At 39.6% G+C, this 275609-nt stretch overlaps 1 protein-coding gene across 2 annotated transcripts; it reads right to left on the bottom strand.

Moving 5' to 3' along the window:
- Nucleotides 1-48766: 48766 nt before the first annotated feature.
- Nucleotides 48767-265293, bottom strand: DOCK11 (dedicator of cytokinesis 11). Of its 2 annotated transcripts, XM_075187236.1 has the most exons (54): nt 265075-265293; nt 226421-226537; nt 226223-226312; nt 218287-218369; nt 217503-217572; nt 216686-216781; nt 211171-211305; nt 207728-207905; nt 205251-205330; nt 203295-203378; nt 200207-200347; nt 197745-197960; nt 195414-195536; nt 193773-193855; nt 193560-193682; nt 192915-192991; nt 191084-191268; nt 190937-191002; nt 190656-190748; nt 190033-190156; nt 187605-187726; nt 187306-187389; nt 185825-185914; nt 181116-181234; nt 177969-178038; nt 176739-176864; nt 175193-175264; nt 173158-173304; nt 170520-170603; nt 163219-163330; nt 160367-160405; nt 155395-155573; nt 154476-154592; nt 152536-152611; nt 150124-150227; nt 147007-147118; nt 139836-139902; nt 139278-139325; nt 129675-129814; nt 128035-128150; nt 124460-124597; nt 121639-121821; nt 119423-119536; nt 117578-117793; nt 114920-114977; nt 110422-110528; nt 92876-92998; nt 84713-84826; nt 70736-70882; nt 69206-69416; nt 68024-68214; nt 66234-66334; nt 60874-61012; nt 48767-50538 (listed from the first exon to the last, which is right to left on the bottom strand). In XM_075187236.1, the coding sequence occupies exons 1-54, from the start codon at nt 265174-265176 to the stop codon at nt 50455-50457; spliced, it is 6216 nt and encodes a 2071-aa protein (XP_075043337.1). In that variant the 5' UTR covers nt 265177-265293; the 3' UTR covers nt 48767-50454. The 2 variants fall into 2 exon arrangements, with proteins under 2 accessions (XP_075043337.1, XP_075043338.1); XM_075187237.1 differs by lacking the exon at nt 160367-160405.
- Between the last annotated feature and the right edge of the window lie 10316 nt (nt 265294-275609).

Here is a 275609-nt window from a genome sequence, read left to right as displayed (position 1 = left end):
CAAACCAATCATTTCAGCGACAGGGCCTACCAAACAACTGTGGCTGAAATGATTGGTTTGTTTGGGCCCCCACACCAATAAAACAATTCATCTCTCCCTGTACAAACTAAACAGGCTCTACTGAGGAAAGATGTCGTCCTCATCCTCAACCACTGATTCCTCTCCCCCTACAGTGTGTACTTCCTCCTCCTCACACATTATCAATTCGTCCCCGCTGGACTCCACAACCACAGTCCCTCTGTACTGTCTGGAGGGCAGTGCTGTACTTCATTGAGGAATTGATTATTCATTTTTAGAAACATCATTTTTTCAACGTTGTGAGGAAGCAACCTCCTTCGCCGCTCACTGACCAGGTTCCCCGCTGCACTAAAAACTCTTTCCGAGTACACACTGGAGGGGGGACAACTCAGTTAAAAAATAGAGCCAGTTTGTACAGGGGCTTCCAAACTGCCTTTTGGAGTTCTACCACGTCACTACCTCTAGTTAATTTAGATTGCAAGGCTTGTAAATATAAATACTTTGAAGATAAAAAAAGCAGGCTGCACAGACTGTGGAGCTAGAAAGTGAAATTAAATGGACCACGTTACTTTGGTGGCTATCTATGACTCCCCGCCCCCCCGCCCTACACTTGTAGTTGAATATAAATAAAGCAGCCTGCATAGACTGTAGAACTAGAAATTCAAATATACAAAGAAATGGACAAAGGCAGTTTGGTATCTGTCTGCATCAGATCCCCTCTCCACTAGGAGTAAAACAGAAAACTTTTCAGCCGTTATATAATCTAGAATATAAATAGAAATTGAGAAAGGCAATTTGGTATCTGTCTGCATCATAATCATCAACATCCTCCTCAGCGCCAGCTACATCAATATCCTCCTCCCAGTGTACAACATTCACACCTTCATTAGCCAAATCTGTAACTGGACTGTGGGTGATCCTTCCAGCATATGCAGAGGGCATGCTGCAAATGCTGGATGGAGTCACCTCTTCCCGTACAGTGATGGGAAGGTCAGGGTTCACAACCAACAACACCCTTGGACTCGCCTTGGGGATTTGTGATGTCATCTGTTTAGAAGGCAGAGTTCTTTGCTGTTTTGTTGTTGTTGCTGACAGCATAACTCTCTTAAATTTTTTGTAGAGGGGGGAGGAGGGCTTAGATCCTTGGGTGAAGCTGGACCACTAGTCATGAACACAGGCCAGGGCCTAAGCCGTTCCTTGCCACTACGTGTCGTAAATGGCATATTGCCAACTTTACGTTTCTCCTCAGATGATTTTAAGTTTCTCTTTTTGCTATTTTTTGAGAACTTGGGCTTTTTAGATTTTACATGCCCTGTACTAGGAGATTGGGCATCGGGCTTGCCAGACGACGTTGATGGCATTTCATCGTCTATGTCATGACTAGTGGCAGCAGCTTCAGCATTAGGAGGAAGTGGGTCTTGATCTTTCCCTACTTTATCCTCCAAATTTTGGTTTTCCATTATATGTAGCACAAGAGAGCGTACCCCTAAGCCACACACACTCGGCAAAGCCTTTAAAAATTATATGCGGCACAGGAGAGTAGCACTGGACTTATACTGCTGAATCAGTGAACTTTGTAATAGCAGTAACACTGGACTTATACACTGCTGAATCAGTGAACTTTGTAATAGCAGTACCACTGGACTTTTACTGCTGAATGTGTGAACTTGGTAATATTGCAGTACCAATGGGCTTATATACTGCTGGATTGGCTTTGCAAATTTGGTTATAATTATTTTTTTTTATTATTTTTTTTTTTATTATTTTTTATAACTTTTTTTTTATTTTTTAAAAACTTGGGAATAATGGGGAAATAACTATGCCCTTAGAAGCACAGAGCACAGGACACAGCACCACTGGACTGAACAGGACACAGCGCAGGACCCAGCAGCACTACTGAACTCAGCAGGACAGAGCACAGGACACAGCACCACTGGACTGATACTGCAGAATGTGTGAACTTTGTAATATTGCAGAACCACTGGACTTTTACTGCTGAATGTGTGAACTTGGTAATATTGCAGTACCAATGGGCTTATACTGCAGGATTGGTTGTGCAAATTTTGTTGTAATTAAAAAAAAATGTAATTATTTTTTTGTATTTTTTTTAAATAACTTTTTTTTATTTTTTTAAACACTTTGGAATATTGGGGAAATAACTATGCCCTTAGAAGCACAGAGCACAGGACACAGCACCACTGGACTGAACAGGACACAGCACAGGACCCAGCAGCACCACTGACCTCAGAAGGACAGAGCACAGGACACAGCACCACTGGACTGAGCACAGCACAGCACAGCACAGAACTTAACTGAACAGCACAGAACTTAACTGAACAGCACGAGATATAGCAGGACAGAGGACCACCTAACACACCCTCCCTCTACCCTGATCAATGCCCGAGTGAAGATGGCGGCGACTAGCGGGGAATTTATAGGATCTGAGTATCGCGAGATCCGACAACGGGATTATGAGTCAGAGCCTCAGTTTCAGATTTGAATTTGGCGCCAATACCCGGATCTGTCTCGGATCCGACTCGGATCGGCAACGTTCGGGTGGGCTCGGATTTCATAAATCCGAGTGCGCTCATCTCTAGAAATGATACAATGTGCTTTGGAGCTGTGATCGTTTAGCATTGCATCGTACACACTAATGTGATATTGGGCCAAATGGTCATGTGTCGTGTGATTGGCTTAATAATCGGCTGAAAACCCTTTAGTATGTACCCAGCCTTAGTGTGTATTATTGACACACTCATTCAGTATAATTTAAAAGAGACATCAACTCTGGAGAAGGTAGACACTTGTTATAATTCAGTTCACAGCATTGGAGTGATCAATATAGCTTACATAGTTTATTTCTATTGTTTTTTGTTTTTTTTATAAAAGACAGAAGATAATCTTGCTAATGAATCAAAAACAGTATATCTTACACATATCTTCTTCTGAAAATGCTTATTTGTGTGGCCAACATACAAACTTATCTATGACAGAAGCATTCCAGATTCTTAGTAAAACAGACATGAATGAAAAAACAAAAAAATCTGTCAGGAGGGGGGGGCTCAGACACGCAACTGTGTAATTAGTTGTTCCTGCTGTTGACAAGGCGCAAATTATTATTGGTTTTATGACTGCCAGTCCTGGCCTTTGCCTAAGTCCTTGTATTTTAACCCTCTGTACGGTTTTGATTATTGTCTCCGACATTTTCCTGTGTTGTTCAGAAGGCATATAAAACAACTGTCATTTTCAAGTAATCAGCTGTTATTCCACATTATGACACTTGTGTAATAGGGTACAGGTATAGATAAAAAGATAAAATTAAGCTTATATTTATTGGTACCTCCAACAAAAACAATGTTTAAACATTAAAAACATGTCATAGCCTTTAAACTTCTGTAACACTCCCTCTGCTGTTGTTATTGATGCCTCCCAGTGGCTGAGTATGTGGCTCGGCACTGGGAACCAGAGGAGACACACCAGGAATGTTGCTTAGCAACATCAGGCTGGTATGAGGGGATCAGACCTGTGTGTGGAGAAAAAGAGAGTCAGTCAGAGATTTAGGACAGAGAGGAGGAGGTCCTGGGACCCCCCTCCCCCCTTGTAATCTGAGGGGCTGGTCCATCACCTGCTGGCACTAGAGGTTATTGTCAGGATCTGCCTTCACCTTTACTGCATCTGTATGCTGATTTGTATTGGCAGCTCCTGCCTCCAGGACTATATTGGACTTTACATTGAATGTATTATCCAGCAGTACCTCTAATTCACTAGAGGTGCTGTTATAGTGACTTGCTTCCTCTTTCTACTAAGGGTTAACCTGTTGCACTAATTAATCACCTGCTTCTGGTGGCTCCCTATTTTTATCTGGTTACTGTTGTTATGTTGCTGTTCCTTATTTTTGTGTTCTCCTTCTTCTCCTGTGCTCTGGAATTTTTACATGCTGCTGCTGCTGACATCTCTGCATCGGATTTCTCTCTTCTCAGCCATTCCACCTGCATCTGCTATATTCTTGTTGCTACCAGTTTCAGCATCACTCAGAAATTCCTGTTCAGTAATCTGCAATATTCAGTTTGTACCATTTCATGTATCCTTCTTGTAAAGAAGGCTTCAGGGCACCCAAGTACGTCCAGCAAGCACCAGGACTGTCTCCTAAAGTTGATTCAGCTGCGGCATCGGGGAACCACCAGTGCAGAACTTGCTCAGGAATGGCAGCAGGCAGGTGTGAGTGCATCTGCACGCACAGTAAGGTGAAGACTTTTGGAGTATGGCCTGGTGCCAAGAAGGCCAGAAAAAAAGCCATTTATTCTTAGGAAAAACATCAGGGACAGACTAATATTCTGCAAAAGGTACAGGGATTGGACTGCTGAGGACTGCTGAGGACTGGGGTAAAGTCATTTTCTCTGATGAATCCCATTTCCGATTGTTTCGGGCATCTGGAAAAACGCTTGTCCAGAGAAGTAAAGGTGAATGCTACCATCAGTCCTGTGTCATGCCAACAGTAAAGCATCCTGAGACCATTCATGGTTGGGCTCACTCACAATTTTGCCTAAGAACACAGCCATGAATAAAGAATGTACCAAAACATCCTCCAGGAGCAACTTCTCCCAATCAGCCAAGAACAGTTTGGTGACGAACAATGTAGCTCCAGCATGATGGAGCATCTTGCCATAAAGTAAAAGTGATAACTAAGTGGCTCGGGGATCAAAACATCGACATTTTGACTCTTTGCATAAACTTTGACACTTATGAATTGCTTGTAATTTTACTTCAGCAACATCTGACAAAAAGGTCTAAAAACACTGAAGCAGCAAACTTTGTGAAAACCAATACTTGTGTCATTCTAAAAACATTTGGCCATGACTGTATATGTGTTTAAAAACAAAAGCAAATTATACATAATCCGTAATATACAGTTAAAATATAGTTCGTATTTGATCTATATTGCATATATTTATCATATTATTTATTTTTTGTAAATCCATGCTACAGACAACCAGGGTCTTTCCTGCATGTCTTGCGGAGTTTTGTAAGGAAATCATTTCCTGGGCAACCAATGTTATTAATCTGCATTTTCTGCTCCCTTTGCCTATCCCTAACTTCCCTAAGCACGTCTGTAAGCTGCTCAGACATATCATGACTGCTGTGGCATGCTACATTGCAGCCTTGTGGAACATTCCTCTCTCTCTCCAGCTATCATCCCAATCTGCAACCATGTGGGATACATATATCAATTGAAGCATATAACGAGCATCCTGAAAAACTGCCCTTCCAACCTTTTCTTCAATTCCAAATTAAAATTCCATCTCTGTCCCCCTTAAAGTTCTGGTCTTCTTTTCTGTAAACTAATGCTTTCCCTATGAGACCCCACCTATGAGAAATCCACATTGCCAGCTCTTGTTTGTATTAATGCACTTTGATTTATGTTACACACTTATCTATATATCTGGACAAAAGCCTGCTACTGACATCATACTGTAACTTTCAGTTGTATTGCTTTTAATAAAAAAGTTTTCTTGGGGTAAAAATCAATGCTACATTTTAAAGCAGCAACCCTATTGAAAACTGAGGATATTTTTTAACATAAATAATTGTGGTAGGCTATAAGAAGAACCCTGGCATTTATCATTTTTCATTCATCTTAAGGATACTATTAATGATTTCCTATTCTGCACAATGTTATTAACTACCATGTCAACCACAGTCACATGACACATACTGCAATGAACAGAGAGGCTTTGGAATGCCCATCTGAGCTTTGTGTACTGTAAAATTCTCCTCTTCCTTCTCACCCACCTGCTTCATATGACATGCTGAGAGCTGTCTGCATTTGACAGCTATTATTTTTGCAATCTCCAGAGAAGAAAAGGAGATAATGATTAGTAGAAAGACAGTTAAGAAACCGGGAATTTACATGGATCTATGATCTGCAAACTCTCTTTTATTCCAGGAAACAAGGGATTGCCCCCTAGCAATAGCTAGTGGGTGATGACAGCATCCCAAATGCTGACATGAAAAAAGAATGTGATTGCGTGTCACAGAGTTCTAAACATAGGGCCATGTGATCAACAAATTCATCTGCCAAGATCCCTGTCAGATCTTGAAAGACTGAAGATGGCAATCAGCCTAGAACAGAAATAAAATACAGTCAAGAGGACGTGGAAATGTATTTTTTGTGAACATTAAATCACACATATTGCTTCCACAGGTAAAGGTGGTAGCATAGTAGCAATGATAAGATTACTTTCAGCAATGAGTGCTAACAATATAAGGGAGAACACTGTAATGTTATATGCTTAGTATAGCAAATTATATCACACGTGTTTGTTATCCTTCTTTGAGGTCCACATTTTCCACTACTGATCCCTTGGAAAGCCTAATCCAGTGGTCAGGGAACAGTGGTAAATTACCCCAAATGAGGTAAAAATTAAATTCCTGGGGGTAATGCTGCCGATTCACATGCTGTCAGTTGGATTGTAGACCCTTTTAAATGTGAAATTGCTGTTGTACCAGAAGAGCCTCAAGGGTTGGCAGAGGCACTTCTTGAGCTTCGATGCAATAATGAAGCATGTTTTGCATTTGAAAACAAAGCAGATCTGTCATATCTTTGGATGTCAACAGCTGCAAAAACATTCAAAATTGCACATGAGGAGGCAGTCATAAAGTTGCTGCCTTTTGCAACAACCTACCTTTGCAAACAAGGATTTTCCACTCTAACGAACATAAAAGCAAAGCAGAGAAATCGATTGGACGCTGAAGACTGTATCCAAATAGCTCTGACATCACAATGCCCCAATATTGATGTTCTCGTATCAAAAATGAAGCAACATCATTTATCCAAAACCTGAAGTTTTGAAGTTGAAGCTTTCAAAGACATTTTTAATTGATTCAATAAAATTTGGAATTCCGATAATTAATAATATATGATTTCCTTCCTTTCAAATCAAGGGAGTAATGTCTGCGTATCTAAATATATTTGGGGGTAAAAGGTAAAAAAGTTACCTGACCCCTGGTCTAATCTCAAAAACAGACAACAGGGGCCAACTATATAGAGAGAGCGATAGGGCTCCAGTTGCTCGCTGGCTTTCCCTTGTAGAACAAATAGAGTTTGCAGATCATAGATTCCTTCAGAATAGGGTCCACATTGTATAGTGGTCATTAGTATACACCATGCTTACCAACTCTCCCGGAATGTCCGGGAGACTTCCGCATTTCGCGAGAGTCTCACGGAGTCCCGGGAGAGTGTGGCAATCTCCCGGATCTGCCCACTTCATAGTGAAGTGGGCAGAATTAGGTTCAAAACGTCACGATTCTCCAGCTGTAAAATGATGCAAATTTTGGAGCCCCGCCCCTATCACGCCCACCTCCCCTGGCAGGCTCCCAGAAGCCAACTTTCAAAAGTTGGTAAGTATGGTATACACTGTGTATTGTAGACTGGTCGGTAATATACTCTCTGTATTGCATATTAGTTGTTAGATTGCTTTCTGTGTAGTTTAGAGATAATTACTATCCTTTCTGTATTGTCAGCCACTGGAATGTTCTCCACATTATATATTTGTCACTAAAATGCTTTCTGTATTTCAAAGTGGTCACTAGAATGTTTTCTGTATTATAACAATCACAATTATGCTCTCTGTATTGTGTCTTTAAGGTCATAGAAATAAAATGTTTTCTAGCAAGGGTTAAATGTGAACATTCAATTATAGAATGCATTTCCTCTAACCTATTGTATAACATATGTGAAATTGAATTCTCTTCCTCTGCTTTGGACAGGAATTGTCCCCATAGTATACATAGGCTTCCTATTGTGCTACAATGAAAGTTCTTCCTGAAACGTAATGTACCCCAATTAAACGTTCAGATTCACAATATAACAACACATAACAGTGTTTTGAACTTTCCTCTGTGGTATTGTTTATTGCTATTTAGTTGTCATGCCAATATGTGGCTGGCAATGATTTTATCTGTGCTTAACATATGCCACTTATATGCAAGTTGGAGCTCATATCCACTGGCTTATTTAAAAAGTGATCCAGTGTTGCCAAATCAAGTTTCCGCTTTGTGTAATCCAAGGACTGCTGGTTAGAACCTAAGGGCAAGAAAGAAAGAAAAATTGTTTCTTTTTTATGTCATTTTGCGATTTAAATGTGGTTTGTTTGCATAGCGTGGGCAACACGGTGGCATAGTGGTTAGCACTTCTGCCTTACAGCACTGGGGTCATTAGTTCAATTCCCGACCATGGCCTTATCTGTGAGGAGTTTGTATGTTCTCCCCGTGTTTGCGTGGGTTTCCTCCGGGTCCTCCGGTTTCCTCCCACACTCCAAAAACATACTGGTAGGTTAATTGGCTGATAACAAATTGATCCTAGTCTGTGTCTGTCTGTGCCTGTGTCTGTGTCTGTGTCTGTGTGTGTGTGTGTGTGTGTGTGCATGTGTTAGGGAACTAGACTGTAAGCCCCAATGGGGCAGGGACTGATGTGAGTGAGTTCTCTGTACAGCAACAAAAAGTGTGGGTCTAGCAGCCACCTATATAAATTGCTCCAATCCACAAAAGCAAAAAGACCGCTTTAAACAAACAAAAGATATATAGGAACAGCGCTTCACAACAATGACTATGATAGAGACCAAGTTTCTCTGAATATATATCTCCTTATAGGGATTAAATATAAGAGTACATGATGTATGAAATACAATATCAAATAGATGTGATATCTTCTTAATCTAGTTCTCCATGCTCCACAGCACTCAAACTACCCAATGTCGGGGTTTGGATATAGAAGTCCGTATTGTAAAAAGTCTGATAAACGTAATGTCTTCTTACTAAAATCCTCCGTGTACCTCAACACTCTGGAAGCCCGATATCAACATTTAGGAATAATAAATAATCTTCTCTCCTCAAGAAAATATGTCGGATAACTCCGGAATTCATGAAAAGGAAATAAACAAAAACATAGTGCAAACTGTTGCAATGTATGATGTTATAAAAAATATGAGTGGCTTATTAACATGCAACACCCAAATAGCCGATATGTGGTCCACCACCTAGATAAAACGACCCCCCTCAGGGGTATACACTTACTAGAGGGAAGCCGAATATATGGTATGGAATATATTCTTTTGTGGAGAATTTCTCTTAATTGGCACAGCTTCCACGTAATGACGCTGATGAGTTGAAACTGGAACACCAACTCGTACAAATATTCACTTATTATTCACTCCTTATATTGACTCGGAGATTAAGCATAAAGAACAGTTTCCACTCACACATGTGTAAATAGAAAATGCTAATAGTGTGTCACCTTTTAAAAACCTTTATTGACACACTGACATGTAACATACAAATGATGATACATTAAAACAAATGAGAACTTTCTGCACCCTGTGCATTAGATGGCCCCTTACCCTGGCTCAGATGGAACAGCGCATACAAAACATATCAACGGAGAGCCGGCTTTCTCGGCCTGCATAATGAGTAGGGAATAGGATTGCCTCCGTGATTCGGGTGTGTAGTCCCAATAACCAACGCGTTTCGATTACAAGGTAATCTTTTTCAAGGCTCATGGGACTAAATTATCCTTCCTTATTTAAAATACCTGTTGTCAATCATCGCAACACACTTAATGAATCATCTGTGTTCGGCTGAGCTTGAGAAACCTTGCCGATTAGCACCCAGTACTATGTGTATAAAAAACTATTGAGAAAAAAAGGTTAAATATAAAAGGGATAACAGAAACCCTATGCAATCTATTAAATGCTCTATGGCACCTTAGAATCATAATAAAACATATATCACGATCCGGGGAACTTACTTTATATGAATGAACCTAAACATAACCGTATTAAACATTTACCCTTATAGTTATTGCAATTAACATACTGCGACTTGGAAATTACACGTTGCGGATTGAGAGGGGAACTAATTAATTATCTATTCCAACTACCTCACTACTACAAATGTCCCTTCATTCATGAACTAAAAAAATAAGTGAAACTGATCTTACTACTATACATATTAAGACCGTGCTAGTGTATACCAGAAGTGGTCAGAAAAATTCCCCCATCTAAAATGCATTCATATATCTCCTTAATCCTTTCCAATGAAAATGTCCATTACATACATTTAAACATAAAGGAGAAAAAAATAATGACATGGAAATAACATATAAGAAAAAGATATAAAATATGGAAAATGATGAAATATGAAAAATAATAAAAAATATCTAGATGACTGCTAGACAAAAGCATATAATGACACAAAAATAATAATAAATAATGATGAAAATATCTAAAGGCATATAGGAGGATAACCTGTAGAATAGCTGATTACATGTGAAACCATTTGGTCTCAAAATCACTGTTGAGACCTCTAGGCAATAAGGTATCCATAGAAAAAATCAATTTCATCTCTGCTTGAGCTAGTTCAACATTTGAATTTTTCTTTCTCCAGTCACCATTAATTTTTTGTAAACCACAAAAGAATTTAATATCTTTTGTATCACAATTATGCACCTTATTAAAGTGGGCTGACAGTGAATATTATTCATACCATTTTTTTATATTGCGAATATGCTCGCTCCACCTTTCTCTTAATTTTCTAGATGTTCGACCGATGTTCTGAAGATTACATGAACATTGAACTAAATATATACAAATAGTTGTATGACAAGTTATAAAATTATTCATTTTAAAGGTTTGATCATTAGATGTGGATTTAACTTCTATCCTTTTCCTCACTTCCCTTGGGGTATTTTTGCATACGATACAGGAACCACAACTGAAAAAAACTTTTGTTTTGTTATTATCCCATAAAGGTTTCCTCAAATGACTTTGTACCAAATGGTTCTTCAAGGTTGGTGCTCTCCTGTATATAAATCTAAGTTTCTCTGTGATGTAATTGTGTAATGAAGGATCCTTGTTCAAAATATGTCAATGTTTCTTAATAATTTTCTCCACATCTTTATGACATGAATTGTATTGGGTAAGGAAAGGTATTTCTCCTTGATTTTTCAGGTGTTTTCTCTCTAGTTTATTCTTAGGGACAAGAAGAGAATTCCTATCAAGATTCTCTATGTCTTTAATCTTCCTATCTAGAACATCCTCATTATAGCCTTTCTGAATAAATTGTTCCTTCAATATTGATGACAGAATCTGAAACATATTTAAGTCTGTACAATTTCGTCTTATACGTTGAAATTGGCTGTTGGGAATGCTTTCAAGCCATTTATAATAATGGTTGCTATTGGTTGAAATAAAGGAGTTTGAGTCTGTGGGTTTGTTATAATTACCAGTGAATATTTTCATATTCTCAGTATAAATTTTCAAGTCTAAAAAATGGACCTCCTTTTTACCTAGTTCAAAGGTAAGTTTAATGTTAAGAGAGTTAGAATTTAAAAAATTGCAAAAACCATCCAAAGAGGCATCGTCTCCCTGTCATATAAATATGATATCATCTATTTTAGCCATGAGACCAGATTCGCCCCTGTCTCCTGATTCCACACATGGGTATCTTCCCACCAACCCATGAACAAGTTGGCATAGCTAGGGGCGAATTCGGTCCCCATAGCCGTGCCCCTAATTTGTAAGAAAAAAATCTTCATTGTACTATTGTACCAGAAAAAAATATTGTTAAGAATAAATTCTATTCCTTCCACTATGAAGCTCTTTAAATTATTATCCATACTCCCTTGATTAAAAAAATACTTTACTGCTTCAATCCCTTTATCATGATTTATAATAGTATATAGGGAGCTTACATCTGCAGTTATAAGGGTATAATTCTCCTGCCATTGTATATCCTTTAATTTGCTTAACACATCCATAGTGTCTTTAAGATGAGACTTAATCTTATTCATAAAGGGCTGTAAATATCTAAAAAATTAGATCAATTTTAAGTAATACTATTAGTTCTAGCCACTATAGATCTCCCTGGAGGTCTCATAAGATTTTTGTGGACCTTTGGGAGAGTACAGTATCGGAATAGAAGGGTTTGTCCTTTGATGATATAGTACCATTTTGTTCATATATTTTCGAGAAATTTTTCTAATGCCTTAGTTATTCTGTTAGAGGGATCTACACTTAATTTTTTATAAGTGCTTTTATCTTCAAGTTGTCAAACAATTTCTTCATTATACATACTGAGATCTTGAATAACAATACTACCGCCTTTATCTGCAGGCTTAATGACTATTTGTGTATTTGCTTTTAGCGCCTCTAAAGCAGATTTTTCTGTCTTGGTCAAATTAAATTGTTTTCTAGATTTACATGTTAGATTTCGTAAATCCCCTTTGACTAATAACTCAAAACTATCAACTAATGGTCCTTTACAATGGCCTGGGAAAAATGTGGACTTTTTTTTAAAAAGGTTGTACATTTTCTTCATCCTCATTATTTTCTTTATTTTTGTGAAAAAATACTTAATTTTCTAACAAATTTTTGTAGGTCCACAAAGAAATCAAAACTGTTAGGTACACTTGAGGGGGGAAATTTCAAACCCTTAGTGAGGAGATTTACCTCAACTTCCGATAGTTTATATTTGATCAGATTATAAATTTTAACACCTTCTTTCTTACTATGTGACTTTCCTGTTTTCACTGATGAATTCTGTTTATTCCTTTCAATTCTTTTATTTTTATTATATAGATCTCCCCCTCTTTTTCCCCTTTTTCTGTTGGATCTGTGGTTATCTTTTTTTATTATCCTAAAAAAATTTGTTGCTGATCAAGATGTTCATATCTATTTCTAGTAGGGATAGATGTTGTCTCATACCTTTTCCTATTCGGAGGATCTGGGGAATATCTGTTTTTTCTTCCTTACTTCTTGCCAACCATAATCAACTTCCTTTTCCTTATTAGGATATGGAGATCTCTCTCTTGGGTTATCCTGATATTTGGAATAGTAAAGATCTTGTCCTTCCCTACTATAATTTCTAATGTTTCATCTGCTTCTGGGAGATCTCACTGCCATGTATTTCTTTACTGGTGTGGAATAATCAACTCTTTCTGGTATACTCCTGTTCTCTCTTTCACAGATAAATTATTCTTAAATCGAGATTGATATTGCAGAGCTTTATGCTGTAAATTCCGATTACTATAAACGGCATCTGAGATCATTCTGTCCTCAGAATGTTCTCCTTTTTGGTATACTTTTCCTAGAGCAAAATCTTCTTTGTCTCTTCTATAATTTTTTTGTTTAGTTTCCATAATTAATTTTTCTTGTCTACTTAATTTATTTTCAATTTTCTCCTACAGGAGTTTAAAATCCTCCAAATTGGAGAATGGGAAAATGAGAGATTTGAAAATTTACGTTTTCTTTCTTTCCTCTATGATTAATTCCATCAAGGAGAGGGAACAATGATCCATGATTCCATCCCACCTTTCCTTAAAACCTTCATCATTGGTGTGAAAAGTGAGTGTTTTACCCATCCTTAATCCTCTAGGGATGATCTGTTCTATAACATATTTTTCAAGAATAGCTACTTCCCACCATAATTTGCTCTCTTTGATCATCTTATTTTCTAATCTATGCATGATCCCATCTAAATCTTCCTCAAAAACATGTGGGTCTTTCAAATCTCTAGTACAATGAAACAATTGTTCTGCTTTAAATTTTTGATTTTCTCTGATCTCATATTTGCAGCTAATATCCCTGTAATGGATTGAATGCAAAATAAAAAAAAAATAAAAAACAGAGATATACAGCACAAAAAACAATAGTTATTGCTGTTTCATTTTATAGTGAACTTATTTGTTAAAACCTCTGAGAAGTTATTACCAGAATTTGGGAAAATATTTTTCTGTACAGAAAACATAGGTGTATGTGGATTGTGAATTGCGTGATTGTGAAGATAAGGTAAAGTTCAGGATCCAGGTTACTGTTGAAAGAAATAGGATATAAAGATAACCTGAGGGAATTCCGATTACTGTTGATAAAACAGGATATAAAGATAACCTAGGTAAGTATACAGTGTAAACCACATATATAACTTGCCAAACCAGCAGAGGCATGACCATTTCATATTATAAGAGTGGCCGACTCTATTTTTGTGTTTCTGATTTTGCTTGTTCTCTCATTTATGTAGAGTGATCACTCATGTTTTTGTGACTTTATATTTTGCTAATACAATTATTTTAACATTATCCTGTCATTTGTACAATATCCCTTTTTTTTTATCTTTCCATTCCTACCCATTCTATTCATTGCGCTTGGGAATCCTCCATTATTGAGTTTAGTATTGTGCTCTCCCAGTTCTAGAGTACTCAGCATTAGCTTTGCTGGAAAAGCGGGGTATTGACACGTTGTTATTTCCATTCTCCCAGTTGTAAGCGTTAGGGACTTCGCCCGTGTACACTTAAGCACCATTAAGTGGTGGACGTGGCTGGTAGAATACGTCCACAGCCAACAAATATCTAGTGGGAGTTTTAGCATTGTGAAGCTTTGAGAAATCTATTTTTAAATGTGTGCTAAGCCAACGTATGAGATAGCTTACGTGACCGACGCACAGGTCAAAGAAGGCCCAGTAGGGTCAGTGAAATATAGAATGTGTAGGAAGTACGGTGCGTACGCAACAGATTATTGTGATAAATGTTTTACAATGACTGCTGAATGTGTGAAACCTTTCCCGAAAGTTGGTAGTTTCAATCCAGAGGTATTGAGTACTTTTAAGGATAAAATTTATTTGTTGAAATCATTAAAAAAGAGGATTAGTTATAATGACTGTTTAAGACTGTGGCCACAAGAAGGTAGTATGTGGTATAATGGCGCATGCGTAGCTACTAATAGCATTGCTGAGCAAGGAGATGCGAACGCAGGCGCAAGTGCGCCACCCCCGCCATATACGGATGGTGGGAGAGGTACAACTGATACTAAAATTAATACAAATAAACCATGTAACTTATATCCTGTATTAAGTGATATAAAAGATAACTTTTCAGAAGAAGATGATAAACCCACTGTAGTTTCACCCATTAAGTATACAGGAAAGACCACACAGACAAAGAAAACAGGGAGCGGTCCCACCCACAGGGGCAATGGCTGAAGCTAGTGAGTTTAGTGTTGAAACCAGTAGAAGTGGGAATATCCATTGTACAGAAACAGTGCCCCCTGCAGTTAATCCTGAATGTAGTAAAATAGTAGAATTAAATCCAGTCCGTACAATAGCCATTCCTAATGGGAAAGTGGACAAAGATGGGGTAGTTCCCATAAAAGATGTGCATTGCATTGTCCATGGTCTAGGGCTGAATTACGTTCAATTATGTCTGATTTCCCAGATCCAAAAGAAGACTTAGCTAGATGTCAGAAATGTATTAAAGATCTGGGCAATGCCCATGAACCAACTAATAAAGATTGGCGAGAAGTGTTGAAGGCCTGTCTTCCTCCTAATATTGATATACAAACATTTAATATGGATTGCCAGTTAGAAGAAGATAAGTCCTTAACAGATGAAGACAATCAAACAAATATAAAACATATAACCGTCCAATTGGCTGTGTATTTTCCAGTAGTAGTAGACTGGGGCAAAATTTTTAGTATCAAACACAAGGATGGTGAACCTGCTGCTGATTGCTTTACTAGGGCTCTGGCAGCAATGACTAAATACACTGGGATCTCAGACATAAACACTGATGTGAATCACAGGGAGGTAGCAGTGTCAGTATTAATGGATGGCCTTAGAGAAAATTTCAAAATAAGGGTACAAACCTCATAACCTAACTGGAGAGGAATCACAGTAGATGCCCTTAGGAAATCTGCTGTGGAACATGACAGAAATATAAGTAAGAGGAAAGGAAAGAGGCACAGAGTGAGAGCTTAATGATGGTAAGTGTCCGGGCACTAGAAGGATTATATGCACAAACACAGTCTCACAGCACATATTATGAGGAACAAAAGAGACATATGTCAGTGAGGTGCTTTAAATGCCTTAAAGAAGGACACATAATGAGGTATTGTACAGAAAAAGATAGAGGGGAAGATAGACACAAGGGAAGATTTGGCCCACCTGGGAAAGAATCACATGGGTACCAACAACAAAGGAGACATAGACCAGCCTCAGAAGTTCCTCATCAGTTGCTCCTGCTTTGCAGGAGAACAATAACCAACATTAGGTCATACCTGTATTCTACAACTAGTTAGATTAACTGAGAATCTTTGGATAGATCCTACAGTGACAGCTGATGTGTCTGGTGTAACACAAACTTTTCTTGTAGATACAGGGGTGGCCACGTCAGTGATAACTTCTCCTTTAAGTTTACAGGTTACTAACAAAATTGTTCTAGCAATGGGAGCAATGGGCAGAATGCTACATTAACCTTTGACTAAGACTGCAGAGGTTACTATCGGGCTCCTGCACACCAAGTATTCATTTCTCCTGGCTGCAGCGGCTCCTACTAACCTACTGGGCAGGGATTTAGTGTGTACAATGGGATGTGTTATTTATTGCACCCCTGTTGGTGTATTCCTGGATATTCCAGGTTATTTTGCACATGAAGTACAGGACATATTATACACCCGACAAAGGTTAATACTGCACTCTACCATTCTAGAACAAAGTCCATCTTGGGTAGAGGAAATGTTATAACAGATAACGGGTTCCCTATGGACCAAAGATGGACAGAACACTGGATTGATGGCAAATGTAGCCCCTGTAATAGTTCATCTAAAAAGTGGCAGGCAAGCTCCAAAAATACCACAGTACCCATTAAAACCTGAGGTGGAATTAGGGGTGTATCCTGTTATTGAAAGGCTGTTGCAACAAGGGATCTTCATTTCAATTCAATTCATACATCCAGCACAGCTAATAGTCCAATTTTCCCAGTGAAGAAGAATGGGGAGAGGTGCTACAGATTAGTCCAAGACATAAGGGGAATTAGTAAAGTAGTTGAGAGCCAATTCCTTGCAGTGCCCAATCCAGCTGTCATCCTTATGCAGATTCCACCATTTGCCAGTCATTTTACTCTCATTGATCTATGTTCTGCCTTCTTCTCTGTCATCACATCGTCACCATTTATTTATATAGCGCCACTGATTCCGCAGCGCTGTACAGAGAACTCATTCATATCAGTCCCTGCCCCGTTGGAGCTTACAGTCTAAATTCCCTAACATAAACACATACAGACTAGGGTCAATTTGATAGCAGCCAGTTAACCTACTAGTATGTTTTTGGAGTATGGGAGGAAACCAGAGCCCCCGGAGGAAACCCACGCAAACACGTGGAGAACATACAAACTTCACACAGATAAGGCCATGGTCGGGAATTAAACTCATGACTCCAGTGCTGTGAGGCAGAAGTGCTAACCACTAGGCTTATAGGCTTATGTTTTATAGGTAAATTGGTTCCTGAGGTTATGACCACAACACATGATGAAATGATTGATATCCAAAGAACAACATCACACCCATACGTACATACACAGCATGAATATAGTGGCAAAAGGAACATGATTCAAGGTGAAGAACCTGTAGCAACAAAGCTAATTAGTGAAACTACAGGATTTCAAATTATGGTCACATTCGACCCCACCAGAATCGCTCAGGGAACTCTAAATTTGAAATACATGCAAGACCTGGCTAAATAAATTGACAATATCACTGAGATGTATGACAACACTTTCAGGTATATGGCAAAGGAGCTACAGGCTTACAAAAAGCCGTTAGTTCAACATAGGTTGGTGTTAAATTATCTCACATCTATTACTGGTGGATACTGTGTAATGTTAGCCACCCAGTTTGGTGTCAAATGTTGCATATACATCACCAATAATACAGATGACCCGAAAGACGTAATTGACCGTAAGATGGACAAAATCTTACAGTTAAAAGGGAACTTCTGGAAGAACCATAAATCTTCACTGTACGATCCATGTTTTCTCCTACAGCCTCTCATGCCATGTTTGCTGCTCCTATGTTCCTGTACACAGGCTTGCACATGTTGGTTTGCTAGCATTTCGTCCCTGCTCTGTTGCATGTAATTCACTGTTGTCTTGTTCATAGGGTAATTTATTGTTTATTTCCAGCTTGGGTTAGCTGTATGCATGGTATTTTTTATTGTCATCATGTTCGCTGCTAAAAGCAAAGTCAGAACACTTATTCTCCATGTTTGCAGAAGTTGGGGTTGCATCTGCTACCATCATGTAAGCCACAGATATCTCCAAACAGATATGGCAACAGCAATAACAGCTGAACAACATTAGCTGAACTGAGATGGCAATTCCAGTAGATCTTTGAAACAACCCTGTCCTTGATATGATGACACTATAAAACAACACCTTGTAATTTCCCACTGAAAACATATATAGTTCACATCAGTCCCTGTCCTAGTGGATCTTATAATATATATACCCTACCACATGGACACACAACCTACCAGTATGTCTTTGGAGTGTGGGAGAAATCATGGAAAGAACCTATGAAAAGAGTGGAAGATCATAGAAACTCTACACAAATAGGGCCATGGTTGGATTGAAACCCATGACTCCAGCGCTGTTAGGCAGCATTGCTGAACACTGTGCCACCATGCTGCTATACAGTTCTGGATGGACGCCACATTTTGATTATTTAAAAACTATCTATTTTTTAAAACTGACTACAAGCTACATATTCCAGCACAATATTGTGCGCTTAGGGAGTCAATGATATGCCTTCTTCAACTGATTGGTGCTACAGCAACATTCATTCCCATTACTTTCTAGTAATCAAAAGATTAAATAATTATGCAAGCATGGACATATATGGGTATTGGAGTAAAACAAATTAAAAATCTGGGATATGAAGGTACAAACAGCCCAATGGGGAAATTGTGCTGCCAAAGGGGAGTGGCCAGTCCACAGGGGAAATGTGTGCAGTCCAGGGAAAGGCATGTACAGCCAATGGAGGGTAACCCAAGTTCTCTCTACAGCCAACTCGCTTCCCCCATTATACCTGTGTTTGCATATTTGCACTTCATGTAAAGGAGACTAATATATATAATTAGGAATTCCAGGTTTCAAATTTAACAAAAAAAAGTGCCAGGAACCTCCCACCACTGAGGGATTTCTGAGCATTGCTCAGAAACTCAGTGAAGCCAGAACCACACTGTGCGAATTGCGGATCCGCAATGGACCTTCATCACACTGCCCTCTACACCAACCCCGGCCCCCAGAAACAGCGTGGTGAAGTTCCTGAGTAAAGATTAGTGTTTTTTTAGTAGTGTTGCTTAACCCAGGGTTACCTTGGGTTTTAAGATTTATAAATTATAAATCTTAAAATATGAAAATAAATAACAAAACAAATAAACCAAATATATTTGTAAAAACACCTTTACAAAAATGTACATAATTCAAATTGTTATGTAACATATATAACATGTAGCATGCAACATATTCAGTGTATTTTCTTGCATCGGATTGATCAGAATCCCAACATACTAGCATTAAAAAAGTGCTGTTATTTTTTTCTGCACAATCCTGAGGAAAAATAAATGAATGGAACATAAATGTCAGCTAAATGAATTATCTTAAAACATTGAAGATTGTTCATACAGGAAACAAAGATCTTATCAGTAGTGAAGATTACCAGACAACTTCCATCACATCTTCAGCTTGAACTATTTCCAAAAGAACTCGCTCTGCAGACTTGATCATGAGTGCTTCAAGCAAGGTTGTCCAATTGTAACCCACAGTCTGGTCTTTATGAGTTTCATGTGCCACTTGTGTTGTCAGTGTGCTCATATGGTACAGATAGATTCTCAAAAGCATCTGAATGAAAACTATATATGACAACATAAGAAGCATCATTACCATGATTTGCACATTGTTTTGTCATACTCTCTATCATCAGATTCACCCCATTCATCTTACCCCCCCCCCCCCCCACTATCTCCCTCTGGAAGTACATCTGAGGGTATATTTACTAAACTGCGGGTTTGAAAAGGTGGAGATGTTGCCTAGAGCAACCAGTCAGATTCTAGCTATCATTTATTTAATACATTCTACATTGATTCATTAGAATTCATATCAGTGTTTGTAGCAGCTTGAGTGTTGCTGTAGCTATTCTATTCCTCTCATTCCTTATGCATATAAGTCAAAGGTAAAGAACCGCACATAGTGAAGCCCTGTATAATATTTATTGCATTTATTTTTTTATTGTAAAAAAGCAGGCATATCTACACTCTGTGGGGCTGAGTCATTAAAGAGAGCAAAAAAATGAGTTACTTTCCACCTTGGCAAAACCATGTTGCATTGGAGGGGGAGGTAACTTTAAAATGTGGGGACAGATTTATAGTTGGGGTAGGGGGTATATGTCCTAGATCAACATTAAATTTCAGTGCAAAAATAAAGCTATCAGGTATTTGTGTGCTGCATGAAAAAACAGCCAGTATTTAACTTATGTGGAAAATAATAAACTAATTTGCACCCCTTGCATTGTAACATGGTTTGTTTTAATGACTCAGACCCTGTTGTGCTCACCTTTGCTGTCATCCTGGAAGCCCTACCCAGTGTTCATGGAGAACGAATCTCCGGTGGTATATTCTGACTTTAAGCATGCCTACCTAAGTGAGTACTAAGGGTGATGTCTGCTCCAGTTTCCCAGGTGGTTCGCCCTGCTATATGCTTCATCCCTATGCTTTCATTGGGTAGACTCCTTCTATATATAGTGTCCTCAAACAATTGTCCAGTCAAATGCAGGCTCTGTGTATGTAAAGTTCTATTCTGCCTCATAAATATCAGTACATTTCAATAACATTACATATTTTATATATATCGACATGAAGAAAATATTCCTTACCATGGATTACAATGTCATTGTATGTATGTTCATAGTAATACAATATTTGTTAAAGTTGATATGTCTCTTGCTTATTATTCAACACGGTAATAGGAATTCCCTTGTATACAAAATACTCTCTTTGGATCTTATGCAGCTAAGGCAGAGTAGGATTTAGATCTTATTACCTATTTTCCAATTTATTACCATTGTAAGTTACTAGTATATCAACTTACAATTAGTTATCATTAATCTTACATTCCTCATCATTGTGTCCATTATAAGACAATATCATCAGTTTAACTAGACTATAATAGATTTTAATTTCTACCCCTTACTTGGCACTACCTGCTTCCACAATTAGCAGTAATTCCCCAAAAATATAAATAGCTGTTTATTAGGGGGGACAAATAAGTACATTGTATTGTCATTTAAGGTTACCATATGCTACCATATAGTGGCCACTTTCTGTTATGGGCCGTAATAGTGTAAGTTGGTTGTTAACAATACCTATTTAGCTAGGATTTACATTCATAATAGAGATTGGACATAGTTACAGTGTTAAGGACCTCAGAGGGTATCTGATCATAAACACTTGATTCAGTTCCTAGACCATCATAGATAATGTATCTTAAATAAGTTAGGGATGTTTCGTAGGTAACACGGCTAATAAGTACTTAGCTCTAAAAGGGATAAGAGCATTCAGATTATTTGCAGAGTCTGATCTCTTTTCTCCTAGCAGGTACACCTTTTTTCAATATAGTAGGGAAACATCCCTATTTTATTTAAGGTGTATTATCTATGATGGTCTAGGAATTGAATTAAGTGTTGATGCATCCCAATTCCAATATTTTTCCCTAGTGCGCCTATTATTGTATAGCATTGAGTTTATCTTTTTAGGTGGGTGTAGGCAGAACCACTTGAGGATTGGGGCAGCATCCCAGATTTCTCCCTGTCTCTTTCTCCTAGGATCGCTACTCTATGCATCCTTTCTCTGTTTATATTCTTCTATAGGCATAAGTGGAGCTAAAATTGAGCTGCAGTGTCCCTGATTGGCGCAAATTGCATACACACACCGCTAACAAACCCGGTGGCACTCACGTTTGCAAGACTTGAATTCCGACACCACTAACATCGGCATGAAAATTCCGAAAGGTGTAATGCAGACCTGCACTCGATTCCGACTTCCTAAAAAAATGAATGTGAACAATTACGGCATGAGAACATAGCGTCAGTGACATTCACGTCCCTTGGAAGTGCGACTAGTAGATCTATGCTATTAAGGAGGTAATGCGAGTACCTGGCGGGTATCTACTGTCCTAAAACAGTCCTAAGCTGTTACTAAAAACAAGAGAGTAGGATCCCTTTGCATTACAGATTAGACCTGGATCATTTTCACCTCATTTTGCTTCCTCGCAGGTCTATAGGAACAGCGCCATTTATGTTCTGGACATAACCATTTTATATTTTGCTCCAAATTGTATTTGTCATTTTATTTGTCATTATGCTAACTGATACATTTATCTATATTCTGTCTGTTGTTATAAATAAAACATATTAAATAAAGACCAATGAAATGTTTTGCTTCAAAGACTTCATAATAATCATAGATACATAGATTCAGGACGTGACTATAGCACCAGACATAAATAGAATCAGGCACTACTTTAGCCATCTGTGCTTGTAAGCCTACATATGAACACCTCGTAATTGCTGCAAGATCACATGACACACCAACAATAATAAGATAGTCAACCCTGTGCACTTCAAATTTAGGCATCAATAGAAAAGTGATGTTGGCTCCTTGAAGCTTGATGTACCTGTAATGGGTATAATAGATATCAGTTATTCTTGGATGTTTTAAATTTTATAGTATTGAAATTCCAACGTCGCTTCACCGCTAAACTGCAGCCCAAATAGGTAATAGATAGAAAAAATTGAAGATGATCTAAACACTGTTCAGATCGCTCAATAGGGTGAATCAAATGAGTAAAGAATATAAATCATAATGAAATGAAAAAATTCTTAAATTTGTGCAATGTGTCAAGGAAATTCTTTGTTTCTTGTCCTTCCAATCAGTGCTCCAGAAATGTCATAAAAACAAAATAAATAAAATAATAGTGTAATACTTATTATGGCAATAAGTAAACAATATGAATAACAATAAATATAAGTGACTCTCTTTTCCTCTTATTCAGTGTCTAATATGGTCTGATAATACTATAATGTTACTGTAATGTTTGGCAAATAATAGCAGCCAAAATTGTAGAGCATAGGTGACACACACAATGTAAGAATGCAGCTGCCAGATTATTGAGCAATTTCAAACCAGCATCCAACATTCCTGCTCCTGTGATCTTTTGTGTACCTGACCATGGATACACTTCTTTGGCTATACATCGTTTGTTTATACATTGTTTGTTCTCTGCCCTTATTTCAAACCTTGACTATCTTGTGCAACTATTGTTTGTTCGCTGCCTGCATATTTGACCCTATATATCTCTGGTTACTGGTTTTGTTTGCTAAGCACTGAGTGACCGCTACTTGTGCACCGGACCCTTGCAATCTTTTGGATCGCGGTTTTTGGCTGTTGCTCAATTTCTACCAGAGTACTGGGTTCCTGCTAAAGATTTTAACTATTGTTACCCACTGAGTATACACTACGTCCAGCCAGGAATGTTTGCTAACTTGTAATTGGAGTACTGGGTTTCTGCTGAGGATTTTAACTTTTGTCTATTTGATACTTGTACTTTTATTCTGTGGCATATTTACTACATAACATTTTAACTGTTGCATATCCACAACCTGCTTATTACATTTGATTTAGAACTCTGACCATCAGTTCCTCATGGTCTATGCACTAGGCCTTAGCTCTGACTCACTTACTTTGTTTACCAGTGGCCTATACATCTTACACTTACAAGGTATGTCTATTCAATAACGAGACTGATTAAATAACTCACCTTTATTTATTGGTATTACAAATTTAATGTTTGTCCCCTTCATTATAATCCCCATTTGCACTAATACATCGTTGTAGTCTTGTTTTCCACTGGTCGAAGGTATGGAGCAAATCAATTTCTGTCACTTATTTCAACATATCTGCTGTTTTCTTCTTTACAGCATCAACTGACTCAAAGGTTATTTGTTAAATTTATATACAATTTAAAATGTGCATTAATAAAAATTTAATATGGAACTTTAAGGGGGGTATTCAATTGTTCCTCCAGCCGCCGGAAAAACGAGCGCTCTAAAACTATTACCGTTTATACGGTAATTACTCATTGAATTTCAGCTCGCAGCTCCCTGAGCTGCGAAATGAAATTCAGCGAGTAAACTACCGTATTAACGGTTTTTGCGCGCAATATTACCGTATAAACGGTAATAGTTTTAACGCGCTCGTTTTTCCGGCGGCCGGAGGAACAATTGAATACCCCCTTTGTGTGTTATTTATTTGAAATATTGTTGCGAAGCTCTTTGTGCAAAATGTAATGACTACTTTGGAAATTTATAAAAAAAAACTGGGGCTGGGGTTTTTTTTAAGTCAAAAATTCTAATTTTGTTTTGGGTATATATATATTTCTTTTCATTGTGAGGATGTGGAGAAACCATTAGTTCAAAAACATCTAATTTGTTTATTTTTGTTAATTCCTAAATTATTATTACACTTGTTTAAACTATTTTTGTTTTGAAAACTACAAAAACAAAAAGATAAGATGATCATATCATCTAAACGGTTTAATACAGTTTTCAATACCTATTTTTTTTAATGGGCCACTCAAGTGTATCATAAAACAACAATACTAACAATGTGGTTTACATGATTATGACTTAAGTGAAACACTTTCAAAATATAAATTATAGCATAATGTTTTCTTCAGTTGAACATAACTGTAGTACAACAGCCAACGATATGACTCTGTACTCTAATTTTTGTAACTACAGTACAATGTACAATCCTTTATAAAGTACATTGTACATGGCCCGATACTTACATTACCCCCTTAAGAGCAGTGTTAACAGTGTCACCTGTGTCGGTGACGTCATCCAGTCCCGCTGGCGTCTTCTTTCTTCGGGATTGTCACTTCACAGAAGTCCCTTCACAGAAAAGTCGTGATGGATCCTCGTCAGGGAAGCAGCCGTCCGGACTCAAGATGTCGTGGTAAGTCTTGTCGGTGTAGTCAGCATCGATATGCTGACTATCACCGAAAATTCGGAGCTGTACATTGTAATTCAGTTCTGCACAGATGTTGACAAAATTAAATGGTATTACCACATTGCAAAATGTCAAACTGTAACTTAATACAAGGTTTTCATAGTTGACAGATCTATGAATTTGTTTAAGAAATCAAATACTAAAAAAAGAAAGTCAACTATGTTATTCTTTTCAAACACTTTGCCAGGGGATTAAATAGAAATGTTATTAAATGCACCATCCAAGTTCACATAAAGTTTATGTGAAATTCTATTTTCTCATATTAGGTTTCCCATGTTATTGCATAAACAGTATTTATGTAGATAATCTCACGCTCTATCTTCAGTCCAGTAAATGTAAATAATGTTTACTTCTCTGTGCTTTTAAAATAGTTCTGCTGTGCAGGGACCTTGAGATAAAGATACAGACACACAGTATTTTAAAACTGTAAAATCAATTCTAACAATTTTAATGGAATGAGTAAAAGAGAACACTAATTTTTTAAGCACTGTTATTCTTTCTAAAAAAAATTTTATCAATAAAACCCTTGTTAAAAATAACTTTAATTTATAATAAAATTCCACCGGCAATAATTGTATTCAGTTTTAACTAGTTTATAGAAATAGACAAAAATATGCAATACCACTGCAAAAAATACTAGAAACTGCAAAAAAATCATTAGTAATGTAATGCGTCATGTAAAATATAACTTACAAATAAAAAGCTGATAGGATTTTGTTTGAATTGTTGGTGGTATTTTCCGTTTATATAATTTTAAACAATAGAATGGAAGAAGTACTGCAATAACACTGTGATTCCACTTGCGAGCCTATCCTGGGCTTGCAGGAAAATTATAGCACAGGGTACAAATGATCTTTCACAGAATCAAAATATACACTATAAAATATTGCCAATGTTGTGATAGCTTTCAAAGAACATGCACATACCTCACACAATTAGGCCACCATATAATTTTGGGTGACTGATATAAGCATAAATAAAGAGAGTTGATGGGGTGTCTGGTATTTGGGAAGGACAATTGTAGTGCGGCATTTGTGGAGGATACACTGTAATCCTATACAAGAGGTACTTGTAGGGTGTTCATTAAACTGCATGGAACTAGAATTGCTTTAAATAGTAATGAGAACTGAAATTCTTTATGGTAATGAAGTGTCAATTAATATAATAGCCGGTAGTACAGAAGTAAGCGTGGTTTGTATTTGCATTTGAAGATATGTGTACTCAATGATTGGGGTTAAGTGTACACATTTTGTAATGGATTACTGAAGAGAAGAACAAGGTGTAACTCAGTGTAATGATGGACAGCAGAGATTTAAAAACAGGTCTGATGTAATTATTTATGGAAGCAACACTGACAACAGCAAGGCAAGTTGCAGGGCAGAAATATGAAAGAGTGAATTAATATAAGGTTATATATATCTGTTCAAGAATATGACAGACCTTGGTGAAAAAGACACAATTATTTGCTAGCAAATACAGTGTATCTTGCATTATATGGTGGATTTAATGACAATGCCAAGTATAGTTTTATTGAAGCAGAGGTGCTCATGGTCAGTCCTCACAAGCTACCAACAGTTCATGTTTTCACGATTTCTTTTATGCACAGGTGAGTTAATCTATTTATTTAGGTCAATAATTATACCACTTGTTTGTACAGTCAGAATTCCTGAAAAGATGATCTTTTGCAGGCTGCATAGTACTGGATTTGAGCATACAGTATGTTGCCTGTCAAACTTGTTTTCATGCACTGCTAGAACTGAACTGTAAAGCTGTACTCTTACTGCATTCAGCAATATTTATATTGCTGAACACAGGAAGAAGACATAGGGCAGGATGTTATTGCATCAGAAGCAAACTTTGAATTTCATGTTAAATTGGTTAGAAATTGCAAAAAACGATGCTGTGGCCTGTCGACAGTGAAAAATGCAATACCATAAAGAATACTGTGATTTATGTGTACACTCACATTCAATATATTAATCATGTAAACATGGCCTCCTACACTGTCTTCTGTATCACAAATAAGTTCTGGCAAAATGAACTGCGATCCAATCTGTGCTCCTGTAAATGATGGAAGAGTCAACTGAGCACTCATGTTCAGAAGGACCTGATTAAAATACAGAAATATGGGGGGAAAAAAACATTAAAAGGATCAATGGAAATTAAGTTGAATCACAAATGAAGTGTCAAATATAAACGTATAGTTACATTTTTCAACAAAAGATGAATTAAGATGACCCCACCGACGGTGAACAAAAAGGGTTTGCAACACTACGTTTGCCACAGGAATCCATCCATCAACACTGAAGGGAAATCTGTGCAATGCTCTCAAACTAATGGTGTAAAACGTGAGATGCAAGTAGCCAGGGACGCCAAGAGACATTTCGGGCCTTGAAACAGCACTTCTGGACTGGACAACCCTGCCTACTTCTGCAGTGTAAGTTACCCTTGAACTTATTTATAATCCGCTTGAACTTTCATTTATATTTGAGTGTGTATTGGATTTAGCAAAACCTCGGACCACAACACTTCTTTTCTGCCACACTCATATATGAATTTTGCAATACCCATCTAATGGATTGGACTTTTTGCATTGTGTTTTGAAACAGTAACTGTCATATCTAGTTACACCGATTGTTTACCACTGTGTAATATTATTAACACTTCATGTTGCGTTACAAGTTCCGGCCGGAATGTGCTTTATATCAGTTTGTATCTAATAAAAAACACACATACTTTTATCCTATCCTTCCAGCGCCTACCACCTAGGTATCGTACTATGCCAACCAGAAGTGCCGCCTGTTCATATTATGCCAAAAAGAAGTGCCGCCTGTTCAAATTATGCCACAGTAGTACCCCCAATTCATATTATGCCATACAGTAGTGTCCTAAGTTACTATTATGCCACACAATAGTGCCCAAAGTTCATATTAGTATGCTATTTGCCATAAGTGCCAGGTGACAGTCCGGCCCTGCTCACTAGTGTCATCATTGTCATCACTCTTGCATATAAAATATCTGATTATTTCCTATTAACATATTCATTTTTTCTTCTATAGTTATCTATTTAGAATTTAATACACCAAACTATGGAAGTACAAGTGGAATATTTGATCATCTGTTTCCGGATCATGGTTGCCACAGCTTCTCTTCCATCACAATCACATGTCAATTAGCCGCAACAACCTAGCAGACGAGATGTTCGAAGGCCGCGAATGTCCAGACCACGCCAAACTCTTGATGGTTTAAGAGAGGAAGATGTGTTTAGACCAGTGGATTCCAAACCTTTTCAGTTCAAGGCACCCTTAGGGTCTCTACAATTTTTTCAAGGCACCCCTAAGCCAAAATTATTACCAAGTAGTCCCCCGCCTTGCTTACCACTGGTCCTGGCCGAGGCACCCCTGTGAGATCCCCTGAGGCACCCCAGGGAGCCTAGGCACACAGTTTGGGAACCACTGGTTTAGACTATATTGATTGCCTTCTGTGGCCAGTTTAGCCTTATACGAATGTATAAAACATGACTTAGAGCCTAATGCTGTTCCAGGAATAACAAAACTGCTTAGCACATTTTTTTAGCCTCCAGATAGACTTTCACAACCCACATTTTGCAGGTTTGTTTCAAAGATAGTAGACACCCTCTTTAAGCATGTCAAGGACTATATTTATTTTCCTAGAGACTCCAGACAGTGGCAGGAGGTGAAAGAAGCATTTAATGCATAGAGAAATTACCAAACATAAAAGGAACAATATTATTATATATTATAATTAATAGTAATATTATTATGAATCTAGAAAATCAAACATACGAGAAGCTTCCATGGTGTATTATCATTTAAAAGCGGCTTTATTAAAAATTCCACAAATTGAACACGTACCAGAAATCACATCAATGTAAGCATATCAAAAAGGTGCACTGAATCTCCTCCGGATATCTCTGTTCAGTGCCCGGCATATAGCAGGTAACATGCAATGTCTGTGATCTAAACGCTCTACGCGTTTCATCATTTTGGTCTCTCTGTTAAAGGGGACAGGGCTGAGCGAAAGTATAGTTATCATATCTATACTGAAAAATATAAAATTATATACAGTATATATTTATCAGTTTTATACTTAGAAACATAAAAACACATACAGGACTATATACTTATTATGTCTATTTTGAAGAAATCAATATATTTCAAGAATATATTTTATACACAAGGATACTTTGTAAAAAAAATAAAGGACAGTTGAGAACGGTAATTAAAAGAGTGAAAGGATAATCAGTAAAAAGTAGGAGACAGCCAGTGATGGAATTATCGCCATTGTTGGGGGTGCAGTGGTTACGGTTGCAGGAGGATGGACTACAACTATGAATCCCCCTCCAAATTTTGCCATGGAGCACAGTGATGTAGTGTTCTGCCTTGGAAACAACTGATAGAGAAAATGAGAATATAGTGAAACAGAGGCGTAAAGACGGTCAGGGGATGAAAGGAGAACATTAGGAGGCATTCGTAATTTCTGAATTTCTACGGAGAGTGCACAGAGGGATAGAGGGTAAGTGGACAGATCAGGGACTCAAGGGGGATAGGCAGTGCCGTAACTAGACATTTTAGTGCCCTGGGCGAGACAGGGCACCGGCGCCCCCCATCTAAGTGGGAGTGCCATTTGGCAAGTGGGTGTGGCCAACCTAATGTGTGGGTGTGGCTAGCACTTTACTGAAAGAATTCTGTTACACATATTTGCAAATGCATGATATATATATAGATATATATATATATATATATATATATATATATATATATATATACATATACATATACATACAGTGGTGAGATTGAAATAAATTAACAACCGGCTCTCTGCCCTAATGACCATTTAAAGTATGCAAAAAATATATAGCGAAAGGTATTATAATATTTCATGCACTTAATAATCAAATAAGAATGTGTCTGTGTGTTAGGGAATTTTCGAGTGTAAGCCCCAATGGGGCAGGGAGTGATGTAAATGAGTTCTCTGTACAGCACTGCTGAAGAAATTCATAAGTTTAGTTGTTTTATGTAGAGGACAAAGTATATATTTATTTTACATAAACTGTGTGTAAAATGCCTAACTTCCTGTCAGTGGAACGCACATGAGTCCCACTGCGGAACTTAAGGGCTGAAGGTACAGAGGCAGGTAGCGGGCAGCTGCTGCGCCTCCTTGGCCTTGCGCCCTGGGCGACAGCACCGCCCGCTCATGCCTCGTTACGGCTCTGTGTTGAAATTGCATTGAACATGACATGTTGCACAGCTGTACAATATTCCCCTTCTTGAGGTGTGATTCAGGGGATGAAGATCTAGATTGGGTGAACATTTGTTACCTTTTTCTTTCTCTATTTATTTAGTATATCTCAGAAAAGAAAAAAAAGAGAGAACAATGACTTTCCTAGTGTTTAACCCTTTATTATAACTCACAATAAAAAGAGCAGGTATGCAATCACATTTGTAACATAACTATAAAACTTTGAATTAGATAATATCCCATTTAAGTTGTAGAAAATGTCATTTCCATAAGCAAGAGCTTGTATTTAGCATGTAAAACAGGGAGAAAATATGTTAATACCACAATTCCTCCTCTGTTAGAGCTGCTGTATCCAAACACTCTCAAGTGTAAAGACCCAAGTACTCCACTAAATTAACCTATTCTACAGACACGTTTCAACCTGTCCTGGGTCTTTGTCAGAGCAGTGGGGATATGTCTTCATTACTGGATTAAACAGCCATTCCCTCATGCTAATCCAATTAAAATCTCTTACACATGTGTCAGAGTCCAGAAAAAGTATTCAAAGTTCCGTTTATTCAAAGCATTACCTGACTTATATACACACATACATATACAAGTACACTTTACCTGTAGTTAAAAAGTAGTAAGCAGTAAATTAAAGGTACACTTTAACGCCCCCTAGTTTTGTGTGTGTCTAAAAGTATTTTATAGCTTAATGCTTGGAGGGGAAAAAATAAGGCTATAAATCAGCTACGAAACTCCGACTTAATGTGTACATCCAGTATCTATCCTACCCGAGAACCATATATTGGATAAATAAACTAGGCACAAAATTCAAATTTGATACATCACTCCTTCTCTCCATACACCCATTCACTCCAGACACCTTTCTTTCCAGACCTCTCACCAGCCCTTTCTCACAGACCTCTCTCACAGCCCCCTCTCTCCAGACCTCTCTCTATAGATCTATCTCTCTCCAGACCTCTCACCAGCCCTCTCTCACAGCGACCTCTCTCACAGCGACCTTTCTCTCCAGACCTCTCTCACAGCCCCCTCGCTCGGCTTCTCTCCTCTCCTGCCCCCTCTTCTCACCAGTACAGCAGTGTTTTAAATATAAATAAAGAAAGGTAAACGCTCTCTAATGTGTGTGCAGCACCTTTTAAATAACAATATAAATAAGGAAAAGAGAGAGGGCGCAGAGGAGTTGAAATGACCGTAGATAATGTTTATAGCTCCTCCGTGATTGTGTCACATAGAACTGTGTAGATGCACAGAAGCAGTATTCGATTTTGCAGAAAAACGGTGTAACAAAAATCAAAAAGAGGTTTCTTACCCTACATTTCCCTATGGAAGTCCCGGGACTTAGTGCATCAATTTGCACTGAGTTCCGGGACTTCCATAGGGAAATGTAGGGTAAGAAACCTCTTTTTGATTTTTGTTACACCGTTTTTCTGCAAAATCGAATACTGCTTCTGTACATCTACACAGTTCTATGTGACACAATCACGGAGGAGCTATAAACATTATCTACGGTCATTTCAACTCCTCTGCGCCCTCTCTCTTTTCCTTATTTATACAGCAGCGTTTTACTTACCATACTTCTGTCATCTTCTTCCTTCAGTGCCGGCTCCTCCTCGCCTGTTCTGACAGCGTCCTGACGTCATTATTTGTACGTCAGGACGCTGCAGGAGCAGGAAGCCGGCACCCTGCTCCTTGCGCTGCTGTCTTCAATGGGCAAAGTAGTCCTGCGGTGCTGCCACTAAAGGACTAGATTGCCACTCCATCGGGGATGTAACGGGCGGACGGGCGTGCGGACGGGTGTTGCGCCCTTACTAGGCTTGCGCCCTGGGCGGCCGCACCGCCCGCACCGCCGTCGTTACGGCTCTGGGGATAGGTATTGTGAGGATAGAGTAGGATAGGTACAGTTACGTTACCAAAATATCGAGACAACAGCACAAGGCCAGCCTTCCTGAAACATGCCGCAAAGACCAAACTTGTAGCCAACAGTATGTGTATTTTGAGGAGCATCCCTAGAGAATCACGTTCATCACTCACTTGCAACTGTATCAGATAAGTGTTAATATTGTAGGCCTGCACTTGGCACATAATATACACTTTCAATAAGGTGAAGTGTCAAATAATAATTTGTGTGACAAAAGCATAAGAGCTAACATTCCCACAACTCTCTTTGCAGAAAGAAAGTTCAGGAGCAAACAAAAGAGAATGCAATGAAACAAGTAGCACAATACAGAAAATGTTTCCCACCACACCCAACTAACTACTGGAAATCCTGTTCACAAGTAGACTCCCCCCTACACATTTGGTGGAAGCGCCCTAAAGTAAAATCCTTTTGGAAGACAGTCAAAAAACTCACTGTTTCCCAAATAGATGTTCTTTTCCATATTAAGTAAAAATACAGATGGACTTTGAGTAAATTGCGGCAGGCCCTTATGCAAAAGCAAGTTCAGTACATAGGGACATCTACACCCAAGCCTAGCAAGTCCCTCAGCGATGCAACCTAGTTAGACCTGTCCATATCTCCAGATATGCCAGTTGGAGGGATATAATTTGCATGTCCAAAGGTATTATGAAAAGACATATTCTGCTGCTTGATGATGACAGCTTCAACACGTATCTTTACTTCTCATAATGTAAAATCAGCCAGGATTATCTACAGCTATAATGTTCTGGCTTAAAGAGTTGGCCGCAATCACCACCATACTGAGAGGTTTTCAGGTCCCCTATAAATGGTAGGACCCAACATAAGTATTCATCAACAAGAATTGGGAAATTCATCCTGTATCTTCCCTGATCGAGCCTCCCAGTTGTTTAAAAAATGGAATATTCAGGCCTGTTATAACTCGCCAAGCTCTTTGCTGCAGCTAAACCTGCCGAGAAGCAAAAAGCAAGGTCCTGATCCTTGATGAAGCCTCTGGATTTATAGCCTTTCCAGCTACACTGAGCAGTCTGTAGTCAGTCTGTCCCAATACCAGCCTAAGTGGTTATTAAGGGGAGTTGCCCCATGGGGAGGGCAATCATAGGTCCTCACAAGGCTACATCTAGCCTTAGATTTTGCTGCTGTACAGGCTTTCTGTGTCTAGCCTGCTTATTGCTTAGTTATATGTATATATGAATGTTTCATTATAAACTGTAATATCCCCAAATTCTAGTTGGTTGTTGGTCAGCAGTATTGCTCTGGCTTTGTGTTCATAAAGGGACTGCTGCTACTGCGACATAGAGGGAGACGAGACCCCAAATAGAATGAGGCCCCAATAGATGGAACTCTTTAAAGGAAAGATGTTTATTGGGAATAAATATGGACAAAAACAGGAATAGGTGGAGGAAATGAGTCACAAAGAAAATATTCTTTGAGTTACAATATTATAAATAAACAGAAGATTGATTAAATTGATTAATATAATGCCTTAACAATTACAATTTGTTAACAGTAAAAAAATCAGGATAATCTAATTACTTAATTCATTAAATGTCTATAAATGACAGTGGTGCCTTGCATTAATCTATACTATCATATAAACAGTGGTAATATAAACCTTACAATCCTATTCTATACAGAACCTAACAGTTAAGTATATTTGTGTTGTATCTCTATTGATCCTATCATCTCAATGTTCAATAACAGTTGATTAGTACTGTTTTTGCTTGTTACTGAAACTATTTGTAGACATCTGTGTTTTAATGCTCCATTTGGCCAGGACTTGTGTGTGCACTGGGGACTTGGTGATGTCTGCAAGTGGTGGTACTACTTACATTTCTCAAAGACTCATAGCCAATGAGATGTCTGTAGTGAATCTGGAGTGTGATGTCTGTTGCTGTGGGCAATGCCCTTCCTTCTGGATCTACAATGGAGAACATCTTCCTTTGTCATGGTGACTGCTGTGGCTGCCACTGTTGTCTACTCCCTATGGTTCCTCTTACCCTACTACTGCTTACTCCTGTCAATCACCCTTAACCTACACTACTCTTATCAATTGCCTACCTTCCACTTCACCCTCCTTTCTTGTTTACTCTGACTGTTTAACACTGACAGCTTACTGCCTACTGCTAACTGGAAGGATGTGTATTAGATAGAGGGTTAATACTCCACAGGTCAATAGTTATTAATCTGACTGACTGGCTATAAGTGAGTTTTATAAACTAACTAAAGGACTAGTACAGACTGACTACATATCTGATAATCTTAGCTATTACATCTAACAAACTGACTAGCTAACTGACCAAATGTTAGTACAGTAATAGAAGTGGACATTTAGCAGTGGTGATAAGAAAATTGTAAAGGGAATGTAATTGAATGGAATTTTATAGTTTTACAATGAAGGCAGTAGGGACGTGATGGTATGGCATTCCACTATTTGCCAACCTACTACGACCATTGTGTTATTGACTAACAGACTATACTATATGTTAAGCTGGGTACACACTACAGAAATTTCGACCAACTTTTTATGCCGAGCAATTTTACATGCGATCACACTAGCCTTGTTTAGGACGATAAAGGGAATAGCAGACGTCCCTTTAGCGACTTTTTACAGCCATGTTGTCGTGAGCAATGACTGTAATTTCGTACTCACTGTTGTGGATTGGTCGGCAGTTTATACACACTAACCAGCGGAAACGAGATTGGAACGAAAATATTAAACGGTACGACCAATCAAATGAGGCGATAATCGTCCATTTGGGCAGACTTTTGACCATCGTGTCACTGCACACACTGACCCGACTTTTGAATGAGCGGTCGTATGTCGGCTGTTTGAGCCGATTATTGGACGAAAACAGTGTAGTGTGTACCTAGCTTTAGTAACTGACTAACAGATTATATACTTTGCTTTTTCAACTATCACTTCTTAGTTTAAACCCTATTCATTTCTCTTTCTGTCTCTCAGATAATTATTCTGCTTTACTATTTACCCCCTTTTTCCCTGCTATTGGTGATGCTTTTCTATAGATTTAATGATTTAACTTTTTATAATCTCAGTGATTTCAGCCTCTTCCTACAATTGATATGTCCCTGTTCCTGCTCTACTCACTTGCTCCTATCTGGGCTTCCTTTTCTCTAAATCCCTAGTTCTCTCCCTCTGGTTTGTTGCCCCACACTTCAACTTTCTTTTTCTTTCTTCTCCCCTTCTTGGCTTTACTCACTCACTCCTCTCTGGGTTTTCTTTTCTCCAAATCCCTAGTTCTCTCCCTCTGGTTCTTCTCCCCTCACTTTAGCATTATTTTTTTTTTACTTTCCCCAGTTCCTGTCAGGCTTCTCCACGGTTTCCTGAGATGTGGCTAGAGCCCCCTTCAGATCAAGCCGTGAGTTCCTGAATGGTTGGTTTTGTGAGACAGGCAGACCATTGTCAAAATTACAGACCGACAGCCATTTTGAAAACAAACCTTAAACCCTTTGACAAATTTATGGACAATATATTAAGTACACTGCTCCCACAATTCATATAAAATTATTAAGGCAACCCTACCGTAAATGATGAAAACACATTTGATGTTTTTTTTACTGGATTTATATGATGAGACCCTCACAAATGTGCTTTCATGGACATATACTTGATAGCAGTGGTCAAAGTGGGTTAAAGTGGGCTGGTATATGGTGGGATGTCATTCTGCTACTTTTCCTACAGCTTTGATTGTAAAACTATCAAATTCCATTCACTTGCATTCCCATTACATTTTCCATTACCGTCACTTCTAAATTTCCAATTGGACCACTGCTTGTTAGTATAATGGCTCTTTGCTCTCTCCAATGCTAAGGTATCTAACAATGGTTTTAAATCCCATAGAATCTCCGCAACCAATGATACAAGACAAGCCTGTCTATTATCAACTCTTATTTTTGCCCTTTCAACTGAACCCTTAGCTGAAGCTATTGGAAAATTCTCCACCATCAAAGTGCCAATAATAGTCACCACCATAAGATTTGTGAATTTGCAATCGATATTTTAATGGCTATAACAGATCCATACGTGTCATTAAAACATTTCAATAATCTTCCATCAGACATTTGAATGTAAATTATAAATTTAATGCAAACATCCATGAGGTGCTTTCCTAATGGAAAAAAACACCCATATGCTTTGCACACGATAAATCAATTAAATATCTGCGGGTCCAGATACTGTTATATGATCTTAATTAGGCTCCACTGATCTTCAGGTCCGCTGGGGCTTCAACATGACATTTCATGACTAGGGCTACTAGCACAATCAAATGATCACACTACCAATTGTACAAAACCTGCAGATTCATTACTAACCCCCTGTCTTTAATTAAATCATCTGAAATTCTGAAATGGGAGGCGGATATAAATTGACAAATGGATGAAGCAGCCTGGTCAAAGATATTTGCTAGCAAATATTTTCTGATACTTACTTCTGAGATGGCACTTAGATCCAAGCAAATTGTACAAATTCTACCCTCTAGTCCTCCCCCTTATGCTTGAGAGAATATGGTTTCAAAGTCGATCTCTCAAAAGTTTTTTGCTTTCCCCTAAGTTACAGCCACCATGGGATGACCTGGGAAATATATACTACTGTAATATATCTGACCCAACATCTCCGATAACCTAGTATCTGTCATGCTTTTGCAGGCCACAAAAATGACCTTGCAGGCCACATGCATTCCAAGGACTTCAGGTTGTTCATTTATAGGCTAAAATCTATTCTACATATGCCAAAATTGTTTTTTTTATCATTATGGTGAACTGAAGAATCGTAACACTGCTTATTATTAACATAAAAGTATTTTTCTTATTTTATTTTTTTACTAATATAGTATTGGTGCTTTATCCTGACAAGATGGAGGTGAAGTCATGCTTTAATTTCTATACTTAAATTATAACTCAATCTATTGGGCTCAATACGAGATACATTATCAAACTCTGACTGTAGCTCTCTGTATCATTACATCATTAAATTGAATAAATACATCATTACATTTACATCATTAAATTTAATAAAAACTTGATACAATGAAAAAAAAGTTTAGAAGACAAATTAATAAAATTCCCAAATATTGGAAAATATTTAATTCGGATTGCTTATGCGCCTGTCAGTAGATGGAGTAATGAGATATCCTCAAGATTTGATTGAATTTGAACCTTTGAGTTGTTTTTATAATTCTAGCATTGATATAATTATCTGATTAATATGGTATATATAAGAGTCACATGATGTTATAAATAAAAGACCCTTCGAGAATGTCCAAAATTGTTCAAAGGTTTTCACTGTTTATCTAAGCGCTCTCTTTTCTAACAAAATTTAAATGTGTATAATTCATGTTATGTATTAGATTTTATGCACTACATGGAATTATCTTGATTAAATAATTGCTCAGATAATGTGTTATACTTATGGGCGTAAACAGGACAGGTGATTACTAACACCCTGGTACAAACAGACATGCAGTTTGTATTATTTATTGCTACTTTATTTTATTGTTTTATTACTTGAAGTCTCTTCGTAATTCCCCATTTCCTCATTCCTCTTTATATTGCTGTATAAATGTTCCACACAATTTGAGAGAGTTTTTCTGTATTGTTATTTCTTAGACTCCACTCGGGGTCGGATTACGATTTGTGGGGTCCTTAGCCAAATAATAAATTGCATTCTCTGCCACTAAAACTTCATTGTCTAAATTATATACAGGTCAGGCTGCCCATGCATGGAGTCACCACCCCTCCCATTAAAATACTTATTTCAGGGCATGGCTTGGAAGCCAAAGATGGTGGATCAATCTCCTCTGAGCTTCAATCACTAGCTGCCAAATAACGGGCTGCGATATTACCACCACTGCTCGTCCTCCAGCCCACACATGGTAAACCATTAGCCCATGACTGCCTGAACATTTGGGCTGGCTATTGTACCCCAGGGCTTTGCTCTCTCCCACATGGAGATGACTCCTGCACCTACCTCCTCGCTGCCAGGGATCAGCGCATTAGGCCTCATCGCTCCAACCACCGACCACACCTACCTCCTGGGCCCGTGGAAGGTCCAACCACCAGAACGACAGCTCCGCTCACCTGGAATGTGCGGACTTCCTTGGTTGGTTCCCCCTGCTCACAGTTGTAATGAATTCAGAGGTAGGATTCCTTGTGCAGAGTCTAATGGATTCCCCAGTTTTCACTAAGAACCGGGCTTTGCTGCCAAGAATCTGCAGGTCACAGTCCCCTGACTTGCCACTAGGTGTAACACACGATTCTGAACACAGTAGGAGAGGGAAGAAGCAACTGACAGTAATCAGAATGTAAGCTCTCACGGCAGGGTCCTCTTTTCCTATTGTCCCATGTTAGTCTACTGTCTGATTCCCATCATTTCTTTTGCTGCACTATGTGTGAGTACGCATAGCATTACTCACATTCATCTGTGCTAATTATGTGCATTACTTCATCTATTTGTTACTTGCATCTGTATCTGGCATTACGAAATCTGATGCCCCTTCTAAATAAATAAATAAGAATGTAAAAAAGGTAGGTGTGTGCACAGTTTAGCCTAATTTTGAGTTTATGTGAGTACAAATACACAGCTTTAAATCTCAGGATAGTGACAGAGGACCTAAATGTCACTCACCGGACCGTGAGTGCCTCTTCCCGGACATTTAGGAACCGTGGTCGTCCTCCATCCTGAGGGTCTGCGCATGCGCAGCCCTTTCCTATACTTCAGTGTATGTCCCTTTAACTCAATTGGCAGATCAGGCAACACTCCCTATATTAAGCACCTGTGGTCAACACCACGTTGCCTGATCTTGGAGTCTCATTCCCCATGAGTCTCTGAAGGTGTTCCTATGTTTCCTCGTGTATTCAGCGCTGCTGATTCCTGTGGTTTTCAAACCACTTCTACCTCTGTGGTTTCCAAACCACTTCTACTACTGTGGTTTCCATACCACTTCTACCATCAACTGTATCATCGTGACTGTTTGCTGATTCCTATCCGCTGCCTCCGTGCACTACAGTCTTCTATACCACTTCAACGTTATCATATTCCATTGTGACTGTTTGCTGATTCCTACCCGCTGCCTCCGTGCACTACAGCCTTCTCTCCACATCCACTCACCTGTTCATCATCAAGTCGGTGAGCTGATTCCTATCCGCTGCCTCCGTGCACTACAGTTTCCAGCTGGTAACTCGTCTGTGTTCATCATCGTGACTGTTAGCTGATTCCTATCCGCTGCCTCCGTGCACTACAGCCTCCAGCTTGCAACTCGCCTGTGTTCACCATCGTGACTGTTAGCTGATTCCTATCCGCTGCTCCTGTGCACCTCAGCCTCATCTCATCTCTCCCGTGTTTCCTCGAGACTGCTGCTATTATTACCATCTGCTTCTCTTCGTGATCAACAGCTCCTGGTCTACTCTGCTCTCCCGTGTTCCATCGCTATTGGTACCTGTTGGTTGCTACTGGTTACCTCCGTGTGTCCGCAGAGCCCTGCTGCTGCTGTCAGCGCTATCGTCCACCCGCTGCTGATCCGCTCTCCACGCCTTCCTGTGTCCTGCTGGTCTCTACCCTCCTGTCAGCATTGGATTCGTATCTCATCAGCTACTCCTCTGCTAGATCATCTCCATTCTCCTGGGTCCTCCATGAGTCCAGTTCCACGTTCTACTGATTCCTGTGGATTCGTGTCCCTGTTGGTCTACTTACCTGTGCGCTGCACCTACTAGACTCTTCCTCCAGGGACTTCTCATCCTGCCGGCCTCCTGCCGCTCAGGTATCGCTGCACTCCTATCTGACTGCCTACTTCTGAACCACGGTATGCATACTTCTCATTGACTGTGCTGGTGTATTGCATACCTTGCTGGACTGTGTTGGTTCTCCTCTGGAGTCTGCTATCCGCTGAGTCTATTGCCATCATTGACTGTGTTATCTTGTGCTGGATTACTTCAAGAGACTTTCTATATTTGCAGACCTGTTCAGTCATTTATATATATTGTGCATATTATTGTGGATCGTGTTTAAGGTGCCCGTGTACATCCTGTGTTGCAGTCTCTCCCCGTACACCTCCTCACATATATATTCAGTGGTACAACTTGCTGAAGGCAGACCACTGATCCCTGTTTCCTGTATCACCTGTTCCAGTATCCTCTCACATAGCAGTGGTACAACTTGCTATCGCAGACCACTGACTACCCGGATACCTCCACTTGGATTCCATTCCTTCACTCAGACAGCGGTACAACTTGCTCTCCGCAGACCGCTGACTCTCATCACCTCCTCGTTGCTGTTGGACATTCCTCCTCACTATAGCAGTGGACAACTTGCTATCGCAGACCACTGACTACCTTCACGTGTCCTTGTCCATACAGTTCCTCGTGTATTAATACCTCCATATTACCAGTGCTGCTAGTCATAGACTTTCCTGAGCATCTCATCATCTACCATTGCCTGTTCCGTGATCACCCTGCTACCAGAGTACTCTATTACCATCTACGTTGCTCTGGTAAGCCTACCACCTGGTGAGCCCTGGGTAAAGACTCCTAGTGCCCGTGACACTAAAATCCAGTTAACCAAATCAATTTGGCAAAATGGGAGTCTAGAGACCCTAATAAGAAAAATTATGGAAATAGGTTAACAATGAAAATAAGCAGAGCTACTTAAAAAAGAGGTTTAGTTGTTCTAATTCACATGAACATCCTGAATTAACCAGCTCACTGCATAACTACCATCAATGTCTAGCTATAACAATTATTTATTAATACATAAAAGTCTGAAAATATTAAAACCATTGGTAAAATTGACAATTAAATATTGTCCAATAAGTGGGTATCTACCCAAGTACTTGCTGTATATTGTCCCATCAAAGTCTATATCCTGTCCGGCGCTTCTGATCAGAAGCTGCTGACATGTCCTGTGTAGTGTGGGGAGACAGACCATCGATGTGAGTTCCACCACATGGTACGCATGTAGGAAGTTCTGGTTTAGCATGTATGCTTGTTCGTCATCAAGGGCAGTTCCAACGCGCTTCGTCACATGAGTAACTTCCTCAGGGGGATTAGTCTGTATGTGACCCTGGTTGAATGCGTTTTATACTCCAATACTCCCATTGATTCTTTATAGTAGTTAGTAATAATAATGTGTGATTGGCCAGTGAGGTCCCAGGTATACATAAATTTGATCTTTTAAATGGTCCATGAGTATTAATGAAAAATTTTCTTATTAGTCCACAATAATAAATAAACTCCAAATTATGTGAAATGTGGTCTTCTTGATTTTTTGTTAAAAATACAGTCTCTACTCACTTTGTATCTTATGTATGTCCATAATTGGTTGTTTAAATCTGTGATATGCTTACATTATTACTGACTATAGATATTTCCATATATACATCTTTATATTACTAGTTAGAGATCATTCAAGATAAGAAATATACACCCAATGATTTCAAAAACTAAATTACGGTAATAAAATATAGAGACTATTTATATGATGGCATAAAGAGATGATTTAGTCTAGAACATGTGACATGTGAAGATGTTATAAGAATAAATTTTATAATCATAGTTCACGTACTATACCAGATGTATGAATATAGTTTAGCTGGGTAAATAAATATATATATATAGCACAGTGGCCTAGTGGTTAGCACTTCTGCCTCACGAGTCATGAGTTTGATTCCCGACTATGGCCTTTTCTGTGTGGAGTTTGTATGTTCTCCCCGTGTTTGTGTGAGTTTCCACCGGGTGCTCTGGTTTCTTCCCACGATCCTAAAACATGCTGGTAGGTTAATTAGCTGCTATCAAAATTGACGTGTGTGTGTGTGTATGTGTGTGTATGTATGTTGTAGAATTTAGTCTGTAAGCTCCAATGGGACTGATGTGAATGAATTCTCTGTGCAGCGCTGCGGAATTAGTGGCGCTATATAAATAACCGATGATTATATATAGTTAACAATAAAATCAGCTGGATGAATGGATATAATCAAACTTAAATCAATATTAATGACCCCAGTCTCTAACATATTATGTTAATATATGCTGCTTAGTAGGTGCTCACAATTGCAAAAAGGTGTAATTCTTAATTCCACATTGTTCTATATATATGCATTGTTTCTGTACTTAAGTTTACTATATTAAGTCAAAGTTTCATGAAATGTGAAGATGTAATGGATCTATAGCCTGAAACATGTTTAAGTTAATAGAATGGTAATCTTACCAGTTCTTATGTTGAGTTATTGTAAAATACCATTACTAAAGAAAGGAACGATGAAAATAAAATCCGGCCATCCCTATTGGATCACTATTATGTACTACTTTGTAGTGATGTGATAGACTGTGTGTTTCTAGACCTTTTCTATTGTTGTGTATATGTTCTGCCATGCATATACTTAAATTTCTTATAGTGCATCTTACGTATTGTTGTTTGCATGGACATTCTAGAAGGTATATAACCTCCTTGGAATCACAGGTCAGAAACTATTTGAATTTATAGCTATAACCTGTTTTTGCGGAGTCAAAATCAATATGAGGTTTGGTGCTTCTATAGTTAATGTTTTTGCAGCCAATGCAGCGTCCACAACAGTGAAAACCCCATTGTTTATGTGTAGGTGTTAATGGTGATTGGTTTGTCTGGATGTGGTTTTCAACCAGCTTTTCTTTCAGGAGTTTTTCTAAATATTATATCTGGGTTGTTAGCCAGTATCATTTTCAGGTCCTCATCTTGTAGTAACGTTTTCCAATGTCTTTTCAACATGTTTTTAACCTTAAATGAAGAGTCATTGTAATTGGTGATGAAATATATACTTTACTGGTGTTTTGGAGTTTGCTTGACTTCTCTTTGTATGTCAGTAAGTCTGTTCTCTTCTAATTTATCTGTTTCTCTGAAGGTTTCCACAATGGTAGTGGGGTTGTAATGTTTTTCCACAAACTGGTTCTTCAGTTTCTCTCCCTGTATTCTAAAGTTATTAATGTCAGAGCAAATCCTTGTTAGTCTTTTAAACTGGCCTAAAGGGAATATTAAATAACCACTTTGTAGGATGGTTGCTTGTTGCAAGTATAACACTATTGAGAGCCACTGATTTGTGGTGTGTCTTATTTTCTATCTTATTCTCAAGGATGTAAATTTGTAAGTCCAGGAATTCAGTGAAAATGTTACTATATTTAGCTGTTAAGGTAAGTTGGTATGGTTTGTTAAGCTGATTCACAAATTTGAGAACGGAGTCTTCCTTCATCTCCTTTCCATAATAAAAAGATGTCATCAATGTACATCCGCCAGAGGACCAGACTCATATTATTTGCTTGTGAAGAGATTAGCATAACTAGGAGTGAATCTGGTCCCCATGGTTCTACCTCTAATCTCAGACTTCTAAGCCCAAACGCCTTTTTAACACATTTAAATCTCTTTTCAATCCTCCCACCCAAAACCCTCGGACTACCATCAGTGCCCTGGATCTTGCTTCCTATTTCAAGGGCAAGATTGATAAGATCAAACTTAAAATGGTATCATCTCCCTTAACTAGCAACCACCTCAATTTGTTCCCAGTAAGCTCTGACACCCTCTCTTTGTTTGATCCCACAAATGAAGAGGAAGTCTCTATACAGTTTCTACACACTTTTCTTATCTTGCTACGCTACCTACTGTCCTCTTGATCCCATACCCTCACAAATTGGTAGGTCCTTGTCTCGTGTGCTCATTCCACCTCTAACTAAAATCTGTAATCTCTCTCTCTCTACTGATATCTTTCCATCACTATTCAAGCACGCAGTGATTACTCGTATTCTAAAAAAATAAAATTCTCTCCTCTCTCTCTGCAAGATAGCATTTAAAAATAGATGAACGTATATTTTAGCTATTTTTTCTAAGAAGTTGGTAATTATTTAGGTTGCCTGAAGAAAATTTGGCTGACCTACAATATTCCCTTTCTTTACTTTGTAATATGAAGCCAAATGCTAAGTTTCACTTTGACTACATCCTTTAAAGTAAGCAAGTTATATTTAAACAAATGATTCTTTATCAACTTACAGGGGCAGCCCCTAACCCAAGGTAAAGATAGTGGGTGCAATGCAAAGAGGTAACACCAATCGTATGGGTTATCTAAATGCTATCGGATTGTCTGAGACCAGAGACATGGTACAATTCAACAATGTGATAATGTTTTGCTCCTGCATTCACACACTCATTTTGCAAATGCATTAACCTTGACTGAATTCATTGATGCCAGATTTATTTTGAACAATTAATTCAGCTCATATTATTGCAATTGGAAAATGAATGAGTGACTACAGGAGGAGAACATTATCACACTGTTGATGTGGTTCTTGTTCCGAAGACTATAAAATTGTTTCCTCTCATAAAAATGTAAATTTTGTGAACCCAAATGTGCCCCTTTTGTATTCTTTTTCTCTTCTTTTAGATCTATCAAATGACTTTGTATTGTTACCTCTCATTTCTATAGATCTATTAGAACATAAGCACAACTATAGACGGCCAGAGTTGGCTATGAATAATTTAGCTATTATTACTCCACATATATCAATATTCTATTAGCATACATATATTCTTGACATTAGGTACATTATTTATTAAAGGGGTATGTTTTATCTCAGCTTTTGAACGCAATATATTTCATTCTCTTATTGTGATTGGGAATTGAAAATGAACATAGATCTGACAAAACTGGGATTAAACGACTTTAGTATATCCTGTTATATCCTGCTATGTCTATCCCTTACATCCCACTGAGTGTAGGTGTTGTTGCCCATGAAAATAAGCCAATAGGTTAATTTACACATTGGAAAAAGTTGCTTAAATAATGACTTTAATACCAGTTACAATGTTTGTACTTCTCATCTAAATCCCTTTGAAGCAGTAGCTGGGAATAGATGTCTTTTCTTAGATATCATTTATTAAATTGGAAATTTTGTAATGAGGTTGTTGTGTCTGATCTTGACTATGACATGAAGGCATTCATCTTTCTAAAGGCATCATACAGCATCTGCCCCAGATAAGGTCAGCAGCAATTTATTCAATGTAATTGAACTCTTCCATATCCAGCTATTGCCAGTTAGGCTCTGTTGTAGGCAATTAGCGGTTAAGAATTGCAGTCTAAAGGGTATATTTACTAAACTGCGGGTTTGAAAAAGGTGGAGATGTTGCCTATAGCAACCAATCAGATTCTAGCTGTCACTTTGCAGAATGTACTAAATAAATGATATTTAGAATCTGATTGGTTGCGATAGGCAACATCTCCACTTTTTCAAACCCGCAGGTTAGTAAATATACACTACAACTGTGTTGTACCTGCCTTGTCCTGCATCTGTGTTGTACCTGCCCTGTCATGCATCTGTTCTTTACTGCATCTGTGTTGTACCTGCCCTGTCCTGCATCTGTTCTTTAATGCATCTGTGTTGTACCTGTCCTGTCCTGCATCTGTTCTTTACTGCATCTATGTTGTACCTGCCCTGTCCTGCATCTGTTCTTTACTGCATCTGTATATGTACTACACCTGTCATTTACTGTATATGTTTTGTACCTGTACAGCATCTGTACATGCAACTAAGTCTATTTATTTTAATTATATAAAATATAATGTGGTGAAAAAAGTAATTAATGTTTCCAACATATTAATTAAATCAAGTTTGTTCTCATTCTGTTTGCAATCGCAAGAGAACATTTCCAGTGTTATTTATGTAGTGTTTGCACCTTGCGGACGCCAAATAGCCAGTTCAGAGGGATCATAAAAAACAATTTATACAGGTCTAGAGGTGGGAATCTGAAGGAGGACACCTGACAATCTCAAAGAATAATGACCAGAGGAATAAATGTCCTGTGCTTAACCGTATCTGTACTGTACCTGTCCTGTACTGTGCTATCGTATCTGTACTGTACCTGTCCTATAATGTGCTTTACTGTATCTGTACCTGTCCTATAATGTGCTTTACTGTATCTGTACTGTGCTTTACGGTATCTGTACTGTGCTTTACCGTATCTGTACTATACCTGTCCTATAATGTGCTTTACTGTATCTGTACTGTGCTTTATTGTATCTGTACTGTACCTGTCCTGTGCTTAACCATCTCTGTACAGTACCTGTCCTATACTGTGCTTTACCTTATCTGTACTATACCTGTCCTATAATGTGCTTTACTGTATCTGTACTGTACCTGTCCTATACTGTGCTTTACCTTATCTGTACTATACCTGTCCTATAATGTGCTTTACTGTATCTGTACTGTACCTGTCCTATACTGTGCTTTAGTGTATCTGTACTGTACCTGTCCTGTGCTTAACCGTACCTGTCCTGTACTGTGCTTTACCGTATCTGTACTATACCTGTCCTGTACTGTGCTTTACTGTATCTGTACTGTACCTGTCCTGTGCTTTACTGTATCTGTAGTATACCTGTCCTATAATGTGCTTTATTGTATCTGTACTGTACCTGTCCTGTGCTTAACCATCTCTGTACTGTACCTGTCCTATACTGTGCTTTAGTGTATCTGTACTGTACCTGTCCTGTGCTTAACAGTACCTGTCCTATACTGTGCTTTAGTGTATCTGTACTGTACCTGTCCTGTGCTTAACCGTATCTGTACTGTACCTGTCCTATACTGTGGTGCTTTACTGTATCTGTACTGTGCTTTAGTGTATCTGTACTGTACCTGTCCTGTGCTTTACCGTATCTGTACTGTACCTGTCCTGTGCTTTACCGTATCTGTACTATACCTGTCCTATAATGTGCTTTACTGTATCTGTACTATGCTTTACTGTATCTGTACTGTACCTGTACTGTGCTTAACCATCTCTGTACTGTACCTGTCCTATACTGTGTGTAACACCCCCCTAGTGGTGTTTTAGTTAAACCTTTACCTCAGTGAATAGAGGAGGGGTCACCTAGAGGGTAAGATAGAAGTTTCTGAAAAGTTACATAAACTGGTTACCATGGTGATAACCTAGCCCAGCCTGTGAGACTAAGTGAGAGGAAGGAGGGGCTGTCATTAAGGGGGGATAGGAACTGAGAAGGGAGACACAAGAGGAGAGTTGTAGCTGGGGACCTGGGGTGGAAGCTCCCAGGCTCCCCCAGCATTCCCTGGAAGTCTGAGCATGGTGACTGAGCCAGGGCAAGGAATGTGTGCCCTGGATGAGGGGGAGAACTCCATGCCACTATAGAGAACCCAAGAGAGAGGGGGACACTTCGCATGGAAGAGGCCCTGGAGTGAGGGCTGCTACAAGAGGCCTGGTAGCTGTAGTGTCAGATCCTGAGGCTGAGAGTACACAGAGTGACGTGTCAGAGCACAGGAGACATCATCCCCGCAGAGGAGGGGTGAGCTGCAGTTGAGAGGTACACAGAGTGTGTCAGAGCTGCATGGAGGAGAGGCTGCCTGCCTATTAGCATCCATGCATGTGCCCCTGCAGAAAGGGTATCTGCAGTGAGTATGGAGTGTAAGAGAGACCAATGATTTATGTTACATAACATCTGGATAACATTAAGAACTGTGCAGGAGGAGTAATGAGATATATTTGCAACCATATTCGTATTGCTCATTAAGAACTGTGCTTTAGAGAGTAAGGAGCTGTACATATATTTCTTTATTGCTGCAACCATTATGATTATCGTGCTGGAGGAAGAGTGTAAATAAAGAGTTGAGTTTGTTATAGAGATGGTCTGGCGCCCAAATTATTGTGACTTCTATTACACTGCACCAAAGTGACATTACCTGTGTCCCACTAACTACAAAGAAACACCTGCATGTGCAGGGACCCCCTGATCATTTACACCCATGCCCATCAGCTAGCCAGGGCTTGAGAAGGAGGTGCACTGTGTACCCTTTGCACCCCACACTACACACAGTGACAGGGGGTTACATGTGCTTTAGTGTATCTGTACTGTACCTGTCCTGTGCTTAACCGTATCTGTACTGTACCTGTCCTATACTGTGCTTTACTGTATCTGTACTGTGCTTTACCGTATCTGTACTGTGCTTTAGTGTATCTGTGCTGTACCTGTACTGTGCTTAACCGTATCTGTACTGTACTTGTCCTATACTGTGCTTTACTGTATCTGTACTGTGCTTTACCGTATCTGTACTGTGCTTTAGTGTATCTGTGCTTTACCGTATCTGTGCTGTACCTGTACTGTGCTTTACTGTATTTGTACTGTACCTGTCCTGTGCTTAACCGTATCTGTACTGTGCTTTACTGTATCTGTACTGTACCTGTCCTGTGCTTAACAGTATCTGTACTGTACTTGTCCTATACTGTGCTTTACTGTATCTGTACTGTACCTGTCCTGGGCTTAACCGTATCTGTAGTGTACCTGTCCGGTCCTGTGCTTTTCTGGTTTAAGGGGAATAAATCACTCACTAGACCTTATGGATGATTACACGTAACATTTTCTACACGGATAAACATCTATTTGCAATTTCCCTGAGATAGAATCTCCTTCCATATACAAATATGAATCAGAGAACTGTAAATCAGAAATGATTATTCTTATGTCTGGGTAATGAGAGTTGGTAAAAAGTGCAAAGCAACTGCAGCTTGTATAGTATTTACTTATAGTCACACGTTAGACATTTTTTGACTAGAATTTATTTTTTTTTAAAAATGTTAGTACTGACCATACATTATTTATTTTTGCAACATTGCAGTCTAACATAATACAAAAATAAAAACACATACAAAGGAATAAAAATAAAAAAAACAGCAAAATCAGGCCTAACCATAATTTCATTTTGGTATCTTGCAAAAAACAAACTTGAATTTATCTTTAATAAAGGTGAGGATAATTATATGAGGCAGCACTACAATGCAGTATGATATGGTAGAGCAAGACAGCTTTCTCATCGTCTGATCTTCCTATCTGACAAATGAAACAGAGCTGGAAAAATAAACAATGTGTGATATGTTCAATATCCGGTCAAGATCAGTTCAATATTTAAAGGAGCATTAAAAATACAACACAAAGTTTTCTTAAGCAAAGCAGCTAACAAAAACTTTCACAGATATACATGTAAAAGCTCCCATACATTGACAGAACTTGACATATTCCACACTGTATATACAGTTTCTAGCTGCTTGTATACTATATTGTTCTCTAATATCAGCCAGTTGAGATTGAGGAAAGGCTTAATACAATAGTCTTCAATGGGAATACAGACTGGTCATATGTTGTGTGCATTACAATATGTCCCTCTATGATGACAACCTAATCCCAAACACTAATAGCTTTTTATATAAGCAACTTGTATTTTAGTTTGAGTGGTACTTAAATATTATACATATATACTTTCCAGGATTTGGGTAGGCAGCATCGGAATGGAGAACGTGGCCACATCAAGATGGCTATGTGTGGCCATGCTCGGTGGGGTGCTGTCCTCCCGTGCGGCAACGGTACACCGCAGCTCTGCAAGACAGAGCAACAGAGAACAGAATATCTCCCAACTTCCCCACCCCAAAGCTGTCCCGATCGCGATGGCGGCACAGCCATTAAATTGGGACTATCCTGCCTAAATTGGGACGGTTGGGAGGTACATACATACAGCTCTGCTCAAAAATAAGTAGCCTCACCACTATTAAATAAATCTAAAAAACAAGAACAAAAAATACTATATGTGCAACACCGCTTTTAACATAAAGGATTAGGTTTTAAAATCATTCAGGCACTTGCATGTTGCGTATACAATACATTTGCAATAGAGGTAAGTACTTTATTAAAAGTGCACCCATTACTTATAAACAGTGGAAGCAGCCGTTTTGTGGGCTGAAACAATACTGATGAGAAAACAGCATATTTAATCACTGAAAATGACATAACAGAGAAACAGAGAACGCAGTCTACAGGTTCAATATAAATCAGTGACATCAGAGAGAAACAGAGAGCGCAGTATAAAAGTTCCCTAGTAACCAGTGACATCCATAGTTCCCAGTGAACTGATAGGTTCATTAATATTGTTTCAGCTCCACTGTGTGTAGGTGAAAGGTGCACTTATTAAATACCTATAAAAATTGAGGAATACTGGTGATTGTTTTACTGTATGTACATGTTTAAATAAATGTACACAGTACAGTGCAATAAGAATTCAAAGAATACAGCTACAATAGAGATCTAAACTGTTGCAATGATGGAATCTCCGTTTGAACAATTCTATAATGGCTCCGGAACAAGTTCTCCTCAAATTCGTCAGCGCTTGAAGATGGCTTTTTTTTCACTAAAATATTTCTTGAAAATCACAATAGTACAGAAGTCTGTGCTGGATTGTTCCTGAGACAGATGTACGTGGTGCTCTTGTTGTGGTCAAACGAGCTATTAAGCTGTAGTTCCGCTGATGGCACAGAAGACATGCAAGGAATTCTGCATCCAGGCACTATGCATGTTATCTTCATGGTATATCTAGAACAAGGAAATTGCATAACCTATATGGTTAAAATGTTTGCAGATATGATCATCTACCCAACAGATGACATCTATACAGTTCATGGAGTGAATTTACCTTCAAAGCTGTCCAAGGGAAGCATTTAAAGAGACAAAGTGAAATGATTACAGGCAGTTGAAGAACTACTAAATCTAAAATATTGTACTAGTTGCTTTATTCACAAATATACACGAGAACCTAAAAATATTTGAGCTACAGTGAGAGTGGGGAAATCATTTTTCCCGTGTTATACTTCCTGTCTTACTTAATTATGTTTTACAACATAGTATGTTTGCAACAAAAACAAAGCAACATCACTGTGGGTTGTGTTAAATAGATCCATCTGTAATATTATTTTTTTTTACCTTTGAACTGAAACATGACTACTGTTGTGTATACACAGTTCAGTACAAAGCATCCAGTGTTTTATGTGCATAACATACTTTCATTTGCATTATATTTGAATAGGAAATTTCCTGAACACTTGAAATACAAAAAAAAACCTTACAGTGCGCGTAGACACATGCAAAGCTTATGTAAAACAGGAATTAATAGCAGTATTGGAGCCAGACAAACATCACCTCACCAACATTTTTTTTAAATGCCATTTAAAAAGTACGGTTGGGGTCATTTCCAGAATAAATCAATAATAACTCCTAAAAGTATAGTTGCTAGTTTTAGTGCTTATGACTTTGCAGCAGTGGTGAAACCAGGGTGTATAGGGTGATATGCCATATCGCCGCTTTTCCTACTGCTTTGATTGTAAAACTATCAAATTCCATTTGCTTACATTCCCATTACATTTTCCATACCGTCACCTCTAAATTTACACTTCTATCACAGCTTTGCAGTTCAAAATTCAGTTTAGCCAGTTCTCATATGCCTAATAATTACACAGATCCTATTGCATTACTGGCTGCAGGACAGCTAAACCATTTGGTCTACCTGTTTTAATAATAACCAGATCATTAATGACTCTGGTATTAATCAACTTGGTTTGTGTGTAAAGAACCATAAGAAGTGATTCCCAGGGGTTATGTAACAGATTCACAGCTGTATCAATATAACATATTCTCAATATAATATATGATTGGCTATGTTATGGTGACCAGACGTCACCCGTTTCTGGGGATGGTCCCTAGTTTGAATGGTTTGTCTCCGGTAGGGACATGTCCCCATTACTGGATTTCACGGTAATTGGCTTACTTAGTAATAAAGCTTCTGCTTTAATTGAACTGAGCTATGAATGGTCACTGAGGAGACACCAGACAGACGCATAGTGCCTGCATCTCTGATTTCTGGTTGTTCTCTTCCTTACACCTTCTTTCTGATTGGACGAGGTGTGCTCCGAGACCGCAGGAGTAACATAGCAGATCTGACAGGAATCTCCTAAGAGAAACGAATGTAACTGACAGAAAAAGCTTTCAATACTACCAGATCTTTGTGTTATTATGGGTGCTATGGAGATTAGGTTACAAAGTTCTGTATGAGGAACCCAGAGACTATAAATAAAAGAGAATTGTTGCACTGACATAAAATGTATCCCAAACCAAATAATATGGTGGCCAGGTGCCCCATTTTTCGCCTGCTGCCACTGTCTTCCACATTTCAGGCTCTTGATACCTTCTGGACTTGTTACTCTATCAAGTTTTTAAGCACCTAACGTTTAGGTAAATTTATAAGCAGATAACTGCGAAACTTTAAAAATGCTTATATTATGTAAAAGGTTTGAACCCGTTAGAAAAAGATTATCTAGCTCTCAAGAAGCACAGTGGACGTAACCATAATCCTAGAGAACTACATTGTTAATGTAAAAAAATCTCCATTTCTAGGTGGGCAAACTGGCATCAAACCTGCATGGAGTCATAATCTGAATGTATAGTAGCACACCATCTATAAGCCTTTTCTAAAGGCTCTCAAATATCATTCCAACTCATTGCCCCGTATCTTAGTAACTTTTATTACCTCCTTTTTGGATTCAAAAGGAACAGCGGCAGAAAGCCCAAGATAGTGGCCGCACGAGTATACCACTGGGAAGCTCCCACCAAAACACACCAAACAACGAAATGGACAAATAAGGAAAATTCCTCCAGCCCTCACACTTATCACAATGCAAACATTACTGACCTCTCTAATACAGGATGTCAGCACTGGCCTCAATTAAAGAAATATGTTTTGACATAATTCACTTAAGGGTAAGGACCACACAGCTAGAGATCAAATTTGTATAGTTGGTGGAATCATACAAACTCTAAGTAAAGCTCATACAGATCAAGAGAGGCTTATATCCCCATTACAAGCAAAGTGACGGATCTGAAAGAAACAATACCAGAATTAGAAGCTTGTCTGAAAAAAATCTCAGAGCTGACCTAGAAGCCCAAAACTTTATATTAAGGACTCGTCCTGACTGCTTCTGATTTGAATTATGCAATTGACCATATATACAGAAGTTGATGGATTGGAAGCAGAAAAAATTGGCAAGTGTAACGATCTGTCAATTTTGACAAGAGCCAAATTGTGATAGCTAGACGTCTGGGGCAGAGCATCTCCAAAACGGCAGGTCTTGTAGGGTGCTCCTGGTATGCGGTGATTAGTACCTACCAAATGTTGTCTAAGAAAGGAGAACCGGGGAACCATTGACAGGCTCATGGATGGCTCAAGGCTCACTGATGCGCATGGGGAGCGAAAACTAACCTGTCTGGTCCAATCCCACAGAAGAGCTACCGTAGTACAAATTGCTGAAAAAGTTAATACTGGCTATGATAGAAAGGTGTCAGATAACACAGTGCATCGCAGCTTGTTGCACACAGGGCTGCGTAGCTGCAGATCGGGCAGAGTTCTTATGCTGACCCCTGTCCACCATCAAAAGTTTCCACAATGGGTATGTGAACGCCAGAATTGGACCATGGAGCAATAAAAGAAGGTGGCCTGGGGTCATGAATCACGTTTTCTTTTACATCATGTGGATGGCCGGGTGTGTCCGAGTCATTTAGCTGGGGAAGAGATGACACCAGGATACACAATGGGAAGAAGACAAGCCGGAGGAAGCAGTGTGATGCTCTGGGCAATGTTCTGCTGGGAAACCTTGGGTCCTGGCACTCATGTGGATCTCACTTTGACACGTACCACCTACCTAAACATTGTTGCAGATCAAGTATATGCCTTCATGGCAACGGTATTCCCTAATGGCAGTGGCTTCTTTCAGCAGGATAATGCACCCTGCCACCCTGCAAAAATTGTTCAGGGATGGTTTGAGGAACATGACGAAGAGTTCAAGGACAATTTCAAGAACTTGGCCTCAAAATTCCCTAAATCTCAATCTGCTCGAGCATTTGTGGAATGTGCTGGAAAAACAAGATAGAGCAATGGAGGCTCCACCTCACAACCTACAGGACTTAAAGGTTCTGCTGCTAACGTACTGGTGCCAGATGACACAATTAATAGAAGAAGAGCGTGTGGAGTCCTGACAAAAGCTCTTTGGAAACTGCAGGTACCCTAGCATTGGAGATACCCCACCAAAATACCAGTTTCAAAAAATGCTAGGCAACGGAGACATCGAGCGGCACTTCCTGTCGGCGGTCAGACCAGCTGACCGCCGACCTCCACGTCCACCAATGAGACAAGGAGCATCACTATATAAACTAGACTCTGGGCGCCAGTGTATCTAGTCTCCCTCTTGTCCCAGTCTCTTGGCTCCTGTTTTGCCCCTGTGCTTGTTTAGTCTTCTTAGATTTGACCCCTGCCTGCCTGACCACTCTCTTCGGATTCTCCCTGGCTTATGTTTGGATCTTCTGGCTTTGACCCCAGACTCCCTGACTACTCTCTTGCCTGATTCCTCGGTACCTTTTTGACCGCTCGGTTTTGACCCCGGATTGTTGACTACGATTGTTCACCAGATCTCGCTGGTAGCTACCTGGGAGGGCCGTGACCGACACGTCCCAGCGGCCAAGTCCAAAACTCCTTGCGGGGTTGCCTGGTGAAAACCTGGGGCGTGGTTAGACTCCGTGCCTCCTTACGTAGCAGCGCTGATACCAGCAGGTGAGGCCTTCCAACTACCCGGTTCATGACACCAACCTTCAGATACTATACTTCATAGGGTCCATGAAGCAACTTACAGCGACTTTAGGTGATAAAATTGAAATCTTTAACAAAGTTTGGGACTTTTGCATGGGCTTGAACTCCCAGAAAAGTATGGATGTACTATTTGTAATGTTCGCTGCTTTCACTGCACAACTGCTGTTACGCATTCCCTCCCCTCCCCAAATTACAGCCTCTTTCCATGTCCCCATCAGGTTAAGTAGGACATGGAGTTTTTGCCTTGTACTTTCCTCTTTTTAAATAAATAAAATAAAAGTGGAAAAATAGAAGAAGCAGCTTTTTACAATGCACAATGAGGTACCCTAGACGCTGGGATGCAGGCTTAAATGTTTTGATCAAAATATGAACTAATACATCATATTTTCATTTTGCTAGATACACACAGATACGCAGTGGTAAGGACAAGCGCTGACAACAACTGTCTTTTTGGTTTGTATACATATACGGACATTTATATTGCCATGCAGCTGGTACTATATATAATGCGGGATATCCTGAAGATGGGCTTATTGCCATGCAGCTGGAACCATATATATTATGGGATATGCCAAGTGCAGGCTTATTTTGTGCACTGGTTTTACAATGTACCTGTGCAATATTCTGCCTTCTTTGATTATTCATTTTGCAGGTTACATGTAAAGATTTAATATACTACAAGCAGTAGGAAGAACAGCTGCTGGATTATAATTGCTGTGTTTGAATATTGTGAAACATCTGCTGCAGGCACGATTTAAGATTACATCTATTTTAGTACATTTTTATGTATGTTTGCATGTTTTTGAGTATTTAATTCTTTGATAATTGTTTGTTGTAAACGTTTTTTGCCTTTTTTTTTTCATTTTTAAAACCTGTTGTTTTGCCCCAGGAAATATGTGAGTGATGACTGGAATGTGTTAGATAAACTGGTGACAGTTTTTCCTGTATATTGCAAGATTTTCTCCACTACAAAATAAAGTGCTTCTAAAATAACACTTATATTTTAAGTTCTTATAAGGTTACTAAATGAGAGATGTAAGAGTCTCTGTGACGATATCCAGAAAGAAATATATGAAAACAACCTTGTTTACTAATAACTGGAAAGTGCTAGTTTTGAAGCTGACAGACAAGTGCAGGTTTTGTCAATCGAAATGAACATTTACGATAACTTTGGCCAAATATCACTTTATGTGAGTGAAGTAGGATTGGATATGATGTGATCTTCAGAAGAAAATTTTAAAGTTGATCACCTGGGCTAGAAATGTTGGGATGTCCATTGTTGGTTAATGGTCAAAAACAGAACAAGCTTTCACATATTTTCTGTTAAGAATATGAAATGTTAAAATCATATCTCCCGACTGTTGGCCGAACGGGGCGGGGCTTATGGGAAGTGGACAGGCTTCACTAGAAACTAGGCGTGCAGGGGCGCACGCAGAATTTTTAAGGGGGGGTTTCCTCCCACCCCCCTAAAAAAATAAAAGGGAGAGAGTTGCTGCACTGTACTATACAGCAGCCACTATGTAGGGGCACTTCTTTAGCGGAGGGGAGGGGTTTCTGGAGACCCAGAAACTCCCCCTGCGTGCGCCCCTGGCGTGATTGGGTGGTTCGTAACATGGTTTAGTGTGGCAATCCATGGGGGCAGGGTTTATTTTGTCCTGCATTTGCATGGATAAATGTTGGGAGGTATGTAAATGAATGCACTTTGTAAGCAGACATAGAGAAGCATAATAGAGGAAACGTAATTGCACTGCATGTTGTAGATGACCCTAATGTCTGTAGTTTTAGCATTCTCACCAAACACATGTAAAATACCACCGGTGGTGCTTCAGGAGAGAAAAGAAGATAGAACAAGTCTGATTGTTGGGCTGGGAAATACTTTAGACCCCAAGGGATAAATCAGCCTAGAATTATAAGCAATGAAAATAACATTCACAAACTATTTGCATTGCAGCAATCACAGGGAAGTATTTACTGTGCACAGACAGTGCATAAAACAGTAAAGCAGGGTTTACTTTAGCTTTTCAGGAAATAAAAACAAGTTTCATACTGTCCCTAAAGAATAACAATTACCCAGATAAGAAACATCACAGGTTTATTTTTAGTTGCAGCAAGAGCAAGTAGAAGAGACACGTTTATCAGGGGCTGTCTGCCCCCTAGGCTGGCCCCACAGTGGGCTATCTTGTGCTAGGTCACTGGACTACCTGCAATTTTTCCTTTACAGTGTTCCTAATAGGCTGCTGAGTCAAGTCGAGTAAAATTTGCTAGCCCTCCCCTGATGGTTATAGCATCTTGTCATCTGTGAGGCTGGAGGCAAGCTATATTATAGGGTTAAATCCACACTCGCCAACTTCGGGTTGGTCTCACGGACTCCCGGGGGAGCTGGCAAATCTCCCGCATCCCGCAATTGCAGGGCTAAAATTACGCGATTCGCGGTGAATCGCGTCATTGTGGCCAGGGCCGCCGAGAGGGGGGGGGAGCGGGTACATTTTACCCGGGCCCGGCCATGCCAGGGGGCCCGGGCCGGGCCCTCGCTGAATTTTTTTTTTTATTTTATTTTGTAAAAAATTTTTTGTATCTTGCGGTTTTTAAAAATATATATATATATTTTTTTTTTCCCGGGGGGTGGTCCGTTGGTGGGGGAGCTATAAGAAATAAAAAAAAAAAAATAATAAAAAAATCAATACTCACGTGACCGCGGCGCCGCGTCCCTCCTTTCCTGTCTTCTCCATTCACACTGACTGTCGGGCATGACGTCATCAAGTCACGCCCGACAGTCAGTCAGTGAGGAGCGCCGCAGCCAGACAAGACCAAGGCAGAAGAAAGAGGAGAAGACAGAAGAGAAGAAAAGAAAGAAGCTTACAAGAGGTAAGGAAAGAAACTGAGAGGCAAGGGGGAAAACAGAGGGACAGTACTATAAAAAAGGGGCAGAGAGGCACAGAGGTATACAAGGACAGAGAGGCACAGAGGAAAACAGAGGCAAAGAGGCACAGAGGAAAACAGGGGCAGAGAGGCACAGAGGAATACAGGGGCAGAGAGGCACAGAGGAATACAGGGGCAGAGAGGCACAGAGGAATACAGGGGCAGAGAGGCAAAGAGGAATACAGGGGCAGAGAGGCAAAGAGGAATACAGGGGCAGAGAGGCACAGAGGAATACAGGGGCAGAGAGGCACAGAGGAAAACAGGGCAGAGAGGCACAGAGGAAAACAGGGGCAGAGAGGCACAGAGGAAAACAGGGGCAGAGGGGCACAGAGGAAAACTGCAGAGGGGCACAGAGGAAAACAGGGGCAGAGAGGCACAGAGGAAAAAAAGGTGCAATGAGGCACAGAGTTAAAAAAAAAAGGGGAGAGAGGCACAGAGTGAATAAAAAGGGGGGAAAGCAGCATGGAGGTCGCAGTGTAGTTGTGATGGGGCTTGTTGCAATGTAGTGTGTGTGCGGTAGGTGGCGGCTAATTAATGGGCGCTATTTTGTTTGTAGGGTGATGGTGAGGCAATTTAATAGTAGGGACTATTAATTTAAGATGGGGTGGTTTGGGGGCTATTGAATCTTGGGGTGAGTTTAGGGAGAATGAGGTCTATTTATTAAATGTGACTATGAGTTATTTTATGGCAGTGATGGTTGCGGGAAATAGGTATTGCTGGGGCTGTTTGCAGGAAGTGAAATAGGTTTATTTATTAAATGTGAATACTATTATTTTAATGTTGGGGCTGGAGGAAGGCCTAATTATTAATCGTGAGTGCTATTGATTTAAGGCCGGGGCTGGCTGTAATTTTCTAAATGTAGCCATTTTTTTTTCAAAATAGGTCCTTCAACATTCCTGGATCCGGACAAGCCGCAACAAAAGAAAGCAGCAGCCACAGGTGGAGAAAGTGAGAAGAACAGGTAGGAGAGAGCAGCACAGTGTGTGAAATGTTGTGATTCTAGTAAGGACAATACCAATTTTTGGTGAATGTTGTGCCCAATGTAAGGTGTAGGCCAAGACTGAACTGTTTGTGTACACACTGCATTGTTTGTATACTACACTGTGGTGGTAGATGTCCTGAAAGTCAGGAGTGCTTGAACATATGTGACGCTCTGGCGAATTGAGAGCCTAGTGGTTTTTATGTTAGCCACGCCCCAATGGCACGTTTGCCACGCCCCCAAATGCATGACCACACCTCCCAAAATTTTTGCCCCGCCATTTGGCTAGCCACGCCCCTGAATGTATGACCATACACCTAAATTTCTTTGCGCCGCCGTAAGGCGGCGCAAAAAAATTTTGGGTCTTACTTGAATATGAGGGGGGCCCCATGAATTTGTTGTACCCGGGCCCTGAATTCTTCTTGGCAGCCCTGATTGTGGCCACGCCCCCCGAGACAAAACGGCATATTTGACGCTGTGTCAGGGCCAAAATGATGCGATTCACCGTGCCCCGCCCCCTCCCGCCCTCTGCACACGTCCCTCTCCCGGATATAACTTGCCAAAGGTAGGCAAGATTGGTTAAATCTTAGGGACCAAGCAAAGCAAATAGGTCTTCTTTGAATCACAATGCTTTGCAATTATTAATAAAATATCCCTTCTATACAAGGACACCTTCACTTCACACAGCTATACACATGTAGCAGTCTTCTTCTTTGAGAAAAGAAACATGCTTTTCAAATAGTCCTTAACTCTGAACCAGACAATTTATCTGTGCTGTACTCTCAGGGTCTCATTTACAGTTATGAACAAATCCAGCTAAAAGGTTAATTTTGCACCTGTTAGCCGTGCAAGAGGTGTAAATGAAAATCTGTATTTTTAGTTTTATTGTATGCAGGAAAAATAAAGTACTGCCAGCACTACATAGCACAGAAACGCTGGGTGGCTTTATTTTAACACTCACGTTTGAAATAGGAGGCGCCCCCCTGCCAGCTCCAAATCTGCACACACATTTTAAGTTTACCACCCCTGCATAGCAACGTGGTTTTGCCAAGGTATAAATTTGCACAGTGTACCTGGATTTACTCTTAACACTAAAAGAAAGCCTAAGTGACTGTGTTTCCCAGGGAAAGAAAAGTAATAGTCTGCAGGACTTTGCAAAGCATTATAAAACTATGTTAGTGCATTCAGCATGCAAGAACGTATTGCTATAATACATTGAAATAATACCATTTTATAAAAAAAATTATATAAATATCTATAAATATAATGTATTGTTACTCTGCATCTCTTAGTTGGAGCTGCCATTGTAAATTAAATGGTTATTATTATCACTGTAAGGCACCACTGTGTTCTGCAGGGCCGGACAGTGGGAAAAACAGGACATACATAAAACAGGGACATACAAGGTAGACAAAATAAATGCAGACATGAAAACAAAAGAATAGGGAGGTCCAAGTTTACATTCTAATTTGAAGAGGGCATAGCTGAAACAAAAGGAGTGTCTGAGAGTGAAGATTGGGACAGCTGTGAGGATGATTTACTGTGGGTAGTATAGGTGGGAGTAGGGTAAGCTTAAATAAAGAGATGGTTTTTCAGAGAGCGTTTAAAGATTTAAAGGCTGTGGGAGAGTCTGATCAGGCAGGGTAGGGAATTCCATAAATGTGTAGCAGCACAGGAGAAGTCTTGTAGGCAGGAGTGAGAGGTGGTTACTAGAGGTGAGGCGCAGGTCAGATAGATCATTTGAGCCATTTACCATTAAAACATCAACATAAGATTACTGCCTTTATGTATTTGTTGCTAAACAACCGCTGGCACTTTATCGGCTGTAGAGCTCCCAGCATGAATAAACTCCCAAAGACACATGTATATGGTCAAAGGGGCCAAAATCAAGCTTGGGAAAAAAAAAAAAAGAAATACATTTAATAAAACTTGCTGGATAGCACAAACTGCCCACTAGCCAATCATGTGAAATGAATCTGAAGATGGAAAACTTTTTTAGTAAAAAAATATTTTGTGAAAGAAGCCTTTGGTGTTACTACAAGACATTCTGTAGTTACACATTTCATAGGTGTATTCTAAATCATTACAAAGAGAACAGTTTTCCTTCAAGTCTTTATATATGGAAAAGGCTCATAAATAACAAAGTTACACATTGTAAAAGTGGTTGGAGAGGTGTTAAGGGAATGTAAATCTAAATTAACTACTTTGACCAAAATATTGCACAAAAAATATTGCTAAATATACATTTACCTGTATATGCTGGGTAAAGACTGGAGATTGGGTGCTTATCACTACACTAGTCTTAAAGAAGAATGAATGTAGAAGAATGTGACATACGTACCTGTTCGTGAATAATGTCTGAAAGTTCTTTCACCATTTCTCTAAAGTTTGATTTCAGTCCCTCTTGGTATTCAAACTGATCCTCTTTAATGAGTTGTTCATTAATGTCCAGGGCAGTGCCGCATGCTTGTATGAACTGTCTATAAAAGGAGACACAACAGAAGTTATGGTGTAGTTTAATTTAGTACAGTGCAACAAAGTTACAACATTTCTATTGTCATGTTAGCAGTCACAGCTCTTTGTACATAGGTGGGAGCAAAAACACTGTACGCCACTAGCCAATCGCTCATAAGTGTGTCTGGATGGCCTCACATCAAAGCCCAAATTCTTACCACTATAGTACTACCTCTTTCATTAGACTCAACTCTATTTTTACCTAAAATAAAGCTTGGATGAAAACATTAAGAACTTTTATCATAGGAGAAAAGGGTCATCGGAATCGTCTTTTTATTACTTGCTGCCTCTTAAAGTAGTATTAACTGATATTATTACTAATGTAAAAGTTTAAAATGTGTACATATACAAAGTTTCCAAGCTTATCTGGATGAGTACTATGTTACATGGTGGTAGACAGAGTCCTTCAACACTAATCGGAGCTTTGTGCACCAAGGACTGGCCTGAACCAGGTAACCAAATAAAAAGTACTACCATCTATGTAAAATAGCAGAATTATGTAACCTTTGTTGGTGTGGCTACAAGTCAATATCATTTCACGTCATTGGTTGTGGTTTGTAAGACAATCGTGTTGTGTTTATGTTATCCCTAGGATTATGCCACCCATGATGAAGCTCTTATCTCATGCTATGAACTGCCATGACTTTTGTGAAGCCAAGAAAGTATAATCTACAATTGATAGAAATAATATGAGATGTCTTACAAACTTGATCTTCCAGGACCCAAACTGCTGCTTTGTAGAAGATTAGTAAGTCCATAGAAATTTGATTCCATGACTTAGAAGGAAGAGGAAGAAGATGACCAAAAGGAGCTTGATGAGGATTCTTATTTTGGAAACAAACAGGACAAGGGGATATAAAATCTATGACATCCTTCTTTAAATTTGGCCAACAATAGGGTCTAGTGATCAATTCCATGACCGAAGATTAGGGCTTGGGCAGGAGAGCAAAGGCAAAAAAAAATTTGTTACTGCCTGCATCTACTCTTACTAGATTTCAGCTTCAGTGGATGAACAAAAAATTAAGAAAATTGCAGTGTGCAGAATTTGTGAGAATTCGGCAGCCGTCAGGAAGCGGATTCCTTCCAAGATCTTCTTGAGAACATCCGGAGTGATAAAACGGGTTCTAAGAATTGAACATAACTTTAGTCATTCTGCTGCTCTCATCCAGATATAAACGTCTTTGTTTCTTCCAGAACAAAACATTTATAATAGAATCTTTCCAGAACATGAGATTTCCATCCTTTATAATATATTGCTACATGTAGATATTAAAGGTCTGTCTTAATATAATGCATCTTAGAATAACCAACTACAATGAAGAGTTACACAACATTGGGGAAAGAATCTTCCGCTCCATCTAAGTGCTACCTCAGCTAGATTGCTGGAAGTAAACTGTAAAGTCCTATCTAGATGGTGTAGAACTCCCGCCTATATTAATTGCCTCAGCCCATCTATACCACAGATGTGTTGGAAAGGTTTAAAAGTAGATGTTCATTTTATCCATGTCTGGTGGTCCTGACCTAGACTACAGTCTTTTTTTGCAGAGAGTGCCCAAAATTAATAAAGAAACACACACAACCAGCGCAGTGCAGGATTATGTCCCCAGAAAATGAGAATGTTCATAAGAGTACATCAACAATTATTTTAGATATGTAGGATATAAATACAATCACATGGAAGGGTTTACTAATACAAAGAAATGGCTTGAAAATTATATGAAAATCATATTCAATCTTTAACTATTAGTAATACAAAGTACATAAACTCATCACATTAAAATAATAAAATGAATTAACTAAAATAATAATAAAATCAATATACAAACAGGCCGAAGCAAGCAGTGGTTTAATTTGGTGGACTAGTATTAAACACAGAGTAAAGAAATTCTATGGAAAATGTCTGTTGCTGGTTAGGTGTATTAAGTATTTGTTTTTGCTGCAACACGTTCGGGCGAATACTAAAGTCTCAATACATGTCTGTTAAACATTTCCAAACCTCTAATTACACTTATGGTTTGTTACATAAGTGAAATAATTAACAGCTATGGAATAAAATTAAATTCATTGAAATTCGGTTCACCCACATTCGTGTTAGGTCCTAATCATATAAACCTTCTCAATACTATACCCATTCCTATAGTGTTTCAGAGGAATATAAAAATATATATATGTAATTATGATAGGACAAAAGAAAAAGGAGATATGTAAAAATATATAAAAGTGTGCTAATTACCCAAGTTGTACTAAGTGATGTTCACTAAATAATATATAGTATTTATTATCCTAAAAATATATAAATATGTGCTAAATGGTGTGCACTAAATAACATATGATATCATCTAAACTTGTCCTTTACAGCACTGGGGTCATGACTTCAATTTCCGACCATGGCCTTATCTGTGTTGAGTTTGTATGTTCTCCCCGTGTTTGCGTGGGTTTCCTCCGGGTGCTCCGGTTTCCTCCCACACTCCAAAACATACTGATAGGTTAATTGGCTGCTAACAAATTGACCCTAGTCTGTGTCTGTCTGTCTTTGTGTCTGTGTGTTAGGGAATTTAGACTGTAAGCCCCAATGGGGCAGGGTCTGATGTGAGTGAATTCTCTGTACAGCGCTGTGGAATTAGTTAAATAAAGGGTGATGATGATGATAATAAAAGACATTTAATCTGTGTTCAGTGAATTCAGTATATACCTGTACCTAGATATATGAATAACGTATATCATTAACATACCGTAAGTTAAATAGAGTTTGCTACTATTTCCATAACACAAGCACTTCATATGTGTGTCCTGAATGCTATATCTGACTCCAGACCGCATTAGTCGCAGACTACCAATAGAGTTGATACCAAAGACCATAATGAGATGAAATACTTTAATACAATATGTACTTATGAAGCCATATTCTTATAGTGGTTAAGCTAATTATTTGTGACAAGTAAATCCTATCTTTAACTGACAGAGTATAAATTTTTTATGAATGAGAAATTTTTAGTGATATATCTAAAGTAATTGATGATACGCACATGTAACATGTATGTGCTAATATTTTATTTGGGACACATTCCATCGCTGCTCTGGTATTGTGAGCTGTTAGTATTTTATTGGTAGGGGAAAAGTAGCAATTACCCTGTCAGGAAACTCGAGCTACCTGCTGATGTTGGTACAGCCATATCTGAAGGAGCGGAGTCTAACGTGCCTCTGGTCTTCACCAGAACCCCCGCAAGGAAGGTTGGGTATAGCTGCGAGAGACACGCAGGTTGGGGTTCTCCAGTAGGGCAGTCATTGAGGTAGGAAGGGGTAAGCGGATAGTCAGGGAAGCCAAGCTCAAGCCGTGCGATCAGCGCAGTACAAGAGGAGGATCCAAAAGCATAGTCAGCCAGGCAGGAGTCAAATACCAAGGAGGTCTTATGAAGCCAAAGGGAGAATCCAGAAGAAATGTCAGGAAAAGCCAAGTGAGGAACCGTGGAGTCAGACCAAGGGAGATTTAGTATCATAAATAGCTGCAATTAGATAGATCTAATACTCTGGCACCCTAATGGTGCCAGAGTTTTCCTTAAATAGTGCTGGGGATGGGGATGCTTTTATAGTTCATTTAGCTTAAGAGCTTACTGGCTTCACCCTACGGAAGGCATCTCTGATGTACTTTATACAACTTAGCTATTTCATGACACAGCAACACTTTTTAAACAGTTACTGACAGCTGCTAAACTGACAATCCTGAAATTTGCAATATGGAAAATACTCTTTTCTACAGTGTGAGATCAACAAAATAAATTATGTATGTTTACGTTAAAAGTTACCTCCATATATAATGTTATGAAACCATTTTGGTAATAAAAAAAAACAAAAAAAAACCCATTAGTGACAGCTATGACAGCTAAGCTAATAACGTGCTAAATATTCCTGCTAGACTGGTTTAAAGCAGTTATTCACCTTTGGGGAAGGAGTGGTGAGTTTTTCACAATCACCCTTCAGTTTTCCCTCAGTTTTAGAGTATCAGTGTTGAAGGATGAGAGGGTGAAGGATCCAAGCATAGGCGGAAATGGCAATCGGCTCTTGATTTAATGCCTGTGACTCTTCCCTAATCAGGAACCTGTTGTCATTTCTAACAAGGTGTCTGATATCTCCTATGGAAACATATTTATAATCTCTACATTTATACACTACTTAAAGTTGACTTGAAAGTGTGCTGCTCCTAAACTTGTTCTAATTAAAACACATCCATGTGTACTTTATAAACTCCCCCAAATCAGAGGACCTATAAGTAGTTTGCAGAAAACATTGGCAGATTACATTTGGGACAATGCCAGATTGTTCAATGGGAGAAAAGGGAGGGAAGCATCTGTAATTATAAAGTATGAGAAAAAAAAGTTTGGTATTTAGAAAATGTCTAGTGCATACCAAATAGTGACCTTCTACTGTTTACTGTCTCAATTTGAATGTTCACCAAACTATTTGTATTTTGTAACACAGACCCTAACATAAATCCATGAAAGTGCCAGCACGTGTTATGTTAAACTCTGGTCCCCACGTGAGTGTATTTAAGACTCCGGTTTCCCACCGTTAGGGTGGGCGGCCATTTTCGGTGTGCCGGGACACGGGAGGTAGGAGGCTAATCCCGGAGGGGAAATGCGCGCCATGTGTACGAGGCAACAAGTGGGGATGACTCCACTTGGGAGTCCAGATAACACCCCCCATGAAGGAGTCATGTCTAGAGGGGGTGCACGGCAGATGTCGCGAGGGCACCACTTCAGGGGGTACAGCCCCAAGTTATTAAAAGCATCTGAGAAGGGCATTTACTGCCGCAGCGGAGTCCCCACCTTCAGGGGTACCCCGGAAGAGGCACAAGTGAGGGTGTGAGCATGGAACAGTGCTTGTGAACTATCCATGGATAAGAAGGGGAGAGTCCCTATTAGTAGAGTTCCAAGACAATTTAAACAATTTATGAATCCGTTCACAAAGAATAAAAGGTTGTTTTGGTTAGTATTAGTTCCATATGTTATTATGTTCATTTTCCATAAGTATAAAAAAATAGAAAATTATTATTATGCTGTTTGGTAAATAATTCCTACTGGGTCTGCAGAATACACAGTTAATTTAAAAATGAAATGACTGCAGAGTATTACCTTTGCCATTTGTGTTTATAATAGCTGTGTAATAAAGAGTAATATAATATGGACATACTTAAATATATCTTTAAGCTCCTTAATCTTTTTGCTGGGATACTTGCTGAAGAGGCTGTCATCAAGAAAAGCTCTGGCGTAGGCTAAAGGACCAGCATTTACCTATAATGTAAATACACTTGTTAATGTTTAGACAAGGATAGCAGTACATCATCGGGACATATATTACACAAATGACAGTAATATATCTAAATCCTGTAAATAATGTATAGTACATTAGTGGTGTGAATACTTGTATAAACGTTTTGGGTATACTTCGTGACATCACTAGTCATCAGCGTTAATAACTTCAGTGAACAGCTTAGGAGATATCTAACTCATCCCAGAGAATGACTAAGAAAATATACTTCCCATTTATTCATACACTGTGTTTGAACATTAGCTGCAGCCTCTCTCTTCCACCAGATTTACATTTTACTGCTGATATACAAATCAGGTTCCATCCTCCAGGCCAACTCCGGCCCAATGCAGAAGCCTAAAATAGAATCTTCTCACAAGACACTGTGTTTCATTCTCTCATTAAAAGAACACCTAAACTGAATACATTCGGTTGGTAATTAAAATAATGAGATGTTTTAACTTCTTTGTCATTAAAATACTTATGTATCCTAGTGAATAATGTACCTGCTTCTGTGAAATATAAGTACAGACGTCACCATGTAGTCTTGTGACCCATATAAAGGCACGTAGCCTGTTCACTCATCTTTATTCAATGTCATCACCTATTTGGTGCTTACTAATGTCTTTGGTTACATGACTCATTTTGAACGTGTTGGAATGTATAATAACCAGAAATGATAACACACGAGTGGATATGAGAATTGCTACTTACAAGGAGCTTATTGTGTTCTGAATTGAAGCTTATGTATGATAGGATATACCAGAAACAAACATGATATCCAGTATAATGTACTGGATAAATATTTAATCCCTATATATGCACCACATACTAGATCTGTTTTTATTCTCAATTCCATAATATATTTTGCAAGTGACAATAATATATGAAGAACCTTTAAATGATATGCTCCAGACTGGAATGCATAATAACTGCATTACTGCCAGTGATGGTAGAAAACACCAGGATATGAGGAAAGCTAGGTCACATGCGTGATCTATGATCCATATAAAGGGCCCTGGCCTACTGTCCCATGCTTTTGTATGGTCAGGAAATGTCTCTGTGACTTCTTATAATTAAAATCATAGGGAACATTATTCACATTATACACCCCTTCAACATGAATCTTGACCATAATACAGCTAATATGTGCATGGGCCCTTAAATGCTGGGGTATTTGTTTAATTACTGAATTAATTACCCAGGTATCAATCTTACTTTTAACATATTTGGTGACTCTAATTTGCCAATCTGTTTTTATTTATATATATATATATATATTTATTTATTTATTTTAGGGGCCTTTTGCAAACATTGCAGATCCCATCAGCACCAAGGACAGAGACAGAACATATAAGGATTAGAAAACTCAGTATACGTAATGGTTAGACATTTTCTGACCACAAGTAATTATCATTTTCTGTCTATACTTAAAAATGGTCACAAGTATATAAACATCCAATTAATTTCACCTTTTAGATATGAAGACAACTTTGGGGTATATTTACTAAACTACCAAATAGATTGTAGTTATCATTCATTTAGCACATTCTACAAAATTACAGCTATAATCTGAGTGGTTGATATAGGCAACATCTCCACTTTTTCAAACCCGCAGTTTAGTAAATACACCCCTTTGACTTGAGCACACTTCGTTACGGGACAAGTTTTACCTGCACAGAAACACAGCCCTGTAGTTTTAGCTGCAGTTGGATCTTGTCCACGTCCACAGATGAACAGATCTTCTGCAGGTCTGCGGTCTTGTCCTTTATCTCATCAATGGCCACTTCTATAGGCTTCAGATCAACCTGGTGCTCATAGATCACTGGTATTCGCTTCTTAACATATGGAAAAGAGTTTGATGCTGGAAAACAAATGTTTGTCATTGAAAGACATGGTTTAAAACAAAATGAATTCATTGTATGGAGGTCAAAATGCATTTAGGATATATAATTTTGTTATTTTTATTATTTTGAAAAACAAAGGTACAATGACTTGTCACTGTTAGATCTTACTTCATGCCATTAAATAATTGCTTCAATTTAACTTTTCTGTGCCTTCCACGTATTGCTCACATCCAGCAGACATTTACAGAAGGAGAAGACTTTAGTTCATGGTCTCTGGTACATCTTATTACACATGTCACAGCTTCACCCATTTATTTCAAAATGTTACCCTGCATCCTGCTCTATCTATATATTATGGAATGAAAAAGTCCCCATTTGTGCTAATGTTAAGTGGATTATTGTGAAATAGTAAGTAACATATGAGTAACATCTGGGGGTAAATGTATGAAAGTCCAGTTTTTTTCATCTCGCGGGAAATTGGCGACTTTTGCAGCTAAAATTTAAAGTATCGATGGCTTGTAAAGGCAAATTTGCCTTTACAAGCCATCGCCGCTTTAAATTTTAGCTGCAAAGTCGCCGATTTCCCGCGAGATGAAAAAACTGGACTTTCATACATTTACCCCCTGGGATCAAGAGCACCCCATCACTTGCTGATCTACCTCTATCATGGTGCTCTGCCACTAATGCCTTATATAACCATCCTTGATGTTGAGGAAAGTGTATGCATTTGCAGACATTTGCAGACAGAGCTGATGGCATCTGCAAGGATTGAAATGTTTACAATGAGAAAAGTTTGGCAAATCAGGGCTGTATTAGTATATCACTTTGGTGTTGAGAAGGATTCTTTTCCCCAAGATGTGTCAATATTAATATTGACGTCAACATTCAACCCATGTTTGTTTTGGTCAGCATATATAGCATTGTAAGCATAATAAAGTGCAATAAGTATATTTTATAAAATTTAAAAATAACACAAGTCAATCTACACAAACATGCAAGAGCACATACTTGTTAAAATTGTTCTTTTCTTGCACTGTTCTTCCACACTTCCATGTTTCTTTCCTGACAGAGTATACGGAGTTTCAAAAACAAATCGGTTGATGTTGTGATTCTTCTCAAAATTCGTCTTCCTATCAGAAAGTTCTTGTTCTTCTAAATATGGTTTCACATAAGTTATTTGAATGTGGGCGAACTTCAGGTCAAGGTCTTTAACATTTACCTGTCAAAACAGTGGTTACATAAAAATCAAAAGTCTAAAACATACACATGTGAAGATTATGTAGTATATCTAATGACTGATTATTATTTTCTGTTGAATGCATGTATGACAATGTATATTGTATGTAACCTTGTAATGTAAGCTCAACATGTGCTTTGCTAGATGACATGAGTCTGAACCTATGCAAGTGTCAATAATCTTTTGAAATTAGCCAGAAAGAGATAGATAAGCATCTCTGAGGAGTCTTTTTGGTATGCAGAGGATGTGGACCTGACCAACTAAGCCAAAAGAGCAGAGGTGAGAACGCAGGTCCTGTGAACATTCCCGATCTCAGGACATAACTAGCTCACTTCGAAAGTCCTGTTACATTGGGAAATCAATCTGTCCTTATTGACAGCTAAACTCCAAAGGTGGAGGTTGAGAGCTATGTGGAAAACTGTTTAAAACCTTCTGCTTTAGACATCACAGTATGCATTTTCATGAGGGGATCTATCAAGACTGAAATGTCTCATTTTTCTCAATTGTGTTCCCTCACACACACACCAAGTCTTAACAAGTAAGCAGTGACTCTGGTTTTATTTCCTATTTTATTTTCTGAAACGTATTTGTGCAACTTAATGTATGTCTTGTTATAAACTTTTTTGTAACTAAGCCTTGGAAACATTTTTCAGATTAAATTAATTGAATCTAGTGTGTTCTACGTGATTAGGTGTGAACTTACGAAGCCAAGGGATGCTCATGCAACATGTGTATGTGATTTACGTGTGAAACATTAATAAGTGGGTTTGGTGAACGTAGGGACACCATAATAAATCCTTCATGGTGGCAGAGAAGGTGTATTCATTGCTAGGGGACTGAGGTCACGCCAGTAATGGCCAGCTGTTCAGATTGCTGTATCTGGGACAGACTGGGCGTTCATGACAATACACCTACTGTAATCCACAGTAACTCACAACAATCTAAAGCTGAACTTCCCAAATATTCTCTAATAAGAATGTGTAACATTAAACTTCAACACATGCAAATATGTTATTATATACATATCAATAACACTGATTAATAAAACAATGGGCAGACTTTATGTGCCAAACGGTTCAACGTCAATGTTTCTGTTTCTATCCTTCTTTGTTCATGTGAGATGACTGTACCTGCTGTATTTAAGTGACCAACAACTTAAAGTAAAACCCATAAAGCTTGGTGGACAACAGGGCGGCAGAGTAAGGCTTTATTAGGGTATATTTAAGGATGACAGGCATTTATAAAACAAACAGGTAAAAATCATTGTACTTTTGGGAATAATTAATCTTTGTAGACGATACCTTATTAGAATCCTGGATCATTTTTACAGTGTCTGCGCCAAACTTTTCACCATATAGATTTAAGAGTCTTAAGGATATCTCAGAGAGACCTGTGAGTTTTGGCTCCTTGTAGATATATTCTTTACCATCTTCATCTTCAAAGAAAGCCTGTTGAAATAAAAATAGCACTGATGAAAATGATTCTCTGTATCAAGTTGAAAACTATAAACATGGAGGATTAAATGGAACAATAAGCATGCTGTTGAATGGAATGATGATGTATAGTTATAAAATGTCAATATGATTTGTTTTACAATCAGTAACAACTTATTTGCCATACAGTAAGGAAAAGCTGTGATGCCGTATGTAACGGAGAGGTTAATTCCTTATAGAAACCTGCAGTTATGATGATATATAGAAAGGAGCAGCTCTGATTACACATAGAAAAGAACAGCTGTAAATCCACAGTGATGCGCCATGGAATTCTGTGTAAACACTCAATGGTGATGCAACATTGCAAATTTTTCCTCACACCTCATAGAGGTCCGCAAGAAAATCCACAATACTGGTGTATCACAGTACCCAAAATATGTGCAGCCATACAATGGTGATGGCTGGCGGCAGATCACTTAGAAATAAATCAGCCCCACAGAGAGAGGAGCCGCTCTGATTTCATATGGAAAGGAACAGCTGTGATTCCATAACAGAAAAGGAGCAGCTGTGGTAATATACACAAAGAGCAACTGTGGTGGCATATAAGGGTCTATGCATCAATAAGATGCGGTAAAGCTATATATGCATTGCTGCAAACCGCAGTGATGCACATTTAGGTACCGCTAAGTTGCACCATGACGGGGCTACTCTGGAAGCCCCGGCGTAGTGACCCCTATGATGCAAACTTTTTTCTATTTACCTGCAGCTTAATGCTGCCGGTGATAGTAGGAAGTGCTGTGAGTACCGGATTCTGCAAAGTCAAAGAGGCCTCAGCAGAATCCCATAGGAAATTACAGATAACGCTATCCTGAGATGGCGTTAACTGTCTGCGCAATGCAAAGCTTATCAAAGTGTGATGCATTGCAGAACATCACAGTCCCCATAGTAATCTATGGGTACTGCGATGCTGAACGGTATTTGCCAAAACAGAGGAGATTTCACAGATAGGCAGTTAATGCATAGCAAATATACTTAAAAGCGTCAAAAATGTTTGATGCATAGACCCCATAGAAAGGTGCAATTTTTTTAGAAAACAGCAGTTGCAGTTTCATGCATGCTATGCTGTCAGATATGACCACTCCTGTCTCTCTAGTATACACCCCACCCTTACCCAGCCTCGAGCTGTCATTGTAAGCCAGACATGCCCTTACAAGTCTCTCTCCTGACAGGAGCTATGGGAATGCATATTTTCAAATACGAGATATTACATAGTCTCATAAGCACTGCACACACTCCAATGTATTATATCCACTGACTAAAGCAGAGCTCGCTCCTAGAAGGGCAGTGATGCAGCAATATAAGGATTAAAATCCCAGAAGGTTGCATGCCCCAGAGCTGCATTAGCTCACCGAATTCTCACATACCCCCCCCCCCCTCAGTGTATCACTGACACTGCAACGGCATGCAGTGCACACTATCATACTTGTGTTATCTCCGGCCTGACTAAATTGAACAAATTTGAGATATTCATTTACAGAAGGATAATACTTGCCAGATATTTCTGTAATGATCTTCAGATCTTGATTTAAACAAATACAACAGAACTAAAGCATACTTGCCAACTCTCCCGGAATGTCTGGGAGACTCCCGCATTTTGCGAGCGTCTCACGGACTCCCAGGAGAGTGTGGCAATGTCCCAGATCTGCCCACTTTACTAGGAAGTGCCCCACTTTCTAGTGAAGTGGGCAGAATAAGGTACCAAACGCCGCGATTTCCGGTGAATCGCGGCGTTTAGCCCCCCCGGGTTCAAAATTACGTGCATTTTGGAGCCCCGCCTCCATCACGCCCACCTCCCCTGGCAGGCTCCCGGAAACTAACTTTCTAAAGTTGGTACGTATGAACTAAAGGGGTGTCTTTTCACAAATAGCATTTACCTTTTAGGGTTTCTATGAATTGTATGACAAACTTGACTGCAAAATAAATACTTTATACACTTAATTAAACAAAATAACAACCATATGCAAAGTCACAATCATAATGTTTAGTCAAAATCTATTGTTTTTTTCCCAAACTCTTGATGTTTATTGCTGTTGTTCACAATAATTAAATATATTTATCTTACAAAGGGGTCTATGCATTAAAGTGCGATTAGTAAATAGCAGGTTTCTCTGTTTATTGGCCATGGCAGAATACATGAAGGGCTTCTGGCAAGAGAAATCAATGATTTCTCCTGCCATGACCCACTTAACGATTGTCTTCTCCATCTCCATAGATTACTATGGGAACTGTGAAGTTCTGCAATGCATGAAGCATTGAAAAGCTTTGCACTGCGCAGAAAGGCAACGCCGTCTCATGTCTTTTTCTATGGAATGCTGCTGAAGCCCCTACGGTTTCGCAGAAGTCGTTACAGTGGACGTGCTATGGCCATGCGCAGCATAGCAGTTCCTTTTTTAACCTGTAGCGCTAGGCTACTGGTAAACAGGAAAAAGACATCACAGAAAAGGGGTCACTTTGACGGGTCTTTCAGAGTAGCTCCGCCATGGTGTATTACAGTGGTGCTTAAATATGCATCGCTGCAATGGGACAATGTGAAGAAGTGGCGAATCCATGTGTCTACACAGTGTTTACAAGCGCTGTCCCCTCCCCCCGCCATTTTCAGAACACCCTTTCAATGCCACAAAGCAGTGGCAGGTGCACGTGGCACCTGTTTGCCAATGCACTGAATGGGTCACACCTTCCCACTTTTACCCCGCCAGACAAAGCTGTTCGAGGGCGGGACTGTAAATTGTAAAGCGCTACGGAATTTGCTGGCACTTTATAAATAAATGTTGATGATGATGATAATGACTGACCTGCCGAAATTGTGACAGTTTGGAAGCATGTATTAGCAGTTATAACCAGGGCCCTCTTAAGAACATCTTGGGCCCCCGGGCACAGCAGTGCACCGGGGCCCCTATATATACAAAAAAAAAAAAGATGATTATATATATGGGCCCTGCAGCCCAGGGGGGCCCTTCGGAGGCAGCAAAAAAAAAAAAGAAAAACCTGAAAAAAAAGAAGAAAATACTTACCTTGCGATCAGCTGGCGATCCGGCTCCCTCCCTGGTCTCCTCCTCCATACTGCGCTCCGCAATGGATGTCAGGCGGGCGTGATGACGTCACGCCCGACATGCACTGCAAGCGCGATGGAGGAGGAGACCAGGGAGGGAGCCGGATCGCCAGCGGATCGCAAGGTAAGTATTTTCTTCTTTTTTTTCAGGTTTTTGTTTGTTTTTTTGCTGCCTTTTTTGGGCTTTCTTATTTTGTATATACATACAGACTAGTCCATTGTTTCAGTCTTTTCAAAAGGATTGTTATTCACCAGAAAAGATCCACAGATAAAGCTCTTTGTTTATTACAGAGGATTAGATTGTGTATTTAAATGAAATGTATAATGTCTATGGATTGTGATATTATAGCCTTCAATCCCCACGCACATCAATGAGCCTCGGGTGCCCATGACCCTGTCCGGGTTCACCAGTTGTCCTTCCTTGGACCACTTTTGTTCGGTACTAACCAATGCATATCGGGAACACCCCACAAGACCTGCTGTTTTGGAGATGCTCTGACCCAGTCATCTAGCCATCACAATTTGGCCCTTGCCAAAGTCACTCAGATCCTTACACTTGCCCATTTTCCCTGCTTCCAAAACATCAACTTCAAGAACTGGCTGTTCACTTGTTGCCCAGTATATCCCACCACTTGACTGATGCCATTGTAATGATATAATCAATGTTATTCACTTCACTTGTCAGTGGTTTTAATGTTGTGGCTGATAGTAAATATGTGGATGACCTGTTAGAAATCTTTGAAGAAACCAGGAAAGACTTTTCAAATGCTTCAAATATCTCTAGTTATGTATATGCTGTGACAAAGTAGAGTTTATTGACCAAGCAGAAAAAAAAAACAAGTTCTTAGACAAGATTTACTATCATATAGGAAGTCTTCCTTCTAGCAGGAAGCTGTAGTTTCCTCTGATAGTATCAGTAAGGAAATGGGTGACAGACAAGTTTAAAAAGCTCATAAAACTACTGTAAGGTTATTACACTTTCTCTGCTTTATTCTAAAGTTTCAGGGCCTGAGTCATTAAGGAGAGCAAAGCAAAAAAAGGGAGTAACTTTGCACCTTTGCAAAACCATGATGCATTGGAGGGGGAGGTAAAAGCTATCAAGTATTTGTGTGCTACATGAAAAAACAGCCAGTATTTAACTTATGTGCCAAATAATTAACTAATTTGCACCCCTTGTATTGTAACATGGTTTTTCCCGAAGAACATTTATTCCTATTTTAGCCTTACTTTCCTTAATGACCCAGGCCCTCACTATCTACTCTTTCCATACTTGCCTACTCTAAAGGAATGCCCGAGAGGCACACGAATTTTGTAGGATCCTCCCAGACTCCTGGGAGAGCAGACACTCTCCCATATGCTGGATGGAAGTGGGTCTTAATGACGCAATTCACATCATAAGCCCAGTCGCACAATGCAGCCAATATTAACGGTTGGCATGGCTATAGTGACGTGATCGTGTCACCACACCCCACCCCCACACTTCACCTCACCCGTGGCATCTGCTGGAGGGTAGAAATGAAAAGTTGGCAAGTATGACTCTTTCAGGATCCTGTACACTTCCCAGAGAATAAGACGTGGTGAAATCCCATAAAATTGCATAAGATCAGATTTGTCCTCACAACCTATGAAAGGATAATCAAAAAGCACCATTTCTAAAACAGGTTTTACCAGACCAACTAGAAAAAAAAATCTTGTCTTACACGGGTTAGAAGGCTGAGATAAAAATAGGGGCAAGCATAGGATTTGAGAGTAGGGTATTCCAGAGGTAAAATGCAAAACCTGCATTTTACATAGCAAATACCTAACAACTGTCCTGACTTCAAGACTCTGTCCAGCCATCAAAAATAGGACAGATTTGTCCCGCAAGTGGGAATTTGGGAGGTTTGTCTTGTTTACTCCTGTCCCGAAGTCGGCTTTCCAAATGCTGGGAGTTATGATGGCGTGCATAGACACATGTGAGACTAAGCATGCTATAAAGGTATGATACTCTTTAACGGTATCATCATGTGGTGATGATGATGACTGGCATTGTAATGTTACAAGGTTTTGATTTTTGTTTTGTTTATAAATACAGAAATGTTATCAATGAACTCCATTAATACATTGCATTAAGGTGCAGTTAGTAGTGAGACCCCGTGTGGGCTCTCACCTCTATTAGCCAATACATTTCGGCTTTCTTATGCTTTGTCCAATCAGAGCAAAGCCACTCTGTATTGCTTAGTAATGTCAGGCAGCACCCTGCCATATGCATTGCTGGTTGTATAGTTCCAACTACTGTATAATAAACAGTAGTTTTGTGTAATTTGTAACTTTATTCGGAGTTCATGGGAAGAGTGACTATATAAACGTGGTGAACCTGACTCTAGGACCATCGCTTGTGTTGTCTGAGAACATAAGAAAGCCCTGGAGTACAGGAGGAAAGAGAAAATGAGGAAAAACTTGTATGTGAAGTGGTGAATTTCAATAAAACATTAGCAAGCAAGTAGTAAAGTGTAAACAAACTTATATATCTTTTGTATCTTTTATATATTTATTGTAGTCCTCCCTTATTTGTATTAAATAAACTTTTGCAATATTTGGAAATACACATTACAAAAGATAAATATTGGTAGCTATTAGACCTGCTCTGCTGAGTGCACTTTGGACAGAACATTTCCAACAAAGAGCTGCAAAGCAATAGTTGTTGTCCAGATAACAGGAATATTCCCATGAACTGTGTTCAGATTTTCTGTGCAATTTGTCCCTATGAACACTTTAAAAAAGGGAAGAAACCCAGTGATACTGAATGTTAAATGCAATTACTGTTGACATGTAGGGTCTGATTCACTAAGTAACATAAATGCCAATACATACATCGTATTTTGTGTAAAATTGCTCAGCGCATGCACAGAAACAGTCTATACACCAGTGAACAGAAGTATGTGCAATTCCTTTTCAAACTCAGAGGACACTTCTAACGACCAACGATTTGAAGTGCAGAACGGGGGAGGAAAGGGGCCAAGGGCAGGCTGGGCTGAGAGGCAGGGGGGCATCTGGCCACCCAGACCGGTCCCACAGTGGACTACTTTGGGCTGGGTCACCAGCATTTTTTTCCTTTTAAATGTTCCTAATAGCCGAGTCGAGTCTTGTTACGTCCATACGCCCCTTGCAGGGACTGGCTGGCAGCCCCTGGAAGTGGCGTATGGACGTAGTCAATTTAAGGGCATGTCGAGGTTAAGCGCATGCACATCCGTCCGATTCAAGCTCTGGGCATCTATCAGATATGTGATTTTTAACCGCATCACTTGCACCAGCTGCAGGGCAGATGTAAGTTCTGTCTGATAGCAATGAGGGTCGCATATGCATGCTATAACATGTGTTTGCAATTAAGAGCAACTGTAAAAATGTATCCTGCAGTGTACTGCATCTGTCTGCATACGTCAAGTGCCATATAGGCAGCGTGTAATAATACCTGTATTCGACTACAAACCTTTCCTCAGATCCGATTGTACTTGAATATGGGCATACTTGTGTGCAATTTTTGTCCAATTTAAAAAAACTAAATTGTGCTCACTTTGCGTTTCTTAATGAATCAGGCCCATAATGTGTAACCAGCGCTTTGACTAATGGTCAAGGGGAGGGGACAGTGGAGGACGTTGACCATTGCGTTTATTTCAGTGAAAGCGAGTAAATGGCGCACGCAGCTTCTAAACGATACTTCCGACTGCAAGCGTAAATGACAGTCAGTTCCACCCCTATAGCCATTTACATTCATTTATTGCTAAAAAAAAAAATCTAGTAAAAGCATGTGTTTTAATGCATGTTGGTAAACAACCTAATAGGGGCGGAGTGGATTTACATGTATGCAAAACAAATGGCTCAGAATCAGTTTTTTACTTGTGTGATCTGAGGATTCTTTGTATCTTTCCTGCTCCTTTTCCCCAACTTGTGGCTTTGGTAGCATCAGCGCAGTCTGTTTAGCGTCATCATTCAGTACCATAAAATATACTATAAATATTATAACCTATTATAAAATCTACTAAACAGGAGACCCTATTGCTTCCACGGTCACAAGGAAGGAGGAAGGGAAACTGCAACTGAGTATAAAAGATAGACATGGAAGACAAGGACAAAGATGTGGCATAAAAGAAACAGGAGACAAGGGTGATTAAACACCTACTATACACCATACTTGCCAACTCTCCCGGAATGTCCGGGAGACTCCAGCATTTTGGGTGAGTCTCACGGACTCCCGGGAGAGTATGGCAATCTCCCAAATTCTGCCTACAGTGGGTAGAATTTGGTCCTAATTGCCGCGATTCTCAGTGAATCGCAGCATTTGGCACCGCCTCCCGGTGTAAAATTAAGCGTTTGCGTCATTATGTCACAGGAGGCGGGTCCAAAATGATGCAATTTTTGGTGCCCCGTCCCCCTCACGCCAACCTTCTCCGGCAGGCTCCCGGAGGCCAACTTCAGAAAGTTGGTAAGCATGCTATACACAAACCCAGCAAATTATCATATTATAATACAGAATAACAATGTAATATTATTATACACAGAAAATACTATCTCTTATACCCTTCAAATGGTCAATATTAAGTCGTGCCCTCTGCACATGAGTTACAGGACAAATTCCTAGTCCAGGTACATAGCTATAGCCCTAGGCTATGTATATAGACATGTGTGAATCCATGTTATAACAAATGTGTGGACGGGGCTTAATAACGCAAAATTGCATTAGGCTCCGCCTCTACACTTCCAGGAGCGAGGGAGGACTCCCCGAAATTTGGGAGCCTCCCGGTAATTCCGGGAGAGTAGGCAGTTATGACTAAACCAGATCAGGAAATAAGCATAAGAGTTTTACTTTAAAAAGTGTGTCTGCTTCTCTGCAATAACATTTTACTTTAAAGTTTACTTAAGATTCAGTGTAAATAGGTCATGAGTCAGCTATATACAAAGACATAATATATTATCTGATAACTGTTTTGATCATTTGTGTCCAGCTGGATCTAAATGCAAATTATCAAAACAGTTTATTATTCATAGCTCTAAACCAAGCACACGCACAAGCAAAACAAGTACTCTGCTGTCTATGAACTATGTGTGTATCCCTCCAGCAAGAATGATACACATCCGATGATTGTTGTTTATATTTCCCCAAAGACAGGAAGCCCCTACTCTGGTTTCTGATCTCTCCTTAGAGTATGTGCTTAAAGGAGCAATCTCACATATAAGATTGTTGTTTTTTCTTTAAATAGCAAGTTAAGCATCTCTTACAGATGTATCTGATTTTTCTGCCCCTCTACAAATCATTATCTCCTTTTCAAAATCTCTCCGTAGACTGCAAAATGTGGCTGCCCAGTTACACAGGCTCACAGCCGTCAGCATGTCATGTCAAGCAGAGGAGGGGAGGAGGAAGTGGAGGATTGTACAGTACACAGAGCAGACACAGCTCAGAAGAGCATTACAAAGCCTCTCTGCTTACTACATCATGTGCCCTGTGACTGTGGTTGCCATGACAGCCCTTGATACTGTGCAGAATTATAAATCATTAACAGCTCGAAGAAACATACCAAAATAAAGGGTAAATACCAACATTTTTATTATAGTCTGCCAGTGATTTATTGTTTTAAAAAAATCCACATCTCAATTCTCCATGGATTGCTGCCACCCAACTGTGTAACATCAATGTTTCCCAATATGTGCTTACTGATAGAACGTACCATGCTCAGAGATGAAAAAGACATGATATAAATTACATTAAAGGATAGTGTAGGTCTTGCCCAGCACATTACTGGAATCAATATAACTGTGATAAAACTAATCAAGGTTATATTGTGCAAGAAAGGTGGTAACCTAATGAGTCACTTGGATTTCATTTTTACAATGCTTTAGAATTAGAAGGATTGGTTTTCAGATAAGTATTTCAATAATCTAAGCAACAAAACAAATAAAGGAGGTGTACTTTCCCTTAAGCCCTTATAACATTTGTTTTATTGTTTTCTGGTATGAGTTATAAAAATAGTTGAGCAAACAATAAAATATTCTGCGACAACTGTGGTTCTGTGACACAAAGAACACTGTGGAGAACATTATTTATTTTTGAAATGGTTCCCTCTTACAATGTACATAGTAACCGCTGCTGATCCCCATTGGCTGCTGAACTAGATAACTAAATGTCTGTCTGTCTGTGTGTCTGTGTGTGTGTGTGTGTGTATATTAGGGAATTTAGACTGTAAGCTCCAGTGGGGCAGGGACTGATGTGAATGAGTTCTCTGTACAGCGCTGCGGAATCAGTGGCGCTATATAAATAAATGGTGATGATGATGATAGTAGTATAGATGTGTTCAGCAGTGATGAGTTACAGGGTTCAGCGATGACCAGAGGTATTCAGCAGTGACCAGCGGTATTCAGCAGTGAGCAGAGGTATTCAGCAGTGACCAGAGGTATTCAGCAGTCACCAGCGGTATTCAGCAGTGACCAGCGGTATTCAGCAGTGAGCAGAGGTATTCAGCAGTCACCAGCGGTATTCAGCAGTGACCAGAGGTATTCAGCAGTCACCAGAGGTATTCGGCAGTCACCAGCGGTATTCGGCAGTCACCAGCGGTATTCGGCAGTCACCAGCGGTATTCGGCAGTCACCAGAGGTATTCGGCAGTCACCAGAGGTATTCGGCAGTCAGCAGAGGTATTCAGCAGAGACCAGAGGTATTCAGCAGAGACCAGAGGTATTCAGCAGAGACCAGCGGTATTTAGCAGTGACCAGAGGTATTCAGCAGTGACCAGGGGTATTCAGCAGTGACCTGTGGTATTCAGCAGTGACCAGAGGTATTCAGCAGAACCAGAGGTATTCAGCAGTGACCAATGGTATTCAGCAGAGACCAGAGGTATTCAGCAGTGACCAGAGGTATTCAGCAGAACCAGAGGTATTCAGCAGTGACCAGAGGTATTCAGCAGTGACCAGAGGTATTCAGCGGTGACCTGTGGTATTCAGCAAAGAGTAGCGGCTGCGAATGAAAGAGCCCAGTAATGTCCCTCTTGCTTACCTTATCTGTGTGCTTAAGCAGGACAGCATAGCATGAATAAATGAATAAAAAAGTTTTAGGTAGGAGGTTGCACTTTTTATGTGACGCTTACACATTTGCACAGTGCGCATCTTCAGACATTTCAATCTCTGCAAACCTACCTAGATGCATTTTATGAAGGTGTCTTCCAAGAGCAAAGAGGAGGTGTTCACCTCAATAGTCTCAGGGAAGACTATATAGGCTCAACAGTACACAGCCAAGGTATGTAATGAGAGATGGGGTGCCCAGGAGGTGCCCAGGCATGGCTCTGGGCACCTCCTGGGCAATTCCTGGGCACCGCTGGTCAATGCTGAATACCTCTGGTCACTGCTGAATACCTCTGGTCATCGCTGAACCCTGTAACTCATCACTGCTGAACACATCTATACTACTATAATCATCCTCACCATTTATTTATATAGCACCACTGATTCCGCAGCGCTGTACAGGAGGGGGCCTGGATCCACCAACATCTTTAGAGGCTGCTCTAAGATGGCACCTCAGGCTTTATTGCAGTCTGTACTACCATTTATATATAGTGACAGCTTGGAAGCAGCTAAAATAAACATGTCAGCTAGGTCTGTCAAACATCATCTCAGGAAGCTCTTACCAATTTCTTCTGTCATGAACTAGCACATTAGGAGGAATTAATAGAATATATGTAAGAGGTGCTAATGCATGTACAAACTGCTTTGAAAAATATCCTAATTATGTCACTGTCTGATATCACTAGTGATCAAAGACAACAATATATTTCACTACAAAGTCCATTTAAGGTTGGGTGCACACTACAGGTTTTGCAGCCGACTATTGTATCAATCACCCGAAAAACGACAGTTCTGCCCAATATTGCATTAGTGTGTACACTTACACAATGAACAATAATCGGTTCAAAGCACTGGTCGTCGTTTGATTTGATTGTTCAGCCATAGAACATTGTCCTTCAAATCCTGCAGTGTGTATGCACTCACAATCAGGATCTCCATAGAGTTTACAGAGTCATGATCTTTTCAGTTATGACAGATGAAGAGCACAGATCTGGACAAAAATCGTGTAAAATGGTGTAAGTGTGTACTCATGAATCGTCATGCTGATCGGGACTGTCAGTCGTTGATAAAAACGTTACAGATATTGCCTCGGGAGAAATTTTCTGTAGTGTGTAACCAGCTTAAGAGAGATAATATTGTGTACATTTGTTCATGTTCTCTTCCTTCATCAGATTTGCCTTAGATAAACATGATTTACCTCAGCTTACACTGCCCACAATGCACCTTGCTCACCCTGCCCCTTCTACATGAAGAAGCCTGTCCCAGATACAGTCATGGCCAAAATTTTTGAGAATGACACAAATATTGGTTTTCACAAAGTTTACTGCTTCAGTGTTTTTAGACCTTTTTGTCAGATGTTGCTATGGTATATTGAAGTAAAATTACAAGCATTTCATAAGTGTTAAAGGCTTTTATTGACAATTACATTAAGTTTATGCAGCATCAATATTTGCAGTGTTGACCCTTCAATCAACTTCTCGGCCGCATACTGACTGATGGCCGCCCATTCTTGCTTGGAGTTTGTCAGAATTTGTGGGTTTTTGTTTGTCCACAAGTTCTCAATGGGATTAAGATCTGGGGAGTTTCCTGGCCATAGGCCCAAAATTTCAATGTTTTGATCCCCGAGCCACTTAATTATCACTTTTGCCTTATGGCAAGGTGCTCCATCATGTTGGAAAAGGCATTGTTTGTCACCAAACTGTTCTTGGATGGCTGGAAGAAGTTGCTCATGGAGGATGTTTTGGTACCATTCTTTATTCATGGCTGTGTTCTTTGGAAAAATTGTGAGTGATCCCACTCCCACCAGTGCAGAGCTTGCTCAGGAATGGCAGGAGGCAGGTGTGAGTGCATCTGCACATACAGTGAGGCGAAGACTTTTGGAGGATGCCAATGTCTGCAACCCGCAAGTGTTTAAACACTTAACCTAAGGGGTCCACACATTGCAGCTTTAACTTAACAGAGATGTAAGTCGCAATGACATGACACTGAAGTGCCGGAGAGCTGTGTCTTCGGAATCAGTTCCTGTCAGCATGCCGGTGCCATCGGACATCTGGACCTTCGCTTTCAGGTAAGTCTGTTTTTATTGCATTAGTTTTTGTAGTCAATCAGATGTTTTTGATAGGTATGAATGTTGTCGGAATTCTCGGCACCGTTAAACTGTACCCAACCCTGTCCAACACACTCAGGACTTTGCCCCACTTCCCGTTGCAGGCACCCTTGGTTTAACTCCAGATTAGCCTAGTGTTTATGAATTTACACGACTGTCGGCCAATAGTGGATTTCAGAGTGACAGGTCTCATTCAACTTGTCTGCCTACTGCTGATCTTGTCCCACTGTCTTTATCATGATCCACGTTAACTGTCTGTGGCTGTCAGTTTCAGCGGAGGCACCATTGGTGCGGACTGCGCCCCACTCTCTCCTCAGCCAAAGAGACTGCTGTTAATGGTGTGAGCTGCGGCCCCTCACTCCCCAGCCAAAGAGACTGCTGGTAATGGTGCGGGTTGCGCCACCTCTCTCCCCGGCCTAAGAGACTGTTGATAATGGTGCAAGCTGCGTCCACCTATCTCACCGGCCAAAGAGACTGAGAGTGTCTAGTCTGTCCTGGAGCTGACCTGGAGCAATGAGCAATGAAAGTGACAGGTTCAGCCGATAGTTATGTCAGATGATGAGCACAGATCTGCCGGTAATAGACTATACTGTGTACACATATATCAGAATGCTGAACGGGCCATTTTTTTTTTGTCTGTTGTTGCTAAATTGTTAATCGTTACCTTTTCCTGTAGTGTGTACCTAGCCTTACTCAGTCCCACACTAAATTCAATATTCAACCTCACTTAAAAAGTAATCATTTAGCTATATTGATTACTATTCTTTTGCATTACATTGTTATATTGCATTTCAATTTGTTAGAGAAAAATAGAGCCACGTAAGTCCCTGTATCATTATGGCGCAATCTAGGGCTCTGTAAATTATCAGTATATTGCAGACCTCTGCACCATAGTAAACCCAACGATGCCTATTGTTCCCATCTGTTCGTTCTGTCTCTCATTACCGGCTCCCTTTAGAATGTAAGCTCAAGGGCAAGGTCCCCATGTCTGCCAACTATCCGTCCTCCTCTCTGTCCCTGAGACAGAGAGATGCAGATCAAGAGACACTAAGTCAAACAGGCGCAGCTATAGAAACATCAGAGAGGCAGCTTATAGCAAAATCAAAAATAGGTCACACCAGCAACCTACTGACAGAAGTAACAAAAATAAAAAAGGAGATATGCTGACAAGCGCCAATCAAACAGGAAACCTTAATGATAAGAGAAACATATGTCCATGAAAAGCAAAAAAATAATAATGAAAATAATAAGAAGCCATATGGCACCTTTTAAGTAAAAGATAATAATAACTCGGCTGCTGCAGGCTCTCGTTGGAGAGAGCGCTTCGTGTCAGGCATCAGCAGCAAGGAACTGTAAAGAACACTGTGCATGGGTATGTCACAGAAAGTACAGTACCATTTAGAACTGAAATCTACTTGCAACACTGCTACTGACATATCATCGGGGATAATGCAGTCCCTACTGTGAAATATAATAAGTCATCTCAGTTCTGTGTCCTATATAAAAGCCGAAAATAAATGAATTTCTCCACAGTGACTTACCTGCCCATAAAAGGCTACCCTGAAATAAGTTCCTAGTAACCGTTTCCCAGAATGCATGACTTCCAGGATCTTTGTGTACGCATTGTGGAGGGTCCTGTACAGCTGTGTGAGTTTCTAAAAATAAATTAAGACATTTAGAAACTGGATGACATAATCTGCAATAATCTCAGAGAGCAATAAATGACCTTGATTCATTTGCATGGTGTGCAGACAGTAAGAGATACAATACATTGTTTTAAATACAGTATTTTGCTCAATTTAGCTCTGGTTTCCAATTAAAAAAAGACCATATGTCGTAAAAGGAGAAAATGTATTTTCAATGAGCATAAGTAAATATAAATAACATAATTATTCATATAAGGCTCACACTAAACTGTCCAATTATCAGCTGCAAACAATCAGGCAAGATGCATGTTCTGTGACATATCATCATCACCATTTATTTATATAGCGCCACTGATTCCGCAGCGCTGTACATAGAACTCATTCACATCAGTCCCTGCCCCACTGGAGCTTACAATCTAAAATTCCCTAACATACACATACACACAGAGAGAGAGAGAGACTAGGGTCAATTTGGTAGCAGCCAATTAACCTACCAGTATGTTTTTGGAGTGTGGGAGGAAACCGGAGCACCCGGAGGAAACCCACGCAAACACGGGAAGAACATACAAACTCCACACAGATAAGGCCATGGTTGGGAATTGAACTCATGACCCCAGCGCTGTGAGGCAGAAGTGCTAACCACTTAGCCACCGTGCTGCCCACATATGGAAAAATATGATTCTACCTACACTGACTGTTTCTACTACATATTTCTCATGACACACATGGGGGTAAATGTATCAAGCTGAGAGTTTTCTGCGGGTTTGAATAGTGGAGAAGTTGCCTATAGCAACCAATCGCATTCTAGCTATCATATTGTAGAACGTACTAAATAAATGATGCCTAGAATCTGATTGGTTGCTTTAGGCAACATCTCCATTTTTTAAACCCCCAACCCCATGGTTTTCCTGACAAATGACATCAGTTGACTTTAATAGGAGATCAGATTTGAAGCATAATGTGTGCAGCACAAGAATAAGAAGTGAAGACGTTAACTGCATTACAAGTAATAAGTTGCATGTCGAGACAAAATATGGCGTGTATCGGCATTTATGTGCCTTAATGAATCAGAGTCATTATATTTAGACTAGATTTTGCTAAGCGTAATAAATTTGGCAACAGATCTGGTTTGTAACTTTTATATCTTGTGCCCAGATTATATACAAATTTGTCAAGGACTGCTCTTACTGTAAATGCCTGCAGAGCTCATCCTAATGTCGCTGAATCGAGAAGCTGCTGCACGGGCATTTGTACTTTGCTCTGGCTTTGAGTACATATAGCTATAGAGCAACTCTGTGAGGCACTGAGGGAAACTTGCAGGTATAATATGCAGCTGGAACTGCTCATAGCTTTCTGCTTTTTCTAATGCCAAAAAAGGCTTCTCCTCTCCAACTACAGTGAAACAAGGGACTGAGTTAAAATAAACAAAACAATCAATTAATTAAGATAAACATATCACATTTCCGCATTATAAGCATATATGAGCTTTTTAGGTCTTCTATTTTTTATTTGATTACTGTAATGTTTTTATTATAATATGCTTACAATGCCACAAATGAGATCACATTGTTAATAGCTGAGCAGCATGTTTTACTAATCACCAGTGTTATATAAGAACCCTGACTGCATGGACTACTCACAGGAACCCTTGGGGAAGATGAAACACATTGAGATATTAACAATGCTGACAAAAAGCAAAAATCGCAGAGGGCACTCTTTTGCAACAAACAGGCTCCTGTACTGGCAATCTGAATGGCAACCCAGAGACCACTTTCCAGCAGTCACAATTACGCCACAACTACATGGAAGTTGTTCTAGTATTGCCTTTACTAACATTAATTAAAGCTATTTTTTACCAAAAACACTATATCAGCTGGTTTTCTTGAAAACCAGAGATGGACCACATGAGAATTGGCAAACCATTCCGGTGACCCATTAGCCGCTAAAGCCCAGATCACATTTTCATTAAAACACATAACATTTACCGCATTGATGGGTCCCAAAACCTGCATTACCTTTAATAACTAATGTACACACACAATCTTCTGACAGGGTGGGACAGACAAAATTGATAGTGTCGCCATCCTTGTCGTCACTTTCATGGCACTTTAAGACGTTTGTTGGAAAATATATATATGTATATTATTCACATCATTGTAGCTTTACTGCATAGGGCTGGCAAATTTTACCCGGGGGGCAAGACTTGACTCAGCCTATTAGAAACATTTTAAACATACTTCCCAACTCTCCCTAAATATCAGGGAGACTCCCTGAAATAGGGGTGATCTCCCTCACTCCCTGAAGAGCCTGGCATTCTCCATGATGCTGAGCCAGTACAAGACGTGGTTGGCTTTGCCATCTGTGGCATGGTGACACAGTTCAGAAATTGTGTCCTATGTCCATGTATTGATGCCTATGGAGGTGGCCATTTTCATGGAGACCAAGATTTAATCAAAGACTGACAGGTAAGACAACATGACTTCAGTAATGGAGACAGAAATGTAAAAGAGACTTCAGTCTCTAGAGATTTATTAGCTGATTTTCTTTAACGCATAGTTGCCTACTCTCCCGGAATGTCCGGGAGACTCCCGCATTTCTGGAAGATCTCTGGGAGAGCAGGGCAACCTCCCGGTTCTCGCACCCGCAATAGATAAGTTGCGGGGGCGGGGCTTACTGACGCAAATATCGCATCATCTTAGCCCCACCCCCTGCAGTAATTGGCCAAAATTGTGACAATCGTTTAGGGGGCGGGGACAAAATGATGTGATTGGTCAAGCCCCACCCCCGCACACTCATATCCCTCAGGATCTCCCTGAAGCCAACGAGGAAAAGTTGGCAAGTATGTTTTTAAAGGATCAAAATGCAGGTGGAATAGTGACCCAGCCTTCTATGGGACCGGCCCTGCCTAGGTTGCCTCTGCCCAAAACCTATATTTTGTGATTTTTTTAACTTAACCCATTTGGCTTTTTAAAAGGGTCTCGGCAATCTTTGTCACTCATTTTGTTTTTACTAAAATCAGAACTGTATAGCGGAATGGAGATATAAACAAGCGCTATTGGGAGTGAGGATGCGAAGGTGGAGGTGGTGGTGGTCAGGTCTGTCACCCCCAAAGGCCATGCACCCTAGGCTGCAGCCTAGCTAGCCTATTGGATAATCAGGCACTGATTCTAATACTACAATTAGGATTATAATTATAATTAATCACTGACATCTTTATTCTATGTTATCTCATTGTCTCATCTATTTTATTTTTACGTTATTTTACTTTATTTTTATACCACAACAATTAAGAGAGAGGGTCTGATTCATTAAGGGTCTTAACCTAAGAAACTTCTTATTTCAGTCTCCTGGACAAAACCATGTTACAATGCAAAGGGTGCAAATTAGCATTCTGTTTTGCACATAAGTTAAATACTGACTATTTTTTCATGTAGCACACAAATATCAACTTTAAATGTAAGTGTACAAATAAGCTATCAAGTATTTGTGTGCTACATGAAAAAACAGTCAGTATTTAACCTATGTGCAAAACAGAAGACTAATTTGCACCCCTTGCATTGTAACATGGTTTTGTCCAGGAGACTGAAATAATAAGTTTCTTAAGTTAAGATCCCTAATGATTCAGGCCCAGAATCCACATTTAATCTCCGCTGTGAAGAGTTTTACCTGCTTCCACATAAGTTCCTGTGGCACATCCTGCCTGCTCGGGGAACTCTGTCATAGCAGAATTGAGCAATATGTGGGCATCTACATTACTTGACTTCTTAAGAAAAAGATTGCTCAGAACAGGTACACCTTTCCATCAAGAGAGAGAAATCAGGTTTCCAGGATGCCATTGACCCGTTACAACCACATAACTGCAATTACTCATTAAATCACACAATAAAGTGATAAAGAGATAACAATAAGTACAAAGAACTCCCAGTAGGTAACAATGACCGTGAGGGACATTCCCTGCACCCTCTACAAGACTTCTTTAGAATGAATGTGTCATAACTGGAACAACGGCAGTAATAAGCTCTTCTTTGTAGTGTAATGTGCACACATTCAGTGATTTCAACAACAAAATTGGCTTGCTAACTAAACAGTAACCTTTTTTTGACTTACTATGAGTAAGAGGTTAATGCAGGGTGTAGTTATCAACAGTAATTCAATTAAATTATATTGTATCTGTCTTAAAATATTAAAACTGTGCCTGCAGCTTAATGCCTCCTACCACTGGTGTATAAATAAATGTTTTTACTAGCAGTCGTAGCCCTAGGACAACACGTGTAAACAAGGAGTGACAATAGAGACCATTTAATACTTCCTATGTTACTATACCCACTCGTTTGTATTGTTGGGTTTGAAGAGTTTAGTATTTTTGTTACTGCACAGTTTTTCGGACGCTGCCTACTCCATTTGTTTTTTTCACTCAACGTAAGAATATCACAGCACAAATCTCCATAACACTGCTATGGACTGTCCTTCATTAAGTTTCCCGAAAGCAAGTTCAATCTCTCGTTAACCACGGCATGTCAAACGTCTTCACATCTGACATGCAGGATTACTGGCATCTGGACTTGTGTAAAATATGGGCAAGCATGCTAACGACCATTTAATAGCTAATTACATTAGTTAACCACTCACAAACGCAGTTTACTCAAGAACACGATTCCTTCTCTGCTCTGAGACAAATATATCAATACATACTACTTACATGCAGATCATAGCAAACATCCTAGATGTGAGTTTTACAACCACAAACAATCCACATGCTGCTATATTTATATCACACAAGCATCATAAGTTCTTATATATGTAGCACAAGCAAGTCTCTATAACATAACTATATGTATATCACAGCACAGTCTCCATGACATCACTGTATCATACTTGCCTACTTTCACTGTTGTCCTCCGGGAGATTCCGGAGGCGGGATATGGTGGTAGGGCAGGGCGGGGTGAATTGCGCTATTTGACCCCGCCCACGCAACATTCTTTTGTAGGGAGCGGAGCCAAAATGACACGATTCACCGCCAATGGTGTCATTAAGGCTCCCGGCCGCCAGGCTGCGGGAGAATTGTCTGCTTTCCCGAGAGTCCGGGAGACTCTGTTCTTTTATTATCTAATAGACAGCTTGACTGAATTGGCAGGGGCCTGTCCCAAACAGAAATGTTTTAATTTCCTTTCTTATTTTTCAAATGGCTGTAATGGAATGTCAGTCACAGCCACAACACTTTCAGGTCATTGAAAGTGTTGGTTTACACAGCATAAAGTAGAAACCATACTTACCAACTGCCGGAAACTTGTTTCCGGGAGAGGGGGCGTGACTGGAGGGCGGGAGGGGACGGGGCAAGGTCAATTGCGTCATTTTGGCTCCGCTCCCCGCGAAACCGTAATTCACATCGCGGGGCGGGGCCAAAATTACGCGATTGGCCTCGTCCCTCCCCCTCCCGCCCTCCAAAATGGCCTGATTCACCGAGAATCGCGTCAAATGACGCGATTCTCGGTGAGATTGGGATGCGGGAGAAATGCCAGCTTGCCCGGGAGCCTGGGAGACTGACCCGAATTTCGGGAGTCTCCCGGACTTTCCGGGAAAGTTGGCATGTATGGTAGAAACACCATATGACACTCACGCAGATCTATTGCTGGCAATTGTAGTTGAATGACACAGCAAAGATATTGTAAGTGATCTCCCAACAATTCATCAAATCAATAACTGCAGTAAAGAAAAGAGACGCACATTCACTTCTCACTTCCCAGAAAACACTGCAATGGCTGCTGTACTGTACACTGTGTTAAAGTCACTCTATGTAAACAGCTCTGCACATGTTTTTAAGCAAAACAAACAGATGCTGGCTCTTGACCTAAACCAAATTAAGCTCTTTATTCAGTTAACTGCCCAGAAGGTTTCAAACAGAATAATTTACACTATCTATTTAGCTGACAAAAAACACAAAGTACAGCATGTGAAAGTAGATATCGGGGTTTGCAATGGTGTGGGATTGCAATGTAGAAAGGAAAAGAAGGCAGATAGACCAACATATGCAATACATTTTGTACAAGACAGAGGCTAAATTCCTTTAGATACTTTGTCCCTGATTCATTAAGGAAAGTAAAGCAAAAAAAAAGGAGTAACTTTGCACCTTGGCAAAACCATGTTGCATTGGAGGGGGAGGTAAAAGCTATCAAGTATTTGTGTGCTACATAAAAAAACAGCCACTATTTATCTTATGTGCAAAAGAATAAGCTATTCTGTACCCCTTGCATTCTAACATAGTATGTTCAGGAGAAAATGTACTCATTTGTTTGCCTTAATGAATCAGGCCCTTTAGTTTGGGTTTACTAAGGGATTGATTTAAAGAAGTCCTTAATTTTCACAGGCTTGGCAGACCCAAGTCCATCTCTATCCAATCTAATCAGGAAAAAAAGACAGAGGCAGATTCTTAAGATAAGTATTTCCACTTTAATATGCTTTAGTATATTGTATGTGTGAATATATAAACGTGTGTATACCATAGTTGACTACTCTCCCGGAATGGTCGGGAGACTCCAGAATGTCTAGGGGTTCTGCCTGACCCCCAGGAGAACAGTGTCACCTCTTGCATTTTTCCCCGTCATCCTAGCCCTGCCCTGTATTACCCCATCATTCGCAGCGTTTGAGCTTCAGGGCCTGGGGAAGTCAAATGATACGATCTGCGGGACCAGGATCTCCCCCCTGGGATCTGCAAGAGGAGAGATCCTAAAAGTTGGCTGATGTATATGATGTATACATAGCAATATTTTCATTCCTTCTTTCATAAAGGAGACAGTGATTTATGGCATGGAGTATGGACAAACTGATTAGGTCCCTGTTGCTCAAAGCACATTATCTATATGAGGCATAATTTATGTCAAATTATTGCTCTCAAAGCATCAATGCATATACAGGTTAATTCATAGTACAACAGATCACTTAAGTATGTAGAGAGCTATCTACTCAGTTCCAAATTCTGGATAACCACTTAATTTGGTGATAAATAGACCAATTTGTGGGAAGCAATAGCAGACTAACAGGAAACACCAGGGTGAGGGGACTAGAAATCTGAATGGTGAGTAGAAAGGGAACTAGAGTAGTGAGGGGACTGGAAATCTGAATGGTGAGTAGAAAGGGGACTAGAGTAGTGAGGGGACTGGAAATCTGAATGGTGAGTAGAAAGGGGACTAGAGTAGTGAGGGGACTGGAAATCTGGATCGAGAGCAGAATAAGGGTTGGTGAAATGAGTAAAATGGGGCTCAGATGATTCTAATTATTCTACAGATACTCATATTTAGGGCTCATATCCACTGGTGTTTTTTAAATGTGTTTTTTGGAATGTAATCCATATCGAATGTGAATGTCTTTATATACATTTTTAGTAGAGCTAAACACCAGTTGATACAAGGCTTTAGTGTAAATATACCGTTGGAAAGTGGCTTTTGATTGTTGGTAGTTGTTCACTTGTAGATGAATTCTTATTCACCACAAAAATATTTATTTTTACGGGAAAAGAAGCCACGCACTCAGGAGTAATTAGGCGTAGACATCTTTATGGCAGCTTAATGAAGCAAACACTGGCTATCCCCGGGGAGAGACCCAGACTAAAGCACTAGAATGAGTAGTGGGGGATTTTAGAAAGGACCTTTAAAGTGGAAACACCCTTTAGGGGGTATGTGACTAAAATAGAAATGCAAAAATTTATTTTCACAATATAGTGATGAAAAATAAAATTTTAATACTAGTCAGTACAAATGCATCAATTGTATAAATGCACTATATTTCCATATGTGAGATCCATGGTGTGACCAGCTAGCCTCTAAATACAATCAGTGGCTATGAATGCAGAAGCCATGTCAACAGTAAGCATATGTTGCCCTCAGAATGCACCCAAATTGGTGCATGCCAAAGTAAAGTCTTATCCCAAACTGCATGATTAAACCACCCCAGAGACATAACGATCTCGTCAAGAATACCACACATAATGTTGGCAGTGCAAGAAAAAAAATATATAACAAAAGGCAAATATAGTGCGATACAGTAATATTTTTTTTTACAAACCTCAAATTCTCGCCTCTTTTCATAAATTGGGATAAGCAGCTTTGAGACTTCAGATATGGTTTCATATCTCTCCGCTTTCCACAAGCCGTCCACACACTGCTCCAGTAACTCCACCAACACCTCCTGATGGACACAGAAAGGGCACCAGTGAAAACTACTATTGAGAACAATTATGACTAACATTTATTTCTATAGCGCCAGCATATTCCATAGCGCTTTACAATTGGGAAAAATATAGTAATAAAACAATACAGGGTAGGAGGGCCCTGTCTACAAGCTTATAATCTATAGGACAATAGGAGTTTGATACACAAGGTTAAGTGCTACATTTTGCATATTGGTCCGGGCCAGATTGTAGAGGTAGTAAGTGCTTAGGGCGCTATATGATCCAGTCACACAGTAATGTTGGTCAGGAGTCAGAGGGTTGATTGAGTAGAAGAACACAATACACTCTGCTCCAAATTATAGACTACAAACCTCCTGATTGACCACTAATAATATGTACAAAGTTGCATATTGCAGTTGTATGACACATATGTACAGTAAGCAATTAACTTGTTTATAACAACTGACAGCAAGGCAGTGTTCTTTAACAATGTAACTTATTCAGTAACTTGTACAGAGTTCCTGAGATCCTTCACACCTTACTTATATGAAACATGGAAGTCACTGTGATCACTTAAAAGCAAAAGGTTTAGGCCAGTGTTTCTTAACTCCAGTCCTCACACCTCCCTAACAGTGCAGGTTTTCAGGATTTCTTTAATCATGCACTGGTGCAGTGTTGGCTAACCTGTGACACTCAAGGTGTTGTGAAACTACAAGTCCCCAGCATGCTTTGCCAATATATAGCAGGTTATTGCTGTAAGGGTATGCTGGGACTTGTAGTTTCACAACACCTGGAGTGTCACAGGTTAGCCAACACTGCACTAGTGAGTTATTTGGCTGGGTCAGTAATTATCCCACCTGCTTCCACAGACAGAAATCCTGAAAACATGATCTGTGGAGGAGGTGTGAGGACTGGAGTTAAGAAACACTATTATAGGCAGAATGATTTTATCAGGTCACAAACCTCTACGGCAGGGTTTCCCAAACCCAGTCCTCAGGGCTCCCTAACAGTGCAGGTTTTCCATATCTCCTTGCTGGAGCATAGGTGTATTCATTACTGACTGACACATTGTAACAGATCCACAGGTGGTCCTAATTATGTCATATGTGATCCGGAAAACCTGCACTGTTAGGGAGCCCTGAGGACTGGGTTTGGGAAACCCTGCTCTACGGTGACTTCTAATACCTGTAACACCATAAGGTGCGTTATTACTCATAGTACATGTTTACCTACTGAACCTCAAGTGATGATATAAAGAGTCACTGATATAATTTATGCAAATACCTATATTTATTAACATCACTTGTGTATTATATTATCATGATATCAGGTGGTGCTGCTGCCTTACAGCAAAAATTCCCTTTAATGGATACGTTTTCAGGAACTCTAATGCTAAATATGGAGACTGATAAAAAAAAAAAATGAATATCATAAAAATAAATAATATTTCTATAAAGTTAGTATATAATAAATGTGAAAGTAAGGTAGTAAAACAAAGCAGGATCTGAAGATGAAGTATCGATGCAAAAAATAATAATCTCCTATGTCAATTAACCTCTAAATTATTTGTGGGGTTTATTGTGTGCAATCTCATTTTATTTTTAAGGTATGTGAGCAATGATAATTATGCTATGTGACCAATAATAATTATGCTATGTGAACAATAGTAATTATGTTATATGACCAAAAATAATCATGTGAACAATAGTAATTATGTTATGTGACCAATAATAATTATGTGAACAAAACATAACAGCCTAACCCAGTATAAAGATAATTTTACTTTAGTTATATTTTGTACATTTTGATCCCATATCTCTTATGACTAATTGTCCCACTGCAGCATCTGATCTCCGGAACTTGATACAGCCAATCAAATGCAAACAGCTCAATTGAAACAATTTCAGGGATACTAGATAGGATCACATAAAAGCAAACATTCTATTCACATTTATTTGATCTTTTTCGGTCTTAAAGGTTGTGAACTGCAAGCTGCAAAGCACAGTAGTGATTATAATGGAAACAGTTGGGCACTTGCTTCATAACACACAGCAGATGCTCTTATCTTGCAGGCCACAAAAACCAACAGTACAGAAAGGTAGACAATTATTCTCCCTCTCACAGCTAATGCTAAACAGCTTTCCTCCACAATGTCTGAAAGACATGAACTATATAGTATTCATTTAATCAGAGTAATAGAAGATTGTGCCAAGAACCTCTTTTGAATTTTTAACTCTCTCAATTAACTACCGGTAACTAACTAACTAAGGCTGGGTGCACACTAAAGAAAAGTTCTTCCGTTGCAGAGCAGTAACTTAGAATTCTAGGGCCTGATTCATTAAGGATCTTAACTTAAGTAACTTCTTATTTCAGTGTCCTGGACAAAACCATGTTACAATGCAAGGGGTGTCAATTAGTATTGTGTTTTGCACATAAGTTAAATACTGACTGTTTTTTCATGTAGCACACAAATATCAACTTTAAATTTCAGTGTATAAATAAGCTATCAAGTATTTGTGTGCTACATGAAAAAACAGTCAGTATTTAACTTATGTGCAAAACAGAATACTAATTTGCACTTCTTGCATTGTAACATGGTTTTGTCCAGGAGACTGAAAGAAGAAGTTTCTTAAGTTTAGATCCTTAATGAATCAGGCCCCTAGTGCCTGGGGCTCTCAATTTTAACCAAGATAACCTAAAATATTCCTAAACTGCGCCCCCCTTCAGCGTTGCGCCCTTGGCGGTCGCCCCTATCGCACAGCCCTAGTTACGGCCCTGTCCCGATGCAATATCGTTAGTGATTTTACCAACAACTGAAAGTCCCAATAAGCATTTTGATTCCTGTGTACACACTATTGATGTTTTACCCGATTTACAGTCAGATCTATCATAACCAATGGCTGAAAAGGTCGTGACTCTGCACACTATATAGAGATCTGTCTACACTGCTGGTCGTGAGTGCATACACAGTGAAAACCATGTAGTGTGTACCCAGCCTAACTATATGTACCCAACATACCGGGATTATTAACACAGGGACCATGAAACAAAATGTAGGCCTTCAAGTCACTTAGTTTGTGCCCCCACAATCCTCTATGCCATCACATTGTGTACATCTAAGAAACCTATTATTAACAAACACGTAATATTATTGTTGCATTATTATTGCAGTATTTATATTGGTTATAACAAGAAAAACTTTTTATTTTTATTTTAATGTGTTATATTCTAAAAAGCGAGCACTGTCTATTATTAATGCGACAGGATTTCATGCCTTGGCTATAACAAGTTAAAATCATTGGGGAAAAAAATGCATTATTATTATTTTAATAAAGCAATTTTACATGTCTAAGAATTTTAAAAATTCTTAAATATCTTTTACCTAATTTTAAACATTGCTAGGCTTTTTTTTTTATTATTTTTAACCTTCAAAATTTTTTATTAGATTTTCAAGATTTTTTTTTAAGGGGTACAGAAAAAAGGAAAGGTAAAGACAATAAAAACAAATTAGGGAGGGGGTACATAGTGGGTAAGGAACACAACAACATGTCATAAAATGCATACAAATAACATATAAAGAAGCACTTCAAAACTATTTCAGCACAATATAACGGGCAATGGAGTGTACTGAGATGCCCGGCAAGTCTTCCCCCACATAATCTAAAATTTTACTCCAACCTTAACCATGGCTATAGAACTCTACAAATCAACCAAAAGCAACATATTTGGGGACTTACTCCCATTAGACTGTTGCGAGCCTCTTGATGGAGCTCCAACTCCCTCAGTCCCATAGTCATGCCAAGCCCACCACTTCACCAATGGAGAGGCAACTGCCGTGGACTATGGCATGCCAAGTGTTTCCATTTCGAAACTAAAGTTTAGAGATAATCTTTGCCAACGAAGGTGGGAGAGGCTGTTTCCACGCCTGGGCAATAGCCGCTCTAGTAGCTATAAAGACCTGTCCCATCACATACAACTTTTATCTTTTTCAACAACCGAAAGCCCAAATCTATAAGCCTGCCCCATGCATGAACATATCTGCAGAAACTGGCCTGAATTAAGGTGTAAGTTATCAATTACCGCTCTGTTACAGTATTGCAGAGGCAGTGGCAGTGGGCAGGGGCAGTGGAGTATCTATCAGCTGTACCAGTAATCTTTTTTGATAAAGTGTAGGAAAAAGGGAATTTAATCACCACAATGATAAAAAATTTGCCATATTCCAGAGACAGGAGTGTACTGATATTGTTCTTCCTTTTTCATTAACTCCAGTAACAGGGCTCTGTCTAGGCTATAGACAAATGTATCAGTTAATTGATAAGTTAAGTGATAATACTAAATACCTATAGTTTGCAGAACAGTAAAACATAGCAACTGTTGAGACTGAGAAAGAAGAGCAACAGTAGATTCAGCTCCAACAATAAGAGTTTCAAAATTGAGACTTGATTCAATTCAGCATGAGTAACAGTTGAACATCCCCATTTATGGTAAGATACGTCTGCTTATTTTTGTGCGAAGCTCTAAGGTACACAAGGGAAAATGAGCAGGAATTTCATCTCGAACATCGAGGTGATGTGTCTACGCGGACTGTTCTGAATTGAATGTCCCCCTTGGTCTGCAAAATGATATCAACACCTATAACTGTGTATATTTACACGAGTTTTGAAACTTTGTTTAAATGTGGTTTTAAATGATACAATTGTAATCAGGTCCATTTAATCTCAGTGTGTTCTATGTGTAATAATTATATGTTGAGCAACTTCCTGTTTTATTTGGTCTATTTGCCATCTAACTTCCTGTTCTGCTTGCGTGGGGTGTCAGACATCCAGTCTGACCTTTTGACTGGTTGCCACAGTGGGTAGTTTTTTTGCTTCTGTTTTTGAAAGTGTCTGTTTCACAAAGACTTTGTGGTGTGTAATGCTGCTAGGTATAAAGTTTCCCACGGGCCCTGTGCCAACAATAGACACAACCAGTCTTGGAAACAGTTCACTTACATAATAAATTATAGCAAAAAAGGTAATACACATAATTGTCTGGGCCAAAATATTAACAACAAAATATCCTGTATAATGATCCTTGGTATATTAATTGTGACAAGTTTATTGGTGTCATGTGTTTCTTCTTAGTATACTAGTATTTATGAGCAAAAATTAAGTCATCTGTGACCACCAGAGCGATAGTATTTGAGATATCGAAGACAACTGCCATTTAAAAAATGAAAGTTGTGTCATTAATTTATACACATAATAGGCCTGATTCATTAAGGAAAGTTAAGCAAAAGTAAGTAAGTAAGTAAGGCAAAACCGTGTTGCATTGGAGGGGGAGGTAAATTTAAAATGTGATGGCAAATTTATAGTTGTCCTAAAAAGAAAACTTGAGTTTTCTTAAGCTTTCTGGACAAAACCATGTTGCAATGCAAGGGGTGCAAATTAGTTTATTATTTTGCACATAAGGAAAATACTGGCTGTTTTTTTCATGTAGCACACAAATACTTAATAGCTTTATTTGTACACTGAAATGTAAAGTTGATCTAGGACATGTCCTACACCAAATATAAAGCTGCCATCACAGTTTAAATTTACCTCCCCTCATCATCATCATCAGCAGCTATTTATATAGCGCCACTAATTCCGCAGCTCATTCACATCAGTCCCTGCCCCATTGGAGCTTACAATCTAAATTCCCTAACATACACATACTCACACACACACAGAGAGAGAGAGAGAGAGACTAGGGACAATTTTGATAACAGCCAATTAACCTACCAGTATGTTTTTGGAGTGTGGGGGGGAAACCGGAGCACCCGGAGGAAACCCACGCAAACACAGGGAGAACATACAAACTCCACGCCGATAAGGCCATGGTTGGGAATCGAACTCATGACCCCAGTGCTGTGAGGCAGATGTGCTAACCACTAGGCCACTGTGCTGCCCTCCAATGGAACATGTTTTTTTGCCTTACTTACTTTTGCTTAACTTTTCTTAATGAATCGGGCCTAATATGTCTTGTTATGATGTGATTGTGTGTGTATTTGCTTTGTTTTACTTTTGTTGCTTTTTTTCTGTTAAGACAGCAGCTTTGGATAAAATTATATTTCTTTACCAAAACAAGTACATCACAAACTTCACAAACATTTCCACTAGACTGTTAGTAGTATTACATTTGCAGGATGAATCAAGGTGGCTTTAGGTTGAAAAAATACAACGATGTATCATGAGTGTGGCTGGAATATAAGTGACTAAAAAAGTACACGTCAGCGTTACCCAGATCAGGGATGTATGAAGCCGTAATTTAACTAGAATCGATGAATCCACTGATGTTGTTTTTATACTGTATTATAGCTTCAGCACATGCGTAAATATAAATAATAGAACAATGAGTCAAAGTGGTTATAATATGGTTCCAAAAATACTAACCACAAAATGTAAAAATGGAAATCACAAAACAAAACGACGTCGTATCACAACTAATGTCTGCAGCTTGCGTTGTATCTTTCCAATTTAAACTGAGTGGGATTTTGGTCTCGTTGCTACCTACCATAGAATTGACAAGCTATAAACTTAATGACAGCGCTACAAGTCCTACACTTTAGAAGCCATTTTTCCATATATTGTAGTGATGAGATTTGATAAGACTGAAACAGTTGTATAAAAATGGGATATATAGCTTTATATATTGTGCTGTATCTGTTTTATTAACCAATAGAAAGGAAATGATTTGACACTTCCATAAGTCAGACAAATTGCTCATTTTTGGACCCTGCAAATAATGGTCATGTACCAGTTGAAAGCTCAACTGAAAAGCTGAAAATCCCAAGTTAAGCTCAAATTTCTATAGTATTCCGTATGTAGAACTGTGCCACTGCTGATATTTGTAAGCAAAATACACAAAATCATTATCATCACCATTTCTTTATATAGCGCCACTGATTCCGCAGCGCTGTACAGAGAACTCACTCATATCACTCCCTGCCCCATTGGAGCTTACAGTCTACATTTCCTAACACACACACGGACAGACAGACACACAGATTAGGGTCAATTTTGGTAGCAGCCACTTAACCTACTAGTCTGTTTTTGGAGTGTGGGAGGAAACCGTAACACCCGGAGGAAACCCATGCAAACACAGGGAGAACATACAAACTCCACACAGATAAGGCCATGGTCGGGAATTGAACTCATGACCCCAGTGCTGTGAGGCAGAAGTGATAACCACCGTGCTGCCCAAACAAAATAAAGGTTATAACTTCCTTACTGCGAGTAAATATATTTGGAAATTACAGTACAATTTCAAATAAAGGAAGTGAAATAATTTATTACCTAATTTGAATAACAAACTAGTAGGTTATCTCAAAAGATTATCAATGTGGAAATATTGCTTTACAACTAGGCAGCAGCATTTAAAGTGCACTGGTCACCTGCGCACACTGGATGCAGCCATTTGTTGCTTGTTGAGGGTGAAAAACATATTTATGAGAATACAATCTATAAATTATTATAAACTAATGACATCACTGTGGTATGTGGCACAAAGCGTTTCTAGGGAATTCATAGGCTGCATTTACAAAAATATTCTAATAAGAGTTTTGGATGCTACATACTCAAATCTACGTTCAATTAATTACATAGCCATTGACTCACAAAGCTGTAGCTGATCGATCTGTAAAGAATACAGATCGAGCACTGTCTTGTAGACTGCATAGTCCAGGTTGAACATCTTGGTGGCTAATGTACAATACAGACCCCAATCTCAGGTGGATAGTTTTCTATTCAATAACTCTTCTGGTTGGCTAGTGGAGCTGTTATCAAGATTATTGTATCTTTCCTGCCCTGTTCTTAACTCTGAAAGCCAATTAGAAGTCAGTCTGGATAAAAAAAAATTGAGCACTACCAGCCAGTATTGGCAGAGGATGATAGCAGCTGCAGAGCCCAGAGATGGGGATCTGGGATCCTGTCATTTTGAATGGCACACAGTGGAATGTGCGCTGAAAGCACATATGAGTGCATGTAAGTATAATGTGTATCATGGTGGATTATAAAGTTGTGACTACAAATGGCATGGGATTAGGGAAGGAAACACATTGAACTCGTTTTTTATTAAAATAATTAAGATTGAACAACACAGTGTGTTTCATTCATAGAGCTGTTCACACTGGTTTTTAGGTGCTCATAATACAGTAACTGAGTAGCAGAAGTTTTCTTGTAGGCTCTCTTATGCCTATGGTGCAAGCAATCTGCAAATTTACACTTACTTACTGTCCAGTCTAAAGTTCCTGACTTCCTTCTTCCTCTCTTATGCAGTTCTTGTCTTTGTAACACACTGTCTCTCTGTTGTCATACATTATAATTTTCAATTAAATACAATGCATTAACACAACACTATGCATTACATAGGCATTTGCCCACATTGTACTTTACAAGATATTACATCACACCCTCTACATCTCCTCAACTTTAAGGTTTCTAGAGTAAATATCTGGCTGGGATCGTCTTCAACATTCCATAAGCAAAGCGAACATCTGATAACAGCTCTGAAATATAGCGTAGTAATCCTCAGGATCACATTGCTTTCAACAGTGTAGAATTTGTACCATGGGACTTTAATACTTCTTCAAATATCCTGAGTATTAGTTCTTCCGCAATTACACCTCAATGACCAGGAACATTCATTAGGGACAACTTCCACTGGGCAACTATCATCATCATCACCACTTATTTATATAGCGCCACTGATTCACATCAGTCCCTGCCCCAATGGAACTTACAGTCTAAATTCCCACACAGAGAGAGAGAGACTAGGGTCAATTTCAATAGCAGCCAATTAACCTACCAATATGTTTTTGGAGTGTGGGAGGAAATAGAAACACAGGGAGAACATACAAACTCCACATTGATGGTCGGGAATTGAACTCATGACCCCAGCGCTGTGAGATAGAAGTGCTAACCACTGAGCCACCATGCTGCCCTATACTGACTATCGTTTCTTCACATCTCCACTGTTATTAATACTGCACCACACAGAGATGGAAGGGGAATTTTAACCACTGTAGATATTTCCTGCTTAGGTGGCGATGTGGGTGGGGTAATTATTCTTCTGGTCTGACACTGTCTTGCTGTTTGCTCAAGGAAGGACAGTCAGTATAAGTTTTTCACTCCTGATTATTTGAGACTCAGTAGTGAGCAATTTAATACCCCACAGGGAGTTTTTCTCGATCTTCGCGGAGGGAAGGGGTTTCTGGAGAACCAGAAACCCCCCCCTGTGTGCGCCCCTGCTATAAAGTAGCATATCAGGGGAATGATCACTTTTCCAACCCTGTTATTCTAGTTTTTCATGCTTTATTGATTTTTGGATCTGTTGCCTTTTTTGTCATGAGTTGAATGTTGTCGAAATGTGTAAATAAACATGAAAAAGTTTGATTTCATTTATTTAAATTTTTATGGTGTAAAAAAAGTAATGATTTTGACAGGGTATGATGACTTTCTTGAAGCACAGTATGTATGCAAAGTGGTTTTTCTTTTCCGTAAGTGCTTTTTTTGTCTCGCTGACCACCAACATAAGCATATATTAGTCAGAGAGTACCCTGGCCAGTATTAACCAAGAGTGGAATTTTTTTTTTCTTTTGGTCAAAGTGTTTACTTGTCCCATAATTCCCCTGGTGAATAGATGAGGCACAACCAGTGTGGGAAGAGATGTCTTCCAATGTTCTATCTTATCTTGGTTGGTGTGTGCAGGGGTGGTCGATGCCTGAATAGCAGATATCTGTATAGTTTAGGTATAGGGGTTGCCATCTGGGATTGTATTTGCTGTAAAACTGTACTATATGGATAAAAACAGGTGAAGACCTGGCAGAGATAAAGCTGGCAGAGCAGTTATTGGACCACTGTCCTACATGTTGTGGTGTAAGTGGGATTCTTTGGCGAGTCTATATTCTATTAATATCCAGCTGTTCAGCAAACATTGAGGACAAAGTTAAAGCTTTGCAGGCACATACCAAACAAAAGGAAATGAAACAAACTGCAGTTGAGGGGAGTTCCATTCTGGGAGTGGTGAATAGCTTGATGTTGGCTCAGATAAATGGGCTGGCAAAAGCCTGGGTAGGTAATGAGTTGGCTCTAAAAGCACAAAAAACCCAACAAAAAGTACAGAGTGTACATCAAAAAAATTATGTAAGCTTACACAAAAAAATAAAATCAAAGCTTCCGAATGTTTACCAACCAAATTTATTAAAACAATATATATAAAAAATCTCATTCAAGAATAAACTGGTTTAAAAATGTTTCCTTATATATTAAATATGATCAGAAAGTACACTCTGAAACTGACATACTGCCAGAGAAACGTGCCAGCCATTCTTTATTGAACCAGGGTGTAATTGCTGCTTCTTTATATGACACTTGATCGTTTAAAAGGGCATGAGCTTCCTTTATGGGTAAAAACATCAGCAGCTGAAACTCGGAAATACACTGTATCGTTAGCGAGGGCTGGTGATCTCCATTAGGATTGTGGCTTGGTAATTATTACCACTTTAAGATTACATCGAGGTCATATCTATACAACAACTATTTGGATCATGTCGGCCCCACATTACAAGTACTGTGATGGACAATGCCATCTGAACTAGATAAAGTACAATAGGTTTGATGATTTCTGTAACATTATCATTCTCTTAAAAAGCACCACTTTTTAATCATATTTAATATATAAAGAAGCATTTTGACACTAGTTAATTCTTGGATGAGTATTTTAAATATGTTTTTATAAATTTGTTTGGTAAAGCTTGTGATGTTTTATTTTATGTTTTATGTGACCTGGATAAGCTTACATAAAGTATTTTTATATACACTCTGCGCTTCCCATTGTATTTGTTTTTTCTACAAACTTTGTTGTGGACTGGCATTTCCACTTACGAGTAGCAGTGTGGGCATATTTATTCCAGGGCCATTACTTCTTTACTTTTTCTACTGTTCTTAAAGGGGTAGCGAACTACTTGGCTGAGATTCCAAGAGCAGCAAACAGAGAAAAGTCCATGCAGGCTTATACAGGTCATCACCCAATGAGGTAGAGGTTAATCTGTACATGAGCAGAACTTTTCATACTGGCACTGTTTATTTGTGCCGATGCACAAAAATCCTATTTAGGTCGAGGTCAGACAGAAGTCTCTGAGTATGCCAGATTAAAGGGAGAGATACTTGCATGAATTGGACTTACTTCCACTGGTAGAACTTAGCAGTTCTATACCTGGCAGATACAAAGCAGTTCTAACACAGCTGTAAGATTTGATCCAACCAGCGACAATGTGGCTTCAAACGACAACCAGTGCCACTGATCGGATGATCCAAGTTCTGGTTATGGAACAATTTACAAAGGGATTGTGGCAGTCAAAAGTTTTGGTTCTCTTGCTTTGAATGCGGCTCTGTTGTTCATATACAGGCACAGTGTCCAAAGCTACAGGTTTAACACTTAATTTGTTGTGCAAGAGATGACCAAGTGAAGTTTTGGATATTATAAAGGAAGGGTGGGAGCAACAGATGCCTCGGAACCAAATTTAATACAGTTTGTGACACAGGATCAAATAAGGCTAGCAAACGTGCCCCCAATAGTCCAACAAAAGTTTGAGGCAACACAGCACCAACAACAAAACTATAATAGAAAACAACAAAACTATAATAGAAAAAGCCATAGTCAGCAACAAGGAGATCGGGTATTGGTTCTAATGTCCAAGTGACAGAGTGAGAATTTTTTGCTCACTGTCACGTAACCTATTGTAAAGCCAGAAGCAGTCTTCGCTGAGATAAAATGCTAGAACTTAAGATAATTGTGAAGTTCCTCTTTTGGAACCCTTTTTCCCACTGAACTATACATGCTCACTGGTACTCAGCTACCTCTAGGACTTAAGCATATAGTAGTAGTATCTTTTCTCTAACTAAAAACCCACGACACAGCATAAAATGTAATATTAAAGACATAATAAGCTAGATAATAAAGTCACTCGTAAGTGGTTATCTAGATGTCCAGGAAAAGACTGAATGCCGACTGATGCCAATGATCTAGACAGAGGGTAACAGCCAATGGAAACAGATCCCAATACAATGTCAGAGGTATGTGGAAGGCAGATTGCATAGTCAGGTCCAAGCACATGGTCAGTAGCAGGCGGCAGACCATTAGTGAAGTCAGGTCCAAGCATACTGTCAGTGACAGGCAGCAGGCAAGATGCGTAGTTAGGTAGAAAAACAGGTTCAGCAACAGTGAATCAAACCAAAACACAACATGAGACAGGAACAAGGAACAGAACCACCCCTGTGGTGTTGATAATGAACTAGAAGCTTTACTGGATAGCCATTAAAGAAGACATAGATAAGATGTTAGACATGGAAATAATTAAGGAGTCCATAAGTGAATGGTCCAACCCAATTGTGAAGGTTCCAAAACCTGACATGTCCATCTGGTTTTGTCATAACTTCAACCCTCTTGAACAGTCTCTTGTTTAAATGCTTATTTCATGCCCAGGGTCAGTGAGGTAGAGAATCTGACAAGTGTTCAGTATTTATTATTCGAATCGAGATTGTTTGAAAGTGCAACCTCTTGTTCTATTAAACAATTATTAGCAATTGATCTAATAATGCTTCTTTTTTTCAGCATTCTTCATCCAAATAGTTAATTATCACCACATCACTTTTGTGGAAGGCTTAACAAGGATTGGAAAGGGAAGCTGAATATTTCCTCATTTGGAGTCTGCTCCCCCTTTTCTACCAATGAGATCTTTACACACATCCAGCCTTTGCAACGCCTTTGAAACTTATCCTAATGACTTTGTGATATATTCCACAGAATGGCAGTTCCATATACTTAAGTAGAGGCTTTCTTGGAATGTTCAAGAACAGCTGGGCTACCACAAACCCAAACTGAAATGTGACAAAGTGATGACAGAGGTCAAACATATGGTGTATGTAGTGGGCCAAGGTCAAAATAAACCAGAGGCAGACAAACTGAGGAAGTAAATCAGTAGTCCAGGCCGGAATGGAATACCTAACTCCATACTTCCTTGGGATTGGTCAGATATTACAAAATATTTGTGAGTCACTTTGCCACTAAACTTGCACCTTTAACTCAGCTTTCATACACCTCTTTTTCTTCCCTTTGCTGTTCCCTATGGTGCAGACTCCTGACGTTTCTTTTATATACAAACAGATGCATATAGTGTGGGTTTGGTTGCAGCATGGTCACAAGTTGGAGAGTGAGTGGAGAATCCAGTTCTGTATTTCATCTTTAAGCATCTTCAGATATGGCTGTGAGAGAAGGTGTCAGGTTGAAAGTAGAAATAGTTACAAGTCTATAAAAACAAGTCTTGGATCCAAGAAGCACCAGACAGAAGGAAGGTGGGAGAAGAACAGTCTGACAAGCTGACCAATGTATACAGTGGATATGTACTTTGGGTGTTGGGGTTGTTGGTTAGATTTGTATTGGTGTAAATGTGAAATTGGACTCTGAAGAGAACAGGTGAAGTCCTTGCAGAGACGGAATTGTGAAAACAGTTAATGAAACACGGCCCTACAATAAATATTTTTGATTATGTGTACAACCTCTTTAATTTCAGCTAAAGTGTTGGATTGGGATATGCCAGCCCACCAGTAAATCAATTACAAGGACCAATGGTGTAGTTGTAAATAATATATTTTATCTAACACATACATTTTGTACCTCAATAATCTACAGTGTGGTCATACTACGCTAATAATTTAAAAGCTGTTACATCAAGAAATTTGTACAGAGGTTGGGGGGGAATACATCATCAAGATGAGCTAAAGTAATAAAAAGGAGGTTTTCGCTATGGATGGAAGAGTAAAAGTCCTACGAATTCAGAGGTCTGCACTCTGCTGTGGGGTGTGAAGTGTGTCCATGTAGTGAGTGCTACTAATCTGGACTGGCTCTGAAGATGAACTGCTGACTATCCATAAAAGCTTCAACAAATTTCACGATCTCAGATACATTTCCTGAACATGACCCTATACAATGAAAACATTACGATACAAACATCAGTCTATCATAAACCTACAGACCGCCCAGCATATCTGAGATAGAACAGCTTTCACCCAGGACACATAAAGAAGTCCATCATTTACAGCCAAGCTCTGAGATACATTCAGATTTGTTCAGACAGTGAAGACAGAAAACAACACTGAGAAATACATTCCTACAACAAGGATACCATCCAATAGTTATAGATGAACAGATCCACAGAGCCACAAGGATCCCAAGGAGTAGCCTCCTGTATTACAAACAGAAGGAGGTTAACAGCAGGGTGCCCCTAGTGGTCACTTACAATCCCCACATGAACATCTTGGGGAAAATTGCTGCCGACCTTCAACCCATATTTCAGAAAGACAATAGACTGAAGGAAATATTCCCAGATTTACCTATTCTATCATACAAACAGCCTCCAAATGTAAGAAATCTCCTTGTTAGAAGTGCCCTCTCATCCCCATCAGAGACTGGCACCTTCCCTTGCAAAAACAAAAAAAGCAAAACCTGCACCCATGTCCTACCAACAAACACAGTCCACATACCCAAAACACAACGGGACTATAAAATCACTGACATATTCTCATGTACATCCTCCATTGTGGTGTACATGATACAGTGTACAAGGTGACCTGAGGGAATTTACATTGGGGAGACCAAGCAGAAACTGCAATCCCGGATGAATTTACACAGACACACAATAAAGAAGACTCTGGACACCCCCGTGGGTAAACACTTCTCTGGACCAGGACACAGTATGACAGATTTAAAAGTCCTAATACTGAAAGGTCTTTTTAAAAATGACAGGGAGAGAAAAATATGGGAGTTCAGGCTAATAAAAACATTCCAGTCATTGACTAAAGGACTCAATCTAACACCTGGATTTATGACCCACTACATGGACACACTTCACACCCCACAGCAGAGTGCAGACCTGTGAACTTGTAGGACTTCTACTCTTCCATCCATAACGAAAACCTCCTTTTTATTACTTTAGCTTATCTTAATGATCTATTACACCCCCCCCCCCTGTACCAATTCTTGATGTAACAGCTTTTAAATGTTGTGCATTTTTCTCGGTCATTCTTCATTTGTAAACTTGCCTGATGAACCTCTGAGAGCTAGCAAATATAATACATTTTTTTAGTTAGCCAATAAATCACTTCTACAATACTTTTGCCTTTTATGACATGAAAGTATTTAACATCACATAGAATGTGGGTATGGTGAGCAGTAAAGCATAAAATAGCAGATCATTATCATACTGATAACATGGTTAAAGTTGACGTTCGTGAGAAACTGTGATGTGTGCTATGGAGTCAAATAACGAACTACATCATACAAAGAAACAACAACTACTGAAAGTAAACATGAGAAGTGCACAAAGCAGACCCCCAAACATAACTATCTCACCTGATATACAGGTATTTAGGTCTCATATTTTTTTACCAAGACTTTGCACTTTTCATGCAATCAGAGCTATGAGAATGCATGTGTCAGACCTTCAGTTACTAATTATCACAGCTAATCATACATCATTCCAAACAGAGAAATGCATACTACGGCAGTGCTACAACACAGGACACAGTCTTTTTGTAATCTCCTTTACGTTTGGGTATATACAGTACGTAGAGTCCAAAGACAGCTAAACTAATAAAATGGTGGAAGTTATTAGAAATTTGGTAACTAGAAACATATTAATATTATTATTATTATTATTATTATTATTAACATTTATTTATATAGTACCAGCATAACTCACAGTGCTTTAGAGCTTAATTCAAAAAATAATAAAACAATATTGGGTATTAATAAACCAACAAAGAGGTAAAAGAGCCCTTCTTACAATCTATGGACTTATACTTTTAAGAGTTAAGATACTGTATACAAATTTAAACATATGATTCACAGAGGACAACTGACAAATAAAAGTGGGGCAATATGTCTGACCACTGTTCCGAGTCAAAGACCTTCTTGAGAGCTAGTTGCAAATTAGATTTATGCATAAGTCTCTTGTCATTTGAAGAAGAAGATCATAGTAGAGCTTCGAGATGAGGCCTTTGGAAGAGTGATTGTGGAGGCGTAGATGCTTCACTGAGGTCTAATGGAGAGGTGGTTTATAACTGAGGATTAGAAGTGCCTTATTTGCAAGTACTGGTGGAACTGTCCTTTTAAAAATCCAGGTAGATCCCCATAGATCAGTGAACTGAGGGTTTATTCCTGACTTTTTAAACAGACGTACCTGGTTTGGACAACATTGTAGCCATTTGGGATGAATAGCCTGGAGGGAAAACCAGGTTGCCCACAAGGAAATTAGCAGAGAAGGAAAAGGAGATAGGTTACAAATCCTATTGCATCAGGACCAGATGGCTAAGAACAAATGAATAAAATGATGTGAACAAGGTGAGGACACACCAGAACAAAGCACTAGTAGAGGTTGTGGTCAAAGCTATATAAGTCCAGACTCTGGAACCCAGAAGCAATTAACTGTAGCATCTGGGCAGTGAAGTAGGGAAGTTAGGGGTGCCCAGACCACCAGGTTTCGGAAGGATACAGGCTTGGATCCAGGAATTTTTTTCAGACCAGAAAAAAAATCAACAAATTATTGGACCAGAAAATAACTACGTATTTTGGAGACACTTTTTTTTCATGAAGAGGCTGGCGAAAGTGCGTGTAGTTTTCTTTAACTAAGCTATTTAAAATGAATATGTGTTATTTATTTTCACTTTACTGCAGGGTGTGTGTGACAGCATTCATTATCGCTCATCTTTTGTGGTGAGATAAATTGCAGGAACAAGCCTACTCTAGCCCTCCAAAATGAAAACTGTTTGTAGACTTGCAAAAAAAATGACAGCAAAACAATCCAGTAACAATTTTTGCATGCATTACTTTGAAGTACACAGAACAAACCATTTTGATCTACGGTGATAAGAAATTACAGTTTGGCTAAAACCGAAACTAGACTGGTTTGTTAGCTGCCAAGTAGTTTTTGAAGAACCTTTGGCAGCTGTACATTCTTGTTTGTTCTGAACCTCGTTGCATGATTACATCTGCCAAAAGTGACATGCGGTGAAGACAATGCAGATAAGCTTATTCTTATTGCAAATACACATACTCTATTTTAGCATTTATCATATGTCCATTAACATACTACACTATATCTGCCTCACTGCTTCATGTGATTTTAAAGCATTTACATCCCCCAAAGAGGCTTTAGAATTACGGCACCCATTCATCTAAACACATTAAAACTGTCGACAGTCACAATGTCAACATTTTAAACATGTCAACAGAATATCGACATTTACACTGTTACTATTTTGATGTCGACAGAATGATCATGTTCCTTTAATATTACCACACTACTCCTCACAAAATACGGAAAAGTAACATGAGAGATAAAGGAACATTTTAATAATGTCACCTCGCTGTAGTAGACATCCAACATGCCAGCATCTTCTTTCATGGCTCCCTCCTCGTCTATATTTGGTGTGATCTTCTTAAATACAGAACAGCCGCTGTGAAAGAGTTCTGTGAAGAGAAAGATCTAGTCAGGGCATTCCATTAGCAATGCTACCACATAAACATGACAATACAATCTAGCAATCTTGTATTTCTTTGGTATAGGTCTGATAATAACTCAGAAATGTGTGAGAAAGAATGGAAACCGGGACAAATTTTGCCATGACCCTGACCTTTCAATCACACATGGATTCTCCCATTATATGTCCATTTTATGTGAGGCCACACCTCTTTCCAGACAGACCACTCTAATTTTTCGCTTCAAAAAACACTATTGTAGGTACTAAGATTTTATACACAGGTACAAATCTGTTAACTATGGACTTAATTTAAGACCATTTTCTATATGAGGCTGGGTCTCATGTTAGGAATTGACTGTAGTCACAAGAGGTCACTACTGCACATGAAGTTGTCCTCTACTAAGATGACCAGCACTAACTCACAAGAATTCATCTTGGTTCCTGTTTGGGTCTGCAAATAGCCATTTCCTGATAAACTCTTAGCTTAAGTATTGTGTTTGCCCTGCTCCAGTGATTCTTGTAACTGTTTTTAACATCCTTTTAGAAGCATTTTGGTCTAACTTAAATTTCTAAAAAGTGAATATGAACAGAAATGTGAAACTTGTCTTCACAAAGGTGAGCAGGAAATAAACGTATGATTGGACATTGTTATGGAAAAAACACTACAGGGAATATGTTTAACACATTTTTATTTAATTAAGCAACGTGCTATATTATACCTAAAATGTATTAAATGTTTATCTTTACTGAATCTGTCAAGCATGCTATCCGTTCTAACCCTTTGCTGAGAATTACAATATGGAAATCCTAACTTATCTCTTAGCTTTAGCTGGAGAATGTGGAAGCATATTACAGGCACTGCACAGAGACCTAAATCTTAATAGGAGTTTGTCTCCTAGGTAATAGAAATGCTCCATTCCTATTGGAGAATTAAAACACAATTAAATACACAGAGTATGCTCTACTTCACACTTTTTTAAGCTCTATTTTAGTAGGATAAGAGCGCATTTTGTTATCAATGTTCCTGAACATCTGCCTCATAGTTCTGAAGAGGTAAGCTTAGAATTACCTGTAGCCAATCAGATAATCAGAATGCTAACAGCAGCACAGAATATTTCAGTCACCGAACCAATGAGGATGCTGATCTTTAGGGAAACACTGACCTGTCCATTTGTGTGATTGTGTACACACTGATAATACAAATACTGTGCAGATCACACGCTAAACAATCGTTTGGTCAGATATTGCAAGAGAATGTATGCTCCCTCAATCATGTATTGGTATTCAGAATCGTGTTTTATAGATCATTGATTGAATAATTCTTTTATTCACAGGATAGTCCACATATTCCTTGTTCTACTTAGATATCAATGATTATCTTCTATTTATTTGTCCCACATATACACAAGACTAATCAAATTATAGTTTGTTATTTAATTATTCACCAATTGGTTAAATATCCAACATTCCCCAGATTGTTTTAATTCCCCTCGTTTATAATTATGTTTGTGATTTACATAGCTGGGAGGTTCTCAGTATGTTGTTCTGATCAGGAGTATATATTTATTGGTTTTAGTTATTTTCAATCATTTCTTTTCCATATGTAAAATCATATTTCACAGCCTGTGGTCAAAAAACATTTTAGATAAACATATGAAAAACATGTAAAACCAGATAATTCTTTTCAGAGCTCTTCTATGTGAATAAATTCAGATATCTCGTTCTGCTATTATCCCCCAAGAACACAGTTGAAAAGATCAAATTCTCTTTTGTTGTCCTTCATGTAAGTTTCATTACCGACCGTTCACAGATTGTATACCCTTCTTTATATACAAGTTATTGCTTATGGTGTTCTTACTTTTACACAATCATAACACTGATACTTAAATGTTACCCACAGAATAGCAATAATGAGGTTTCAACAACATTGCACACCTAGGGGTAAATGTATCAAGCTGAGAGTTTTCCGGCGGGTTTGAAAAGTGGAGATGTTGCCTATAGCAACCAATCAGATTCTAGCTATCATTTTGTAGATTGCACTAAATAAATGATAGCTAGAATCTGATTGGTTTTTCAAACCCGCCGGAAAACTCTCAGCTTGATACATTAACCCCCTAGTTTTGAACTAGATCAAGGTTCATTCAATTCATTGCTTACTTAATTCAATCACAGGTGTTACAATAAGATTCCCACTATATATATCTTAAAGAATTAAGTATGATATTCATCAGTTATAACGATGGCACCTCCCGGCGGGGTTAAGGAGGGACATTAAACGGGGAGATGAGAGTACACTAAGGGGTATATTTACTAAACTGCGGGTTTGAAAAAGTGGAGATGTTGCCTATAGCAACCAATCAGATTATAGCTGTTATTTATTTAGTGCATTCTACAAAATGAAAGCTAGAATCTGATTGGTTGCTATAGGCAACATCTCCACTTCTTCAAACCCGCCGTTTAGTAAATCTAGCCCTAAGTGACATAAACACTGCTGCGGTTGTTACTTTGTCTTTTTGGATATTTTTGAAGGCTCAATCGGATATATTTAGCAAACTGCGGGTTTGAAAGACTGGAGATGTTGCCTATAGCAACCAATCGAATTAAAGCTGTCATATTGTAGAATGTACTAAATGAAAAATAACCAGAATCTGACTGGTTGCTATAGGCAACATCTCCATTTTTTCAAACCCGCAGTTTAGTAAATATATCCCAAGGTCTGTTCAACAGCCGAAACATTTTGGTGTTAAATGCATCACAGTATGAAAGAAAGTATAACATTTAACTTGTTAGTAATTGCAGGCAAGCAGAGGATGTGTCTTTTCCTGTTTGTGATGTAGGATGATGAACTACTAAAACATAATTTACATATAAACAATTTTGCAATGGGAGGTATATTTGTAAAGTTTAATGCATGAAGTTAAAAAAACTGGAGAATCCAAATCCTCTGTAGTAATCTGCAGAACACTACACTGTTCCTATTACCCACTGATAGAAACAAATTAATTCAGTGTATCTAGCAGTGTACACTGAAAAGCCAGAAAAGCCCCCAACATTGGATTTATTATAAGTCATCCCTGAATATCTATAGCTCTTAAAGGGAATGGTTGAAAACTGCATTATAACTATGTGTTATTGAAAACTGAAGTTCCTCAAGTACAGTAAAAAAATAATCTGAATTTCTGAATTTGCAATTTAAAAGGAGCAAATATTATTTATAACTAGCAAAGCCACATTTGGACATGGATATATATCAAAGTATGTGTTTTACTGAGCTAAATATTATGCCTGAAACACGTGTTTATATTTAATGAATTATTATTTGTTAGTTTGAAAGGTGATGCTTCTCTGTCTTGCATCATTCTGTGACAATTCAGCTAGAGCTTTTGTGATTGGCTACTCAGTGTCAGAAGGAACAGAACAGTAACAGAAGTGTAGCTTGGTATATTCATATAGTGATGTCCTAGCAGACATAACTGACTGTGAATAAAATCATTTTAACCCTGCAAGACATTTTATAAATTGGCGGCATGGGGAATATTTTGGTGGCACAGCAATATCTTAATAGACAAGAAAACAAAAAAGCAGGTCAATTGGCTAAACCACTCTTCAGGTATAAGCAAAGTAAGCTACAGCACTGTAAAAGTCTCTTACGTTTCATAGTGGTTCAGTCCAATGCAGAGATAACTCCACCCAATATCTCAGAAACTTATATTGAGGAGATGTAGAGGTGGAACACACAAATGGAGTGAAGAAAGCACCCTCAGGAGTGTATTTATTACGGGACCACAGGAAAGTACCAACAGGGACCATGTTCCAGGGAACATGACCCCTTCAGTCACACCTCCTAAAACTTAGTGGTGTTTGTACTTTTCTGTCGAGCTTCAATAAGTATAATCCTGAGGAAACTTTCTTCACTACACTAGTGTGTAGCCTCTGCATGTCTTCGCTATAAACCAGTCTAGCGGTCAGATCTAGGGTAGGAGGGCACAATAGAGAGTGGGACATTACTGAAAAGTTGGCCAACCAGAACGTTTAGCACAACTGTCGGATTACTCTCTCTATTTGTATTGGGTATAGGGCAGTGATGGCTAGCCTGCAACACTCCAGGTGTTGTGAAACTACAAGCCCCAGCATGCTTTTCCAGTAGATAACTAGCTGATAGCTGGCAGAGCATGCTGGGACTTGTAGTTTCACAACACCTGGAGTGTCACAGGTTAGCCATCACTGGTATAGGGGATACCTAAATTAAACTTTTATTTTTTTAATAATAAGTACCTATTTGTGAATTTGAGTGTGTTTTAAAGAAATGAAAGATTTCACATTATTAATCCATAACATCAAACTGTGTCCTCTATTTATCTTTAGAATGGAGAGACTTACTTTTTCTGTACAGGAATTCGGCAACCAGAGCAGCTACATGAATGCAACACATTGCAGCCTACAACAAGAACATATACGTCATTTACAGGTCATTAAAGTGATTAAGACATATAAAAGATTCATCCTCTTTTGGGATTGTCAACGTTGAACAGATTTGTTTTGCTTAACATTTGACATTTTCCGGTATCTTTATAGAAATAATATTCTAATCCTGACCACACAAGCTGCAATATTACAGCTAATTAAACATCATGTGGCTCCAAAACAACCGCCAGATCAAGAGCAAGGAATGAAAACTAGCCCAAGGCTGTTAGAACAGCATATAACGAGGTTGGGGTTATAATAGCATACCACATTTCTAGATGCTACCCACACACTCAGAATTGTAATGTAAACTGAAAAAACATGCTTAAAAAATCCTCACTCATCACTTTATTAAATGTAAAGTAGCATTTCCCTGTCTTCTAGCTTGATCTGTATTCCACATTGAAAAAGGATTAAATAAAAAAAAATTAAGAAACCCCTTACAACCCCCACCCCCCACTCACAAGGAACAATCTCAGTTAAATGATCCAAAGCTGGGAGTACCCAGAATCCCCTTCAATGCCAGCCAACCAAAAGTGACTAGTAGGGGAGCTTTGCTTGTGATTGGCTTACTCACTTAGCGGTGGTTGTTTGTAGCGTGCAACAAGATTACGTTTCTCATTTGGACCATGATGGATCAAAAAAGAAAGAAGCAAAGTGTTTATGTTATATTTAATAAATTGGTGAAACTGTTATTCAATTAAATCTTGCTGTTAAATTTAGTGTGTGTTTGTTAGATTGGGAAGGGGTATTAGTAACCCCAATCCATTGTTCTTGGATCACTAGGGTGTAAGTTGGGTCCTAGTCTTTTTAGTTGCCCGAACCCCCACAACCTGGCAGGGTCAGGTACAGCTTCAGTGCAGTTCAGGATCTGTAGCCTCTGGGAAAAGGGGACATGTGTTTTCTTTGCAGCCACCTCCCTATAGTGTCACCAGCCCTACATTGGTAAGCCTGGAGCAGTGGGACCTCAAATGTGTTATAGTTTAACCAGCCTGGGATGCCTAGTCCTATGACTAACTGATGATTCTGGACAAGCTGCAATTTTTATTATTATTTTTTTACAATGCAGCATCTGTGGTCTGAGAAGAGGTAACTGTTAACCACTAGCATTTGTCTGCTATTCAGCAGCGTGTGTCATTACTGTAAGTAATCTACCACTGTTCTGACCACAGCTGCTGCCGTTTCATTCATTTTAAATTAATTCCAGAGTTAGTTATTTATTATCAGCAGCATCTGTCATTCAGTGTAAACTGCGGTTCTCAACATCACCTCATATCTTTCCAATGATTCAACAGCACACTATGCGGTTAGCCACGATACTGCAAGTAGCACTCATAAATGTTTAGGTTTTTACCATTACCATTATGTATGTAGAAATAGTACAGCACAGACTAAGCAACAGCAGCATTTCACTGTGTGTTACCTCTATACAATGCAACCCTAGCAGCTTCATTAAGAGATGCCATCACTTTTTGTTATTGCTTTACCTTGATAATTGCATGTTATCCAGTAGTGTACTGGCAGCTTTATATTTAAAGCAGCAAATATAAGCAAGATAAGAGATCTTATGTCTCAGTTTTGAAAAGTACGGTACGTAGTTCCTTGACACAGTGGGTGGGGTATGGTTTAACGGTGCGGAAAATTCCGACACCGAGGACACCTACAAAGAAAATCTGAATGTATAAAAAAACGATTTGAATAGAACCAGACTTACCTCCAAAGTGACCCTGTACATCTCCGATCGCAGCAAAATACTCCCCGCAACATACGCCTATGGCGTGAGGAATGTAGGCAATGTACAGTAAGGGCTTGCAGTCGCAGATGTGGCCGATTCAAGTCCTGTGGTTCTTTAAATTACGGTGTTACTTGCATCAGCTACAGGGCAGGTGTAAGTGGCGATAGTGATGACTGGCATGGCATAGTCTTTGTATGAAAACCTACATGTACAGGAGCCACCAACTAGCATGGAACATGGGCATGTAATGAAGATTAACTATATAAATGCATCACATGTACAGCACGCATTGAACGCATCTTGATTTATGTATTTAATGTAAAAAAAAAAAAAACAACAATATTTTTACTAATGATTATACTGTTAAGAGTTGTTCATTTATTTTATTATTAAACATTTTTTTATGTCTTTTTCTGTGACCCTTTAGTGAACAGACGCTTGTGCGCATACTGCAGTCTGTTCTTGTCTGTCTACGTACGACAAGTAAAGTTTAGGCAGAGCGTACTTCCACCCAGCTTTAAATGGAAACGTATCTTGATATTCGCTTGCACTTGAATACGGATGGAACTCCGCTCAAGTTCCGTGCTCTTTTTTAAAACAAGCTGTGTTCAGGTTGCGTCCGAACACAAATCAAGCAGTATTTAAGTATTTAAGACAATAAAACAGTAACAAAAAGTGACAGAAAAGTCAGTGTTTAAAAGACTTGATAGACTAACAAAATCCTGCTGCAAATAAAAAAATAATAACACCAAACACATATAAGACCAACTGTAAATATATGATTTTTCGTTGCGTGGGTAACCAATTAAGCAATCATTAGTTCTCTATAAGCCGTTCACCTCTGAGTAGTCTCCATTTTTCACGTGGATCTTGGCCATGCTCTCCAGCCAGGTCTTTCTGAGCTCGGGGGTACTTGCGTAGGACTTGGCCAAACTGTACTGAAGATCTACCAGCATTTCAGGGTCCTTCTCGTGTTCCTTCATCTGAGCTGTTGCCATGATAACTGTGCGGATTCTCTTTGTCAGATCTTTGACTTCTGATGGAAATGCAGTTGCCTGGCAGAAGATGTTATATAATTAGAGATGCTGGAACAACACTTTACTTGTACAGTTATCAAAAGTGTGGTGAAAACTATGTCCTCAATAGTACACTGACAAAAAGAAAGGTATCCCCTAATGTTGATTAACCAGAAATCATCATCATCATTTATTTATATAGCGCAAGCAAATTCCGTAGCGCTTTACAATTGGGAACAAACATTAATAAAACAATACTGGGTAATACATACAGACAGAGAGGTAAGAGAACCCTGCTCGCAAGCTTACAATCTATGGGACAATGGGAGTTTGAAACACAAGGGCATGTGCTACATCATATTGCACAATGGACCAGCTAGAACGCAAAAGGTAAAAGTACTGAGTGGGCTGTGTGTGTACCAATGTTGGTCAGAGGGTTGTTGTCTTGTGTTAGCTGTGTAGAGGGTGGTAATAGGGGAAATTAAGATGGTGGTTGAGGAATATCATAAGCTAGTCTGAAGAGGTGGGCTTTCAAAGAACGCTTGAAGGTTTGGAGACTAGAGGAAAGTCTTACTGTGCGAGGGAGGGAATTCCACAAAGTGGGTGCAGCCCGAAAAAAGGGAGACGCAGATCTTGTGCAGAACGGAGGTGTCGAGTTGGGAGATATTTTGAGACAAGTGAGGAGATGTATGTCGGTGCAATTTTGTTGACGGCCTTGTATGTTACAAGAAGAATTTTATATTGGATTTGTTGAAATACAAGCAACCAATGTAGAGACTGACAGAGTGGCTCAGCAGAGGAAGAACGGTTTGCAGGGAAAATCAATCTAGCCTCTGCGTGTATAATAGATTGTAAGGGTTCAAGTCAGACTTTGGGAAGACTAGTAAGGAGGGAATTGCAATAGTCGATGCGGGAGATGATGAGTGCATGAATTAAGGTTTTTGCGTTGTCTTGTGTGAGATATGTGTATATTTAAGCCTAATCCTTTTTTTGTATATTGAGCAGTGTGCGTCTAATATGGGATGACACTCATATCTAGGTGTTTTACCTTATTGACAGTTGTTCATTCCATTATGTAACCATTCTAAAACAAAAGTCATGTGACAAGTGGGTGGGGCCTATACCGTACGTACGAGTGGACAGTACCAGACTAACACAAAGATCTTCTTTCCTCAATATGTGTGTGCAACCAAGTTGCCCATGAAATGTACAACAGACTGCAAAAAACAATCACTTAGTAAACAAAAGCTTTTTGAAAGGGGCGGAGGTCACTTCACCCATAATTGTTAATTAATGATGTCACCTTAGTTGTTTCTTATAACCTTAGTCATTCTTTCTTACTGAGTTATTCATTAATGATTTGTTTGCCTTACTTTCCTTAATGAATCAGGCCCAATGTTTTGGAAAACCATTAATACTGTTTGTCAGGAAAGTGCTGCCCGCTGTCATGTTCTGGCCAGGAAAAGAAAGTTACGGTGCATACAACGTACAATTTTCCTTTTCCCCGTAGTTGTAAATTGTACTTTAACTATACTTTCTGTTCAATTGTTGTATACTTTACCACCAGCAAGGTTTCTGCAAACACAATGGTTATGACACAATAGTATTTAGTGCGCCAAACAGAATTACACATTTTCACAACAAAATAAATATTAACTGAAGCAATACCTTCATTGCTCTGTCACTGTTTGCAAAGTTGTTAATAATAGAAAGTGATTCCTGGAACCTGGAACCTCCGCTAAGTGCCACATCAGCAGTCAGCTGGCTTACAGCGATTATTATCTGAAAAAGAATGTTTCAAAAGGTTACAATACACTCTTATTAGTCACATGCAGGACATATATGAAATCTGTTGTACAGGTGACAGTGAATAAAAGGTGGCAACCAATCAGATGTATGCTTTTCTTTTCTAAGTTATGCAAGAAAAATGACAGAAGCTGATTGGCTGGGAAGGGCAACGTCACCTTTTCTACACAGTTACCTGTAAGACACTTTTCATAAATGCCCCCCACATTGTAAACATTTATTGTATTCATACCAGGAACATGCTACATTTCTAATATATGATCTCTAGGCCTCAATCATTGAGAGACGCAAAGCGAACGTATTTTTGTTTTCTTTTTAAAAAATGGTATACGGATTTTGCACAATTCTCTCCTGCATCCAGGCCCGGGACAAGTTACTTAGAGAGGCGAGAGGACTGCTAATGAACTATGTAATGAAGTCAACTTTATTTAGCACAATTGTAAGTGAATATATTTTATGATTTTCTATATCAAAAACCTTCCTACACTTAATCTATTGTGGCTTCTTTGATATTTTGTCCTAGCACCTATCCCTCAGTTTGACACGACAAAATATTCAACCCTGTGGTGTTGATCCTTGTTTCTATTTGGGACAGAGCACCTGGAATTAAGGTACTACTATTTCATTAAGGGAACCTTTAACGTGACTGTCTTGGACACTAACATTTTTCTTTTGTGGGTAGCGCTGACTCTATAGCTCCTGGGTATCGTTTCTTGAGTTTGATTTTATCTCTTATCAAGGTCGTAGATGTACAGTGCTCCACTGAGTCTGAGTTGGGGATATCTAGGCACTCTTGCAGTCCTACCACCGGTCTACCACCATAAATGCCTCTAATATAATCTGCCACATTCTAAGAAAGGAAAGGAAAGGCTAGATAGCAAATAGTACAATTTTTTTTAAAAAAAATCTGCACTAATACCCCTAGCCAGACACAAAAATATTTCAACAGCCACCCTTCTTGAAACAGAGATACTAACTATATGGATTTGCTTAAACCTTAATTCTTAAAAACAACAACATACTTTTAATACATAAATAAACAAAGATGTTTGCTTTAGGTATCAACAGCTTCATTGTAATAAAGTATTTTTTTTAATAGATAGCTCACAGCGTTCCTTTTTTTACGCTTTCTTATATTGCTAGCATTTGGTATTATTATCAACAAATGTCTCTTTGCTAAGGCTGGGTACACACTATAGGCTTTTCAGCCGAATATCGTGCCAATCACATGATAAAAGCCTGTTGGGCCGGATATTGCATTAGTATGTACATTTAGACGATGAATGATGGCTGTTCCAACGCACATCGTATCGTTTCATTTGATGTTTAAACCAGACTAAAAATCTCGTTCAGCGATGGAACAATGTCCTTCCAATCCTGCAGTGTGTATGCATCACATTCAGGATCTCCGTGGAGTTTACAGAGTCATGATCTTTTCAGCCAATGGTTAAGACAGATGAAGAGCACAGATCTGAGGGTAAATCTGTTAAGACATGTATAGTGTGTACACAGGAATCGACATGCTGATCGGGACTTTTTCTTTTCTTCAGTCGTTGGTAAAATTGTTACGGGAGAAATTTTCTGTAGTGTGGACCCAGCCTAAGTCAAGATCAACAAGGAGTAATCTTTAAAATAGTTGATTTGAAATTTCACATAAGTCTATGGCTTCTTTACTGCTGTTGGCAATGGGTTACATCTAATTCTTAGACTGCTGAGTAAAATTGGAATTGAATACCCTCCCTTAATTTAAAAGGACAAGAAGCAGCAGGGTAAAATAAATCAGCTGTTACAACTGTCTCCGACCATAGTACAGACCTATGTATATGAAAGTATACGGCGCCATCTTCCAAGTTTTATATGAGCTTACTTCTGTTACATACTTCAAGCAACAGTGCAGTGGAGCATATTTATATGTACAAGTGGTCCCCATCTTTATTGTATTATAAGTTTAAAGGTACAGGAATAAAAGTGCCCAATAAAGTCAGCAAAACCTAGAACACAGTTGACTAATGAAGTAAGAAATGCCTCTGAAAAAGCGTAGACATATATATACAAATCCTCTCCAGTTATTGTCTTGCCTGTAAGTGTGTCCTGAGAAACGTTCTCCTCTTGGTGAACTCAAAGTTGTTCCTCATGAGAAGGTAGAGGAGAGCAGATGCCTCGTTTCTGGTGGAGCCTAGTTTCGATGTGCAGCATTTCAGGACCTCATAGCAGAACGCTGCACACATATTCACTCTGCCTTTAAAGAACACTGAGGGAAACTGGTCAACAGAGAACGACATAGTCAATCAAAGTAAAACACACACATACACAACCTAAATATTGGCATTAGAAAGGCATGGATACATAATAGAAACCATTGTGTGTCAAAAAGGATTTAAAACATTCCTACACTTTTAGTAGCCTTATTTAATGTAAATTCTCAGTTCATGAATCCAGTTTTATTTAATGCAATCTTTTAGCACAGGTATGTTGGCAGATGTGTCACAGCCTATAAAGAAGGCTGGGATCCACTGAGACGTGGGTACACCATGAAATGAGAAGGATCATATTTCCTAATACATATGTAACAGTTTATTCTACAATACAGTGAAGGCTTCAATTGTGTGGTTACACAAGTTTACAAAATTCCCAAATTTGGGGGCATATTCAATTCCGATCCCGATCCGCAGGATCGCGCCGGAACGGCCGCGAACCTAATCCGCGGTACCGTATTACAGGCAGTACTGCGCATTTTCCGCGGTAATGCGCGTTACCGCGGATCGGATCGGAATTGAATATGCCCCTTTTGGTGTTTTAGCTTTTTGTAAAAATGCCTAAGTATAATAGCGTAAAACACATCAGATATATTTTATCTGTAATTTGATCTATTAAAAAGTTATTTTATTTTAAGAAGCCTTCATTTGTTCTATACCCCCTTAAGTGTCTATATTCAGTTTCAATTGCTATTTCTGGTTGTTGGACAGAAGTCTCCTGAATTTACTTGCAGCTCTCCTATTGTGATGTCTGCAGGCTATTTTTCTTAATTTTACATACAAGTATTACACAGAAGGCATGTGAAAAAATTCCTCTCAATCAGAAACAATGCACAAGCAAAGTAATTATGACTGCTACAAAGTACTTAAATTTACCATTATACATAGAGGAATAAATCCACCCATCTCAACCCTAAATATAGCCATAAATCATTACCACAGCACTGTATAGTCAACAAGAAAATAAACCCCACGGTAATAGCATGAGAACATATAGAGCAACAAAAGATGAATCTCAGCATTGCTCAAAATTCTAAATAAGAATGGGTTGGGTATACAATGTCGACATTCACAATGTCTTCACCATTAGGTTGACCATCGTAATGTCAACACAGTTAATAGGTGGACAATCGTAATGTCGACATGTTCATTAGGTCGACACAGTTAAAAGGTTGACATGTAAAATGTCTACAGGTTGTAAAGTCAACCATCAAAATGTTGACATTAAGCACTAGTTTTGAAAAGACAGAACAGGGGGAAAAAACAAAAAACAGAACTTAAAATAATAACAAAAAATGGCGTGGCTCCCCCCCAAACATCTTAACCAACCCTGGTGCTGTCAAATTAGGCTGGTAAAAGCAAAATCGTGGGGTCAAAAAGCATGTGCCCCCCCTGGTTTTACTATTACAAGGCTGGGCTGGTGGCACGATAGCAGGAAAACCTGTAGCGTGGGGTCCCCCTGCCATAATACCAAACCAGCCCCAGGCTGGTCAGCAAGCGACTGGATTCCCTAGGGAGATTAAAAAAGCAGACCCCCCCCAGGTGTATATAATCCTACGTTGACAGCACTAGGGCTCTTCCCACACCCCTGGGCGGTAGGCATGGTGTCATAATAATGTTTTGTGAAAAAAAACTATTGTGCCAGGTGCATGCTCAGGCTGCCATTAAGTGTCTGGGGAACCACAAGTGCCAGCATGCCCTGGCACCAAGGGCTGCTGGGAACTGTAGTGTATCAACAAAAATGTAAATAAAGCATGCATACAATTGTAGAAATTATTTTAATCGAAATAAAAACACCCCTACACAAGGCTCATTTACCCTCATTATTGCTCACCTACATCCAGGGTCTTCGCCTGTAATACATTCATGGATTCTTTACAAAATAATAAAGGTTGATAGACATCGCAAAACTAGCTCCTAAGAGCTCCACTGCAAACTGAGGGCTTGATTCATTAAGGATCTTAACTTAAGAAACTTCTTATTTCAGTCTCCTGGACAAAACCATGTTACAATGCAAGGGGTGCAAATTAGTATTCTGTTTTGCACATAAGTTAAATACTGACTGTTTTTTCATGTAGCAAATCCATGGTCTACATGCAAATATATGATACATGGCCTACAGTGCAACATATGGAATGCAGGCTCCCGGCCTTTATAATGTTTCCACCTATCACCCGCTCACACTCACTGCAGCCACTTCTAAAACGAACCATGGTTAGTCTATTAACAAACGTCTCACCCAGCCTCCCATAAAAAATGACACAGTTGTGGCAGCATTCCGCTACTATATGTATATATATATATGTATACATATATATATATATATATATATATATATATATATATATATATATATCTATATCTATATATAAATATATATTTATATATATATATATATATATATATATATATAGATATAGATATAAACATAGATAGATAGATAGATAGATATATATATATATATATATATATATATATATATATATATATATATATATATATATATATATAAATATAAAATACTCCACATCAGGGATCCATAGTATACATTTCAATTAATGTACTATCTATATATAATTTGTTTCAGACAATGTTGTCTCTTTTACATAATAATGCGGCAATGTTTGAGTCTCTGACTACCAACCTTGCTGATGAAGGATCTGAGTGATGCAAACACGTGTTTTAAACATATCTCCGACTGTCCATTTTTCAGAAAAGCCAAATAAATATCAAACACTTTCTTCATCAAGGGATTTTGGCAGTCTGTGTTGAGGAGCTGAGTCTACAGGGTAGAAATATAAAAGTGAATAAATGATGTTTGCTTGACACAGAATAATACCGACTAGAATAGGCAGCTGTAAACAGAACTAGCCAACACTGAAGAACTGGTACCTTCTTTGCGTATACAAGTAATTCTGGAGAGTATGCACAATAAGGGGTAAATGTATCAAGCTGAGAGTTTTCTGGCGGGTTTGAAAAGTGGAGATGTTGCCTATAGCAACCAATCAGATTCTAGCTGTCATTTTGTAGAATGTTCTAAATAAATGATAGCTAGAATCTGATTAGTTTTTCAAACCCACCGGAAAACTCTCAGCTTGATACATTTACCCATAAATGTCTGTTGTCTGTCTCTAACCATGGTAACAACAGTAACTATAAACAGGTACATTCAAAGGAAATTACTTGCTAATTGCTTATATGGTAGTGATCCGCAAAAGCCAATAAACAAGTAAAGAATTACCCCTAGGCGCTAAAAATAAGATACAATCGCTGCCGCAATTTATTAAGAAGCTGCAGTTCAATAGAGGTTTGTGCAAACACTCACGCTAAACAATATCGCAATACAAAAAAATGGACTGCGCTGGATTAAATAATTTGCAGTAATTTTGTTATCGGTTCAAGTGACAGCAGCTTAATATATAGAATAAAAAAATATAATTTATTAAAAGCAATCACAAGAAAATGATAATGATATTCAAGACACAATAAAAATGATATATATGTAAATTATATAGTTCACAATAATTTCATTATTAAAGTGAACTGCTCATATAACATCAATTCTAATAAGAAAGTGCATCTGTACCATATGGATTAGATTGTCAACATTATATTGAATATATAAAAGATGTTATTGTTATACCATTTAAAGTTCATACTAATTGATATTAATTGCTAACAAAATCACTGCCAAATTATTTAATCCAGCGCAGTCCATTGTTTTTCCATAAACAGGTACATGCAGAGAACAATGATGGACTATTGTACGGTTCATATCAAACTTCTATAAAACATCAGTTTTAGAATAGGCATAAGAAATCCTCAACTCTGAAAATGTCTATTCAGGACTAGCCCTGCATTGAATATTCATTTCATACTGTTAGAACTGAATTTGATCCTTTTGGCTAAGTTAAAGGAATACTAATGAGAAATGTTAAAATTAATTAGAGCTTAGATCTACCTCTGACCTGAGCCTTGTCTTGTCTCTGGTAACCACCTCTCACTCCCGTCTACAAGATTTCTCCAATGCTGCTCCCCACTTATGGAATTCCCAACCACACTCAGATTTTCCCACAGACTTCAAATCTTTAGATGCTCTTTGAAAACCCATCTTTTTTTTCGAGGTGACCTTATCCACGATAATGTTATTAACACTTATGCACCCTCACAACTATCTCGAACTCCACTCTGAGCCACACTCGCTCCTCTTGTTTCAGCTGTGCCCTCTTACCTTTAGAATGTAAGCTCTCTAATAAGCAGAGTCCTCCATACCCTTTGTATTCATGTCTGCATTTATTTTGTCTGCCTTGTCTGTTCTTGTTTTACGTATGTCCTGTTTTATGTATGTTCTTGACTTCCCTACTGTACGGCGCTGCAGAGCCTTACAAATCCAACAGAAAAAGGGTGCGACCAGTGCCCCTAATTGAGGAGCTCAGGAGGCAGCTTGGTGGAGAAGCTATACTTTTCGTGCAAGAGGCAGGATATCTGAGACAGAGGACCAGTAGTAGATGGACAAGAGGTCTGCCCCAAGGAGTCCTATGCGAGAGAGAGAGAAGTTGCAAGCCCAGACCTGGGATAAGTTTGTCTGTTCCTTGAGAGCTTGTTTGTGACGGACAAGAGCTCAGGGAAGTCCTGAATTACAGAGAAGAAAGATTGTATGGTGGCTTAGTGGTTAGCACTTCTGCCTCACAGCAGTGGGGTCAAGAGTTCAATTCCCAACCATGGCCTTATCTGTGTGGAGTTTGAATGTTCTCCCCGTGTTTGCGTGGGTTTCCTCTGGGTGCTCCAGTTTCCTCCCACACTCCAAAAACATACCGGTAGGTTAATTGGCTGCTATTAAAATTGACCCTATTCTCTCTCTGTCTGTCTGTGTGTGTGTGTGTGTATATATGTTAGGGAATTTAGACTGTAAGCTCCAATGGAGCAGGAACTGATCTGAATGAGTTCTCTGTACAGTGCTGTGGAATTAGTAGCGCTATATATATAGCTGATGATGATTGCTACCGTGGCCAGTTGGAGACTGTAGTATATCCTGACCATACATAGAAGGAACCACATTAATTGACCACAGTGACTGAGGAAGGACTTCAATAAATTTATTGTGTCACTAGAAGTAAAAGTGGCAAGTGGCTTAGTAACGCATTTGATAGAGTCAGACCTGGAAGTGGGGTAATGCCCTAATTTGGGTTAGGTGTTTTCTTCAAACAGTTGCTAAAGTCAAATCATATTAGAGTTTGCTAAAACATCTTATACTCACTGCACAACTGGTTTTAGAATTCTCGAACCGTAATTCCAGATAAGATTTCATAATAGGAATTTATAGTAACTGCTTTATATTTTGATTTATATCTGTTTTCCTCTGTAGATATTAAACAATGACCAAATGGAAAAAAAAAATAGTTTGCTGTAATAAATCTATTAATAGTTTTTCAAGTTTGTGATAGTTGTCTCCTAAGAACCATTTACAGTACTGGATTGTAACTGTTTTTTTTAGTCAATTGTTTAACTTAATATCTGGCCCTGACTGAGGGTTTTGTTTATCTGTAAAAGACATTCTATGAAGTCTGCTTAGCAGAAATATATATATGTAATTATAAAGAGGAACACAGGATCAAATGTATCCAAAATAGTGGAGTACCTACCGCCTAAGCAGCCTATGCGACTGCTATGCCGGCCTGATACTGCTGGACCATCCACTATGGGAACCCCTGTTCTGCTCTTCTGGGCGTGAGTGGGGCTAGGTGCATGCACAGTTATACCCCGTTTGAGCTTTCGGTTCCCTAACTGAAAGCCCAAACTGGACTTTTCAGCACCTATGCCTGCTCCGGCGCACTAGATTTCACACTTAACAAAATCATGGCCATGTCCCCCTATCTGTCCAATCAGCCCCTACCACACCCATTTTCAGAGCAGAGCCAATTTATAATAGAGTAACGCCCAACATTAATAAAAACCCTGTAAAAATTGGGCTGTTGTTAGATTTTATCATATAAGATCCTCCTGTTTCAAACGCAAATGAAGATCTGCCAATTAGGCAGCATAATTTGTTATAGAATTTAGTATTTGGTAAAATCATTTAGTGATTTTTGTAGCACTATTATTATAATTAGAAGATTAGCAACCCATGTCTTCTGAAATATATTTTTTGGAAGTTGTTTGGAATTTATATCAAGGTACGGTATTTATACCAGATATCTATAGATAGAAATCACAGCTTACCCTGAAGGTTTGTGTGAAGAAGGATATAGTATCCAGTACTGTCAAGGACACTTCAGTAGTACAATTTCCTTCTAGTAATGCCTGGTGTAAAATATCTGCTTCGGTGATACCTAAACCTGGTTGTGGGTAGAGCACAAAACAATAAGTAAAAATATTAAAAGTTTATTTCAATGCATATATTGTATAATGTCTGAAAATATATATTTGTTTAAGCTACAACATACATATGCTGTTGAAATGACATAAAAAAAACAGTGGAAGACATTTAAAACTAAATTCTACTAAAGATCCAAACACTAGCTACATATTTTTTCATCACTATGAACATCTGATTGGTTGTTACAGATGATGTCAGCTCTTTCCCAGTTTTTTCAAATATCAACATGGGAGGGTTGCTGCTTAAACAATATTGGAGGAGGTCTGATTTGTATACTAGCCACCATAATGGGTGCTTGCTTTGTACATTAGACATCAGACTGAGGGGTTGGTTTGTATACTAGCCATTCATTTGTGGTAGTACTTTATGTTTACTGCTTTTATTCTGCATATAATGTGATTAAAAATGTTGTGGGTAATTCATTGTTTGGACGTACGTGCCCAGAAACAGACATTACGCCAATGCAGAGCTGTAACTTAGAATTCTAGTGTCTGGGGCGAGAAAGACAAATGCCGTCCCCCTAGCCCTCAATTTTAACCAAATGAACCCAAAATATTACTAAATTGCGCCCCCTTCAGCGTTGCGACCTGGGCAGACGCCCCTGTCGCACAGCCCTTGTTACGGCCCTGAAACAATGAACGCAAATGCATGAGCCTCATGTCTGCACGCAACTGACACATTCGACTGCCTACAACTTGAGAGGTGGAACAACGGACTGAAGGGTTGACTAACATAGACCGTGTGCAGTAAGGGCGGTCCTTCGCGCAAGCGAACGATTTAAGTCCTGTGTTTGTTGTTCGTACGCTTGTGTTCCGCCGTATCTTTTGGACTCAATGCAGGGCAGGTGTAAATGCTGACTGATAGTGATGACTGACATAGTCTGTGAATATAATATAATAATTACACATATGGGGGCCAGTATCTATCACAGAACAACTGTATGCAGAAAAGATATACTATAAAAACGCATTTTATGTACTGTATGCATTTAAAGCATGTTTATTTATGTAATGCAAAAAAATATATTTATATAAACGATTATACTATTGAGAGCTATTTTATTTTATGCTCAAATAAACGTCTTCTGCGTTCTGATATGACCTTTTATTGTACTTTCGCATGTGTGTATACCGCAGTCTGTTCTGTGCGTCTACGTACGGCAAGTATTGTTTAGGCAGAGCGTACTTACAACCGGATTCAAATCAAAGAGCATCTTTAGATACACTTGGATTTAAATATGGCGGGAACTACGCTCAAGACGCAACTTAAATTCGGACATGAATCTGGCCCTTTATGTATAACAATACTGTCACAACCTTAAAATAATTTTGTTCAATGAAAGTTATACTGTCACCGCATGGGATGTTTTTAGGTGTGGCAGCCCCTAAAGTTTCAGATGATAGCCCTTAAGCCATAAACATCATTGCCATTATTGCCGGGGTACTTTATAGTGAGAGTATACAGGAGATGTGCAGTGACTTACTGTGGTTAAGTGTGAAGGAGCTTTCTAAACTGCTGAGATGTTGCAGGCGCATAGCTCCGGCTCTGCTCCGCAGAGCAGGCATCGTCTGAGACTTTCTGTCCCCTGCCACACCATGCTTCGATATCCAAACATCCTGAACTCTGGAAGACATCAATAACAACATATTGCCTATTAAGGAAACATTGCCTGATAGGTCATAATAGGCTTATGATAAAAGCAAACACTCCTGCCAGACAAATCATATTACATAACTGAACAGATATTCAATATATTTGGCTGGTTTAGGACTTGAGACAGTGAGAATCTCTACTGACAATGAGGGTAATACCAAAGCTAGAAGTTTAATGAGAAAATGTCATTTCATTATCAAACACAACATGATTATAAACATACACTCATAGACATATAGGATATATCATATAACACACACAAATACCATAACATACATACAGATAGGTGGAATACACAATACAGCACATACAGCACACACATAAAGGGTTATTTTCAACCGTGCAAACGCTGTTTTGTGACGTCACACACCTATTTCCAGAAAGTACATGGATTAATGGATCAATATGTCTATGTTTGTAGGGGGTGCAAAGACTTCACTGCCCAGTGCGAGGGGTGGGACAGATTGGGGGCATACCTTGCTGAGTATGTATTAGATGCAGGACAGTGCCTGATTTGGCATCAACATGAAAAACGAGAGGGATGAGAGTACTTAAATCAGATTTACAGGGGTGTTCCCTGTTTTGACGCTTTTCAACGCATAGGGGTGGAGAATTGTCAATCATGTGATTGAACTGCCCACACGGAGTTAAAGTGCTTTGACATAACATCATAGAATATGAAGGATTAGGTGATAGGGTACACAGATAGTAGTATGGATCCTATATGGAGAGAGGTAAAGACATAATTACCTACACTCCCGGAATGTCCGGGAGACTCCTGAGAGAGCAGCACAACCACCCACGTTCTGCTCCTAGTGAAGTGGGTGGGGCTTAATGACAGGATTTACAGCGAATTGCGTCATCCTGGCCCCACCTTGGCTTAATGATGCAAACTGAGCTGTCCTGCCCCCGGGCGAATGTTTTTGTGCCTATATACAACGCAAGTCTCCATGGAAGAATATATCTTGTAAGCATATGTATTGAAAGAAAGGCTGTGTATACAAAACACGGGGTTGAAGAGTGCTTCTCCTTTTATTCACTATTTTCTTGGGAATTTCGATACCTATCGATTCTGGTAAAGGACATCAATTTGTATGAACATACTGCACCATATTATTCTGTTGTATTATTTTTTAGATGTATATACATCGGTTGTGTGTCATATTACGAGAAGAATAATTATTATCCTGACTGGATATCCATGAGTGCCTTAGTACATATACAGTTTCTCATATTATGTTTACTATTGGGATTAGTGGCTATTCCTGTTATACATTAGGGCAGTCTCTGGAAGTCCGCTATAATTATACCTACCTTTTATTAATATTTAAATAAGCTGTTAGCCACACCTTCCATTATATGGAACTGCACCCAGACTTTACAGGATTCTCATAGGAGTTTTTGTAACTGCCTAAAAATTCCTCCGCCACAAATGTTGGTTAGGACTTGGTTTTATCAGTAGTAAAACTGTCCTAATATGCATAAAGCGCACGTTATTGAAACTCCATGAAAGAATCCACAAGTACCCCGATGGCAGATCCAATATCCTCTAAATGTGATGTCTTATTTTATACCAGAAAAAAGGTGGAGAAAAGGAGTCATTTATTATATTGAATAAAATACATATTTATGTAAGAAATTGGAAACGTAAGAATGAATGACGGCCTAACGTGATAGTAGGTAGTGCTGTGTGATGAAGTTATCACTTCTCCAGGTCATGAGCATAGAATAGTACTCATTCAATTACCTAACATCCTACAGCATTATGCAAACTGCTGGAGCAGTTAATATGGCAAGGGGTGTTCAGTAATGCCTACCTAACCCATACACATTAATGTATGGGTTACACTGCACCATGTAAGTGATAAGCAGGGTCGGCAGAACACAGTAAGCCCAGCAATAAAGAGTTGCACTTACCAGGGCACCTCACCCGCCCGCCATAACCCTATACTTTCCTCGGCGTGGGCATATGCCCCCTAAAAAACCAAGTCCTTGCTCTGAACAGAACAGAAACTGGAATCAGCGTTGGATTGTGGGGGAGCTATGCCTTACAGAGACTGTTGTGTTAGAATTAAGATTTAAGCACACACTGGTCATTTCTCTAAAAATGTGTTAGGTCTTCTTGCATTTGGTCTTGCCACGCTAGCTGCAGATGCTGCAATAAACCAAGGACTTCTAGCACAGAGGAAAGGCGATCCCTGGTTCACGTCTCTGCAGCCCTGTCTTTCTGCAGCTCATCAAACATTTGGCATGTTAGAGATGTTGCTGCGTGTGAGGGTGATGGTATTGGCACTGGTGGTTCACTAGGATCCTGATTTGAACGTCCATGGCCCTCGTGAGTGGGTGGTTGATCCTTATCTTTGTGAATAAGAGACAAAGAGACAGTGTTAAATGCATTGTTTTGAATAATGAATCACTTAATACATATTGACTAATATGTTTTTTCAATTTTGTTCCAAATAAAACATTCTTGACATTATATATGACATAACATAACACTTTACAGAACATGCAAAGACAACATGCTGATCATTCCAGATGGATAAATACAAGAATAATACAAAAGATGACAATACTCCCACGCACATCTGCTACAAGAACTAATACAGCTTGGGTCTACTGTAGCCAGGTCCTTCCTCCATAGCAAGGGCCAAGTACAAGAATATAAAATGTGTACGCATGATACATCAGTTTTTTCTTTATATTTTTGGATATAATTTGTTTTCTTAAAATGTTATAAAAAAAAAAACATAGTTTTGAAAAATGGACATATAAACACAGTATGTTGATGATGACAAGTTAAATGTCACACATAAAGCATAGTACAGAACATCCAAGAATTATAATATTAGGAACACACAGGTGAATGAGGTGGGAGTGGACAAGAGTAATAGAGAGAGACCTACTATTGAGAGTTTTTGTAATAAAATAAAATTGAAATTTACCTGCATCTGTGTTGTGATGATGGTGGCTCATCAGGATCAACCACATCCACTACCCCAATTTGTTGAGGATCAAGGCACGCCAATGTGGTGCGCTCCAGAGGTGACAAATCCATTTCAAGGCATGGGTCCCACTGGTCCCCCTTGCACGGTGATCTTGTTCTCTGACTTTATCTTTTAATCTTCCCATCCTGTCTCCTCTTCAACAGAGTGTGTTATAGGATCGACCGTGTCAGAGATATCTTGCCAGATGGCAAGCTTGACCCCTAATGTTAGGTGCCTGCTGCACCTTCGCAGCGTTTATATTACATTTTTATAGCTTTTTCTTTGTTGCATTTTGTAGCAGTGGGGGTTGTGGCAAGAGCAGGGTGCTGGGCATATTGAAAGTAAAGGTTAAGCCCGCCTGGCACCCATGTCGCCCAGTACTATTGTAAATGTCTTGTATTCTCCATTTAAATATATGTGTTTTTAAAGTGTGGTGTTTTAATATTCTTACATGTCACATGGTGGGTTTGTTAGGTACCACTAGCTTTATCTGGGCTTTTTAGAGCACCCAATTCCCAGAGGCACTCAGAGAAGTTTACTAAAGACTTTGGGGACTTCCTCTGTTAGAGGTCAGCCATATTGTGCCAATCAGCTGGAGAACCAGCTTTGCCTATAAAGACTTAATTCCGGGATGTTACACAGGCTCAAGTGAATTATCTTTTATCACCCAGCAAATGGGTGTCTTGCTCTTTGTAAGTTTTATCCAGATTTCCTAGAAACCTTTTTTGTATGGTACCTGCCACAACCCAAGGATTTGTGTGAGCCTCAGTGGGTACCCACGTTATGCAGGTACCCAATCCAGCATGGTATTGTCCCCATGAAGGCCACACTGACATGGGAACCAGACTGTGCTTAAAAAGGAGGGAACCCAGCTGTCAAGTCTGGGTGTTCTACCTTCTACTATGGACAGGCTGACTAGAGGTTACAGCTCTTGTTGAACTGGCCCAGGATCATGTCAAGGATCGGATTAGCTAAGTCTCAGCAGAACTTAGCACTTTGTGGACCTGCAAAAAGCAAGAGCATATAGGACTTGATCCCTGTCTTGAGTGAATGGTGTGGCTTAGTGGCTGGGACAGCGCTCCATAGGAATTGTGACTATAGCCCCTTTAGGGTAGGGTAGTCTAGCAGGGTACCTTGTTAGTATATAGGAGCGCTTTCACTCCGTCTCCCCTGCTGTGTTGCTGGGGCAACCGCAGCACGATCCACGGTGATCAGGTGAGGAATCAGAAAGTGGGTCTTCCTGTCAGACCAGTAAAATAAAGGGACACAGTACTGTTAGCTGCGCTCTGTATGTATATATATATATAAGTGCCTCAAAGTCAGGTAGAAGGTGACCGGAGGCTCCCAACTAATTATATATATATATATATATATATATATATATATATATATAAGAGAGGGTCTGTATGTCCACAATAAGTTCCTGCACAGACGTGCAGCTAACCAAACAACCTGCCTACATCTGTATTCTGTATATACAAGTGTATAAGTGCATACTCCATAAACCTGCATAATACTGTTACTGCCTGATTGCTGAAACTGTTACTACTGTTGAACTACTGCTGTACTACAAGTTACCAACTGAGTAACTGCATTCATCTGTGTTATCATCGTTAAATAAACAGCAACCTGTTTAAGTTACAAAAGAGTTGTGGCTTAACAGTTTAAAGGCTCACTTGGAACGTTTTCATGTTAAGGGCAGACAAAGGGGCAGTGATGTGCTAGTTGGTGTACTGGAAGTAATGTATTTGCTAAGATGCGTCTACGTTTGGACAAGCTTGTTGCAATTATTACTGATGGGGTATAAAGTTACAAGGAAAATTGTAGAAGAATTGTGAGCCTCGTTAGTGGAGATAGCCCATTATCTGAACACATACAACAGAGAAATAAGCTAGTTCTACAACTGTCTTAACTTCCAACCAAAAAGGAGATTGTTCCAAACTCAACTTGTAAAAGGTGATCATTTCCCAACATATTTCCTAGCAATCCAAATTTATTTGAGTATGTGGATTAATTTGGGATTTTCAAGCAATATTGGTGTATCATGTCCCTGAACTGAAAAGTGACAAAAGGTCTTCAGATGTCTACTCTCCAAATTGTCAGCAATTTGTCCCAGCTGCAGAGGCAGAGATTTGTTCTTTTCTTGTAGTCAATTCTACTATAGAGGATTTTAAATATTTAAGCGAGTTAACAATTCATTGCAGACCTTCAAATGATTACAATCTTCCAATGTGACCCCCAGATCAAATAAAGTTGTGACCCCCACCCCCTATTTGCTCCCCCTCTCTTCTCCAAAAATAAACCCTTATGTCTTATTTTAAAATACTTTATTAATGTCATATATCCCTATCACATTTCCAGGATTCTTATTTTGATTATTTTTTTTCTTGTTCAAGTAAATGTAAGAAAAGCAGAAATACCGGTTGGGCTGCATTTCTAAATGCACGCATATAAAAGACAGTACAAGTCACAACTTTTTCTCGTGAAACCTTGTCTTTCAGGTAGTATCAGTTCACTGTCGTTTACAAATTAAGATCTTGCTTAAGCTGGGTACACACCTATGCACTCTTATTTCAGATGCAATTTCTGTGACGATTTCACAAAGGATTGAAAGTCCCAATGAGCATGTTTGATTCATACGTACACACCGACACAATTTACCTTCAGATCTGTGATTCATCTCATAAAAATCTGCTGCAAACATTGGGACTCTGTCTGTACACACTCTACAGATATCAGCCTACGCTGCACGTTGTGAGTGCGCACACACTTCCACATTTGACCGACATCGTTCCATCGTTGATCGTAATTTTTAGGAAGTTTATAAAACCAAATCAACAAATGCAATGTGTTTTGGTACGGTAAAACATGATTGTGGGAGCGTACAGATTCTTGCAATATCTGAAAAAAACAGTTGTGATTCCTGTGATCTGCACGATAACTGCATAGATGTATACCCAGCTTTACATGCAAGCAATTTTCTCAGCATACTGTACAAAAAACAGCGTTATTACATAAGATGTTTTATGGTCAATTACACAGGAATTTCCCACACTAGGCATTAGCATACAAATAATGTATGTTAACATTCCTTGTTCAATTTATTAATGCTGTTTTTGTACAGTATTGTTTTTCTGTAAACTAGATCTTTAAGAGCCATCCACAAGGCAACCCATTTAGCTGTCAAGTGAGAGGCAGCTTCAGAGGCCTTGTATGTGACTATATCATGGTTGCCTACTCTCGAGGAAAGGCCGGGGAAACCCACAAATTTGTAGGAGTTCTCCCGGACTCCCGGGAGAGCAGTATTTCTTCCTGCATCTCGCCCACTTCCCTTGTAAAGTGGGTGGGTGTGGGGTCTAATGACACGATTCATAGAGAATTATGTAATCCATACTTGCCAACTCTCCCTGAATGTCAGGGAGACTCCCTGAAATAGAGGTGATCTCCCTCACTCCCTGAAGAGTCTGGCATTCTCCATGATGCTGAGCCAGTACAAGACGTGGTTGGCTTCGACATCTGTGGCATGATGACACAGTTCAGAAATTGTGTCCTATGTCCATGTATTGATGCCTATGGAGGTGGCCATTTTCATGAAGACCAAGATTTAATCAAAAAATGACAGGTAAGACAACATGATTTCAGTAATGGAGACAGAAATGTAAAAGACACTTCAGTCTCTAGAGATTCATTAACTGCTTTTCTTTAAGCGTAGTTGCCTACTCTCCCGGAATGTCTGGGAGACTCCCGCATTTCTGGGAGACCTCCCGGTCTCCCGGGAGAGCAGGACAACCTCCCGGTTCTCGCCCACGCAATAGATAAGTGGCGGGGCTTAATGACACAAATATCGTGTCATCTAAGCCCCACCACCTGTTGTAATTGGCCAAAAATGTGACAATCGCTTAGGGGGCGGTGTCAAAATTATGCGATTTGTCTAGCCCTGCCCCCGAACACCCACCTCCCCCGGGATCTCCCTGAAGCCAACGAGGAAAAGTTGGCAAGTATGAAGCGCAGTATTTAAGCAGCGGGGCCTAAAGACACATTTGGCACGGCCACACACCCCACCCTCGGCACCAGGATTTCCCCTCTGGAATCTCCTGGAGGGGAGATCCTAAAAGTTGGCAAATATGGACTATATATTTGCTCGCAATATGAATATAACAGATTGTACTATATAGGATTTTTTTTTATTTGTACCATAACCAAGGCATAACATTGTTGTGATTAAGCTATACAAATTCAGCATATAAATATAAACAAGAAGAGACCATATCTGTGCTCCCTTTTGTGGAGAGTAAACAGATGCAGCCAAATGGAGGTAATAGGAAACCAGTAGTCAAATAGAGAGAACACTCCAAGGCGCAAAATTCTGCAAAAAGTTGCCGGGGGGACATGTAATAGTTAAATAGTTAAATTTAACAGGAAGTTGTGTATATACAAAACATTTATTCAAATCATAGAATGTTACAAGGTCAAGGTAAATATTTTACATACATAGAGTTTCAGTAACATGAAATTCATAGAAATACGTTCTGGCAAGAACTGTGAAAAAGTACACAGCCAACTAAACTGTATACAGATAAAGTATCACATATATAGGATGGTAGTAGTAAGCAAAAAAATAGAACAAAACAAGGAAAAAAAACAAAAAACAAACTCAGCAAAAATAAAAATAAAATTATGATCATGAAGATGGTGCTGAAGGCACAGTTTATAAAAGGATATCTGAAATTACCTAGCACACACTGTATAAGGTACAGAAGCCAGATGTAAATAAGTCCGTAATCTGATCCAGGAACATATAAACACATTCCAGGGGTGAGATGGAAGTTCAGATAAATATTATGTGTTGGAGCTGGCAGAAGGATGTGGTGGCAGTCCGTGATCAAATACAACCAGAATACTTACATGTGCAGCTTTCTCCGGTGCAGTCATACTGATGGAACTCTCTGTACCTCTCTTGAACGGGAGGTGGTGTTTGGGCGGTCCCAGCATGTATATATAAGTGTGGATTGCCTACTAGGCCTGCACCTAGGGACTGGTGCGCCCTATTATAAATTAAGCCCTTATATTTTAACAGAGCCTGGATTCCATACTATGATTGAGCGAGGCGCAGGGGAACGTGGAGCCTCTCAGAATCTCTCGCCCGGCTGTTGCCTCTTTATTTTACTAGTCATGGTGGCATAGGTTATATGCCACCCTGGTGCCTGTTACTACGTGTGCTGGGTTCGTCCAATCAGGATTCAGTGAAAGTTCCTCTGACTTCTGGTGCTCAACCTCATGTAACTAAGGCTGAGTGAAACAGTTGGAGGGCAAGATAATGCTGGTTTGTGATGGAAGAACTGAAGCAGACCTATATTATGAAACCTATTGCCCTCCAGTGATTAACTTTAATAGTTTGCTTTGGCATTGCCATATGTTTTTTTAAAACCTTTGAAATATATCAGTTTGCATTTGTTTGATTTTTTTGTTGTTGTTGCTAGCAATGCGGTATAAACCGTTTGGACAGGTGACAATAATGATAATATTACAAATAATGGCATCAAGTAGCAGATAATCAGATATACATCCCTTTCAGAAGCCATCCATCTATATAGCAATCTAAAATGATCACAATGTCTCCAAATCAATGCGTGCTGTGGACCCAAAACTACCAGAACATATGTTCTGAACATATGTCTCAATTTATTTTAATGGAAAGGATGTGATAATATTCGTTTTAATTGCTGCTAACTGCTGAATGTGACGTAAAAGCTGCACTAGAGACTGCTCCGCCGGTACCCTTCTAATTATCCACACCACAATACAATAATATGATCAAGTATATTTACCCACTAATACCTGTCCAATTACACATACTGTGGTACATCACTTTACATAGCTCCACAGTTACCCAAATACAGGGGAGGGCTGGCAAATTTTAGCCTGAGGGACAAGGCTCGACTCAGCATCTTATTAGGAACATTTTAAAGGTAAAAAAATGTAGGTGGCCCAGTGACCCAGCCCAAGGTGGCCTCCTATGTGACCGGCACATGGGGGAGATGCCACCCTTCCCCACAGCCCAGCCTGCCCCTGCCCCACATCACAGTACAGTATGATTCTGGAACTAATTCCACAGTTACCCACATCACAATACATTACATTTATAGAAATACCTCCACAGTTACACACACCAGAGTACAGCATGATTCTGAAACTACCTCCACATCACAGCACATTGCTTCATATACTTATTTTACCTGCCACCAAATTAGTACAACATTTGTATTTTAAATAACTATTACTCCTCGGCTTGCATCATAAAACATTTATAATAAAACAACATTTAATTAGAACATCACATAGATACATAAATTGTACATAAGCAGATTTTAACTACATTAATTAAAGCTTCATACTAGGCAACAGCTGGGCCACTTTTGTTAGTAAATATTAAATGTTGACTGTACCTTGCCATGTTCCTCTTTCCTATATATCTGAAGTGGAATAAGCATGCCCTGCAAGGAATAATAATCACATCATTTAAATGGATACATTATTACATTTTAGATATCATATGTGTTATAGGTTAAGTGTTACTTTTTTTGCATAAGCAAAAAAATGTTCTATAGCAAGATTAATAAACATTTATAATATTATCTCACTTTAATTCCCATTGGATATTCACATTTGAAGTTTCAATCGCTCACACGCAGTAAAGCAATACAATCCCTGGGTGTGACCAAAATGAATATAAAGAAATAATTAACCACCTTTCCTTGATAAAATATGCAGTCAATATTTAACACAAAATAATGGAAGTTACACATATTGTAGCAATAAGTTTTCTCTAACTATATTGAAACACCACCTTAACACAATTAAGTGGGTATGCTTAGCAAGGCAAGATCCAGTGTGTCCTCAATCGGGGAGGTACCAGATAGCACCGTCTGTATAACTTAGAATTGCTCTACCCATAACATTTCAGACATTCGGCTTTATATAACATAGATAGGAGAGGTACTTACTCAAGAAGAGTGAGGAAGTTTAACAGCTCCTGTGGGGACATTTTATTCCAGTAGCTGATCAGCGAATCTAAAAATGACAAATGTTTACAATATGTTATGCAGAAAGCTGAATATGCCAATATAGTAAGTGGCTACCGGATCATACTGTATCACTAAGTGACATATTGTTGTTTAGTTTTACAATGGGCATCATTATTTATAGAGATAGTATAACTAAAGATATAAAGATGGTTCTAGCTCTAATGTTATTCGGACTTATTACATTTAAGGCTACTACATTAGCATGAAGGAAAACAAGAGTGTATTGATAACATGATTATGAGAATTTATAGTTAGAACAAACTTTTAAAATAAGTACATCATTAAGGAGAAAGTTGAATTATATTTAACATTTCAGTGTTCACAGTACAAAGCCAAGGTGAGTTGTCTTTGGCACACTGTACACATCACACTGTCCCCATTTGCAGATAGACAGTTCTTGCACAACAACTCACGGAAGGTCCATTAAGAGTTGTCAACATACACCGATCAGCCACAACATTACAAACCACTGACAAGTGAAGTGAATAACATTGATTATCTTGATACAATGGCACTTGTCAATGGGGTGGGATATATTAGGCAGCAAGAGAACAGTCATTTCTTGAAGTTGTTGTGTTGGAAGCAGGAAAAATGGTCAAATGGAAGGATCTGAGCGACTTTGACAAGGGCCAAATTGTGATGGGTAGATGACTGGGTCAGAGCATCTCCAAAACCAAGGTCTTGTGGGGTGTTACCGGTAAGTATTGGTTAGTATCTACTAAAATTGGTCCAAAAAAGGACAACTAGTGAACCGGTGACAGGGTCATGGGCGCCCAAGGCTCATTGACAAGCGTGGGGAGCGAAGACTAGCCCGTCTGGTCCAATTACACAGAAGAGCTACTGTAGCACAAACAGCTGAAGAAGTTAATGCTGTCTATGATAGAAAGGTGTTAGAACACACAGTGCATCACAGCTTGCTGAGTGTGGGGCTGTGTAGCCATAGACAGGTCAGAGTGACCCCTATTGTTCCTCATTATTATCACAGCCATTACTTAAGACGTGGCTTGATATGTTCTTAGCGTCTTTCTTAAAATTTGTTATAATCTAATATGTGGCTTTTGGAAATGTTACCAAGCAACTAAAAGTTATAGAAATTAGGAGATAAAATTAAAACTACATTTTTATGCTAATAATTATTTCTTTGATATTAAAAATATGATTTGTTGAAATTCAAAAGGAGTAATCTACTATATACAGAGCAGATGGGACAAGCAGTATGTGGGTAGAACTAACCGGCCAATTAAGAGGTTTTTATAGCATTTTATCCAGTAATGTAAGACATTCTCCTTCTAATTATTGTAAAATGTGACATAACAGGAGTCTTGATCAGGTTTCATTATGTTGTATAAAGACAATAAAATTGGATTGCGAAATTGGTAATTACTTTAAATTTATGTCACGTGCCGAAATTATGGGAAATTAATTTTCTTGCATACCTTAACCGCTTAAGGTCCAAATAACCAAACAGAACTGTTTGCTTTCCAATATTTATGCCTTTTTAGATTAATATTATTTAATGTGACACATTGGAGTACTGATATTTTACTCATTTATAATTATTTTATTGGGTCAATAAATATAACATAATAAATAATGGTTTACAGGAATCAAATCCAGTGTAATATGGTACAGACATTTTAACAGAAAATATACCAGAATATGTCTGAAAATATCTTATTTTCTATATAAGGGATTTAGTAACCAAGCAGGGGTATCATTTTTATATTTTGTAAATGCATCTGTGGAATAAAGAGTAGTTATACACCCCATTATCTCAGATCCTGCATCTCGGAAACCACAAACAACAATCCCATTTACAAAAAGTAAAGTATTCTTCTTCTTCTTCTTCTTTCCTGTAGCTCCTATATGGAGCAAAAGGCTTCCGAAAAGCGCTTTCATCGGGAACAATTGCCAGCACGCCTCTTTACTTCCTTCCACATCTTCCCTACTGCCAGGGCTTCCATCGCAATGTTCTTCCTCCAGGTCTTCTTTGGACGATCACGTTTCTGAGCTCCCTGAGAATTTCAATCCAAGGCTGCCTTCACCATGGCTCCATCTGGTTTCCTTAGCATGTGTCCGATCTACCCCCATTGCCTTCGCTTAACATGGATGTCGATCAGTTGCTGCCCTATCAAGTCGCCGCTTGATATTACTTCGGAACATCGGACAAGAAGCACAGTATAAGACCTCTATTGTTCCATGTGTCTCCCTCCTCTTAAGATGACCCTTCCATCAACCTTACATGAATGCTATAAACACTAAGCCACTAGAGTTGTCTGCTCACTCCACAGCTCCTCCGTACCAGTCACTAAGATTATACCAATAGTCAGGTAAAAAATGCTTCCTACTAAGCGTGGTACAAAATAAAGCATTACCCTCTAGAAGAATATTGATTAATGTTATGTTATGTTATTCCATGTACTCAATTTTCTTATAATGTATAGTATAGGTACAATATAAATAATAAAGCTATTTAAATGAATTAGTAGATTAGTAGTTTAATATAGTCAAAGCTCACAGCGTCAAGTTCACACTAGATAACAATAACGGAAGCATGTTTATTTTATACACGAGTCATCTAACAATATACTAAAATCTTATACGGCACCTTCAGATTTCAATACAATAGAAAATAGTCTGCACATAAGGGTAAAATGTATGGGTTTATATTTCTTAGAAATAAATGTCTAGCTAAAGTTCATAAAGTCAATTTGGAATTCATAATATAATTTCAGAATTATAAAGTTCAAACACTTTAATATAGTTCTTACTAAATGTATATGATTTAAAGGTTTTAATTATATACACAGTAGCCAGTATTAATGTAGATGAAAATTATTTTATGGTATATAATGCACTGAAACTTACATTTTCACTTACATTTGTTACAGAGGTTATTACTGAGTAGGAACACCCAGAATTTGTCTCAGAATTCCTATGATGCCACAGTGAACATAATTAGGTTCAGTTGGCATGCTAAATCATCTGAATGTACAATGATAAATTAAGTACATTTGATAACTCCATTTAGGTTATAAGATAATATATCTGCCCCTCCTCTTAAGATTATAATTGTATAACTGTTTAAAATCTATCGACAAATTATGTTTAATATTATAATTTTAAATCTAACTGTAATAGAATAAGTGGCTTTTATGCTTTTCCATTTTTTTTTTTTTATTATTTTTTTTTATTATTGGTGAGTCATGTAAACAGTTTGCATCTAACAATCATTTTTTCTATATCTGCTGTAACTCCCTACAAGCAATTTTCAGAGTATTTTTAGTGGCAAATAATTATTAGTTGTTTGAGTATTATAAATCCTGTCTTCAGTTGGATTAGACATAGTTACAAGATATCAGGGAATATTTACGGGTAGTAAACTAGTAGATTAATCCAAAAGATATTTTTTTTGGAGCGTACAGAACTTATGTATATAGCTGTCACTCACTGCCCCAATTTTACAGTAAGCCAGGGTGAGACTGGTTAGCTAAGGTCCGGTTAGGATTCAGTGGTTGTGATAATGGTCTATATTTCATCACCTTTTAACATTAAACACCATCTTTCAATACATTTTAAACTGTTACACAATTATAGTCTTGATAAAAGATTATTTTGTAGTATGGAAGTAGTTGAACAAACCAGAAGAGGTGAGAATTATACTGGCAGAATGTCAAGATTGAAGACTAAGGGCTAGATTTACTAAACTGCGGGTTTGAAAAAGTGGAGATGTTGCCTATAGCAACCAATCAGATTCTAGCTGTCATTTTGTAGAATGTACTAAATAAATGATAGATAGAATCTGATTGGTTGCTATAGGCAACATCTCCACTTTTTCAAACCCGCAGTTTAGTAAATATACCCCTAAGTGGCTTTTTTACAATGAATAAATCAGTTCACACTGGGAATCAATATTGAAGTAGAATTGTTTGCCTTTAAGTACATTTTGGAGTTAATGTATTTTTTTTATTTAAATGAAAACTTTTCTTTCCTTTTTGTGATACAGATCAAAATGTTCATATTCAATATTTAACATTTGTTAGTTTGAAACTAATATTGTTTAAACAGCACAGAAAGGGCTAACTGTAGGTTAGTTACAAATTTACAAACACCGCTATAAATGCGTATGGTGTCTAAATGCAGTAAGCCCTGACAAAGGAACCCGATAGTTCTAAAACGCGTTGGTTGTGTCAGTGCTCTGAGATTTCCTGTGCCATCGCCAACCTCGTTCTGATAACTAATTTCCAGCGTATTATACACCAAGTGACTATCCTATGACCATTCTTATAACTAAAGTACATGTATCTATTCATTTATCACCTACAACTACTTACATTGCATCTTAGGATGATTTTATCAAGATCCAACCATGACAGCTCGGTAACTGCGTTCAACTATTACCACAGCTCACATATGGTCAACGCTGCATTATAGGAGGTTTCTGACGAACTCTGAATGTGCCTGCTCAGTATTAACCTCCATAGCAAGTGCAATTCTAAATAAACTATACTTTCAACATCGTTAGATATTAGACAGTGGTCAAAGTAGAAATTTAGTAATGGCGGTATGAAAAATGTAAGTGCTATTCATATCCATTGATGGCGTTTGATAACTTTACAATGAAATCAGTAGTGGATGCTGTAAGACATACAACCGCCTACCAGCCTACTTTGACCCCTGTTCTTAGACATGAATAGTTACAAAAAAAGACTTTTAGAGATTAATTAGTGATTGCACTCACTAGAAAATAAAATAAAAAAGAAAAGTTTATTTAGATATTAAGGATTGATTAATGTTGAGTGCATTGTCTAGGGCAGCACAGAGGCCAGGTGGTTAGCACTTCTGCCTCACAGCACTGGGGTCATGAGTTCGATTCCCGACCATGGCCTTATCTGTGTGGAGTTTGTATGTTCTCCCCGTGTTTGTGCGGGTTTCCTCCGGGTGATCTGGTTTCTTCCCACACTCCAAAAACATACTAGTAGGTTAATTGGCTGCTATCAAAATTGACCTTAGTCTCTCTCTGTCTGTGTGTATGTTAGGGAATTTAGACTGTAAGCTCCAATGGGGCAGGGGCTGATGTGAGTGAGTTCTCTGTACAGCGCTGCGGAATTAGTGGCGCTATATAAATAACTGATGATGATGATATTATTATGAAGTTATTTAAAATCTTGCTGTGGCTAGCAGTAGTTTCTTCTATCCAATTGTTTAACTAAAATACTATATTAGAATTAGGAGTAAAGATTGAAATCTAAAAATATAAATTAATTAAAGAGCCAGAAAACAAAGGTTTGACGAAACAAAGATTTTGTCCACTAAGTTTAATGAGTTACATCATTGACTTTCTACTAAGCATAAGCATAAGACAAACTTCTATAACATATCCATTAGGTCAGACTATCTAGATCCTGCTTTAGCGATATAGAAAGTGTACAACAGATCACACTTCACAATTATCTCTGTCTTTTATTTACACAGATATCCTTGCACTAAGATTTAAGATTGATATAATTATTACTCCAGATTTGCCATGTGTGAAATTTAGCCTTAGTGTGTTCTGAGGCCCCCTTTAATGAACTGATCTCACAATAGTGTTTTAATCTACCAATGTCATTGGAAAACACTATTCTATTATTAAATACTAATTCCATTGCACATTACATATCCATGTATTTCTGTGACGGATGGTTTGGTGTCTTTTTTTCCTAAACATACATATACAAGGCAGGGATTTATTTTGAGACAGTCTGTAGCCTTGGATGAAATAAACATTGAAATGGCTATTGTTGTATGGTCCTGCTGCCCTTTGCCGCTACATGATAACTGATCTCAAGGGCAGTGCTTGGAAAATCGCTTCAGTGGACCACATCTGGGTACCCTGAAGCTCTCCCATTGAGAATGGGCTTTGGAAAGTGTATTTTCTGGGATTTAGTCTACTGACCATTTAGACTGCTTGTATCTGTCAAAGTTAAAACTATGGGCTAGATTTACTAAACTGTGGGTTTGAAAAAGTGGAAATGTTGCATATAGCAACCAATCAGATTCTAGCTTTCATTTATTTAGTGCATTCTTCAAAATAAGAGCTAGAATCTGATTGGTTGCTATATGCAACATCTCCACTTTTTCAAACCCGCAGTTTAGTAAATATACCCCTATATCTCTTAATTAATCATTATATTTCTGTGTCTGAGGTTACTCCTTCTCTGTTGAGTTCCGTGAATGTGTGAGATTAACCTAACTCAAGTCAAGTTGAAAATTTACCTGATAACAATTTCCACTCTCTACCTTGAAAGTACTTTATTCTTTAATTCACAATTAGGTTTGTGCATTGATTCACACTGAATCTCTAAACATGTGAACTTGTGATTTAAATAACACAATCCAACAGACACTGATTAGTACTGCATTATACTGCATCCCTACAACAGAGAAAATAATGAAAGCCTAATCAACTAATTAACAACCTATTATAACTTTGTACAAACAGGCAGCTCTTTTCTCTTTAACACATAAGGAATAATGAAAGCTAATGTAATTAAATCATGTTTAATTATGTGAAAAGCGCTAAGACAACAAGCCGACTGCTCTTCAATTAACTAAACAAATGCAGAATTTAATCTACCTATTCATATCCATTGATGGATTGGTTTGTTAAACAAATAGAGGTATAATTAGATTATTTAATACTCTTGATCCACTACTATTTACATGTTTAGAGGTGATCTCTATCTTTAATATTTTAATGATAGAGATCATATGGAAAACTTTATTTTATACATTTCTAACAATCTTTTTTGCAACATTGTGAATATTTATCAGAGAGCAAAAGACTCGTTATAAACATTTCTGGAATCACTCCACACCAGTTTCCTGGAGAGCGGACTGTTTGTCTGCGAAACGCGTTAAAGTGGTGTTTTTGATGCTTTTCATGCTACAACTGGGACTCTGCTAAGTTTGGACATAGTGTTTGTTTTAAAAACTACATGTACGCGTGCCAATAGATAGCACAGAACATGTGTAGGCAAGTACACACCACATGTGTGTACTTTAGCTAGTCATTTGTGTGAAAGACAGTGGGCTGAATGAATCTTACCTTCTGACATTACTTTGACGATGTACAGATAGCAGATGAGTAAACTCTTAATTTCGTATGAGTCCAGTCTGCTATAATGGGACACGCTGCTTTTGGTGGAGCTTCTACGTATCTAGAAAGGTCACATAACAACAAGGTCAGTCTGAGGGTTAGACGGCTGGTCAGATACTGAATACAACCTATGTAGCCTGACACAAAGAAATGAGTCGATCTCAATGAATAAACTAAATTGTGTATGTCTGCCACACAACAGTTCCCAGCATTCCTATGGTCTAATCTTAGTACAGTCAACTATTAGACCAAAAGTCATCCCTTAGGAAACTGATGGAGTGTTTACATATGGAGACATGGGGGTCAATGTATCAAGCTGAGAGTTTTCCGGCGGGTTTGAAAAGTGGAGATGTTGCCTATAGCAGCCAATCAGATTCTAGCTATCATTTTGTAGAATGTACTAAATAAATGATAGCTAGAATCTGATTGGTTTTTCAAACCCGCCGGAAAACTCTCAGCTTGATATATTTACCCCCTGGCATGGTTTAATTGGTATGATGAACACTAATTCAACTTTAAATGCAAACTAAACTGCTCACAAACCACTTTCTCTACTATTACCCAGGCTAGGAAATGATTTAACCCTTTATATTCCAAACCCTATACTTCATGCAAACGTTTGTGCAAAGAGTGGCATCATGACGATATACACATATTTAATTATAGCAATGTAGGAGAGGGATTTATACAACATACTTAATAATTTACCCATTATAGCAATATGGGAGAAGGATTTATACAACATACTTAATAATTTACCCAGTAATGCAATGTGGGAGAGGGATTTATACTACATACTTAATAACTTACCCATTATAGCAATGTGGGAGAAGGATTTATACAACATACTTAATAACTTACCCATTATTGCAATGTGGGATAGGGATTTATACAGCAAATTTAATAATTAACCCATCACTGAATAAAATATATGAGTCACCACAATCTCTGTAAACACAGTCTTCAATCAACAATCTTTTAAAATAGACCAAATATTATTACGTCCAATCAAAACTGTCACACACGTAACCAGATGCATCAGAGACTAAGGGAAGAGGGGCACTTAACTGTTTAATGGGACTGTGCAAGGGTAAGACTATACTTGTTGATAGACAGTAATAAATGGATTATTGCGCCTGCTAATCAGGCACTTGATACAGTGCACAAGCCAATAAGATTTGTCTTGTTTTAGAATATATGTGAAAGAAAGAAATGCTATGTTGTGATCACTCAGCGCATAAACAAAGGGACTCATTTAGAGTTGGACCAAAAAGGCAGGTACACCGAGTACCGTAAGGGTGTGTTCCCGTGAGGGCAGGTGCAATGACACACGATGATGATGATGATGACTATCAGCAGCACTATATAGCCGCTTCTGATTGGCTGGTTGCTTATGGTATAAATCCTTAGCGGCACAGCTATATTATATGAAGTTGCGGATGTCTGTTCACATTACTTAGCTGACATTTACATTTGTAAATCACATGACTACTGCAGGAAACAAGATTCCCATTTGATTTGTTCGGAAACAACAGATGTTTGTATTTAACTGGATTCAATTTCAATTACTTTGTATTTGTATTTTAAATTTATTGACATTTTATATTGAAAAGGCAACTTTTACATTTATTAATAGCTGTCCAGACACCATTCTGTCTTGTAAATCTACACTTCGTTACATTATATTATGTACAATTAGGATAATGTGACTTTCTTGTTTAACTACTAACATTATAAAGTCACATCTTTACACTACCTATCTATAAGAGCCCCACATTGTGCACCCTAAAAGGCTAGTGACATATAGGACCCTTAGGTGGGAATTCAACTGGCTGCGAGGTGTCGTGATGTCTGTGGAGACACATCGCTTTTAGACATACATGCCAACTTTTAAAACTTCTCACCCGGGCGATCCTGCGGGGGAAGTCATGTGACAGGGGATAGAAGGGGACGTGGTGACGTTGTCACGTCACCATAGCCCCGTCCCCACTATAATTCACGGCATTGAATAGCGGGTCGGGGCCTAATGACGTGATTAAGCCCCGCCCCCGCCATTCAATGTCGTGAATTTCGGCGAATCCGGGAGGTTTGCCTACTCTTCCGGGAGTCCAGGAGCACTCCCCGAAATTCGGAAGCCTCCCGGGAATTCCGGGAGAGTAGGCAAGTATGCTTTTAGATTTTACTAAAATCTCTGATCATTTTCCCTCGAGTCTAATAGACATGTATTAGCCAACAAGGTGAGCAGCCATACATCGAAGCGAAGCCCAGCGGCATCTTACAGCTAACTGAATCTGCCCCTTAGGAGTAGCAGGACCGGAGAAATTAAACAGTGACATCTTTCCATGTTGTTAAACATGTAATATCTAGAAATGAGTGAATACTTCAAAAGTTGAATATCATGTACTCCTGAGTTCAAAGAAAACTGGAAATTCTAGAATACTGAATTAAAATCAGTTTTCACAAGAATCTACCTTCGAAAAGACACTAAACTCAACATAAAAATCAAAACAACCACAAATCTATTGAAATGTTTGCTGACAAAATAGCTAGTGGACTGAGCGTAATAAATGGTCTGAGGACGACTTTGTCATTTTATAGACTTCAAAACACATTTCATCTAGAATGGAGTTAGTGCACTGTTTTGAAAAGATGGGCTGCAATAATTATCAATCAAGATGATAACAGTGGCAACATCTGACTGTTTAATAAGGACTCAATTCCTGAGAAAAGGCTTCTTTCTGTTCATAATTACTAGTATAAATGACTGAGTGAATGGTGGGTTATGAAATGTTAAAAGCAAAACTAAAATGTAAACTGTATTTTCTATGAATAAGAATTGTTATGTTACTTGGACCTCTGGATTCAATGTTCTAAAATTAAATTAAAAAAATAATCCCTGGGTTTATTTCTTACAGGTGGTAGATTAGTAACATGTGATTCACTCATTTCCAGTAAATACATCTATATGGGTTAGGAAACATGTCACTTTTCTGGTTGTAACTCTTCTGTAATGCGTCAGACTAAATTTACAGTCTGTAAAAATGGATCCAATGATGTGAACATTACATTTTCCCCATTCATACTGTGCTCAGTCATCCCTTCTGTGCTGAGGGAGCCTCGTGAGTCTTCTCTTTTCATGACACAGCCACTGGAATAAGGTGAACCGTAACCTTGTGAAAAACAAGAAAGTATTATACAATATTACTATTAAAGGGATAGTAAAATAATACCCACAAATCATTAACAGCTGAACTGATGAAACTCATTTAACAATCGCACAAAATGCAAACCTGGCCCTACTTTTTTATTTGCACAATCGTGTTTAATTGTCCACAAATGCCTTTTCGAGGTGCACCCCACATCCTGGTTTTGGAACCATCTCTGTAAAAGGGGGATGTGACTAAACTACTTTCACTTTACGACTACCTCACTCATTAAATGAAAATGTTCTGCACTCTTGCACCCCAGTCTGTACATGGTGAGTGCAGAGGATCTATGCCTGTTTTTGTTTATACAATGCAAGTCCCATGACTCTTGCAGGGGCGGATCTAGAAAAATGCTGTACCCGGGGCGATTTAGGGGGGGGGGGGGGGGGGGGAATTTAGGCCCCGCCCCTTTCTAACATCTTAGGCTGCCGACTGCTGCACACTATGTGCAGGTCAGTCTAGCCGTGACAGGCAGGGACAGTGTGCTGCCCGGCTGCTCTGATTGTGTTTTAAACACAGTCAGAGCAGCCGGGCAGCACACTGTCCCTGCCTGTCACGGCTGGACGGACCTGCACATACTGTGCAGCCGTCGGCAGCAAGAGTCTGCTAGGGGGGGCTAACATTCCCTGTTTTAAATATAGAACAGTATTTAGTACAGTATTAATTATGTGTTTGGAGAGTGCAGAGTATCCCTGTTTTTCTGTCTATACAATGTGGGCAACCCCCTCTTGCACCCCAGTCTGTACATGGAGAGTGCAGAGGATCTATGTCTGTAGATGAAAATATTCTGTTTTCCTTATTTTAAAGGTATAGGACCTCACCAAACCTCTTAGAGGGGGTGTAAAAGTCAAGTTTTTCTGCGGGGAGAAAAAACTATTCACACTCCCACAAGCAGGACCCCCCCCCCCCCCCCCCACACACACACACACACACACACACAAATGTGCACTTTCCAGCTTCTGAATGTAATCTGGCTCTGCTAAACAAAATCTAATCTTTGCACGTGGGTGCAGACATTGGCACTCTCATGCACCTAATCCGTACACAGCAAGGAACGCTATTCATTCTCCCATCAGATAGTGAATCATGCGCTGCCACCTTGGCCTGCAAAGTAATGCACTTACTCATAAAAACGGATGGATATCTGCAAGCCTAGGTCCCCGATATCAAGAAAGCTTATTTACACTACAGGTTCCACTTTGCAGAATAGTAAATAAGCCTTATATAACACTAGTTTTCTTTAACAGTTTCTTACATGAATGGCAGGTCAGCATTAACAATTGTTACATTTTCTTATATAAGGTGATCCATCTGATATAACTGAAAATTGTACAGGAAAGTAAACTTTAATTCAATGTCCAGGTTTGTCACTTTTGAACAATCAACTTGTTAGCTGTGTCTCTTAATGGCTCAGGGGAAAGCTCACTTATTTAGACAAGACATATGGAGTTTTATTAAGGAAGATACAGTACAACTTGTTTTAAGCAAAAAGGGAACTTTGCTAGTTATTTGTTATTATTAGTGTTTAGTATTTTTTATAGCACCAATACATTACGTTGGGCTGACTTTACAGCAACTGCTTAACAACTGAGAAGCGAGGAGGAGTCACTCTATGGTAGTCCGTCACATGTAGATGTAAAGAGGTAACAAGAGTTGGTGAGCATTGAAGAGTGCTTTGAGTTGCTTACAATAAATCTATATTGCTATTTTAGACATTTAATAAGTGAAATATGCAAAGTTCTTGCTGAATGTAAACAAAAAACTAGCAAGTCAGATGAAGTCCACGACAGATGTGTATAATATACACCCTACTTACCAAAGGTTTCCAGGAGCCTGCTGGGGGAGGGGGCGTGATGGGGGGGCAGGGCTCCAAAATGCGTGTCATTTTGGACCCGCCCCTGTGACGTAATGACACAAACGCGTCATTTGACAGCGGGGGATGGGGCCAAACGCCGCAAATCACCGGCAATCGCTGTGTTTGGGACCTAATTCTGCCCACTTCACTAGGAAGTAGGGCACTTCCTAGTGAAGTGGGCAGATCTGGGAGATTTCCACACTCTCCCGGGAGTGCGTAAGACTCTCGCAAAATGCTAGTATGATATACACTACAGTGGGCAAATTTATATACACAAAATACACAGTAGCTACCAACTTCTCTCTAAAGCAGCAAGATCAGCTCTAGGTAAAGTTCACCAGCACATACAGGCTAATCTGTTCTACTTGTACATGATTACTTTATCTTTAACACAACCAGTGAAAGGGAAGTACTTACCGGTGTCTCTGTCCATGATCAAGCTTGATCTGTTAGAAGGAGCGGAGAAGTTGTAGATAAATGTGTCCCTTGATGCCTGCAAGTGAATACAATTTTCCATTAGTTGAACAACATATTGGGGTACATAAGCTGTATTCGATACTACCATTAAACATTAATATATACTATTTTTAAATCACCATTTTTAAATCACTGCGTAGCAGTTCTGTCAAGTAGATCTCCTTGCATGTCCTACATGTTTGATATCTCTCCAGAGAATTTCAACAATATTCTTTCATAACTTTAATAATCCATTGTTAATTTTGAGGTCTTGCTAAAATATAGAATCCCTTTTGCAGCTTCAATTTCGTCACTGACTCTGGTCTGCCAGAATTATTATTGATCTTTAGTTGGACCATTGAAAAAGTAGAGATGTTGCCTATAGCAACCAATCAGATTCTAGCTGTCATTTTGTAGAATGTACTAAATAAATTATAACTAGAATCTGATTGGTCGCTATAGGCAACATCTCCACTTTTCAAGCCCGCAGCTTAGTAAATATACCCCTATGGGTCTTACAGATCTTGACTAGTTTAACAGTTCTTCTGATCTTCCATGTCTTAATGAGGTTTCTGACAGTGGAAATACCAAGTTGGAAGCATATCTTTTTATAGCATTCCTAAATTATCTTAACTGTAACTGTCAATTATCTTTATGTTTAAATCCTCAGTCAGCTGCTTGGAGAAATCCATTGTTGTTGAGGGTCATATTTCTTCACCTCTGGGATTGTACTGTTTGGCTTAATTTAAGGCTTAATTCCTCAATCAAGTTTTGAGGATTTAACAAAAATATTAATGAATGAACTGGAAGTGTGCCCAAACTTGCATATGCCACATGTAATATTTTATTCTTTTAGGATGTTACATTCAGCAAATAAATAGAAATTGCGTATTCAAATGTGTTGAAATACGCCATATTTAGGTTAATAACAGATGTAATCTAGCAAGGCTGTTAACATATTTTCCCTTAGAGATTCAGTGAAACATGCGATTCATCTAAGGGTGGCTGAACTTTTCGGTGGTAATTGTTTTCACGATTACCACCATTCCGACACCGAAGACACCTACATGACAAATGTGAAAGTGTAAAAAAACGATTACCATTTAAGCAGACTTACCTTCAAAACGACTCTCTACATCTCCGATCGCAGCACCACATTCCCAGCAACTTATTCCGATACAGACATGTCCGACACCAAACTTTGATGTCATTGCGACCTGAGTAAATCTGCATTTAAAGCGGCAATGTCAGGTTAAGTGTTTATACACTTAACCTGAGGGGTCCCGCCATTGCCGCTTTAATTAAACATTTATTCAGGTCCCAATAACATCGGAGTTTGGTGCTGGACATGTCTGTATCGGAATAAGTTGCTGGGAGCGTGGCGCTGCGATCGGAGATCTAGACAGTCGTTTGGAAGGTAAGTCTGCTTAAATGCTTATCGTTTTTTTACACTTTTACATTTTTTTCATGTAGGTGTCTTCGGTGTCGGAATATTCTGCACAGTTTAACCACACCCGAACTTTTACATACGACTGTATGTGATACTGTGGAAACCAAGAGCCAAATTCAATTGTCTGGCTGCCCCCCATTCCAGTAGTTCAGTCAATATGTTAAGGGTAAAACATACGTTTATTAGACAGAGAAGCAAGTTTGCAGTTTTGTAAACGGCCCTTGTTGTTTGCAAATAATATTATATATTACATATTATCAACTGACAAATATGAATTTACTAAAAAGAAAACAATACAGACATCTCATTTATGTCCTTTTAGAAAGAGATAATAAAACAATAAAATGTTACAGTACAGCATCAGCTAGTAATGATGGAAGGCTCTGCTGGTCTAACGTCTCTATTACAGAATGATTTGCTGGACAGTGTTTCTCTGGGAACGATTACTTACAGAAGCTGACATGTCTGTGCAGTGATACAAGGTGTCTTTGCTAGCGAATCGAGAGACATTCTCCAGCAGCATTCGCACCAGGGGAAGGTAAAGCAAGGTGATTTTTGCTTGCTGGTTCTATAAGATATATAGATACAAGAGACACTGTAATAATCATAATAATATTATAATAAAGACCCACACCAATCCCTGTACACAACATCAAAAAAAGTTATAGTGTTATTTTTAATGCAATGTTTGTGCATATAAATGTTCCTGGGTCTGATGATTGCGCCACCACTTTAGATGTAGAATTGCTGAGCGGGTGATAAATATTAAAAAAAAATTATAAAACAATTAAATAAATAAAATAAAAATATATAGGTGCTTGTATAAAACTTAAAAAAAGCTCATACATGCTTTTATAAACTTCTTTAACAGATTAAATGCACAAAAGTGTACATACTGAGAGATCCAAGCAGACTGCACATTGTGCAAACACCAGGGTTTGGCAACAATTTACTTTCCATTAAAAATTATTGCTTTTCAATATTAAAATTTATCGAACTTTGTTATGAAGTAGTTTCAATATTTCAACTTTAAAAGGCAGAAGTTGTGTTTCAATGAAGTGATCTGAATAAGGGCACTTAAATACCTTAGAGTATCAGGTAAATAAGTGCTCACTGTGGTCAGCTTTATAATAAGTAATAATGACTTCAAAGCCTTCAGGCTTATTCGCATATATTGTATTATATTGCATTGTCCAATTATGTTGCCCATCTGGAGTGCTGACCAACAAGAACACTTTCAACCACACGCGGTTGGCCATAGTGGACAAGATCCGTCTGTTCAGTGCGAGCACAGAACGTTGGGTCACATCTCTCATCTTTGTAAAAACTTTTAAAACTTGACCTACTAGACAAACTTTAAAATTCATTACCTTGTGCTGGTATCTGTTATCAAATGCATGCTTAATTAGAAGGTGCTTCAAAGTTGAGATGGCAGCGTATCTGATGTCGCAGTTTTCTTGTAAGGCCTGCAATACTTCTCTCAACAAGAGGCCAACCAGAAAGTGATGTTTACAATAATCGTCAGTCAAACTGCATTCCAGATTCATATCTGCAGGCAAGCACACAAAGTAAAAGTATTTTTCAGCACTTCAAAATAGTGTCAGAAGTTTCAAAACCATTAGCAGTTAGGGCTAGATTTACTAAGAATCGTGTTTGGTGGCGGTTTGAAACCGCCACCCATCACCGGCGGTTTAGTGGTCCAAACCACCGCATTTACTATTGGGCTGCTTGAGGCTTCAATGTAAAATGACTGGCGATGTATGGCGGATTGAAAAAGCTAAACCTTTAAAAAAAAATATATAAAAAAAAAATTTCTCTCATAAGTTATTATTAAATTAATTTTGTCCCTTTATCAATACATAATGATTTTCCAAATATTTATAATGTCAATGATGCTTTCTCTTATGTTCTGAATGGCAAAATAACTCAAACAGCAGCAGTCTTAGCAATCTCGCCACTCACAACCACCTCTTTTATTCTGGCCGTTTGGATGGCCGTTTTGAAAACCCCAGCTTAGTAAATCGGGCTGTTTATCATTGTTAAAATAGGAATGGCGGTTTGTAAAGTAGTGGTTTTGAAAAATGTACTTTCTGGCCGATTTAACGGCGGTTTGGGCTTTAGTAAATCTGGTGGTTTCAAAACCGCCGGAAAAATAGCCAAAAAGCGGCGGTTTGAGCAAACCGACCTTTAGTAAATCTAACCCTTAGTGTTACAGGCAGCATAATGAGAGTTCTGCCAGATAGAAAATTGATTTAGGAAAACAGGGTTATGTAAGGGTGATGCAGGATATTCCAGAAAACTGTAATGACTGACTCTTCATTTTCCTACTAAAATGTAAACCTATTACAGTGATGAGTACCCCTGCCTATATAGCCCTGGGAGCGACTATTTTAATCATGCTTGATAGCCCCCAACCCTGCTCAAGGGCGGAACTAGAATTTTTTTAGGGGGGGGGGATTTGTGCCCCGTCCCCTTTTTTTCCCTAATAGAAGCATGGGGCTTCCAGCGGCGGCTCACTATAATGATGTTTCCGGCAGCTTACAGGTAAGCAGATAATGCAGCTTCGCCGTGCTGATTGTGTTAAAACACTATCGGCGCAGCTGGACAGGATTCTCTGCCTGTCTGTCAGCTGCTGGGTACACCACTATAGTTTTGACACTGCTCTTAGGGGGGGCGATTGCCCGGATTGCCCCCCCCCCCCCCCCACCCCTGGATCCACTACTGACCCTGCTCCTGTCTTCAGGTCCACAGAGTGGAGCTATATATAAACCACTCATTGTTTCCAGTTCATTCTTCTGATGAGAGTTCTCTTGTGTTTCCTGTTATGTTAAAGTTCTGAAGAAACCCACTGTATTGCCTAGTTCTCCAGAGTACAGGGTACACTGTCTGGAATAAGTGTAGCTGTCACCCTGCTTGCTTCTGAAGGAGAAGTACTATCTTTCTACACAGGTTTTGTCGGAGGAGGTATTGTCTAAGCCTTCTGTTCAGGAGAACCTTATATGGGATGAGAAAAGCATCTATCTGAGCCTCACAATGGCTTGAGTTTCCTCTCCCCTAAATTGGAGACAGGCTGTGAATGTTATGGGGTCTGGCATCTCAGGGTGTCCTGCCCCAGTGGAAAAATGTTAATTAAAGTATGGGCTTAATATGGCTTCATAGCACACTTATAAAAGCAGCTATATAATTTGAAAAATAATGAGGATAAAATTACTCTAAGCTTCAATCTAAGCCAGAATGCTACTAGTGCAATTAGTACTCTGTCTTATTGGATAGTGACTGGGGATGGAGCAGATATTTGGTGGATATGTGTATAAAAGGCCTCAGCACAACTGTGTTGTGGTGCCCAGACATTTCTAAATGCATCCCTACTAACACGCTATATGTTCACTGGTGTCCAAGACCATGGTCTTGGGGCAATGTCTAAAAACACAGTTTTCTTAGAAAAGGTTATACTTCAGGTAAAATGAGGGGAGAGGAGAGAGAGAGAGAGAAGAGGGTTTGAGAGAGAGAAGAGGGTGAAAGAGAGAAGAGGGTGGGAGAGAGAGAGAGAGAGAGAGAGAGAGAGAGAGAGAGAGAAGAGGGTGAGAGAGGGAGAGAGAGAGAAGAGGGGGATAGAGAGAAGAGGGTGAGAGAGGGAGAGAGAAAGAAGAGGTTAAGAGAGAGGAGAGGGGGATAGAGAGAAGAGGATGAGAGAGGGAGAGAGAGAGAAGAGGGTGAGAGAGAAAGAGAGAGAGAGAAGAGGGGGATAGAGAGAAGAGAATGAGAGAGAAAGAGAGAAAGAAGAGGTTAAGAGAAAGAAGAGGGGGATAGAGAGAAGAGGGTGAGAGAAAGAAGAGGGTGAGAGAGGGTGAGAGAGAGACAGAGAGAAGAGGGTGAGAGAGAGAGTGAGAGAGAGAAGAGGGTGAGAGAGGGTGAGCAAGAGAAGAGGGTGAGAGAGAAGAGGGTGAGAGAGAGAAAAGCGGGTGAGAGAAAGAAAAGCGGGCGAGAGAGAGAAGAGGATGAGAGAGAGAAGAGGGTGAGGGAGAGAAGGGGGTGAGAGAGGGAGAGAGAGAAAAGAGGGTGAGAGAGAGAGAAGAGGGTGAGAGAGAGAGAAGAGGGTGAGAGAGAGAGAAGAGGGTGAGAGAGGGAAGAGGGTGAGAGAGGGAGAGACAGAGAGGGAGAGAGAGAGAGAGAGAAGAGGGTGAGAGAGAGAAGTGGGGGAGAGAGGGAGAGAGAGGAGAAGAGAAGAGAGGAGAGGAGAGGGAGAACCAGAGGGGGAGAGAGAGAGAGAGAGAGAGAGAAGACAGAGACAGAGACAGAGAGAGAGAGAGAGAGAGAGAGAAAATGGAGTTATGACAGAGAGAGACGTTTTCTAACTAGCTGTAGGCGACATCAACAGCAATGAGATTGTACTAAAAAGCTACAAATCATGTTTTCAAGGGAGAAGTAGAAAAGAGAATAGCATGGAGTGTGTATAATGTACTTGAGATAAAATATTTATTCAAATATGCTGCTGTACAAAAGTACTCTGTCCCAAACAGAGATCTGGTAAGTGCACTGAGCTGTTATACAAAGCAGCTGAAAGGTTATTTTCAGTTTAGCTGACAAATAAAAGATAAATAAATCTGCTCTGTCACTAAAGAATTCAGTACTACAAACGAGACAAGTTGATTCAAATTATAACCAGTAACAAGGTGCATATACTGTATAATGGAGAGGCAAGAGAGACTGTATTTGCTTAAAACCTGTATTTAACAAAATAATAAAAGCAGATATTTCAGTTGTTAAAATGTGCACATATATGTATAAGGCACCTTCACCGTGAGTGATGAATTAAACATATATTAGCAAATCTATGCAACTAAGATGTTACATTAAGGTTTATAGAGAAAGTTTTGGAATTGCCTGGTTTTATTTATAACATATGTAATTACATAAGGATAAAACAACTGGAAAATAATAGTTCTCTTTAGATATCACTAACTTAATAAAAATACTTTTGGAGTTATACAGGGAAAATACAAAGTAAACTTTTAACATATATGGAATCTGTCCCGTTTTATGATTAAAACAATTGCATATCCTTAAAAACATTATGACTTTCAGATTTTCCCTGTATGTTTCAGTCTGCCATCACATTTTAAATTTACCTTCCCCTCCAATGCAACATGGTTTTTCCACGGTGCAAAGTTACTCTTTTTTTTGCTTTTTTTACTTTCCTTAATGAATCGGGCCCATGGTCTCTTATCTGTTGTCCATTTGGCTGTAATTTGCTGGTAATTAGGGTTATAGACACCGCTATAAGATGGAACAGAGCTATTAGTGACTACCTAGGGTCATAGAAGGGAGCAAGTGGGAGACTTGGATCAAGTACTAAGGTGCATTCCGTTTTTATTAGGTACAGATAATTGTATGAACATAACTCTGGGCAGAAATATGGAGAGGTATATTTAACTACACTTTGTGGACTGTTTTTTTTCCAATGTACGTAGTACACTTAAAATAAAATATGATTGTGTAACTAAAGACTACTTATCTTAAACAATATGTTTGAGTTAATGCTCAATACATTGCAAAATTGCTTACATTGCGATACCCAATAAGGTGTAAAACACAGGTGACTAAGATAACTTAAACTCCATTATATTTGTCTCTTCTCTCCTACACCTTGCTAAACTGATACTCAAAGTAGATAGGCACACGGGCACAAGCTGTTGGCACAAGTCATTTTACCAAGAGGCTACATTTGGAAGCTTGAGAAGTTAGACCTAAAATTTAATGGGAAACACTGTTTCACTGTGACACAAGAGCACTCCAGGGGGTAAATGTATCAAGCTGAGAGTTTTTCGGCGAGTTTGAAAAGTGGAGATGTTGCCTATAGCAACCAGTCAGATTCTACCTGTCATTTTGTAGAATGGACTAAATAAATGATAGCTAGAATCTGATTGGTTTTTCAAACCTGACGGAAAACTCTCAGTTTGATACATTTACCCCCAACTCTAAAGATCTCTAGTGTGACATTTTCTATTGAAAGTTTTGTGGCATTATTTGAGCTATATTTTTCCATATTGACAAATATAATATTCGTTATGGAATTTGTGACACCAAACTCATACAGACGTACCCCTCCTCAATTCCAATTCTTATTGTACAAGTGGCTTGTTCCATGATTGTTTTCACTGATTACTGCAAGACTAGGTATTGCCAGAAGAAATAAAATCGGCCATGAAATTGCCTAGTTAGTTTTATTAGTAATAAGAGCAGCTATATCTAGCAATTTGCTGCACTGTTAGCGATATTAGTGACAGAAGCATGGATTGGCAAATGCATATGGCAGCATTAGAGTCTACCAAACCAACCTACCTACAGATGAGAACCGCTCCACAGCATATGACAACAAATCTAATGGATTTGTGAAAAAAAAAAGTACAAATATAAAAAAAATGGAATGAGACAACATATATTGCGTACAAATAGCTCATCACCTAATAGCAGTAGGGACATGTACAAGGTAGAAATCTAGCGCAGAATATAGTCAGGGTAATAACAATACTCTGCAAAGCATCTTTGAGACATAGATGCCAGCACTACGGGTGCTCGAGGAGCCTCAATATTTATTTTGATGCCAGATAAGCCAGGTTTTTTTTAGCTGGGTCACAGAGGTGCTTCAGTACAGGTTCTTTGTCCTCCCCCTCTGCCCTCCCCATAGGTGATTTGGAGGAGCCAAACACTGTTACAGAGAGTTGTTCTACTTACTGACATTTTTCAGTATTTCTGGTCATCATGAAGAATTATCAGGGAAATTTGAAAATATCTGTAATTTTGGCCATAGCACTTCTAATTCATTACAAAAAAAAGTGGCTCATGCGCATTGGGGGATGCCAAAGGGAATGTCTTGTCCTCCCCATCTGACTGCCTGCCAAACAAATTCCCAATTCCGAATCTGACTGACATGTCAGGTGACCTGAGTGATGTGGATGGTGAGTCCTAAGACAGCAGAATCATGGGAGGGGAAGGAGGCCTAGAGGAAGGGATTTCTAATGTGTTGTACTTAATTGAAGGTAAGAGGGTGGCTTAGCGTGCATAACCCTCTGTACCTGCATGGCATGTGCAAGATTAAGGGGAGGAGCTAGTCAAGGGGAAGACTAGTGACATCACTTGCAGGGCGGAACTACCATTGGTGCAGCAGGTGCAGTGCAACGGGACCCATGGAGATAACAGCAGACGCATAGGGTTGGGGGCCCTGGTATCCTGCTTCCCGCCTCCCTGCACCGGGGCCCACAGCTCGCTAGTTCCGCCTGTGATCACTTGTGTGGTATGACGATGACGGAAACGGAGGTGGTAAGCGAAAGAACTTGTACATGGTCAGACGGTGGCCGTTAATCTAACTAACAGGGAGCGAGCAGGCTTTGCAGCCAGCATGGGACGTAGAGGCGGGAGATCAGTTTTGTTAGCTTTCATGTTAAATATGTAAGTTGATAAACCTATCCGAATATTTTAACTTAATATACTAATCTGAATTTTTCCCAGGAATGTTGAGTTTTTGACCAGGAATTGCTCGAAATTTTGGGTTTTCAACTAGAAAATCCAGAAATGTAAAGTAAAATCACTGGTTACAGAGTAGGAACAGACCTGCAGAACAATCACTGTGGAAGATGGAGCTGGATAAGCTGAGATGTGGGATAAGTGTTAATGGCTCTGTGTGCTCTGTATTATTTTTTTTTTTTTGGGGGGGGGGGGGGGGTATTAAAAACAGAGAGCTGAGTAAGATGGGTGTTAAAATTGAAAGCTGAGGTGGAGGGAGGTTATAAAGTAAGGCATAAGGTTAGAGTGGGGTTAACTTAAAAGGCACCAGGTGTGTGTGTGTCAGGGTAGGGGCTGTAATGGAGGCATGTGGTGGTGGGGGGGGGGGGGGGGTAACATACATAGACTAAGGAAGGGTCAAAAACAGAGAGTTGAGGTAAGAAAGGGTTAAAGACAAAGGCATGATGTTTCGGGAGTTAAAGACAGGGTGAGACATGGGAGGGAGGAGGTTACAAACAAAGACTCACACTCATTTATTTATTACTTTAAATAACGCTGGCCCTGTGGAATCAGAACCATCACTGAGGTCAGGGGGAATATTTGTTTTTGTTTTCTGTATCAGAGCAAAATTTTCAACAATTCAAAACCTAAATTCAAAAAGCTAGTGGGGTATTGCAGGCTACCGGGGTGATTGTGTTAAAATGAACACCCCCAATAACTTTGAAAAGTGGTTTTAGGTAACGTTGTGCAAACCATAGTCTACAATGGAATAATTCCACTCTTTGGCTACACTTAGTCAGGTCTGCATTACCCTACAATAGCTTATGAACTAAATGTCTTTGTTTACTCAGCAAGAAGAACAACACAAAACACACATCATTTAATTTATGAGTGAATAAATGTGCAAATGCTGTAACCAAAGACATCACTATTGGAGTATGTGGCCTGGCAGCAGCTGGGGGGGGCTTCATGTAGCTGCCACCCATGCTGCCTCCGTGCCCTGTACCCTTCCGCGGTGGTCAGTAGGGAGATTAATGCCCTCAGTGACGCCCGACACCACAAGATAATTAAATTCACAGAATTCCATCCGTGTCAGCTGGTATTTTGGAGCACTAAGTACGTGTAGTAATCATGCAAGTTATGGCAAGGAGAGGTGCCAAAAATGTGGTTGATCCTGTTATTTCTAATGTATCAAAATCATATTTTCTGATTATTATATTATTATAGTCATGATTTGTCTGCATCATCGTTTTTGAGTTACAGCTATGAACAGGTATCTCTGCTCTGGACCAGTGCATTTTAGTAACTTCTGCTGAAATACATGAATTCAGCATGGCTGAGGGGAATGGCTTCCCCTGGTAATGTCCAGCAGTGTAGTCATTATAGCTCACTGCTGGTAGCTGTAACCTACAAGTAAAGAAGTAAGATGAGTGGTAATATTAGATAAATGTGTCTCTGAGACACACAACAAGAGTAGTACTACTACCTGGATGTACAATGAACTGGTTCTATGGTATCAATGTCTCTCTTATTGTCAAGCATAATTACACATCAATTAAGAAATGGTCACTAAGAGCATTTATTTCCGCTCATTAGTGGTTTTTTTTAAACAAAGATCAAACTGAGAAACTGTTCAGTAAAATAAAGCATACTTAATAATAACGTATTATAGTAAATGTCCCATGTTTTACCTTGCACTCTCTGCAGCTTGGGTTTGGCAAACGTCATGGGCAGGTTTAGAGGGATGAAATGCTCATGGTTGCAGATGGTTTGTAAAAACTCAAATTTGTATTCATTTAGAATCTGTAAAATGTAAAAAGCAGAAATATGTGGTCACATGGCTTAAGCTTTACTCTCATAGAGACTCATGATATACATAATAACTGGGGGCCTGATTCATTAAGGATCTTAACTTGAGAAACTTCTTATTTCAGTCTCCTGGACAAAACCATGTTACAATGCAAGGGGTGCAAATTAATATTCTGTTTTGCACATAAGTTAAATACTGACTGTTTTATCATGTAGCACACAAATATCAACTTTAAATTTCAGTGTACAAATAAGCTATCAAGTATTTGTGTGCTACATGAAAAAACAGTCAGTATTTAACTTATGTGCAAAACAGAATATTAATTTGCACCCCTTGCATTGTAACATGGTTTTGTCCAGGAGACTGAAAAAAGAAGTTTCTCAAGTTAAGATCCTTAATGAATCAGGCCCTGGGGTGCAAAAAACAAGCCGTCCCACAGACTGTAGTGTATTTGGATAATACCGGCTGAACACTAACAGTTATTACGAATACTCTCCAGACTATGGCGGCTCAGTGTACAATACTACAATGAACTGTAGTGGACTATCCCAATATAACGCATTATGGTAAGACAGGAGACAATGCGGCAGCCCCAGAAAGACTGAACATAGGAACTTTGATTAATAGGTGAATAACCAGTCAGTCAGATAACTGTACACAGCTCCAGGAATCACAGGCAATTCTGGAAAATCTGGAGAATCTCAATATTGCTAGGAAACCTTCTTATATTGGAACTGAAAAACTCTTTGTAAGCATTAAATAAATGTGATATTTCCTCTTTAAACTGTTCCCATGTGAATTAAATCACAATGCTGCTTTCTGTATCATAAAACAATACTATGGGTTCTATAGGTTAAAACAACTTGTGTCACATCCAAATGTATATGTAATGTATACTACAGGAAATAAAATGTTTGTCATTGTAACTGACAAGCTACTCTTAATTCTTCTAAAAATCATTTTAGGCTCCAAAATACTCTATGTAATAATATTGCTTACTGACAGGAAATCTGTTGTGCATAGAAAAAAATGCCCTTCAAAGATATTATCTGAGTTATTTCAAATAATGATTTCCTTGCAAAAACTACTATACAGCTGTAGTAAGTGCACAACTTCATACACTCTTTAAGAAAACATTGTTTTGCGTCAAATGTGTTTCTCAAAGCATGACATTAAAATTCCCTGCAATTCATTTTTTTGCCACCAGATGGCATCTTGATAGAATCGTACTACGCATGACAAATTAATGAAAAGTATGCAACACATGTTTTCTGTGCTTTGTGAGTTAAATTACTGTGTTTGCATCCTGGCTTAAATTAATGAATAGGCAGATCTGAAAGGACCTAACTACTACTAGCAGGAAAAACATACAAGACAGAATAGTAGTTAAGTGCATAAGAATGACATTTATCACAATCATAGATGCTGCACTGTATAGTAAAAAAAAATTATAATGATAATTATTAAAAAAAAACTGGCATCATGACACCTTTCCAAGTCCCATTGTTAGACAGGCTATTTTCCACTGGCAGGATGGCTTAAACATACATTTGCAAATGTGTGCAACAAAGACTTTTGCATTTTTATCTACAGTAGAAATGGCAGATCTGTTGCTGGCTATAGCAGTGTGCTGGGAAAAAATGTTGTGTGTATGTTCCTTGCAGGATAACCCCACCCTTTCAGCACCTGTTATGGCCTATAAATTGATTTGAGCAGCTTCCACTTTTGTATTTTCCACTATAACAAGGAGACCATGAGCGTAGGGCCCCCTAGCCCTAGTGAAAACGAGCCACAGTCTGGTCAGTGCAGGTGTGGTGTCTCTTTGGGGATAGACAACAGTGTTCCCACTTTCCCAAAGGCCTCCAGCCCTTTGTTGAAAAGCAATGCTGCTCACCCTGAACTCCTAGGCTTTTGGTGCTGGGGTAATTAACAATACTGGATCCACTAGAGTAGAAACTTTGCTACTGTAGTGATCTCAGAATAAAGCACAGGGATCCATAAGAAACCTGCCCATTATCCTACAAGAGGAAAAATAAATAACACAAAAATATAATTGTTGAAAACATTTAACAAAAATAAAATGCCACAAAAACCTCATTTCATGCTTCATTAAATATAAAATAAGATATTTTCTTCTTTTTATATATCCAAAGTAGTGCCAGCTAATCACAAGTAGAATCTTCTATCATTAAAAAAGAAAAAAATTGTTAGCTTGATGCTTGCCACATCTCTATGATAATGTAAATGTTATCCATCAAATGTTTATATAAAATCATTTCTAGTTTTAGCTGTCCTCTAGTAAACTCTAAGCATCTGTCTGGGCAGCATGGTGGCCCAGTGGCTAGCACTTCTGTCTCACAGCACTGGGGTCATGAGTTGGATTCCTGACCATGGCCTTATCTGTGTGGAGTTTGTATGATCTGGGTACGTGGGATTCCTCCTGGTGCTCCGGTTTCCTCCCACACTCCAAAAACATACTAGTAGGTTAATTGGATGCTATCAAATTGACCCTAGTCTGTGTGTATGTTAGGGAATTTAGACTGTAAGCCCTAATGGGAGAAGGGACTGTAGTGAGTGAGTTCTCTGTACAGCGCTGCAAAATTATTGGTGCTATATAAATAGCTGATGATGATCTGTCACCAGTCGGATTTCAATAAAATGCCTTTATTTTCATCAAATCAACAGAGTAGACATAAATATTGTATCAGTGGTCTAAGTGGAAATTTAGAGAGTAGCGGTATGGAAATTCAGAAGTAGCGGTATGAAAAATGTATCGGTAATGTAAGTCAATGGAGGTTGATAGTTTTACAATGAAGGCAGTAGGAGAAGTGGCGGTATAACATACCACCGAATACACCCCCACTTAGAACACTGTGTTGTATTGTATTGCACTATAACTGATTACAATACAGAGCATTATCTATATATTGTTTGCTAATTGGTCAGTTTGGCAGTAAAGGTATTTAAGATAAATGTGCCTGAAACCGGTTTGCAATATATATTTTGTAGTTTAGAATGTGGTACTTTATGTCTGCTATCAAAACACATGAAAATAAACTCATTTATCTCCTACTCTTTATTTAGCTTTTCAGAAAACCACACTTACTAAAAATAAACATGTAAAACAATCAAGAGAACTGTACTTTATTTCTCCCACAATTAAGTTTTCGTGACAGTATTTATACACTTTTTAGTCTAGATGTAATTATAACAAAGACACATTTAGGATTGTTATCCAGAAACTGTTCCAATATTTGCTTGTAGCTGTATGTTTAAATACAGCGCAACAAACACACAATAAAGATAATGTGTAATCTACTTGGCTTCCAAATGCTAGAAATATTTATACCTGATAACCTAAAGTGGCCTATTGTCAATTCAACGAAGTAAAACATCTTTTCTTCTCGTTTTTTATTTTTTTAAGGACTGTATTAAGATTAAAGTAGCTGTTTCAATATTTTTACAATTCTACAAAGGTTACATTGTTACATAGTTACATAGGAGCCAACTTATTAAAAGCAAAAATATCCTATTGTCCCCGGAAAGGAGTGTTTTCGCCTGTGATGAGGCTTTTTCTCACTTCACCCATAAAAGAAAGTGTTACGGCCACTGGTAAGATTCGGCAGCTTTCACCAGCGACGGCTCCCTAATGCCTTTGCAACACCTGTTCTGTTATCACAGTCATGTTATGTTATTAGGTGCCAGTAACTGATGGAAATCAATTTTTAAAAATGCTTCATTCTTTCAAATAAAGCGTTTTTTTTTTTAGTATTTAAAGGTTTTTTCATTTGTTTTATTTTGTAATTTCTTATTAATCTATTTATTTTTAACTTTTACTTTATTTTTATTAGCTCCAGGCTAGTATTTCTCCAGCAATATTTTTTGGGACAAATTGTGGCAATAAGGGAGTTTAAGCTAATATTCCTAACTCCTTTGTCATTTAAGTTCTCCCAATTGTATTCCATTTAATGTGTAAGTAGCACGGTTATTACCATAGGCTAGGAGTATCTACATTAAATATCATCTGCCATTTCAAGACCAGGATTAAAGGGACAGTGCCCAATACTGATCCCTATGTACAATACTAATGACTTCATTCTAGTCTTTATATATTATATGTATAACTACCATTTGTCTTCAACCAGTTCTCTAACTAAATACATACTTCTTCCCCTAAGTCATGTACTCTCATCCTATGTATTGTATGGAACAGTATTGAACACTTTCACAAAATCTAAATATATCACAATCACTGCACTACCAAGATGTAGCTTAATCGTATGTCCTCATAAAAACTCATTATATTTGTTAGACATGAAACTATGGTTGACAATTATTTTCTAAGCTATATCTCAGAATCACATCTCTCAGATTACCTTCCACTAACTTGCCCACAACAGAAGTCAGGATCACGGGTCTGTGAGCTGCTGGTTAGGATATTGTTCCCTTTTTAAAGATTGCTATCACAATTGCTTTTTGCCAAACATTGCGGAACTGAATCATTTATGAAGGATAAAAAAAATAAATAGTGTTCTATGGATGATCAAATTTAGTTCCTTTAGTACGTGTCAGTGGATGGCATCTGGGCCAGGTGCTTTATCTGCCTTCATTTTATTTAGGTGTAACGGCGCCCCCTCCTGTATTAGTCAGATAATTGCGTGCATAGGTTACTGTTGCACACCCCGTTTCCTGGTACTTTTTGCTTCCTTTGCGAATACAGTCAAAAACATATATAAAGGGTCATTTTTTATATTTTTAATTTTTTTTATTTATTTATCAATTAACACATACGTAGCCTAATATTTATCATTTCTTATCTCAGTGATAAGAACTTAATTTTCAGAGCTACTTATCAATTGTGTGTAAACTGGTTGTACTGGCAAAGATGTGTCCCCCCAGTGATATCTTTCTGCACCATCGCAGCGGTGAGAGACTGCACTTCATGGTTTGCCCCCGTAGGCCCTGTGGGGGAAATACATTTTGAAACACTGTACTTTTCAATTAATTAATTTAAGTTAATAGATCAGCCATTCATTTAAGATAATTTAATTAATGTAAGTTAATTCAATTTAATTTCATTAATTTAAGTTAATTGAATTACGTTAATTTAAGTTACTACAGGGACAAGAAGGAGTGCAGCAGCATCCTGGAAGCTGGGGTGTAGTCAGGAAGAGATTACTCTTCACAGATTCTCCTTTCCAATGGGGCTAGAGAGCACTAACACGATTAACGCCATCCACAGTTGCCATTAACCGCTCAGGCGTTCAGAATGTAGGTAGCGCTTTTTGTGCTGTTTAAAAACTTGCTTTTCACTGTCCCCATAGAGCTTCCTACAAATGTTGTTGACATATGGAATGTACATGTACCCGCGTTTATTTAAAATATTTTTTAAAATTTCCCATTTGGTGTGTACTTTTATTTAAGAGTAAATGTATCTAATATCTAATCTGAGCCGAATAATCTCTGTTCTTCTATAATTTAAATAATGTATAGCTCCCTTATAAAACATCTCATTATAATTGAAGTCAATTCTTCTTACCATGTTGTGAACAGGGTCAGCATAAGCTTTAGGAATGGGGGTGCCCCCACACGACAGAAGCGGTGACCACTCCCCACCGCCCTTTGACAACGGTGAATGCAGCATCAGAGTATGCCATTCATTACTAGGGCAATCTCTTCCATGAACAGGAACATAAATATGCAAGATTATTACAGGGGCATATTTTAAGCAATTGGGCAAGGTCACACCTCAGTGGAAAATAGTTTAGCACAAACGGAGATCAGATATCAGAGTGTTGAGTCGAGTATACAAAAGAGGTTCTAGGGACCACCAGTCTTTGTTTTGGAAAAGCAACAAACACTGAGATTCTCAGGTACAGAGAGAGACACACACAAAGAAATAATGGGTCATGATAGCATTAATCCTTGAGTAACAAAAGAATTGTGTGACTGATGCACCTTAGGTTGGTTACACACCACAGGGTTTCCAGACGATTCCCAGGACAATCACATGATAAACGACCATTCGCCCGGATATAGTATTAGTGTGTACTCTCCAACGAAAAATGATTATCGATCCAAAGCACATCATATCATTTCATTTGATTTTTAAACTGAACTAAAAATCTTGTTCAACGATGGAACAATGTTGCGTCGATTCTGCAGTGTGTATGCACTCTGGACCGGCAGTGTCCATAGAACTTTATGGAGTGTGCAGAGTCACAATCTTTTCAGCCGATGGTTATGACAGATGTAGAGCACAGATCTCATGGTAATTCGTGTAAAATGTGTATAGTGTGTACACATGAATCGGCATGCTGATCTGGAATTTTTTTTGGTTGGTAAAATCGTTAAGAATATCAGGAGAAATTTTGTATAGTGTGTACCGGGCTTTATACTAAACCAATGTGTCCTGACAGAGGTTGCAAGAAACTGTGTTCAATGAAGCAATCAACAAAAGAGGTAGCAGAGAAAAAGTCGGAATCTATAGACCAGTAAGATAAAGTAATAAAAAATTGTGCTAATATAAAAGCAAGTAACTGGCAAGATTCAAGGCAACACTGAATTCTGTTGTGGCTGTCAGTAAAGTTATAAACCAGGACAGAACTGTCTACAATGCCTATCTATATAGAACAAGTGTTCGGTACTGTAAAACACAGCAAACATGAAAATAAACTACATATTTCAGGACTAATGCTGGCTGCACATAAGCAAATCCAATTGCTGTACAGGCAGATCTGGGACCATTTTGGGACATATCGCACAGATCCAGTTGTCAGGAACGCAGGTATTTCATGCATTTGCCAATTTTCCAGTCAGTCATACAAAAATCACTTTGACCCTGACTGGATAAGCAGCAAACTGCTGTATGGTGTAGATTCTGTGGAAGGACTGGTGATAACTGGTGTAATGGCAGGTTAAAGCTTCATTACCACCTAGAGTTAATTAATCCCACACCCTTTTCCCGATTGAGCCCTTATTCATCTAACAGCACAGGACGAAAATCAGGGTTGTGTGATGCATTGGGGGGGGGGAGCCAATCAGAAGCCACAATCGCTGACACCGAGGCTTCTGATTGGACCTCCAACTCACACCCCACTTCTGTTGCTACACAACTGCTTCAGATTCATGGATCCCTTCCCAAAACGTATTAGTATATGTTCTGGATTTTCCTTGATTTACCTTTGGATCCTTAAGACTAAATCCAGACATGTAGTCATTGATGAGATTAAAGATGAATCCTCTATCCATGAACGTGAGACATCTCTAAAAAACACAAGAGAGACTGGAAAATGAAGTAACTAACATTTACATTTGGGGCCTGAGTCATTAGGGACAGGAAGGCAAACAAGGAGTAAGTTTTCTTCTGGACACACCATGTTACAATGCATGGGGTGCAAATTAGTCTACTAGTTTGCGTGTAAAATAAATACTGGCTGCTTCATGTAGCACACAAATACTTCATAGCTTTATTTTTACACTGACATTCAAAGTTGATCTAAGACATGCCCTACCCCAACTATAAATCTGTCCACACATTTTAAATTTACCTTCCACTCCAATGCATCATGGTTTTGCCCATGTGAAAAGTTACTCCTTTATTTGCTTTGTTCTCCCTAATGACTCAGGCCCTTGCTGTTTACTTATACAAGCAAATATATTTATTTTGTCACTATTTTGTGAAAACATGACTGCTTTAAATTTTCAACGAAAACAATAAATCAGTTTATGAATACATTGCAACATTCAAAAAGGTTAAACGTTTCACAATATAACACCACACCCTTGCTCCGACTACATGACGCTTTAATCCTTTCCTAACGTACTTACGGAAAAACACGGTAATACACTCTTTACTGCTTCCGCAGATTCACACACTATTATGTACATATTAATAAGCAGACATATTTATAGGGTGACGCACAATTGCAAACATCTGCATGCACAAGGAATAGAAAACACATGCTTGTACACAGACACACATGACACACACACACATATTAGTCCTTGCAATAATTTCATACAGGACAATGACTGGGACACATTAGCAAATATCAAGCTGTTTCTCAGCACATCTACAATTATACAAAATGAAGATTATTGTTACTATTACAATGCAACATAGTTGAACTCTGATTGAAAGTGCGCATATTTTTTGTACAACTCGTCAGCGATAAAGTGTTTCTTCACTGTCTATGAAAAGCTTTAAAGCTGTATTCATAGGTGGGGTCAACAATTACTCTACTCACCACTCCAATTATCGGACCTATATACAGCTGTTTTTTCTGGGACCCCCGACTTTCACCTTAAAGACCTGGCCAAAAGAGGTGGTTGTGTGATGTTGTAAGGGGGGGTAGTGTGGCCGCATGGGCCAAGTTTCTTCATTTATCTTCTCCTCCATCTGCTCTGCCCTCTCCCTTGCTAAACAATCTTTCTTTAAGTCCCTCATTTCATCTCAGTCCTCCAATCACCGCCAACTCTTTGCCACATTCATTTAACCCCCCCCCCTTCCCTTCTATCACGCTCTCCCTCTTTGCTACCGACTTTTTCTCAGCCAAATTTGAGGTTATCAGACTTAACATTTCCTCCTCCCATTCTTCTCCTGCCACTCTCATTTCTCCACCTTCCTCCAATAACCAACTATGGTGCTCCTTCTGCCCTACTTCGGGAGAAGAAGTCCACTCCCTCATCCCCCCCCCCCCGTCTACCTGCCATCTGGATCCCATACCCTCACACCTTCTTCGTTCCCACTCCCCCACTGTCTGCTTCAACCTAACACACATCTTCAAGCTGTCACTCTCCTCTGGCATTGTCCCCACCTTCTTTAAACATGCTGTTATCTCCTCCATTTTCAAAAAACCTTGATCCCACCTCACTCACTAACTACCGCCCCATTTCACTTCTCCCCTACGCCGCTAAATTACTTGAACAGATTGTCTGCAACTGTCTCAACAGACACCTCTCGGACAATTTCCTCCTTGACCCTCTCCAATCTGGCTTCCTACCCCTCCACTACACTGAAACTGCCCTGGCCAAAGTTACTAACAATCTTCTCTCAGCTAAATCCAAGGGTCACTTCTCCCTGCTCATCCTCCTCTTCACGGCCTTCGATGCCATGGACCACTCCCTCTTGTTGCAGACCCCTCTGCAACAGTAGGGGGTTTCTCCTGTGCTGCCCCCCTCCACTGGAAGAACCTCCCACGCTCAATCCGACTGTTCCCTAATTTGTACTTCTTCAAACGGGCACTTAAATCTCACCTGTTCCTTAAAGCCTACCAGCCATCCACCTAACCCTCTCTCCATGCTTGTTCTCATCACCTCTCCCTTCCCTGCCCCTTTGCTCGCTCCTCTTGCGCTTGATCCCCGGTACTGACTCCCCTTTGTGCCTGCTGTCTGTTTGCCCTCCCTTTAGGATGTAAGCACCAGGGCCCTCTTCCCTTCTGTCTCTATACTTATTCTTCTGCTCCAACTGCACTGTAATAGCTATGCCTAGATCTACTGGAGTCTTGGTATTATTCATTTACTGTTCTGTACTGTTTTACCCTGTATGGTCTACTGTTTGTATCCTGTACGGTGAAGCGGAAATGTTTTGGCTCCTTATAGAGGAAGAAAAAGAAGAAGGAGAAGGAGAAGGAGAAGAAGAAGAAGAAGAACTGGCTTCCTATTGGTTCCATGTAGCCACACATCCTTCTAGGAGCCATTTTAGAAAGGCAATCAAGCAACACTCCTAGATAAAGATAGCCTAATATCTCAATAGAAAAAAACACAACAACACTTTCATTTTTCTATGAAAGTTAAGTGTTAAACGAGAACATCTTACCTTGATGAAGTTGGCCAAGCTCATGTTGACATTTCTGGATTCCTCCTGTATCTCACCGTATCTTATGGTGACATGTGGAATTATTGAGAGGAGCATGGAGTGTAGGACATTTTGGTAGGAGTCTGGAAATCTTTGAGGTCTAGATACCTGTAAAAAATGCAAATGGAACTAAAGCAGCAATAAGTGCAGGAGATCCCACCACTCAAAGAGTATAGAAGTCCTGGTCAGAGACCGGGAATTACTTCTGCACAACATGATGATATTTGCTAGGTAAGAAATAGGAACAGGGGGGTGTGTGGGGGTGGGGTGTCCAGGCATTAAATAGGACATGTTCTTAAAGATCTATGATCTTTATGGAAGTATCCAACTCTCTCCCATTTACCTTTCAATATAAACAGGATAGAAAAGAGAGGTCCATGTACATATAGCCTTATAATCACTGGCTAAACTGCTTTATGCACAGCAAGGGCAACAGTAGAACCTGCGACTTATGGAGAACAGACCATCATAAGAAAGCATGTAATTAAATAAGTTTATAAGTTTGCACTTTTACTATTTAAATGCATAGCAAATTAAAGGGGTAAATGTATCATAGTGCGGGTTGTACAAGTCACCGGAAATCGGCGAGATGACAGCTTAAATTTAAAGCGGCGCTGCCTTGTAAAGGGAAAATTCCCTTTACAAGGCAGCGCCACTTTAAATTTAAGCTGTCATCTCTCCGATTTCTGCTGACTTGTACAGCCCGCACTATGATACATTTACCCCTAGATCTTTATTTTATTCTAAACAGCATATCTCATAACCATTAGTATAAGCATTTTTGTGAGAAATAAGTAATATACACATTCTTTTTTTTGCAATGACATTTACCAAGTAGATTATCTACTGTACTGGTAGAAAAGAAAACAACATTTTCGTCTCATTTACACAGCCCAACAATGTGATCCCATGTTTAATGCCGTGGGCTAAATACAGAGACGTTTAAGAGATATTCTGCTGTCAAACACGAGCTGTTTGTGCACTTAAACTGTCCTCCACAGGCAGATTCATTTGCATTGTCATATAGTTGCATGTTGAGTTTTATTATACAATATCAGAGCTCCAAGATGACTTTCAATACCTCTTATATTACACAGTAGAAGAAGCAATATCCCTTAAAAATATGAGTAGCAGTTTTTTACAAAGAAACAAAACATTTTAGTATTTTTATTTATTATCATATTTATTTATCATTTAGTTATTTGTTTAACTATTTTCATGAAAGAAAGGAAAGCTGGTATCCAGCATATGAGAGGATACTGTCTATCTGTGACAGACATCTATGGAGCAGAGCCAGGTGCTATGGTGATTAATATACTTATTAGAACCACATCTGGGTATATTTTGGTCATATAAAATATGATTTAGGTAACTGTGGAAAGAGAGGAATGAAACAGAGGAGTAGTAGGTACAGTTTTGTTTGAACACTTTGCTGTACATATATATAACAGTCTACTGTCAAATTATAAAGGAATATTAGCAAGTCTTTCCCATACTTGCCAACTTTTCCTCGTTGACTTCAGGGAGATCCTGGGGGAGGTGGGCGTGCTGGGCGCTGGTTGACAAATTGCATCATTTTGAATAATGAATCTCTAGAGACTGAAGTGTCTTTTACATTTCTGTCTCCATTACTGAAGTCATGTTATCTTACCTGTCAGTCTTTGATGAAATCTTGGTGTCCATGAAAATGGCCACCTCCATAGGCATCAATACATGGACATAGGACACAATTTCTGAACTGTGTCATCATGCCACAGATGGCGAAGCCAACCACGTCTTGTACTGACTCAGCATCAGGGAGAATGCCAGACTCTTCAGGGAGTGAGGGAGATCCCCCCATTTCAGGGAGTCTCCCTGACATTCAGGGAGAGTTGGCAAGTATGACCTATCCTGGAAATGCTTTAAAACTGATGCCTTTCACTACATAAGGCCAGAAAGAGCACCAGACACTCTTAATATAGTTATAGGCATCACATACTTTATAGTACCAAGTTACCTTGATTTTGTTCTCTTCTATCAGGTACAGTGCCATGGCTTTTGCCAACGCTTCAAAGAAAAACCATGAATACTGGAAAAAAAAATGAAATATATAATGTGACCTTGAAATCATATGTGCTGAGGATTTTAGCTGAATCTCAAGGTTACTTTAAGTTGTGCGATTGAAGTTTTTCAGATTGGAAATAAAAGCATTGTATAGAGGTCAGTAACACTTCAGTGAATATCCTGGTACATTTTACAATAATGTACAACATTCATAACTGTGTTCAATATTAAAGAGCACTTTTTGATACTAAGGTGCCTGTCACCTACACAGTGAGGTCACCATCGTGTGGGTTAAACCAGTATGTTGTGTAATAGTTTGCAAGGAACCATTGAAGATATAACTACAATAATAGATAGCTAAGCATGCAGTGATTGCTGATATTTGTAAACATTATATAAGAAAAGTGTCCAGGTGTTGTATGTAAGTATTACCTGGGCGAACCAGGCCCAGGAGAGTGTCCCAGGATTGCATGTGGGCATCATGTGGGCATACCTGACCAAGGAGAGTATCCCAGGATTGCATGTGGGCATCATGTGGACATACTTGGCCAAGGAGAGTGTCCCAGGATTGCATGTGGGCAGCATCTGGGCATACCTGGCCAAGGCGAGAGCCCCAGGATTGCATGTGGGCATCATGTGGACATACCTGACCAAGGAAAGTATCCCAGGGCTTTATGTGGGCATCATCTGGGCATACTAGGGTGTCTGTATGGTGCCAAGGAGAGTATCCCAGGATTGCATTTGGGCATCATCTGGGCATACCTGACCAAGGAGAGCATCCCAGGATTGCATGTGGGCATACCTCTATAGTTGACATCTATTTTGTATGGATAACATTTTGTGTAAAACTTATAATTTTTACAGTGTTATTGCTATTTGTACTGTTTATCTCCCTCAGTTCAAGGTCTTGACACTTTTAACTATGATGCAAAAATAGGTACTTAATATTACCAGTAATTAGCTGGTCGAGTTTTCTATAGTCTAAGTAGCATGAGCTGAGCTACATGACTGAATGGGCCATGAGATGAGGGAGGTCTAGCTGCCTTTGTAGAATCACAGTGGTCTTGTAAACACGGTGATTCCAAATCAATAGAAACTGAGATAAAAGGGGTGACTGAAAATGTTATGGATGTAACATTGATAGCTCACAGCTCTATGCTATAAGACGTAAAACAAGTTATCATGGTAGCATCACTTTGTTGGGTAGAGACACACAAATGGCCATTTCTAAATTCCCTTCTGGCCAACTCTGTAATTGGAACCACACAACACATATCACTAGACAGGTAGAGCTGTGATTTTGGATCCTTTAAGACCACATCACCCTAACCTTAAGGGAATGAACATAAAGCTTATATTATATTTAGCCTGTAATAACAAGTCATCAGGTAACAGTGGTAGAGAATACTGCCTGTTTATAATGCCATCCTTGTACCACACGTTGCCCCTACCCCATATGTCATCTGCTGACAACCCCCTACACATGACCATCCTATTACCTTCAGTAACTTGTTAATAGCCAGGAAATCTGCTGACTGCTTCAGAACGGTGATCATCGTGGTAGCCAGGATCTCGTGCACTGTTTTGCTTTGCGGAGAAGTCGGCTTCTGTGTTCTGAAGACATACTGTAAAATAAAATACAAAAAAAAAATGCAAAGTTATGCTGCTTATGATGGGTGTAGCGGGTGGATTGGGACGTCCCAAGGAGTCCTCACGCACCCTATTTTGCACCTACATTCTGAAGTGAGGTCTCATGTTGCAGGATGAGACACAGAGCTTCAAGAGGCGTAGTGGGCGCATTATAGAGGGGGCATCTGTGTGAGCGGGTGGTCGCACCGCATCTTTCTTCTACAGTGCTAGTAATTGGGAGTCATCCTATTCTTTATTTTAGTGGGATGCCTTTAAAGTGGGGTGCATTGTTCTACACGTGCATCACAATTGAATTAATTGGGTACATAAATAAAGCTTGCACGAGCAGTCGTTTTGGAGAAAAATTAAAAAGATAAAATGAATGCAGTCCGTGGTCCTCAAGTGGCAGGAGGCGGGACTTAGTAGTGGTGATGTCACTCGTTCCCTCCTGCCCGTTTCCATCTGGACCCACAATCACGCATAAGGTTCCGCTGAGGACAGTTCCCAATAGAAGATGCACCTATGCAAAGTGAAGGGCGATGTGTGTTCGCGTATTCTGCAGTTACTACATGGCCCTCAGCATACCAGGGGCAAACGCAGAATTTATAGAGGGGGGGTTTCCAGACCACGCCCCCAGTGGGTGTGACCAGCATGCATGGGGGAGTGGTTATAATTTTAGACAGTGCTTGGCTGCTCTCCAACTCTACCTATCCCCATAATATACATGGGCAATGCTGCGCACACTACTGTTAGGTGCACGCAGCTCTCCCTTTCCAAGCAAAGTCGTGTGAAGCAGGGGCAGGGTCCAGCCATCTCGAATATATAGTGCCCCAGACTTGGAGGGGGGTTTCCAGACACTAGGAAACCCCCTCCCCCCCTCGGTTTGCCTATGCATACAGACAATCTGTGTGATGACAACAAGTATATTAGCATTGCATTGTAATGGTGAGACAAGTGTGCTGAGCTGCATGTGTGGGCTGCTGACTTGGATTACATCATACTAACAGGCGGAATTAAACTGACACATGCAGTAGATGCCTTTTCACAGCTATATAAATGTTTTATATTAATAAATTATGATGGTAATACAGTTATCTTACCTTAATAAAAGACCGCAGGTAATGGTCTAAACCTTCTTCTTGGCACTTGGACACAATATGGAGAATCACCCTTTAATAATAATAATAATAATTAAAAAAAAACAACAACATTATTCTAAGCATTTAAAATCCCATGACTTCCCAAATACAACCTGCTAATTAAGAAATCCTGTTTTATTACAGGAGGCTAATGGATTTACTAAGCAAACTCTCTATATTTTCCAGACACTGTACCAATGGAGCCCACAGTCAGTCACTCCTCTCGCTGGTTTTGCAGATAAAGTGAAGTGAACACAATTCAGATACAAAAAAGTTCCACTTTTTCTTTTTAGAGGTATTAGTAAATCTACCCCCCACCCCCAAGTCATCATTACAATTCTGATAATACGTCTGAGTATAATAAGAGAAGGGATGCTGCCCTTACTATTTCCTCTTTGCAGGATAAAGGCTGTGTGTATTAACATAAATCATAGCTTGCATGTACGTCAGCCAGGCCCGGCGCTCCCATTAGGCAAGGTTAGGCACTTGCCTAGGGCGCCGGGCTCTGGAGGGCGCCTGGAGGGTGCCACAGAATATTATATGACTTTAAAACTGTGCGGCGACCGCTGACCATACCTGTCACGGCCGCCGCACAGCATTCAGATGGACGGGGAGGGGGGGAAGAGGCTATTTTGTCACCACCGCCGCCTCTCTGCTCCGTCTCCTCCCCTCCACTTACTAGTGTCAGTGAGTGGAGGGGAGGAGACAGAGCAGAGAGGCGGCGGTGGTGAGACAAGGTAAGGAGAGACGGGGTGAGGGGGGAGGAGGGAGGAGGGCGCCGATTTTTGCGGGGGGGGGTGCGATTTTTTTAAAAATGCCTAGGGCGCCATGGATCCTAGCACCGGCCCTGACGTCAGCCAACAGTGAACCTGAGAGATTCTATCCTATATAAACTGTTTGCATACTGTTTAGGTTTAAAAACTCCATAAATAAAACACAATTTGTCTCAGGTTTTACAAATCCAGAGCAGACAAAAAAAAAGTCCACAAGAGAAATTCTTCAGAAGATTACACCAGATTTATATCACAGTGAAACAGGTCATTTCACAGAGGTGCTAAGATCTTGCACTGCAATCTCTGAATTCTGTTTCACCACACCGTGGAATGTCATTATACACTGTCTATGTAAGATCACATTTCACAGAATGAATAAAGCTGAGACCTCTAAGGTCAGATTAATTCTGCTGTATGCTATGGGGAAGTATGAGTGAAAGAAATAAAAGCTTTTTGGGGGAATCTCAGCCAATGGCATTTTTCTGAACCTTAATAATAAAAAAAATATTTTAAAGTACGAAACATATATGTATAATACTGAAAGAGACTTAGGGTTAGATTCAGAGGTAGAACTAGTGAGCTGTGGGCCCCGGTGCAGGGAAGCGGGGAGGAGGGAACCGGGGCCCAGAGCTCGCTAGTTCCCCATGCAGCAGGCCCCATTATCTCCATGGGCCCTGGTGCACCCCACCTGCTACACCAATGGTAGTTCCACCACTAACTAGACCAGGCCTGTCCAACCTGCGGCCCTCCAGATGTTGTGAAACTACAAGCCCCAGCATGCTTTGCCAGTAGACAACCAGTTGATAGCTGGCAGGGCATGCTGGGACTTGTAGTTTCACAACACCTGGAGGGCCACAGGTTGGACAGGCCTGAACTAGACCCACCAGTTTTTGGTCGTTTTGAAACAGCCGGATTTACTAAAGGCCAAACCACAAATAAAATGGTGAGAATGAACATTTTTAAAAACCGCCACTTTACAGATCGCCATCCTGATTTTAACAATGATGAACATAAAACAGCCGGATTTACTAAAGCTGGGGTCTGCAAAACCGACACAAAACCGCCATTCAAACGGACAAACAAAAGAGGCGGGATTGCTCAAACTGCATGGGGATTTACTTGTACCTCTCTTGGGTCTCAGTTTACTGTACCTCTCTTGGGTCTCAGTTTTAGGAGTTAATTAATAAATTTAAAATATATTTGTCTTCTGACAGTTTTTTTTGCAGTGGTTTTAACCAATGGCATTATTTATTTATTTTATACATTTTCACATGTTGGTTTTGCTTTTAGTACTTATCAGCCTGCTAAATATTCTACTTTATCTATGCACTTGGTTTAGGCATTTAGCATGACAGGATATACACATATATAAATGTAAAATGTGACTAGTGCTATATATTCCTGATGAAGCAAGCATGACCTGTGAGCTGCATTGCTCGTATGTGAACTCTTAAGCTGGGTACACACTACAGGGTTTTCCTCCAATAATCGGCTCAACCAGCCGACATACGACCGCTCGTTCAAAAGTCGGGTCAGTGTGTGCAGTGACACGATGGTCGAAAGTCTGCCCAAATGGACGATTGTCGCCTCATTTGGTTGGTCGTACCGGTAAATATTTTCGTTCCAATCTCGTTTCTGTTGTGTAGTGTGTATACACTTCCGACCGATGTGTACGAAATTGCAATCATTGCTCACGACAACATGGCTGTAAAAAGTCGCTAAAGGGACGTCCGCTCTTCCCTTTATCTTCTAAAACAAGGCCAGTGTGTATGCAGTCCATGGACCGAGCGATCGGACCATCGATCGCATGTAAAATCGATTGGCATAAAAAGTTGGTGGAAAATTCTGTAGTGTGTACCCAGCTTAATTCTACTACATCTAAAATCCTTTAAATCATAAGGCATAGGAACCAGAGAAGAAGAGTAAAATATTAACCTTTATAATATAAAATTGTTTGAGCACTGCTATAGATAACTGAGCTGTAAAGATAAGTGTGGCTGTCTTTTTTCCTTCAATATTATTTTATTGCTGTAACAATATAAAGGCTACCTACACACTGGATTAAAATCCTGTATTTAACATGTGTTTCTAAGTTAAGTGTACAATAACTGGCTGTGAATATAAAACGTTTTGTACCAAATGAGATTCTTGATTGGCGGTTTTTTCCACATTTAACACTGGGGCTGCCGTACATTTCTTTAACACTCTTTCTCCATTTCAGGGTGTCTGATGGGCGTCAAGAGAATTAGAAAACTTTTGTCTATCTCAATGTGAGCGCAATGTATTTTGAAATAACAGCCAACTTAAAACAATCAATATGAAATATAGAACTTACAGAGTACAATTTAAAGCTACTTCATCTTCATGGGAAATGGTTGTCAGAAGTTGAAAGAGCTGCGTGAGAATTACAGGCAAGAACTGTATCATCACGTGGACCTCCATTGCATGCAAGCACTGCAGGAAAAACACAGAAAAACCTTAATTTGCTTTAGTCAGTACCATGAGGTAATGCATAAATTTGTCCACTAGATGGCAGAGATGAACCACCTGACATTTTAAAGTTCTGTTAACTCTAATATACCACTACATTGACACTTTACAAATAAGCACTAATAACTATAATAATAATTATAATAATAATAATTGCAGGGCTGCTCACATTAATTTTCTTACTACAGTGTTATTAGAGATGATCAGCTAATTCGAAAATATGTATTTTTACATTTTTATGTATAATATATTTATATTCAATCTTATGTTGTAATGATTACTGACGGGCATTCAGATTCCTTCTCTTGCCGCCAGCGGTCTCTTGTACAGTGCCCCACTCCCGTTGCTCCTGTCTCTGGCTGCTCTCTGCAGAAGTGAACATGGCTATTGACACTGAGGAGTAGTTGTCAGCCACAGCACTAGCTCTTGAAGAAAGTGGCCAGTCACAGGATGGATGAGGGATTTGGGCAGAGGAATGTGACAGGCCACAAGGTGAGGTGAGAACCTCGTCTCTGCTGCTCCTCGTATGGTACCGTCACAGACGAAGTTCCCCGATTACAGGTATATTGGCACAAAAATATAAATTTGCATGGATAAACTCTTCCATTGGCTCACAAAAACCTTTGATTAGTTCCTATAACCAAGATAGTATTGTGATGTTATTACACAGTTATGGCAGTGTATGATGGGTGTTTCGAAGTGATGAAATGCTCCCTTATCATCATTTATTTGAACTGCACAGTGCCAGACAGCTGGGATAACAGATCAGACATAAAACAAATCATAGATGAAGTCCATGCAAGGTTAATGAAGACGTGAGACCTAGAGAGTACAGGCAGAAGGTAATGCTAAGGTAGCAGGAGCTAGTGGGTCTAGGAGAGGAGATTGATATGTTAGCTGGTGTTGAACAGAGGGATTAATATCAGGTGGGGGGGTGGTTAGGCTGAAGGTGGGTTTTGGGAGAACACTTAAAAAGATTGAAGGTTGGGGAGAGTCTGATCAGGTGGGTTAGGGAGCACTACAAGTGGTGAATAGCGTTGAAGAAATCTTCAACTTAGCTGTAAGTAGGTACTTGGTCTCTAGTGAGGGCAGTATTGGTGATGTGTTTGTAACATTACAGTGAATGGCTGAATTCAATTTGTTCTTTAGTCGAGGATATGGGTGTTTTTACGCTGCCTTTTCCTGCACATAGCAGCAAGCTTCAGCACTGAAGTTATTGGCTGCAAAACGCGCCAGTGTGACAGAACCGTACACTCACTCCAAGGTATCGTGTCTTCCCTTCAGAACGCTGCAGCTTCCTGTACACTCACTCCAAGGGAGCGTGTCATCCCTTCAGAACGCTGCAGCTTCCTGCCATTATAAATCACCCATCTGACAATGTCTTTAACTGTTTATGGTATTTTTAGCTGTGTCTAGTAAGCTGTGGTTATGGTTATTTGTGTCTGAAAGACTGTGAAGTCTATTAATGCATGAAATTGTTCGTCTTTTTCTAAGAGATTTCAATTGTCCCTCTTTGACCATTTGAAATGGTCAAAGAGGCACTTTCAGCTCACACTGTATTGTAAATTATGCACCATATAATCCTAAAAAAAACACTTTCTCTCTTAAGCGGCATGTAATTTAGTGTTTGGTTCTAACAGAAAGAGGGACATGGTTGAACTTACCATATAGGCAAACTAGGCATGTGCTTAGGGCAACACTGTTTAGGAAGCAGCATAGAAATATCTTAATGCTAATTTTATTAGGTGGCTATTTTCTTTTTTTTGTGAACTGGCCTTTAACAAGCACCAATTGTAAAAGAGGGTTCTTTAGATACATTACTTAAAGGAAGAAAACAAAGGAAAGAAAAGTAAGGCTAAGAAAGGAAAGGGGCTGGTGTAATGAAGCAGACAAATAAATTGCAGATGCCTAAATAACTATACTGGCTCTGTTTTTATTATTGAAAATTCAGAGGGGAAAATATATACACTGGTGTACTGTAGACGCAAGTATATTTACTACATGAGAGGTGTTACTTGAACTCTAAAAATTAAAAGTAAAGAAGTCGATGGGCCCATAACATATACATACAAGAGTACTAAAATAACTAAGGGGGAATTCAATTGACCGTGTTACTGCCAAAAGTAACATGGCCTGCGCACTATTACTGACATTATGGTAATAGTGCGCACTATTACCGTTAATACGGTAATCTTTAACGCTGGTTTTTGAGCAGGGGTAAAAGTTACCGTACTAACGGTAATAGAATTAACACTGAGCTGAGCGCGGCTGAATTGAATTCTCCTCCAAGAGTAATGCTTGCCGCACCATTAACCAATCACTGCTGAGGGGTGTAATTCCACATCAGTGGATTTTCTTGACTCAGTAACTAAAGAGATAGCTCAGACTGGCAGGGCCATCTTAACAAAATGATGGGCCCCCGGGCAAAGCAGTGCACCGGGGCCCCTACATATAGATATATAGATGTATACAGATACAGATAAAGATATATAGAGATATAGATAGATAGATAGATAGATAGATAGATAGATAGATAGATAGATAGATAGATGTACTTGCTCAGTGACCCTTGTAGGTTTTTTTTGCAGGTTTTTTCTTTTGCAGGATTATTTATTCTCATTAAGAGCCGTGCCTATGGGGCTCCCTTGCCCGTGGGGCCCCGGGCAGCTGCCCATCGTGCCCAATGGAAAAGATGGCCCTGCAGACTGGATCGCTGCATATGTAGACTTTAGCTGGCATTCCATACAGTATTCCACATTAAATTAATTTAGAAACTGATAATCCTTCTATTGCACAGAAACATAGTGGAATGAATAAAGGTTTGCCTATAGGTCATGAGACAGCGTGGTTCACGCTCAGATGAAGGGGACATATTTTTCATTGGAGGAAGTCTGTAAGGTAAAACAAGGAAGGACACATTTCCAGGACATTACAGAAAGTGTGATAAATGTACGGAGAGCTGGATGAGAGCATTGAGAGATAGATAGTGAGTGCATCTGAGTGCTGTGTAGATCTTCATGTCTGCATTGTATGTGGCATTCTTTTATTTTTAAGGCTCAATGTTTTGAGGGGAGTGGAGCTTATTTTTATTACTTTGACACCAACGGGGCGAATTTAGAGTCACGAATAAATCCAGCTTGAAGGTGCAAATACATCTGTATAAGGCAAAACATGTTACATTCTACAGATGGATTTAGAGTTGGACAGGAGACGCTTCCTAGCTCAACTCTAAATTTCAGAGCTAAAATATAGCTGCCCAGTATTTGTGTGCTACATGCAAAAACAATAAAGCAATATTTTCAAATTCATTTACACCCCTTGGATTGCAGCGTGGTTTGTCCAGATGTAAATTTGTACCCATTACTTGGATCTGCTCCTAAATGAGTCCAAATGTGCTTAGCACATTGCTTATATAAATCATTTTTGGCATTGCAGCTTTAGGCATTATGGGGCTTAAGTAGAGTTGGGCTTATGTATGTCTTTTATTCCATACCGCACATGTGCACCAAAAAAAACTTACGCACACATCCATTTGTAGATTTTGGCGCTTTTTATACCTATGGCTCCTACAATAAGGGTGTGTTCATGAAATTGCAACTCAAATAGATGTGGACACAGGCTTATGTATGTCTTTTATTCCATACCGCACATGTGCACCAAAAAAAACTTAGGCACACATCCATTTGTAGATTTTGGCGCTTTTTATACCTATGGCTCCTACAATAAGGGTGTGTTCATGAAATTGCAACTCAAATAGATGTGGAGGCAGACACAGATACACCCATCTGGAGGAGTATCTCGTGGGTGGGGGGGCTGTAAAGCTGGTGCAACGCTACAGAATGTTGACAATGACCATGGGCAGCACTAGCTGGCCCCTTCTGATCATCTGATTGCATAATAACCCCTCCAGCTATATTATATGAAGCTGCATCCGTCTAGTCACATTACTTAATTCACCTTTCCATTTGGACGGATTACCGCAGGAAAGAAGATTTCCACTGGATTTTCAAAGAGAAACCGCTTATAGCACAGTGGTTAAATTTACTGACTCAGCAGAGCTGAAATCATGGGTTCGATTCCAACCAAAGCCCTATCTGTGTGGGTTTTGTATGCTCTCCAAGTGTTTGTGTGGGTTAGATTAGGCATATTTCTATATACACATCTAAGCACCCAAAGGAGAAGTGGTTACTTTTGGTTTACCCCATATTCATTTTACAGTAATGTTTCATTATAATTCCACCTAATCTGACACTGCCATGGACAAACGTATTAACCTCTATATAGCGCTGCAGAGTATATAGTATATGAAACGTAATCGCTTTCATTACTGTTACCCAAAAGTTAAGTACTGCCACATGCTCTTTAATACGCAGCATAGAACGCGGAACTCTGTAACCATGGTTACATTTGTGTAGTAAAAACATACACTGCATGTGAATCACTGGTAATAAATAACGGCTGTAACTGTGGATGCAACACTCACACAAGACAGGATGTAGTACAGATCGTCTGTGGGAAAACGTGGTGTGTAAGTGCTTGGAAAGCAATTTGTACCTTTAAATATTTCACAAGCTCTCCTGGAACATCTTTGGACCCTGACAGAGTCTTCTGGCAGTACTCAAAGAAATTGTACAGATGCAGATCCTGAAATATGAAAATGTCTCTGTTTCAGTTCATAAATAATAAACAAGTAGAGATTAGTGGTAGCTAAAAGCAGGAAGAAATATATTACCAGCGAAAACATTATACCCAACGTAAGAAAAGCGAGACTTCATTACATCTATCCTGCAAAGGCTTCGTTCATACAGGGGAATGTTGTGTTATTTTAATCTACTTTAATCCCAGCAATATTACCGTAAAAAGTTAATTACAATAAAGAGGCCATGTAAGGTATTTAAATGCTATCATCGGGTTTTACTATGTACTCCCCAGACACAACATATGATTATAGTGGTGAAACAGATATAAGGGTGTTTCTGCTAATATCATGGTACAATGTATTAAATGGAAGAGTTTAGAATACTAAAGCAAATTATGATTGGTTGGGTTAGGGCACATCTGAACACATTATAATATTTTTTTTTAACAGAGAGAGGGATGTTATGTTGAACGTTAGAATGTCTTCACTAGGGATCACCCTCAGATACCCACTATGTACTGCAGGTAGCTGTGTTTGCACCTGAAATACTCTGCTCTGCAGTGCACATTCTAATTATTTAATTGGTTACAGGTTGTTCCGCCCCCCCTAAAAACTTGGGACACACAAACGTGGAGGAGTGGATAACGAAAAGGTGGTGTGACCTTAGCAATAGACACCAATATGAAAGCATTATATGTGAATTCATGTATAAGGTACCTATGTGACCGTGATACATTGGTGCAATTACTGCCTACCAGATCAAAAACATAATGGGTGTGTATGTGTGTGTGTCTGTGTGGGCGCGTGCCCGGGAATTTAGGCCGTAAGTTCCAAAGTGGCAGCGACTGGTGTGGATGATTAAATGTTCTTTGTAAAGCCCAGCGTAATATGGTGGCGATATATAAATAGTAATAAATAAAATAATACATTATATAATAAAAGTAAAGAAAACTGTATAATAATGGAAATACTTTGTTCTGATTATCTATTTTTGCCTCATTCATTGATTAAAGTCAGTCATTAAGGATGTCAGGTGTTTTTTCACAGACATATCCCAGTACTTGGGAATGTGCAGTGAGTAACTTTCAATTCATTTTCTGATTGACCAGAGTTATTCTGATATTCCAGCAAAGTTGAGACAATACAGTTTTAAGCTCTTCTTTGTGACTGAAGAGTGTGACAGATTTATGTATACGACAGCAACTAAATTAGCATCTTTGCAGCACATACATATTTAAGGAAAGGGTGACATGAAAAGTGGATGTGGGTATAAGTGTGCCAAGTATAGCTTAACAATCACATATGTAACTGCTTAATAAAGTGAGCTGGAGAAGTGAGATATCAGCCAGGAGCTCGCTCTGACACACAGGGCTGACTGTGCACGTGACACACTTACTTGTGTATAGACCGTGGATTCTAAATGGCTCCCGATTTTGAAGAGAGGTTTTGCTCCATCCACCCATTTGATATCGTTGCTACTCTATAGTTATCCAGGAGAAAAACAACAAGGATTACACTTACATTCCTTGTGACAAATCCAGTATATATTTCTGGGATATTGCTAGGAGGTACAAAATAAAATCAGTTTATTTAGGTGTGTTACCTGCATACACTAGAGACAGTTGACATGTGCTCAGTATTACTTCCTCTCCCACATGATAGGAAGTATAAACATGTGATAAGAGACAGATATACCTTTTTGCAGTCTGGATCTGTCTGACTCAGATAACCAGGGGGGAGATTGGCAGAGACTGGCAGCTGCTGGTCAGACGTTATTATTCTACTCTCCTTCAACAAGCGCACCCAGCTGTACCCAACTGTAAACAGGAACAGATTAATACAAAACATACCCAGGAATAAAACAGGAGTAATGATAACACTGTGATAATGACTGTAATCATCAAATTGTTGTTACTATATCATCATCATCATCATCATTTATTTATATAGCGCCACTAATTCCGCAGCGCTGTACAGAGAACTCATTCACATCAGTCCCTGCCCCATTGGGGCTTACAGTCTAAATTCCCTAACACACACACACACACAGACTAGGGTCAATTTGTTAGCAGCCAATTAAACTACCAGTATGTTTTTTGGAGTGTGGGAGGAAACCGGAGCACCCGGAGGAAACCCACGCAAACACGGGGAGAACATACAAACTCCTCACAGATAAGGCCATGGTCGGGAATTGAACTCATGACCCCAGTGCTGTAAGGCAGATGTGCTAACCACTACGCCACCGTGCTACTATATAGTCAGCGGCCTCTTCATCATACAGGAAATCATTCCTGCAACTACTATTTAATCCTACAACAGATTATAGCAATATTACAGGTCACCTTAGACTGACTTTGCCCCTTCTGTACAGATCCCTATGGCAACTTATAAAAACATTATCGGGCGTATTCAATTGTTCCTCCGGCCGCCAGAAAAACGAGTGTGTTAAAACTATTACCGTTTATACGGTAATATTGCGCGTAAATACCGTTCATACGGTAATTTACTCGCTGAATTTCAGCGAGTAATTACCGTATAAACGGTAATAGTTTTAACGCGCTCGTTTTTCTGGCGGCCGGAGGAACAATTGAATACTCCCCTATAAGACAGGTCAGGGGACCTAGTGCATTGGCATTTCTGTGAATAATATATGTATTACTGGAAAGTTGTCATTTTAGAATTGTACACTAAAGATCCTTCACTTTTAGCAGGTGAGGTAAATGTATCCTGCTGCGGGTTTGAAAAATGGGGATGTTGCCTATAGCAACCAATCAGATTCTAGCTGTAATTTATTTAGTGCATTCTACAAAATGACAGCTAGAATCTGATTGGTTGCTATAGGCAACATCTCCACATTTTCAAATCTGCCGGAAACTCGCAGCTTGATACATTTACCCTATGGAATCATTTGAAAACCTTCTCTACATTCATGACCGCACCAGCTCCCGAGTCAAAGGATGTAAATTTGGAGTAAGAAGCTCTATAAGGCTCAAGTAATATTAAAGCTATAACAAGAGAGCAGGCAGAGAATCAGCATCTTCAGTTAGTCCAACAGAGAGGTGAAAGAGTGGTAAGAAGAGAGTAGTGGGATTCACCAACATACAAACAGCTGTCACCATTGCACACAGGTGCGTTACGTGAAAATGTATTTAGTGGGGGTGCAGCCAGCTGCCAGCCAGGCAGATGGTGCATTCTACTATTATAAGCTGGTATCAGAGGGCAGGAACATAGATATACATGAACAGTGGTGGAAAAATATATCTCCATTCTGAGACTTTAACAGACAGTTGGGGGTAGATTTACTATAGCTTCTAAAAAGGAAAAGTGTAGATGTTGCCCATAGCAACCAATCAGATTCTAGCTATCATTTTCTAATATGTCCAAGATAAATGTTAACTACAATCTGATTGGTTGCTATAGGCAACACCACCACTTTTTACCATGTTTATACAACAACCCTCCAATTTAAATTACACTGAAACACTAAGAGACTCAAATTTCCACTTATTGAGTCCCACTTATTATAATTAATACACAAGCTAAATTCAGATAATCAATGAAAAACCCGTTCCATCCAGGCAGCAGAGGCTACTCCATTGAACTTAATTTTGTTACCAAGGATGCCATTAGGTGGCGCCAGACTCATACTACATTCTAATGTCAGATTATATCATGCATATATTTCACTTCAAGTGTTTCCGTATACAACAGCTTTTATGAGAACTCCCACAACCTCTATTGTACAATATCAATGAAGTAACAGAGTCCCTATTCAAGCAAGTATTTATAACATAGGAACGCAATTACTTAAAGAAAATCCACGAGGGACAACACCACAGACTTACAAAAAACTCTTAAAATAAACACAATGGAGGCTGCCATTTTTGTTTGCTGAACCAATGTACCCGATGATGCAGCCTAACCAATCACCAGGAACCTGTGACATCACTGAGGTATTTAAGGATCAAATATTTATGAAGCATTGGTTCTTAGGAAAGACTGTATGCTTGTCAATATTAGGTCAGCCCACAAAATGGTGGTCTTCAGAGGGTATGTTAAGGTCGCTTTTGAAAGCTCGGCCCATAGGCGTCGAGATCCATAGCATTCAGTCAGTCATTTGTACCTGGTGTTTCGGCACTGTCATGCTTCTTACTGCTCCCCTTCGAGTTGATGTCACAGCTGACATGAAAAAAGGTGAACAACAAATGGTGCTTCTGGTGCAGGTGGAGAGGAAGCTCAATTTTTATCTGAAACAAAATTGACCTTATTTTATTCACTAAACAGGTATCAAGTTTTTTTTAAAACAAACAAACAAAAACACATTAATACGTCTATTCCAAACACCCCCTTTGCCAAATTTTGGACACACAAAGGCACATTTTTCTTAATGTGGACCTGTCACCTGTAGGGGCCATAGGGTTTTAATGTATATAATAAAAATATAATTCTTTAAGTTAATTTCCTGTTTGGCCAGTAAAGGACCACACTGTAATACCCAATACCCTAAACAGCATATAAAGGCCCCTCTGCAGTTGTCCCTCTTGTGATTGTCATCGCTCCCAGACGCTAAGATGCATATTGGATGCTGCCTTCTCCTGGATGAAAACTTATTTTATTTCAAAACCTCATTAGAAAACAATAATCTCTTCAATAAACAAAATGAAACTCCATGTCCCCTACTGGTGTAAGGTCCACCGTAAATGTCATTTTTTCTTTTCATGACCCTTATCTTACAAGACAGCTCACCTCATCGTAGAACTCGGGGCTTTGATTGTGGTGTAGGACAACAGCACACACACTAGAGGTGAATACAGGTCCTCCTGGCTTTCCATAAATACACTGCAACCAACAACAGAAGGTGGTGTTACACGGGTAATCACAAAGCTATCCACTGATAATCATACCCAAAGCTCAATATGATCTAATAGAAAATATTTATAAATACTTCATTAAAATATATGTAGGGTTTCTTATACAGTGCAAATAACAATCGGACATCTAATACTTAGTATCCAGACATAGACAACCTTCATAGATTGTGCATCAGGGTCATCTGAGTCACGGAATTCAATCCTTACTGCAATGTTCCTGGCCTGAGAAAAAGCCACAAACACAACAAATCAGACGGAATCATTAGATACCACAGTAGACTCCAATGGACGGGCTTTGTTTACCTTGGCAAATGATTTCTGCCCATCATACTTTAAATGCAGCGGGTATACATAGAAGTGGTTTCTGTAGGTAGTGAACGGATAGCAGTATTTTGTCGTTTCTGGTAGAAATTCATCAACCTCCACGGCAATCCTCTGGTTCTCTCTGTGGTACGGTCTGACTGGGACGTAGGAAGAGGTCACGCAGTCTGACGGAGGAAATATAAGATAATCCATGCAGAAAGTCTACCTACAGTAGCGCTAGTGTACAGACTTTGTTTGTATGGATAAGATTAACTTATTAGCTATGTAACACCTTCTAGAGCAAATGCAAAGATAAAAATTACACAAAATTGCACAAATAGAAAGCTAAAGAAAAATGATGGGTGTAAGAGGAACATGACTATAGTACATAGCAAAAAGGGAGGTTATTTATTGCCGTCTTCTGAGGTAACAGGTGTCACCCGCCCAGCCTGTTAATTTTACAGTGGACATGTGTGTGAGGTGGGAGGGGAGGTTACAGGGCTGTTTTAATGTATTTCTACTTTAAAACACAATTGGAGTGGCTGGGCAGGATCCTCCGCCTGCCTCCTGGCTGCCAGGCACATCTATATAGCGGGAGCTAGTCACATCCCTGTGGATCCGCCCCTGGCTGCCATATTAATGGACATTGCTGTTACTGGAGATATAACCCATCGTAGTGGCCGACCACTAACCAGACGTTCACTCCTACAATCTGTTTTGAATGCAGCAGCTAATTTACCTCACAAAACGTTGTTCTACTACTGCTCCTCTCTGTCAGTCCCTACATTGATTGGCTGTGTTTTACAGAATACAATATGAAATACTTCTACTAACATACAAAACTGCACCAACATACTTCTGTTGTCCCCAAATATTTCCTAACTTAACCTCTCAGCTTTGCCTAGGATCTGCCTGTCTCATCCACATTCATTACCTGTTCCCAGAATCACATTCACTTTTTCTCATCTTGCACCCACTCTGTGAGATTCCCTCCCTCGTACAACAAGACTTTCCTCTAGCTTCCAAATTTCCAAGCATTCCCTGAAAACTCACCTCTTCAGGTAATCTTACCAAATTACCTTGGGAAAACCTTCTTAACTCCCTAGGCTATTGTACCAGTTATTACACCTCCAAACAGTTCACTCAAAACTTACATTTATTCTTCTTCTTTACTCTAACAGACTACTGACCCCAAAACCAACCCTGCTGTGTGACTGAATCACATAGCCCTACGTAGCTCTTTTTCCCATTATAATCCGGCTGGACCAATATAATTATATTATTCCATATTCCAATAGATTGTAAGCCTGCGAACAGGGCTCTCTTATCTCTGTATCTGTCTGTATACCCAGTATTATTTTATTACTGTGTTTATTCCCATTTATAAAGCGCTTACAAACATGCTGGCGCCTTGTAAACAGAAGAGAAACAGATTGTGCCGCATCCTTAAACGCGGTATTCACATTTTAAAACATAGCGCTGAGATCGGTGCATGAGAAACCGTTCATCCTATTTTGAATGACCTTTTCAGGCATTAGTTGGCAAATGAAAGCACATTAATAGTACTTAGGTGTCTACAAGTCATGAATGTACAATATCACAACCAACACAATGCCTGCCCTTGGGTTTTATTCGGTTAACAGTAGACTAACACAAACAGCAAGAAAAAAGAAGTGTGTGCTTTAATAGATAAAACATGAAATATTACAGTACAGCTACAGACTATGGATTACTGGCCCTGCATAAAAGTGTTATTTGTCCTGACTACATGAAAAGGCAGATTGCATACATTACTGTGGCATTATTTCAACATTTATTTTTAAATTCTTACATGAAAATTCAAGTGGAACACAACCTATGGTAAGATCCAGGTGTCCAGGAATAACTTGGAGTTTGGTCTTCTCTGGTCTGTGCCAAAATAGGAAATTGAGAAAAAAATAGTATTACATTTTATAATGTAATATGACATAAGGGTAGAGTTATCACACCTTCTAAAAATGAAAAGAGGAAGCAATGTCCATAGCAACCAATCAGATCGAAGCTAGCATTTATCTAGTACATTCTGCAATATGATAGTTAGAATCTGATTGGTTGCTATTGGCAACACCTCCATTTTTTCTTAGTAGAAGGTTTAATCTATCCCACAGAATCATAAGCTGTGTTTTGCAAAGCTTTACATGCACAGTTGTATCACATCCAAAGTCCTGGTAAGTTGAGTGGAGAATAGGACTATAGAGGGAATTCTGTCAGGATCTCTGGGTACTTGGGACACGCAAAACAGTTCTGCTCTGTGAAGACTCTGCCAAAGAAAGGTCTTTCGAAACCAAAAACCTTCTAACTACTACTTTCGTGAATGTGGAACATTTTTATTGGATTTAAAAAAAAAAACCCAAAAAAAAACAGGTCTAAAAAGAAACCCTTAACAAATAACAGAACCATGACATACACAAAGGCTGTAAATACTAAGAAGACGTACTTCCTATATTCTGCCAGTAGCTTGAGGAGGTCATCATTGTTAAGTTTACTGCTATCCTGTTTATATAAAGGAGAGAATTTCCCTTCAGTGTCCAGTGTTCCCTGTGTGTCCTTGAATACGGGTCTGGAAAGGAGGATAATACAATGAGAATATATTAACACCTGCAACAGGTTTGCAAACAAAATGCTATTGCAAGTAAAATTAACAATGTACCTTGCGGCCCAGGCGAATGGCATTCTGTACTGACCCAGCCGCGTGCAAACTTGTCTAGCAACCTTGTGCACTTTTTGAGCAGTCTACAGGAAAAAGAAAGCATATTGCACTAACAAGTTGGATGTAAGGACTTAATTTCATACAGAAAAGCACTTCACACGTGTATTTTATTACTATTGCTGAAGGAGCCACGCGGTTGCTACTGGTGCGTGTTTGGAGAGGAAGGGGGATTTCTAGGGGGCAGCCCAGTGCTTCACAGCCTCTGAGGGAGTGGCCACATATACATCATGTTGTAACCACGCCCCCAGTGTAGCATGGCCAGGCCCTCTGTACCAATACCCGTATACTAAAATGTTGGGAGGTATGGTTAAACAAAGATTACCAAAAAATTAACTGCAAGACAGTAAAGGCCTCTGTTTGGTATAACAACCAGAATCATGTGTAGCCCACTGGGATCATGTGTAAACAGTCACTGGATTCCTTGGTGATTTCTAATATCCATATTATTTACAGTAGAGAGTGCATTATCCCATATACAGTAGATTGGGTAAAAACAATGATTGAATATTGTGCCAAAGGGAATCACCAATAACAATGCATTATACTAATACATACACTAAAGGGGGGATTCAATTGGCCACAATGTGACGCGATGTGTCTCCAGAACAGTTCAAGTCGCATCCAAGTTTTTATCAAAATCTCATTATCTCCTGTGTTTTATAGAGATGCAAGAGAAAATAAGCAGAGATTTCTGTACTGTATTGGCCGGCATCGAAGCTATATCTGGCGGCTCCTCACAGCCAATTGAATTCCCATTTAAGATTCTTTGCAGCAATTTGCATTGCCAACTCTTACTCTGTATTTGCATGCTCAAAGGAGAGTTGTGAACAGGAGACTTGAAATATAGACTAAGGATAACATTCAATTAGCTATTGTTATCCGTACATTACAGTCAATTACAGTAATGAAAACTCTGCTCTCTTTTGCTCACACCTCTATGTATAAGTTCGAGCTAAAAAAAATTAAGATCTTTACCAAAGCATCACATGGTAACACACAGTATTATGCTACTGAGGCATTTTGACCATAGAATCTCCCCCTGAGAGTGTTGATTATACATGATTGTTATATAGCAGAGGACTATGTATGTGCTTTTCCCTCTAGGGGCTATCAGTCACTTGCGTTCCTCGTAACCAAGTGCAAGCGGACTAATAAATAAAGTCACATTCAGAAATATATATGTAAAGGTTTCAGGAACTTATCAGTGCGGAAGATATATGAGATAAAGCTGTGTACGTGGGGGAAGATGTTTTCCGGCGGACAGCAGACTTCCTGTCAGTAATCCCAATAAATAATCCTGCTGTCATCCTGTTTTAACCTTATACTGCAGCACATGGCTGATAACAGAACAATATTAAGTGCTTTCATTTTTACTTTACAAGGAATGAAGTGGTTAGTTAAAACAGGAAATTATTAATTAAATGTAAAGGAAGTCATTCAATAACAGGTCAAAACTAACTAGCATTAAAGGAAGCTAGTGATTAACAAGGAAGGAAAAAATCATTTAGCTGGGAAATAAATTAATTGTTTTACTGCTCAAATTTTGCTCAGTAAAAATATACACTTTAAAACAAAAATAACCTTTGCAGGATCGGAGTTTTTGATGTACGGCTCCGCACAGTGTGCGATGTTCCCCTGTAACACTTTCTCTACACGCACTACCAAAAAAATTTCAGGATGTGGGTTTGTCACTGAAAATATTCCCTGTAATCATAGAGAAAAACAGCAATTAAGAAATGCATAAAATGCCTTAAACAGGTGTGACAACAAGAACTACTCACATTTCACATAGAATCGACAGTATATTAGTATATCCAGCCCACAAGATGGAATATAAACAATTAAAAAATTAGCTTGGTTTTCCACCAAAATGCAGCAGGGAAATTAACAGCAATAAACTGCAAATAATCTTATAATCGTTTATAATACATAGACACAGTCTGTATGATGGGTGTTTTGGGCAGTGAATATACAGCTTAGTGCTTGTTCTGCAAGCTACTGGTTCAAATGCACAGCCTCAAAATGCTGGACACTGCTCATATTTACATGAACCTGTTGTAGTGGGAATATATATGGGGTTGATTTTATTTTCATCAGTTGCTTAATGTTAGAGACAGCATAAGAAGAGCAGTGTAACATTTATACTAAAGTAACTGTCACTTTTAGTGATGAGTTGAGCACATAAGCAGTACTTCATCATCATCATCATCATCATTTATTTATATAGCGCCAACATATTCCGTAGCGCTTTACAATTGGGAACAAACATAGTAAACTAATGAACAAACTGGATAAAACAGACAAAGAAGTGAGAAGGCCTGCTCAAAAGCTTACAATCTATGGGACAATAGGAGTTTGACACATGAGGTTAAGTCTACATTTTGCATTTCGGCCCAGCCAGACTGCAAAGGTAAAAGTGACTCATAAGCTAAATGATCCTGTCACACAACAATGTTGGTCAAGGGGTAGTTGTCTTGTGTAAAATTGTGTAACGGGTGGTAATAGGGTAATGTAGTGAGGTTAAGAGGGTGGTTGAGGAATATTATAAGCTTGTCTGAAGAAGTGGGTTTTCAAAGAACGGTTGAAAGTTTGTAGACCAGAGGAGAATCTTACCCAAGACTTCACTCAAGTAAGGCACAGACTCACTTCTACATTGCCCTGTGGTTAGTATTCTCTTTTTATTAATATCCTTACTTGTTTAAACACTTACTGTCCCAATATCGGCCGGACAGTACCGATTTAAGGGGACAGTCCCGCTAAACAGTATTTTTGTCACGATTTCAGGACAGTTGGGAGAGGTATGTCCTTTTATTGATACATATACAAGCGGTAGGTACAAAATGAATGGGTGTTTTTAGGGGAGGGCAAGGGGACTGGGAGCAGTGCATTGTTTCAGAAGCGCTGGGCACACCCCCTGAGAACATGACATACCCTAATTTGACATGGCCACGCCCAATCCCCCTGAAACTTTCATGTAAAAGTTATGCGTTATGTAATGGGAACAATTTCTGACATTTGGTGCGCAGGGAATTTTACATGGTGCTTTAACCTGCAGTAACCAATCAGATTGCTTTCATTTTTTCACTGCATTCTACAGCAATATACTGGCTGACATCAGGTCTACCATCTCAGTGCACTGACCTGAAGTTTATGTGGTTAGATTTATTATAGTGGGTGGCGGTCTTCTGTATAATCTAATCTAAATAATCTAAATCTAAATGCAGTGATAATGTAAATTAATGGATTGTTTTTTTCCATTAAAAAGAAGTATCATAAAAAGTACTTCAAATTCATTAATATAACTATATCCTCCAATTGCATTGTTAAAAGCAATATATTTGATATAGTTAAGCTGAGCTCTGCTCCCGGTCTTTGTTTGCATACCAAGAGGTATATTTACTAAACTGCGGGTTTGAAAAAGTGGAGATGTTGCCTATAGCAACCAATTATAGCTGTCATTTTGTAGAATGTACTAAATAAATGATAACTAGAATCTGCTTGGTTGCTATAGGCAACATCTCCACTTTTTCAAACCTGCAGTTTAGCAAATATAGCCCCAAATGTAATAAACCAAATTAGAAATACATTAATACCATGTTTGTTTACACAGACAGAGGTCAAATGTCTTTCATAGCTGTCTTCATTAAAAAACATAATTATAAAAAATGTCTTCTCCTCCAGAGATAATTCACATATTCATATTTTAAAATGTATGAGTCACTTTGGCATGAAAAGAATTAAACAGGTAAAGAGAACACTGTTTTTTTATTCAGATGGGTTCTACTTCAACCACATAGATTTACACAGCAATTACAGAAGTTAACCATACCTGCCTTTCAACACAAAATAATTTATAGCCAATAGTAAATTATAGTGATGTTTTATTGTTGCCGTGAGTTAAATATGCCTCACCTCCTTTATGTAGTGAAAGTGAGATTCCGGGATACCATGGATAAGATTCTCAGTGGCTGACGCCCTTTTAGGATTCCCATCTGTGGCTGCATCCGATGAAATGTTACTCAACATTTCTCGTACCGATGATGGGTTAAGATCCACATGGAAGTCAGCGGAAAGCTTGCAGTTATTTTTCACATCAAATAGTGCAAGACTGACAAAGAATGGCTCAACCTGAAAAAAAATTATATATACATTTTACAGGAATGAAATTACAATGCCAGGTAAAGGGATTTTTCACTTTCATTTATTTTCATGAACATGCTGCACAGCAATACTTGCAAAAAAATACAGTAATTTACTCTTAAGGCTTTCTTCTGTGCATTTCAGACATGTATTTATATAAGCAGGTAGAGCAATGTCTTATCATTGAACTTTGCGCATTAGATACAATTGAATCCAAAGAGCGACTGTGCGTCATAATGAGGATGTGTGATGCACAATTTGTAGTTTACTATATAATTTACTAGCCAGTATTCCAGTTATTCAAATGCATGACTTTGCACTACAGGTCCAGGTAAGACCCATTTCTGAAAGTACAAGCCCTTGGCACAAACACTCTCTTGTGGCATCATATACCTACTGTTCTGCAAACACACCCAGCTTTAGAAGAATTGATTTGCAGGCCAAATCGGCATGTCTCTGGAGTCTAACATTTGCTCTGTTCAATGGGAGGAGTTGGTCAGATAGGGGGTATTCTTTGATGGGTGCTGGTTAGGTGTATCCATGAGCTTATTTCTGTACCCACATCAGGGATATGTTTAGCCAAACTGTTGCCTTAAGCAGAAACAGGAATATTGTCTCTTCCCTCCTTATAAACGAATGATTAGCACAAACCATTTTCTTTAAGGATTATTGGATTTATCAACAAGGTAAATACCATTCATTTAGACATTTACAGCAATACAACTGCCATTTTTTAAATTCATTTTCTTGATTTTGTGGCTCCCAAAACGTCCCTGGGAATGTCCAGATCGGCAACATTAGGAGGAGAGCTCAACAAAAGAGTGTGTCTATGAGGGGGGCAGCAGTCATTGGGATACTGCACTCCAATTCTCCACAGGGGCAGCAACATCATAGCCCCTTCTGGTAGTGCAGAAGGATTCTGATAAATCTTGATGGTGCGCTGCTACCGGGGTATCTAGGGAACAAGCCACCACAGCCTAGTTCAAAGAGCTCTCACTGCTGTAGTTGCAGGACTTCAGGTCCGGGATCTGCCAGTATTGGAGCCAAGTTTGATTTAGAGGTCACTAGAACCCAAAGGCAAAGTTACGAAAGTCAGTCTGGACGGTTGATTTACAGAATAAGTCTCCCAGCCCAGACTTCGGGCTAGATTTACTAAGCTGCGGGTTTGAAAAAGTGGGGATGTTGCCTATAGCAACCAATCAGATTCTAGCTTTCATTTATTTAGTACCTTCTACAAAATGACAGCTAGAATCTGATTGGATGCCATAGGCAACATCCCCACTTTCTCAAACCCGCAGCTTAGTAAATCTAGCCCTAAGTGTCGTCAGAGTGAAGAGTGGACTGAGAGTGGACTGAGCCTCTACTGGCTCTGGTAGCGCGCTGACAGGATGGCGAACGCATCCCTTACACTAGTTGCTGCCACCACCTGCTGGTGGTGGCAGCAACTATTCTCCTAGAACTGGGAGCGCCATGTAGGTGAGTAGTTGACATTTGCAGCCAGTTAGTGCCTTATTTGGTTAAGTAAAATCCCCCAAAATATCTGCAAACCTCCAACAAGGTGGCAAAATAAGACCATCCTGCCACAACACAGAACGAGCCACAAATTGATTTTCTTGGGGCAGATCAAAGGAAATGACTGTTAAGCTTGAAATGCACTAGATGAAAAAGTAGGTGCCCGTGCTGAAATAAAGGATCGGTGAGGACAGCACTGTTTGCGGCTTATGAGCCGTATTGTTTTATAGTGACCTCTACAAGGTGATTTTTCCCCTGCCAGGGTTGAATGCCCCAAACATGTCAGACAAACGATAAATCAACCCACTCTAGATTGCAATATTAACTTACCAGTCTAATTTTTAAAAACAAAATATTAAAATTAAATTTACACAGGGGAAATAGTAAAGATAGAGGAATTGTGTGCATAGAACACAGATTTTTTTTAAATACATGTTGTGATTGTGCTGGCCTGATACAACCCTTCCTAATGTGCACATTTTAAGTACTAAAAGCCATAGAATGTACCACAGCATCAGCTATTTTTAATGCTTTCCTTATCAAACAAAAATTTAAGAGAACCTACTGCCTACACACGATGGTGACAACCCCTTTGTGACTGGGCCAATATTCAAGAGAGCTTAGCCTATCAGTTCACTAGCAGTATTCCGTCTTGAAAACACAATCCTCTGCAAATCATTAGAAAGGGTCAGCATTATTACATGGTAAAAGAAAAAACATACATTTGTCAGGGGACCTTCAGCATTTTCAGTCACATTCCCAAGTATATTAAAGCTCAGTTCCTGGCAGCAGACTATGAAGCGATGGCTGCTCTTCTCTTCAAATGGTCGTATGTCTGGTTCAATGCCAGAGAAATCCAACCTCTAAAAGAAATGGCAAAAAGTACGTCAGGCTCTTGCTTTGTAAAGACACATATATATATATTCATATTCCAAATGTAATACTTCATTATGCGCTATTACTATTCTAAGAGCGTCTAATTCATACAGTGAATTAGCAAGTACGGGCAGTGTGTATGGTCCATAAATCAGTTTATAGCACAGGGCAATCATTGTGGTGTAACAATGTCAGCATGAACAGCAATCAGGAGGAGACAAATAAAGTCAAATCAAAGTTAACTGACTTTTCCCAAAGCTTACACTTTCTCCTTCACTGAATTGTACAGGCAAGGTGCTGCATCGTTGCTGGAGAAGTGCTCAGACGTATTTCATCACTGTGCAGTTATATCTCATATTTAAAAGAATCAGAAGTTACAGCATAAAATAGAAAACTAACTGTTGCATGATAGTGTAGAGTCGGTGGAGCTATTTGTGTCTGACTCCACCCCTCATTATACTAGTAGACGGGTCCAGCGCCACCTACTGGCATGATGCCACATCAGTGGGTAGGGTTTATTTTAGTAATTTGGTGGAGATTAAGGGCTAGATTTACTAAACTGCGGGTTTGAAAAAGTGGGGATGTTGCCTATAGCAACCAATCAGATTCTAGCTATCATTTTGCAGAAGGTACTAAATAAATGAAAGCTAGAATCTGATTGGTTGCTATAGGCAACATCCCCACTTTTTCAAACCCGCAGCTTAGTAAATCTAGCCCTAAGTTTATTTTTTACTTACATGCTACAGTATTTATTAAAAAACTTTGAGCCTAGGAATATAATAATAACTTAGGAGCAATATTTATATATTTTTTTTTCTATTTTAAACTCTTATTACAGGAACTTCTGTTCAGCTACCTGATCACCATCGACATTGGGCAGTGTTCCGGCCTAGTGGCTTTTCCCTACATGGTCAGAAATATACAACCAGAATTTCTTTTTGGAGCTCATTGATTTTCAGATACAATATATTATATTATCTTGGTGTTCCCATTTAAAAGCAAAACACCACTAATCAACATAACACCCATTGTCTGCATTTGAATGTGGATGGCTTGGGACCACTGAGGGCGATGTCAGACCCCCTATATATAATCTAGGACTGCAAGAAGGAGAAGCACAATCCTTTCTAATGGGAACATGCCATCATTAATCAATTGTTTGTACCAACTGCAATAGTAAACATTGATGTAGGTGCATTTAGAAAAATATATTGACTAAACACTTGAATAATTTAAAGGGGATACATTTAGTACACAATGAGCTGCATAAACATGTTAATAGTTTATAATGTCGAGAAAAGACAGGTCCATCAATTTCAACCTTTTATACGTTTGAGAAAAGCAAAACAGAACCCCTAGAGTGACAGTAGGCAATTTAGTCTGATGGGGGATAAAAATAAATTACCTGGATAAATCACCTCCTTAATGTCCTCTACTAACTATAGCTACAGATAGCAATTCTTGTAAGAAAAGCATTCAATCCATTAAAAAAGTTTGTTTGTGTATTTGCCATAACCAGCTAATGTGGTAAGGAATTCCACAGCTTCACCGCCCTTACAGTAAAGAACCCCTTCTTATGCTCATGGTGAAACAGTGTCGTTCATTCACAATTAATAACCCCTTGTCCTCTGTACGGTCCTTGGTACGAACAATGTTTGCTAGACAAATCCTTTTACTGACCTCAAATATAGATAAAGATATATATGTGCTCGACTTGTGATCTCGACTTCTATGTCCGGATTACATTTAGGTGTTTAGGTGCCCAAAACTGTACCCCCATTTTCAAGATGTGGGACATACAATAATAATACTATTGTAGTGCCCTACAAATGTGATGCCTTTGTAATTAAATAACATTGCTATAAACCCTTCTTAAATATGAATTGAGTAACAGAAGTATGGTTACATAAGTGACAATAATCTGTAAATTGGGTCCATTGTTCATTTGTTTCAGATTGTAGACTGCACTCGATGTATTTGAATTTCTGTACAGATAGATATCAACATCTCTAAAGAGTCTGTAAATAGAAACGGTTAGCAGTGATATTCACTTAAGTGGAACAGGGAAAGTGGAATAGGAATAGACAGAGACAACAGTGAAAGAGGCAGCGGCTACAGATATTGTGACAGCTAGAACAGAGGCTAAACAGTCTACGGAGAGACTCCCTCTTCAGCATCCCATCACTACAGGAATGAAGCTCTGCACTGTTGCCCTGTTTGCTTATGGAGACAGATACCTCCACCAGAAAGTCAAAGGCCACTGACAGAGTCCTACTTGAAGAAAATCAGGTATGTGGTAAGTTGTAACTCTTATTCTTGCCATGCAAACACTCAGACATTTGTAAAATAGAATGCTTATTTTAAGATGTATGGCCATAAGTAACGCACCATTTTTCAATTCTTGCAAAAATGGTCACCAAGAAATGACCAAGTCCATTGGTTAAATTGTTCTCACTCTCATTGTTATATATATTATGGGGGGTATTCAATTGTTAGCGTTAACGGAAAAAAACGAGCGCTCAAAAAATCTTAGCGTTAATACGGTAATTACTCGCGGAATTTCAACTCGCTGCTCCCTGAGCGTCGGGCTGAAATTCCGCGAGTAAGCTACCGTATTAATGCTTTTCGCGCACAATATTACCGTATAAACGGTAATATTTTTTGAGCGCCCGTTTTTTTTCGTTAACGCTAACAATTGAATACCCCCCTATATTATATAAAACAACACCATTGGCTTTCACTGTGCATTAATACTAAAGAAGCAAATAATCTAGTATATCTCCCGTTATTACAAGGACCTAAAGTTAATTTTGCCCTAGGAACATTTTACTATTCAACTAGTACTCTAAAGAAAGAAAGAAACATTATCAATGTACAAAACAGTAAAATGAAATATATTAACATATATTATTATGAATATATTAATATATTAACCTGCACATCAGAGTCAAATGAAAATAGGTTTTGCCTTGCTTCACTTCTGCTCAACTTATTCAGCTGTTCAGTCTCTCTTCCATACTGTTAAGAAAGGAAATAAATTAAACAACAATTACGCTAGACTGCAAAAATAAAACACAAAGATTATCAGAAAATATTTTGAGTGCAGACATAACTTTTTTATTTTTTATTTTTAGAAACTGTTTTTGTTTTTTTGTTCGGGACAGTAAACGCTGTCCTGTGATATATTTTTTAATTAACACCTTTATACGGGCACAAACTGCAAAAAATGATATCTATAGATAGAAATGAGTATAGCAATGCATTGCCAAAAAAACATACAATTGATAAATAGTACTATTACAATAATAAATGATGGAACACAGTCATAGGATTGGCTTAATAACACAAATTGTATTTTATTCAGCAATTTACTATCCTAATAGTACTATAATCAATTACTTATATTTTGGCAACTATTTGATACATACTATTTTATTTACTATATATAGATTGTATACACTCTCTTCTTTATAGACAGCTGCTTTCTTCCTTTATTTGTATAGTGTTAGCATTAACCAGTATACTAGAGCGCTTGAGCTTCATTTTTTCTCTTCCTCATTTTATTTTGCAATTTCTAAAATATAGAAGAATTCCAAATAGGTATAAGGTATTAGAGGTTCCATTTTTGTTTTAAATCAAAGTAAGTGTATATGTAAATGTAAATGTATTTGTATTTTATCCCTTTAAGCACTATACATTAGATTGTTTTTGTATTCTATTTTTATATTGCATTTTATTTTTTTTATCTTTTATCTGGTAAAGCATGTATAACATGCAATACCATAGCGTGTTATTTAATCAACATCAAGCCTATGTTAGAGCATGTAAACATATGTTCTAACACTAGGAACACTGTTGGAGAGATAATCTGGATCTTAATAGACCCACAGAATCATTTTCCCCATGTGTCCAGCAAGCAACTTGGGGGTAAATGTATTAAGTTCTGATTTTTGCAAGTTGCTGCTATTCGGCGAGTTTGCAGTGAAAATTTAAAGCGGCAATGGCTTTAAAGGCAAAACAATGCCTTTAAAGCCATTGCTGCTTTAAATTTTCACTGCAAACCCGCTGAATACCGGTGACTTGCAAAAATTGGAAGTTAATACATTTACCCCCTGGTGTCCATGATATACGAAGGGTGGTGATTGTGTGGCCACACGTGATATTATTGGATAAAATACTGGGGCTATGATTGGCATGAGGCATTATGCAAAGGGCAGTGTATGGTCGGCACAACTGTTGGGAATAGGATAATACAGTGCTTGACATGAGGCTGTTACGCACAGGACAATGTATTTTGCACAGCGTTGTGTATGGTGGGATCAACTCTGGATGTGAGGCTATTATGGGGGACATAGGGCAGAATAAGGTGGATGCAGGAGTGTGGTTGGCATAAGGCTGTTATGCTGGGCATGAGGTTATAGATGGTGAAAAAGAGACCGTTGTGCTGAGCACAAGGCTACATATGATAATCATGGAGCCCTCCTTTAGCAGCTATATCTAATTATCATACAGAGACTTCGCTATGCCATCAGAGTGAGATTTGTTTGCATAACAGTCTTGGGAGAACTCATTTCATTTTACACAGCTGAGGTTGTGACAAAGAATGGAAGTGTTTATATGCAATATATGTTTTTTGTTATTGTAAGAGTAAAAATATTTATTAGCTTTAGTTTCACCTTGATCATAATAGACTTTTACATATCCCAACATTTATCCAGGCTTATTTAATGTAGTTTAAATGAAAAAGTAAAACCTTTCCAAGACCAAAAAAAATCTTCTCGCTTAACCCAGACCATAGAAACACATTGGAAAATTGGTTTCCAGGCACATGGAGCCAGCTGCTTAGGATTTTATTTCAGCGCTGCCTTTCCAAGTCATAAAAAGTGATACCTTCACCAGCTCAGGATGCATGCTCTTCTCCAGGCTCTCCATCATGTTCTCTGTTTTTCCAGCACCCCCGCCCTCATCATCTGCACATTGGAGAAAAGCATATGTGAGAGCCAGAAGCCTAATAATTACCGTACATCAGCATTGCTGATTGGTGCTGATTGTTGATACTTGTGTAATCATATTATTGGTCATCAATAGAAACATTTGGGTTTATTTAATAAATGGCGCTGTGTACACATTTGCTATAATCAACAGCAGCTGATCAGATGTCTGCTTTCACCTTCTAAAAATAACAGCTGGAAGCTGATCCGTTGCTACGGGTTACAGTACATCTGTGCTCATTGCACCATGCAAAGTGATACTGTAGTAATTTTTTAGTGATACAACAACCATGTTTTGATTTCTATTATTACCTGATTATTCCAGGTATTAAAAAAATTTAGTGGGAAAAGAATAGGCAATTATATATATATATATATATATACACATATATACATATCAACATCATCATCATTTATTTATATAGCGCCACTGATTCCGCAGTGCTGTACAGAGTACGCATTCACATCAGACCCTGCCCCATTGTAGCTTACAGTCTAAATTCCCTAATATATACACAGACACAGACAGACAGGCTAGGGTCAATTTTGATAGCAGCCAATTAACCTACTAGTATGTTTTTGGAGTGTGGGAGGAAACTGGAGAACCCGGAGGAAACCCACTACACACACACACACATATATATATAATATATATATATATATATATATATATATATATATATATATATATACATACACACATATATACATAAATATATACAGATATATATATATATATATATATATATATATACATACACACATATATACATAAATATATACAGATATATATATATATATATATATATATATATATACACACAGTGGTCAAAGTGGGACGGCACGGAGAAGTGGCAAATTATACTCACTTATATTTCTCATACCAACCCTTTTACATTTCCTTTTCCACCACTGTATATATTTTCTTTTCTTTTTAAAACATATTTATACAACTTTACTTCAATTTTAAACAGAAAACTGCACCATTCTGCCCCACAAAATCTGGAACATGAATTATAAAATTATTTTGGCCGTTCCCTTTTAAACCAGATCATTTTCTTCCTTTCCACAGAGCTGACATCTGTAGGAGCGGAATGTTGAGAATCAGTCATTCTTTGTCATTGTCCTTCCATTTACTGTTTAGCTTGTGCTGTGTGTCTCTGCTGCTGGCTGATGTGGCCTTTCAAGGTCCCTGTCAGCTGCATGTATGAGTTCGCACAGAGTCTATTGGCTGCAGAATAACTTTCCGTGCACATAAAGCCAAGAGTAAGTCACAGGAAATTTTTCAAAGACAACCAGAGCCAGCTATTTTTCCGCCAGCTATCAACTGCTGAATATACTAAAATGCTTCACTTTTAGAAAGTTCATCATATGCTGAAAGAGGTCTTGCAAATAGAAAATTTGTCAGCAGTTGCTCTGTGGTATTGTCAACCACGATTTTTTCACCGATCAATTTAAAAGTTTGAATACTATTGCTGTATAGAGTGACACTTGTTTATATAGTGTCTTCAGTAAAAAAAAATGCAACCTACAAGTGAAAATATTAAGCCTTATTTAAAATCACAGTGCTTTTAAATAATAAGTAAGAGAAACTTTGCAACCCTTAGGTTTCATTAGTCTTGACTATTCTACTCTGCTAAAAGCTGATATCTGAAGGACTGCTATGGGTTACAGCAGGGGTGAAATGGTGCATCGCTGGGGGTCATACCAAAGCTTGCACAACGGCCCGGCTATGCCACTGTAGCCTCCTGGGCCCTCCTCTCTGCAGTGGCAGAGAAGTCAGAGAGCCTCATTTGAGCATGTGAGATATGATGCATGCACCCACTGAGCATGCACTACTCAGTAGACGACTTTGGGGGCCTCGAGGGAGTGCTGCGGAGTGGGCACCGAGTGTGCACCCATGGTAGTTTCTCCACCGCGTTACAGCACATCATTGCTTTTTGCACCAAGAGTTGCTTTTAAGACTTGCAATGCATTGGAAATTAACTTTCTTTTTGCTCTCTTTGATATGGATATGATATTTGATATGCAAATAAAATTTTGCACTATAGAGATTAAACACACCTGGCTAAATCCATTACACTAGCTTGTGGGGGTCATTCAAAAACTGATGTAAAATGTACTTAGGAGTAGTAAATCCCTTCTTACAACCTTTTGTGTAGAAATGTGCACCTTTTAAGTTATTGGACATTATTGTGTAGTAGCGACACACATCTTGTCGTGCCAGTAATATGCAAAAATAGAAGATGTATTTATACAAATCGTGAGTAATAATGGTGAATTATTTGTTCAGTCACTACCAGAAAACCATTCCTCTCAGTCTTATTAATCTTTAATGCATAGCAATCTTTGAATGCAGTATAGTCATTAATTAACCTTGAACGGGATCCACAGAGTATTTCTTTTCTTGCACCAAGCTGTCTGTGTTGAACTGAATGATCTTCTTCAATGTCAGCAACCACTCCTCCATTTCCTGTTCCGTCTCAGCTGCCAGATGATGGCTGGACTTATCCAGCATCCTCAGCTCAAACGCATTACGGCGCAGCTTTGGGCACTGGGGAGAGAAGAGGGTCTGTCATTCTCAGCCATAACAGGTGGCACAGTGTTGCCGCTCAAGTTACCCTACGTATAATTTAGATCATTAATCTCATATAGTGAGTGGAAGGTGAAGGATGCAGTAAATGTTATCAACACTTTTCACACTGTGTTTTTATACTTTTGTTTGTTTTGCTATACAAGTCAAAGCTTTGTTGTGATATAAATGTTTGACAGTATTTATATAACAATAGGGCAGATGTACAGTATGTTAAATGCGATGGATCCCATCAACTGAAGAGGCCAATGTCGCCATCGGCCAGGGAACACAATCAACTCAGAAGCAGTTGAACCTTTCTTAGCCGAACAAGGCAGAGCATGATTGAATGTGAGTGTCATGTGATCGCCTCACATCCAATCACTTGACTCCCTCTTCTTCAAACTGATTCAGTCTCTCTCAGCTGATCAATGATGAACTCTTAACCAATGACATCACTGGGGGAAGTCTGGCAGCCACTTTTTAATCTGAACAAATACCCAGAATAATGCAACAATTCCCTAGAGACCGCTATTACTGTAACTGTCCATCACTGCAGACATTCATGGCTCTCATACCACATCAGATAAGTATACAATAAATGTAACATGCCAGTAATTAAAAATGATCATGGATGTTTTATGCAAGCAGGCATGTTGCCCCACCACTACATTGTATATATTTATGTAGCTTGTTGTTGCGAAAAAACAATACTTCTTCCACATCCAAGGAAGGCAGCATTCAAACCTATTGTTTGATAATGAAAAGAAAGTACATAATATTTTTTCATTTTACTTTAGCTACCGTACAGCTCCTGATGAATCAGTAAAGTACAAATAAAATAAGGAAAAAAGGAAAAAAAAGTTCTTAAATTACAAATCCCCTACTGGAACTTAATAGACCCCCTACTAGAAAGAATAGTTTAGACAGAACACTGTGATGAAACAGACAAGTGCTGTTAATTATATTTTATCAAGCTAACAGTTGCCAGAATTGTAAAATCATTTCCAGTGATGTAATACTTCTATGCAGGTTTATATAAGAAAATTACGTGCTGGCTACTCTAGATGTACATTGGTGCACCACAAATAGCATTGTGAAATGTTAATGGTAGTTGGATATATTTTGATTAGTTTATTAATTAAAAATAAAAACAATAGCAAGAAATATGAGCTTAACATTCCAAGAGAACGGGATATACAATAGAAACTGCACATAGAAAACATAAATATAACTTGTTCTATAGAGTTTATTGCTGACACTGACATTTTTCCTGGGTCAAATCTTTAAAGCTTGAGATTGTCTCTGGTAACCAAAGCTGGAAACTTTGCCATTGGAATGCTTGCGCTGGTCTATTTATATGCAATATTTCCTATTAAAGAGAAATACTGTCCAGGAAATCAAATTTAAAAAACAACCAGAAATAGACTATGGCCTAAAAAATAAATAACTCTCAAATTACACTTGCATGATTTCCTGATACATCTTGTCTTGACCCATTATTCTCAAAGTATTTATTTACGCATTATTTAAATTAATTATTTTAAATCTAGTGGAGTGGAAAACTGCTATTACTATTCATATTAATATAACGATTTGCAAATATGTTAGAACACTAATATCAATAGTCACAATTTTATTTTAGATGTTTGGCCATTATAACTTCAAGTTAAGAGAACTAAAATGTTATTTTCCTTTAATTGTATTTTGCATAGCTCATACTTGCCAACTGTTAGGATCTCCCCTCCTGGAGATCCCAGGGGGAAGGTCCTGGTACCGAGGGCAGGGGCATGGTTGTGCGGAATACGTCATTAGATACCGCCCCCACTACTGGAATGCTGTCATTTGCGGGATGATACAGCCGGGGGTGGGGCTATGATGATGTAATTCACTGTAAATTGTGTCATTAGGCCCCGCCCCCACCCATTTCACAAAGGAGGTGGGTTAGAGCGAGAGGTAACATTGCTCTCTCGGGAGTCTGAGAGAACGCCTACAAATTCGGGATTCTCGCGGGAAAGTATGGCATAGGTTAAGCTATGAGAAACTGTATCTTTTTTTTTGTTCTATGTCTAGCCAACAAGAATAATATGGTGAGGCAAATATTACCACCATACTATTGGATTATCCATCTTTTGGGCTCTAGCTCTGGACTTTACCTGACTTCCTGTGTTCCCTTTATCTTAGCACAGATTCACAGCAGTATAAACCTGCTATAAGCTGTGCACAACAGAAGGAAGTGAGGCGAGGATAAAGGAGAGCACAGCATAAAAAAGGAGTAACTCTGCACCTGGGCAAAACCATGTTGCATTGGAGGGGGGGGGGAGGCTTAATTTAAAATGTGGGGGCTGATTTATATTTCTGGTAGGGCATGTCCTAGGTCAACTTTAAGTTTCAGTGTAAAAATAAAGCTATCAAGTATTTCTGTGCTACATGAATAAACAGTCAGTATTCAACTTATGTGCAAAATAATAAACTAATATGTACCCCTTGCTTTGTAACATGGTTTGTCTCGGAGAACATTTACTCCTTTTTTTGCCTTATTTTCCTTAATGACTTGGGTCCTGTTTTTTTTTTTTTTAAATAAAAAACCCTCTATAATACAGGAAGCATAATCTTTCTTCTGGTCTACAAAATGAAATTAGCAAAAAAAACTAATTCTAAGATACATCTAAAAATCATTATATAGGCACTATGACAGAAGAAAGCACTTATCAGATTCAGCGGTCAATCAGAACCGGTTAGCTAGTTCTGATAACCATCATCATTATCTCTGTGTATGGGCACCAGCACTTACAAGTAATACTACTACTGACCGGCATATGTGCCTCTCTGTGTGGGTCTGTATCACCGATTCCACCAAAGGCGCAAGTATCAGAACTGGGGGCCCAGGAGGTTACTGCGTCAGTAACGCGCCCCTACCCAAACCTGGCCATGGAGCCGGGAGATACACTGTACCGCCCCTGTATTGATTCAGTTCCACTTGAAACACACAAGTCCTGATGATGTTTTGTAAACTGTGCAAATGCAGAGCTGTAGTTAAACAAAGAATCCTGATGCCCTTCCAAGAAACTGGTTCACAAGACACCATAAAGCAGTTTATACACCTTCAGCTGTATTAGTCACATGCTGCTTCTCAGAGCTGATGCAAGTCTTATAGTCAGTGTGACACATTGTCTGACAAACTCATTTTATCTAGTTCAGTCTAAGACACATAACGTGAATTGACTCCACTCTGGATATTCGGTACCTGAATGACATCAATGCAGGAATCCAGGAAGATACAGTTTTTCAAGTCCTTTGAAGTTTTCTCATCTTTGTACGAGTTTAGGATATAGGAACCATCAGGCAGCTGAGTGAGGGCGAAGTACCGTCTTCTGAACACCTATTAACAGAACAGAGCGAAGTTATTTTTATAAATAAAGGTAAATCTGGGAAATTTGCCTCTTAGAAACCACACTGCATTTTCATCAATTCACCACTAGTCATAAACTAGAACGTAACCTTATAGGTCCCTGGAATCCAATGCTCCCTCACCCTTCAGAAATATTTCCTAATTATGCTTTGACAAAAAAGCTACAGTTCCTTTCACAGTGTGATGCAGAGCCCTTCCATATAAATCATATATTTATTATTAGGTTGTACTTGGACATACTTGAATACTTTTTGGACCTCCCCTTCTGGAGGTCCAAGGAGATCTGCATCATCATGGCAGCCTCCCCCGCTGTGCAGTGCTGTGATTCACGCATTCGTGCAGCAGGGGGAGCAGGCCAAGGTGCCGCGTTCCGTAACGAATCTCGTCATCAAATCTCCGCTACGCCTACTTCACTAAGGGAATGGGAGGGATCCAGGAGGGTGTCTTAATTTCCCAGGAATCCAGGAGAGCTCATGAAATTCGGGAGCCTCTCGGACACCATATTTTATATACCATAATTGTGTATATATTGTTTATATGCTATGCATATAAAAAAAAAGTGATGTGTAATTCGACAAAAAGATGGTGCCCATGAATATCATGTGTTTGCTTCTGTGATAGTTCTCATTGTACTGTACGGATGGTATTCTGAAATCATGTACTAGCTCTGTTATGAGTGTTTTTATGTATTGCATGTAGTATTAGGGACATAGAAACATAGAATCTGACAAAAGAGAAGAACATACAGCTCTATCTTGACTGCACTTGTGTGCAAGGTTCCTTTTGTTATTCTATGTTCTATTTCATATTACATTAACAATAGCCATATGTTTGTCCCATGCAGTCTTGATTTTTTTTACTGTATGAGTCCCCAGCACAACTGCTGGGAGACTGTTCCATGGATCTATCACCAATTCTATAAAATAAATCTTCCTTGTGTTACTTTTCAATCTTCTTCCATCCAATATCAAAGTGAGCCCCTTGTCTCCTGTATTTTTATAAAATACTGCCTTCCTGAATCCTAGTGAAAGTTTTATATATTTGAATATTTTTAACATATCACCTCTGTCCATTCTCTGATTGACGCTGTACATGTTTAGCTCTTGACGTGTTTCCTGCAGCCCATGCACCATTTTAGCAGCCCTTATCTCTGATAAGTGGCGATGGAAAATCAGCCTTATCATTGCATTTTAATAAGACTGCTTAGTAACAAACTCGTTAACTGTATTTTACAATGAAAACGACATTAAAGTATGTGAGCTAGAGATGTGTGGAATTTTCAAAACTATTCCACAGAATATTGACCTCATTCCACATTTGGGGATTTAATTTTACACAATACTCCAGTGGAATTTAGCCTTAAGGGTTCCGCACAGAACTCCTTACTTCTACCCCAACCATGCCAATAAGCACAATGAATTAACACGGTCGCTATCCCAGCTCTATAAATTCTGCAAAATGTGGAATTTACAAACATAGTGAAGAACGTCATTCCAAAAAATGACAGAGCAAAAGTGGAACTCAAAGTGGAACGTAAAGGTAATAACCCTGGAACTTTGCACCCCTATGCACCAGCCTGTTCTGCCAAGAAATTAGATTCACGCAAAATTCTACTTCATGCATCTCTTATGTGAGTTGATACAAAACATATTAATAGGTTGGATTAGAAAAAGAGATACATAGGCAATAGAAATCAGATTGATTTTCATTGCATTAACTCTAAATGCCTAGCTGGAAATACTGAGACAACCACAAACAAGGGAAAAGTAGAGTTAATTTATTCCAGAGCATATCAAGAGACTCACAGAATATTATTATTATCAGCTTTTATTTAGAAAGAGCCAGATATATACTAAGATAAGGCCCATTAGGCTCCTTGTGAATATTGGCTAACTCAAATGAGCTCTATTTACTTGATATTCTTGATGGTTTAACAGACATAACAAGGACAATTAAAAACTTACTATAAATCCAAAGAAATAATAGATTAAGAGATGAGAATCTTGTTTGCACCATTTTACGTTCTACAATATATGATAAAAATATGGACTGACGTTACTCATCAGAGTTCATAATTGTGCTCCCCATTGAAGCTTTAAATAACTTTAAGTACTTTTATAGTACAGTTAAAGATGTACAGTGTTCAAGCACATTTCCCTGAAATTATTGGGGATTATATAGTTGACTAACTCTAAATACATATACAAGTGTAAGCGCCGTAGTAGAAGTAGGAGAGGAGTGCGGAAGTGAAATTTGTATTTTACGCTATTCAAAAAGACTTGCATCCAATGCTATATGAGGCCCATTGTATTAATTTTTACCTCGAGGCATATTTATGCGTAACCACTTTTGAAGTGGATGAGGTCATAATCAACCTGTAGCCAATCAGAACTTTAACAGCACAATAGCTGACCACCCATATAAACTAGTTACTAGTGTGTGATACATTAGCACAGGTTTCTAGAGTAAAATACTGTACTTTACTAACTCTCTCCATGCCAGATTCTAACCCTAACAATTGTCATCTGTTTTAATGGAACTAGAAGCCATTTTTACATAGGAACTATTTATTGCTGAGCGAATGTACAGTATCTCATCAAGAAGACATGGGCTGGATCAGATTAAGACTATTGGTGTACATCCATATTACAATTGTTATGTTTGTAAAAGGAAAAAGGCAGCATGTACTTACAATTAGCCAAAACACGCTTACAAAGTCATATGATGCATATAATAGATTAAAAACCGTCCTTTGGAAAGAAAGCATTCATGTATTTCCAAGTATGAAAGATAAGAATGCAAAGCACAAGGCAATCACCAACATTTCCCAACCTATTATTAGTAAGTAGGTACTGGAACTTTGTCTACAATGCTGGAGGTTGTTGGGAAATAACTTGCCAGGAAACAAGTGAATGCATTCCTTTCTTACTATCAAACATTTGGAGCCTTTGGGCTAGATTTACTAAGCTGCGGGTTTGAAAAAGTGGGGATGTTGCCTATAGCAACCAATCAGATTCTAGCTATCATTTTGTAGAAGGTACTAAATAAATGAAAGCTAGAATCTGATTGGTTGCTATAGGCAACTTTTTCAAACCCGCAGCTTAGTAAATCTAGCCCTTTGTCTTGTCCTCTCTAAGTGATACCCAGTATAAAAGTTAAAGCTGTGCAAAAAGTTTTCCCTTAAGCCATGATGTGTGCCACTTCATCTTGTATTTGGCTATATTTCTGTGTTTTTACCTGGTCAAAACTTTCATGGGAACCTATGTAAAGAATATTAGTTGCTAGCTCCTAACTTTACACTGTATCTAGTATAAAGAGTCACATAAACCAAGACCCACATACAGTTGCCTTGGCAATGTCACTGGTGGCACTTAAAAGAAGAACACTATAAACAATATGTACCGGTAGATTTGTTTTTGGCAATGATGCCATCTTCCCTCAAGTAGCAAGGATCCCATGCCCAAGATACCAAAGGATCAGAAGATATTCACACCCACTGACACCAGTAACTGCTGCTTGTCCAGGCATAAGAGCCTAGAGAAGATGGTCAGTGAAAGGTTGTTGTGACGATTAAGTATTATTGTTATTTTCCCTTAATATTCATTTATGACAATGTGCATATTGTATGTAACCTTTCAAAGTGTGCTTTGCTGAATGACCAAAGTGACCTGTGCAAATGACAGAGTCTTTTGTAAATAGACAAGCCCAGGGACAGATAAGCATCTCTGAGGAGTTTGTGTATACAGAGGATGTGGACTCGACCAGCCGCGCAGAATGAGCAGAGGTGAGAATCATGCCCTCTGAGATCACTGACATATCTCAGGGATAGATAACTCACTTTAAAAGCCCTGTGTCATTCTGGGAATCAATCTGTCCTGACTGACAGCTAACCACTAAAGGTGGAGCTGAGAATTATGTTAAATCAGCTGCCTGACCTAGTAAAAGTGTGCATTTTCTAAGAGGAGACCTGTGCCTAGGTCAGAAGTGTGCCACCTATCTCAAAGTGTACTCCTCTCATGCCTAGCCTTAAACTAGTAAGTTAGAAGTTAGGTTTTATTTCCTATTTTATTTCTGAAACTTATTTGTGCAACTTATTTTGTATGTCTTGCTATTAACTGTTTTCTAATTAAGCCTTGGAAACATTTTTTTTGCATTAAATATACTTAATCTAGCATATTCTCCCTGATTCTTTGTGAATTTACGAAGTGAGGCTCATGCTACATGTGTATGTGATTTAAGTGTGAAACATTAATAAGTGGTTTTAGTGAACACAAGGACACCATAGTAATTCCTTTGTAGTGGCGGTAAAGGTGTATTCATTGGTAGGTGACTAAGGTGACGTCAGTGACGGCCAGCTGTTACAGATTGCTGTATCTGAGACAGGCTGGGCGTTCCTGACAGTTGTCAAAACATAACCCATACTGGACAAGCCGCAGCAGCTATTGAACGGAGTTATCTTTCTTTCAATAAGCAGTGTTTATTTATTATTATTTACCTACTACAATTATGCCTGTAGACACATCAGTTAGAGAAGAGGATCATTACCAAGAAAAATAATGTTTTATGGAGTTGTTCCTAAATATGAAGTTAGCCATTAAGCACTCTATAAGACATCTGCGTTCATGGATGAAAGACAGCTGTAAGCTTGAATGTAAACGGAGAAAGTGCAATGTTAGATTGCCATAAGTTTAGAGCATGTACTGTACATTTATGGCTATAAGTAATCTTGCTAATGCACTCTCATTTATTGGATGGCTTGTCTGGATAGCTACTAGCTTTGATTTACAGTAGCACAAAGTAACAGTTTTATGTAATTTAGAGCACACATTGCTAAGCTTAAATAAAACTGGGAAATTAATGATTTTGGCAGTGTGCAAAGCATTTTGTATTATGGTATGTTAGAAGTGCAGGGCCGGTCTTACAGAGAGCTCTGGATATGTTCCAATCACTGATGTGAGTCTTCTGCATTGCAGATTCTACACATAGGATCGCTATTTACATCTTCTGTGTCGCTCGTGTCTCATTTTATATACTTTAATACACTTATTATGCAAAAAGTGTATCAAATAATAAATCAATTAGCTCTTTGTACTTGACAGAGCTTCTAATGAACACTGGACTATAATCTTTTACAGGCTGCTCAATGTATAACCTGATGGGTACAGGCTGCTCAATGTACACTTGACTGTATACTGCATAAACTCACCCCCCCCCCCCCCTCCCACAGCAGTCCTATTTTTCACAAGACAGTCCCGATTTCTGGTTTGGGGTTGTGGCTTTTGGATTGGCATGGGCCTCTGAGAGTTGTGACATATGACAAATATTATATCTACAATAACATACTCCTTACCTTCATGGTGACAGGAATTGTGGTACCAAAATTGGCTTTATATAGCCAGCCTTGTTTAATAACTCCTCCCTTGTGAGAACAAATTGATGAGGAATCCTGCAGGCAGAAGAAAAGGAGCAACATAATTAACAATACTATATTCTAAAAGCTGCAGAGAAAGGCCTTAATTACCGCCTAAATTATCAATGACATGACCTGTGTCTGTTCACACTTGGAAAATGTGTGCTCTTGAGCTTGAAATGATGCTTGTTGTCCTACGTGACTACATATCAATTTTATTACGCTGTTAATATTAATCATGTAATGAAGCTTATAGACCAGTGCATCTCAAGGAGAGTCGTCAGTTTAGGTCAGGTCCACTTGCTTGAACCAGAAAGATCTACACAGGCCAAACGGGAAAGGCAATAGATGTACAAATAACTAAATGACAGGATACACTACACATGGAAATACAATGAATAAGTATCTATATATTATATATATTTATTATGTGTATAATTAGAGGCTATGTTTTTTTTTAAATAAATTAATGGGTGGCATAAAGTACCAGAATAAATTACTGTTTGCACACTAGTATATCAGTCATAGTAAAAATGATGCTATTTTATAGAGTCGCTCAGTGAAAAAACATTGTATTGTGGGTAATCTGGGAGTATGGAGAACACTGGTATAAAGCAGCCAAGCCAAGTGCAGATTTTCTGACAATAGTACAATATAGCTCATTCTATCACTGCCTTTACTTGTAATTTAAGTTTTCCATTGCAGAAAATAATGACTACATTTCACAGTAGAATACTGAATTTTAGCAACGTCTTACCTCATCTTTGTCGAAGTCTTCATCTATCTCAAACATATGGTTGGGTGTTTTCTCTGGCCGAAATGATTTACTAGAAATATGAAAATGTGTAAATGTATATTTATCGATATTTGAAATCACAACAAACAAGGATACAACCATAACCTACACAGTTATAGAAAATGTCCATAATATTTCTTCCCAGCTGCTGAGGATTTTCAAATAAAGCATGTCTTTTATGTATAGGTGTTTTGCCATTTTGTCAGGAACAACAATGAATACACCAAATTCTGACCATTATGGTTTCTGTGACTCCTCTTTCATCAAACACAGAGGGCCTGATTCATTAAGCAAATTAAAGCAAAAAAATTGAAAGTTTTCTCCTGGACAAAACCATGTAACAATGCAAGGGGTGTAAATTATTTTTTTTATTTTGCACATAACTTAAATACTGTAGTTTTTTTCGTGTAGCACACAAATACTTGATAGCTTTATTTGTACACTGACATTAAAAGTTGCTCTAGGACATGCTCTACCCTAATTACAAATCTGCCATCACATTTAAAACTTGCCTCCCCCTCCAATGCAACATGGTTTTGCCAAGGTGCAAAGTTACTCATTTTTTTGCTTTACTTTCCTTAATGAATCAGACTCAGAGAGTGCAATGGGCTCCAAGCACGTCAGTATGCCAGAGCTTAGTTTGAAAAGACAATTGTCAAAAAGAGTTTTCCCGATTAGTACAGGTAATGTTAAGTTTGAAATTTATTTTAAGTGCAAATACTTTTGTTAACTACAAAGGGCTTACCAAGGCAAAGCTCGAAAATCCCCCGAATACTCCTCATATTTGTAGTTCACCACTTTCCAGTCTGAGATGTAGTATTTTATGCACTAAAAACATAGAAATATATAGTGTATTATGAATGCAATGTTGTTTCCTGGAGCATCATATGATATTATCTGAATATTTACAGAAAGCCTCAAAAACACCAGTGAAGAAAATCTATACCATTCCTGTAACTGAACTGTACTAACCAGCGGTTCCCAAACTGTGTCCTGCTGCTATCTTACAGGGGAGCCACAGCCAGGGCCAGTGGTAAGCAAGGGCGGGGGACTACTTGGTAATTATTTTGGCTTAGGGGTGCCTTGAAAAAAATTGTGCAGACCCTAAGGGTGCCTTGAAATGAGATAGTTTAGGATCCGCTGGAATACTAACCAAGAACTATGGAAGTTATTGTTGGGTGACCAGCGAACTGGTAATGTTGCTGTTGTAACCATGGTGCTTTCAAAGCAATCATACTACATGCAAAATGCTCTGTAACGTGTTGTTCATTAAGCATTACGTCTCCCCAATTATCCGAACGGCCCATAGCCTTCTTCATGCGGTACATATAAACTCTGCACACTGACATATGCATAATACATTAAAAAAAAACAAATGTTTAAACAATTTTATTTTTGATAAGTTTGACAGCACATAGCACATGATCTGATCTAACTAAGGTAAAATACAGAAGATAACACACAAAGCTTCAACAAATAACACAGATGAAAAGAAGCCAGTGACAGATTTATATTTTTAATAAACGTTAACATTGGTTAACTCCAAAGCACAAAAGAGAGAACTGATTTAGTGAAATTCAGGTTATGTAGAAATGTTACACATTCGTGATCTTATTTTTCACCAGTCCAAGAGCTGAAAAGGTCACATGACTATAATGAAAAACTAATTTTATAATCAGACGTTACTGATATTTTTCACAAAGACATATTGAAGTGTATTAGATTAAACTGTTACATGCAGTATTGTGACCTATCTTGTATTAGGCAGCATGGTGGCTCAGTGGTTAGCACATCTGCCTTACAGCACTGGGGTCATGAGTTCAATTCCCGACCACGGCCTTATCTGTAAGGAGTTTGTATGTTCTCCCCGTGTTCGCGTGGGTTTCCTCCGGGTGCTCCAGTTTCCTCCCACACTCCAAAAACATACTGGTAGGTTAATTGGCTGCTAACAAATTGACCCTAGTCTGTGTGCCTGTCTCTGTCTGTGTGTGTGTGTATGTTAGGGAATTTAGACTGTAAGCCCCAATGGGGCAGGGACTGATGTGAGTGAGTTCGCTGTACAGCGCTGCGGAATTAGTGGCGCTATATAAATATATGACGATGATGATATCTTGTATTAGGTCATTGCAACTTAAGAGTTCACAGTGTGTTATTATGCATTTTGTCAACCCCACGCTCATGGGGGGTTTATAGATGTCCCACATGAGTTTGTAATTTATTGCGGTATTCCATAATAAAATAGTGAGATTCTGAGGAAGTCATTAGTCAGAGTACACAGCAGTGACAAGTGAAGCAGGATGCTGATCACCGCATGACTGAGTAAGTGTGATGTCTGCTTGTCCAATCAGTTAGGAGCAGGAGAGACCACAAACAGCACAGCACCAGCCTATATCTAATATCCCCTCCATTATATTAATGCAGTTCTTGTTTCATATTGAATCACCTGTCTGAATGTCACATTTAAATTCAGAGCAGTAGCCAGGTTGGTATTGTGAGTGATCATATCAGCAGACGTTGCAGGTACTGTCTCTTTCATATCTAATCCCACTCCTCTCTTTCCTTTTATCGCCTGTCTTTTTGGGACTGACTGATTTGTGTATCTGTGTGTAATCACCTCTGTTACCTCCTACAGGAATTTTAGCTAAATGATTTATAACACCCACCCTGTAAATCCTTGACCATTTTAGTCATACTTGCCAACTCTCCCGGAATGTCCGGGAGACTCACGAAATTCGGGCAGGCAAATATCCCGCATATGGCATCTTGCTCCTCAAAATGACGTGATTTGCGGTGAATCGCATCATTTTGGCCCCGCCATCCGTGCTGAGCCAAAATAATGCGAAATACCGTGTACCGCCCCTCCAACCACGCCCCCCTGCCTGGGATCTCCCGAAAGTAACTTACCAAAGGTTGGCAAGTATGATTTTAGTGCTCTGTGTTTTTTAATGTTCGCTATTTGTCTACAAATCTTACTGTTTAGTAGAGTTTGTTGATCTGTACACAATAGCAACTTGTGTTTTGAGCACATACAAAAAGTTTCTACAACGAATCTTGAGCGTTCAACTGATCTTTGAAATATTGGAACTGGTTCATGTGTAGGGGAATACATACTTCATTACCACCCGGGTTAAAATAATCTTAAACGGCAGCGGAGAGCACCTACTGTTTTAATTGTTCGAAACTGGTGACCCAAGGTCTGCAGACAAGCAGGAGATGAAGTGGACAATGGTATAACAAGCTGTAGCTAATCAGAATAATGACAGAAGCTAAGATTATTGCAATTTAACAAACTCCTAACCATGTGCAAGCAAGTTCGACATCAGAGGTCCTAGGACAACGTGTAGCAACTAGATGTTTACAACAACACAGTAGTTATGGGAAGCTACTGTTAAAATGATTCTGTTAGATGTGCATTTCTATATAGGCACAAAGTTCAACTTGTTTTGGTTAAGTGACGTTAACAAGAGGTCTAGATAGTCCCACCAATGCACTATTCAATGACAACACTTATTTGATGCTTTTACAGTTTATAACCTGTACAACACAGGCATCACTGATCCTCTGAAATTAAATAGTTTAAGGTATTCCTTAAAGTGGACCTGTTTTAATGACCTATGATGATATTTTTTGCTTCCCCACATAGCGACTTCCCCGGATGTGAGCATTTTGTTCAGAGAGCTTTTCTCTCTCACAGTCCACACGGCAGGAGAGCTGTGAGTTACACAGGAAGCTGGCCGGAGACTGATAATAATGGTGCAGACTGACAGCTCAGCCCAGAAGGCAGGATTGCAATCCAATCAAAACATTTGCTTATGATTTAACCCTTTGTGATGAGTCTGCCCTTTAGGAGGTGCTCATGATGATGACTGTCATGCCTGTGCTCTGGATTCTGGAACTGTCTGCTATATTTAAAGTTGTACATATTATAAGATGTGTATCTAAATGTACTACTTTGTGGTAAAACTACAAATCCAGCAATTTTTTTCTGATTATTATGCTCCAAATGCATATGATTCGATCATCTCGCCATTGAGAACCACAGCTAAATACTTTGCGTGACAAGTACCCAAAGTGCTCTAGGGCTCAGTAGGTCTTCTCCAGACATAAAAAAATTTCCCTTGAATCCCTGACCCCAAAAACCATAAGGTCCGTTAGGGGGCAAGGGTCTTCAGGCCTCACTTTACCGCAAGGCCAGGGGTGCTCTTTATCCTTGAGTTTCACAGAAGTTTCCCCCAGGGATCCGGAACTCAAGGAGAAAGCGAAAACATCTTTGGGAGGTGGTAATCTAAGGGGCGCACCACTTCTCTAGGACATGGTAGAGGGCTCATAAGGGGCGAGCCTGCTTCCAAAAAATTCTAAAACTTGCCACAGGAAAATAAGTCGGATGACAAACAAGTGAAGGGAATAAATTAAATAAATAGCACATTTCAAAGTTTAAGACAAACTGGAAATTAAATAATTAATACCAGAAATAATCGGCCCTATAGGTGCATTAATCAAATATTTATGTATCTTGGGTAAATAATGAAAAACAGGAAATTTGGGGTTTTTCTATACATACAAAATCAAATTCATCCTTTCTATTCAGCACATTAGATAATGCATTTTCCAATACCAATCTTAATTACACATTATACTCTAATGCAGTGGTGGAACTACCGCCGCTGCAGACAGTGCAAATCACCGGGGCCCATGGATGTAATGGGACCCGCTGCCGCCACCTCGCCGGCCGTGGTGCCCCACTGATGCACAGTGACAAGCGCACCACAGTTATTTAAATAAATGGAGCTGCGGCACCGGCTACAACAGCAGCACCTCCTCTTACCAATGTGGAACGAAGCACAGTATGTGAAAGCTCTGTCTGAAGGGTCTGTGTGCTGACTAGAGGTGAGTCATCATGCACATAAGAAAACAGAGCTGTGTGTGTGCTTAATGATAATGTGTCTGTGTATGCGCATAATAGGAATAGGGGCATAACTGTGTGACATAATGGGAACTGGGGGCACGACTGTGGGGCACAATATGATTAAGGGCACTACTGTGGGGCACAATATGAACTTGGGGCATTACTGTGGGGCACAATATGGACTTGGGGCACTACTATGGGGCACAATATGATCTTGGGGCACTACTGTGGGGCACAATATGATCTTGGGGCTCTACTGTGGGGCACAATATGAACTTGGGGCACAATATGATCTTGGGGCACTATTGTGGGGCACAATATGATCTTGGGGCACTACTGTGGGGCTCAATATGAAATTGGGGCACAATATTAACCTGGGGCACTACTGTGGGGCACAATATGAACTTGGGGCATTAATGTGGGGCACAATATGGACTTGGGGCACTACTATGGGGAAAAATATGATCTTGGGTCACTATTGTGGGGCACTATATGATCTTGGGGCACTACTGTGGTGCACAATATGAAATTGGGGCACAATATGATCTTGGGGCACTATTGTGGGGCACAATATGATCATGGGGCACTACTGTGGGGCACAATATGAAATTGGGGCACAATATTAACCTGGGGTACTACTGTGGGGCACAATATGAACTTGGGGCATTAATGTGGGGCACAATATGGACTTGGGGCACTACTATGGGGAAAAATATGATCTTGGGTCACTATTGTGGGGCACTATATGATCTTGGGGCACTACTGTGGTGCACAATATGAAATTGGGGCACAATATGATCTTGGGGCACTATTGTGGGGCACAATATGATCATGGGGCACTACTGTGGGGCACAATATGAAATTGGGGCACAATATTAACCTGGGGCACTACTGTGGGGCATAATATGAACTGGGGCACTACTGTGGGGCATAATGTGAATTGGAGGTACTATTGTGGCATAATATGAACTTGGGGCACTACTGTGGCAGAATATGAACAGGCAGCATTACTGTATGAATCGGGTGGCATAATTTGATACCTAGGTGTTACTAGACACCAGCGGTGAGCTGTGGCGTAGAGTATCTTTCTCTAGTTTTCCCTGGTTGCACACCCTAATGAAATGTACTGTGCACACCTATGGGTAACACGTGGGGCGTGGGGCGTGCACCCCCTGACATGTGCGCTGTCCCACGTGTGATTGCAGCAAGAGAGGTAGACACTAGAGCCTGCCTATGAAATGCAGAATACAAGAAGGTAAGTGTGGGGGAGGAGGGGTTAATGTAATGTGGGAAGAGGCTTGAGTTAATAATTTAATGGGGGGTGGGTCTTAATCACTTATTGGTGGGTAGTAACTATTAATTTATTGGTGGGATGATGGTTGAGTCTATTCATTTTATAATGGGGATGTTTAATGTAAGCGGTCATGGTGTTGTCTATTCAAGGCTGTGTGGGAGTATATATGTGTAGTTATAAAATGTAAATACTATTTTTTTAAATTTAGGGGCAGGTTAGGGGGAATATGCCTATTTATTAATTATGAATGATGCTATTAATTTAAAATTGTGGCAGGTTGAGGTAAAAAGGGTCTACTTTTAAATGTGAATGCTATGAATTTCATTTAATCAGTTGCACATGCGCAGCTCAACATTTTGGGAGCCTCCGCAATCTAGTCTACTCTCCCGGGAATCTTGGAGGTCTCACAAAATTTTAGATAATAATGGACATTGCTTAATAATCTTGAACATTATTCATAATAAGCATTATGGGTTAACATCACATTGCCTCCTCCTCCATCAGCTTATTCCAAAATGAGATTCCTATTGTTAAATAATTGTCTTAAAGCTTGTCTCTCTCTCTCTATAATTTAGATTATTATTTTTTATATAACTGGGATACTGGAAGTTTATTAATATCATGTCATTTCATAAAACATTTCAATGTAGGGTCCTTTCACATGAGACGGATAAAAAACACATGACTTTTAAACATAAAAGACAGACCCCACAATGTCCTTGAATGAATATTATTGGTTGCTACAGGCCACACCTCCACTTTTCCTTTTTAGACGGTTTGATAAACCTACCTCAAAGTCTTTTGTAATTTATAATTAATATGTCAATGTTTATTAGCAGCGGAGTGAAAACAGACCATCACAGTGAGTTTTCCGTGTAAGTTTATACAAATCTATAAAACATTTTAATTTATTGATGATAGCAGGACATAGTTGCCTACAACCTCCTAAATCCTGCTTGCTTCGTTGGTGAAGTGGGTGGGGGCGGGGCTAATAGCGTCATCTTGGCCCACCCCCTGCAATAATAGGCTGAAATTGGAATTGTATAGCAAGGGGTGGGGCCTTATTATGTGATTAGCTTGGCCACGCCCCAAGACTCAGCCAACTTTGGAGATCTCCCAGAGGGGTGATCTCCAAAGTTGGCAAGTATGTAGTAGTAGGTGCAAATTTCAAACCCTTATATAGAAATAATACTTGTGCTTTCATTAGCGAAGTATCAGTTAAATCGTTCCCCAAAGATTCAGTTTTAAGAGGAGCTATTCCACCTCTTGTGTATCCTCCTTTTGTTCTAAACCTCTTTTTTTTTAAAAATGATGACATGCAGATCTAGGTATGTTTGATTGCTTTTTGAATGAATTTTCTCTAAAAAACAACTTGGAAGTAGTTTGAGAACAAATCGTAGTAAATAGACTTGGAGAATATACATTTTCTATGTTATCTCTTAATGGTGCAAAACTAATTTAAGCACAACAATTAAAAGCAGGTTAAATATCTTTAAGTTTTTAAGTAGTAATCAATATCTTACTGGTAGGTGCATAACCCCTGTGGGATGCTGGTTCCATAATTTATCTCCATCAATAGTGTCTACTTTAGTTTTATTCATAGTGCTGTGTGCAGGAATGTTTAAAATCACAATTGTGCACCTTATTATTTCTATTTTGAGAAATACTGTAATTATGGCCTCTTATATGCTTAAATCTACTCCAATTTCTATTTTTGGTTCGAATGTAGTCAGCATTATCTCGTTTAAATTAACTTTTCGCCTGAGCAGTAATCTCGTTTTCAGTGATGTTAAGATAAAGAGAAAGGACCTAATTTAATTCTTTAAACAAAGCAGTATCTTTATAGGTATAGATAATATTGTTTAGTCCTTCAATACTATTACATATATGATTTAAAGCAATAGAGCCCTGTTCTATTAGTACCTTAATTCAAATGTAAAGATACTTTAACTATATATGGTGGCGTACTACTGGGTCTGACTTTAAATTCAATTTAGCCACGCTGGATGAGATACAGACTTCCATTTATGTGAGTGAGTTCTCTGTACAGCGCTGCGGAATTAGTGGCGCTATATAAATAACTGGTGATGATGATGATTTATATGAAATACATATATACATTGGACTTTTATACACTGTCCTTCTTTTTTTGGAAAATGCCAGTGATCCTGTTTTACCTCTTGCAGGGTTAATATTTGTTTAGACGTAGCATCTGTAAATAATTTATATGATCTGTGGTTCTCAAGCTTCTGGACCACTACAAGTCCCAGCATGTCTTGCCATTCAGTGGCTGATGTAACATGCTGGGACTTGTGGTTCTGCAGCTGTTGGAGAGTCATCGGTGACGTAAGCCTTCTCTAAAATCTAGAAAGTATAATAGATAATGTACTAGAATATTAATGCTCCACTCTCTCTCCACTCACACTAAAAGCCATGGAGTTCATTTAATTGATCTTAAAATAATGGTCGTCTGCCCCGTACCTCATTCACAAACAGACTCTTGGCTTTGTTTTCTGCGTCTTCCGGAACTGCAGATTTCACGGTCCTGTGCTGACGATCTACCGTAGAAATCTTGATACAAAATGATAACATGATGAAAACATCTACAATGGGAACTGTCAGTTGAGATGCATTTAATCAAAGTAAAAGTAAAAACAAATGTTAATGCAGTACACTCACAAAAACATCCTCCATGGGGAACATCAGCATATCTCGATGGGGATCACTAAAGATCTGAGCTTTTCGCTGAGATATCACAGATTCATAGTCCAAAGGCTCCACCATCCTCGCCTTCTCCTGTATAAAAATTCAAATGGCCACAACTTTATTCATGTCGGCATTACAGATATGCAACTAGTACAGATCCAAGAGAGATTGAAATGTAAAATCATAAAACATCAGTATAAAAACAATGCAATGAATAGAAGGATAAAATAAATACCACAAAAACAAAGCAATATCAAAAATAATATGCAAATTATTCAGAATATTTGAGGGAAAGTATACCCTTCAAATCTGCCCACTTAACTAGGAAGTGGGCAGATGCGAGAGAATTGCCAGCTCTCCTGGGAGTCCGGGAGACCTACCCGGAATTCGGGAGTCTCCCAGGTATTCCGGGAGAGTTGGAAAGTATGGGGTAATTGTGTGTAGCGAGCACTGATTGGATGGTGAACACAGCCGTACAGTCATCCAGTCAATGCTATGCAAACATCTTTAGCCCCGATATGTTAGGATGTCAGCCAGGTGAGTACATCAGACATCAGATACCTGCCATTCTGCTAGTTGGAAGGGGAAGGACTAACAGATAATATTCCAGTTGGGTAAATATCTTATATATTTCAGGAAACAGGGCTTTGTGAAACAAATAACCTGCTTTTGTGTATTACTTTGAACATAGTGGGCTTGAGTCATTAAGGAAAGTAAGGCACAAAAAATAGTAAATCTTCTCCTGGATAAACCATGTTACAATGCAAGGGGTGCAAATTAGACTACTATTTTGCTCATAAGTTAAATACTGGCTGTTTTTTCAAGTAACGCACAAATACTTGATGGCTTTATATTTACACTGAAATTTATAGGTGATCTAGCACATGCCCTACTCCAACTATAAATCTGTCCCTACATTTTAAATTTACCTCTCCGTCCATTGCAACATGGTTTTGCCCAGGTGCAGAGTTACTCCTTTTTTATGTTTTGTTCTCCTTAATGACTCAGTAACTGTATTCCATTTAGCCCTGCAACCCATTTATCTATCCACTTAATGAGGTACATTCACCGTTCCACAAATTAATTGCTTAGTGTTTCAATTGAATTAATGTTACCATGATGTGGTAGATAGTATTCTATAATGTCATCCATATATGTACTAAGTTGCTCAAACATACATTTTCTATTATGTTTAGTATGCTCTTAGTATTTTATATGTGGTCCTATACCTTTGTTTGTATTTTTAGTAAAGGAGGAGTTAGCAACTTTCCAAACATTTAGGGTCGCAGTTACTTGCGCTCCTGCAATGTCCACAAGACTCCAGAATTTCTAGGAGGTCTCTTGGACTCCTGGCAGACCAGTGCACCATCGTTCATCAGTGGGTGGGGGCAAAACTTAATGGCGAGACTCACAGTAAATCGCGTCATTATTGCCTGTGATCCTGTATTATGCCACAAATGGCGGCATTGAGCAGCAGGGATTAGATGATGTGAGTAATGTGACCACGCCCCCTGCACTCGGAATCAGCATCTCCCGGAGGGGAGATTACAAATGTTGGCAAATATGCTTAGGGCCCAATTTAGAGTTGGATGTATACACAAAAAAAGGTTCTGCACGCCTAAGTTTCTACAACTGTTTGCAGTTGCATGTCTATTAAGAGTTGAATTCTAGCATATTCATATGACGATTGCAAAGATGCAGACAGCATTAGTATCAACATAGAAAATTACACCAGGGCTATGGGAATGGCAAAGATACGCACCCCAATAGATGTAAAGGACGATTCTTGTCCATAAAAACATTTAAATTTTAGGTGAATTAGGCAGGAATGAGAAGTTCTTGGAACTCCAACAAACCATCATCATCACCACCATTTATTTATATAGGGCCACTGATTCCGCAGCGCTGTACAGAGAACTCATTCACATCAGTCTCTGCCCCATTGGGGCTTACAGTCTAAACCAAGCTTGCCCGAGCAGCAGAGAGGATCTCCTCCTAGCACCGTTAGAAGCATTGTGGGATCTGCAGAATCACCATAGCCATCAAATGTCAGTAAGTAAAACAATGTATTTTATTTTAAGTAACTTCCAACCAAATCTCAATTTTTACTTTGTCTGGAGTTCGGCTTTAATACAAGAAAAGTGTAGAGCGTAAATTTTAAATGTTTTTTTATAAAGTGCTTTGAACGTACATTAACCAAGCTTTGTTGCTGGTAGTCTAAAAAATGATATAAGCAGATAGACCTGTAAGCCCACACTCTCCGACAAGCGTTCAACTTGCTTTGAAACATTTTCAATGTTGCTTGCAGCATTCACAAGCTATAATGCTCAGTACAATATAATAGAAGTGTATAGGTCTGCTCATTACATACAGGGTATATTCATATCCTGCAGGGAAGATTTGAGAGCGCTCTCCAGTGAGGGCAAAGTACAATGGGATGATAATACGGGGTTTGTTCATGCCTGGTTGGTTTCCTGGATATAAGGCAGCTCCTGATAGCAGCCGGTTCATACTGTAATTGCTCATTACTATTCTTCATTTATTACATTCCATCAGAAAGTACAGAATAATGAGACAGGATTTCCATAATGCAAAGACCGAGAAAATCAAGGTATAATCATTGTAATGGATCATAATATAGTGTTCCTAATTATAGTAAACAAAAGGAAACAGCGTGCACTTTACAGTAATAATACACTGACAGAACAGTAAACAGCTGGCACACAGTGACTGCCCCAGTACTTTTTAATACCAGACAAAAGGTTAGTAAAGCAAGGTACATTATAAGACATGCATTAAGTATTCTAAGTAAAATGTCAGGGTTACTAACTGCCTAGATAGATAGATAGATAGATAGATAGATAGATAGATAGATAGATAGATAGATAGATAGATAGATAGATACACAGTGGTTGAAGTGGAGATTTAGAAGTCGCGGTATGGAAAATGTAAGAGAATTGTGGTAAAGAGGCACAGGGAGAGGGGGTGAAGAGGCACAGGGAGGGGGTTGTGTGGTGAAGAGATACAGAAAGAGGAAAGTGGGAGGTAAAGAGGCACAGGGAGGGGGGTGAAGCGGGAACATAGAAGGGGGTGTGATGAAGAGGCACAGGAAGGACAGTGTCAGGTAGAGAGGCACATGGAGGGTATGTGTGGTAAAGAGGCACAGGGAGGGTGTGTGTGGTATAGAGGCACAGGGTAGGGAGTGTGGTGAAGAGCCACAGGGAGAGGAGTGAGGTGAAGAGGCACAGGGAGGGGAGTGTGGTGAAGAGGCACAGGGAGGGGAGTGTGGTGAAAAGGCATGGGGATGGGTGGTGAAGAGGCAGAGTGATGGGGATGTGTGGTGAAGAGGCACAGGAATGGTGATGTGTGGTGAAGAGGCACAGGGAGGGGGCTGGGGGTGAAGAGGCGCAGGAAGGGGCATGTGAGGTAAAGAGGCACAGGGAGGGGAATGTGTGGTGAAGGGCCACAGGGAGGGGGAGGTGTGGTGAAGGGCCACAGGGAGGGGGAGGTGTGGTGAAGGGCCACAGGGAGGGGGAGGTGTGGTAAAGGGGCACAGGGAGGGGGCGGTGTGGCAAGGGGCACAGGGAGGGTGTATGCATCTTGCAGCTCTCCACTAGGGTGTTATCATGGGAAATGTAGATCAGACAAACTGGTGTGCCAAAGACTTGGCTAAACTATTTGTTGCAGGGTTTTACAGGAGACTGAGGGCATGTGGGTCTATATTGGAGCATGTGAGAGCTCTGGGTGGCATATGGTGTGGGACGTTTGGGGGCATTTTCGGATGAGTATGAATAATTTTCGGCTATTTTTTTATTCACATAATTAGGGAGCAATGAAGGCTGAATGTATTTATTATATACTGTATGATCTGTGTTATGTACAGTGATCAGTTAGTGCTCAGCTTTCTATATTTCTAAATCAAATACACCATGTGTGTACCATACATTTACCAAACAGGTCCCAACATTCCAGGACCCAGGCAAGAGATCAGCAGCCTATTGTGAAATCTGCAATACCAGGTTGGAGAGAACAGTCCACCAACAGCCTCATCCTTTAGCCCTCCTAATTTTGTTTCCTAACCTCTGTTGCTCTCTCTCCCTTTTGCTATTTTTGTACCCCTCTCCCTTGCTGTCTACTCCTCCTCAATGTCTTGTCCATTCCCCTGCTGTGTTTCTACATTACACCCCTCCTCCCAGGCACCGTCACTCCTCCCTATCCTCTCCAATCTTATCCTCTCTCCAGACTTTTTGGCACTTCACATGCTGGTACACTTCGGTACTGGGAGAGTGCCCCATTGAATGAATTGGCTTCAGGCTCCACCTCTTCATCCACCGGGCCCAGGGACACACGGGCTGAGGGTGGGCTACCTGTTTAATTTGTTCTAGGCCCTACAGTTTCTGATGGCAGCCCTGTACATACCTCCCAAATGTCCCGATTTAGGCAGAAGAGAGCTGTCATAGCAGTGGAGCTATAACAAGTGCCACGCGCATCTGCCACCGGTGCACACGGCAATGAATGGGTATTTGCAGGGTAGGCGGGTAAGGGGTAGCTTGGCTCCTCAAAAGCGCTAAGCACGCCCATGTCGGTGTGGCCACACACCCCATTATGGCATAATCACACCCACATCACAACACTGTCATGCCCCCATATCGATTCAAGATGCTGAAAAATTGAGGGGTAATTATATCATGAGTGTAATGGGACTTATGCTTGGAATGTTATGTGGTTTTACCGACATAGAACAAAAGGCACTGAATGAAAATAATTATCACCACAACCTCAGAGGACATACACAAATAAATAAATATGTTCTATGAATCCAAAAAACATTCTGCAGCAGCTGCTAAACTGGTCCCACTTCACAAAAATGCACAGGCTCCACACCTCTTCCATTAAACAAAATATCATTTTTTTTAGGCTTGGGGACATAATGCATAACTGTGATTACCCAAATTCAGCATGGAAAGTCCTGTTAAGCCCTAGAAACCAGTTAAATTTCGCACCACTGTAAACATCACATAAGAGGAAGAAAATGCATCTTTGTTGCAACTCTGGAATTTTCTGCAATCTTAAATTACCCGTACAGTCTCTCCAAAATTACAACACTTTCGGGGGTAAAATTTGGTAAGTAATATGCCTCAATATGAAAATCTGAAGTATAGTAATACACATAGGGCCTCATTTAGAGTCGGACGCAAAGTCCATTCCAGGCGCATCCTGCACATTTCCACAGACGCACATGTGCAGTAAGCAACAGTTCCCTGCAGTTCCATCTGCTTTTCAGACGCAGTGTACACTTGTGACAGCTTGCGTCTCAGTACGAGGGAAAGGGTGGAACACGGAGTTATGTAGGTGTGACCGTGAACAATTCAGATACTATGGGCGTCTACCCAGCAAATGCTACCCTAGTCGGATCAAGACGCAGGTGGAACACACGTCAAACAAGACTGAAAAAGTGCGTCAGGAATTAGGTGGCGCAAGTAATTAGGTAGCTGCAGGAACTGATCGCAGCTTGGTAGGGTATTACGAGTGGGACGCAACTGGGGTTGCATGCCACTTGTAATACCCTACCAAGCTGCGGCACTCTCCCACTCCTACTCTTTCATGTAAGTCTTAGACGCACATTGTGTCCGACTCTAAATGAAGTCCATAGTATTTAACAGCACGAGACAGAACAGTCTTTTTGTGAGTAATCAGGTTGAGATTTGTTCCTCTTTCTTACGAAAAACAACACTGTTTTATGTTAGCTCTTCTCCGAACATCTTGTGGCTTGCTTATGAATATTAGGGATGTGCACCGGCGACTTTTGAGGTCTCGTGTTTTGTGTTTTGGATCCGGATTTTCGTTATTTTTGAGGTTCGGATTTGTCTCGCAAAACACTTGACGAAAGGTCTCGGTTCGGATTTAAGGTATTGGATTCGGATTTTTTTTGAAAAAAACATAAAAAGTTTAAAAATCAAGTTTTTGGGCTTATTTTCACTCCTAGGCTATTATTAACCTCAATAACATTCAATAACAAGCATTTCCACTAATTTACAGTGTATTCTGAACACCTCACAATATAGTTATTAGTCCAAAACGTTGCAACAAGGTATCTTTCTGGACTGCGTAGAGGAGTGGGTCACCACAATATATATTAAAAACCCTGAACTTTTATGATTCGCACCAATAATTGTACCTGGACTGCGTAGAGGAGTGGGTCACCACAATATATTAAAAACCCTGAACTTTTATGAATCGCACCAATAAATGTACCTGGACTGCGTAGAGGAGTGGGTCACCACAATATATATAATAAGAAAACCATCAACTGGTTTGATTCGCACCAATAAATGTACCTGGACTGCGTAGAGGAGTGGGTCACCACAATATATTAAAAACCCTGAACTTTTATGAATCGCACCAATAAATGTACCTGGACTGCGTAGAGGAGTGGGTCACCACAATATATATAATAAGAAAACCATCAACTTGTTTGATTCGCACCAATAAATGTACCTGGACTGCGTAGAGGAGTGGGTCACCACAATATCTTAAAAACCCTGAACTTTTATGAATCGCACCAATAAATGTACCTGGACTGCGTAGAGGAGTGGGTCACCACAATATATATAATAAGAAAACCATCAACTTGTTTGATTCGCACCAATAAATGTACCTGGACTGCGTAGAGGAGTGGGTCACCACAATATATTAAAAACCCTGAACTTTTATGAATCGCACCAATAAATGTACCTGGACTGCGTAGAGGAGTGGGTCACCACAATATATATAATAAGAAAACCATCAACTGGTTTGATTCGCACCAATAAATGTACCTGGACTGCGTAGAGGAGTGGGTCACCACAATATATTAAAAACCCTGAACTTTTATGAATCGCACCAATAAATGTACCTGGACTGCGTAGAGGAGTGGGTCACCACAATATATATAATAAGAAAACCATCAACTTGTTTGATTCGCACCAATAAATGTACCTGGACTGCGTAGAGGAGTGGGTCACCACAATATCTTAAAAACCCTGAACTTTTATGAATCGCACCAATAAATGTACCTGGACTGCGTAGAGGAGTGGGTCACCACAATATATATAATAAGAAAACCATCAACTTGTTTGATTCGCACCAATAAATGTACCTGGACTGCGTAGAGGAGTGGGCACTGGGCACCACAATAAAATATATAAAAAACCTTCAACAGGTCTGCATTACACTACACATACGGCTGCTCCTCCATCCTCTCCATCATATACATGTTGGAGTTTTAGCATGTGACAACCTCTTGTTTTTGATAATGTCAGTGCATTTTGAATATTTTTCAATTTGCCCCACACCACTGAATGTACTTTATCTATGATACGCATCTATCTATCTTGACTGCGTAGTGTGGTGGCCCCGGTACACAATTTGGTACCGGGGCCACAATAAAATAAATACACCCTCCACGTGTCAGAATTCCACCAAACAAGTATCTGGACTGCGTAGTGGGGTGGCCCCGGTACCCAACTTGATACCGGGGCCACAATAAAATAAATACACCCTCCACGTGTCAGAATTCCACCAAACAAGTATCTGGACTGCGTAGTGGGGTGGCCCCGGTACCCAACTTGATACCGGGGCCACAATAAAATAAATACACCCTCCACGTGTCAGAATTCCACCAAACAAGTATCTGGACTGCGTAGTGGGGTGGCCCCGGTACCCAACTTGATACCGGGGCCACAATAAAATAAATACACCCTCCACGTGTCAGAATTCCACCAAACAAGTATCTGGACTGCGTAGTGGGGTGGCCCCGGTACCCAACTTGATACCGGGGCCACAATAAAATAAATACACCCTCCACGTGTCAGAATTCCACCAAACAAGTATCTGGACTGCGTAGTGGGGTGGCCCCGGTACCCAACTTGATACCGGGGCCACAATAAAATAAATACACCCTCCACGTGTCAGAATTCCACCAAACAAGTATCTGGACTGCGTAGTGGGGTGGCCCCGGTACACAATTTGGTACCGAGGCCACAATATAATTAAAAAACCCTCCACGTGTCGGAATTCCACCAAACAAGTATCTGGACTGCATAGTGGGGTGGCCCCGGTACCCAATTTGATACCGGGGCCACAATACCTCCTCAAAACATGCTCCAGACAATTCGTCATTGACAGACCCCAGACAGACAGGGTCGTAGTGTTATTGTTTGACTTTGTAAACCCAAAAAAATGTCCCTGTTGCACTTGCACATAGTCGTGCAATCAAGACTGACTTTTTCATTTAAAGGCACGATCTTTCAAGTGTCAGAAAGAGAGAGAAGACACAGGAGAGGAGAGTTGTAGCTGGGGACCTGGGGTGGAAGCTCCCAGGCTCCCCCAGCATTGCCTGGAAGTCTGAGCGTGGTGACTGAGCCAGGGCAAGGAATGTGTGCCCTGGATGAGGGGGAGAACTCCATGCCACTATAGTGAACCCAAGAGAGAGGGGGACACTGCACATGGAAGAGGCCCTGGAGTGAGGGCTGCTACAAGAGGCATGGTAGCTGTAGTGTCAGATCCTGAGGCTGAGAGTACACAGAGTGACGTGTCAGAGCACAGGAGACATTATCCCCGCAGAGGAGGGATGAGCTGCAGTTGAGAGGTCTGCTGTTGAAATAGGACATGCACACTTTAACAAACCAATCATTTCAGCGACAGGGCCTACCAAACAACTTTGACTGAAATGATTGGTTTGTTTGGGCCCCCACACCAAAAAAGCTATTCATCTCTCCCTGTACAGACTAAACAGGCTCTACTGAGGCAAGATGTCGTCCTCATCCTCAACCTCTGATTCCTCTCCCCCTACAGTGTCTACTTCCTCCTCATCACACATTATCAATTCGTCCCCGCTGGACTCCACAACCACAGGTCCCTCTGTAGTATCTGGAGGGCAGTGCTGTACTTCATTGAGGAATTGATTATTCATTTTTATAAACATCATTTTTTCAACGTTGTGAGGAAGCAACCTCCTTCGCCGCTCACTGACCAGGTTCCCCGCTGCACTAAAAACTCTTTCCGAGTACACACTGGAGGGGGGACAACTCAGGTAAAATAGAGCCAGTTTGTACAGGGGCTTCCAAACTGCCTTTTTTTCCTGCCAGTAACAATATGGACTGTCTGACATGTCTACTTGGATGGTGTCAGCAAAGTAATCATCCACAATTTTTTCTATTGTGACAGCATCCAATGCAGCGAGAGTAGACATGTCTGCAATGGTTGGCAGGTCCTTCAGTCCGGACCAGATGTTATCAGCATCCCCGCCAGTGCCTCTTTTGGGAAAACTGAGCTTTTTCCTCGCAGCCATAGATGTGGAAGAAAATGAGGGTGGAGCTGTTGGCATGTCACGGTCCTCTTCAGAGGACAATCTCCTGACCAGCAGGTCTTTGCACCGCTGTAGATTTGTGTCCGCCGGAAACAGAGACACAACATACGCTTTAAACCGAGGATCGAGCACGGTGGCCAGAATGTATTCCTCTGACTTTAAAAGAGTGACCACCCTCGGATCCTGGCAAAGCGTACGAAGGGCTACATCCACAAGAGCTACATGCTTGCTGTAATCGCAATGGCTTACCAGCTCCTCCCTCACTTTCTCCAGCTGCTTCTGCAACAGCCTGATCAGGGGAATGACCTGACTCAAGCTGGCAGTGTCGGAACTGACTTCTCGTGTGGCAAGTTCAAATGGCTGCAGAACCTTGCACAACACGGAAATCAGTCTCCACTGCGCTTGACTCAGGCGCATCCCCACTCCTTTGCCTATGTCGTAGGTGGCTGTGTAGGCCTGAATGGCCTTTTGCTGCTCCTCCATCCTCTGCAGCATATAGAGGGTGGAGTTCCAGCGCGTCACAACCTCTTGTTTGAGGTGATGGCAGGGCAGGTTCAAGCTTTTCTGATGTGCCTCTAGTCTGCGGTAGGCACTGGCTGAATGCCGAAAGTGTCCAGCAATTTTGCGGGCCACCGCAAGCATCTCCTGCACACCCCTGTCACTCTTGAGGTAATGCTGCACCACCAAATTAATGGTGTGGGCAAAACATGGGACGTGCTGGAAATTGCCCATATTTAATGCCCGCACAATGTTACTGGCATTGTCTGACACCACAAATCCCCATGAGAGTCTAAGTGGGGTAAGCCACTGGGAGATAATTTCCCTCATTTTCTCTAATATGTTGGCAGCGTTGTGCCTCTTATTAAAGCCTGTAATGCACAATGTTGCCTGCCTTTGCATGAGCAGCCATTTTGTAGATGCTGCTACTGATGCAGCTGTTGCTGTTGCTGCGGAAGGGGATGCATCTACCCAGTGGGCTGTCACAGTCATATAGTCCTTCGTTTGCCCAGAACCACTTGTCCACATGTCCGTGGTTAAGTGGACAGTGGGTACAACCGCATTTTTAAGAGCACTGAGGACACTTGATCGTACTTCTCTGTACATTTTTGGTATCGCCTGCCTAGTGAAGTGGAATCTCGAGGGGATTTGGTACCGGGGACACAATACCTCCATCAACCCTCTAAATCCCACTCCACTGATGGCGGACACCGGGCGCACGTCTAACACCAACATTGCAGTTACAGCCGCAGTTATACGCTTTGCAATAGGGTGACTACTATCGTATTTGGTGGTCATGGCAAACGACTGTTGGACGGTCAATTGTTTGGTGAAAGACTTAGCGGTCTTACGACTTCCCCTCTGGGAAGATGACCGACTAACAGCAGCAACAGCAGCAGTGGCAGTAGTAGGCGTACCGCTGCAGGATTCCTCGGATGAATCCCGTATTGAGGAGGACTCAGTCTGGCTGGTGACTTGGGCTGCAGGACTGAATCTGATGGAGATTGTGGAGGAAGTTGACGAGGAGGGTGTTGCTGGTGTGTATCCAACTGGACCACGGGATTTAGGTGTCCCTGTACCGATGAGGGTCCTAGCCCCAGTTCCTGAACTAACCACTGAACTATGAAGGTTATTCAGGTGACGTATAAGGGAGGATGTTCCTAGGTGGGCAAGATCCTTACCCCTGCTTATTTGAGCTTTACATAAGCTACATATTGCCATACATTGGTTGTCTGGATTTGGATAAAAATAACTCCAGACCGAAGAGGTGCATTTTTTGGTCTTCTGACCAGGCATGACGATGGGCTTTTTCATCCCATGGACATCAGCTGTTTCCCCCCCTGGTGCCTCATTTACAATAACCACATCACCATCCTCATCATCAAGTTCCTCCACAGCGCCAGCTACATCATCAATAGCCTCCTCCCGAGCCACCTCTTCCCGTACAGTGATGGGAAGGTCAGGCTTGACAACCACCAACACGCTTGGACTCGCCTTGGGGATTTGTGATAATTTCTCTTTAGAAGGCAGAGTTGTTTGCTGTTTTGTTGCTGACAGCATAACTCTCTTCAATTTTTTGTAGGGGGGGGGAGGAGGAGGAGGGCTAAGATCCGTGGGTGAAGCTGAACCACTAGTCATGAACACGGGCCAGGGCCTAAGCCGTTCCTTGCCACTCCGTGTCGTAAATGGCATATTGGCAACTTTACGTTTCTCCTCAGATGATTTTAAGTTTCTCTTTTTGCTACTTTTTCTTAACTTGGGCTTTTTGGATTTTACATGCCCGGTACTACGAGATTGGGCATCGGGCTTGGAAGACGACGTTGATGGCATTTCATCGTCTATGTCATGACTAGTGGCAGCAGCTTCAGCATTAGGAGGAAGTGGGTCTTGATCTTTCCCTACTTTATCCTCCAAATTTTTGGTCTCCATTATATGTAGCACAAGATACTGCAGAATGTGTGAACTTGGTAATATTGCAGTACCAATGGACTTATAATGCTGGATTGGTTTTGCAAATTTGGTTATAATTATTATATATATTTTTTTTTTTTTAAATTTTTTATTTTTTTTTACTTTTTTTTTATTTTTTACAAACTTGGGAATAATGGGGAAATAACTATGCCCTTAGAAGCACAGAGCACAGGACACAGCACCACTGGACTGAACAGGACACGGCACAGGACCCAGCAGCACTACGGAACTCAGCAGGACAGAGCACAGGACACAGCACCACTGGACTGATACTGCAGAATGTGTAAACTTTGTAATATTGCAGTACCACTGGACTTTTACTGCTGAATGTGTGAACTTGGTAATATTGCAGTACCAATGGACTTATAATGCTGGATTGGTTTTGCAAATTTGGTTATAATTATTATATATATTTTTTTTTTTTTAATTTTTTATTTTTTTTTACTTTTTTTTTATTTTTTACAAACTTGGGAATAATGGGGAAATAACTATGCCCTTAGAAGCACAGAGCACAGGACACAGCACCACTGGACTGAACAGGACACGGCACAGGACCCAGCAGCACTACGGAACTCAGCAGGACAGAGCACAGGACACAGCACCACTGGACTGATACTGCAGAATGTGTAAACTTTGTAATATTGCAGTACCACTGGACTTTTACTGCTGAATGTGTGAACTTGGTAATATTGCAGTACCAATGGACTTATAATGCTGGATTGGTTTTGCAAATTTGGTTATAATTATTATATATTTTTTTTTTTTTTAATTTTTTTATTTTTTTTTACTTTTTTTTTATTTTTTACAAACTTGGGAATAATGGGGAAATAACTATGCCCTTAGAAGCACAGAGCACAGGACACAGCACCACTGGACTGAACAGGACACGGCACAGGACCCAGCAGCACTACGGAACTCAGCAGGACAGAGCACAGGACACAGCACCACTGGACTGATACTGCAGAATGTGTAAACTTTGTAATATTGCAGTACCACTGGACTTTTACTGCTGAATGTGTGAACTTGGTAATATTGCAGTACCAATGGGCTTATACTGCAGGATTGGTTGTGAAAATTTTGTGGTAATTAAAAAATATTAAAGTAGTTTTTGGTATTTTATAAAAAAAACTTTTTTTTATTTTTTTAAACACAGGGGAATATTGGGGAAATAACTATGCCCTTAGAAGCACAGAGCACAGGACACAGCACCACTGGACTGAACAGGACACAGCACAGGACCCAGCAGCACCACTGACCTCAGAAGGACAGAGCACAGCACACAGCACCACTGGACTGATACTGCAGAACACAGCACAGCACAGCACAGCACAGCACTAAACAGCACAGCACTAAACAGCACAGAACTAAACAGCACAGAACTAAACAGCACAGAGGACCACCTAACACACCCTCCCTCTACCCTGATCAATGCCCGAGTGAAGATGGCGGCGACTAGCGGGGAATTTATAGGATCCGAGTATCGCGAGATCCGACAACGGGATTATGAGTCAGAGCCTCAGTTTCACTTTTGAATTTGGCGCCAATACCCGGATCTGTCTCGGATCCGACTCGGATCCGCAACGTTCGGGTGGGCTCGGATTTCAGAAATCCGAGCGCGCTCATCCCTAATGAATATCTTGTGAAATTTGCTCTAATTCCGAAAAATAAACTGGATCTAACATTGTACTATTAGTTTACAGACATAATTTACATGTCAGAAGGGAAAGTATTTGAAAAAAGTGATCTTACCTGGAATAATTAAACAATTTACATTTTATTTTATATTTTGCAGGAAGTAGGTTGAACTGTTCCATGCCTCTGTTCATAAATTACTGCCTTCATTCTGTTCTCTCTTTAGAAAATCCCAAAGGCTAAATGACTGGTTAGAAACATAATCAAATATTCCTAAAAATCTTATTTTCATTACAAACAATTTTTCAACAAAACAAAACAGTTACAGTATTTTCTCAATTTCCCTAGTGACTTAACACAATCGTGATCCTGAACCAGTAGAGCTGAGCTACATTTCCTGAGAAAAGGAGAAGTATTTGGGGATGCAGGAAAGTGCACACACACACAAAGGACTCTAGAATTTGGAACAAAGTGAAAAGTTATTTACATAAGACAGGTGATAAATATTAACTGCTGCTCGCATGTGACATTTATAGTCCCAGAATGCTGTGCGTGTGAACCAACATTCTAGGGCTCCAAAATTAAATCCTGTTCAGAGGTCAGGGAATCTCTGATGTTCCCTTCCTTTCTGAGTAGTAAATACAGGGTGGTACACAACAAAGGAAGGGGATGCAGGTAGGCACTCGGCCAACTGGCCCAGAAAATTAAGTGAGAAGAGTGAAGGGTGCCCACCTCTAGAATCCTTGAGGGCCCTGTACAGTTTAGTGGCACATATGGTTAAAAGGCCATTACAACCACAAATGTCAGAGCAGGGGCATTAAGATGTATTAATTTTGGAGATAAAAAGAGAAGTAGGTAATATCTAACAGTGGAGGCATGCAGGAGGAACAAGTGTGCCCAAAACTGTGCTCCCATCCACACGTGTTTAAAGACCTCTGGATACACTACCCTCTTGTATCTTTAAGATGATTATATATATATATATATAAAAAACACAACAATAGATATACTCCAGCGCTATCTACCACGTCGGTAAGTATTGCAAAAAAAATTTGTACACTTTGTAGTATTAAGTACAATAATAAAATAGTCCCAATAATATTAAGTCCAAAATCACTTCACTCATGTGTGAGTGGCAGCCGTATAGAAGCCTGTATCCAGATGGTCAATCCAGAAGAAGTTAGTCACTGAAATAAAGCACAGGCCAGGCGCCTCATAGTGTAATATCAGGATAATAATAAATGGGATATGTATATATATATGCATACCGTCAAGTTAAGATGTATAATCTTGGAATAGAGTGGATCTTCTTCGAGAACTGTGACTCTGGGTCTCAACTCAGGAAAGATAATGCAGAAAAGGCATACATAGCATAATATTGTAATGTATAGAACAATACACCACGTGCAGCTTGTCACACCACTGCAACTATAAGGGATGTGATTTCCAATAACCAGGGTGCATGTATTCTAGCCAGGAAGACCAATAAAATATAATATGCGTACCAGACATCAAAGGTTCAAATGGCTTCACAAGTAGAGGGCAGGAAATGTTTCCTTGAGAACAGCCATATTCCAAAGAAAAACGCTCCTCCAACAACGGTATAATAAATGGAAGAGAGTACAGTGTAATATACAGTATACATTTTAATAAAACAATAAGCAATGAACTCACATGTAGTTCAAAGGAACACAGCTGATGACCGACAAAGCTCAACGCGTTTCGTCTTGATAACAGCAAGACTTTTGCGTGCTCCTGTTGGTGGAGCGTTTTTCTTTGGAATATGGCTGTTCTCAAGTGTAACAGATTCTGGATACTATATTACTAATCTTGATTAGCGCTGGCTTACCTGAGGTGCGGAGTCTAACGATCTCCCCGGTGTTCACCAAGAACCGCCGCAAGGCGGGGTGGGCTTCGCTGCCAGGAGTCGCAGGTCGCGGTCCCCAGGTTCGCCTCAAGATGTAGTACAGCGGAGTGAAGCGGTGGTAGCGGAGTCAACAAGCCGGTTCGGTACACAGGACTGGAGTCAGGCAGAATCAGAAGGCAACTCGGAGTCAACAAGCCAGGTTCGGTACACGGGTCACAAGAATAGGAGAATGGTCAGCAAGCCGGGTCGGTACACAGGGATTAGAGAGCCAGGGAAGTCAAACAGGCAGAGATCAGCACACAGGAGACACTGGAAACAGGAAGACACTGCAATCCACGAAGAGCAGGAGCCAGGAACAGGTAAGTGTTGCTCTGACACTCAGCGAGTGTCAGAGTGAGGTTTTTATACAGAAGGGGATTCAAAATCCCCCGCCTCTAGGTTGTGGTCATGTGACCGCCTCCGGGTGCGGTCACATGGTCCTGAATGCGGAAGTGCGGCTGGACGGAGCGGCGGGGATAAGGTAAGTCCGTAACAGTACCCCCCTGCCATAAAGGTGGACTCCGAACACCTAATAGGGTTTCAAAGGAAATTTTTTATGGAAGGATTTAAGTAGACGGGGAGCATGTAGGTCAATGGCTCTTACCCATGAGCGCTCCTCAGGGCCGTAACCCTTCCAATCCACCAAGAACTGTATGGCACCTTGAACTTTACGAGAATCTAGGATAGTTTTAATCTCGTATTCAACTTGATCCCGATCCACAGCAGGAGGAGGAGTTCTGGATGAGGTGGAGAATCTGTTGGTTACCATCGGTTTTAACAAGGAGACATGGAAGACATTGGGTATGCGTAAGGAGGGAGGCAGACTCAATCTAAAGGCTACGGGATTAATAATCTCAGATATAGCAAATGGGCCAATAAACTTGGGAGCAAATTTTTTTACTGGGAACCTTTAAACGAATGTTCTGGGTGGATAGCCATACCCTGTCACCAACTGCAAAACTTGGAGTCATTCTTCTCCTTTTATCGTAGAATTTTTGGAACGAGTAGTTGCTTGTTTTAAGTTTGTCTTGGTTGTTCCCAAATATCAGAGAAGTTACGAACCAGAGAGTCCACTGCTGGAACTTCAGAAGATGAGACTTGAGAGAAGGTGGGTAGTCTAGGATGGCAGCCATACAGAACAAAAAAGGGGGAGTTAGAGATGGCCTCATGAAAATGGTTGTTATGGGCGAACTCGGCCCAAGGGAAAGGTCCACCCAGTTGTCTTGGTTACTAGAGATAAATATTCTTAGAAACTTCTCTAATTCTTGGTTGGTTCTCTCAGTAGCCCCATTGGACTGGGGATGATATGCGGAAGAGAAGTCAAGCTTAATCCCGGATTTATTGCAAAAAGACCGCCAAAATTTTGATATGAATTGTGATCCCCTATCGGAGACAATATGTTGAGGACAGCCATGGAGGCGAAATATTTCTTTAATAAAAATATCGGCTAAGGAGGAGGAAGAAGGAAGGCCTTTGAGAGCAATAAAGTGAGCTGTTTTAGAGAAGCGATCCGTGACCACAAGCACTACAGTACAGGATTTGGAAGGGGGAAGGTCCGTGATAAAATCCATGGAGATCTGTGACCAAGGGTAATCAGGAATGGGTAATGGGAGCAAGCATCCATAAGGCTTCTTCCTAGAGGTCTTGTGTTGAGCACATTTGGAACAAGCAGCAACAAATCTCTTCACATCCTCCAGCAAGGAAGGCCACCAGTAGCTTCGGGACAATAAGTCCCAGGTCTTGCGAATGCCGGCATGCCCAGAGAAGAGTGAGTGATGAGCCCAGTGAAGGAGCCGGGTGCGTAGATGTGGCAAGATGAATGTTTTGCCTGGAGGACAGCCCTTTTTCAGGTGTGTAGCTGCCAATACTTGACATGGATTTACAATGAATTTCTTATCTTCCGAGGATTCCATGTCAGCTGGATCAAAAGAGCGAGATAAGGCGTCTGCCTTCGTGTTCTTAGATCCTGAGTGAAAAGTGATGTTGAAATCAAAGCGTGAGAAGAATAAGGACCACCTTGCTTGTCGAGGATTTAGACATCGGGCAGTGCGTAAGTAAAGCAAATTCTTATGGTCGGTATATATGGTGATAGGGAATTGTGCTCCTTCTAGTAAATGTCTCCATTCGGAGAGAGCCAATTTGATGGCCAGGAGCTCTTTGTCGCCAATCCCATAGTTCCTCTCAGCAGGTAAAAAGCGACGGGAAAAGAATCCGCAGGGATGAAGTTTTCCAGAAGAACCTCGCTGTGATAGTACGGCTCCTGTGCCAACAGAAGAGGCATTTACCTCCAGGACAAAGGGACGAGAACAATCTGGCTGTTGAAGAATGGGTGCGGATGAAAAGAGAGACTTTAATAATATAAAGGCTTGGATAGCCTCAGAGGACCAAATACCAGCATCAGCAGATTTGCGGGTCAATGCTGTGATGGGAGCCACGAGAGAGGAGTACCCCTTGATAAATTGACGATAATAGTTGGAGAATCCTAGGAAGCGTTGAGTGGCTTTAAGGCCTGAAGGTTGGGGCCAGTCAAGTATGGCTTTCAATTTTGTGGGATCCATCTGTAGACCGGTGCCCGAAATAATATATCCCAGGAAGGGAATTTGTCTCTGCTCGAAGGTGCATTTCTCCAATTTGCAAAATAACTGATTTTTTCGGATACGAGAGAGGACCTCCAATACATGAGTACGATGAGATGCTAGATCTTGAGAAAAGATGAGAATGTCGTCCAAGTAGATGACTACAGATTGGTACAAGAGGTCTTGAAACAGCTCATTCATAAAGCTCTGAAATATGGCTGGGGCATTGCATAGCCCGAAGGGCATGACCAGATATTCAAAGTGGCCGTCTCGGGTGTTAAACGCCGTCTTCCATTCATCCCCCTCCTTAATGCGTATAAGGTTATACGCTCCTCTGAGGTCAAGTTTAGAAAAGATGGTGGCACCCTTGATCCGGTCAAATAGTTCAGAAATCAGTGGCAGTGGATACCGATTTTTAACGGTAATGGCATTCAGGCCTCTGTAATCAATGCAAGGGCGGAGGCCCCCATCTTTCTTTTTTACGAAGAAGAAGCCAGCCCCAGCTGGGGAGGCAGACTTGCGGATGAAGCCCCTGTTTAGATTTTCTTGGATGTACTCCTCCATAGCCTTAGATTCCGGGAGGGAAAGGGGGTAAACACGGCCCCTGGGAATGGGTTTACCAGGTATCAGATCAATGCCACAGTCCCAGATTCTGTGAGGAGGAAGTCTAGTGGCCTCTTGTTGACAAAAAACATCAGAGAAGGTTTGGTATGGCTCAGGCAGGAGAGTCACAGGAAATTCTTGGGTACGTCTGGGACTATTCGGGGGAACCACTCTCTGTAGGCAGCGAGAGAAGCAGGACTGTCCCCAGGACAATATGTGACCAGATTTCCAGTCCAAGGTGGGAGAGTGGGCACGAAACCAAGGAAGTCCTAGGATGACTGGGTTGGTAGATCTCTGTATTACTAGAAAAGAAATCTTCTCCCGATGAAGTGCTCCTATCTGAAGTAGAAGAGGAATAGTGCGTACCAAGATGGACCCCTCAGGGATTCTTCCCCCATCAATGGCCATCAGAGAGATGGGTTGTTCCAAGGCTTGTGTGGGAATAGCGAATTGTTTAACTACTGTGGCAGAAATGAAATTTCCTGCGGCTCCGGAATCTAGAAGAGCCGACTGCGGGAAGGTCTTTTGTCCTAACTGAAGGGAAATGGGAATAGACAGGCAATCATTACTATTGGGAACTGACTGACACTGAGAAAAGAGGCCCAACGACACAGCTCCAGAACTCGTTAGGCCCTGTCGTTTCCCGAGCGTTTGGGACAAGAACTCAGAAGATGGCCACTCTCTCCACAATATAAACACAACTTGTTCCGAAATCTCCTCTCCCTCTCTTCGGCTGATAGGCGGGTCCTCCCAAGTTGCATGGGCTCTTCAGGGGGAAGAACAGGGTTTGGAAGTTGGGGGCCAAGCGAATCATGCTACGCCGCGACTGTTCCTTCTCGGAATTACGTTCCTTGAAACGCAAATCAACTTTGACACAGAGGGAGATAATGTCGTCCAAAGACGTAGGGAGTTCCTGGGATACCAACTCGTCTTTGATTCGGTCTGAAAGGCCCTGCCAGAATGTAGCTACTAGAGCCTCATCATTCCAGCGAAGTTCAGAGGCCATGGTTCTGAAGTGGACCGCATACTGCCCCACAGACTGGTTTCCCTGGCGGAGTCGTAGTAAGCCGGAAGCGGCATTGGACACCCTTCCTGGCTCATCAAATATTTTCTTGAAGGTGGACAAGAAGAGGTTGAAGTTCTGTAGAATGGGGTCGTCCCTCTCCCATAAGGGGGAAGCCCATGCTAAAGCTTGACCGGACAATAACGAAATCACATAGGCCACTTTCGTTTTTCCGGAGGGGAAGTTCCCAGGTAGAAGCTCGAATTGTATGGAGCATTGATTTAAAAATCCTCTGCAATTTTTAGGGTCTCCATCGAACTTAGGTGGGTTAGGTAACCGTAGCTGCGAGGAAGAAGCTGCTGCTGCTGCCTGAGGTACAGGGGCCACTGCCGGCCCAGGTGATCCACCAGCCACTAGGGTGTTCTGGACAACATCCAAGCGAGTGGATAGACTATTGAGGAATTTTAAAAGTTGCTCTTGGTTAGCTTCTTGTTTATCCATCCTTCCTACTAAATGCTCCAACAGATCTTTAGCTGTGGTATCCATGGTCAGAGCAAACTGTAACAGATTCTGGATACTATATTACTAATCTTGATTAGCGCTGGCTTACCTGAGGTGCGGAGTCTAACGATCTCCCCGGTGTTCACCAAGAACCGCCGCAAGGCGGGGTGGGCTTCGCTGCCAGGAGTCGCAGGTCGCGGTCCCCAGGTTCGCCTCAAGATGTAGTACAGCGGAGTGAAGCGGTGGTAGCGGAGTCAACAAGCCGGTTCGGTACACAGGACTGGAGTCAGGCAGAATCAGAAGGCAACTCGGAGTCAACAAGCCAGGTTCGGTACACGGGTCACAAGAATAGGAGAATGGTCAGCAAGCCGGGTCGGTACACAGGGATTAGAGAGCCAGGGAAGTCAAACAGGCAGAGATCAGCACACAGGAGACACTGGAAACAGGAAGACACTGCAATCCACGAAGAGCAGGAGCCAGGAACAGGTAAGTGTTGCTCTGACACTCAGCGAGTGTCAGAGTGAGGTTTTTATACAGAAGGGGATTCAAAATCCCCGCCTCTAGGTTGTGGTCATGTGACCGCCTCCGGGTGCGGTCACATGGTCCTGAATGCGGAAGTGCGGCTGGACGGAGCGGCGGGGATAAGGTAAGTCCGTAACATCAAGGAAACATTTCCTGCCTTCTACTTGTGAAGCCATTTGAACCTCTGATGTCTGGTACGCATATTATATTTTATTGGTCTTCCTGGCTAGAATACATGCACCCTGGTTATTGGAAATCACATCCCTTATAGTTGCAGTGGTGTGACAAGCTGCACGTGGTGTATTATCCTATACATTACAATATTATGCTATGTATGCCTTTTCTGCATTATCTTTCCTGAGTTGAGACCCAGAGTCACAGTTCTCGAAGAAGATCCACTCTATTCCAAGATTATACATCTTAACTTGACGGTACGCATATATATATATACATATCCCATTTATTATTATCCTGATATTACACTATGAGGCGCCTGGCCTGTGCTTTATTTCAATATATATATATATATATATATATATATATGGGTGCAAAATAGTTTTCTGTTTTGCACATAAGTTAAATACTGATTGTTTTTTCATGTAGCACACAAATATCAACTTTAAATTTCAGTGTACAAATAAGCTATCAAGTATTTGTGTGCTACATGAAAAAACAGTCAGTATTTAACTTATGTGCATAACAGAAAACTAGTTTGCACCCCTTGCATTGTAACATGGTTTTGTCCAGGAGACTGAAATAAGATACCTCTTCATTTAAGATCCTTAATGAATCAGGCCCCTAGTCATGAGGAACACAATGAAATTGTCACACTCAACACCTAGAGACTGAACATCCCAGAAAAAAGATCAAGGATGCTACGAGAACTAGACAATACCTTTCTTCAAGAAATGCATTTTAAACAAGGTTCAGCCTCCTCTTTAAGTAGTCAAGACATCCCATCTGCTGATTTTAGTAAATATAGTGACGATAAAGCCTTGGGTGTAGCTATACTCTTCTACTGGACAGCTAACACTCCTAGAGATTGTCAAACACAGGTTGGTGGAGGGTAGAGGTTTACTATTAAAATGTAAACTTTATAATCAAACTTACACTTTTGTAAACATTTATGCACCTAACCAGAGACGACCTATTTTCTTGAGAAAGTTTCACGAGAGTTTGTTTACAGCAAATAACTTGCTGAAAGATGGGATTCTGGTGATCAGTGGTGATCTCAATTGGATGCTCCATCACAATCTGGATTCATCTAACAAGGCTGCCAGAGAAAACTATACCGCAAGGCGCACCCTCCACGAACATCAACTGATCAACACATGGAGACTTAAAGAACCCATGGACCACAACTTTACTTTTTTCTCCCACCCACAGAGAGTTTATTCCAGAATTGATTATATACTCATATCCCATAGACATTTATACTAGGTGGGTGACATCACCATAGGTCAGTCTAATTGTTGGATCGCAAACTGGTTTATATGACACTTTCCTAACTCAAATACATTCCAAGCCTTACAGGTGGAGGTTTAATAAGCTTCTCATTCAGGACAACCACTGTAATACACAGCTGGAAGATGCACTAGATGAATATATGTAGATGCATTAGATGAATGAACTATCAGAAACATCTAAGGTGTGTTTGGGAGGCTGATAAGAGTGTTAGCAGGGGCAACTGGGTGCCTTCATGAAGAATCAAAAAGAAGCTCAGAGGTTCGCACGATAGGAAGTGAGCTTATTTTATTTGAAACAATGTGTACAACCTCCCTCAACCCGACACACACTCCTGCATCTATAAACTCCTAATTGAAAATGTCTTCTGCTCATTACCAAAATACAAAATGGGAGTGAGATTTAGGTAACTTAAAAAAACTGGACTAACAACTTCCAAACAACTCAGGCCAGCTCAGGTGACATCACAGTGGGAGAGACTCAATATAAAATTCTAGAAGCAGAGAGTCACGGGCCCCGGTTCCCTCCTCCCTGCACCAGGGCCCAGAGCTCACTAGTTCCGCCTCTGGCTGATACCCCTCCCTTTCAACATAGATCATACTTGTTTACTCTCCCCCTCCCGCATTTGGAACTCCCCTGGGATCTGATACAAATAGTAGGCAAGTATGACATGGATAGATTGATGAATTTGTATATTCAATTCATTGATATCATATTATAGAGGTTCAGAGCACTATATTTTTAGATAAAAGACTACCAGCAAAAGGGGTAAGGACACGATAGCCTCAAGACACCAGACTGATATTTACTTACAGATTTACAAATGTCACTCAGGGACAGTTATGAATATATATATTCCCCAATAGTTTTGCTTTTGGTAAGAATATCAAAGTTTTGGGCCCCAAAATGGGGAGACATCTACCGCTTTCATACTGCCGCTACGGCAATATCCTGGGTTTTTCAAGCCGGGTTTTTTCCGGGGCTCAGAGCGTCCCAGCTCAGAAACACCATTCATACTGCACCTCGGACCCGGGAATTTCCCGGGTTGACCCCATTCATACTGCACAAGTCTGTGCCCTGGCAATTTGTGGGAGTGATCACCAGAGCAGTTTTCATTGGCTGAAAAATGGTGATGTCATTGAAAGGTGACTGGTTTTTGATCTGCATGATCTGCACTCCACCATCCACCATTTCTCCTAAAATCCTTCTCGAATCTTCCACGGGCTCCCACCGATGACATCATCCTCCAGAGACAGGCAGACAGCCAATCAGCTTGTTTTCTGTGCAACCCGGGTTGAAAAACCCGGGTTGCACCATTCATGAGGCAGGCAACCCGGGTCCGACCCGGGAATTACCCCTCGATAAATCCCGGGTTGAAGACCCGGGTTTTTAGACCCGGGATTTTTGACTTGTACCATTCATACTGCACCAAGACCCGGGTCGTTTGAGCTCGCCCCGCAAAAAACCGGGATTTTGGTGCAGTATGAATGGGGTATTAGAAAGTGGGCATAGCTTTGTGGGAATGTAGGCCGGGATCAGAGTTTTGACAAACTGGTGCATGATTTGGGAAGATCCTGGCTATATGGTATTTTGTCCCTCTGTATAGGAAAACTAGAGTGAAATGTGGAGTTGAGAACTTCATATTCATGACTTTAGAATTCACAAGATCCCACTTTTTATTGCACTTTTCAATTCACATTCACCATCTAAAATCTTCAGAGCTCAATAACTCACTGTGGACCTTAGAGTTGGATGCAAAGTCCGTTTTAGGAGCACCCAACAAAAATACACTACCACGCATGTGCAGAAAGCACCAAATCCGCCTACATCTTGGACGCAATTAACACTTGCGACTCACTACGAGAGAATGGGAGGAACGCGGAATTGTGAAGGCGTGACCATGTAAAAACATCCTAGTCGCAGTGAGGCGCAGACGCAGCACACGTCAAAACATTGCTAAAGCTGTGCGGCAGGAATTAGGTGGCGCAAGCGGTTAGCTAGCTGCAGGAACTGCTCACAGCTCAGTAGGGTATTACGAGTGGGACGTGACTGGGGCTGCTTGCCACTCGTAATACCCTACCAAGCTGCCGCACACTCCCACTCCTACACCTCTTACACGGACTTTGCATCCGACTCTAAATGAGGTCCTGTCTGTGCAGAGAAGGTCGTGTCACTTACTCACATAGTACTTTCTCCAACACATCAAAAACAGAACACGCATGCAGCAGGGCCAGAAGTTTACATTTGGTTTAAGATTTTGTGTCTCTTATATGTTTAAATCAGAGAAATGTTCATATACAGGCGAGTTCAGTTCCACCTTGAAAAGCACTGATAGGAAGTCTGAGGTCTTCCAGTTAGTACACACTTCTGTGATTTATATCTATGAGGTTTGCCTTTTTAGCATAAGGTCTCAACAGTCCATGTGGCGCACCATAGTATCTGGTTACGCCTCATGAATTAGAAAACTGCTCCACATATGTGACAAACCTTGCTCTTTCCATAAATATTAAACCTCATTAAATCATGCTTAATTTTATTTGCATGAAGTATAAAACAAGACAGCTTTATAAATCATTTTATAGGCTTTTTTTTAAAATTAACATAGATCATAGGGTATATTTACTAAACTGCGGGTTTGAAAAAGAAGAGATGTTGCCTATAATAACCAATCAGATTCTAGCTGTCATTTTGTAGAATGTACTAAAGAAATGACATCTAGAATCTGATTGGTTGCTATAGGCAACATCTCCACTTTTTCAAACCCGCAGCTTAGTAAACATACCCCCATATCTTAAATCAAAACAAAGACCTTGCTTTTATTAACAGAATAATGCCACGCCCAATAATTACCACAGAAATGGCTATAAGGGTACATTGCAGTAAACCACACACAAAGGAACACATTTTAAATCCACAAAAAAAAAATTAATTCCAAGGCTCCTCAAAATACACTCTATAGATTTCAAACAAAATTAGAGCAGCATTAAACAATGCCCCATTTATTCATATCAACATGTATATATTTATTACTACAAAACAGAACCCGCAGTGACCACGGTTCATACAAAGCATAAAATCAGTTCATACAAAAGTGGTTATTCTTTCAGCAATGATTCTTTGTATATGAATTATCACAAATAATGTCCGTTTTTCAAATAAACCATCATTTCTAAAGCAACGATATTTAGTAACTCAGTATCTAGGCTACAGATAAACAACCAGTGGCTTTGCCTGTGTGTTGGAACAACAAGTTCCAGAGTGCCGTGCTAGCTTTTGGGCATGATGGTACTTGTAGTGCCATTACAGATGGAGAAGTAAAGGTTTCATAAACCTTCTTTGACTGTAATTTAACTCACTTCAAAATAATTATACCAGATTTTTGAAGAGTAAGGGATGTCATTAAGGGTAAAAGATATTTAATATCTTATAATAATTAATGACATCCACCCAGAAGGTAAATTATGAAATTTAGTAAATGGGCTTTAGAACAAAATATCTCTGGGCTAGAAATATCTTCTTTTACTCAACAAGAAGAAAACAGAGCATATATTGTTTCTACACTAACAGGTACATCTACTAAACTTTGGGTTTGAAAAAGTGCAGATGTTTCCTATAGCAACCAATGAGATTCTAGCTGTTATTTTGTAGAATGTACTAAATAAATGATAACTAGAATCAGATTGGTTGCTATAGGCAACATCTCCACTTTTTCAAACCCGCAGTTTAGTAAATAGTATTTTTGGTTAAATGTTCTTTGATAACAGCAGTTTTATTGATGTTAGTCTGCTATAGCACTGTTGAAAAAATAAATAAATAGAATATAATAACATCAACTAATATAATGGAAATATTAGTACTTTTCAATGAATTGTCAACAAACACAACAGGACTGAGCACCACTGCACGCCGTGAGAAGGTGCAACACCTGTGAAATTATTATTTATTATTAACGATTGTTTATATAGTGCCTACATGTTACCCAGTACTTCATATATAATAATTAGTCATTCACATCTGTCCTTGCCCGAATGGAAGATTTGAAACTATGTGTTGTTATAAAGCCTCCTTCTTGCATATAAATGTAACAATGTTAGTGGTATTATAAACTGCTTATTGATAATGTAATGGGTTAACTCCAGCGTCTGAAGCTTACAGAGAAAGCTATATATAGTTGAGGTTTTTATTATGGTATAGTTGGCTTACTTATGATAATAGCAAAAAGTTACAAAGTTACTTTCAGATAATCTGTAGTCACTTCCCCTTTCAGAAATCCACCGTTACTTCTCCCCTCCCCAGTATGAGAGACCACAGACATTGGCCAAACCAATCCACCAGACTCTCTGCCAGATAACTTTAATGTATTGCAACATAATTATTTAACTTTCTAGCCTCTATTTGTGCTGTTTGTTTCCCTGTGGTACGACATAGTTCTACCTGATCTCTGGTTAGGATAGAATTACCATAGAGCAGCTCTGTGTCATATCCCAGAGATGTGACCATAAACAACCCTACCTGTTATTTATGATATATGATGATGCCGTATGATATATATAAATGTCTGTAAAACAAGTGTACTCAGGAAATATAGCAGTAAGGCATATACAAACCAATAAAGTCATCTGAGAGTGAAACACCACATTAATGGAAATAAAAAGGGTGACCAGATACATTTTATCAGGCTCTGAACACCCCTAAAACACTAAGGTACATCCACATTGGTGTTTGAATTATGTAAAACGAATCTGACACTAGAAATTATTGTTCCTAATGTCACTGGTTATGGTAGCATTTTTCTAAACCCAATTTGTTTAATTTCAAACATTAGTGGGGTATGTTGCCTTATGCTTAGTACACGCCTATGTAACCTTACTTCAGTTTCTATAACAATTTCACCAACGAGTCCCGTTGACCATGCTGATTCATCTGTACACACCTACACAATTTACCTACAGACCTGTGATCTTTATCTCTCAAAACCATGTGCTGAAGAGATCGTGACTACGTACACAAGGGTTGGTTACGTGTTTACTACTCTCGGAATTCCGACATCGCCAATACCTACCAAAAACCCCCCGAAAGAATGAAAAAGCTACTTGAAAATAATCAGATTTACCTTCAAGACGACGCTGAAGATCTCTGAAGACAGCAGCATAATGACAGAAAGGCATTCCGATTGGAGAACTGACCGGCACTGCAGCCTGACGTCATTCGACGTCTGTGTATAAAAATTTAAAGCGGCATTTAAACACTTAACCTCACATTGACTTTTTAAATTTTTATGGATAGACGTCGCAATGACGTCAGGCTGCAGTTCCGGTGACTTCTGCAAATCGGAATGCCTTTCTGTCATTATGCTGCTGTCTTCGGAGATCTCCAGCGTCGTCTTGAAGGTAAGTCTGATTATTTTCAAGTCACTTTTTCATTCTTTCGGGTTTTTTTGTAGGTATTGGCGATGTCGGAATGGTGGTAATCGGAAAAATGATTACCACCGGTACACACTCTACAGATATCTGCCTACACTGCTGAAATATGTTGGAGAAACGATCAGCACAAGTGCTGAGCAGAGGGTCGTGCCTACACACTTCCACATTTGCCCGAGATCGTTCCATCGTTGAACGTGATTTTTAGGAAGTTTAGAAAAACAAATCAAAAGATGTGATGTGTTTTGGTGCAATAAAAAATGATTGTGGGAGTGTACACACTCTAGCCATATCTGACCAAACTGTTTTGAATCGTGTGATCTGCACGATAGATGCATAGGTAGGTACCCAGCTTAACACAGGTGGGTGATGCTTGCATTAAACATACATACAGCTGCTACAAGCGATTAAACTGTTACAGAAATGAAAATCAAAAACAAAACATTGTTTCTCTTTGTAAAGAAAATAAATGTACATGTAACAATATAATGAATAACATATATATATATACAATGAATAACACACATAAATATATATATATCAGCCTGGAGATTAAGATGGCTTGTGGGTCATGAAATACAAATGTATTTAGCAGATAAAAATAGACTGCTTCTATTGATGCACCCTGGGGCAATCTGGAATCACATGTACAGGCTTAAAAACAACCAGCCCTATATGACCTTCTGTTATTTAATTATTGTTTTTATAAATCACTGCAGTGCCGTACAATAAACCTACAAACTAATGATGATGGTGATATATTTTGCTTTCTGACAAAAGTGTGGCTACAAAACAATCAACCTGTCAGATGAAAGTCCGATTGAGGGCAGATAACTGCCTTCATCATCATCATCATCATCAGCTATTTATATAGCGCCACTAATTCCGCAGCGCTGTACAGAGAACTCACTCACATCAGTCCCTGCCCCATTGGAGCTTACAGTCTAAATTCCCTAACATACACACACAGAGAGACAGAGAGCGAGAGAGACTAGGGTCAATTTGATAGCAGCCAATTAACCTACTAGTATGTTTTTGGAGTGTGGGAGGAAACTGGAACACCCGGAGAAAACCCACGCGAACACAGAGGGAACATAGAAACTCCACACAGATCAGTCCATGGTTGGGAATTGAACTCATGACCCTAGTGCTGTGAGGCAGAAGTGCTAACCACTTAGCCACCATGCTGCCTTGGTGTATGTATGGGGTAATTGGCCAAGCACAATACACAAGTCATTAAAATTGGGTCATTCGTCCGAATTACTGAAAAACAAAACTTTCACAATATGATGTTCCACACTTGTGCCAATATTGGCCACACATCTGGTAAAAAAAAAATGAAGTCAGTTCATTTACAGCAATTGTGATAGCGATCTATAGATTCCTATTTTGACAAGCAATTATGTTGCGGCCACCAACCAGACTACTGGCAGATGCACCACTGCCGGTGAGCATTGTGGGTGACATGGTTGCACAGTGGTTAGCATTGCTGCCTCAAAGCGCAGAGGTCAAGGGTTTAATTCCTACCAGGGCACCATCGGTGTACACTTTGTATGTTCTCTGTGTGTTTGCATGGGTTTCCTCCAGGTGTTCTGGTTTCCAAAAAAACGCCAAAAACATACTAATAAGTTAATTGGCTTCTGACAAAAGTAACCATAACCATACTTGCCAACAATTTTGATCCCACTATGGGCAGGATTTGGGAGCTTGCAATTCTCTCTCAGAAGTTCATGAGAGTAGGTGACTATGACCTTAACATGTGTGATAGAGAACTGCAGCTCCACTGGGGCAAGAACTGATATAAATTGCTGCATAATATATAGGCACTATAGAGAGGTCCATTCGCCCTGAATTTCTCTTATCGCCATGAAATGCCCATGCTGATTAATGCTAGCCCCCCACACCCAGCAAAATGTTTTGCTGGCAGGCAACTGCTATTGGCTTACTGGTCATCTGCCAATCACAGTAACTGCCCCCCTCCATGTGTATGCCAAAGTGTTGAGTTTGTCTAATTTCCTCATCATCATTATCACCATTTATTTATATTGTGCCACAATTCCGTAGCGCTGTACAGAGAACTCACTCACATCAGTCCAAGCCCCATGACTAGTGTTACATTTGTTAGCAGCCAATTAACCTACCAGTATGTTTTTGGAGTGTGGGAGATGGATACCTGAAGGAAACCCACGCAAACACGTAGAGAACATACAAGTCTGCACACATAAGGCCATGGTCGAGAATCAAGCTCATAACCTCAACATGACAGAACTGGCAAATCAATACCAATCAGTGTGTAAAGATATCTTCAGTCCACACAGCAGATAACCAGCCAAACATGTTACAATCTAATTTGATTCAATACATTCAAATGTTGGTGACCAAATGGAGGAATAATGTGACCATTTTCAGGGGAAAATTTATATCTGAAAGGTTTGTATTGAAGAAAACTGAACATTGTGTATTGAAATTGTACCATTAATGTCTAATGATCCTACAACTATCTTACATTACATACGCACTGCAAATGTCTTTCTCCTGCTAGATCATTTTGTAATTAAAATGTGTGAAGAAATTACTTGTTTTTTGACTTGCAATCTGATTAAAAACCACTGTATTAAAAATAATTAGTGTGTGTGTGTACGTCTAGGTTAAAGGTAATGTCACAGGGTGTTTTGTGAGCTCCTATTTTTCAGCCTAAGGAACTTACTTCTGTATTTTTCTGCACTTAGCAGGCAGTTTAAGTGCCTGAGTTCCTATTACTTGAGCACTGAATGATGTCTGTGAGAACATATCAGCACTCGTATGAGAGGAACTCACAGGGTGATGAGTCCCCTAAGCCACACCAGCCAACATTCTACGATGGTGGAATCGGGACACCTCTCCTAAATACAGCCCTGCATGTTCGGCACAGTAGTGGCAGATATACCCGTCTACATTCCAGGCAGTTGGGACAAAAGTCCTCATTAGTGGGACAGACCATTAGATTTGGGACTGTCCTGTCTAAAACATTTTTTTTTTCTAAATCAACAGCTGCTAAAGGTTTTATTTGTGGTCCCTGAAATTCTGCAAATATACTATATATTTGTTTAATAGGATAATAAGATAAAGGACGATTATTTATAACATGGCACTGTCCAGCACTGACTGAGGTCATACTGCTGTATTTTCAAGTAGGGTAGTGATATAAGAGACTGGATGCAATACTTGCCAACTTTTACTATTTCCCCTCCTGGAGATCCAGTAGGGGAGATCAAGTGGTAAGTGCAGGAAGGATGCGTGTGTACTGTCGAGACTCACTTTATCGCATAGTGGAGGCAGGGCCTAATGATGCAATTCGGGATTCAGGAGGGTGTCTATTCCTCCCGGGAGTTATTTTGGTGATTATAGATTAAAAGCACACGTAAAAACACTAGTGACAAAGCATACAAACTAGAGATGCTCACTGACCCCCGTGAACTGGTTTTGGTTTTGGATCTGGATCAGCTTCGTGTTTTGGTTTTGGCAAAACCGCCCATGTGTGTTTTGGTTTTGGGTTTTTTAGAAAAAATCCTAAAATATGCTAAAATCACGTCATTTTGCTCTTTTTTTTGTTCCTACATTATTATTAACCTCAATAACACTAATTTCAAGTCATTTGCAGTCAATTTTGACCACCTCACAGATCACAATATTATTTTCAAACACTTTCGGACAAATACTGCAGCGACCTGGCTGGATGGTAAGCGACAGAGCAATGACACAAACACACGGCAGTTCCTAGCACATCTAGGGCACATTGGCACACAGCAGCGGCAGAAAAGAAAATGGCGTAAGATGGAATTGTCCTTTGGCCCAAACGTTATGTTGGATCGTAAAAAGGAATCCAAACATCGCGAGATCCGATGACGTAACAATGACGTTTTGCCTCGTTTTCAAATCCAAAAAAGCGCGAAAGTAATGAGCCTGGGCTTCTCTAATACAAACACAAGTGCATTTAATATGCATTTGTACTTGCGGTCACTGCCCCCTGCGGCTTCCCCGATGTATTTCCATGTGGTAAACGCAGTGCAGGCTCTATTGTGAGTGCGCTCCTTTCCTGTAGTGATACAGTTGGCTGCTACTCTCTCCCCTCCGTCTGCCCACGTTTCCTCCACACAAATTAGTAAGCAGTATGGGGAGGAGCAGCGCCCGATGGGTATCCTTTCTGGGGTAGGGATGTTACGATCAATTTAATGACCAAACACGTCATGTGATACATTTTTCACGCCCTAAAACTATCTAACCTAAGTAAGTAAAGTTGTATTGTGGCTATTAAAGAAAAGCAAGAATAATTTACAAGGTTTTTTTATTATAAACTGGAGAAAATGAAAACATCATAGACCTCAATCATATTTCAATTAATTCAACTTCCCTAAAAGACTGTTGGCGCCAAGCAAGTTGCATTAATCTTAAGGTAATTAGTAAGATGATTATACAGCTGTAGGAGCTTTGTAACAATGATTGATAGACATATTCGATTAAAGCTTGGTCTGCAATATACAATAACACTGATATCTTGAAAGGCATTATAGGGTAATCTGCAAGAAATTAATCTTGACTGTAAAAAATGTTTTAATAATATTTTAGATCTTACAAACTAGCCAATGGAGCTTGCAATCTGTTCTGGCCTATCCAATTAAACTGGGTTGGAAATAAAAGCACCCAGCTACTGGATCTGCCTGCTTTACTTTCACAGGAATCTTCTGTTACTTTATTTCTCATACAATGACTTGTGTAAGCATTGTTAGTACATTGAGAGGTATTATGTCAGAGCAAATCTTTGACATCATATTTAAGGCACTCTAACAGCTGCAGCGGCAATCTCTGGCCAAGAGAAGCTATTGACTTCCGTTGGCAGCCACTTGTAAAAACTGCTGAGTGTCAGTAATGGCCAGCAGCTAAGACAGATGGGAACATAGACTTCTGTTTCCTTACAGAGTTATCTGATTTTTCGGTCCCCAGAGCCAAAAATCAATAATTACAGTAGTGCTACTTATATAATAGTCTGTTGCCCTTAATTGGACCTTTCTCTAGTTATATAATTAAGAATACACATTTATTTTTATTTGTAGCCGGTTGTCAGTCTGTGTGCATTGCTGTTTTCATCTTGTACATAAAATGGGCACATACGTAGGGCATACTCTCCTGGAATTTCCGTGAGGATCCCAAATTTCAGGGAGGCAGGAAGACTAGGCATCCTCCCGGAGGGACTTAGTAATGCAATCTCACCGCAATAAGCTCCGCCCCCTGTCATTTATGAAATGCAGTGAATTTCAGTAATTGCGTCACCACGCCCCCTCTCACATGACTTCTCCTCCAGGATCTCCCATAGGATTGGTTTAAAGAGTAGACAAGTATTTCATAGGGTAGCATTTTTCAGGGGGCAACCTCAAAATAGTTTTATATTATTATTTTTTTTTTTACTTTTAAAACTGCAAATTCATATAATCACTGTGTCGGCCCTTTGAAAACACACACACCTTTTGTTTCTGTTTACTTGTTTTCTCCAAGCTGCTATTAATGATTTTCAATTTCCTGAGTGTTATGGCAACCACAGTCACATGATATATGATGTAGTGAGCAGAGACGCTTTGGAGCACCCTTTTTCTTACCGTGCTCATTATCTGCACATTCTCCCCCCCACTGTCCTTCTTCCCTGCCATCATTCATTTGTCTGCAGGGAGGGCTCAGACTGAGATTAGCGGACCCTCTCCTTGGGAATTACCTTGAGTCCTGCATTGTAGTGGCAGCTATTGCAAACTGAGAGATTTTGCAAGGGGAAGTCTGAGTTATAAGGATGGCCAAGAAAAATTACCATCAGCTTTATATTATAAAAGGTACAAAATGTGCTAAATTTAAAAAAACAAAATATCTATGTGGAATTGCAGTTTTAGCTTCTTAAATTTCCTATCTAGTCTTCAACACCTCTATGGGAACAGCAGCACTGGGTAATTCATCAAGCCATGAAAAGCAGGTGTTACTGATATTTTTCTTCACTGGATCTTTAACATTTCCGGGAGTAAGCATTAAGCACAAAACACTTTCACGAATTTGCCTGCAGCACAGTTGCTTTAGATAGATTGCAACAGGACCAGTGGTGGATCCGGGTGGAGGGGGGGATAGCTATATTTTTGTTCCCATCAGCTGAGAGGCAGACAGAGAGACTGCCAGGCACTTTGATTGTGTTTTAAACACAATCAGAGCGGCCGGGCAGCATCCCCCTCCTGGTCTCTGCAGACATGGACATGTATATATTGTGCGGGAGCCACACAGGGGAAGAGGAGAGACCAACCCCCCAAGAAAATATCTAGTTCTGCCCCTGAGCATTACCCCTTTTTACCTCTCCCAATTGAATATTTGAGATTAATAGTACATAGATGACTATTCGTGTTCACAAACAAATCTCCCCACTGAATACTTCCACACTGTATTACATAAGATCATTTACATATACATATGAGTCTGCATGCACCAGGGATTTCCTCGGATCATAACATTTATATACCAGGAAGGCTGGAATTCCCTTCCACGATCCTGATATTGTGGCATCAGCAGAAATAAGCACAAATAAGGACAAGCCAGATAGAGACTCTGCTTACTAATTGTATACCAAGTCTAAATATGGCCACATGTGAATGCAGTACTAACATGGATAAACACTGATGTCTAGTTGCTTATGAGGCTTTCAATGACAAGCATCAATTGTGAGTCTATTTGATTTGAATTCATTTTCATTCTCACTCATATGTTTCATAATCAGGATTAGAGTATAATAAGCCGTTCGCCTATTCACCTGCAGGACAATCATAATTACAGGCACTTTAACTTTCACATATAAGTTTTATCTGGTGACAGTACACAGGATGTCATTAGTGACATATATGGTACTTTGATTATTAAACCCATCTAAATTGTAATTCTAAACATACAGATGAGCTCTGCTCAAATGGCCATTTATGGCATCTGGCAACTTATCATTTTAAACAGCTGGTGTTTGGGCATTTAAAAATAAATGTCATTTCCAGCTCCCATAGTGACACACAACAGTCAAGTGATAACTCCACCTGAAACTAAAAATAATAGTTCTAGGTGGAGTTCAGTGGGTTTATATAAAAAAATAAAGCTGTACTTACCGTGGATGCGCTGTTTGCCAGATCTGCCGGGGTCCCTGATGGCTGCAATGGTCAGACACTACACTACTTTCTCCTCAATGCCTCTTGCCCGTGAACTTACCATTCATTCTATTAGAAGGGTAACAGTGCAGATACATCGACAACCCCTTAACAGCTAGAAACAGGTGGAACCATAAGAGGAGAAGAAGGTATGGTGTGGGACCGGTACAGCCACTGAGGGAGGTGTGGTGTGGGACATGTACAGCCACTGAGGGAGGTGTGGTGTGGGACATGTACAGCCACTGAGGGAGGTGTGGTGTGGGACAGGTACAGCCACTGAGGGAGGTGTGATGTGAGACAGGTACAGCCACTGAGGGAATGTGGTGTGGGACCAATACAGCCACTGAGGGGGTGTGGTGTGGGACTGGTACAGTCACTGAGGAGGTGTGTTGTGGGACAGGTACAGCCACTGAGGGAGGTGTGGTGTGGGACCGGTAAAGCCACTGAGGGAGGTTTGGTGTGGGACCGGTACAGCCACTGAGGGAGGTGTGGTGTTGGACCGGTACAGCCGCTGAGGGAGGTGTGGTAAGGGACAGATACAGCCGCTGAGGGAGGTGTGGAATGGGACAGATACAGCCACTGAGGAACCAGGCAGATCAGACAAACAACAGTACATTTTTTCTCATATTAATTCAGTGAACAACACCTGAAAAAAAAAATGCTTTGCGTAGAGTTCTTCTTTAATGCAAATGCTGTTTCCCTGTCATACAGGAAGTGGTTCAGAGCACATTTGCTGTGAGAAGCTTTTGTGACAGGGAAACCACGTTTCCAGTTCACGTGGTGTGTCACTGTGCTGTGTTACTTATGATAATGCTGAGCTTTGCCAGCCAGCTTTAACACCAGCTATAAAAGTGCAAATGTGTAGTAGCCGTATGCAACCAATCCACAATTACTTTTCATTGTGTATCTCACACCAGACCAAAGATCAAAGCTAACTGCTGATTGGTTGCTATCTGTTACTGAACATTTGCACCTTTACTGTTTGTTAGTGAATAACTACTTGCATCATCTAGTTATTGTTATGTTATCCACAATAGAATTTACAATTTAAAAGTATAGTATTAAATGCACTATTTACTTTATGAATCAGTTGCATCTGACTTTTTTGACATTTTGTGTAATTTATTTATAGAAATGTCATTTATAGAAATGTAACATATACATAAAGAAAAAGAGAAAAAAGGGAGTTAGACCTCATTTAATAGGAAGGGATGAATAACAGAACAATCCTTGGACCAGTCTTTAAAGATGAAACATAGTTCTGAACTATGAAACCGGGTGGCCGGTGCCAAACGCCTCCTCTAAGACCTGGGGGTATATTTAATAAACTAGGAGTTTAAAGAAGTGGAGATGTTGCCTATAGCAACCAATTAGATTCTAGCGGTCATTTTGCAGAATGTACTAAATAAATGATAACTAGTATCTGATTGGTTCCTATAGGCAACATCTTCACTTTTCAAACCCGCAGTTCAGTAAATAAATGGGACACCTGGAGGGAATATAATGCACTTTATTGATGATGACTTTGACCCTATAGATCCAAGATAACTATATACCAACATTGATATTTATTTATTTATTTAAGTACAATGCCGTATAAATACAACAGCCGTAAGTATGTTGTACAAACATTTCCCGTAGGAAAAGTTCTATTTATAGGATGATGGTAAGAGCAATATTTATTTTTTTCAGAAAAGGGTCATCTACTGTTTGAGTGACACTTTTCCTTTAAATGCAGGAAACTGTTTGCTTTGAGCCCTTAAACACACTACCAATATACCTATAGAAGTCAGCATGTTATATTTCATTGATCTATTAATATCAGTGAAAGGAGATGTACACTGCAATTTTACAAATATAGGTCTGAAATCTCTTGTCCAGAAACCAGTTATCCAGAAGGATGATAAAACCAGAAAAAACAAGCGTTTCTTCACTTACTGTAAGGGCTCTGCTAAACAACTTAGGGCCTGATGCTGAGTTAAGAGCAAAGCAAAAACAAGGAGCAACTTTGCACCTGGACAAACCATGTTACAGTGCAAGAGGTACAAATTGATTTCTTTTTTTGCACACAAGGAAAATACTGGCTGTTTTTTCATGTAGCACACAAATACTTAATAGCTTTATTTTTACACTGAAATTAAAGTTGATCTATGACATGCTGTATGCAAACTATAAATCTGCCTTCACATTTTAAATTTACCTCCCCGTTCAATGCAACATGGTTTTGCCAAGGTGCAAATTTGCTCCTTTTCTTTGGTTTGCTCCTAACTCAGCATCAGGCCCTTAATGAGGAGGGGAATGCCAGGAGAAATATGGCAAAGACAGTTCATTTTTTTACAGTGTTTGGCAGATTTTAGGCATAATGTGAAAAATTATGTAAAGCCCCCTTATTCAGAATAACTCAAGTCCCAAGCAATAAGTGTATATAATCTATTGTAAAATATAGGGATATTAGAAGCCATCAGGAGTGCTATTTTATATATATATATATATATATATATATATATATATATATATATATATATATATATATAAGTGGTAGTATGTACAGTGTAAGTGAATGGAATTTAATAGTTTTACAGTGAACGCAGTAGGAGAGATGGTGATATGGCATACACCATGTACCAGCCCACTTCAATCACTGGGGCACATAATTAATTGTCCGCGTTTCCCGCGGCATTAAAAGTATTACGATAATGCCAAGCCGGATTTCAGCTCACAGCTAGCCGGCGTTAAAGGTACCGTAATAACGGTAATACTGCGCAAGCCGCGTTAGTTTTGCAAAAAATGCGGACAACTGAATATCATCATCATCATCCCTATTTATTTATATAGCGCAACTGATTCCGCACACAGACAGAGAGAGAGAGACTAGGGTCAATTTTGATAGCAGCCAATTAACCTACCAATACGTTTTTGGAGTGTGGGAGGAAACCGGAGCACCTGGAGGAAACCCACGCAAACACGGGGAGAACATACAAACTCCACACAGATAAGGCCATGGTTGGGAATCGAACTCATGACCCCAGTGCTGAGAGGCAGAAGTGCTAACCACTGAGAGAGAGAGAGAGACACTTTCACAATGAGTGATTTTATTTTACTCTGCAAACATACTGGATTTTACCGCAAGGACATCCATACTCTTTGCACATAAATGATGATATCACTATGCACCAAATATAAGGCTGTGTTTTACAGGATATTTTATTTTTAATCCACTCCAATATCATATTCAAAGAATGGGAAATCACTATACATAAATGTTCACATATCTGTTTAGATTAACAGATATGGAAATATTTGGCAAAATATTTCATTCAACAAATCGTTAAATTAATTCTAATTCATTTCTGTAACTATAAGTGCTAAATCAATATATAGCCTAGAGACAGTTCTAAACTCAGTACACTAGGCAGGAATAACTTTTTTTTCTCAGTGACAACCTAATGAGGATCTGTGGTTTAAAACATATCTTTGAGGTCACCACTCTTTGACATCACTGAGAAGTCGGAGGAGATGGAAACCCCGTGAGTGCAGCAAAAAATTAAGACGTGCAAGCATGTCATTACAGCTCAATGTCTCAGCAGGGTGTGGCTTCCATCAAACAGCAACAACAAAGATGTGTAAGCTGCACTGGAGGAGAGTATGGACCTAAGGAGAAGCCAACATGCACTATGCATCCAAAAGTCCAGGTCACTATTGCACACAATAAAAGCAGTTTAAACAACACGGGGTTAGGACATCACAAGTGTTCTCAGGTTCTACAACTGGTAACCACAGCATGTTAGCAAACTTCCTGTACAATCATCTCCTTATTGGCCGCATGTCAAGCCCCAGCAGATGAAGGAAGACAGGGTGGGGACAGATATATTAAATGCAGCGTGGATATGGGGGGTTTGTGACTTGCCCATTGCCTCTCATGGCCTCAGTAAACTCTAATAAGACCACTGATAGGGAAGCTGCAGAGCTTATTCATTCCAGCAGTCACTCACCAGTATCACGGAGCTCCTGACAGCTTCAGATACACTCTGCCTCAGCTCCGCTGCTGTCCCAGGCTTGCTCAGCCTCTTGGTGAATTTCCTTACTTCGGCCATGGTGGTATCCTACAGCTTGACAAGTGGCACAGAAGTGCCAGTGTTTTCCCCTGCCCTCCCTCTGACAGCCTGGGCTGTGTGACACTGAGCTCTCCGGAGCTTCTCACTGCTCCTCCTCCTACTGGTGCCTCTGACTTTCACTTTAATTGCTCAGTGTATCATCATCACAGCGACTAGAGGCTGCTGAAGGCTTTAAAGTACTACACATGCTGTGCAAGTGTATGTAGCCATAGAGGGAGCCACATGCAGAATACAGCTTTTTACTGCTACATTAGGAGTCTTTACATTCTCCTATATGTAAGTGAACGGATTTAAGGACATAGAAGAGAGCGTTTTGGTGTCAGAAATGATTGATATCAGGGGCTAGATTTACTAAACTGCGGGTTTGGAAAAGTGGAGATGTCTATAGCAACCAATCAGATTCTAGCTTTCATTTATTTACTGCGTTCTACAAAATGACAGCTACAATCTGATTGGTTGCTATAGGCAACATCTCCACTTTTTCAAACCCACAGTTTAGTAAATATACCCCCAGATATCTAAGGACAATAGTCCATACTTGCCAACTCTCCCGCATTGTCCGGGAGACTCCCGCATTTTGCGAGAGTCTCCCGGACGAGTGTGGCAATCTCCCTGATAGGAAGGGGGAAAAATTTAGTTTAAACGCCGCGATTCACCCGGAATCGCGGCGTTTAGCCCCGCCCCCACTGTAAAATGACGCGATTTGCGTCATTCCGTCACGGGGGCGGGGCCAAAATGACGCGATTTCGCAGCCCCGCCCCCTGCACGCCCACGTCCCAGCCGGCATCTCCCGGAAGAAAAAAAAAAAATGTTGGCAAGTATGCAATAGTCCAGAGCCATAATTTCAAATTTTAGCGCCTGGGGCCATAAAAAAAAATGCTGCCTGCCCCCTAGCTCTCAATTTTAACCAAATAAACCTAAAATATTCATAAACTGCACCTCTCTTCAGCGTTGCACCCTGGGCGGTATCCCCCTATTGCACAGCCCTAATTACGGCCCTGCAATAGTCTGCACAATAGGTGCTAACTCTGTGTGCCTTATGCTGAGTTAGGGGCAAAGCAAAAAAAAAAAAAAAGCCTCAAATTTGCACCTGGACAAATCATGTTACAATGCAAGGGGTACAAATTGTTTTCTATTTTTTGCACACAAGAAAAATACTGACTGTCTTGTCATGTAGCACACAAATACTTGTTAGTATTTTTGTTGCCACTACCACGAACTAGGTCTATGCATGGACTTTTCCATTCATATGGGGGGAGCAACCCCCATTCATTTAAAATAATTGGTTTCTATGGTCATGACTAGGGCAGCATTTACCATATGGTGGATTGAGTGTTATATAGTGGGATTTAAACATGTGGGATGCACAGTTGCTACTTTAGGGTGTATTCAGCTGCAACACCTAGAGCAACAACAACTGTAAAAACAGCTCAGGTCTGCACAGCAAGGATAAAAATGTGGAACATTTCAAATACTGCCATTGTATGGGAATTTTAAATACATATAATGAATATAAAAATCACTCACCCTTTCTTAAGTCAGTTTGATCCCATGATGTATTTAAAAATTGTTACCACTAATCTATGCAAAATACTCTGTAAAGTCATATAAAAACATTATCTCTAAAGTTGTTGTTTTTAATTACAAATAAAGAGCAAACAAGTAATGACCTGTCTACAATTAAAGTATTTATATCGATTTCTTGCACACAGAGCTTCATCATGAGGATCATATTTTAAACATGAGCATCTGTTCCCAAAAAGGCATCTTTTATACCGTCTTTCCTAGCAGAGATAGGTAAAATTGTCCATTGGACACAGTTTATAGGAGGGTGCCAAAAACAAAATCATTATTGAGGAAAACTCAATAATCTTAGGTTTGCACCAAACATAACATTAGGATGGATGGAGCAAGATATAGCCAAATCTGGGAGGAAAACTGCTGCAGTCTGCAAAGAATCAGTAATATCAATGCTTATATACATCAATTACTTTTGTATTTAAGCCACTCCAAAAAGTTTCAATGCCCCGGATTGGTCCACTCAAACTCTACACATCCTGTTAATAATCTGTGCAATGATTTAAAAAAGCTGGAAGGTCCACATCCAACCTGACGAAACTTGAGCAATATTTCAAAGAATAATGGGTGGAAATCGAAGTGGCCAGTAGTGTAAAGCTGTAAGAGACTAACCCACATATAGTCACAGGTGTAGATGCAGCTAAAATGTGCTTTTGCCAAGAATTAAAAAAAGGGGGGGGGGGGGGGGGGAAATACTATGCAATCAATTATTATCTGTTTTTTTTATTTGTAATTAAGTTGATTGCTGTTTGACTTTGTCTAGTATTTTGTGTTAATCAGAACTCCCCCCAAAAAACTATTTTAATTTCATGAAGTATAAAAATAAAATGTGAAAAATGCCTCAAAATGTGAACATTTTTATAGCTACAGTAAATTTGTGAATTAGATAAGATGTCTTTTAATAATGCAAAAACTTGTAGGTTTAGTGGGTGTTTCATTAATTTGTTTGTTTAAATGTTGCAGGGGTAAAAGCAACAGTCCATTTCTGCCTATTTGTACTGACATGCACTAGATGTCATTAAAGGACATTTCCACTATCATCGAATGTCACAGCTTGTGAACACCATCGCACTCACATGGATAATCTTAAAGGGACGTCTCCTTTTTATACCACACTTTACTTACTCCAGACCGTCATCAGTTTCAATGGGAGGTGGGCCTACATCTAATGGTAGATTTAGAGGACTGGGTGGACATAAGGTGCCAGACACCTAAAGGCTCCCGGAGAGTAGCAATAATTCAGAATTCATACATAATAGATGGTATGTTCTCCCAGCCCATGTTCATGGCATGTACCCAGCGACCGCAGATAGATTCTGGAAAATGTATGAGCCAGACGGTACATCTGAACACATTTGGTGGACATGCCCAGAGATATATTGACACAATATCCTTGTTCTAGCAGTATCAGTCACTAGTCCTCTTACTAAACATACCCATCAAGCCGTTATCAGGATAAATTTATACTACATGTGCGATGACATATTGCTTGGAATTGCAAGAGCAGACATCTGCATACTGAACCATATTTGGTTCATTGCCCCCGTGAATACATCACTACCCGGACAAACACCGCCAAATGTCCCATGAAGTTTGGAGAAAATTGTATTTATTTTATGGACGTTCTTACCTAACAGCTCTCGATGAAATCATCAAATTTCATTTTTGACCTATATCAGTGTACCCTCATTAGTCTTCCTCCCCCCTCCCTTCATATTCCAATCCCCCTTTCCGAAGGGAATAGTTCTACTTACTTTCTCCTTTCTTTTTCTCTTTGTTTTTCGTTACAATACCCCTTGTAATTCATATACTACATTCAAAGATCTAACATAACTTTATTTACTAACAGCTATTTATATAGCGCTTACATATTCTGCAACACTTTTCAGAGATTAATCAATCACATCAATTCCTGCCCCAAATGAAGCTTACAATATATATTCCTTAACACACAAACACAATCATCTAGAGAGGAAGCCAAAGCAATCATGGGGAGAACATAGAAACTGCACACAGATAGGGCCCTGGGTGGAATCCCGTGCTGTGGGTCAACAATACAAACCACTGTGCCACCTTGCTGCCTAAGATAGATATGGAATTTAGGTACTTTCCATGTTTAACTAGAAAGAGAAAGAGCAGTGTGTGGAAATACTTGATACCTGCTGACTTGTGTCAACTGCATCTCTCTGTCATATGCTATTTATTTACAAAAGGAAAATAAAGAAATTTTGTTTTTTTGTAAACAAAGGACATTTCCACCTTCAAACATTAGTTATGTAGAAATACATATTTCCTAATTAATTACTATCATCAAGGGGCCCCATTATTAATTATTAATCCTCGAGGGGGAACTATTATTAACTCAGATTAAACCCCAACCCCTCCCCCCAACTGGGCTAAGGACATCTGTAGTGCTTCATCACACTTAAGTCACTAGCCGTGCAGAGTTATAGTATAATTGTATAGTTAATAATATAATTAACTTCATAGAGGGGGCCTTTTGTTGAGCGGTTGAAGTATTCAGAGCCTTTCCCTTCACTAATGGATTATGGCGTGAAGATGATGAACTTTTTACTTACAGCCAGTGGTCGAAGTGGAAATTTAGGGGTAGTGGGATGAAAAATGTAATGGGAATGTAAGTCAATGGAATTTGATAGTGTAACAATGAAGGCAGTAGGAGAAGTGGAAGTATGGCATACCACCGAATGCACCTCCACTTCCACCACTGCATATAGTACAATAAAACTTGCATACCTGACATACTGGCAAGTTGGGTTTAACCTGCACTACATCCTGTGGCTGCTGCATGTTGCAATTTTTTCTGGTGCTCCGCCAGTTCTCTAATTCACAGTATCTGCTCTAAACACTATCAGGCTGGGCAGTCGCATGGGAGCACCCGCAGGACCGCCCCCATTCCTCTGCACAATTGGCTGCACGCTGCCTGTAGGATTTGACAGAAAACGCTTCCCCATGCATATTTAGCAAGTATCTTGGTGGTACTTGTACAACTGCAATACCTACTCTGTTATCACCATCTCAGTATAGTCCGAGGACTCCACTCTATAAATATTCAAAATCAGTTGCAGGACTTAACTGCTTACTCAAGCATTTCTTTCCTCTACTTTTATAATTCCCATATGCTTAGTTCATTTATATCATGTGTTTTTATTTGCTAACAGAAAGCGTTGAGTTCTATTGGCAGAAAAGTGCTATATAAATATAAATATACATTCAGCAGTAACGTTATTATTTAATTATGTACATCTGCTTGTTAATGCAAATAACTAATCAGCCAATCATGTGGCAGAACTCAACATATAAAAACATACAAGGTCAAGAGGTTCAGTTCTTGTTCAGACCAAGCACCAAAATTGGAAATAAATGTCATCTAAGTGTTACAATTCTGTTCCAAAATTGGATCCTTGCAATGACAGCCATGAAGCCAAAAGTAAGATGAAAACATAAAAACTATTTATTGCAGCGAGAAAACAAACCAGGTAATGCAAGGTAAACACAGCCCGGGTAAGACTTGGTAAATTAACAAACATCCTGGTGTGCCAGGATAATAAGTAAATGGTAATGAAATCAATACAGCAAGTACAGGTAATTTAGCAAACAAACGGTTGGGACGTCATTTCCCCTTTCATCCCAACCGTTGCCAGGACAACGGGCGGGACGCTCCCTGCAGATAGCGCCACGCTCCGGCATGATCTACAGCTGGGCGCGCGCATGCGCAAATAATATATGCATTAGTACCTGCTGACTGTATTCAGCAAATTTCATTAGGTTGTTTTTTATTCTATTATGGGATAGGAGGAGCCTGTTGGGTAGCTGTGTCCTCATACCTCCAGCCCCTACATGGTTAATTAGCAGCTTGTTGAGCCTGATTGCCAAGCCTGTGTTCCTCTTTTGTGATTGGCTCTGCTAACTATTTAAGGCAGGGAGGGCTTAACCTCCCTGCCGGTTATAGCGTCTCAGTTCCTGACTAACTAACCTGCTCCTGTCTGTTCCTCTCATTTCTGGATTGATTACCCTTGGCTCTGTTTATTGGACTTGTTTATTGCCTGTTGCCCTGACCTCTGCTTTGTTTCTGGATCCTCGTTTGCTGCCAGCCCTGACACCTTGCCCGATTCTGACCACGTTGCCTGGTTCGAACCTACGACCTTGGCCTGTTTCCTGACTACGCTTGATTCTGCACCCCGCTACTCTGCGCTACGGTATGTTCATAAACCTGTACTACTTTGAGTATAAGACCTGGGGGCATCCGAGTACCTGTGAGCATAACAAGCTTTATAGGAAAGGCGGCTGCTATAGGTGAAGACCTCTCCATCTTGATCTACTGGTTTATGATAAGACCGTTAGCCGTAACATCAGGTTAACCTCCGGGTGACTGAGTAAAGGTGAGTAGTAAATGGTTACTGAACACCAGGTACAGGCAAGAGCAAGGATATCACAAGAACAGAATGAAGCAATGCAGATAGTCCAAAGAAAAAACAAACAATGAACAACCAGGGGCATGAGGAGGAACAGACGTAAATAATCAGAGACACATGTGTTGAAATTAACAAAGAGCAGAAGATTAACTCCTGCCAGTCAGGGGAAAATGTCCATGATAGTCCAGCAGCACCTCTGATGGCAAAGAGGTACTGCAGCCAGGTACAAAATAATGGCAAAGACTAAACACAGTTTCCTAACACTAAGTGACTTTGACAGTGGAATGATTGTTGGTGCCAGACAGGATGGATTGAGTATCTCAGAAACCGCCTGGGATTTTCACACAAAAACAGTCTCTAGAGTTTACAGATAATGGAACGCACAACCAAAAACATCCAGTGAGCGCAGTTCTGTGGGTCAAAACACCTTATTAATGAGAAAGGACAGAGGAGAATGGCCAGATTGGTTCAAGCTAACAGGAAGGTGTCAGTAACTCAAATAACCATGCATTTCACTAGTATGCAGAAGAGCATCTCTGAATGCACAGCCTGATGAAGGTAGCAGTGGAAGGGCTTCAGCAGCAGAAGACCACACCAGGTTCCACATTTGTCAGTTAAAGATCAGGAAACTGAGGCTACAGTGGGCACATGCTCATCAAAACTGGACAGCTGAAGACTGTAAAAACGTTGTGTGGTCTGATAAATCTCGATTTCTGCTACGGCATGCAGATGGTGTGGTCAGAATTTGTCATAAACAACATGTTTTATGGATCCATCCTGCTTTGGATCAACGATGCAGGCTGGGGATGGTGGTGTAATGACGTGGGGAATGTTTCAGCACACATTAGTACCCTTATTACCAATATTAATATATATTGGGTTAGTTGGTAACTGTCTCTGTCTGACTGAGGGCACTATGCTCTTAATTTTAGACCATAGCCCCCCCCCCTCCCCCTGGTGATAAGTTCCTCAGGCCCCCAAAGCTTTTACCCAGCTCTGCACAGGGGCACCCTCCAACAGAGATATCAGATTCTTAAAATTAATATCAGTGGTGGTATAAGGAGCCCGGTACTATAGGGAACAATGCTCTGGTACCTGCAGTTCACTTGTCTCCCAGCAAAAGCAACAGTGACTCCCCTTCTGATCTCCATCAGTCATCTAACATACAGTGGACTAACAGGAGCTTCTCATTCAGAACATGCCAATCATTTTAGTCCATTACAATCTAGGGGCTAGATTTACTAACCTGCGGGTTTGAAAAAGTGGGGATGTTGCCTATAGCAACCAATCAGATTCTAGCTTTCATTTATTTAGTACCTTCTACAAAATGACAGCTAGAATCTGATTGGTTGCTATAGGCAACATCCCCACTTTTTCAAACCCGCAGCTTAGTAAATCTAGCCCTAGGAGTCAAAGAGACCATCAGATAGTCAATGTATTGCCCCACTAAGACAGTTTCACAGAGAACAAGGGGATCCATCAACTGTACATGCCATCTGGATCCCTACCGACATAGGAAAACTAGAGAAAACTCTCATAAATTTAGGGTGGGGTAGAGACCATCATCACTTGTTATAATCCAAACTGGGCTGATTAAGGACAGGGAAGGTTAGAACAAGGTTGTATTACAGAAGGAATGGCCTAATGTACTGACAACAGATTGTCATTTATCTAAATATAAAGAAAGTTAATTAATGTGAATGTTATTCAGATATTCTGAATGCTGGAGTAGTTGCTACAGATGCAATGGCCATTTTTCTGTTCAAGGACTAATATCTAACATCCATAACTTACTGTGCAGAATTGCCTTTGGATTATAAACAAAACCACAATCAGAATTAGAAAGTATTGCTAATCATTTGGCTTGTCAAGAAAAAGAAACGGCAGATTACAAACCATATTGGTGGCTTTACAGTTACAAAAGTTTCAGAAGGTTAAAGAGGAAGAGGACAAAGAGATTGGGTAGAGACAGAGATCAGGGAAATGAGCAAGGATTTTAGCCTCAGAGTAACCCTGTGCACAGGTAGAGCATTGGAAAGCACAGTGTCCAAACAGATCAACAACTGAGCAAATCCTTCCCTGTACTCCAAAATGTTTAATCCCCCAATGACTTCATTTGGTCCCATAAGACCAATGACATCCTTCTGTTACTTATACTATACTGAGAAGAGGTAGAATGTTTGATAGACAACAAAGTCTCTAAGATTTCCCCATAAGTTAAATACTGTTTTTTCATGTAGCACACAAATATCAACTTTAAATTTCAGTGTACAAATAAGCTATCAAGTATTTGGGTGCTACATGAAAAAACAGTCAGTATTTAACTTATGTGCAAAACAGAATACTAATTTGCACCCCTTGCATTGTAACATGGTTTTGTCCATTTACTTAAATAAAAAGTTTCTTAAGTTAAGATCCTTAATGAAACAGGCCCTAAGACATTATTATTACCATTATCGTAGATTTACAAAAGTGGAAGCTGCTCAAATCAATTTATAGGCCATAACGGGTGCTTGAAAGGGTGGGGTTATCCTGCAAGGAACATACACACAACATTTTTTCCCCCAGCACACTGCTATAGCCAGCAACAGATCTGCCATTTCTACTGTAGATAAAAATGCAAAAGTCTTTGTTGCACACATTTGCAAATGTATGTTTAAGCCATCCGCCACGCCAAGGCGCTTTTGCTAATAGGATGGTCCTACTCTAAACAATGAGAGTCCCATATATTTGGGCCATACATATGTGTTTTTAAATTGAGAGCCAACTTACCAAAGAGGTACCCCAGAAGCCTCCAAACAGCAATTCAGTGCCAGTACCCCCTCTCAGCTACTGACTCCAACATGCCTCTCAGACAAATACAAAAGTGGAAGCTGCTCAAATCAATTTATAGGCCATAACGGGTGCTTGAAAGGGTGGGGTTATCCTGCAAGGAACATACACACAACATTTTTTCCCCACATTATCGTAGATTTACAAGGTACCACAGTGCTCCGCAGTGCCATACGGTAGGGAAAACAGGACATACATAAAACAAGGACAAGGTAGACAAAATAAATGCAGACATGAAAACAAAGGGTATGGAGGACCCTGCTCCTTAGAGAGCTCACATTCTAAGTGGAAGAGGGCACAGCTGAAACAAGAGGAGTGAGTGTGGTTTAGAGTGGAGATTGGGACAGTTGTGAGGGTGTATTAGTGTGAATAGTATTATCTGGGATTAGGTAAGCTATAAATATATATACATATATATTATTCATATATATATTATATATACTGTATATATTGGACATACAACAAACCATAGATATAAATTCTTACATTAAAGCAACCACCCATCACCACAAGAATTGGCTAGATAATATTCCGGTGACCCAATTCATACGGGTAAAAAGAAATTGCACAAAGGAAGATATGTTCGATAAACAAATCAACCAATTCCTACAAAAAGATACTCTGATAATCTAGTTGATGGAGCATATATGAAAGAGAAAAAATGGAGCGATCATCTCTTTTGAAACCAAAGAAAAGAAAGAACAAAAGTGTGACCTTGAATTCATTATAATTCATTGAGTATCTGCTGGTAAATCACGAAATCCATAACCCCCCATCTATAATTGTATTTCACCACAGATTCCATACTGCCTGACATAAACATACATATATGACAAACATGATAACAGGTATGAGGGTACAGTTGAGCAGAATAATAAAAGCATGGATGCAAGATGCAACTAACAGGCCAGCATACAGATACACATCATTCTGATTCAGTACACTATAGAAATCCAGCAAACCACAAACATCACCTGTCTCCCATCACTTTAAAATCCTTTAAATGTGTCCCATTGAATGTATACTCTGTTGTAACTAACCTCCGTTAAACAGCTCCCATTCCAGGTTACAGGACCTTTTCCAGGCTGCACCCACTCTGTGAACGCCATCCCTCGTACAATAAGACCATCCCCATGCCTCTAAACCCTCAACTGTTCCCGAAAACTCACCTCTTTAGGCAAACTTACCGATCAAACTTTTTTACCTCCAAAGACTGCTCTCGATGATTATTACCACTCTACGCAATTCACTCAAAATTTACATTTATTGCTCATAATTTGCTAACCGGCATCCTGGCGTTGTACTCTGAACCCCCTGTTAAGGTCTTAATTAATGGTATCAGCCAGGGCCGGACTGGGACTAAAAATCAGCCCTGGCACCTCTGTTGATTAACAGGAGAAAAAACGCGTGCCGCGGTGCCGCCAAAGGCGTAGCTACATTATGTTGGGGGCGTGGTCAAAATGGTGCGTTGATACATACATTATGATAAAACATTACATTTATCAGACCCTCCCCATCCACATGACGCCACCCCCCCAGATACATTATGACCCCCCCAGCCCATTGTAC

Source organism: Mixophyes fleayi, chromosome 9 (genome assembly GCF_038048845.1).
Source record: "Mixophyes fleayi isolate aMixFle1 chromosome 9, aMixFle1.hap1, whole genome shotgun sequence".
NCBI classification, from domain to species: Eukaryota; Metazoa; Chordata; class Amphibia; order Anura; family Limnodynastidae; genus Mixophyes; species Mixophyes fleayi.
Note: the sequence above shows the minus strand (reverse complement) of the source record. Positions and strands in the feature narration are given on the sequence as shown.

Bases quoted from the DNA above. Each gene is read 5' to 3' on its own strand.
- DOCK11 (XM_075187236.1), bottom strand. From the start codon at position 265,176: ATGGCCGAAGTAAGGAAATTCACCAAGAGGCTGAGCAAGCCTGGGACA. The intron at 192,992-193,559 runs GTACGTCTTCTT...ATTTTGGCACAG, and splicing joins CTACTGGCAGAATATAGGAA to ACCAGAGAAGACCAAACTCC. The intron at 175,265-176,738 runs GTAATAGGATGG...TTTTTTTTCCAG, and splicing joins CTATTAACAAGTTACTGAAG to TATTCATGGTTTTTCTTTGA.